This window comes from Bacillus rossius, chromosome 15 (assembly GCF_032445375.1).
Source record: "Bacillus rossius redtenbacheri isolate Brsri chromosome 15, Brsri_v3, whole genome shotgun sequence".
Lineage (NCBI taxonomy): Eukaryota > Metazoa > Arthropoda > Insecta > Phasmatodea > Bacillidae > Bacillus > Bacillus rossius.
Window position 1 is genome coordinate 13309548 of NC_086342.1, and position 288358 is coordinate 13597905.

The 288358-nt window shown below is 37.5% G+C and overlaps 12 protein-coding genes across 32 annotated transcripts in view; 6 read left to right on the forward strand and 6 right to left on the reverse strand.

Annotated features, from left to right (window-relative positions):
* The first annotated feature begins 13088 nt into the window (after positions 1-13088).
* LOC134539637 (lipase 3-like) lies at positions 13089-56748 on the forward strand. Its single transcript, XM_063381823.1, has 9 exons — positions 13089-13883; positions 15950-16096; positions 17882-18068; positions 23938-24052; positions 34782-35049; positions 36309-36464; positions 39055-39139; positions 42586-42731; positions 55604-56748. The coding sequence occupies exons 1-9, from the start codon at positions 13089-13091 to the stop codon at positions 55751-55753; spliced, it is 2049 nt and encodes a 682-aa protein (XP_063237893.1). The 3' UTR covers positions 55754-56748.
* A 4450-nt stretch (positions 56749-61198) lies between these two features.
* On the reverse strand, positions 61199-62119 carry LOC134539638 (myeloid zinc finger 1-like). Its single transcript, XM_063381824.1, has one exon. It carries the CDS (start codon positions 62117-62119, stop codon positions 61199-61201), a length of 921 nt encoding a protein of 306 aa, XP_063237894.1.
* A 475-nt stretch (positions 62120-62594) lies between these two features.
* On the reverse strand, positions 62595-84197 carry LOC134539757 (myeloid zinc finger 1-like). Of its 2 annotated transcripts, none has more exons than XM_063382032.1 (3): positions 83934-84172; positions 82734-82868; positions 62595-70608 (listed from the first exon to the last, which is right to left on the reverse strand). In XM_063382032.1, exons 1-3 carry the CDS (start codon positions 84084-84086, stop codon positions 69592-69594), a joined length of 1305 nt encoding a protein of 434 aa, XP_063238102.1. In that variant the 5' UTR covers positions 84087-84172; the 3' UTR covers positions 62595-69591. The 2 variants fall into 2 exon arrangements, with proteins under 2 accessions (XP_063238102.1, XP_063238103.1); XM_063382033.1 differs by lacking the exon at positions 62595-70608 and adding an exon at positions 70616-76493 and having other exon boundaries at positions 83934-84197.
* A 1730-nt stretch (positions 84198-85927) lies between these two features.
* LOC134539324 (glucose-6-phosphate isomerase-like) lies at positions 85928-107233 on the forward strand. The gene is made up of 11 exons (XM_063381248.1): positions 85928-86471; positions 89566-89659; positions 93030-93227; positions 93856-93936; positions 94021-94236; positions 96081-96320; positions 98182-98321; positions 101603-101786; positions 103229-103433; positions 105892-105958; positions 107026-107233. The coding sequence occupies exons 1-11, from the start codon at positions 86341-86343 to the stop codon at positions 107144-107146; spliced, it is 1677 nt and encodes a 558-aa protein (XP_063237318.1). The 5' UTR covers positions 85928-86340; the 3' UTR covers positions 107147-107233.
* Positions 107234-107476: 243 nt separating this feature from the next.
* Positions 107477-119927, reverse strand: LOC134539326 (isoaspartyl peptidase/L-asparaginase). Of its 7 annotated transcripts, none has more exons than XM_063381253.1 (7): positions 119546-119927; positions 116515-116711; positions 114909-114986; positions 112532-112751; positions 110815-110939; positions 109206-109316; positions 107477-108185 (listed from the first exon to the last, which is right to left on the reverse strand). In XM_063381253.1, the coding sequence occupies exons 2-7, from the start codon at positions 116702-116704 to the stop codon at positions 107986-107988; spliced, it is 924 nt and encodes a 307-aa protein (XP_063237323.1). In that variant the 5' UTR covers positions 116705-116711; positions 119546-119927; the 3' UTR covers positions 107477-107985. The 7 variants fall into 7 exon arrangements, with proteins under 7 accessions (XP_063237323.1, XP_063237326.1, XP_063237325.1 ...); XM_063381256.1 differs by having other exon boundaries at positions 116515-116728; XM_063381255.1 differs by having other exon boundaries at positions 116515-116734; positions 119542-119927.
* Positions 119928-121294: 1367 nt separating this feature from the next.
* LOC134539325 (splicing factor 3A subunit 3) lies at positions 121295-137544 on the reverse strand. Its single transcript, XM_063381249.1, has 12 exons — positions 137296-137544; positions 136006-136053; positions 135733-135891; positions 135257-135329; positions 134476-134567; positions 133230-133451; positions 130076-130212; positions 128976-129131; positions 127117-127300; positions 126084-126194; positions 123971-124061; positions 121295-121652 (listed from the first exon to the last, which is right to left on the reverse strand). The coding sequence occupies exons 1-12, from the start codon at positions 137389-137391 to the stop codon at positions 121519-121521; spliced, it is 1503 nt and encodes a 500-aa protein (XP_063237319.1). The 5' UTR covers positions 137392-137544; the 3' UTR covers positions 121295-121518.
* A 170-nt stretch (positions 137545-137714) lies between these two features.
* Positions 137715-150028, forward strand: LOC134539329 (vesicle transport protein SFT2B). 3 transcript variants are annotated; one of them, XM_063381263.1, is made up of 6 exons: positions 137715-137761; positions 138012-138093; positions 140460-140629; positions 143076-143193; positions 144487-144615; positions 146643-150028. In XM_063381263.1, exons 2-5 carry the CDS (start codon positions 138028-138030, stop codon positions 144613-144615), a joined length of 483 nt encoding a protein of 160 aa, XP_063237333.1. In that variant the 5' UTR covers positions 137715-137761; positions 138012-138027; the 3' UTR covers positions 146643-150028. The 3 variants fall into 3 exon arrangements, with proteins under 3 accessions (XP_063237333.1, XP_063237332.1, XP_063237331.1); XM_063381262.1 differs by having other exon boundaries at positions 137728-137805; XM_063381261.1 differs by having other exon boundaries at positions 137732-137925.
* Positions 150029-155604: 5576 nt separating this feature from the next.
* LOC134539328 (citramalyl-CoA lyase, mitochondrial-like) lies at positions 155605-169392 on the reverse strand. Of its 3 annotated transcripts, none has more exons than XM_063381258.1 (8): positions 169192-169392; positions 167608-167679; positions 165608-165742; positions 162732-162926; positions 161164-161353; positions 159276-159389; positions 158480-158658; positions 155605-156009 (listed from the first exon to the last, which is right to left on the reverse strand). In XM_063381258.1, exons 1-8 carry the CDS (start codon positions 169258-169260, stop codon positions 155914-155916), a joined length of 1050 nt encoding a protein of 349 aa, XP_063237328.1. In that variant the 5' UTR covers positions 169261-169392; the 3' UTR covers positions 155605-155913. The 3 variants fall into 3 exon arrangements, with proteins under 3 accessions (XP_063237328.1, XP_063237330.1, XP_063237327.1); XM_063381260.1 differs by having other exon boundaries at positions 169277-169362; XM_063381257.1 differs by lacking the exon at positions 169192-169392 and adding an exon at positions 169050-169185.
* Positions 169393-169662: 270 nt separating this feature from the next.
* On the forward strand, positions 169663-189013 carry LOC134539357 (importin subunit alpha). Of its 3 annotated transcripts, none has more exons than XM_063381331.1 (11): positions 169663-169858; positions 174078-174177; positions 176334-176505; positions 176615-176762; positions 177322-177577; positions 178911-179049; positions 180449-180624; positions 183583-183765; positions 184277-184459; positions 185130-185276; positions 188768-189013. In XM_063381331.1, exons 2-11 carry the CDS (start codon positions 174091-174093, stop codon positions 188858-188860), a joined length of 1584 nt encoding a protein of 527 aa, XP_063237401.1. In that variant the 5' UTR covers positions 169663-169858; positions 174078-174090; the 3' UTR covers positions 188861-189013. The 3 variants fall into 3 exon arrangements, with proteins under 3 accessions (XP_063237401.1, XP_063237402.1, XP_063237403.1); XM_063381332.1 differs by having other exon boundaries at positions 169690-169793; XM_063381333.1 differs by having other exon boundaries at positions 169692-169834.
* An 8386-nt stretch (positions 189014-197399) lies between these two features.
* Positions 197400-278412, forward strand: LOC134539359 (high-affinity choline transporter 1-like). Of its 6 annotated transcripts, none has more exons than XM_063381339.1 (12): positions 197400-197506; positions 238470-238632; positions 251603-251710; positions 254289-254444; positions 258083-258231; positions 259560-259709; positions 261572-261701; positions 262643-262734; positions 263491-263613; positions 266177-266280; positions 267797-267927; positions 270043-278412. In XM_063381339.1, exons 2-12 carry the CDS (start codon positions 238470-238472, stop codon positions 270405-270407), a joined length of 1671 nt encoding a protein of 556 aa, XP_063237409.1. In that variant the 5' UTR covers positions 197400-197506; the 3' UTR covers positions 270408-278412. The 6 variants fall into 6 exon arrangements, with proteins under 6 accessions (XP_063237409.1, XP_063237408.1, XP_063237413.1 ...); XM_063381340.1 differs by lacking the exons at positions 197400-197506; positions 238470-238632 and adding exons at positions 247907-250026; positions 250359-250432; XM_063381341.1 differs by lacking the exons at positions 197400-197506; positions 238470-238632 and adding exons at positions 248188-248226; positions 250359-250432.
* Positions 209401-210750, forward strand: LOC134539639 (uncharacterized). The gene has a single exon (XM_063381826.1). The coding sequence runs from the start codon at positions 209401-209403 to the stop codon at positions 210748-210750; it is 1350 nt and encodes a 449-aa protein (XP_063237896.1).
* A 7389-nt stretch (positions 278413-285801) lies between the features above and the next one.
* LOC134539358 (anoctamin-1) overlaps positions 285802-288358 on the reverse strand; it is a 35399-nt gene continuing 32842 nt past the window's right edge. For all 3 annotated transcript variants that reach the window (XM_063381336.1, XM_063381335.1, XM_063381337.1), the window contains 2 exons: positions 287335-287440; positions 285802-286663 (listed from right to left, as the gene is read on the reverse strand). In XM_063381336.1, the coding sequence (XP_063237406.1) occupies positions 286394-286663; positions 287335-287440 (376 nt within the window). In that variant the 3' untranslated portion in view covers positions 285802-286393. The remainder of the gene's footprint in view (positions 286664-287334; positions 287441-288358) is intronic.

Sequence of the window (288358 nt, forward strand, 5' to 3'; positions counted from 1 at the left end):
TACCATGTGCGTCTCTGCCTGAGGACGGGAGCAGATAGCAGTTCCCGAAACTTCGCTTGTTTCTGATTTGGTAAAACTATTGTGTTCGTTTGTCTTTTCTTTTTGTCGTGTTTTTGTCTCGTTTCAACTGTTGTGCTGAATTATTTTGGGTTCAATATTTTTGTGTTGTCATTATTTGTGGGGTTTTTTTTTTTCGTTCTCTTAGTACATTTTTCTTTGTTTTTCTTTGTTTTTTGACCATATTCCTGTTTCGGAATATTTTGTGGTGTTCATATCCTTGTTGACAACAGCAATTGTTTGCTTAATTTTGTGTGTTTTTTGTCTTTTTTGGATATTTTTATTTATTTATTTTATTTATTAGTTTTTCTTCAACAGAAAAAGTTCTTAGCAATGGCGTATGTCCCAAAACTTACATCAAGTCATGCACTCCCATTACACAAATCTTTTAATTGATGTTTAATTCAAGCATGTTTTTATTTTTTTTTAAATTGGTTGTCTGTAAATCTGTAATGTCGGTTTACGGACGGTAGTTTAACGTGACGTCATAACAAAACATTGATGAAATGATAGCATAATTTTATGAATAAAATTTAATCATATTTATTGAAGTATCGCTATTTTGTATGGATACAAAGGAGTGAAATGAAATTTACAATTTAATTGATAAATTTACTTTTATTTGCACTCATTAATTCAAATATGTTTATTACTTTAACGAAGAGATTATTTTAACTATAACTTTTATACATTTTTGCTATTTAACTTCTTCCAATCTGTGTTATTCTTTTAAGGATAGGACGATGATAGGACAAGTAGGAAACGAATGGGAGTGTTTCAAGTTTAATGTGCCTCGAAAAAGTCAAATCGATGGTTGTTCCAATCGAGTGGAAGAGAGATAGATGCGGCGCAAGCGTACAATGAGCGTAACGGGACACAGCGTCACGGGACAATGTGCATTATGGGACACTTTTTCATGCGTGCAACCGGCGTTCATCGATTTATTAGACGTTGTCACGTCAAAACCATTGAAAAGACTGTCGATTGTTCAATAAATTGACTTAATTCCGTTTGACTGTGCTCATTAATGTGCGCAGCTAATACTGGATAACAATTCAGGGAACGAGTTACAAATAACTTTAGCTAGGCCTATGTGGAGGTACTGGGACAACACGGAGCATGAATGCCCAGTGGAGCTGCGAGCACTATTTTGTAGTGATGCAGATGTTTTTCGTGTTAATGTACAAATTTTCAAAAAAATATATTACAGTGTACTTGGCCTCATCCGTCGAGAGCAAAGGTAAAAGCGAAACGAAATAAAATGAATGAGGATAACGATCAATGCGAATAAAGTGGGGTCAGATGAAACGTGAGACACTCCGCAGGTTTCTTTTCGTCGCCATGTTTTGTGACATTTGGGAACCTCCGGTGCAAACTTCCATTGTATGCTTCGTCAGCTGTCAAAATACTTGGCGAAAACAACAAATGACACTCGGTAGCAGCGGCACTCGGTATGTTTGTATATTTATATTTGTTTAAACTACTGAAATCAGCCTGTAAATACTACCTACAAACAAACATATATCTTACTGAGCTTATTCCAACTTAATTATTAAATAATAATGCAATTTAAAAAAAAATGGTTGTCTGTAAAGTCTGTTTACGGATGATAGTTTAACGTGACAACGTCATTTCAAAACATTGATGAAATGATTGCATACTTTTATGAACAAAATTGAATAATTTTTATTGAATTATCACATTTTTTATGGATACAAAGAAGGAGTGCAATGAAATCTACAATTTAAATGATAAATTTACATTTCTTTTTCACTCATTAATTCAAATATGTTTATTACTTTGACGAAGAGATTATTTTAATTATAACTTTTATACATGTTTGCTATTTAACTTCTTCCAATCTGTGTTATTCTGTTAAGGATAGGACGATGATGGGAAAAGTAGGAAACGAATGGGAGTGCTTCAAGTTTAATGTGCCTCGAAAAAGTCAAATCGATGGTTGTTCCAATCGAGTGGAAGAGAGATAGATGCGGCGCAAGCGTACAATGAGCGTAACGTGACAAAGCGTAACGGGACAATGTGCGTTACGGGACACTTTTTCGTGCGTGCAGCCGGCGTTCATCGATTTATTAGACGTCACGTCAAAAAAAATCTAGTGACGAGATTTGAATAGCGCATTCTACCACTGTACTACTAAGCCTCTTAGGAATTTTAAAGGAGAATATGTATTATAATCGATGTAATGCCAGTTTTTATTATGAATTTTAAAATTTGTGACTACTTTTTACAATTACGAATTTAGTTTACCAAATATATTCCAGGGTAGTTTTAATGTCATTAAGTTTCATTTGGCACACCAATACGTTTGTTATGTCCCCTAATGTCTACGAAATTGACTCCTACGGGTTCGTGTTAGATCACGTGGGTCTGTCATCCGTCCGTCAAAATATTTTCCTAAGTAAGTGCTACCAATAATAGTAGTATATGATAGCCGGTCCTGAAACTGGCTTCTGGCTGTGGAGCGGGGAGCCGAGCCACATCTCTGACGTCACGTCCATCTCTGACGTCACGGCGGCCATCTTGGATGACCTTGACCTTGACCTTTGACCTTTGCCTGGAATTTGATCCTCAAAAATCGCCAAAAATGACCAAAATTGGGCAAAAATTGCCCAAAATTCCTCAAAAATCGCCAAAATTTCAATTTTTTTGAAAAAAATTTCCCGTTTTCGAGGGAAAAATTCCCGTTTCGAGGGAAAATTTCCCGTTTTATTCCGTAAAAATCCCAGCAGCTAGAAATTCCTGATAGAGGCTTAAGCATCCTTAACTCAAGCCTCAGTTAAGCCTCTTTTAGGATTATGACGTCACCGTTGCAATTTTCGTTACGCCCGCCATCTTGAAAATCCGCAATTTTTATGTTAGAAAATCGGGAAAAAATTTAAAAATCATTAAAAAAATCATTTGATCGAACTAAAAAAAAATATTAAAAACCACTGTTGCAGTTATCGTTACGGTAGCCATCTTGGATTATATAAATGTTGCATATTTCTTTACACCCGCCATCTTGGTTGAGTACCATGCCATTCTTACACTTTACGTTACGACCACCATATTGGATCCTATTAATGTTGCAATTATCGTTATGGTCGCCATCTTGAAATTTAGTCGCCATCTTGTAATTTAGACGTCATCTTGTAATTTAGACGCCATCTTGGAAATCCGTAATTTTTATGTTAGAAAATCGGGAAAAATTCCAAAATTCATCAAAAAAAATTAACTTTTTAGAATTCTGATTGATTATATCGATTCCCGTCCTTGGTTCGAAACCGGTGAGGGCAAAAAAAATATCACATCAGATCCTTCCTCCACAGAAGCCACCTACAGACTGACCTACCACCACCAATAACAAGGTATTTACCATCAGCTGGTATGACGTCATGTCCGCCATCTTGTCTTTGTCTGCTGGAGGCCGCCATCTTGGTTTCGTCTGCTAGAGTGTGCTGACGACATGTTAGTATAATGTTCTGTTCACCATAACTTTGACCTCTTATATTGACATTGTACTTTGTCATTGACCTTGAACTTTGACCTTGACCTTAAACTTTGACCTTGAACTTTGACCTTGACCTTGAAATTTGACCTTGACCTTGAAATTTGACTTTGACCTTGACCTTTAAATTTGACCTTGACCTTGAAATTCGACTTTGTCCTTGTAATTTGTCTTTGTCCTTGTCGTCCATCATGGATCCGTCATTTTATGTTTAGTACATGCTAGCGGTCATTGCCCTTCATCATGTTTTCGTCTGCTGCTGGACACCATCTTGTGTGTACTTGTATTATAGAGTACATTTCCATCATGATAGTTTTATTCTAACCTGTTACAGTGCAGTAATCATTTATTATTACCGAGGTGCCCGCCATCTTGAAATTTGGCCGCCATCTTGAAATCATGTAATTATTTAGCTAGAAATGCGGGGAAAATACCAAAAGTCTCCGAGGAAATCAATTATTAATTTACATATTGAATCGATGGATCCCTGTCCACGGTTCGATTCTTGACCAGTGACAGTTGTAACTAATTATGAAATAAATTTTAGATTCTGTTTTCCATTACCTTTCACGGAGTTTATTAATCATTCACTCTACGAAAAACAACTCAAGTCAATATACCTGACCAACGAATTAATACAGTGCCGATTAGCCTATTATGAAAGTCTAATTTTTCAATAATCTGAAAAACATATAAGCTGTTCATGTACAAAGCCATACATATAGATCAATTGTCTTCAGTCCATGAGACCGAGTCACGTCATTATCAGACGTATAGGCTAGTCATTTCAGGTCCGCATGAACTTCGTCGTTAGCTAATTATATTCAATTAATCCCTCGTGACATTTTTTATACTAACTAAAGGACCAAGTGACCTTGAAAAATATTTTAGTAACACCAAGAGGTTTTTAAACTAGTAAATATTCAATCACTACATATTGTACTACGCACAATCAAAAAAAAAACAGGAAGCACCATCATCGAAAAGGCAGCACCATCAATGAAAAGCCAGCACATTTGGAAGCACCGACAACGAAAAGGAAGCACCATCAACGAAAAGGCAGCACCGCCAACGAAAAGGAAGCACATTTGGAAGCACCGACAACGAAAAGGCAGCACCGGCAACGAAAAGGAAGCACATTTGGAAGCACCGACAACGAAAAGGCAGCACCGGCATCGAAAAGGAAGCACATTTGGAAGCATCGACAACGAAAAGGCAGCACCGGCATCGAAAAGGAAGCACATTTGGAAGCACCGACAACGTAAAGGCAGCACCGGCATCGAAAAGGAAGCACATTTGGAAGCACCGACAACGTAAAGGCAGCACCGGCATCGAAAAGGAAGCACATTTGGAAGCACCGACAACGTAAAGGCAGCACCGGCATCGAAAAGGAAGCACATTTGGAAGCACCGACAACGAAAAGGCAGCACCGGCATCAAAAAGGAAGCACATTTGGAAGCACCGACAACGAAAAGGCAGCACCGGCATCAAAAAGGAAGCACATTTGGAAGCACCGACAACGAAAAGGCAGCACCGGCATCGAAAAGGAAGCACATTTGGAAGCACCGACAACGAAAAGGCAGCACCGACAACGAAAAGGAAGCACATTTGGAAGCACCGACAACGAAAAGGCAGCACCGCCAACGAAAAGGAAGCACATTTGGATGCACCAACAACGAAAAGGCAGCACCGCCAACGAAAAGGCAGCACCGCCATCGAAAAAGCAGCTCATTTGGAAGCACCGACAACTATAAGGCAGCACCGCCAACGAAAAAGCAGCACATTTGGAAGCACCGACAACGAAAAGGCAGCACCATCGACGAAAAGGAAGCACATTTGGAAGCACAAGTTACGAGAACTTAGTCTTAGTTAGAAATCTGAATACAAGAAATAAAAACATTAAATTTTTATAATTCAAATTTTTTATTTCTGTACATTATACAAATACAAGTAAAACAAGCCATTATTGTATGTAGCCAGCTTTCCTCAGTTCTTTGAGTATGAAGGATATTTCTTTGATGCACGAATAGTTTCCTGCACAAAGCGAGCCATGTAGAAGTCTTAGCCGGTCAACCAATATGTTTGGATCTTTCCATGATGTGTAATCAATCTCTTCTACCACAATTTTACTTGCTTGTTTATTATAAATATTATGATCTCTGGTGTATTCCGTTTTAACACCAACCTCAGGGTAACTTTCATTATCGAGATAGTGAACATCACATGCCTGATCAGATTTATTTAATATATCTCGACGTTTCCATCGTTTCGGTCTCAGGACACCGACACAGTCTTCGATCTTGCCTGCTTTAGCTGCTTCATCAGAGTCTATGTCTTTGTCAACAGCCTCAGAGTCGCTGTAGCAATTACCGTAGAAGGCATCATCTTCACCCAGATTACCGTAAGAATTCGATGCCGATGATGTCGAAGTGTCTTCATCGTCTTCATGCTTCCTTTTTAGGAGTCCATCATTTTTACAGAGTAGGAAAGATCTACTTGAATTCGGCTGGAATGTATTCTCACTTTTCACGTTAAGGATTCTTCCATTGTCTTCATTCTTCCATAAATCATCATCATCCGTCAATTTAAGTTTTTTGTCGAGATTGGAAGAGCCGCGAACATAATCTCTCCCAAGACAAGGAAAATTATTGTCGTAATGCAAATCGCTCTTCCTTAGCCTAGTAGAGCCATCGTTGTCCTCTAGCTTGTACGCAGGCTTGGCGTTACAAGTTCTGTCATGTCTTTTTAAGCTCTCTCTCCGCGTAAACGACTTGCTACATCTAACACAACTTATCATATTACGTAGTGGATTTTTAACACAGTCATTCTTCTCGTGTTGTCTTCCATTCTTTCTCAAGATAAATTCTTTGCTGCAAAACTTACACCTGTGTCCTTTCAATACAGCAACAGTCACCGAATCAGGATTCATATTAGTTACTGAGACTATTGTCAGATGCAAACTGAGTGAATTAAATTAGATACATTACTTAAATAGAATTTTCTAAATATTTCACCAGCAAGAATTAAGTTACCTCATACAAATGAAATTGTTTCATGTGGTTTCGATTATTAGCATGAGATGTTGCCACGTGTTGTGTTGAGTCATAATTTATCTAGTTCTTTTATGTGGTATGCGGGATGCTCACTAACGTTCGCAAAACAAGGATGGCTTCGCTAGACATCAAGGAGAAGGAAGTTTATCTTTCATGTTAATGCTTCTCAGCTGTCTCAAAGCATATTATTTGTCTGAGTAAAGTTATTATTTTTTAAATCCACCTGATAAAAATATTGTATGTTCTGTTTTATTGACAGAATTTCACTGATTAAATGTAACTCTGAATAAAAATGTCATGACTCAGTAAGTAAAAAATTCTTCATGCAGAGATAGATCTCTCACAAATAATCAGGAGCACTCGGTGAAAACCATCAGATGTCTAGCCAGGAATAATCAGAAACACTTGGAGAAAGCCATCAATATAATATCAAGATTAATCAGAAGCACTCGGAGAAATCCATCAGATGTCTAGTTAGGTATAATCAGAAACACACGGAGTAAACCGCCATAATATTGTCAAGAATAATCGGAAGCTCACGGAGAATACCACCATAATATTGTCAAGAATAATCAGGAGCACACGGATAAAACCACCATAATATTAACAATAATAATCAGAAGCACACGGAGAAAACCACCATAATATTGACAAGAATAATCGGAAGCACACGGAGAAAACCACCACAAGTTGTCTTTGATATCATAAAAATACAGAAAAAAAAATTTAATAAATAACATAAAAAAAAATTAATAAAAAAATTTAAATGACAAAATAAAATACAAAAATACATAAAATTCTGGCTTGTACTAGAACTATATCTTTGCATAACAATGAGAAGTTCACAAGCTAGCAGAATCTGTTTATGTATTTTTGTATTTTATTTTGTCATTTAAATTTTTTTATTAATTTTTTTTTATGTTATTTATTAAAATTTTTTTTTCTGTATTTTTATGATATCAAAGAAAACTTGTGGTGGTTTTCTCCGTGTGCTTCCGATTATTCTTGTCAATATTATGGTGGTTTTCTCCGTGTGTTTCTGATTATACCTAACTAGACATCTGATGGATTTCTCCGAGTGCTTCTGATTAATCTTGATATTATATTGATGGCTTTCTCCAAGTGTTTCTGATTATTCCTGGCTAGACATCTGATGGTTTTCACCGAGTGCTCCTGATTATTTGTGAGAGATCTATCTCTGCATGAAGAATTTTTTACTTACTGAGTCATGACATTTTTATTCAGAGTTACATTTAATCAGTGAAATTCTGTCAATAAAACAGAACATACAATATTTTTATCAGGTGGATTTAAAAAATAATAACTTTACTCAGACAAATAATATGCTTTGAGACAGCTGAGAAGCATTAACATGAAAGATAAACTTCCTTCTCCTTGATGTCTAGCGAAGCCATCCTTGTTTTGCGAACGTTAGTGAGCATCCCGCATACCACATAAAAGAACTAGATAAATTATGACTCAACACAACACGTGGCAACATCTCATGCTAATAATCGAAACCACATGAAACAATTTCATTTGTATGAGGTAACTTAATTCTTGCTGGTGAAATATTTAGAAAATTCTATTTAAGTAATGTATCTAATTTAATTCACTCAGTTTGCATCTGACAATAGTCTCAGTAACTAATATGAATCCTGATTCGGTGACTGTTGCTGTATTGAAAGGACACAGGTGTAAGTTTTGCAGCAAAGAATTTATCTTGAGAAAGAATGGAAGACAACACGAGAAGAATGACTGTGTTAAAAATCCACTACGTAATATGATAAGTTGTGTTAGATGTAGCAAGTCGTTTACGCGGAGAGAGAGCTTAAAAAGACATGACAGAACTTGTAACGCCAAGCCTGCGTACAAGCTAGAGGACAACGATGGCTCTACTAGGCTAAGGAAGAGCGATTTGCATTACGACAATAATTTTCCTTGTCTTGGGAGAGATTATGTTCGCGGCTCTTCCAATCTCGACAAAAAACTTAAATTGACGGATGATGATGATTTATGGAAGAATGAAGACAATGGAAGAATCCTTAACGTGAAAAGTGAGAATACATTCCAGCCGAATTCAAGTAGATCTTTCCTACTCTGTAAAAATGATGGACTCCTAAAAAGGAAGCATGAAGACGATGAAGACACTTCGACATCATCGGCATCGAATTCTTACGGTAATCTGGGTGAAGATGATGCCTTCTACGGTAATTGCTACAGCGACTCTGAGGCTGTTGACAAAGACATAGACTCTGATGAAGCAGCTAAAGCAGGCAAGATCGAAGACTGTGTCGGTGTCCTGAGACCGAAACGATGGAAACGTCGAGATATATTAAATAAATCTGATCAAGCATGTGATGTTCACTATCTCGATAATGAAAGTTACCCTGAGGTTGGTGTTAAAACGGAATACACCAGAGATCATAATATTTATAATAAACAAGCAAGTAAAATTGTGGTAGAAGAGATTGATTACACATCATGGAAAGATCCAAACATATTGGTTGACCGGCTAAGACTTCTACATGGCTCGCTTTGTGCAGGAAACTATTCGTGCATCAAAGAAATATCCTTCATACTCAAAGAACTGAGGAAAGCTGGCTACATACAATAATGACTTGTTTTACTTGTATTTGTATAATGTACAGAAATAAAAAATTTGAATTATAAAAATTTAATGTTTTTATTTCTTGTATTCAGATTTCTAACTAAGACTAAGTTCTCGTAACTTGTGCTTCCAAATGTGCTTCCTTTTCGTCGATGGTGCTGCCTTTTCGTTGTCGGTGCTTCCAAATGTGCTGCTTTTTCGTTGGCGGTGCTGCCTTATAGTTGTCGGTGCTTCCAAATGAGCTGCTTTTTCGATGGCGGTGCTGCCTTTTCGTTGGCGGTGCTGCCTTTTCGTTGTTGGTGCATCCAAATGTGCTTCCTTTTCGTTGGCGGTGCTGCCTTTTCGTTGTCGGTGCTTCCAAATGTGCTTCCTTTTCGTTGTCGGTGCTGCCTTTTCGTTGTCGGTGCTTCCAAATGTGCTTCCTTTTCGATGCCGGTGCTGCCTTTTCGTTGTCGGTGCTTCCAAATGTGCTTCCTTTTTGATGCCGGTGCTGCCTTTTCGTTGTCGGTGCTTCCAAATGTGCTTCCTTTTTGATGCCGGTGCTGCCTTTTCGTTGTCGGTGCTTCCAAATGTGCTTCCTTTTCGATGCCGGTGCTGCCTTTACGTTGTCGGTGCTTCCAAATGTGCTTCCTTTTCGATGCCGGTGCTGCCTTTACGTTGTCGGTGCTTCCAAATGTGCTTCCTTTTCGATGCCGGTGCTGCCTTTACGTTGTCGGTGCTTCCAAATGTGCTTCCTTTTCGATGCCGGTGCTGCCTTTTCGTTGTCGGTGCTTCCAAATGTGCTTCCTTTTCGATGCCGGTGCTGCCTTTTCGTTGTCGGTGCTTCCAAATGTGCTTCCTTTTCGTTGCCGGTGCTGCCTTTTCGTTGTCGGTGCTTCCAAATGTGCTTCCTTTTCGATGCCGGTGCTGCCTTTTCGTTGTCGGTGCTTCCAAATGTGCTTCCTTTTCGTTGGCGGTGCTGCCTTTTCGTTGATGGTGCTTCCTTTTCGTTGTCGGTGCTTCCAAATGTGCTGGCTTTTCATTGATGGTGCTGCCTTTTCGATGATGGTGCTTCCTGTTTTTTTTTTTGATTGTGCGTAGTACAATATGTAGTGATTGAATATTTACTAGTTTAAAAACCTCTTGGTGTTACTAAAATATTTTTCAAGGTCACTTGGTCCTTTAGTAAGTATAAAAAATGTCACGAGGGATTAATTGAATATAATTAGCTAACGACGAAGTTCATGCGGACCTGAAATGACTAGCCTATACGTCTGATAATGACGTGACTCGGTCTCATGGACTGAAGACAATTGATCTATATGTATGGCTTTGTACATGAACAGCTTATATGTTTTTCCGATTATTGAAAAATTAGACTTTCATAATAGGCTAATCGGCACTGTAATAATTCGTTGGTCAGGTATATTGACTTGAGTTGTTTTTCGTAGAGTGAATGATTAATAAACTCCGTGAAAGGTAATGGAAAACAGAATCTAAAATTTATTTCATAATTAGTTACAACTGTCACTGGTCAAGAATCGAACCGTGGACAGTGATCCATCGATTCAATATGTAAATTAATAATTGATTTCCTCGGAGACTTTTGGTATTTTCCCCGCATTTCTAGCTAAATAATTACATGATTTCAAGATGGCGGCCAAATTTCAAGATGGCGGGCACCTCGGTAATAATAAATGATTACTGCACTGTAACAGGTTAGAATAAAACTATCATGATGGAAATGTACTCTATAATACAAGTACACACAAGATGGTGTCCAGCAGCAGACGAAAACATGATGAAGGGCAATGACCGCTAGCATGTACTAAACATAAAATGACGGATCCATGATGGACGACAAGGACAAAGACAAATTACAAGGACAAAGTCGAATTTCAAGGTCAAGGTCAAATTTAAAGGTCAAGGTCAAAGTCAAATTTCAAGGTCAAGGTCAAATTTCAAGGTCAAGGTCAAAGTTCAAGGTCAAAGTTTAAGGTCAAGGTCAAAGTTCAAGGTCAATGACAAAGTACAATGTCAATATAAGAGGTCAAAGTTATGGTGAACAGAACATTATACTAACATGTCGTCAGCACACTCTAGCAGACGAAACCAAGATGGCGGCCTCCAGCAGACAAAGACAAGATGGCGGACATGACGTCATACCAGCTGATGGTAAATACCTTGTTATTGGTGGTGGTAGGTCAGTCTGTAGGTGGCTTCTGTGGAGGAAGGATCTGATGTGATATTTTTTTTGCCCTCACCGGTTTCGAACCAAGGACGGGAATCGATATAATCAATCAGAATTCTAAAAAGTTAATTTTTTTTGATGAATTTTGGAATTTTTCCCGATTTTCTAACATAAAAATTACGGATTTCCAAGATGGCGTCTAAATTACAAGATGACGTCTAAATTACAAGATGGCGACTAAATTTCAAGATGGCGACCATAACGATAATTGCAACATTAATAGGATCCAATATGGTGGTCGTAACGTAAAGTGTAAGAATGGCATGGTACTCAACCAAGATGGCGGGTGTAAAGAAATATGCAACATTTATATAATCCAAGATGGCTACCGTAACGATAACTGCAACAGTGGTTTTTAATATTTTTTTTTTAGTTCGATCAAATGATTTTTTTAATGATTTTTAAATTTTTTCCCGATTTTCTAACATAAAAATTGCGGATTTTCAAGATGGCGGGCGTAACGAAAATTGCAACGGTGACGTCATAATCCTAAAAGAGGCTTAACTGAGGCTTGAGTTAAGGATGCTTAAGCCTCTATCAGGAATTTCTAGCTGCTGGGATTTTTACGGAATAAAACGGGAAATTTTCCCTCGAAACGGGAATTTTTCCCTCGAAAACGGGAAATTTTTTTCAAAAAAATTGAAATTTTGGCGATTTTTGAGGAATTTTGGGCAATTTTTGCCCAATTTTGGTCATTTTTGGCGATTTTTGAGGATCAAATTCCAGGCAAAGGTCAAAGGTCAAGGTCAAGGTCATCCAAGATGGCCGCCGTGACGTCAGAGATGGACGTGACGTCAGAGATGTGGCTCGGCTCCCCGCTCCACAGCCAGAAGCCAGTTTCAGGACCGGCTATCATATACTACTAATAATCAATGTTTTTCTCTCAGAAAATTATTTTGAATTTGTTTACTATTTATGTAGTGTTTTTGTACCCTATTTCATTATCATATAATCGGAAAAATTCGTAGTCGTGATTGAATTGTTTGGACGTGAGCTTTAATGACCGCAGTGTTGTTATACTGAACATCTGAACGACTTGTAAAAACACCGCAGGCCTGCAATCTAGTAACAACTGGCTGTCGCAGCTAAAACAATAGATGTAGTCCGTCCGTCCGTCAAAAGTAAGAGTTTGCCAAACCTTTTACAGTGCTGAGGGGGGGGGGGGGCTGACGGATGAAATTTTTCGAGCGCTCTGATTGGCTGTTGTTCACGTGACCGACGGACGTGCAGTCCCGGGAGACCTAAGATGCATATCAAGTTCTGCCATTCCCGATTACACCCGAACAATTCACCTTCGGCCAACTTCGGGATTTGTTTTATTTTTGCGCAGGACAAAAAATTAATTCGAATATTAAAAGTGGTCGGTTAGGTTAGCTACATTAAAACACTATGGACGGTTAGTTAGGTTAGCATAGCTACATTAAAATAAACAGATAAATATAATATATATACATATAAATAAACCCGAGGTTAGCCGAAGGTGAATTGTTCGGGTGTAATCGGGCAGGGACAGAACTTGGTGGACATCTTAGGCTTCCCTGCAGTCCCGGCCGTGGGCTGCCCGTTGTCGGCAGCTGCGGTGTCGGAGCGGCGCGCGGCGGACGGGACCTTCTACGTCGCCGCTGCTCTATGGTTCCCAAGGCGCGCGGCGGGCGGACCTTCTACGTCGCCGCTGCTCTATGGTTCCCACGGCGCGCGGCGGACGGGACCTTCTACGTCGCCGCTGCTCTATGGTTCCCACGGCGCGCGGCGGGCGGACCTTCTACGTCGCCGCTGCTCTATGGTTCCCACGGCGCGCGGCGGGCGGACCTTCTACGTCGCCGCTGCTCTATGGTTCCCACGGCGCGCGGCGGGCGGACCTTCTACGTCGCCGCTGCTCTATGGTTCCCACGGCGCGCGGCGGGCGGACCTTCTACGTCGCCGCTGCTCTATGGTTCCCATGGCGCGCGGCGGGCGGACCTTCTACGTCGCCGCTGCTCTATGGTTCCCACGGCGCGCGGCGGGCGGACCTTCTACGTCGCCGCTGCTCTATGGTTCCCGCGGCGCGCGGCGGACGGGACCTTCTACGTCGCCGCTGCTCTATGGTTCCCACGGCGCGCGGCGGGCGGACCTTCTACGTCGCCGCTGCTCTATGGTTCCCACGGCGCGCGGCGGGCGGACCTTCTACGTCGCCGCTGCTCTATGGTTCCCACGGCGCGCGGCGGGCGGACCTTCTACGTCGCCGCTGCTCTATGGTTCCCGCGGCGCGCGGCGGACGGACCTTCTACGTCGCCGCTGCTCTATGGTTCCCACGGCGCGGCGGGCGGTATAAGAGGCGGCCGTGGCGCGCGCCGCGGCCAGACGCGTGGGGACAGCCCGCACGAGAGCTGCTGGCGGCGCGACGGAGTGAGAGAAACAAAACACGGCGAACGGCGCGCCGGTCACGTGAGTTCAAACTCAGCTTTGTTATCAAACGAATCAATTCCTGAGGAGGAGAGTCGAAACCATACACCAATATCGCTTTAGTCTGTTTATGTTTATATCAGCTGTTCGTACGAAAGTTAGATCAAAATATTACTGGTCAATATTTTTAAATATATTAAAAGTCCAAAAAGAATCTTCGTAATACAAACGTAATGCTTTTGAGTTGACATTTTTTCTCCTATTTAAACTCAAATACAGCTACAGCTGATATATTTGTAAACAAACGACCGCCATTTTGGTACGTGTAGTACGCTGAAATCCTTCTCCCCTTCTGGCTTCATACCCCTTGTCTTGAATCGGACCTAATGCTCCATCTGTATGCATATCTAATCTCTGCGTGAAAACACCTGTTTTAAGCCTTTTCTCCTTGTCTTTATAGTACACGTAGTAGAAGAAACCATGGAACGAAAATGCATAGAAATATAGCAATCGTTATTAAATGCGATTCGTAATCGGACACTTTTAATAAATAGAGATCGGTTTGTAATTTTGGCGACTTAACACCTGGAAGTCTGCCCAGCCAGGCGGCCATCTTGAACTTGGTCGGCATCTGGTCGTTATGGAGACGGGTGAGTTTTGAATCAGATGAAGTCCGCCGCGTTCTCCCATTTACGGAAATCGAACCAATGACCGCCTTGCTGGGGAGATGAGTGATACATTTGACCATACTTGTCAAGTTGGGCAAGCATCCTCAACCACACTTCCTTTGAATGATTCTTGCAATGGGGAAAATTGTTTTTTTTTTTACATGCGCCATTGTTGGTTACACTGTAAGTCATAGATAAACCTCAATAACAGTTCGTTCGTCCATCAAAACTATATCAGTGGAGTGTTTATTGGGTCCATTATTATCTGAAATTCGCGGGTTCTATAGTCCTTTTTTCACTCTCGTATATTTTTGCGTTTGCTGTTAACTCATCAGATACTTGTGTTGTTTTTCCTAGGTCATACATAAAATAGAATATTTAGGCCCATAGAAAAAAATATGTAAAATTATTTATACTATTTATTATAAACCTTTGGCAGAAATTCATTAAAAAATAACAACCCCCTCCCCCTCCTCGCGAAATGAATTTAAGGCTACGTCCCTTGAGTAAGGCGTTTGACAGTGGAAAATTTGAAATAAAGTGATTTTGCTTAAAATTTACTAGACCTCACAATTCTTTGTTTTCAGAATATGTTGTCAAAAATTTTGAATGGTTTGGTAAGGACAATGTTTGTGTGTTTTTTTTTATTAAAGTATATAGTAGATATTTTTATGTATATACCTACCTGTCCTTAAAATATTACTTGTGTAGAAATAAAGATGCAACGGTTTATGACTGTCGTTAAAATGATAAATATATATATAATTCATTACACCTGTATACACAGTCGTATTTTAAGAACAGTGCTAATACTTACTGTTAATTCTTAAGTACTCAAACGTAAGCAATCTTTAGCCAGAGTGTTGCGGTGACAGCAGTGAGTTTCTGTTTATATATATTGCTGGTAAGTTGGTCCATTTTTTTTTAATTCCGTGATTAAAAGTTGAAAATTGTGATAAGTAAAAAAAATATGAAAATTAAAAAAACAAAAGACCAGTGGGTATCGAACCCGAGCCGGCAAGTTTGCCATGCCACGCCCCAGACTTGATTGTTATTTAAAAAGTTTTCTTTGAAGCATCACTTCAACTTAACAAATTCTGAAGAAGAAAAAAAATTATGGCATTTGTACATTTTATACATTTATCAAGCACCCAAGCGAATGAAAAAAAAAAATATTGTAATCTGGGGAACAAATTTCATAAATTGTCCACGAAATAAGGAAGCTCCCATTCAACACAGCGCAGCGTCAATGATGGGTTCAGCTACCACTAGCGCCGTTAGTTCGCAGGGCCGCCGCGAGCACGCGTCTTGGAGAGCGAAGGTGAGTTTGAAGTTAAGTTGCCAGACCTGTCCGCGCGGTGGCCGCGACCCTGGCCTGGTGGCGATAGTGAGGTAATCGAGGCGCTTGCGCGTGTTACGTGTTGTTGTTGTTGCGCGCAGGGTGGCGCGCGGTCGGAGCGGGGTTTTCGGAACGGAGTCCGTCCGCCCGCCATGCGGGGGCTTCTTCTTCTTCTTCATCTTCTGCCGGCCCTGGCGCGGTGCCTCGCGGCGATCGCGTCGACCGGCGAGCCGCTGTACCTCACCCCGGTAAGTCAGTTGTTCATCAGTACCTCGGCGTAGGGGCTCTTGTCCTCACGTTTTGTCGTAGCCATTAAGATTTTGAGGGTAAGAGGGGGAAGCCCCAACTCCCCCCAGGGGACGCACCACAACGCCGAAATACCACAACGCCGAAAAATGTTATTGCAGGACTGCCACAAAGGTTAGGTTAGACTAGGTTAGGTTAGACTAGGTTAGGTTAGACTAGGTTAGGTTAGACTAGGTTAGGTTAGGCTAGGTTAGACTAGGTTAGACTAGGTTAGGTTAGGTTAGACTAGGTTAGGTTATATTACGCTAGGTTAGGTTAGGTAAGGTTAGGTTTCATTGTGGTATTTCGGCGTTAAAGGTACATTTAAGAAACACACACAAATTCATTCAGTTGTTATTTCGGCGTTGTGGTACACAGCAGTTTTCTAGCTGTCGGCGTTGTGGTCAATTTTGACATTCGGCGTTATGGTATTTCGGCGTTTGTGGTAACCGACCCCTCCCCCCACCACCCTCTTGTCTTTTATTTTTTTCGTGCGGCATGCACAAGACATCCCCAGCAGTCGTTTCCTGGACCTGGTTTCAACCCTTATATTCACGAAGAACGCCGGTTACCAGGGGCGGCTGAAAGCCCTGGGTCCTGGGCGGGAAATTTTTTTTTCAAATCCCTCCCCCATGAACAAATAATTTTATGGACATTAATTGTTGTTGTTATTATTACATAATTTGAAATTCATAAGAGTTTTAATCATTTCACATTAGAATAACTTTTGACATTTGTATTGCCTCAGGGAGTAGTACTGCGCTGTAAATGGAACAGCCATTTTCATGTAAAATTACAGATTTTTTTTTTGTAAATTTGCACATTTACATTAAATCAATCGCTTAAAAAAAAGTGTTCTCAGGCATTCAGGCTTTGTGTCGTCCCAGAACCTCCAATAGTTAAAAGTTATTTGTAAACCGTTCCCTGAATATATTTCCAGTTTTAACTGCGCACATAATCATGATACCTACAGCAAAATCATTAATTGAATTATTGAATTTTCGAATATATTTTTTCCATGGTTTGAAAGAGCGATCCAAGGACAGGGTGCCGGAAGTACCGACCGCCATCTTGGATCGCAACGCTGTGAGCGGCCATCTTGGATGATTTTGACCTTGATCTTGGCGGAAGGTTCTACCGTAACTAAGAGTGCAACTACCGTGGGTGGGATGGCTCGATTTCCACACGGCGGGATTCGAGGTCAATCAAGATGGCCGCCCGTGACACGTCACAACCCGAGATGGCGGTCGGGGCACCTCGAGACAACGTCCTGGGGGAAGCCTGTTCCCGGATCGCCATCTGTATACTACTTGTGTGAAAGTACAGAAAGATTAAGTGTGGGTGCTTTTTTTAGTATGTGTGTGTTTTTGTGTGTACTTTGTGAGTGTGTGTGCTTGTGAGCAGGGGCGCAACAACTAAATTTCCAAAATGGGGGGGGGGGGGCAATATACTTTTTTTTTATAAAGTATCATCGATCTCCCCGGGAAAATTTTGTATTTCAAGGTGGAAAATGGTGCTATTTAAGCAGTTTTATTATCTAAAAAAAAAAAAAAAATTGATTACACAGCAATTTCTTTGCCCTCGTTTGCCACCACACTTCAAGGTTTCAGAAGTGGGTGGGGGTGGGGCGGGGGGGCAAAATACCCTTGCCCCCCCCCCACCCCACTGTTGTTACGCCCCTGCTTGTGTGCGTGTGTGTGTGGGGGGGGGGGGGGGGGAGGAGGACTGAAGAAGAGGCGTGTGCGCAGGCGGAGCTGTGCCGGCGCCAGGCTCGCTACGTGTGCGAGAGCCACGAGCTGGCCACGGCAGACGGCTACCTGCTGCAGGTGCACCGGGTGAGACTGCCCGGTGCGCTGGGCCCGCCGGTGCTGCTGCTGCACGGCATCTTCATGGCCTCGGACTGCTGGCTGCTGGCGCCGCGCGGCCAGTCCCTGGGTAACCTTTATCCTCCCGGTCTGACACACGATCAACCATGTCCGTGAAACACCGCACGTTTATTTTTTTGACGTGACAACGTCTAATAAATCGATGAACGCCGGCTGCACGCACGAAAAAGTGTCCCGTTACGCTCATTGTACGCTTGCGCCGCATCTATCTCTCTTCCACTAGATTGGAAACAACCATCGATTTGACTTTTTCGAGGCACATTAAACTTGAAACACTCCCATTCGTTTTTCAACTTTTCCTATCATCGTCCTATCCTTAACAGAATAACGCACAGATTGGAAGAAGTTAAATAGCAAAACTGTATGAAAGTTATTGTTAAAAATAATCTCTTCGTTAAGGTAATGAACATATTTGAATTAATGAGTGCAAATAAAAGGTAATTTTATCAATTAAATAGTAGATTTCATTTCACTCCTTCTTTGTATCCATACAAAAATAGTGATAATTCAATAAGAATGATTCAATTTTATTCATAAAAGTATGCAATCATTTCATCAATGTTTTGTTATGACGTTAAACTATCGTCCGTAAACCGACTTTACATACAACCAATTTTTTTTTTATCAGATAGAGAAAAAATTTCTGAGACAGAAAGTCTTTGCCGATTTTTGATCTGACCCATAGGTAATTAGTAATAAATTAAAATAATTAACATATGATGTGCGCGCTCTAGGAGAAAGAAGACGAGTTGGGGGGGGGGGGGTGTGTGTCTGTGCTTACCGAGAGAGAGAAAGAGAGAGAGAGAGAGAGAAGTGCGAGTTACTACTGCTTACTGTCTCTCAACCTCCCGACCTAGCCGTGCGCTCGTCAGTAACATGCTGCGATTGGAAATGGCGAATCTATTTCCCGGTTCCCGGAACCCATGTTGGGTACTGGCAACAGTTTTCAGGCATGTAAAAGACCCATCTTTCTCCTAACCAGTATAACACCCTAACGGGATCACATGCCTGGGGGAGTATAGATGAAGTATGAGGTGTGAACCTAAGTTACATGTCTCTCACGGCGCGCCAAGAGTATAAGAGGGCAAGCAGCAGTAAGCGAGCATGTGCGCGCTCATCATTGGCTAACTACATTTTAATTAATTACTAATTACCTATGGGTCAGATCAAAAATCGGCAAAGACTTCCTTGTCTCAGAAATTTATTCTCTATCTGATCAAAACAAAACGTGCGGTCTTTCACGGACATCCTGTATATATATCATTATTCCAAACGCTGCACCAACACGTACTGGGACCACCAGATCCTGTCTCGCGTGAACTACAGCTCATGCGCTTCCAGTCTGCGGCGACAGGTGGCAGCAGCGTCGAATAAATGTTGGCTGGCTGGAACGACATGGGTCGCTACATTCCATCTCACGTAGGTTTGTAAGTCCGGCCTAAGCCGAGGCCGCGCCGAGAACTTCACTATGTTCGCTGCGCCAGGCGGCCGGACAGGATGGTCTAGTTCGCGATGTCGGAGAGACGCATGCCGTGGGATTCGAGTCATGATAATATTCAGCTGGCTCTTACAGTATGTGAACTTAAAAAGAAATGGGTTCATGGATTTAATATAAAAAAAATAATTTGAAGAATTTCATCATTTGATGAAGCAGTTGCTTGTCTGGACGAAACCAAAATTTATGGATTACTTCAGAATAAATATAACCCAGTTTGATAGCATTTCCCTTGGTATCAAATCCCAGGCATCGTCCTGCGTATACGGCCTTCTGTATTGTTCCATCGATTCATTCCATAATCGCGGATATAAACTTTTCCGTCTACTTGACGATTTAAAACACAGTTCTGAGGGAAAGTAAACGTCATTAAATTCCGCAGCGAAAAAAAAGGTTGGTTTTTTTTTTTTTTTATCTGCGCATGCGCGAAGTCAACGACTTTTTAGGGAAGCCTTCTTTTCACAGACGATAGAGCCAAACGCCCGAGCGTGCATCTTCGTTGTTTTTTTTTTGTTCATTGTAAATGTGTTGATAAAAGGATACTAATGGCCAATTAGGTTAGGTTAGTTACATTATAAATACTTTAAAACATTGCGGACGGTTGATTTGGTTAGGATAGCTACATTAAAGATACTGGGAAAAAAAAAAGCGAGTATGAACTTCGGGGAACTTAGGGTGTGGCTCTCTCGAATGTGAAAAGAAGGCTTCTCGACTTATTAAGAGGGGGAGGGGGGGGAGTGTCGAGAACCGAACACCTGGCGACGTCGCCAACATAGCGAACATATAGCTAACACGGGCTTGGCGTGGCCGTAGCTTTCAGTCTGTGGTGCAGTAGTAGTATTCGGTGCCGTGACGGGGGGGAGATAACCCCCCACCAAGCCGCGAACTGGGTCGCGCAGTCCGTCAGCCCGGCGTGTCGCAAGGCTCTGCCCCCCCCCCACTCCCCCCCAAACAGCCCCCGGGGGCCCCGCCACATGGCGAGCCACCGAGGAAAGGTCGCACACGTCTATCGCCCGACCTCGCGCCGCTTTGGGAAGAAACAAACCTAACGAAACTAAAAAAAAAAAAAATAAAAAAAAAAAAAAATAAAAGTGAGAGTAACCACGTGCGACAGAAATGAAACTCCTTGCTTATTGGGTATTGAAAGAGCTATACAATCACTATTCTTAACTGAACACGAGATAATAATCAAGAATATTTAAGGATGCGGGTATCATCTCAAATGAAAAAAAAAGTTAATGTTTTCAGATATATTAAACAAGTAATTCGTTATTTAATTTTTAACAAAAAAAAACTTGAATTAATTACAACAATTCGTTTCTCATTTTTTGTGAATCTTCTATCCGCATAATTATCAGTCTGTCATAGTGACTATTTGCTTGTTATAGCTCAAATAAATTACGACACAAACGTTTGAGATTTAATACGTTCTAAATCCCTAGGAAATGTATCATCAATATTTGTACACGGCCCGGTAGTTGAGGTATTAAGTTAATTGCACAAATCAATAACTCTTTTCCACACGGATTAATAAAAGAAATATGGTTGCGTCAACCGCTAGCCGTTACGGAAACTGAGGAGTAGACAAATACAAGCAGCGTCACAAGAATTCCGTAGCATGACTGCTATGTCATTATTTCTACCTCTCCCCTGCCGGCCGCTACAACCAGCATATAGCATGCATGCTACGCTACGTACCTATCCCCATTCGACCGCTAGCGCATGCGTTGGAGTGGCGTCGCAGCTGACGCACTCTCCTCCTCTACCGGTTCCCCCACCACCTATCTTAACTATTCGTGGGTAGCTATGCCGGAGACAACTGATTTAGTTTGAAGAAAGACTCGCAGCGTCAAAAAGATTAGTTTTATCGGTTACAGAAAATACTACTAATACTGATATACGAAAACTAATATCCTTTTCCTTTAATGTAATTTTATTTCAATAATAATAATGACAATTTTTCCAGAGAGAAAAAAATTAACACTATTATTGTTATTACTTACGGATTTCATTTTAACTTATCTTTTAATTAAATTTATTTTTTAAAGATAAATTCGAGGATTGCTGAATCGAAAGAAAAAAAAGAGTAGCCGAAATTATACATGAAAACTTCTACTTGTTTTTGTAATGGATTTTATTTTTCTGATGTTTACGTATCCATTAACTATGTATTTGATTTTCGGTATCTTCATTAAGCCAAGTTGGCAGGAAGTACAGCTATAGCTAGACTCCGTTCTGAAGACGAGAAGCCTAAGATGTACATCAAGCTCTGGCCCTGCCCGAACACGCCCGAATATTCACCTTCGGCCAACCTCGGGATTTGTTTTATTTTTGCGCAGGAAAAGTGAATTTAAATATTAAAAGTGGTTGGTTAGGTTAGCTACATTAAAACACTTTAAAACATTCTGGACAGTTAGTTAGGTTAGTATAGCTACATTAAAATAAACAGAGAAATATAAATATATATAAATAAACCCGAGGTTGGCCGTAAGGTGAATATTCGGGCGTGTTCGGGCAGGAACAGAACTCGATGTACATCTAAGGCTTCCCTAAACTGAAGACTGGCTGCCTTAGTATTGACATACGTCTGGTCTGCTGTGAGTCGGTGGTCGGTGTAGGCGTCGGTTGGGTCTGACAGTCTGTTCCGTCGCGCTCGAGTGCTAATTACTGCACAGGCTCCAGTTAAATACTAGCTGGCCAATGTCACAACGCCAAAATTTGCACCTTCCCTTTCGCTGCTTCGAGGGTTGAAACGCGAGCTGAAGAAAGTCGGTCACGTGACGAGCGCTGGGTCTCTCCGCCGTGCGGACACAAGATTCGAGCTTAATGCTTAATGGCACACGTTTCACATGCGCGTCTGTTAAGATGGCACGCTGAGTGATGCAAGTTAGCGTTGCCATGAGCTCCCCCGGCTCAAATGTCAGTCGTAATTATTGTGGCCTTAATTAGGCTCATTACTGCTCCTGCTATTATATTTATTTACAAACTAGGAGGTTTTACTTTGCCTAAGTCACCCGTTGAAAAATGACGAACATAAATTTAATATACACGAAATTTTTATCAAGAAATCAGTTTCTTTTAATATTCAGAAAATTGAAAATATTTTCATATGTACTTATGAAATGATAAAAAAAATATTTGACAACTGTGCTATTTACCGATAATTTTAGCAATAAGAAATTAAGTGACCGCAAATTAAGAATATATTTTATAATACAATTCAAAAGGGCGTAACTAAAAAAATTAGTTGTCTGTAAAGTGATTGAATACTTTTATGAATAAAATTGAATCATTTTTATTTTAATAAAAAAGAATAAATACTTTAAATTATACTAGTAATCATATTTTTAAAATGCAAGAATAATTAACCTTTATTGCGGAAATTGTTGTTGTAATAAGCAATGAAAACCACATTAACTTTTCACTTCACTTTATAAACAGTCGACGAAACATTTCACGTGTAGATGACTTGTAATTAATTTTAAAAACTGGCGTTTAGCTATAAAGTTTAAATATAATCATGAACCAGTTTTCATATAAATAAACTGTAATCAAATATCTATCATCAATTATATGAATCATCATAATCTTTTAGTTAATTGTAACATAACCTATTATGCACTTGCCGACAGATGCTACTTTTTTAATAATAAAAGAATAAATACTTGAAATTATACTAGTAACAGATTTTTTAAATGCAAGAATAATTAACCTTTATTGACGAAATTGTTGTTGTAATAAGCAATGAAAAACACATAAACTTTTCGTTTAAATAAAATTATGAACAAGTTTTCATATAAATAAACTGTAATTAAATATCTCACATAACCTATTATTACTGCACTCGCCGACAGATGCTACTTTTTTATTAATAAAATAATAAATACTTGAATTTATACTAGTAATCAGATTTTTAAAATGCAAGGATAATTAACCTTTATTGCCAGAATTGTTGTTGTAATAAGCAATGAAAACCACATCCAATTTTCACTTCACTTTATAACCAGTCGACGAAACAGTTCACGTGTAGATGTAGGCCTAAGTTGTGTGCTGCCGCTGTCTTTCTTCTCCTCGGACGCATAGGCCAATCGAGTGGAAGAGAGATAGATGCAGCGCGATCGTACAAATAGCGCAACGGGACACAGCGTAACGGAACAGTTTGCGTAACGGGACACTTTTTTTCTTGCGTGCAGCCGGCGTTCATCGATTTATTAGACGTTGTCACGTCAAAAAGCAATTTGGCCAAAAAAAATCTTTCGGGCATGCAAACATTTATATAAATTAAAAAAAAAAATACAAAAGGTTTTAAAATAAAATTATGAACTTGAAAGATATGTGCGAGAGGTGCCGCGTCGCGCGGGTGTGTGATTGTTCTGCGCTGTGTTGACTGTTGACTGTTGACTGGTGGTGTTGACTGCCGCAGGCTTCCTTCTGGCGGACGAGGGCTACGACGTGTGGCTAGGCAACCTCCGGGGCAACGCCTTCGCGCGCAACCACACGCGCCTGTCGCCCGAGCAGCGGGACTTCTGGACCTTCACGTGAGTCTCCGCCCCCTGCTTCCCCAGCTTCTTCTCTAGAATTTGCTGCTGGATGAGTTACGTCGACAATTGAATCATATGATTAGCAGAACGAAATTTTAGACTATATAATGAAACGCCACCGACCGCAGCATAAAAAAAAAAAAAAAAAAACATTTAACTCCGGATATGGACCTGATTTTCGACAAGGAACTTCATTAAAATAATGTCTGCTTTGTTAAGATTCGTTAAACAGTTTATACATTACTGTTTCCCTTGGTCTTTGTGAACTTTGGCTCGCACCATCACCAACAGATGGCATCACCGTATTTGTTACACATTTCCGTTCCTTGACTTCCGTTACATTCATGAAACTACTCCCACCAAATGCCGTATACGAGAACTAAGATATTACGTATCAAAATAACGGTAACACTAACAGTAGGTCGTGTGCACAAGGTATTGTCCGCCATGTTTTCAAACCTACTGATTCACAACAGCTCCTAGGACGGTAGTGTGCATGAGAGATGAATTAATATTTCTTTTCTTCTTTCTTTTACGGAGGCATGGCGCAACAGCCAAGTGAAAATAGTATGGTGTGCGCTCCGCGGAGTTTTAACAGCGCACTTCTCGAACCGCTGGTGTCCCTTGTATAACCTAGGTGAGCACCAACAAACGAATTTTGAGATATTCATTCCCCTATGGGGGTTTAAAAAAAGGGGGGGGGGGATTAAAATTGGTCAATTTTGAAGTTAGAAATAAGTAAACTGGTTTTTAGGCTTATGTTTGAAAAAAAAAATATTTTTTTTGACGCGACAACGTCTAATAAATCGATGAACGCCGGCTGCACGCACGAAAAAGTATCCCGTTACGCTCATTGTACGCTTGCGCCGCATCTATCTCTATTTCCACTCGATTGGAACAAACCATCGATTTGACTATTTTGAGGCACATTAAACTTGAAACACTCCCATTCGTTTTTTTTGTTTTTTTTTTTGTAGTTCACAAAAAAAAATGAGGATCAAATACTTTAAATCTGTCCCACGGTTAGTTATTTCAAAGAAATGACCTTGACAACAGCGACAAGTTTTGCAGTGGTCGTAGAAATGATCCAGATGCTCAGTACCCAGGGGTGTAGGTATCTGTGTTAGTGAGGGGAGTGGAGGCGAGTAGGTATCTCCTCCTGGACTGGCGCGCAGTCTTCTAGTCTTCCACAGGGTAGTTATAAGCATAATTCAAGATGAAGGCGTAATGCAAGTTCCTTTTGAGTCATTTAATAGCTATTTTCACATTTTTATAAAAAAACAAACAACGGAAACATAACTGCTCGTTCGTCCTCGGCGAATTCTTATGTAAATGCTTTTCGTACACCGACCCACCCGGATAATTAGCTCGAGCGGTTTTCGAATCGCTTGATTTTTTTTTTCTTCCGCACGTGTGCCCAGGTTGGCGGGCAGCCTTAACTACTTTCTCTATTATTTGCGATAAACCAGTGGTTCAGACACAGCCGTCCAGAGAAACTGAGAGCCCGGGTACAAAGAATTTATTCAGGCCTCCTTCACATTATTATGAATACAGTCTATGTTATTGTGTATACATGTGTTATCCCTTAATTGTTGAACTTTTTTGTCGAACTTAGTTATCTTCTCCAAATTTACAATATATTTACAAAATTATATATAATGAAATAGTTTGAAGATCTATGAAAATTAATGTTCGTATTTCTTCCTAAATACTACACCTATATGTAGGCCTACCTTATTTAGTGTTGTACTATTTAGTAATTTATTTAGCATTAATCTCGAAAGTTGTTTATTTAAATGAAAGTCGTTATTTAAAAAAAAAAATTACAAGAGAATCTAAAATAAAAGTTTATTGTGTTTATTTTTTCCTCATAAGGAAAAAAAATACAGGTTCTAGAGCATTGCAGTTGTCAGATATGAGCAATCGGCGCTATCTTTTCGGGGGAAAATACTTGCCCCTAGCAATTGGTTAACAAAGCAAACCGTAGCTGCATAAAGGCTGGTTGTTTGTTCGACTGCATGAAAGGAAATCGCTAGGAATAACCGTAGAAAATGCCACCGTGAAGTGGGTTAAAAAATAGTTATAACTACCCAAAACGTCAGGAATCAACGTTAAACTCCTTTTTAACCGCTTAAAGTTTTCTATCCAATTGGGAATAAGGTCATTTTGATCCTGACTTAAATGTCAAATAATCGTCTTTGATTCTTCCAGTGATGGGGAAGATTGATTCAAATCGTCATTTTGGACGTATGCCCATTACTATTTTTCACCTTCTGTCGTCAATAAAACCCGAATGACGAACAAAGAAAGATGAATATAAAAACACTCAGGACACCAGCCAAAATCAGTTCCGTTGAAGGAATTAGTCAGAACAGTATCACAGCACAGATTAACACAGTGGACTGATAACGATGAGTCAGTTGCAATCAGGACAACAATAGAAAACACAGCGACTGACAGAGGAACCCAACTGTGAACACAGAACAGATATCCTGAACAACAACAAAAATTGGTTGTCTGTAAAGTCGGTTAACGGACGATAGTTTAACGTGACAACGTCACAAACAAAACATCGATGAAATGATTGCATACTTTTATGAATAAAATTGAATCATTTTTATTGAATTATCGCAATTTTGTATGGATACAAAGAATGATTGAAATTAAATCTACAATATAATTGATAAATTTACTTTTATTTGCACTCATTAATTCAAATATGTTTATTTATTTAACGAATAGATTATTGTAACTGTGACTTTTATACATGTTTGCTATTTAACTTCTTCCAATCTGTGTTATGCTGTTAAGGATAGGACGATGATAGGAAAAGTGAGGAAACGAATGGGAGTGTTTCAAGTTTAATGTGCCTCGAAAAAGTAAAATCGAAGGTTGTTCCAATCGAGTGGAAGAGAGATAGATGCGGTGCAAGCGTACAATGAGCGTAACGGGACACAGCGTAACGGGATAATGTGCGTCACGGGACACTTTTTCGTGCGTGCAGCCGGCGTTCATCGATTTATTAGACGTTTTCAAGTCAAAAACGACGACGGTACGTTGCCCAAGACAAAAATAAATAAAAGGTTGCAGCGTTTCGGGAGCTGATGTATATTCCCGTCATCAGACACAGACAGTCGGGTCTTGCCTCCGTGGCTGCAGGGGGTTCTTGCATTCGGGACGGCAGTTAGCAGGTTGCGTGGGTCCCTGGTGTGGTAACGGCTTGGCTCCGTTCGCACGGAGTTGTGTCATTCTTTCCCTGCGGCCTTGACCCTCCTGCGCCTTGAGGCGCCGCGCCAGGCAACCGCGCACTACCCGCCCGCCGCGCGGGTTGCGTAACCGACCCGTCTGCAGGCGGGGGCCGCGGGTGTCTCCCTGGAGGGCCGTGTTTTCGGCAACCGCCATTGCCACCGCACGTGTTCTCAATGATGCAAGTGCACTTGCAATAACAAGCTCTTGGCACCCGGCCCGATTGTTGATGGGAAAGGGAGGGGGATACAGCTCGGTGCGTGGCCGTCACGCACCTTATAAGTGAAACTTTCACGGATTAGGGAGTTGCGAAATTTGAAGAGAAGACACAGAAAAAAAAAACATTTTCTTTACTTTAAAAAAAGATTCTATCGGAAACCAGTTGCTAAGAAATAGTTTGTAATACTGTAAATGTGTGCAAAATATATGAAATAAATTTTTCGAGATAATACTGAGTATTTCTTACGAAAATTGACGCATAATTTCATATTTGCAGTGATGTTTCGTTCAAGCATTTTTTTTAAGCCATAGAAAAAGTAATAGAACATTGAACAATTTGACATTATTTTGTAGTATCAAGCTTATTATGTGTACAGTTGTACCTGATAAGCTATTCATGGAACGGTTTACAAATAACTTTAACTATTGGAGGCACTGGGACAACTCAGTGCATAAATGCAGTATTACTGCATTAGCAGTAATGCATTTGTTTTCATGTAAATGTACACACATCTGTAGTTTTACATGAATAATTATGTTCCATTTTAAAAAAAAATTCCCAGTGTACAGAAATATTTGAAACACGTGTACACGCATGTGCAGGCATGCGAGTGGGCAAGACTGTAATCACGCAAGTATGCACTTGTGCTATCATGCCACCTGCGTTTTCGGCAAGTAATTATGACATATGATATTATTGTATTTCAATTCCAGTTGCACTTCCACTGGGCGTTGCAATTTTGGCTACGCGCTGATGACGTCATCTTCTCGCCATATCCTCCCCCCCCCCCCAACTCCCGGCACGTGACTGGTCGTTTCCCAACACAGCGAAGGGAACGCGCCTCGCTGGTGGAACGCGCCTCGCTGGCTGATGATGGCTGATGGTCCACGGGGTGTTGCAAGCAGATACGCCTCCTTAAAGACACGCCACTGCGGTATTAAACTTAACTGCGGCTTGCTTAAGGAAAAAAAAAATTAGCGTCTCCACAGCCCAAGCCACAGAAATAAGGTTTCACAGCATGTAGGATACTTATCCGTCGTTTATGGAAAGCTCAGGAGTTGCAGAAGTCCCATTATCTTTGAAAGATTTGTGCAATGGGAGTGCATGACTTGATGTAAGTTTTTGGACATACGCCATTGCTAAGCTCATATATGTCTGTAGAAGAAAACTACAAAAAACCCAAAAGACAAAAAAAAACACAAATTAAGCAAAAAAATTGCTTAAACACCACATAATACTCCATAACAGGAATATGGTCAACAAACAAAGAAAAACAAACAGAGTCGCACCTGTGTTTTCGTACCATGTGCGTCTCTGCCTGAGGACGGGAGCAGATAGCAGTTCCCGAAACGTCGCTTGTTTCTGTTTTGGAAAACTATTGTGCTTCTTTCGTCTTTCCGTTTTTCGTGTTTTTTTTTGTCTCGTTTCAACTGTTGTGCTGAATTTTTTTGGGTTCAATATTTTTGTGCTGTCATCATTTGTGAGGTTTTTTCGTTCTGTTAGTCCATTTTTCTTTGTTTGTTGACCATATTCATGTTATGGAATACTATGTGGTGTTTATATCCTATTGACAACAGCAATTTTTTTCTTAATTTGTTTTTTTGTTTTTTGTCTTTTGGGTTTTTTTGTAGTTTTCTTCTACATACATACATGAGTTTAGCAATGGCGTATGTCCAAAAACTTACATCAAGTCGTTATAGAAGTCCGTGACGAGTATGGCAGCCCTCAGGTTTCCGTTCTGCGTACTCTCTCGCTGCGAGTTTCCGGTCAGTGTGTTTCATGTTTGTGATGATTAATATTATCAATAGATTTTTTTGTCATTTTTGCGAAGGCATAGCAATTAATATCTGTAACCTAGCATTTTCAATACGCTGCTATTTAAAATTATCTACTTGTAAATTATTCAGTAAGGATTTTTGTAACACTTGGTGGGCCACAAGAAAGTATTTCTTCCCCATTATAGCCCGACAAGCCTCATACACAGAAGCAACAGGAATTATGTTTCCAAGTAGTCTGTATTTAATGCTCTGGTTTGCACAAGTGTTACTGTAAGCATACACTAACGTGCTGTGTATGTTTTATGTATTTGATAACATTAATATATGTGTATTCAAGACTTGTTTTAAATAAATCATTAACTAAAGTTACTTAAGAACAAAGTATTAAAACAAATAAAAAAACGAATAATAAATTTTCAGTTTTTTTTCAAGCAGTAAAATCACTTAAATTTATACTTGTGAAGATAAAAATTTTAAAACATCATAATATAAATTACAGAACTTATTTATTGACAGGAATGAATTCGTATCACAATGGCAATGCGTCGCGCTGTTCAATGTCGAGCGTGATAAATATACGCAAAATATATTTTCAAGTACATTTCTGAACGCGAATCACACACGTACTTTCCGCGCCTGCCGCTAGAATTCGCTGCTGGAGCAGCACGTTTGCTAAGTCTACTATCGAACCATTTAGTTAGCAGATAGAAATTTTAAACTATTATGAAACGGCTCCGTAAAAAAGCCGCTAGAGTTATTTGCTAGAGCAGCTACGTCGAATATTGAATTATTCCACTTGCAGAACAAAATTTTAAACTATATAATGAAACTGCTTCGATAACAGCGATAAAGACTTGGAAAAAAATAACTTAAACCCGCTTTGGACCTCATTTTTGACAATGAACTTTATTTAAATACTTTCCATCTCTTTATAATTCATTAAACAGCTTTGTGAACTTTGGTCCGCGTCATCCGCCACAGATGGCAGTACCGTGGTTACACACTTCCGTTCCATTCACGAAAATTACCCCTACGAAATGCCGTTAACCGAGAGCTAAGATGCTACAAAGCAAAAATAAAATCGTTGAATTGTATAAACATAACGACTCCATGTTTTGAAAATTTCGGAACCCTTAATTTCAATTAACGGATGGCGGAATAGTAAACCGAATCGTAACAACTTGAAATACAAACGGGTACTTGAAAAACGTCATTAGTCAACTTTTTTTGCGTCTGGGCGTTTCTTGTATTGTTGCGTGTCTCGCGTAGTTCATAACAAACCGTGAACCGGCGAGGACTGCTGTGAGATCGACCTTCAAGCTTTCACCGGCCGCATGCTTGAGTTCATGGCCGGCGGGCGAACACCTTTCGTTCTTACGCAATGACTCTTCACAACAATCTGCGACAGCGAGTTGCTGGCATAACTTAGAACAACACATGACAGAATTTTATGATTTATGACAGTTCTAAGTTATGACTTTCTAAGTTATGACGATTATAAGTTGTGTGTTTCAGCGTGGTGTTTTTCGGCATTGTGCTGATTCTAAGTTGTGATGATTCTAAGTTGTGATGATTCTAAGTTGTGATGATTCTAAGTGTCGATGATTCTAAGTGTCGATGATTCTAAGTGTAGATGATTCTAAGTGGTGATGATTTTCTAAGTTATGATTTTTCTAAGTTTTGTGTTTCAGCTTTGTTTCTAAGTTGTTTGTTCATAAGTTATGACATTTCTACGTTTATGGTTAAAAGTGCATTTTGCCCAAAAGTGGACATACTGTCTTATGCCTCCAAAGGTAAAAAAAATACACACTGTGTCCATAAAAGAATGTTCCAGTTATTAAATTTAGTAGTATAAACTATAAGCGTTTTAGATAGTGTTGGTTCAAGGTCACAATTAAAGAGTAACTCGAAACAGCGAGGTAATGCTTTGTTGTTTTCTCGCTCGCAGCACGAAAGAATGGTTCTTTCCCCAATTAATAGAGGGTGAACCTGTAAACTTTATTTGGCAACAGGACGAAGCCCCTTCTCATTGGAATCTCTTTCGCACTGGAATGGTTGAACGTCGAAGTCCCTAAAGTCGAGGCGACAGAGCTCTTTTTCGCTGGCATAACGCCATGTAATTGTTTCTCCCCCCCCCCCCCCCTTATTGGTTTTGTACATGCACATATTGAACATTTGATGCGTGGTGTGTTGTAAATGGTTTGTTATAATATACCACTGAGACTGGGACATTGTTTTGTGAACATTGTGTATAGTTATCAATAAAAAAAAATTGGTTGTCTGTAAAGTCGGTTTACGGACGATAGTTTAACGTGACGTCATAACAAAACATTGATGAAATGATTGCATACTTTATGAATAAAATTGAATCATTTTTATTGAATTATCACTATTTTGTATGGATTCAAAGAAGGAGTGAAACGAAATCTACAATTTCATTGATAAACTAGATAATGCCCGGCATGCGTTGCAATGCCTCAACAATTTTTTTTTGTAATTTTTTAAACGTATACTAAGCATCTCTCTTTATCTCTCTAATTATCTATCTCTCTATGTATATCTCTATAACTCTCTCTATCTTTCTATTTATATCTCTATCTCTCTATATATCTTTTTAGCGGACCCGACAGACATTGTCCTGCCCAAATGTACTTTTTGTGAGATATGGATATGGCGGTAAGTATTTCTACGCTGGACATTTTGTATCTTCTCATTATACATACCCCTCCTCTTGGGCACGCCACTGCCGTTACCAAAAACCTTTCCCATGGTTACGCAGAAGGCAACAACAATGCAAAAGCCCGTTGCCATGGAGGCTAATTATTAACAATGCTTAGTTTTTTTGCTTTTAAAGCGTGTATTTTTAGTTTTTCTTAACTCAGAATCGAGATAAAATATCCAATTATGAATCTAAACCATCCTCGAATCCCCGTGAACTCACACACAAAATTTCATCAAAATCGCGTACAAACGGATACAGAAAAAGTACTGTTTTACTATAGTAAGATAGATAGATTATTCTTACATGTTCGCATCCATGCAGTATACCTATGAAAAATCAGCATGCATAGCCCCACACCTATAACTATACGTATCTGCTGCCCACGACTTTTTCCGCATGGAATTTTGTATTATCTTGCACCATTTAGAAATTTAAACATTATAACATAACAGTTGATACAGTTGTAGTAGTTTTCTTATGTTCACAAATGATAATTTTTCTCACCTCTATTTCAGTCTTTGCAATAAAAATATATTACTACCTAAATTTTGAGTAAATATGTTTCTACTTTCAAATGTAATGACGGGAAGACACTTCATAAAATGTCTTTGTAAACGACATTTACTGTTTTTTCAGTCTCGAGCTAGAATGTAAAGATTGTCTGCATTACTGACCCGCGAGCAAGCTACATACATTTCAGAGAGAGAGAGAGAGTGAGAGAAAGACACCTATTGAATGTCTATCTAACTAATTTTTTTATGAGAGAATATTTTCATTAAATAAATCATGAAATCATTCAACGATAAAAGCTGTTTATTTAATTAAGCGGACGGGTTCGCTCCAAGGAGAAAATTGACGCGGCGAGACCTCGTGGACATAGAGAAATGACACACACTCACTATTTGTGTGGCTATGAAACATGATTTTTTTCTGCAATTTAAATTGTAATATACAAAAAGGGTATTGAAAATTGAAACAAATATGGCGACACTATAAACTGTCAGGATCTTAATTTTTTTCTTACTCTCTACTTAGTTCCTTACAATAGCAAAACTTAATGGCTTCTAATAATGCGTTGCAATTTTTGCTTTTAAAGCGTGTTTTTTTTAGTTTTTATTAACTCAGAATCGAGATAAAATATTCAATTGTGAATCTAAACCATCCTCACTATTTGTGTGGCTATGAAACATGATTTTTTTTCTGCAATTTAAATTGTAATATACAAAAAGGGTATTGAAAATTGAAACAAATATGGCGACGCTATAAACTATCGGGATCTTTATTTTTTTCTTACTCTCTACTTAGTTCCTTACAATAGCAAAACTTAATGGCTTCTAATAATGCGTTGAAATTTTTGCTTTTAAAGCGTGTTTTTTTTTTAGTTTTTCTTAACTCAGAATCGAGATAAAATATCCAATTGTGAATCTAAACCATCCTCGAATCCCCGTGAACTCACACACAAAATTTCATCAAAATCGGTCCAGCCGTCTAGGAGGAGTTCAGTGACATACACACGCACACAAGAAATATATATATAAAGATTTGCTTTTTATTTGCACTCATTAATTAAAATATGTTTATATATTTAACGAAGAGATTATTTTAACTATAATTATTGTACATGTTTGTTATTTTTAACTTCTTTCCAATCCGCGTTATTCTGTTAAGGATAGGACGATGATGGGAAAAGTAGGAAAACGAATGGGAGTGTTTCAAGTTTAATGTGCCTCGGAAAAAGTCGAATCGACGGTTGTTCCAATCGGGTGGAAGAGAGATATAGATGCGGCGCAAGCGTACAATGTGCGTAACGGGACACTTTTTAGTGCGTGCGGCCGGCGTTCATCGATTTATCAGACGTTGTCACGTCGAATCACGTGAAGTTGACGTTGAAATACGATCGTATGTACCGCGCAGTGCGATCGCTCCCTGGGGGGTAGAGTGTTCCTCACGCGGCGGGGGGGTCGGGGGTAGGGTTACCAGACGTCCGACAAAAGAAAGGACATGTCCTCCTTTTTATGTATTTTTTTTTGCGTCCGGCCGGATTTTCCTTAATGCTCCAAAATGTCCGGCTTTTTTATAAAGTGAGATAATTCCTGCAGTTACACTCTGAGTAAAGCGCGCGGTGCGAGCTAATGCGCTGTCCGCAGAGTCACCCGACTAGTAAGTAGTTAGTTCTGTGACAGCTTGACAGGTAGCAGCACATGCAGAAGCGCGCGTTTTTTAATATGCTGTATATGCGTATAGTTTGTTCGATTCTTTTATACTGAAACTGTATTAAATGCCAAAAAATTGTAAAATATCGTACTCAGGGGTGTAGCCAGGATTTTATTTTGGGGGGGATTAAACATTTGGCTATTCACCCACCCCCCTTTACGAAGCGGGGGGTCCGGGGGCCCTCCCCCGGAAAAATTTGGATTTTTACGTGAAAAATGGTGCTATTTTAGCAGTTTTCATAATATAACATTGAATATTGTTCTACTGTAAACATTATTGATTTTGAATATTAAAATATCACAAATTACAAACTCAACTCAGGTAAAAAAAAAAAAACCTTCCACACATTTCGGGGGGGGGATGGATCCCTATGATCCCCCCCCCCTTCCCTACGCCCCTGATCGTACTCCATTGTAATTAATTCATGGCTTTTTAAAAATATATATTGTCTTCCTTTTTAAGTGAAATGCCCTCCTTTTGCGAGGTGAATGTCCTCCTTTTTTGTCATCAGTGTCTGGTAACCCTAGTCGGGGGTGCGTCTCGCAGGTTCCACGAGATGGGCGTGTGGGACGTGCCGGCGACGGCGGAGCTGGTGGCGCGCGCCCGCGGAGGAGGGGCAGGGGGGGCAGCGGAGCCCCTGCGCTGCGTGGGGCACTCGATGGGCGCCACGGCGCTGCTGGTGGCGTGCTCCGAGCGCCCCCTCTGGTGCGGCTCGGCGCTGCGCGGGCTCGTGCTGCTGGCGCCGGGCGCCTTCCTGTCGCGCGGCCGCAGCCCGGTGGTGCGCGCGCTGCTCGCCCTGCACGACCGCCTCTGGGTACAGCCATAGAGCGTGCGCTCGCGTAGAGCCCGCGCCGCCCGCCATCTTGCTTTCAGCGCTTTTCGCGCCGTCTCCCTCCTTTCCGTCCTTCAACACTGGCTAATGACTGTCATGCGTTGATATGCCTCTTTCAATTGTTTTGTTTGAAGTAGGTACACGTTAACAAAGCCAAAAGTATATAAAAAAATGCAACGTTCTGTCAAAATTTAAAAGTAATATGTAAAGAGCTTTCGGAGATTCAAGATTTTGAACGAATCAACATTTACAATGCCACTCTTTTGGTTTCTAGTGGAATAACAATCCGAAAAATTTGATTCGGCATTCAACGTCAAGTGTGACTGCCAGAGATCGAAAGATAGAGAAAAAAAATGTGTGTGTGTGACTTAAAAATTGCTGAAACCAATATGGCGCTTCTTGGTTCTTAACTATATTTACAAACCGTTATTATGATTTAGTCAAAATGTATATTTACGAATAGTGTTCAAGAGACATTGCATTTTGATGTGCAGGTTTTCGTTCGTATCTTTTTTAAAACATTTTTTTTGAACAGCTAAAAAAAAACCTGTATTTTCAAGGGTGATTTCAGGTATGAAAATATTCGTGCACAGTAGCTATTGTCAGTAGGATATGCACGTGCAAGAAGCCTTTATTATCTTTAAAATTTCATCTTAAAAATGTGATGCCACATCAATTCAGAGTAAATAGAGCATCTCACTCTCAGTTTGCAGTTAACTGTAAATTGAGCCCATTGTTGCCAGATTGATGCGTCACAGGAAGATATATTTGTAGCAGTCTATCATTAATAAAAACAAGGTATGCTCCGAAAAGAGCCAAAATTCTTGGCTTTAAAAATTATTTTAAATTTTTTTTGACAAAAATGGTTAACTACAAAATTGCGGTTTTTTTTAATTGTGTCTGCTTAGAACTAAAATTTTTTATCTTATAAAAAATACAGAAAATGTATTCCCAAAATTCTCGTTCTCAATTTTCCATTACAAAATACGTTTCATGTATGTACATTTAAAAAAAATTATTTTCATGATAAATGTTGTAGGTATCTAAAACGTATGTACTCTATGACGTATATCTGACAACAGAGCACGCTGCAACAACAGTGCTAATAGTTGAAATCGTGCATTGTAGTAGAGTAAATTTTTACTCACTATCCAAACCTTCCCATAGAAGTTTTCACTTCAAAAATGAAATAGGTATCCGACACGAGATGGCGCGTGAGGAGGAGGTCCTTGTGTCCGCAGGACGTGTTCTACCTGTCGGGGCAGTACGAGGTCCTGCCGTCCAACCGCCGCGTGTCCAGGCTCATCAGGATGTGCGACCGCAGTCCTGCCGTGCGCCGTCTGTGCGAGGTCTTCTACGACGTCACTCTGGGCCGCTCCTACTACGGCATCAACAAGGTGGGACCGAGCACACCACACACTAGACACCACACACCACACACTAGACACCACACACCACACACTAGACACCACACACCACACACCACACACCACACACCACACACTAGACACCACACACCACACACTAGACACCACACACTAGACACCAGACACCACACACTAGATACCACACACCACACACTAGACACCACACACTAGACACCACACACTAGACACTACACACCACACACTAGACACCACACACTAGACACCAGACACCACACACTAGATACCACACACCACACACTAGACACCACACACTAGACACTACACACCACACACCACACACTACACACTAGACACCACACACCACACACTAGACACCACACACCACACACTAGACACTAGACACACTACAACGCCGGACAGCTGTTGTTTTTACGTCTACAGCGGTGCAAGCGCGGCTCCAGAAGGGGGGGGGGGGTCGGGGGGGGCGATAGCCCCTCCCGAGACCAATTTCATTGATTAGTGTATATTTATGTTTACTTAAATAGTATTCAATTTCATGTGTTAAACTTTCATCTCATTAAAAGTTGCATGGATCTACTAAGGTTCTGTATTTGAAACCTGTAATTTGTAAATAATATTCCAAGGCCAATATCTGACCACTTTCATTTTTTGCAACTACGACCTTTCTTTGTGCGATAGCCCCTCCCGAAAAGTCATCCTGAAGCCGCCATTGCAGCTGTGCGCAATATGGCCATAGGGTCATTACATTTCGGAAGCCTTTTTTTTTTCTTTCCATTATCAACTCATCGTACGTAGATTAACACCCGTGCCTTACCCCGGGACTCGAACCCGGAACCCCTCGCACCGTAAGCCCCGGTGTGCATCCGACTACTACGCTACGGAGGTCGGCGATAGATGGCAAACAGTGCGTCCGGCACAACTTATGCATTCGTTTTAATACACGTGCCACCAACATCACGACAGCAAAATAAATTTCTTATCTCTTAGAAAAAAATTATACAGATTTATGTTTAGAAATTTACATAAAAGTGCTTCGTGTTTCTTAAAAAAAGAAGTTAATCATTTGAAACCAGATAATGATAATATATAATTTAACGATTTATCTATAAAAATAGTGTCACACCTATTGCCGCTAGGTTTTTTCTCACTCTCTCCCCTGTGTTGCTATTATAGCTTCTTAAAGCGATTTTACAATTGAAAATTTTTAATTATGAATAAGTCGTGTATTTAACATATGACTATGTATACTAGTGAGATGGTTTATAATTGTCGTGTGCGAGTCATATGTTGCCTTAAGACTTAAAAGAGATGGTAATATTCTATATTTTCCTTAAGAATAAAGGGAAACGCTAATCAGAGCACAGTAGAATGTTGTTGGCGCGAGAAAAAAAATTTCGTTGGATTATGATGTAGTGCAAAAGGAGTAGGGAATACGGAATTACTTGCATCATGTTAGGAAATTATAAAATAATTTAAAAAAAAAAACTCTGATTGGAATGAGTTTTTTTTGTTGATATTTCAGAAACTTATAATTCTGACATGTATCTGATTAGTTTCTGCTAGGTATTACACGAGTATATAAATATGTGTTTGCAATTTATGAATATATTTTCTTACTGTAAAGCCATTTTATGGTGGCTTGGAATATATTATATTAGCATTTCATGAACTAGTAATTATATGTTGAAGTTAAATGTTCTCGGATTCTGAATTATGTATGGATTCGGGTCATCAGAGACGATGAGAATGAAGCATTGGTGGAATGAACATGTAGGGGAAACGGGAGTACCTCGAGAAAACCCACCTGTTCACGGAAATTTATGGTCCTCTGATATAGAGAAACTAATGCACTCGTCAAAAAGTTCTTTTTTTTTTCATTGTACAATCTTATAATTGAATTAAAACATTTGAAGAACTAAAAAAAAACCTAAAAAGTCACGTTTAAAACCATAAAAAATTTAAAGTGCGAAAGAAAATATATACCTGGTAGAATTGAGGCTGTTCAAGAACCAAACAAAAAGTCATAACTGTCCATCGAATATCATGAACAGAAGAAGAGTTTTTTTTACAATTTTCTAAAACGCATATCTGATGTATTGAGAATGTTTTAAAGCAATTTAATGTTAGGTTCAGTTTCACGAAATCGTCTTTTAATTGTTCATCAAAATTTCACTTCATAAACAGCCATTATTACTGTAACTTTTGGATTTTAACTATTGTGTAAAAAAATTTATAAAGATGTATCCTAAATATAGCTTTTCATTTCACGATGCAGATAATTAATAACTGCTTACAGTAAATAAGTAACACCGGAAATTTACACTGTACGAAATTTTAAATGTATACAATGTATTTAAACAAGTAGAATTTCAAGCGTTCCATATATAAAATACATGACTCATGATTACATCTCATCGGCACTACTGTTTCAGTGCACACTAATAGAATTAAATGACTGCAAAAATAACATAACTTCAAAAACTTTAAAAATATATATCAGACATTTTAATAAATTGAAAGGGTTTGTATTTTAAAGTGACAGAACATAATTGCAAATGCTTCTTTTTTTCTTTCCTAGACTGTCGCACTGACATTTTTGGCACACGTTCCAGCCGGCAGTTCTCTTTACACAGTGGACCACTTCACGCAGATCATGAAATCAGGTAAAAAAAAATATACTTTTCACGAGCCTACAATAGCGTTTAACCGCAGTGCAACCTTAAACAAATTTATAGCATTATTTTATTTCTAAACCGAAGTACCTACTAATAGTGTCACTGTTATAAAGAATGTCCACAAAACAATATCCCAGTTTCAATGGTATAGTATAACAGTTTAATTTAGAATATTTACAACAAATCATGCATCAAATTAAAGATTAACTAACCTAGTTTTTTTTAATGTAAATGTTTGATTCTTCCCACACTTTGGTTAACACGTCCGGAGATATGGAAGCATTAACCTCTTCAATTCTGTGTCTCAACTCTGGAAAATCATTAGGTAGCGGTGGAACGTAGACACGATCTTTTATTAAACCCCCCAAGGAAAAAAAAATGCATGGGCTTCATCCTTTTGCCAAATAAAGTTTACAGTTTCACCCTCTATTAATTGGGGAAAGAGCCATTCTTTCACTCTTCGAGCGAGAAAACAACAAGGCAGTACTCCATGAGCTTATCGAAAACTGTTTCGAGTAACTCTTTAATTGTGACCTTGAACCAACACACTACAACGCTTACAGTTGATATTAAATTCTATACCTGGGTCATTCTTTTATGGACATACTCTATTTTAAATCAATTTGTTATATTGCTGCAAAATAATACGTGCAGCCAATAAATAAATAGTCGCCAGAAGTCAGGAAATTGTTTTTATAAGTATAGAAAATGACTACTTCGTTACCACTTTCATGATTTAAGGTTATATTTTAACACAAAATAAGACCGACATTTAAATCGCGATTCCCCTCATGGTTCAAGCCGTCGTACTTGAACATACTAAGCAACAAGGAGGCAAATTATTTTCTCAGTGTGTTCCCATTTTATCTCCAATCTTCATTCATCTGCTGTTCCCTTCTGTGGGGCTGCAGTGGTAATCAAAAGCAGTGTTTTTTTTTGTAAGTGTTAAACGTGGCGGAAGTTGCAGTTAGCAGGTGGGTTTTCTCGGGGTACTCCCGGTTCCCCTACCCACACATTCTGTCAACGCTCTATTCTCAAGTCGTCACCTTTCAACGTCTCTAACAGGAAGGGGTCCACTATAACCATTATATCATATTTTTGATACGAGTAATTATTCTTTATAACTGAAATTTTGTAATTTAAAAAAAATATATTGTTACATTAAAATCAATCGCCAACGTTTACACATAACAATTTTAAGTGATGATTTTGCTTTAGAAAAGAAAATTGGATATTTTGTTTATTTTTATGTAGTTGATTTAATCCTTTGGTCTTGTCATTTGTTTGTTTTTTTAAGATAATATAAATATAAATATATATATATATATATATATATCAATGTTAATAAATATATATATATATATATTGTCTTAAAAAATCAAACAAATGACAAGACCAAAGGATTAAATAAACTACATAAAAATAAACATAAATATAAAAATATAAATATATATAAATATATATATATATATATATCTTGTCATAAAAAATCAAACAAATGACAAGACCAAAGGATTAAATCAACTACATAAAAATAAACATAAATATAAACATATAAATATATAAATATATAAGTATATATATCAATGTTAATAAATACATGGTACACACATGTCAAGTTTGTATGAAAGACACTCTAACACATGTGCAAACTGCCGCTTCTGTGTATGAGCGCTGTTATGTAGAGGAACTACGCTAATGTTCCCCACTAAGAATTACAATAATATTTCCTAAATTATAGCTTCGTAACCTTATGTAACTGAAATGCTGTTGTTTTCTGATTCTGTTTTCGCAAGATTTTTTTTTTTAAGTGAAAAACTTCTTTAGCCGCGTTGAACGATTTTTTTATATAGTTATTTATTATTTTATTAAAATAATTTTTTTATGTTTTCACTTCTGTCGGGCAGTCCCCGTGACTTTTTTTTTTTTTTGAATTGCGGAATAGGGGAGAGGAGGGGTCCGTGCCCCATGGCTACGTGGATAGTATCCTCCTAAATTACTTTGCTTATAATATTTAATGTTTTTTACATTATTTTAAACAAATTAACAATAAAACCATTTTCAATTGTTTAATAATACGTTTTTATATCAAACAGGTCATTAATGGATTTTATGAGTTTGAAGCCAAATTATTAACGTCAACCGTAGCATGTACTGAAAGCATTAAATCATGTGGTGTCCAGTTTTGGATGAATCGTTTGTATGTAGCTTTCGTCAATTTTTATTTTTAGTAAATCATGTTAAATCATACAAAATTAGTTTTCCAGAAATGCATCCGAATTCACATTGGTTTAAAACGTTAAACGTAAGTGATAACTTAAATGGAGACAAAAAATATGCAAATAAAAATTGCCGAACTTAAACTTACAGAGTTCTTAAATGCTCATTATTACTAGTTTCCATATTTTTAGATTTATTTTTATTTCGATTGCTGACATTTATAACACCCAAGCTACATTTTATCTATTTAATTGGTCGTTGTTATTTAAGTTTTGCTGAATATTCGTAGATATTACGACTCAACAGGACTACGTGCACATTTAGTACGATCAACTGCCAACAGGTGGTGTTAGCGGTAAAAGTTTACGGGCACAAACCATCCAGTTGGAAATGCGTCGTTTTACGTTGCGGCATTTGATCAGGGATGTGTGGATGTGTTACGTGTACGGGGATTACAACCACGTGCGTTCCCATGGACCTACCGAGACGTCCTTACGTGTTGATTATTGCATATTTATTACGTTTTATAAAACTTGCGATTACTTCTTTCTCTGACTATGTATTTTAAGTTTACAAAATTTATTCCAGGGTAGTTTTACTATCATAAAGTTATTTTAATTGGCTAACCATTTCGTTTGTTACGTGCCGTATTATTTTTGACGTGATGTCTAATAAATCGATGAACGCCGGCTGCACGCATGAAAAAGAGTCCCGTTACGCATATTTTCCCGTTACTCTGTGTCCCGTTACGCTCATTGTACGCTTGCGCCGCATCTATCTCTCTTCCACTCGATTGGAACAACCATCGATTTCACTTTTTCAAGGCACATTAAACTTGGAAACACTCCTCATTCGTTTCCTACTTTTCCTATCATCGTCCTATCCTTAACAGAATAACACAGATTGGAAGAAGTTAAATAGCAAACACGTATAAAAGTTACAGTTAAAATAATCTCTTCGTTAAAGTAATAAACATATTTGAATTAATGAGTGCAAATAACAGTAAATTTATCAATTGAATTGTAGATTTCATTTCACTCATTCTTTGTATCCATACAAAATAGTGATAATTCAATAAAAATGATTCAATTTTATTCGTAAAAGTATGTAATCTTTTCGTGAATGTTTTGTTACGACGTTGTCACGTTGAACTATCGTCCGTAAACCGACTTTGCAGACAACCAAGGGGACTGTTGTGAGGTTCGGTGTCGCAGGCGAGTTCAAGCGGTACGACCGCACCATCAGCGGCCGCCTGGACCGGCCGAGCACCGCCCGGGAGGTGAGCCCGTACCACCTGGGGCGCGTGACCCTGCCCGCGGCCATCCACTTCAGCCAGGCGGACACGCTAGTGGACCCCGAGGTGAGCGCACCGGACCCGCGCGACGCCATTTTCTTTTTTTTTCCTAGCCTAAGTTAATTCTAAGTGTGCAGGGGAGGGTCCAGGTTAGGGGAGGACCTAAGTGTGTCTCAGGCCGAAGCCTATACACTCTACCAAGCGGGTTTTAAACCATGCGGGACAATGGCGCGTGCATCGTGTGCTTATTGGGGTTTACTGGCCAGCCATGGCTGCGATTGGCGCCATGACTGACGCCCCATTGGTCGCCTAGCTTAAAAGCTAGCTAATGTGACCCAGGTAAAACCTGCATAGACACAGGGAAAACCCTGGGCCGGTTCATGCGGGGATCAAATAACATGCATTAAGCAAGCAGGTAACTGCTGGACAAGAGGGAAGAAGGGTCCAGGTAAGAAGAGTTGGAGGGGCTGAAAAATCAACCATGCTGGAGTTGGGTGCTTGGGCCTTGCGGCCCGCATTTAAAGGTTGGGAGCTCCTGGGTTATTATTAACCAGGGGCGCATCAAGTTCTGTCCCTGCCCGAACACGCCCGAGCATTCACCTTCACCTTCGGCCAACCTCGGGATGTTTTTTTTTTGCTCAGGAAAAAAATTAATTCGAATATTAAAAAGTGGTCGGTTAGGTTAGCTACATGAAAACACTTTAAAACACCATGGACGGTTAGATAGGTTAGTATAGCTACATTAAAATAAACAAAGAAATATAAATAAACCCGAGGTTGGCCGAAGGTGAATATTCGGTCATGTTCGGGCAGGGACCTGTTGGCGTAGCCAGAAAGGGGGGGGGGGGGGGGGGTTAGGGGTTCAACCCCTCTCCCCTTAGTACCAAATCTTTAATTAATTTCTTATTCATCACTCAAACAAATTTCATATTAAAATTAATAATTTTTTTACCATTACAATATTTAAATTTAAGTACCGAAAACTGCTAAAATAGCACTATTTTACACCTTAAAATCCAAATTTTCCCGGGGAACCCCCGCTTTAATACGGGGGGGGGGGGGGGGGGGCATGCTTCTTAACACCCCCCATACACAAATCCTGGCTACGCCACTGGCAGGGACAGAACTTGATGTACATCTTAGGCTTCCCGGCACCTAAAGCCCAGCCCCACACGATATCCATTTCCTTAAACAGTTTTCATACCCTATATTTTCTGTTGGCACGCCTGCTCTCGTGTTAGGTAGCATTTCAGCACCCTTCCAAGGAGTCTGGCTTTGGGTATAAAAGTTTTCGTACCCGAAGTCTTAGGCCTGGTTTTATGACCTCCGGATAAATCTGCAGGTTAGCTAGCCTTCAGGTTAGGCTAGTCTCCGGTTAGCGAACGAGGGGTGTATAATGACCCATACTTAGCCTGCGGTTGGCTAACCGGAACCTGACGAAGCGTGTGGTGTAATAATGGGTGTGTTGGTAATGAAATAAACCAGAATTTGGTAACTTTTGTTGCAAGACAGTTTTTTTTTCTGGTTGAATGTTAGTCAGCTGTTTGTTTGTATTGTGATTCGGAATGTTTACAGCTGCAGTAAAGAAATATGCCGCGAACGTTATCTTGCAACAGATATAATTAAATTAACCAAAAACTACTTCGACGTCAAACCTGCTTTGTATTAAACCATAAAATTACAATTTAAGATTCAAAACCGTTTGTTTTCAACTTTACTCTTGTATTTAAACTCATGATTTTGTTAGGTTATATATTAAGCCAAAACTAACGAAGTAATTCTATACAAACAAATAAATAGGGATGACATTTTTGCTAGAGAACACTTATTTCTTTCATAAATTTATTTCATATTCAAATAATAGACCCTGTTTCGGTAAAATACTTGTCGATTTTCATTTCACTGGTGTAGGTTTCATTTTTGTACTAATAGTTTCGTATCACGTATCCAAATTAATCCGATCCTGATGGAATTAGTTTGTGGTATAGGATGCTTGCTGTTTTAATTTAGTAGGTCGAGAGATCCTAGACATATTCACTGGTGAAATAATTATGATTGTAAAATGTATACGAAAGAAATACATTTTTACAAGACCTGACATAATTTGTTTGTATCGTGATATGTTAGGTATTTTGAGTTATGTACAGGATTTTTCAACATTCTAAATTTAAACAGCAAGTATAATGTAAAACAAGACCAACATATAAAGGGTCATGCCAATAGGATCAAGGGATAGACTTAGATACGGGAAACAGAATAATTCCAGTGCTGTTTTCGTTTTTCACTTGCGTGGCAGGTAGATAATAAGTACCTACCTAAAGGTTTGTAAGATAGGGAAGGGATAATTGGGTAACATTTATTTTCACATTCAATTGTATTCATTGAATTAGAACCACGTCTGAAGTCGTATGAAGTGCATTTCATTCCCGGCATATGTCCACTGTATTACGAATAAAAATTCACAGATACAACTTCCACGAAAACACGCATTTTATAGGTAATAATAACCCTCGTTTTGCAATTTTAAAATTCACTTTTTACACATATTCTTAAGCAGGAACAATAAGTTTATATACATTGCATATGTTTATGTACTTCGTGATCAATTAAAGTCAAATAATAATACACGACTCGACGAGAATAGAAAAGCGTGACTACACTTTCATGTCATGTAATTTTTAATGAAACTTTGACGAATACGGAGAAGCATTTTATATTTAGTAATAAATTATTCCATCGCATCCTGCAAATATTCAATAGAATTCCTCAAATAGTCATCATCACTATCAACAACTAACCTCGCCTGATACATCGCCATTTTCTTTTCTGTCGCTTAGCCTCCGGTTAAGCAGCTAGCGGCCGGTTCATCCACCCGCTAGGTTAGCCGGGACTTTAACTGGAAGGTAGACGTTAACAGGGAGTCATAAAACCGAAATAAGAGCTAGCCTGCGGTTAAATTTTAGCCGGGACTTTAGCTGGGGGTCATAAAATCGGCCCTTAGCCGAAACCGTAATAGAGCGTGTTCTGCTAACCGTAATAGAACGTGTTCTGCTTAGCTGCTCTGGAAAGCCTTCTTTTCACAGACGAGAGAGCCAAACGATCGATCGTGCATCTTCGGTTTTTTTGTTCATTGTAACTCATGATAACTAATGGTCAATTAGGTTAGGTTAGCTACATTATAAATACTTTAAAATATTGTGGACGGTTGATTTGGTTAGGATAGCTACATAAAAGATACTGTGAAATCATGTAAACAAAAAAGCGAGCATGAACTTCGGGTGTGGCTCTCTCGTCTGTGAAATGACGGCTTCCCTATCTGCTCTACCCACGAGCCAAATTAGTCAAGATGTCGGACCCACGTGTGGCAATATAAACCCTTAAATAGTCCCTTTTGAAAATATTAGGGTACGTAACAAACGAAATGGTTAGCCAAATAAAACTTAATGATAGTAAAACTACCTTGGAATCGATTTGGTGAACTAACATAGTCAGAGAAAGAAGTAATGGCAAGTTTTAGAATACGTAATAAAAATTCATTACGAAGTAGGTAGGTATGTGGGAACGCGCGTGTTTTTTTGACATGGTTCGAAACCTGGTCACTTCAAAAAAATATTACTTTTTAAAATAATAAATTACTGGATTTTACATATTTTTAAAGCAAATCTATTAATACATTTCATATATTATATTGCTAGAGTATTATTAAATACATAGCTCAGTTAATTTTTTTTATTATTTCATATTAGGTTCACCTATATCCTTTAATATTACTTACAATTAAATTATATGTTCGCAAGTTATTAAACACAAAACATTATTCTCTAATTAAAACATAATGCGTTTATTAGGAAACGAATGTTCATAAATTATTAATGAATATACTAACACTTCTTAGACATCCACACCTGTTAAGCTAATGAAAATAATGAAAATGGTAGATGGTTTTCTTTTACTTTACATTTAAGTTTATAATGCGAACTATGCGCGTATCTTGTTTCACTTGGTAACAAAAATTGAAATTGTTAGTTACAATTTCTCAAAGTAAGTAGTAAAAATGTTAGTCAAGTAACATGTATAAAATATGTGAATCGGTAGCATTTTTTACTATAACAAAGTAATTAGCACAATCATTACTGTGAATTAGCTAGATAAACTATCCTGATTAATGTAATATTAAAAATATATATAAACTACATTAAAGCAAACTCAATTTACCTTGATCATTTCAATTTTATAGTACTAGATTTTGAAACTAACTTACCATATAAAATTCAATCTTGGTTTCAAAATTCCTCTGGATTTGTTTTAAAATACTAAACCAGCTTTATTATTGTTTGTAGGTGAAAAAGATAAAATATCATATAATTCACCAGGTTGGATAATTTTTCAAAATTTAAAAAGCTACAATTTTTTGTTCTCCTTCCCCGATATGCTTGCTTTGCTCGATAACTACGTCGACTTGGATTTCTATTAGCATCGTGCGTACGGAGTTAAGAACTATATTCTTACTCTGCTATACAAACTTTTATGCACATTTTATTACCCACGGGTATAACTTAAGTTGTAGCAGAAGATGGCCGAGCGTGGTAAAATGTGTTTCAAACTACATTTGTGGACGCGAATCACGCGTAGTTTCCGCACCCGCCGCTAGAATTCTCTGCCGGAGCATAGCTACAACTATCGAATCATTTTATATACAAGGCGAAAATGTTAAAACTATATAATGAAACTGCCCTGATAAAAGAAAAAAAAAATACTAAATCCTAAATCCCAGCTTTGATTTTCGAGAAGGGATTTTATTAAAATACTGTCCACCTTGTTAAAATTCGTGAAACAGTAAAACTATACAATTTTTTTCCCCTTTGTTAAGTTTGGTTCTCTCCTTCCGACAATTCGAGGCAATCCGACACAGTTGACAGCAGACTCCCGTTCCATTCACCGCGTACCAATGGAATGGGTCCTCAGCCACGGTGTGTGTAGACAACTTGACCTGCGAGGAACCGTGTCAGTCCTCACGAGGCCTGTGTCCGTCGCTCTGCCCTGTAGCTCCGGGGCAGAGTGTCCGACTCGCGGCCTGCAGGTCCGGGGTTCGATCCCCGGCCGCCGCCATGCGGGTTTTCCCACACGGACGTTGCGCAGCGTTCGTTGCTGGGAATTCCCGCGTGGCGCGTCGCTTGAGTCGCACCGGGAGGAGCGGTCATGGGTGGAATCAAAAAATCCCCTGAAGATGGCTTCCGCAAGGGAGCGCATTTCTTTATGTGCTCCCTTGCGGAAGCCATTGGCAAGGGGGTTTCTCCCCGGGGCGGACGGAGTTTTGCAAAAAATTGCAATTTATTTATTTTTATTCGTCCGATTCTAAATAATAGGGAAAATTACCGATACTTTTTTGTAACCAAGATGGTCAATTTTTGTTCTCCAGAGTTCCCCCTGACATCGGGTTTTCCCAAATTACTCCCCATATTCTCCCCGAAATAGTGAAATAGTGTACTTAGAATAATAATCAATTGTTACTGACCGAATTCAAGGAAATAAAATAATAATAAAATGCAGTTGTTCAGCCCACAGGCCTCCCCCTCCCAAGAGCATGATCTAGAGTGCCTAGCACACAGTACATAGTACTGAGTAATGTGAACAGATCTGTGTACATGGCACACATGTACTGTGTACATAGCACAGAGTACAGCAGGTGTGCCAGCTCAAATGAATCACTACTTATATTTAACACAAAACTATGCTCCCTCAAAATTAGGCTTAAATAAATCACTTATAAAATAAAAAGGTGATCGTTCCCGCGTGTGTCCCTTACAGAAATCCCGGACGCTACACACCACGTAAAAATATTTTGGTACCAACTTTGACAGGTAAGGGAAAAACAATCTTGGGAATTTAAAGCCACTGAAATAACAACAAACATTAAACTATTCCTTAAACTTAATTCGACACGTTTATTGATCTTCTTCTATGTAATGCTTAATATTTTAAATAATACTGTAGTAGGAATAAAATAATTGCATTTAAAAATTGTTCATTATTTAATATTGTATATACCCATTCATAGGATTCTAATTCACGAAGGGGAAAAAAGTATTCTTCTGTAAAATTTTTGTAGCTGTCGATTACTTAAATTTTAAGAAAGTAATCAATTTAAATAAAGTAGTCAGTGATTTGTTAATTTAATTTTTAATTTATTACTGCTGAAAATGTTCTTCTATTTGCTGGTTTTCAAAAAAAAAAAAAAAAAAAAGGAGAAACAGAACTAACATTGGAGTAAACATGTTACGAAGGCCAGGTAGCCTGGCGGGCCCGCACGGCCATGACGTCACGCGCATACCTCCGAGGATTAGAGCGGCCCACAACCTCTCCCCCCCCCCTCCTTCATCAGCGCAGGCTTACTGAGGCCGCCGCGTGGAGTGGCGTGTACAATGCGCCGCTATTCTGGATGCTTCCGTGCATCGGGTCGGCCCGGGATGACGCGACACGTCTCAACCACCCCATCAGTCAGTTCCATAAAAACGGCTCCGTGATTTGTGGACAGACTTCAAGTGTGGTGATTTACAAACCCGTTTTTCCTCCACATTCGTAACAATACTAAAACACTAAATATCTATAACACGTACTAGATCATTTAAGGGTAAGTTAAGCTCGTGCCAGTCATGTGGAGTCTGGAATTACGTTTATGTTAATGCTTTGTGTAATCGTATTTAGTATTCAACAGAGCTTTGTAGCCCATAAATGTTGCAAACAATGAGGTTTTATTATTTATCGCTTTTTTTTAATTTTATTCAAAATTTTAACTCAAACGTTTGGTTCAATGTACTTAGATGTACAGTTAAAACCTTAAGTTGATTTTAACGGGAGCAGAGCTTTGATTAGTTGGGGAAAAAATATATATTTTTTTTATTAACGTAATGTATTCTCTTGTGGAAAAACGTATTATTTGTTATGATTTACAGGGTTCGTAACAGGATAGCCCAATTAAAGATTTTATCACTGAATAGTTTTATTGATGGCCACTACTTACGTCACTTACAAATAATCTTCTAAAATGGCAAATAATCAATTGCACTTAAAAAAATGTTGCTTCCCCAGTCACTCGTTTCTTACAATCCGCACACCTCGCTGGGCCGCATCTCTGGCGCAACTCTCGCCGCAGCACACCTCGTGGATCTCCGTCGCCGCCGTCGCACTTCCCTTCGCCGAGGACTCACTCGACGTCTCGCTCGGGACTCTGCCACGCCCGCGACACTATCGCCCGGAACTGAACTCTTAGCCCTGGAACCTTCGTCCAAGGACTTCGCCACTCTGCCGCACCCGCGGCACTATCGCCGCGGACAAGTTCCCGCCTGAACTCTCACTGACTCTGAGGCCGGCGTCCTCGTCTTATATATATCACAGACGCCATTTCTAGAATGCACGAGCGCGGCTGGGGCCAGTCGCGTCATTCCGCGCCGACCCGACGGCAGAAATCTCTCGAAACACGTGTCGGCGGCTGCCGCGGGACTCCGCAGCTGTGAGGTGTCTTAGCTATCTCAGCGCCGCGCGGGGAGCGGAGGGCTGGAGGAAGGGGAAGCGACGATCCTTGTAATCTTCCAGGCGCGCGCGGCACGTCTCACGTTGCGGCGGCCACGTGACGTCTGTGGCCGTGCGGGGCCGCCAGCCAGCTCTGCACCTGCACGTGTCGCGGCTTTTGCTCACGTTCGTAACAATATTAAAAGCTTCATTTTCGTTGTAACGGAATAGGGTGTTGCTTGTAGAGACGAGTGCGCTGTGAGAACACAGCCCTGGCCGGTCGTCAGTGAAGACGAAGCGGCGGGACGCGCACACGTCTGCGGCGATATGACGGTGTAGTCATACTACCTTCAGTTTCGCGATTAATCAACGTAATTCAACTTACAATGAGTGTTATTAACATGCTCTCGGCACCGTCTTTCATTAAACAGTTTGAAGTACACGTGCTGATTGGTACCAACACAGACGCGTGCCATGGCTGGCCTATCCCCAAACAAAGCACACTATGCAACTATCGTTTTTTTTTTTTTTTTTTTCAGATTTAATTTTATAAAAATGAATTGACCCCCCTGAATATAATACGTGTAAGTTATTTTTGGACTTAATATATATTATCTGGGGCACAAGAAAAAAAATTATTGTTTGAGTTGGATTTGAACCATGAACTGTTGTACCACGCGTACCCGGGAGCTCGCGCTAGCCTGCTGCTCCACCGAAGAACTGCGTCAGGTAGTCATTAGTATTGGTTGGTATATGAATTAAGGTTAATAAAAAAATTATGTGTTTCATTGTCACGCTGTGATATAAATGTGTTCATACGTTACTTGAGAAATAGGCGGCACTTTATGTCGTAGGTTTCAATGTAAAAATTTTTGAGTTAATACAGGACGTATGTGGTGGATTATTAATTAGTCGTTAGATAATGATGTAAATATCGCTTAGAATTATTTTATGTCTTACCCTAAAAGTCTTCTTTACAACCGTGTTTTAAATTTTTTTTTTCTATTTTAACCAGTTTACTTTTTGATATCGGGTCTACCTGAAGCCCTTTACAATGACACGTAAATGGAGACGTATCTTCCGGAACATTCGCTATCACGTCTGCTGCTTCCACAATGCAGAAACGAGATATATTTCTTAAGGCCATTCACACAGATTGTTTTATTTTTCTATGTAAAAGAGTTGCACATGGACGCTTTAAAATTATAGGTATTTTTAAGAGGCATAGCTTTCAAAACGTTACGCTTGAAAGTTGATAATTTCGGCGTTTTGTTATTAACTATTCGTTTTTTTTCCTAATAACTTGTATTTCACGTAGTCGTTATAGTCTGAACAAAAAAATAACTTACTACGAAAGCGACAAATCTATTGCCAAACGTGTGTTGTAACCCTCAGTCTTGACTTTGGCATTAATATTTCAGTAAAAACCAAAGTTAATCTCTTGGAACATTTTCAGAAAATATATGTTCTTAGTTCTTGGAAAATTGAAATCTCAGAATAAATTGAAAATTTACTAAATTAAGCTTGTCTGTTACAAAAAATAATTTTGGCATATGGTTTCCATATAGCCCTATTCAAAAATATAAGAATCCTTATATGTACTGAAATTATTGTTTGCCATAAATAACATATTGGTATGGAAACAGTTAAAACAATTGTTTTTTGTATTCTTTTTGGCTAGCCATAATATATCTTTATATTATTGCATTTTTTTTTCTTTGGTTTGGTGTTTTGTGCCATTCACCTGACGGCCTTTAACACAATGACACAAAAATAAAACAATCAATTACATAACAAACACTGTCAAAACAAAAATATCATACAGTGACAAGACCACATAAATGTGAACATGTTCATAACAGAAATAATTTCTTTTTTAAAGCTTTCTCAAAAGTTATTATAAGAATACCAAAATATTTTAAATTTTTGACATGCAAACTAAATTAAAATTATTTATTATAATTTTTAAAACATCTTTATTTTTAAATTTTAACACCTTTCCTAACACCTCAAGAATACTAATATATGTATTTATAATTTTAATGACAAAAATAAATCAAAATTACATATTATAATAGTTTTAAAATTTCTTTGTATTTAATTTTATTTCCAGTGTAAGGTTATAGTTTGTGACAGTAGGTATTATAATTTTTAACATACCTATTTCTAAGCAATTCTGTTTACTCGTAAAATTCAAAGAGTAATTTTCTCATTTATTATATTATTATAACATGGAATTCTTAAGCCAATCTGAGATATTACAACTGAGCAGTCAAAAAAATTATAATAAAAAACAATTAATGAGAAATATTGCATATTTGGTAGAACGCCAAATGAATAGAGAATTTATTTTAGAATTGGAAAAAAAAAATTAAAATTCGAGAGTGAAATATTTCATACATAAATCTAAATACTTTTTTTCTGGGTGTTTTCTAGTCTATTGGAATCCGTAGCTGTTTTTGAATTCCAGATTTGTATCTGATTATGGTGTGACGTCGTACCGACCATGGCCTTTAAGCCCGTGCTCCGCACCGCCAGTACCGTGTCCCGTTTTCGGAGCGCGCCCCTTGCCCAGCCGGATTGAGTCAGGCGAGCGCCTCGGGCGTGACCCCAATAGACAACAAACCTCATTAACAGTCACCGCGGCCACTGGCCTTACTTAAAATGCCCGTGACTATGATCAAGTCAGAATAGGAGAAATCCCTCTAAAACAATTCACAGTGGGACAATATGTTAGTAAATTTACAGTCGCCAACTTGATGTCACAATTTAAATAATTAAATACATTAAATCATTGTTAAGCCTTAAGCACCCAATTACCAGGTGCTACATTTTAATTGGGCACCTGGAACATGTTTTAACTGGTCGTAGAGTAAATTCAATTAATATAAGTTTTTTGACGCCGACTCACAAAGAAGAGAAAGTTTCTCTTCCTTGCGAGAAGGCCATGTCCGGCAGTCTCCAACCACTCCGCGCCGGGAACAGACGTGTGTCCGTGGGCAGCATCCAAGTTTCTTTCATTGATTAATTTTTATTCTGTACTAAATCTTTAAATTTAAAACCTTTTGTTAATTCACCGCTGCCCACGTCGACTCGGCGCGTATTTTGCGGAGCCGGGCCTATCCCGACCGTCTTCAGTGTGATACCGCGATACGTATCGTAGCACAGAAAGTACGGTACTGGCCGACTCCAGCGAAAGTGTTTTTACTTAAGGACGCCGTGCATATGCCTACCGGCTGCACACACGTAAGTGTTTCGCCGAATTTAGGAGCCCGCTCATAGAGCCCCCCCCCTGCACCCGTTAATGTTCGGCGCTGGCCGTCTCCAGCGAGCATCGATCCGCGTCCCGCGAGACTGCCGCGGTAACCATTAGTGTCGCGTAGTGTTGTGTTTTTTCTGTGTTAATTGTGTAACGGCTAGACGTCGCCGAGTGTTTTGTAGCGGGACTAGATTAAAGGTAATTCTCACCAACTCGTGTATACTAATTTTCCGGAGTCTCCCGTCCTCCACACGGCCGAGCGGCCTTCACAGTCAAGGGAGAGCCATTCAGGGTAGATTCAAGCCGTGTACCTGGCGGGGCACGCGGGGGCAGAGTACCCACGACCCAACACCAACGGCCTGGCGCTCCTCCGGACAACAAGAGCACCGCAGCGCCCGTCAGGTACCCCCCGGGCCTTTCACATAGGTCGGGTGACGGCAGGTGAAGAATAAACATAGTATTTAGTCGGGTGTTGTGGAAAAAGTAATAAAGTTGATTAATCCAAAGTTCTTCTTTATCAACATGCTGATGGAAATATTGTTTTGTATTTAATATAACTCCTAGATCTTTTATGCGGTGCACACTTTTAATGTAGTTTCTTGCTATTTGATAATTATGCAACATACTATTGCTATAACGGCATGTTTACTACTTACAAAAATTGGAGGAGACTTTTGTATGTTTTTGGCCATTTTCTTGGATAAAATGCTACAACTGTTAAATGAAAGCTTACGTTTCTATGTCATAAATCATCAGTGCAGTTAAAATAAGTTTTCTGAGCCGGCAGTCAAAATGCTAGGTCACCAATTAGAACTTTTTATTGCGGTTAAGCTTTGTTATAAAATTGTTTTATTTTCAATGCTTCTCAAAAAACAGCCGTAGAAATATTTTCAGAATAATAAATCTTTTGAGAAAGTAGTAAGTCTAAGAAGACTAATTAATGAGTGCAAATAAAATTTATCAATTAAATTTCACTCTTTATTTGTATCCATGATACAAAATAGTGATGGTTCAATTTTATTCATAAAAGTATGCAATCATTTCATCATTGTTTTGTTATGACGTTGTCACGTTAAACTATCGTCCATAAACCGACTTTACAGACAACCAATTTTTTTTTCTTTAATAACTCTAACTTCTGATCAGTTGGCTCCATTCGGCCACTTGGGACAACAACAGCCTAAGTCATTCCAGGCAATTTCCAACCGAGTTTTTATATTTTTACAGCAAAATGTGCAAACATAACGATAGAGCAGTTACATAGCGACCTTCATACATGTGTGTATAACGTCTAACGTGCATTCATAAATACACACACATTTTTTTTTATTATTATTCCTGGAAGGGAGGGATCCAGACCCCACGAACCTCCACCTGGCTATGTTCTTGCGTGAAATAGATCCTGTTACTTACCTTAGTTGCTATCGTTTGCTCTACCCATGCAAATTTCACACATGCTGGTGAAGTAAATGGGATAGGATCTAGGGTGAGTGGTAGTATCAAGATGTAAAACTCTAATTTATGTTACTCACCTCTTGCCAATAGCAGAATTATAGTTAATGCAACAGCAGCATTCAAATTAAACTTTTTTGTGATCATTTACACTATCATCAGTACAAGATTCTATTGGACAGACATATAACCCTTTTGACGAATAAAATCAGTACAAAACTATGCTATAATATGATAAAATTTTAATTTAATGCCAAGAATTAAAAATATACAGACACTAGTGGGAAAAAAAATTACAAACTAATTTGTAAGTCATTTTTATTACCCTAATATTATGTATTAAACTTTATTTATTTTCTAACGTTTTTATGAAAAAATCTGATCTTAAGTTGATTTATAATGTTCATATAATATCTCAATTTTTTTATAGTAAACTTTGAACTTCCTAGCAATAATACTGAATGAAAAGGCAGTTAAATTACCAGAGAAATCGAGAAAGTTAAAGAACCTCTCATTATTGCATGCAGTTACTGGTGTGTGTGTGTTTCTTTTGAAAGTGATCAGATAAGTGCTGACAATTTTTAATTTTTTTTGCCTAAGCATAATTTCAAATTCAGGACATGTAAGTTGTTGGCCATGCAACAACAACAACAACAAAAACTGGTCTTGTAACGCACAAACAAGCTCATTATTAATTACTGTATCTCTTTTGCTGCAGGATGTATTGGAACTGTCTCGCCTTCTGCCGAACGTGGTTAACCTGCATAAGATAACCGACCCAAAGTTCGACCATCTCAGCTTCATCGCAGGCAACAACGTGAGAGAACTCCTTTACGACCAGATCTTGGCCGACCTGAGGGCGATGTGAGCGAGCGACCTCCGACACTCCACTCAATGTCACAGCACAAACCAAAGATTTATTTATGTATTTATATTTATTATATTTAAAGCTGGGCAGCTGTCCAAAGTAACACCAAGCCAGGTAAGACCAGTAGACTACTGACTGCTTGCATATTGCAAGGTGTCATCCAGTTGCTTCAGAGCAAGAAAATCTACCTCAAGAACGTGTAATCGTTATGTCAAACTGCGCGTTAAATTCAATGCAATCAAAAAAAAAAAAAAAACCAATGTTTTCTCCTTGTGCTGCATAAACCCACCTAGTCCTGAAGTTAGATGCAAAAATAATTTATCAATGTGCACAATTTCTGATAAATAAATACCTCTGTGCACGAAATTGTAAGTGTAGTTAAATAATGTAACTGTAACTTGGTGCCAAATAATGTATGAATATTTTGAAGCTTAACTGAGAAAATAATAATATAAAAAAGTTGTTGTACATCTACTCAAGTCACAAATGTAGCTACAAACATACTCCAGTTTCATTCTTGCAGATAATGTTTAAAATAAATAAAGCATTCAAAATTTATGGAAATATAACAACGGGTTGAACAACATTAAGAGTGATAGAAACACTGATTAATGACACATCATTATATATTTTATTTGACTGAATTAATTCGAAAATCATATAATTCACTACATTTGCATTAGTTGATTTTATCAGACCATTCGTTCTCCAATGGCTTTGTTTAAAAGAAAAAACTGTAACGCAAACATTGCATGCATTTTAAAAATAGGTATCTCATTTTAAGTCAGATGAATTAAAAAAACATATTAAGTCCCATTTAATGAAAAACAAAAAGATGCATTCACTGGTCAGGAACTATTTCAAGGAACAGGGCACACGATTTGTACTGCAGCTGTCTTCTTAGTTCTTAACCACCATTTATTGAGCTATTAAAAATAATTACATTATCAATTTTTTTTTTGTAGTTTGCTTCAAAATTAATTAATCTAGTTCATTCCAGCTTAAGTGTATTTTGTTATTCATATAAAACTTTTGTTTGTAATACAGGTTTTTTTTTTCTGTAACTAGAGTTTTGAGGTTTTTTTTTTTTGGGAAGAGAGGGCTGTTGGTGTTGACCCGGCATCACGTGTCAGTCAGTAGTCGCCGTGCTTGAGCGTGACCTTGTAGGTGAAGGCCCGGCCGCAGAAGGCGCAGACGTACGGCCTGAGGCCCCGTGTGTCGCCGGACAAAGCTGGGTCAGGTTCCACTTTGCCCGAGTGGACGCGCCAAGTGCCTCCTCATCAGCTCCTTGCGCCCGGAAGGGTCTTCGGGGTTTTGTTACTTTGGACAACTCATGATAACCACAGGGGCGTAGGAACCGGGGGGGGGGGGACGTGTCCCCCTGAACTTTTTGGGTGGAGGGGACTGTCCCCCCCCCCCTCCCCCCCCCCAACTTTCTAGACCATAAACTTCTGTCACATTTTGTGTAATGTTACTTAATTTATCCTTTAAATTTATATATAATTTTCATGGTTCAATAATTAACACTCAAACACCAGTACTAAATAATTTTAAATAAACTGGCTGGACAGATTTTTTACATAAGATGTTTTCAAATCATAATGCACGGCTAGTTATTTTTTGTACTGTACTATTTACTTCTTTCCTTTATCTTCCAGCCACCCTATCAAATTTCAAAATGTTAATTTAACTACTTGTTTATTTCAGTAAACTATGATGACCCATTCCGATTTACATTCACAACATAAACCAGACGTAGGAAAAACCGTAAAATTGTTACATTATCGTATTAACAAAACTAATTATGAAGTGATAAAATTTAAAAAGCTGTTGGAACATAAAAACAGCAGCACTATGAAACAAGAATGTCTAGATCCAAATATAAACCACTGGAATTTACTGGCGTGTTTTAGACACCTAGATAGGCGTTTCATACAAAGGATTTGGCTAGATAATAAATTAAAAGATGTAAAATTATTATTGGATATTTATTCACAAACATAAATACTAATATAATACCTATAGATGAAAATTTTATTTTTCAATTCATGTTTGAAAATATATGTAACCTGTACACAAATTTACATTACAAAATTAAACATATTTTAATGTACACTTACACACATGCTAATTTACAAAAAAAATATATAAGTGGTACACATATCTGATGGCAATAACAAGGGCATAGAATTTTAAGCTTTATGAACTGAACAGAGTCACTGCATCATGTGTGAAGATGATACAGTGATGTGTCCGGCCACTTACATATTGTGACGAACACGAGCACATGCTTAGGTCTTTTGTTAAGAAATGTGAAATCTTGAATCACACCCACTTTCCATGACAATGCACCGACAAAATTATTCCAAACAGCAAGTCAAGGTTACACAAATGAAACTGACTCAAACTTAACTGGGAGTGAACTTTACGAATCTTTGTCTTTGAATTAAACACCTAGTCACTTATTACCTAAAAAAAATTAACACTGCTTACAATGCTAAAACAGCACACAGCATAACAATTGTGCATGAAGAATCACACAAAACTTACATATTGATTTTAAATTATCATACAATGCTAACAGGCTGAACTACTTGCAGTCTTGACACTTTTTTTTACCCTAAACTCATTATTAATAATAAATTGGAAATTAGCCATTCATTTCATCAAAAGCCATCCTTCGAAGGAAAAATGTTTATATGTTAATAATTTAAGTTTGAAAACATTTATCAAACAAATACATAACATTCTCAACTCTTATTTGTTGTAATCAAATATTTTAAATTTTTTTAGCAATAAACATTTTGGGTATTTATCATTATAGATAGGTATATAAAATTTAAATAAATACCAGATCGTCACACACCTTTAAAAAATAAAGTGTACAAAAATGCAATATATGTTTACAAAAAAATACTCCAATAAATAATTAAACATTTCAACAAAACCTTACTTATTCACTCTCATTATAATAACATGATGAATATGATTATATTCCATCACAATAATTATCAAACATTAATGCAATGTACCGTATTGTATAAATTAAAATTTAACATGACCTGTTATCATTTCATAGTGAACATACATGTCGAGAAATAAGGCTGTAAAAACCTTTAAATACATGAAATTAAGAATACAATATGTGAAACTGGACCACCATAATGGTTAGACACCTTGTTGATTTTTAATTTCCGTTAAAATCACAGATACAAACTTCTAAAAATTGTTTCATATGTATACATTTCTGAATACCTTTTATGCTTTCTAAAATCACTCTTAAAATAAAATACATAATTGCTTGAATCCATTTTTAATAAAATTTAATTTAATGGTTGTGTCTAGCTTGAAATATTTTTTTGGAATGAGATACCAGGTTTTAAAATTTCAATAACTTTAAAACTACCTTTTTTTACTAAATCCTCATCAGCAGAGAAAATTGTAAATAAGGAAAATAACCTATTTAAACAACAGTAAATGGAGAATGAAGTACAGTCAACTCTGTGTTTAACAAAATGTTCACTTCTTTTAAATAAACTATGCTTCTGAGAATTTTTTCTATTAAAATAAAAGCAACCCGTAGTAAAAATAATCTGATAATAGAAGAATAAATTCTTCAAGTTCAGAACCCATGCATGGTTAACATTGCAGTACATAGGTAGTGAATAAGAGAGCAATGCAGGCAGGAAAGCCGAAACTTAAATAAACTAGCGAGAGGCAGATTTGTGAGTGCTGAGGCAATAAAGACTTGCATATCTGGGCAAGTACTACAAGAGAATGATCAGGGTTCCCAAACTTTTAACCTAAACAATTTCCTGATATTTTCCCCTGTTCAACCAACACTACTAAACCCTGTCTCATAAATCAATCTTGTAAGACAACATAAATATATTAAACTACAAATAGTTACCAAAACACATTTCAACCACGCATAGTGTCATACTGACAATAAATTATTTTCCTGCACAATTCCCAGTATCCACTGATATCTTTTCCACCAATGCTTACCAGTCTGTAATATAAAACCACTACAGTAAAACCCTGTTATAGTATATTTTAAGGGGGCATACGGAAAAAAATATAATCAGAAAATATCAATTTAGCACTTGTCATTTTTTGAACTTTTTACTACTGGACTCATCAAGCCATGTTAACCATTGATGCTCGAAATTGATTAACCAAGCCAACAATTTTTCAACTTTGTCATGCTTCCTGCTTCTATTTTATTTGTCTTTAAAGATACACATACACACACATATTTCTGTAAAACTTGTGTCACAACTTGTGACGATGATGTTTAGAGTGGGAATGCCTATTTCCAATTCCTTCGCCACTTTAAAATGTGTAATTTTGGGATTCCTACCTACAAATTATATATATTAAACTCTATCAGCAATTAAATGCACTTTTTGTTTTGCCATCATGGACTAATTGGCAACTAGAATGGCAAGGAACAGAAGGATTGGTTATCTTTATTTTTTCCAAGACATGGGTGCCAACAGACACATAACTACAAATGATACGTTCCTTCGATATATCAAATACATAGCATTAGCCAGCACTAACGTGCTAATGTTCTGGCACACATACATATGTTATTTTTGCATCCAATTATATTTGAACAATCTACATATATGGTATAACAGTGTTTGAAAACAAACTTAAAGTTTACAGTAAACCTTTCAGCAAGTTAAAATTCACAGATGGGATAAGCATTGGATGTTAGCAACCAAATGTTAAAACAGAAGATGCACCACTCGTGAAACGTTATATGCAGGAAATAAATACATGGGAGAAATTTCAGTACTTAAAAAATATGACATAAGCATGAAAACATTATAACAGGATTTTACTTTATATTTTATATGACAAAACTTTGAAACACTAGATTATTGTGACTAGGCAAATGACTATTGATATTTCATTGTGCTTCAAATCATTCAATCAATACACAGTTGAATCATTGTTCCTCTTTGTGAGAACCCTGATAGTGTAGTGATTGCAAAATCAAGTGACCTAACACTAGCTTTCAGTCAGCAAACCAACATTTAACATAAAACAAATCTTAAAAGGTACACCAAATAGTCAAGAGACTTAAATGAAGGCCTACACTATAAAGCATCAAAACAGGCAAACAATATTTAAAGCTACGTACCTTCAAAATTATTAAATGAAGTTTCTTGTTCATTGTCATTATTTTAAGTTTTTGTGGATGTTGGACTACACTATTAGCTACATATTTCAAAATTTATTGAATACATACAGGAATAATAAAAAAAAATATTTAATGGTGATGAAACTATTAATTTCCACAGTACTCTGTAGCAGAAAACACAGGCTAGAACATTAAATAAGTCTGAAATGAATTTGTGAACCGGTCGTCTCAATAGACAATAATTAACGAATCTACTTCCAAAAGCTCGAGGACTCACGGTAAACGGCTGATCACAAGTCTATTTCGCGGATCGAGACCTCGTTCTCGTGGATCTGCCTGACGTGGTTCCTGAGCGTGACGTTGTGCCTGTAAGCCTTGCCGCAGTGGGAGCACACGTACGGCTTGGCGCCGGTGTGCAGCCGGATGTGCTGGGTCAGGTTCCACTTGCCGGAGAAGCGGCGCGCGCAGAAGGGGCACGCGTAGGGCCGCTCGCCCGTGTGGACGCGCATGTGCTTGGTCATGGCCTCCTTCCTCCGGAACGCCTTGCCGCAGACGGGGCACACGGCCGGGCGGGTCTTGCGCGCCTCGGGGCAGGCGTGCAGCCGCTCGCCCAGGTGCGCCGCGGAGTGGCCCTCCAGGTGGTCCCTCGACCGGAAGGTCTGGTTGCAACCGTGTGACAGCAGGTGCTTCCTCAGCTTGCCGAACCGCTCGCCGCATGCGCGGCAAGCGCAGCGCCTCAGGAGGTGGGCCCGGGCGTGCAGGCCCAGCCTGGCGCGCGTGTGGAAGCCCTTGTCGCAGTGCTTGCAGAAGAACTTCATCTCGCCGACGTGCGACGCCTCGTGCTCCCGAAGGCACGCGCCCGGCCGGAACATCTTGCCGCACGAGGAACACGCCCCGGTCCTCGGGCCCGGCCCGGCCGCCGCGCTCTCCCCCGCCCCGTCTTCCGACTCGAAGTCGGGGTACAAAACTTCCACTTCCTTCACGTCCGCCTCCTCCTCTTCGTCGGTACCTCCGGCGTCCTCCGAGTTTTCGTTCAGCTCCACCGTCACGACGTCCCACGGCTGAAAGCTGCTTCCTTCGACGCTCTTGTGGCCCATTCCGAGCGTGTTTCTGACGTCTCCGAGGAGAATGCGCTTCAGTCGCTCACTACCACCGGCACTGTGTTTGGGACGGTTTCCTTGCTGTGCTCCGGCTTCGCTTCTTGTAGGCATCTAGAGGAGAAAATATACCACTTAATATTTTACGCCAACGGTACTGATGGAACTAGTACTACGTACTGCGAAGTATGTGCAGGACACAAGTGCGTTCAGCAACATGTTGGCAGATATTCACAATCAAATATGTCCCAAAGCTGAAAGAAATGTAAACTACTGGCACAAAAGGTCACAAAACAGTAAAACAAAATTTTCCTGTGGTGATTAAGGAATCATTTTTAAGTTCAATGCTACATACATGAATAACTCACCAATACAACATTTGCAAGAGAAGTAAAAATATTATTGTCCCACATGATCATATAACATTTTTAATAAAAACCTGAGCTGAATAATATTATTTTCAATTTTGTAATACATTAGCAAATATTCCTTTACTTTATAAAATTTTTGACAAAAATCTAAGATCAAAAGATACCTTCATATACTTTTAAATTTAAATAATAGTGAGATATTTATCTTTAATATTAATATGAATCAACACAAATATTACTGGTAACTGTTATAAAGCAATTTCAGATCACATTTAGCAAAAAAATTGATTTTTATTATTTCCAGAAACATCTCACTCTCACTAGGTATTGCAAACCTGCATATACAAGTAATAGTAAGGCAATAAATGTTAAACTTAACCAGTTCAAAAATTTTTAAGGTTGAAGTACTAGTAAAATATTTACATCAATTGAACTAAAAGTGTAAGCTATGACTTTCAAAGTGAAGTGAACTATCCAAATATTTATAATCAATGAGTAAATATTAACACAATCAGTTTTTTTAGACTTATCATCATATTGCTAACATAAATTCTACTAATTACACACTAATTAACAAAATATAAATAGAAGAATTGTCTAGTTTCCAATTTATTTTTCAAGACTGATTAAAAATAACAACTATGAAAACATTACACGTCCATACTTACATCAGTAATTAGTTAAAACAAAAAGACTATCTGACAAATTTGAAATTAATTAAGTCATTAATGAAATCATTTATAATGCCTGCTACATTCTAGTGTAACTTTTAGCTTTAAAGTTGAAACTTGTAGCTATCTACAGTAAAATGCTCTTAATCCAGAATTCTATGGTTTGGCACATTCTGTAACACAACAGCAATTCTAGTTCAAACATTTACAAGTGGATTTCAACTGCTGGCCTGTGTGAAGTTTCGAGTAAGTGAATAAATCAAAGCTATTCTTAATAATTGATTTGACTTAGCCAGGAAATTTGCTATTTGTTTTATACTATGATTTGGTTGTGACACAAAGCTTCACGCTATTCGTAAAGTTAGACATTTGTGGCGAATTTTTAAAAACATTGAAGCCTAAAATTTGCTCATGAAAACATTATATTTTTGTACGAATGGAGTAAGTTACTTAAAAAAAAAAAAATGTGGCACTCAGATTTACTTTTATGAATGCTCAATATTAATATTATGCATGGTTAGTTTATGATTTTTATTCACTAAAAAAAACGACATTTGATAATCTGGCTGAATTGCTAATACGGGATGGCTGTGATCCCTAAAGTTCCGGATTAAATACCATTTCACTCATTGTATTTGTAAACCACTTCATACTGAAGTTTGCAGCACTTTTTTTTTAACAATTTTTCTAATGGTTACAATGCAAGTACTTTTATGAAACACAAATATTTTACATCATTTATAATTCATAATATGGCTGGCCAGTTACAAAATGAATCATTTCAATGCAATGCGTTTACTAAATAAGGTCAAGAGTATACAGTGAATTGTGATAAAACCGAACAAACACTGGAAGGAATGTCACTAAACCAAAATGTAATAAATGTAAGTTTATACACCATTTAGCACTGAAATCTAACTCAAAACGTGAAAAGTGAACTTAAATTACAAAATTTTATGTTTTACTATGGTAAATACATTGAATAAAATTTTTTTAACCTGAATTTTGTTACAAAATATATATTACGTAAATGGATTTTTAAAAATAATCTTACAAGTACGTTGTTTAACCATGGATCTTTCATTAGTAACACATTATTTATATTAATGATGTAGGCACATTTTTTAAATACACAGAACTTAACACATTAATCTCTTATTTTTCTAAGTAGTACTTTTTTATATATGCTTATTTGTTTATTACCAATGATTTTACTTTAGAAGTGTGTGATCTATCGGTCAAAATGACACTATTTTGGTGACATAAATACTTAAAATATTTCTATGTTTCATATTTTTTGAATAATACACTATATTTATGATTTAGGACAGCGTATTAAATAAAAACAAATCCACTGAAATCCCCGGGTTTAAAAAATAAAAGTGACCTAAAAATAAGACCATAAAATGTTGTCCCTAACTATGAAGCATGAATGTAATTATGTAAAAAGTTCTCTATTTTATGCTTTCTGTAAAGAAAACACAAATGGTAATTTACTATGGGAGGGAAATAAAAGTAAATAATCTCATCGAAAGTCAGTTTAGTGTCTCCAGTTATGTATTAAGAGGACTTAGTCAATTTAAAGACACTGATTACTGTACTCACTTTCACTCAGTAATAACACACATTCTTTACATTTGAGATACCGCAGTGGGAATTTTAAAAACATTATTTTAAAAAAGTAATTATCTGTATAGTAAAAAATGATAAAATTAATCTTACTGTAAGCAAAAAAATTAAAATTTTCTGAATCATTACTATCACAAATTAATACATTCAAGAACTCATACTAGTTTACAAGGAAACAAATCAATTGAAATATATATATATATATATATACACACACACACACACACACACACACACACACGCATGCACGCACACACACACACACACACACACATATATTCATTCAACATCAGATATTCCAGAAAACTGTGAAAAGCAGACCACAACGTAATACAATTTGAGAAAGTCTAAATCACATGGGTATTAAACGCTATACCTAATTTACTACTACAAAACATTACATACATAAACAATTTACCAACATTAATAAAAATACTAAAATTAAATCTATTAGAACACTGTTCCTGTTCCAAACAGCAGAGAGGAACAGGACTTTGGGTAACCTGGTCTAATTATTAACTAGCATATTTGTTTTGTGTGATTATTGATGTGTTCAACCTCATATAAGATTCACAGAAAAAAAAATTTAAACAGTTAATAATATAAAATAAATTCAAAACTTTTATTTTTATTTTTCAGGGATTGTTAAAAATCATACATACTTGTAAAAAATCAAATAATGCATGACAAAACATTTTTACATCTCCCATGCACCAGTACTTTCAGTTACAAATTTTCTTATTCTTGCTTTGGAAACAAATATGCTGATTTTATGAACAAGATAAAAAAAACTGAATAATCTACTCCTTTTATATAGTTAAAATAAACAACCTATATATTTTATATAAAAAATCTACTCTATAAATTTAACTGCAATCACTTTCAAATAATGGTTATCACAGATAATGAGGTCGATCATGTCACATACATGCTACAAATAATAAAACAAAATACTTTTAAAAAAAATTTTATTTTAGTCTTTTGAATGATATCACCCTAGGGCTCAATCCATTATTTTTACGATACTTAAAATTTGTCTGTTTTCTACTCATATGCCAAGTTGTCAGAATACTATCATTTGCATCAGTGTTCAAATTTAGAAGGAAACAGGCACAAATTAATGATTTTTCTAGTACAGAAGGTGGAGTCAAAATCATTCTCGACGCGCCCCTCTGCTTGACATTAACTGTCAAGAATAACGACTGACAACAGCTGCCATATTGATGGCTCAGTGGTAAAGATCACAGCAATGAATGAAAACTGTCACGAACAGGAGAAAAAAAGTTTCACTTAGTATGCAACACAAAAACAGCACTTTCATTAGGACACAAAACTGCCCATATGATCAAGAATCGTTAACAATGAAAATTTTCCGATCTCAACATGAATTCGGTAACACTCGTATACGATAATTGGGGCATGTTTGCTCATGCTTTGGAATGTTCTCTGGAATTCCAGCCATTTTGGACGTGCAACAATTGTTTGCATGAGTCATGTGCATGTATTTGTGAAAAAGTAAAATTGAGTATCAAACTGTCATTAAATATTTGTGTATGCAATATGCCTATACAAATTAAGACGTGTTGGACGCCATGCACTGAGACTCTGCACCATCATTTACCACAGTGATATTTTTGGCAGCTGAATTTAAATGTGTCCATACCATACCATAAACGTTTGCTATACCAAAAACTTTGAAGGAGGAATCAGCTCCAAAAAAGGGAAAGACTGTTCCTCTGGCCGGGAAAATGATGGGGACTGTTTTCTAGGATAGTCATGGAGTTGTCTTAGCATCAATTATCTTGAAAAAGGAAAAAACATGACAGGAGCATATATACTACACATCATACACATCATTACTTGAAAAGCTGAAGGCGGAAATTGCAGAAAAAGGCCACATTTGCGGAAATCGTAATTTTTTTTCACCAAGACAGTGAATGCACCAGCTCACACCTCAGTGGTTGCCGTGGCAAAAATCTACGAATTGCGGTTTGAACTGCATGACCACCCTCCTTACTCACCAGATCTAGACCAATTGACTTTTTTTGTTTCCTAAAAGTTGTGCTCGGAGGACAGAGATTTGTGTCGAATAAGGAGACCATCACCTTCGTAAACAACTATTTTACAGAGACTCACGCAAACAATTGTTAAAAAACTACTACACGTTAAAAATAGCTGAAATTTCAGTGAGTATATTCCAGAGCATGCGCAAAACATTATCTCAATTTTTGTTGATGAGTGCTGCCATGTTTATGTTGAGATAGGAAACTTTTCAGACTATCCTTATACTTCCAAGGTTTGCAAAGATGGAGGTTGCCTCGAATGATTGCGCATCGCTCTGTGTACATCACTTGCAAAACCCTAGAGTCGACCTTCGCCCTCAATACCTGCCGCCCACCCATATGGCCAGGTTTGTAAAGCAGTTATAAATGGAACCAAACTATGGTAATAGTCGTTTTGTTTCTTTGAACAAAGTTTAAAATGCTAAGCAGCTTGTGCAGACCTGCCAACATTCAAATTTAAAAAATCATGAGGTCCTCGATAAAAATTTTCAGGCCCATAAATACAGGTTAGAAATAAAAAACAACAAATGAGAATCTTTAAATTTAAGTGACATACCTGTACATATGTTACATGGTCTCTGCTTCAAAATTTATTTCAACAAATTATAGGTTGCAGATTTAATTTAGTTGAACATAATTTAGCGCTGTCATGTAGTGATCATGCAGGGCCACAACTAAAAAAGATACAAAATAACATTCTGCTCGTGTAACACTATTATCATTGTTCACAGCAAAATTAAATTTTTTATTGGAAGCAATACACTTCACGTGTTAGTTGTGTTTTTTTGTAGCGACATGTTTCACAATGTCTCCTCTTCCACTATGTGAGATAGAAAAATCAACACGGTACATGCTACAAAACGCAAAATTGCTTCCTTTACGTGACTCGAGTACATATTGATGGAAACTTGTTTTGTAACTTTAACAAACAAAATCTTGAGGCCCCAAAAAATCGTGAGGAAACACTATTTTGGCGTGAGGGCGTGAGATGGACCTTAAAATCGTGAGCCTCACACCACAATCGTGAGAGTTGGCAGGTCTGCTTGTGGTATATAAATGGCAGTGACTATACAGAGAATGATATTTTACCACAAATAACTGATATGTCTTTCAAAAAAGTTAATACAGTGACATTCTGTTTATTTGTAACATACAGCCATATTTTAACATAATCTGAAGGTGAGTGAAATTAGTTTAGTACACCTCCCTCATTTGGAACATCTTCATATTGCGTTAATGCATTTAGCGTAGTGTTAATTTTACTGCCCCAGTCTTGAATAGCACGTCTGTAAATTTCAGTTAGCACGAAATCGCCACAAGCAAACAGAAAGTCGGGCAGGACACCACAAAGTCTGCTTCAACTCGGTAAACAACAGATGTACCTTGACATACGAGGAAGAGATGCACGTGCACGTGTTTCTATGATATCGGCTGTTATACAAACATCAGCTATGGAGTGCAAAGAAACAAATGTTTTTACGTCCGCACATATACTGCCATGCCGTACCATTGTCGCCTGGCCACGGACCGGGCCATGATGAACTTCAGTGTAGCCAGCATGCACAAACACAAACCAAACCAAACCAAACCTGCCCATTCGTCTGCCGGTAACTTTACGTGCGCAAGCCCTGCAGTTGGAATCATGGCTTCCGAGTGAGAGCATAATGCATCGTGTTCAGTATTTGAGACAAAATTAGAAGTATTACAGAATGCAGAATGTCATGTTGGCCACACTTATGTTGGTCGCACTTTAAGTTTTCAGCTAGTCAACTGTGCGCAAAATCGTACGAAATAAGGACTCTATCAAACATTTATATAAGTCTGATGCTGTTGGTTGTACTAGCGGGAATGTATTTGACATTAGCTACCGCAACAGAAATGAACAGATGATTTAGATGGAAAAGGTTGTTAAATGAACAGTGCAATGAAAAAAAAAATCACAAGCCTCACAGGAATGATGTGAACCAAGCGGTGATACACAAATAAGCACTATAATTTTTAAAAAATTTTAATGTAAATATCCGGACAGTAATATCATTTTCAGTACCAGTAAAGGATGGTATGGAAATTTAAGTATTACTTTCTTTCACTGTGCAAAAGTTTAACAAGTGAAATCATAATGTTTCCAATAAAAACATCATGGCTTCTATGCATGCATTTCATTCTTATATCTTGCAAAGTTTATGAATGGGTTTTTGAAAACATCTTGCATTTCTTGCAGGTTTACGGCTTGTCATACACAGGAAGACTTCAATAAAAATGTAGACTTCCACTTAAACAATTTCAACTGCTGGTAAACTTAACCCACTGTTCATAACCTGACAAGTTTCAAAAACACTAAGAAGTCTAACCAGACAAAAGAAATTCCAAACTGTACAATACCAGAGAAGAGTTTATTACTAACTTTTTTTTATCATGCCAGGAAGGGAACGACCAAGTTTAATAATAAAGACTTATTTCTATACTCTGAGAAATGAACCTTTATAAATTGCTTATTAGAATATAAAACTATTCTTGACAAATAAAAATTAATAAAAAAACACAAAAAATATCACAATACAAACAAAACCGTTAAATATTCTACCGCTGAAATTCACGAGATCCACTAACTAATCTGAAGAAACACCAAATGTAGTTCAAAATTTCAAATTTTGTACTCAATGTGCGGATGTATTTTTTTTTCTTCTTGTCCTATTCACTTTTAATCTCCGTCAAAATATTATCACATGTATGTTTTGTTCCCAGATGATATTTCAGTTACTTAAAAAATATATCTGTAATTTTTTTTTACAAGACAGTCTTGACCGACTTCAACCAGCTGGCAGGGTGAACACACAAGGAAAGGAACACCGTCACGCCTGGCTCGCTTGCGCCGGGTCGCCGTCGTGCCACCTGGCGTGCTTGCGCAGGGTCGCGCCATACGTGAACGACTGGCCGCAGACGGCGCACACGTACGGCCTGTCCCCGGTGTGCAGCCGGACGTGCTGGGTGAGGTTCCACTTGTCGGAGAAGCAACGCCCGCAGAGCGCGCACGCGAAGGGCCGCTCGCCCGTGTGGACGCGCAGGTGGCGCCGCAGCTCGTCGCGACGCTTGAACGCCGCGCCGCAGCGCTCGCAGCGCGCCGGCCGCTCGGGCCGGTGCACCCTGGCGTGCGTGACCAGGCTGCTCCTCCGGGCGAAGCTCTTCCCGCACACGGCGCACACGTGGTCCCGGCGCGCCGCGTGCACCAGGAGGTGGCTTTTGAGGGCGCCCCTCGTCCCGCAGCACTTGCCGCACACGCTGCAGAGGAGCCGCGCCGCGCCGGAGTGCGTCGCCTTGTGCAGCCTCGCACCGCTCCGCTTCCTGAACGACTTGCCGCACGTGGCGCAGGCGTGCGGCTTCTCGGGAGAGTGCGTGCGCGCGTGGGCCCTCAGCTGCGACGTCGTGCAGAACGCCTCAGGGCACCCCGCGCACGGGAACCCCTTCGTCCCGGAGTGCGACGCCTCGTGGTCGCGTAGGGGCGCGCACGGGAACCGTTTCTCCTCGGGCAGCGGCGGGAGCTCTGGCTCCGACGTCGGGCCGTTCTCGTCTTCCGAACCGTCTCCGTCGCCGCGCGGAGGCGGGGAAGCCGCCAGACACCCCGAAGGGTCGTCTCCCACTGCGCGGCTCTCCTCGAGGTCCGGCCCGCCCATTCTTTCCCCCAAACCAACGGCAGAGCCTTCTGTCTGGTCACTCGAATTCCCAGAGCAAAAATTGTTTATGCACACTTCAGTGGTGACTTTTGCTGTACTCCTAAAGATTTCTGTCTCCGAGAGTCTATATCCAAACGAAAACTCATCATTGTTTTTCGACGTAGAATCAGTTTGGGTCATTTTAGTCACCATTAACACCTAGAGGGGGGAAAGAAATACCTATCAGTAAAATAAAAACCAAAATAATAAATAATCTAATTTTTTAAATGCTTTAAAATTCTATGATTACATTCCCAATGAATATGTACATGTATAAACAAGTAAACATTTTCTGAAGTGTGTCCCTGGCAACATTTTTGCTTACAACCTGTGTGGTCCTCCAGAAGTACGCTTAATTCAACTATCAAAAACATTCTATTAAAGTGCATGTCTTAAATCAACAATAACAATAATTTATCTTAAAAATGTACAGATTACAAAATACACCAGTATATAAAAAACTTCTGCTAACGTAACAATCAAACTTTACAACAAATTTTAAAATACTTATATTCACTAGATCTTATGGTGAGATGATAAAATTGTAGCTACATAATAAAAATAGTTATTTATTATTTATAGTTAAAAAAAGATATTTATAACATACACAATAAGCACAGTAAAATATCATATAACACTTATAATTATAAAATTACATGTAACTAATGAGAACATTAAAAAATTACATCAAACTATCCACAAAAGAAAGTTGATAGGAAGAATTTAAAATCATAATTTAGGTAACAAAAGATTATAGTGTATGTATTACAAGATTTAACCACCACTTGAATTGACAACATAAATTTTCCCATAGTCAATGTCTTATCATTTCAATACTTTACTAATTATAGGGGGGGGGGGGAAGTTTAATTACACTAATAGACATCAAATGGCCTATAAACAAAAGTTACTTCAATCTTAATAGCCTGCCACATTCAAATTGTAAACTATAAAGAGAAATTGGCTTAGCTGGTTGAAGAAATATGGTTAACTTGGAAACGGGCATTGGATATAATTTTTAAATATGATGATGATTGTGAGTTAACAATACTGATTCATTTCAAATGAGAAAATAAGTTATTTTATTCTCACCAAGGTTCAAGACTAAAAAAATTTAATTTATTGAATGAAATGTTAAGATTTTATTTAGAAAACTGAAAAACTATAGCTGAAACACATAACCTTTTAATAAAGGTTTGAGATAAATTATTTTCTGCACAAATCATTTTAGTTGAAAAAAATATATATAAAGCAGGAAGGAGCAGTAAAGTTTCTGGGAGAGAAAAAAAACATACCTAACGTCTACTGTATGCCAGAATAAAGTTCAGTTTATTCTTCTCATTTTGTTTACCTTTGCAAATTCAGTCATTCAGGTGATAAAAAAACTAGTGTCTAAATTAAACTAAATATGTGGTAATTACTAGAAAACATAAACCAAGTCCAAATTCAAGTACACAGTTATGTACTTATCGCATACTTCACTTTTTCCAATATAAAATTTTATTCCAAATGAAATTCAAAATTTTATATTTTTTTACTAAAACATGATTAAAGCATCATACTTTCAGATTCTCTCTTTGTTTCATTAAGTTACGATTAGTACATACATACGTGCATGTATTGGAACTTCATAAAAAAATTTTAAATATTTATTGTTTCATCCAATCAGTTAATGCCAGTACAAAATAAAGTGAAAATGATTTTACGTGTGTTTAAATTACTTAAATGTTCTAATAAATATAACCTACCTAACGCTTTTTGAAATGGCGACGTTTCTTTACCTGGAAGTACCAGAGAAGTACACAGATTCCTTTATTTGCACATCTCATCTGCATATTTATTAGTTCAGACAGCCCTCGTGATACCACTTTCGGAACAAGTACATACCAGTATGAACTAAATGTGACGGGGCCAAAAGATATTTATTCTATATTCAAAATGATAGAGGTTCACAAAAATCTCAACAAAGTTATTTCAAGATTCATGATGCAAAAGTAGCACATGTAAAAACTTTGGGAGCAAGTTCTCCATACCAAGCAAGAGAAATATTTGTTACAAATACATGCCTAAAAACACATGATTTATTTGTCACTGTTGTTTTTTACATATAAACCGTCATGGGACGTGAGACGAAGTCAGCTTTTCAGTAACAAAGATTGGAAACAATCTGCACCTTCATAAAGATGTGAGGCTACTGAAATTTTCCGACCAACAGTTTTAAGAACAAAAATGAGGGTTGGGGGACTTTTTTTAGCATTGTACATATGTACGTACTTTCATGGAATGCCTAATTATTAATAATGACTGTTACAAATGGTTTATTCTGTGACAAAATAATTGTTCAGCATTTTTTTTTTTTTTCTGTCAGAATATAAAACAACTGTAATAATACTGTCAGCAGACAATACTTTAAGGTCTTAGAAAAATCAAGAAATAGTAAATTAAAAATATAAAAACTTATTATGATTAATGATGGTAGGTATGCAAAATAAAAGAGCTTTAATTTTAACAAACCTGAGTAGGTTTAATCTGGCAACAGTGTTTGCCATTTATTCTGTACTGCAATCTAAGCGTGAAAGAGAATATAGAAAAAGTTCTTATCCTTATTCCATGCAACAGCAGCACAAGTACTGCCAGGTGTGCAAACTTCATACATACATGACATCAAAAAAGGCCAACCAGTACTGTAACGTGCGTAGCAAACTTTAAGGTCGTCCAACTTGCATTAAATTCTTGACTTATATGCTGAAAAAGACAGCATTCTAAATTTTGTTTGAAACAACCCATTTGGGGTTTTTTATTTCATGGATACATTTTAAAATGCTATTTAATGCACTAAACAACCCATATAAAAACCAGCATTGTAGGAGCGTGGAAAACAAACTGAAACTATTTAAAATTCCTGTAAGGGTGCAGCAATCTTACAATCTCTGATTTTATGTTGTTTTTTTTTTAAGCATGTAGTGAAACAGGTGGAAGTCAATTCCGAACATTTACCGTGAACTGTGGGTTTAAAACAATTGCATGTGCATTCCTAATGTGTCGTAAATGTGTTCCATCAATTGAAATTGAAGCAACACCCTGTTTTTGCTGCTTAATAACACGTAAAAATGGGACATTATCAGTAATAAGTTTTCATTGCATATCTCCACTTATTTTAACGTGGAGAACTCACTTCCAAAGTTTGATCACCGATTTCTGCTACATAATTTAATTATATCTCCTTTTTATTACGAGACACACACACAAGAGTGATACATTTACCGCACAATATGAAGATAGCTTTGGTGCTCCAGAAACATTATCATCACAACTATACACATTTGGTTAAGAATGTAAAAAAATATACAGCACAACCTTTATACACACAAACTATGTATGTTGTAAACAAATTTTTTTTTGCCAAGCCATTAAAATTCTGTAAACTTCATTTTGATAAATTTACATACTATGTAATCAACTTAAGTATACCATTAACACACGAAAACATTACCTGTGGTTCTGCATTTCAATTTTAACACAAAAATTTTAATATGTAAAGAAAGATGGAATGTATACATTAAAATAATTGGTGTTCATCTAGTAGTTAACACATTCTGCAATCCTTTAACATCAAAATTAAAACCCTTACACTACTGCTTAAAAAACAATACAGCAGAGTTCTCCTGACATATTTTTCAAAAACAATACAACCTCATTATTCATAAAACATTAAAATAGCTTAACTATTATATTAAAATTCGGTAAAACAGATTAAATATTTTCCAAAACAAAATTTAAAGCAGTGCTAATGACTTTAAATTCAAAAAATTTATTTAGAAGGTAATTTCAGGATTAATTCTACCTTTATTTTATTGTGAAGAATCAAATAGTTCCAAAGATATGATAATTAAATACCAACATCTAACAGCAAGTATCAGTTATATTTTGATACCAAGTGAAGAAAAAATTACAAGAGATTTTCAAATTGATAAATAAATCCCTTGCAACAACTTAAGTCACTGTGGATTTTTAAGTCATTTTCAAAATAAGTTGTGTTGTCAATTTGGGAGTGAGTAGGTGAATGAACAGGTGTACTTAGTAAGTGATACCATTAAATTATTTGTGCCTGTTGCTGATTCTAAAAACCAAAAATGTAGTATAGAGAAGCTTTACTATAACGTAACTTTATTGTACAAAATAATTTCTATCTACATAAACTGTATTAATTCTTCTATCCATGCGAACAAAGTCCCAGGACAGGTCATCTAGTACATAATAAGTCTTCAGTCGGAAAAACCATAATTTTAGAGTTGGGGATCTATTTCATTAAAATAATAAACCATTATATTAAATTTTTAAATGGAATCTTGCACTGTAAAAAAAAACTTGGCATATAAATATTTGCTCTATCTAAAAAAAACATTAATAATATGGCTTGATTGTACCTCCTTCCACTTTTTATTTACTTTTGTTTATAAAATTCGTTTGACGTATTATGTACAGTGATTACAAAAAAATGTGAGTAGCAAGCTAAAAATAAGAATCGTGTCCAAGTGCGCAGAGACATGAGAATGCACACAATGGTAGAGGTATATTCAGTCAAAAAAAAAAGAAGATAAACTTCCACTCTCACATGGCACTATTTTCTGTCCGCTTCGTAGGGATGCGGTATAATCTACTGGTGACGTTCACAACAATCAGGGAGTTATATCTAGGGACACCTGTATTTCGCGATTTCATTTCATGTCAAAGTATTTCACAAAACACTGTAGCTTTTTCTAAGAGTCATGGATGGCAAATTGTGAGGGTGCAGCACATTCACATTGGCCCCCGTCAAGAGCGGGACGACACCTCTCCCTACCTCAGCCAATAACCACAGGAGAAAAGCTACAGTATTTTGTGAAATACGTTGACACGAAATGTATTCGCGAAATACTGGCGTCCCTGGTTACAACTCTTAGTTACGCTAGGCGGGCTAGTCCCCGCTAGTCGCACAGCTGGGCGTGGAGCCGGGAGTGCTTCCTCAGGGTGACGTTGTGGGTGAAGGCATCGCCGCAGACGGCGCACACGTAGGGGCGGGCCCCCGTGTGGAGCCGCAGGTGCTGGGTCAGGTTCCACTTGGCCGAGAACCTCCGCTCGCAGAACGAGCAAGAGTGCGGCTTCTCGTTGGTGTGGATCAGCAGGTGGCGCTCCAGGTCCTTCTTGCGCTTGAAGCCCTTGCCGCAGAACTCGCAGCCGAGCGGGCGCGCGGGGCTGTGCACCTTGGCGTGCATCGTGAACGAGTGCTTCCACTTGAAGCCTTTGCCGCACTCGGCGCACACGTAGTTCTGGTGCGCCGAGTGCACGTTGAAGTGGCACTCCATGGTGCCCTTGGTCTTGAAGCCTTTGCCGCAGACGTTGCAGAGGTAGGGCGTCGCCGAAGAGTGGGTGCGCGCGTGCAGCTTCACCAGGTGCTTGGTGCGGAACGCCTTCCCGCAGGCGTCGCAGACGTGCGGCTTCTCCTCCGAGTGCGTGGGGACGTGGCTCCTCAGCTGCTGCCCCGTGTAGAAGCCCTTCCCGCACTGCTCGCAGAAGAACCGCTTCTCCCCGGTGTGCGCCATCTCGTGGGTGGCCAGCGACGAGCGGCTCAGGAATGTCTTGGGGCAGTGGGCACACTCGAACAGCTTCCGCGACGGCGGCTCGAAGACGCTCCCCGGGGAGGACGGCCCCTCGTCGTCGCTCGAGACGTCGGAACGCGCGCTCGACAGCGAAAGCGCGTTCAGATCGGGTTTCAAGTCGAGCGCGTCCATGAATTCGACGCTCTTCAGAGAGCTGCCCACCCTCCTGACGTTCTTCCTCGACGCCGGCGGTTTCCTGTTTCGCTTCGCCGGTTTCTTCTTGACGCTCGCACGCGGCCTGATCTTCCTCTTTGTCGTCTTCGTCACGGTTTTCGAGAGGATTGTCTGGGTTCCTTTGGCGGCCGTCGTGCTTCTCCCGTCGCCCAAAGTTTTTCGGAGGAAGTGTTTGAAGTTACTTTCATCGTCCTGCTCTCTTTTCATGGCTTCCGTATCTACCATTAATATCTAGGGAGGAGAAAATAAAAGAGTCTAAATCAGTAGACATGGTGAATGATGATATTTAACACAATGTCTGAAATACAAATCTGTAGCAAGAAAATAATAACACCTTTTAATTTCCTTTAATACTCAAAGCAAATATTTAGTTAAGTGTCTTAAAGTTCCAACAAAAAAACCAGCTGGCTTTTTTTCAGGTAGGTACACATACATGAAACTACAGGCAAATACATATCATGACTTATATTGATAAAATACTCTAAAAATCTTTAAATACATTATTTAAAAAAAACTTACACTGAAAATAGTTTTTTTCCCACACACCCACAAACATAAATATAAGACACAATAAAAGATCCTAACTTATGTATACCTAATATTTCAACTGAAAACGTCAACTCTTATTGCAATGTATAAAAATGACTAGACTTTAAAACAAATAACAATGTACAAAAACATTCAACAATGTTATTTGCTTTACGTAGTAATATTTCAACTGGAAATCTCTAGTTTAGTAATAATTACCTACTAAATAAATTATTAATGAATGAAACTAACTTTGAAACACAACCCCTTCTATGATTTGCAATGAAGTATTTCCCAAAGGTACATAATTCAAATGCCATAAATTAAATACTGAGTTCTAAATTACTCCGATTACCTATATGGTTATTGCACAATGACCAACATGTTGTTTCAGGAAACTATTGCAACACTGTTAAAAATTTATCACCACTACAATGAAAAAACTTTACATCTCAGAAGAAAATATATATATTTTGAAAGAAAGAAAAAAATTAGAATCATAACAACCTTTTATTTAAAAAGAAATTTTTTTTTATGAATATAAAAATAAAAGCATTGGTCTCTATCTATTTTCATACATTTATACTATTTACAAAAATTAATTGTTATAAACATTTTTTAATGTGGAAAAATAAAAAGAATAGAACTTCTGAGTGGAAACAAATTGTAGCACTTTTCTAAATAAATAAATGAAAATAAAAACTTGTAGCACTTACACATTATTTAGAATAATCTGGTTTATATTTAATCTGTATAAATACATATATCAATGCATCATAGAGAATGTATTACTGTGACTGACAAAGAAATCACAACAGATTTCAGAACTTCTAAAACAACTGGGAGCTATCTGATGATCTGCACTAGGGCGCTTGTATAAGATAAGGAAAAATGTAACATAGAGTTAATTAAACTTTTAGAGTTTTGAATAAAAAGTAATTGTGAATTTTTTTTTTACAAATATCTTTCATATACCTATTTTAAACTTTTGAGTATTCAATGTTTCATATTTTTATTTCAATGTTAAGAGATGTACTGGAATATACTCGTGTGTCACACATTAAGACATCTTTGGCTGCACACCTTGATTTTGAACGAAAACCACAGCAGCAGAAACTTTAAAAAAAAAAAAAAGTTTTGCAAATGTTTTTGTAAATATTTTTAATGGCAGTTGAATTAGGTTCTTAGAGAAAAACCACATTGGCAGGAATTGTAACTCCTGTCTTCTTCATACTTAAATTAACTAAACACAAAAAATACAATTGTAAAGCAGAGACCATTTTAAAAATGTTTAAGATACGTACTTAATGCCAGTGATGTATTTATAAGGCTAAAGGAAACATTCAACACTTCCCCTCAAATTTTTACATTAATACTAAAAAAAGAAGGAAATTATGAAATACTAACAAGTTTCTCTTAATTTTTTGTTTCTTTGTATAATTTTTATTGAAATATTAAGTAATAATAAAACTTTGTATATTTAAAAATCAGTTGACTGCCACAGTTGTATCTCATTGGAGTAAAAAAGGTTGGCGTGTCCTTGAAATATTTTTTTTCTAGACTTTCGCATCAGAGCTTGTTTTATTTTACTATTAAGGCGATTGGTGCATGGAAAATATTACGACAAAACTAATTTAACTGTACATATTTATTTTTGATGCTTCTTTTTAAGACATAATATACCTAGGATATTTTTAATAAACTTTTTTTTACTGAGTTATGTCATTTTAAATGCATTTATTTTTATTCCAAGCCAAAATTATTTAGAAAACACATAATTATGTTAAACTTAAGTATAGTTCAAGAAACGAGTGTACGAATAGGTTTCTGCACCTATAAAAGTAAGAAAAAAAAAATTTCATCGTCAAAATTACAGTTTAATATTGACAATTTCCATTGATCACTGCTGGACTACTTCAGGAGCGATTTAAAGAATAACTTTAAATGAAAATGAAAACATAATTGGCAGAACACTATTGAGTTATGTATATATTTTCATATCCTTTTGTTTTTGATACGATCCGACTCAAAACACGCCCTCTGGAGTGACAGTTCTAGTGCTGCGTATAAAACTCTCGCCGCCGGGAAGAATGTCCCCGCGACGTGGCGCTGAGGGCGGCGCTTGTCGGAACCAGGTAGTCCGGCGGAGCTCGGGCCAGCTGGCCGCAGCCTGCGGGTGGGGAGGGGGAAGAATGGGGTGTAGAGGGATGACGAGAGAGGAGGCTCTGTCAAGGTCGCGCTCATGGAGCTAATATACAGTAATACATCTGGAGAGGACAAGGGAAGGCCAGCAGAGGATGCGAGGTGAAGCCGGGTATCGGCTTCCTACGCTGGAAGAAAACGAAAAAGAACCAAAATTGCCTCGCGCAGCCGAAAAATCCTCCAAACTAAACTCGCAACAGCTCCGAAACTATCAAAACAATCAAACTGAAAATTTTACTGGAGTATCTGTAAACATTTTTCCCCACATCGCTTTAATATTTTTTTCGAAACATGAATGCTTTCATTTTTAAAAATTACATACATATTTACTGCCAAAAAATTTTGTGAATACGCAGAGTAAATTACAACATTGAGGAAAAATTTTTGTTTGCAATTATAAGTGGGGGGACACCAGCGTATGAAATAAGGAAGAAGCCTCAAATTTTATTTATATACCCCTTTTGACGCATTCAACCCCATACTTTTATTTTTACAGAGAGTTGAAGTGGGAATAATGTTTCAGTGGGTAACACTACCGACATATGTCTTCGGAACGCACTTCTTTTTGTTATTATACGTCTCAAAATTTATAATTTCATACACAACGTTTATAAAAACGAATTCTTACTTACCTCATTTAATCTATTACAAACCTCATGTAATATACGTGTATTAGTAGAAGAACCAACGTAACATGCAAACCAGGTAAACACTGGTAGAGAATTGTTTGGAATAACTGTAATGCTATGCATATACTGACAATGTAAGAAACTTTCAATTTTATTAATTGTTTGCATAAGAATTAATAATTTTAAAAAAATCATAGAATAGGCTTTATAGACTGAAAACCTTTCACGTAGTTTCAAGTCGCGTACATAAAAGTTTTTTAATATATATAATTACCAATTATTGTTGAATATATTTAACATTTTTATACATGTTACAACACACATATAATAACAAACCTATATAGTATATTAAAAGACAAACGCCAAATTTTAGCATTTTGTATTTCTTTTCTCTGTGTGAATAAAATAACAGTTCTTAACGTAGTTGCTAATACTGTACTATATTTTTAAAAAAAATTACGAAAACCCCTGACATCGTCACCATAACAATGATAAAATTGCAAAATAATTAAGGCACATCTTTTAATGCTACGAAGCACACTCTTAAGAGAAATGTTTTAAACTTATGTTGGGATGTAACTAATATCTTAAAAGCATTGTGAAACCGTTACTTTGAGGGAACCTTAATATACCGAACACCATACCATCCTTTAATCGAGTACGATTTTCGCTTCTTAAGACCCATTTGTCTTCAAAATGCACTGTACTGTGTAAGTAATAAATCAGTCTTAAAATCAGTTAATTATTTTGTCTTCCTATTTCGTATTCTAATTGAGATAAATATCAGATAAGCATGTGTTACTTGTATCACGACATCAAGGTATTATTAATCAGTAATTAATATTTCATTTTATTTTTTTGTTAACTAATGTGCATAGGGCAGTGCACTAGACATCACTACCTGTGTGTAGTGTTGCGTTACACTTTTTAACGCATTAGAGTTTACATAAAATGATAAATCCAAAATTTCATTTAAAAGTATAAATATCAGCGATCAATTTAATTAATGTCCAGTATAACTCAGTCAGTAAAACATTCGGAAATATGTATAGGACCTGTTAACCTAAATATTTGTTAACAGTTAAACTGAACTAAGATGTGTTAGAGTGGTTTTTTCTCTCTCCGTATATTAGAGGTATGGGACATCAAAATACGCATCTGTCGCCCATTGACTTTAGATACAGAATTATAAACTACATATTGTGAAAACATTCTGCAGCAGTTTTTGCTGAACGGAAAAACACGGATGAGAAGACAGACGAAATGTGTTTGGTAAGTGATTTTTCGTCAAATGAAATGGAACAGGACAGTGCTTATCAGAATGAAATTACAGAACTACTTTTGTGCAAGGAAATGTATTTTACAAAGACATTTCAAGAGAAATCACCTTTAAATGAAATAGATCTTGCTGACATGGAAGAAATAGACTTAGATTTAGAGGCCAGGTCCCTTTCAAGTGACGAAATTTCTCTTGAAGGGCTGAAATATGTTTCTGGCTATATAGCTCATCGTTTCAGAAATAAATATCCTGACCTTGGCACTACGGATTTCAATTCGGAGGACGATAGCTGGATACATGTACAATCAAAGGGTAACTTAAAATGTCCCACTAATGAATTTTTGGAATTAATAAAGATCGCTGAAATGTGTTTTGATAATGTTCATGGCAACAATTTGTGGAAAAAAGAGCGGATTTTTGAATCACTGACTAAAATTATTTGCGGAACTACTGAAAATGAATATCCAGAAGAAGTTATATACTGTTTTGTCAGGACAAGAACGTATATGCGTATCAAGTATTTGAACATGAAATATTTTAACGAACAAGACCAAAAACGCAAAGAAAGAAATAAGATGAGGAAAACTACCCTCTAAGATTTTTCAGTGTGATGGTGTCCACTTTCCTTCACCATAATATGTATGTTCATAATTTATTTACGATGTTTTTTAATTACTATATTTAAGAAAAGCATTTATTGTGAATATCACAGCAATTATGTAGGGCTTAAGGTATTTATTGTATTCCAAATATTGAGTATGCCATTTTTATTGCCTTTATTAAAAATAATATATATGTTAACAATGTAACAAAATTGCGATATTTTTGTATTGCTATTGCAATTTCGTTTCTTGTAAACATTATTGTAGACTTTTTCATATTGAAATTAAATTTGCTATAGGGTTGTTTGTATTTTAATTTTACATTTATAAGACTTTTTATATGTTGTTTACTGTTTACAAACATTTTAAAAATATTTCCTTAACCATATTTCAATTTCCATGGCAATAGTCTTGTTAGCTTTTCGGGTAACTCTTCTACATGGATGATAAGATGGTGCGACATCTAAAACATATCACACCACCTTTACATAACTATAAAACTAAGAGGTGTTTTATTTACATAATATTAAAGCACAATGTTTCCTTGTGGCGTAGGTGATTTAGAATTTCCATTTATCTAGAAAAATGGGCTTTCAGAATGTTTTTTAACACATAGTGTTTCGGAAGGTTTTTGAAGAAAAAAATTGACTACGCGTTTTATTTTTTTGCAGCTGAATTCGGGCACGTGCATGAAATATAATTAATCCGTAGGAAGCGCAATGGTTTAAAGTATTGATGTTGAAGATTTGAAAAGATTTATTGAAATAGTGTGAGAGAACGAGTGAGTTGAGTGAGAAGATGTGAGCTCTCAGCAACATGACGTGGATGAGTGAAAGAGAAAACCTGCTAAACCTTCCCCTCCTCCGGGCACGATAGAACCGTATCGGCTGTGTGTTAGAGGGAGAGGGAGATAAAACCTTCGAGGTTCTGTTAATTCCTCCTAGATGGCAGGCCGCAGAGCGACCACCAGCAACACCCTTCCCGTATGAAGGCCATCTCGCCACTGACGAGCTGGAACTAAGCTCCTGACCTCCCTACATAGTAACAGTCACCCACATAGGCATCTAGACTCTTTAATGATCATATGATACAAAATTCATTGCTTTCGGGCCTGTGACCGTTTTTTACCGTGCACCAATTGCCTTAAGGTGGTGAAGGTGTTGCAGACAAAATTAACACAATTTTTCAAACCATTTGAATAGTAGGCACTCGTCTAACCACAAACACTGACCTTCCCGTGGGATGCTGCATGCTGACGCAGTGTCGCATCAGAGCTGCGACACTGCTCTTTGAAGGTGTACCAACTGTCCAAGCGGTGAACACACTTATTGCAAACTAGAGTCGGCAAACCGTCTCCTTGTGACACCTGCAACATTTTGCACGGTATCTAGAAATAATACCTAAGTGTTACAGCATTAATAACTACTGGAAACCGTGTTGAGATAATATATTTTCTCTGAAATGCCACACAACAGAATGCATGCATGAAAAATAATAACAAATACAGAGTTTTACATTGCTAGGTTATGCACAGAGACTTAGAAGATGGAACTTTCAAAATTACCTTTAATGGGCTTTGAATTACTTGTGTACCATCTAGCTGTTTTTTAACTCTAGCTAAGCCTCATCACACGAACATGATAATTTCACAAAATAACATCGAGATCACTAGAGAGTATGAGGAATGAAGTATGAAAATAGAGCACTGACAGAATTAATGGGTGAGGGAAACAGGAATACCCCCAAAGAAAACCCAGCAAATCACAGGAATGTCTCCCAGGTTTCCCACTTGCGAATCATCTAGGTTCCACTCCACTGGGACATCTTCGTGATGTCAAGGCTAATGTGATTTAAGTATTAATAACACACTGTAATTAAAGTAATTATGCTAATTAGCAGCTTCTAGGAAAAATGGCAAATGATAATCTAATTGAGATATTGGTTGTTATTAGGTCAGCTACAGTATATACAAAATATATATTTCTATTTATCGCGGGTAGGTAATAGCGGCTGCAGTGTAATTGTAATGTAAGGTATAATATTTTAATGTTTTTACAAAGTAGTAGGAATTACGAAACCATCCCTTGAGAGTAAATTTAGGGACGTGTGTAGTGTGTGGAACTATGTTTTCCGATTTTTTTCTTTCCGTTCTATAAAGCCGCAATGTCCGATAATGACCTACGGAAATAACAAGAAAATGATGTAGCCTTAAAAGTCCTATTGAATTTTTTTTTTCATAAAAAAACAGTAGCTTTATCAGATACAAACGTTTATGATTTGCGGCCGAATGTCATATTGGTGTGCTCCATAATCAACATGGCGTCCAAACAAATTTATCGATTTTTTAAAACAAACTTGAAAAAATAAATGATATTGGGTGTGTGATTAAAACTTTTTTTAAAACATGTTCAAAGTGAAAAACGGTTCTAACCTGAATTGAGGCGCAAATAGAAATTCTTGACGAAAGTGACATGTCATCTTCATTCGAATCATTGTCGAATATAGGCAGCATAATACCCTCTTTTGAGAGACATAACCGGCATATTTCATTAAAGTCTAATAACAAATTTTTATCGCTATTCATTGCAGCTGCATGAAATTGCTCTCAAAATAAATTAAAAGTGTTAATACATAACTCCAAAAATATCATAACACAAACATCAACTTTAAAAAAAAAAACATTGCACCAACTTACGAACGATAAGTAATATAATAGAATAAAAATTACTACTTATTAAAATCCCTAAAATGGTTAATTTGCGATCTAACAAAAAGTTAGATTCTAAAACAAAAATTATTTATGTAGTCAATGTATCTGTAAAAATATTCCTGGCTTGGATATAAAATGTTGTGATTTTGGTTTAACTTTGCTTTTGGATCTTTATAGCACCAAATCGGCAGAATTAAGTAGCCGATGATATAGACGCTACCTCTTCAAGGTACCAAATACCCATAAAATCAATTTCAAGTAATAGCTCTTGACTTCATTAAGGCTGTATCCACGACCATAGGTGAAATTTTTATTGTATTCATGACAGACACATTTTCAAGATCGATTGAAGAGTACACTAATTCAACTTCTAGTATATAACTGCCAAGTTTTGCCAAATACTATATAGAACACTAAGTCGTCTCCTACTGAGATTATCAACACGCAGTACATGAGGCAGAAATGGAGCTAAGCATATCTGCTGCTCACCAGATAGCTGCGAATCTGGGCTCCACAAAGAATGGTCTGTCCTATGTATAGCTGAAGTAGTGAAAATAATGTATAGCCAAGTTGTTTAAGTACTACAACATCATTTAAAGAATAACAGGACACATTTAATGTGGTGTAAAATTGTTTTTTTTTTTTTTTTAATAATTTGGCTCACAGCTAATAGGCTTCAATGATATTACCATGCCAACCACCACACTGCAATTCCGCTCCATTGACCAGTACCTACCGGCACTTGTGACTCCAAGAAAACGGAAGGACAGCCAGATTATCACAGATTTCACACCTATAGAGGCATGTGAGTGACACACAACGCACATCCGATTGCTAAGCATCACAATGGCTTCCCTACTGGATAGACTTAACCGACACACGACACACCTCCAACAGCAATTACTAAATAAACCTAAGGGTGATCACACTAGCTGATCATGTGCACCCACCAGACACCAACGAACACAGTACCAAGTAGCTCCTCGCCAAGATTTTTAGGGACACTTTACCATCTCCCCTCCACATAGCACCACCTTTAGACATCAAAATGGAGTGCATGACCAGCGATGCCATTGCATCCAAAAGCTCGTCACTGTTATGCCTAGTGATGAATATACGTACTTAAGTTCCAGTCACAATAGCATTGCCGACCTGTGGATACACCCCACCTAGACTAGCGTAGCCTCTTTCTGAAACATGTGTTGGGAGAGTAAATGTCTGGTTAAGAGAGGTACCTACTCACAGTTCTTGGTCACATCAAGCTGATGGTTTGTGTAGCTAACAAGTACTGCATAATGCTGCTACAACCTCACGTCACAATTCCTTGAACTTTAATTTAGACACTGCGTTAGCAAAATGGTCGTCAGTCCTGTGGTAACTGAAGTTTTAACTTTGAAAAACCAGTAGTAGACTGGTCCCTTACATTGTGCCAGCCCACAAACCAATGATGTACTGCTGCTGAATTTGTGGGGTGGGGGGGGGAGGTTCAGTACCCTCTAAATAATTAACGAGACACATATCTGTATCAACTTCTCAACCGTAGGTGGATAATCGTTGGTATCACTATATTTTTAAATTCAAAATATTATTTCTTCAGCAGGCTGGAGGATTCTCTCCATATAATTTAAGGATAGTCTCATTTTCTGTAGCAGCGTCTCTTCTTTTCTATGAACATTGTACACTAGCCGTTACGGTGCGAGGGGTCCTGGGTTCGAGTGCCAGGTAAGGCATGGGTGTGACATTTACATTCTGATATTTGATAACGACTTGAATTTAAGATTTATCCTGGAACATAATGACCCTTTGGCCGTTGATGAAAGCTGTAGGCCACATAACAAAAAAAAATGGGCTTGAGTGTTGTCAAAAAAAGTTTGTTTACTGTTTGTCGAAAGACAATGACAGTTGATAAGCCGTGAGCACTTTAATGGGCGTAAGATTGCACTTAAGCTGAGCTTATTTCGTTCCCAAGGCCATCACCTGGATGCTGAAAAGATTTGGTACTCAGCTTGGATATTAGCGCTCAACAGTGATACTTATCGGGTTGCTTGTTGTGGTGTCGGTCAAAACACGTCGCAACCTTCGGAACTGGTACTTGGCAGTGAGGGTACAGGAAGGTAAACAGATAACGATGGATGTACTGCCAAAATTGACAGATGAACCGGCTTGGAAGTTGTTGGAACAATATTACAGAAATAGTGGAGAAAAATTAAATATCAACGAACTTATGAAGAAAAACCCTGCCCGTTTTGAGCAGTTCAGGTTTGTGTGGACCTTGAATTTATTTAATATTAGTTGGCGGTAAATATGTAGTTGGGCGGTATTTGCGAAGAAAAATGTTAAAAATCCGAAAATTCTTTTATTCTATGCTCTTTAACTTCCTCTTTTCAATAAAAGCGGGCGGAGGTAATAAATTCCAAATACTTTAGGAGATATTGAATTTTTTAATTTCATCATATGTAGTTGAGCGGTATTTGCGAAAAAAAAATGTTAAAAATCCGAAAATACCTTTATTAGATGCTCTTCAATTTCCTCTTTTCAATAAAAGCGGGCGGAGATAAGAAATTCCAAATACGTTAGGAGATATCGATTTTTTAAATTTCATCACTATTATAGCAGTGCGTTCATGTGGCTTTCACCATTGTTTCTTATTTACGAGCATCTATTTTTTTATTGGATAATGATGTCACGTGATTGTTCATGATAGGCCAGAATTCAAATTAACCAATACGTGATTATTTACTTCATGTATTGTTTAAAACGGTATTTAATTACCGCCTCCAACTTGCCGAGTTTTTAACGTTTCTAATTTAAAGTCTTATTTTTATTGTTGCGCAAGTAATAAGTAACAAAAAAATTTTACGTGAGTTGTTTCTGTTCATCCTTTGTCCCGGTTTGTTAGGTCAGGTCAGTTACATTATAAATACTTTAAAACTAAAGAACCATTGAAATAATTTCATATTATTTCTAATGTACGCTTAGTTTCAAAGTATTTATAATGTAACTGACCTGACCTAATCGACCATTTTCATTAATTAGGCATTCACAAACACACGGCAAAATAAAAAAATGGCGATGGTCGAATGATAAACACAGGTCTTGTATGCAAAATAAGAACGGCGATATCTCCTAAATTATTTGGAATTTCTTATCTCCGCCGCTTTTAATGAAAAGAGGAAGTTGAAGAGCATCTAATAAAGGTATTTTCGGACTTTTAACATTTTTTTTTCGCAAATACCGCTCAACTACATATGATGAAATTTAAAAATTCGATATCGCCTAAAGTATTTGGAATTTCTTACCTCCGCCGCTTTTAATGAAAAGAGGAAGTTGACGAGCGTCTAATAAAGGTATTTTCGGATTTTTAACATTTTTTTTTTCGCAAATACCGCTCAACTACATATTTACCATATTTGGCTATAAGGTAGTTAAAGTATATAAGGTTAGCCATTTTGCTCACTGCGCATTCATTGGCTGCATGCATGGGATCCTCGGTCCCCTCCCCTGGTATTAAGAAGCCCCTCACTGAAGGGATTTGCTTGTGCTTGGAAAATAGTGACTGTAAAACGTAAATGTCAAAACTATGTTTTAAGGAAAACTTTCTGTATATTAAAAAGTTTTCTGCTTATTGCATGCATAAAGGCCAAAATATGTTTAGTATACAACATGCAAGCATCCTATCCAGATATGACTTGTGTCGGTTAAAATTCATGCGCAAAACTCGGGCCGTCCCCTCTGCCTCCCCCAAGGGCCCCTTGCGGATCCTGCAGACTTACGCCCCTGGCATGTGGTATAATTAGGAGGTCAGTGAGCGGGCTGGAACGTTGCCCGGCCGCTAGGCTGGCAAACACACAACGTTTTGCTCGGCAGCGGCTCTTGGCATGCGCTGTAGAGTTGGGCGAAGTTGGAGTGGCCACACTGAGGGGAAGTGAAGGAGAGTGGATACAGATTGGTCCCGCGGAGGAGGGACGAACATTCACATTTTGTGTGCCCCGACGCATTGTGGCCCACAAGCGCAGCAGTCACTCATTATGGCTGTTGCACTTGTCCTGTACTAAAAATAAATTATTTTAATGTTTTTTTTTTAATACATAGTTTCTCATAATACTTTACTATATTAACTTAAGAAGTAGTTTGTTCTGGTCTCTTTCCTCAAAGTTATATGAACAGTCTTTCGTAGTTGACTCCCCCCCCCCCCCCCCCCCCTCCCTTCAAAAGTATCTCAATATACTGCATTGCTAGCTTAAAACATTTGTATTCTCTTACCAAGGAGTATATATACAAATAATGAAACCTTTAGTTATAACCAAACTTTAATATTAGTAGCTCTGATATGGTTAATTTGTATCTGTACCAAAAAGTTTTGTTTCCAACCCCCTACATCACCCAAAAAATATGTTACAGCTACGACCACATGGTAACATGTCTTGAGCATCGCATTATCAAGTGTTTTGCCATTGTGAACAGAGTAAAGTGACTGGAAATTATATTCATTGATGTGTCTGGACATTGCCTTCCGCAGTAGGTACGTGAAATAGAACTCCAGACCTTAAGTGAAGTCCTGACCATTGAACCAAATATTCAGCTATAGTTACATTATTCCTGTAAAGGCATAACAATTTCTGGGATTGTGGGTAAGCAGTGGCAGTCCTAATCCTTGTGGGGCCCTAATATTTTGGTGCCCAATTTAACCTTGGATAGGATGTACAACAAAAAAAAAATACATATCAATAAAATATTTTCTCAAAAATTGTTCTTTTGGAGGCACAACTGTGCGTTGGATTATTTATAGAGACAAGATTTTATGGTGTTATGTTTAATCTAATTTTGTTTTAAAAACAGATGATTTTCTGTTATTGTTTATATTTTTATCAAAGCTGTTTTTTAATACTTACTCCACTAAAATAGTGGTAAAATTTCAATTCTGAATTGTTACGTTAAAATAATTTGTAATAAATTGGTTTGAAAAAAGATACTTTCAGAACAATAAATATAAATTAGCAAGCATTTGTGGTTTAACAGTTATTCAATAAGAGATGCACAATAAAACAAATTAAATTGTTTTTTTCTGATACCTGCACAATAAAACAAAATTAATTTTTCTGATACATGCACTTTTGTACAATTTTTTTTGGTACAGAAATAACATTCCTTGGATGTCAAACATTAAAGATTACCTTTTTATGATTTCAATAAAGTTTTGGTGAAATGCTACTTAATTCCATAAATTAACTTGCATTTCGGTGTTTTGAAATGCTTTTTTTTTTATTCTTTTTTTTTTACCTTATAATCTGATCCCTTATTATAAATGAACATGCCATTTTTATTCAAACATAGGTGTTTTTCATTGTTACAGCATTGAACTAGAAACACCGTGCGATGGCGGTATTTTAGTGGACTACTCTAAAAACCGTATTGATGATGAAGGCCTATCTCTTTTGTTTGAACTGGTGAGTGCTCCGTAATGTAAATAAATTAAAAAAAAAAAAAAAAAAAAATGCTGAGTCTATATTTAAGTTTAAATTTAAGGTAAGATGAGGTATATCTCGTAAAAATGTTTACTGTACTAGCTTTCACAAATGTAACAAACTTGTTTTGAAATTTTAAGAAACTTTTTAACTTAAAGAGAATGAAAGTTAAAAATATGTAGGCCTACTTTCATTTTACCTTGATTGGGGTGATTTGTAGGTATGGCTAGCTATGAACATTATTTTGACTAAAAAAAAAAAAAAAAAAAGTTGATTATTGGTACTCATGCAACAACCAAAAATGGGGGGGGGGGGGGGGGGAAATTGGTTGTCTGTAAAGTCGGTTTACGGACGATAGTTTAACGTGACAACGTCATAACAAAACATTGATGAAATGATTGCATACTTTAATGAATTAAATTGAATCATTTTTATTGAATTATCACTATTTTGTATGGATACAAAGAAGGAGTGAAATGAATTCTACAATTTAATTGATAAATTTACATTTATTTGCACTCATTAATTTAAATATGTTCATTACTTTAACGAAGAGATTATTTTCACTATAACTTTTATTCATGTTTGCTATTTAACTTCTTCCAATCTGTGTTATTCTGTTAAGGATAGGACAATGATAGGAAAAGTAGGAAATAAATAGGAGTTTTTCAAGTTTAATGTGCCTCGAAAAAGTCAAATCGATTGTTGTTCCAATCGAGTGGAAGAGAGATAGATGCGGCGCAAGCGTACAATGAGCGTAATGGGACACAGCGTAACGGGACACTTTTTCGTGCGTGCAGCCGGCATTCATTGATTTATTGGACGTTGTCATGTCAAAAAATAAAAACAAAACATTGAATTGTGAGGTTGGCGAGGAAGATGAGGGACCCTCCTTTGCAAGCAGCACAGATGCATAGCGACAGAGTGGCGCGAGACTGTGTGTGCGGACAGGTGCGTGGTGAGGGGCGAACCACTGTTGAGCCTAGCTCCAGCGAGGAGTGTGAACTGTGGACTGGACAGATACTTAGTGAATGTGAACAGACATTAAGTGCGGTGATTGGAATTAGTAATGTAAATATTAATAGCAAATAAAATTGTATAAAACTAATTGGGATATCCTTACCAACTCATTTTTTCCCCACTTGTAACAGTATAAATGAACTTTTTAAGTGTCATATTTGTTCAGTAATATGTTATCTTGTTTAATGAACAGATTTCATAAAAAATAAAACCAATAACACAGAAATCTCCTATTATAAAAATGAAATTAGCCTGAAAATAAAACCATAAAATTTTGTCTCTATTTATTACATGTTCAGCTCAGCTTAATATATATATATATATATATATATATATATATATATATATATATATATATATATATATATATATATATATATATATATATATATATATTTGGAACCAGCAAGTATAACCACTCACAGATAAGTTTTTGAAATGCAGAAACATACTTAGGGTGTCTACAGGTTACGTAAGTCACTATAAAATAAGAAAACTGGAGGGGTGGTCTCAAAAGTCATGGAAATCCCCCAAAACAAACAGTAATGGTGCTAGAAGTCATTAAACTTTAATTTTCAGCAGTCTTTTGCTAACTCTGGTTTGTAGTCACACATTAAGTTTACTTAAATTTATTAAATTTAGGTACTTTAATTATGTGGAGATTATATCTCAAAATATTTAGCTTTCTAAATTTCCCGTGAATAGTAAATATATTTCATATTATACATTTACTTGTTTTTAATTTGTCATATCATAGGTATTAAAATTACATGGTGATGCTAAAAAAAAATTTTTAAGAAAATGTTATCAAAAGATAGTGGGGAAAAAAAAGTTCTACATTGGTTCACAGGTATTTTTAGACATACTGGTACTATTTAAAAAAAATTGTGTTCTCTGAGAAATAGTGTTTGTAATCAGCCATTATATTACAGCCACTTCTTCACAATCATATGTACTGATAAATGCGCACTAGTGCTGAAACGAAGCAAGGGGAGGAGGACATTATGGTATTCCTCTCCACCCTCTCCCCTGAAACTCTGGAATAGAAATTATCTTTGTTTTGTTGTTGCACATTAAGTTCTGTGCACTGAGAAGTGAAGTTCAAAAACATACGTCCCCCTATCTGTGAACACCAAATATCATGTCCTTGCTGCACCCTTGAACCAGTGATATATTGATATTGTCTCTTCACTCATGGATTTAGCCAAGGTGGGGTCTGTGGGGTCCGGACCCCTCCCTTTCCGGATTAAAAAAAAAAGTGAAGACAGAATAAGAAAATTATTGCAACCTAAACACAGATAAATATTTTGGAAGAATTATTGTAATATTATATCCCGACATACCTCATACACAGAAGCGGCCATTTAGTCTATTTAATGTCCGTTTGCACACATGTTACTGTAAGCACGTCTTTCATACGAAATTGACATTTGTGTTTCTTGTGTTTATTAACATTAATGTATATAAATTTATGACTCATTTTAACTAAATCATCAACCATTTGACTTAGGAAATAAGTATTAAAAACAATTAAATAAAACCACACAATATTAAATGTTCAGTTTTCTTTTGTCAAGCAAATTATTAATTCAAGTTATATTTTTAGACGTTAAATTCTTATTCCTTGAAATTTCAGCGGGAAAGTTAATTTTATTTTTGAAAGAAAATTATAAAGGAAAACTCATTTATCTAAAAAAAGATGATATACCTAGTGGTTTTAACTTGATGTAAGTTTTTGGACATACGCCATTGCTAAGCTTAGCAATGGCGTATGTCCAAAAACTTACATAAAGTCATGCACTCCCATTGCACAAATCTTTCAAAGATGATATCAGTGCCCGGTATGGACCCGGTATGCATATTTCTCTGAGGAAGTTGGAAAGCTTAGCAATGGCTAGAGACCGGGAAAAATTCGCGGGTTCATTTCACGAAATGCTAGAATCCAAACAACTGTATCTTTATATTGCTTCTGTGATTGACTTACAATTTGTCTGAAGGACTTTGAGCCAATGAAAAATCTTCATTCAACCAAAAAAAAAAGTATCGAATCGCAAGCGTCCCAGTTGACATATGTCGCGAGTCAGTTGCCAATGAGCAGGTGGCATTTGCCCGAGTGTGCAGTCTATCCTAGAGGTTATCGAAATCGCGAATTTTTCCTGTCTCTAGCAATGGCGTATGTCCGAAAACTTACATCGAGTCATGCACTCCTCCATTGCACAAATCTTTCAAAGATGATACAGTGGTTTTACTTGACGGAGTTTCGGCCGGGGCCTCTGGCTGGCCGGGAGCTGTCTGGCCGGGTCATCGGAGGGGACTCGCTGCTTGCTTGCAGGCGCGGGCGAGGCGGGTGGAGCGAGCCAGGGACGACGTGCTGGCGGGCAAGAGGGTGAACTTCACGGAGGGCGAGGGAGAGGCCGTGCTCCACGTGGCGCTGCGGAACAGGGGCGGCGCGCCGGTCCCTCTCGACGGCCGGGACGTGATGCCTGACGTGGAGGCGGCGCTGACGCACATGAGGGACTTCACCGAGAAGGTGAGCGGTCACGACACCCGCCTCCCGGCTTCCATCCCCGGCCATCTGGAACCCGGACCGTTCGACAGAGGAACACGTGATTGACGCTGCCACGTGCCAGTTGGTTTTCCTCTGCACACTCGCATTTCCCGCCCGCCTGTTCAGTCCGTCGCCGCTTCGTTTTAGCATCTCGTCGCCTTCCATCGTCTCCAATGGCGCAGATGTCGAGGCCAACCTCAAAATAGTGTGGTTCATTGGGCTATTTTAAGGACCATCCCAGCATTTACGTTATTTTGACTTCGGAGAAACCGTGGGAAAACCAAACTGATAATGTTATTCGGTCTTTCAAGGCACTACTGTACTTTTGAATTCTCGCACGTCATTTTAATAAGGGGTGGAACCGAAAGAAGGTTTTTATAAGTTGATGAACGTTAAAAATAATAATGTGATAAGTGATATTCTCTCGCAACTTGGGTCATAATGTAAACTGTTCTGCTGGTCAGTGGTCATTGCTGTCTGATTGGAATGGATGAAATATGTTGCAGTATTTAAGGTGATTTAAGTTTTTTTTTAACATTCTCTTTTTTTTTTCTGCTACTAAACTCTGTTAAGAACTTGTGGAAATGTTTCTTCTTTTTCTGTCTCGTAGGTCATTTCAAAGAGCTGGAAAGGTTACACCGGGAAGCCCATTGAAGATGTCGTACACTTTGCCTCAGGTTGCAATTACATGGTGAGTTTTGAGCAGTTGCGCATAGAAAAAAAAAATTGAATTTTAGTAACTGTGCATACTCATGGGGAATGTCTTGTGTTGCAGGGGCCGTACATGGTAGCAGAAGCCTTAAAGCCCTACGCAATCGGGCCCAGAGTCCACTTTGTGGCCAATGTCGACGGCACCCACTTGGCTGAGACCTTGAAGAACGTCAACCCGGAGACTGTACTCTTCATAGTCGCTTCCAAAACTTTCACGACCTTGGATACGATAGTGAATGCCACATCGGCTAAAGAGTGGCTGCTGTGTAAATCCAAAGATGTACGTATGAAACATTCTGTTGACCAAGTGTTGTATGTATATCTGTACATTTCGTGTGGTTTAGCTGTGTTGTATGTTATGTTGTTTTCTTGTTTTGAAAATTTACTTTAGTGTAGCTAATCTGGCTATAGAAAAAAGATTGTCATATATTGAATTATGATGTGGCAACCCATGAATCTGGACACTTGACAGTTTTTGTTAATTGCTTTCTTTCAGTCAACATGATGTTAAAATATTCAACTTCTTGTTCCAATATGTAGTCAGTTAAAACACTTGAAAGTCAGGCTGTGTTTGAGGTAAATCTCGTGCTTTTAAGAATAATTTCACGTTATTGGCAATGAATCGTACACAAATATTTGCAATTTGTTTCATATTAGGCATTTCTGGTTGTAAGTTACATCATTATTTAAAAAAATTGATTTGGTAAAATTTGTTTAGTGTAGTTAACATATTTAAAATCAAATGATAAATTGGTTAGGGTCAGGTTTTATAAACTATCAAGATTACAGCCAAGTTTTTACCGGTGTATTATTCTGTTGAGTAACCAATAAATGCAATATTGGTCATGCCATGAAGAAATGAAATATAGTTCTCTTTAAAAAAATAGTTAAGAAAATAAAACAATTTAAGAGGAATTATCATGGAAAACTACATAAAATTAAAGAGTAAATTTTTTTGTGTGAAATTATCTGCTGACAACTTACTAAACATATGTAAACAAAGACACGACAGTAATTATACCAAATAATACAGGCTGTCGATAAAACAATGTCCCAGTTTTAATAGTATATTATAAAAGTTTAATTTAGACTATTTGCAACAAATCATACATCAAATTGAAGGTAAACTAAAATAGTTTTTCTTACAAATGTTCAATATGTGCACCGTTAGTTATACGGCACACATTCAACCTAAAGTCCCTTTCTTCCCACACTTTGGTTAACACGTCCGGAGTAATGTAAGCTATAGCCTCTCCAATTCTGGCAAATCATTAGGTAGCGGTGGACCGTAGACACTATCTTTCATAAAGCGAAGGCCAGCGGAAAAGAGATCTGTCGTCTCGACCGTTACGACCAATCCAACAGTCATCTGGCTTCAACGCATGTGGCAAATGTAACCGGTATGGACTTCAAACAAAAATGCTTGTTGGAACAGAAATTAACCGATTCACTCTTAGAAAATTGCAAACCACAAAACTCTTCATGGTTAGGAGTAGCCATTTTGCGTGGGTGGCGAGCGAGAAAACAACAACAAAAGCAGTACTCGCGCATGCACTTATCTAAAACGGTTTGCGTTACTCTTTACTTGTGATCTTGAACCGACACCCTACAACACTTACACTTGATACTATTAGAATTTATAACTGGGACATTCTTTTGTAGACACAACGCCCCTTTTGATGGTCCGTATAGGGACCACGCACTGTTAAGCAGGTGTCACTTGCGTTTTTCTTGGCCTTGATGGATGGCTCGTCCACCTAAATAATTCGTCGTGTATGTTCCTTGTCACTTAATTGTAAACATAGTCTGTCTTGCTGTCTTTCTGTTCATCAGTATTTATCAGTATTTATATTTGGCCTAATTAAATGTAAACGTAAATCGCAAACTGATGTAACGTATTTCCAGTAATTAAACCTGCTCCCAAACACCTTTCCGCAGTCCCAGCCATGTTATGGCCCTCCTCGCCTCTAAGCTTATAGGCTTTCACTGTGTTTCTTGGTTGAAATATTCTCCATACGGGCTGTACGGAATGATAATGTGGGCCGAATCGGGCCCGCGGCTTGCCGTTCGGTCGTCACAGCTGTTGGCGGATGGTCACCGTGGGGGGCTTGCTTGCGGTTCCAGCCGAGCGCGGTGTCGAAGCAGTTCGTGGGTCTCGGGGCCAACGTGGCCAGGATGAAGGAGTTCGGGATCGACGAGCGGAACATGTTCGTCCTGTGGGACTGGGTGGCCGGCTCCTTCTCGCTGTGGTCCACCATCGGCCTCCCCATCGCCCTTTCCGTCGGCTTCGACAACTTCCAGGACCTCCTCGCGGGGGCTCATTTCGTCGACGGCCACTTCAAGACGGCTCCCCTCGAGAGAAACGTGAGCAAACCGTTTCTAGCCCGAGATAACACGGAAACACCATCAGATCTGGATTACAGCGTTACGTTGTAAACTTCAATGGCCTGGCGTTGAGAGTTGAAGATGTTTGCCAAAATATCACCCCCGGATTAATGATTTTTTTTTGAGTTGATAAGCATTATCTTTTGCTCTTTGTTCTTAGTTTGTTGGATTAATTAAAAACTGTACTTTTGTTAACTCACTCTAACAATGACTGAACAGTACTATATTTTACAAGGTGGATTAAGTGTAGTAGTAAAATATGTTCCAAATAATTTATTGCTTTCATATTTGGCTCACAGAATTACTGAAGAGGTTGAAATGTTTTAAGAAATCACAGTGGTTTGCTAGTATAAATGTGATAAATGTGGTATAAATTTGGTATTGAAAATAATCTTCAGTGAACATGTTGTAATTAGTTTGCTACAGTATGTGTACAATATAGAAATTTAAAAATAGTGAACATTGATGTAGTGTAGATTTTTCTGAAGAGTGTTGTAATTAATAGTTATATGATTCTGTGACACAAACAAAGTTAATTTCGCATGACCGTGCCTCCTGCCATGGCGATATGGACTTCAATACTTAGTGGGGTCGCACCCGGATATTTGCAAGTGGGAAATGTGGCAGTAAGCTATTATCCCCCCCCTCCCCCCCAAAAAAAGCACTCTTGTTTCCTCCAGAAGTGGATTCCATCGCTGCGACATCATTCAGTTCCGTTCGCCCTTCATCGTCTCCAGTGACTAGGGACAAGATTTTATGGTTGCTTTTCTAGAACAATTTCGTTTTGAAAAACAGGATATTTCGATATTCCTGTATTTATTTTTATGTATTGTCTTCATTCATTAAAATAAAGTGTATTGTTAACATATATGAAACTAAAACATTTCCTTAAATTTATTTCACTAAAATATTCTCATATTGATTATGCACTAATACAGTAAAATAATTTCAATCGTAATAAGCATGTTTGTAACAGGCCTACTCAGGAAAATAAAAACTAATCTGCAAATTTTTTGCCTGTTTGAAACATGCGCCATCATTAAGGTGAAAATATTTTACTAATGTAAGCGATGAAAGATTAAACAAAATAATATTAATTTGTTTTCCACAAAATTAATGCTAAATAAAATATTTTCAATGAATTTACCATGACAAAAAATTAATTTTTTGCAATTTAAGTTTAGTTTAGTCTAGTCAAATTTCTGATTGATTTAATGTTTTTAGTTACATTTTTTTATTGTAATTCACCATATAACCTTGTCCTTACTAATGACATCTATTACAATGAGAGTTTTTCACAACTTATCCATTCATCTATTGTGAGTGCACAGTTAAAGGGGTAAAGTGCAGAGTTATTTTATTTTGTTTCATTTAGTGTGAATTTACACTCTTGTAAAATTTTTTAACATGCACTGCTAAGAAAAATCATAATTTGAAAACAGCTGAATAGATTAAAAAATTAAATAATAATTTTAAAAATAATAATAGAGATAACTGATCAGATTGTCTGGTTGCACAAGCATGTGTATTTGTTTATTAAATGGTAATATGTATGTAATTATCAAAGACTTAATGTACCTTTTAGCACCTGTCGGAAAAAAAAAAGTGTATGTTAGATGTGGTAAGATAATGCATTAATGGAAAGGGCAGAAATTGTTTGGTCCACAAATTGCCAGTGCTTCTATATTTTACTAACAAGTGAAACAATTTTGTAGCTCGTGAAAGGCAGCAGTTAAGGAAAACAGTCTAACTGTCATTAATAATGATGCAAGTTAAGCAAAGATATGCCGTCTATTAAAACTGCATTGCCTCATTTAGTGTTGAATGTATATTCTTCCAGGTGCCAGTCATCCTAGGCTTGCTGGGTATTTGGTACAATAATTTCTTTGGCGCAGAAACCCACGCGTTGCTTCCTTACGACCAGTACTTGCATTTGTTCCCGAGCCACTTCCAGTACACAGAGATGGAAGCAAATGGAAAGTAAGTGAATCGACAGGATGAAATTTTGAGATATAACTGTCTAATTACTGCAAGAGTTCTTTGATCCGGCATTCTACGGTTAGGCCCATTGTGTAATCCGGCACCATTCACGCTGCTCATGTTTAGATGTTATGTGTGGGTGGATTCCAGCTGTTGACCTTGGCTGGCAGGTTGCATTACGTACTTGCCTGCTGTTATGTTTAGTAACACACACAAAATATTTATTGAAAATTATATTTCTATTAATATTATGCAAATTACTGATGGATGTGCCAGCAATGCAACAGAGCTAAAATAAATAAATAACAAAGTAGATAAGTAAATTAATTAATTAATAAATTCAAGGCGATTATTCTGTGATAATAATGTGATAGTAATTATTTGAGAATTTTGTGTACATTTTATGTAGGGAGAATATTCAATGGTTTTATTTTTGTTAACTTTTTTTTTTAATACAGTGTATTTTATTCAGTGGATAAGAAGTGAAAATGTTTTATAGTATTTGTTCAACCTAACAGTGGTGTTTATTGAATTGGCATAGGTTTTATTTTCAAAATAAGAAATACAAATGTAGGCAGTTCTAGGATAAAACGTTTAGGATATGGTTTATGGTTTTTTATAAAGTGGCTATGTTTTATACTTAAACTTGGAATTTAGTATTATAGTGGGGTCCCGATAATCCAAAGTGATTGGGATTGTCGGAATTAATGAATTTTTTAGATTAAGAAAAAAGCATTCTTAAAATAAACTTAATTTTCATACTAACGTGTGATTACATAAATACATATGTAGTGCTGCGCTATGTAGAACATTACATACTTCGCTGCGACCCCAGCGGACACCATTTTCCTAAGGCCCTGGTGTAATTTTGCTTCAAGGGAGAGATATTTTTCTCTTGTGCAATAAAATTTAACAAATTTTTTTCAAACCAATGTAGTTCAGTAATACTTTGTATAACTGTGAATATTTTATTAATTTTCAGAAGTATACTTTATGTATGTATTATTTAGTATCACTGATTTTTTTGTAACCTGGGTTCTTCTTGACTTTTGGTTTCGGATTAAGCGCAGTTTCGGATCACCAAATTTCGGTTTATCGGGGAATCCACTGTGTGTTAAATATGGTGTATAAGGTTGCGTTTCAGCTTCGCTGTGTGTTAACCTATACATATTTTGCTTTTATCGCGTTTCATCACTAAATGTTGTCCCTGTTAGGGTGTCTACGGGTTACGAAAGTCCCAAAATAACTGTGACAGTGCTGGAAGTAAGGAAACTGTTGTCCCCTGTCAATGAGTGCAGGGTGTCTACAGGTCGCGAAAGTCCCAAAATAACTGTGACAGTGCTGGAAGTAAGGAAACTGTTGTCCCTGTCAATGAATGCAGGTTGTCTACAGGTCGCGAAAGTCCCAAAATAACTGTGACAGTGCTGGAAGTAAGGAAACTGTTGTCCCCTGTTAGTGAGTGCAGGGTGTCTACAGGTCGCGAAAGTCCCAAAATAACTGTGGCAGTGCTGGAAGTAAGGAAACTGTTGTCCCTGTTAATGAGTGCAGGGTGTCTACAGGTCACGAAAGTTCCAAAATAACTGTGACAGTGCTGGAAGTAAGGAAACTGTTGTCCTCTGTCAGTGAGTGCAGGGTGTCTACAGGTCGCGAAAGTCCCAAAATAACTGTGACAGTGCTGGAAGTAAGGAAACTATTGTCCCTGTCAACGAGTGCAGGATGTCTACAGGTCACGAAAGTCCCAAAATAACTGTGACAGTGCTGGAAGTAAGGAAACTGTTGTCCCTGTCAATGAGTGCAGGGTGTCTACAGGTCGCGAAAGTTCCAAAATAACTGTGACAGTGCTGGAAGTAAGGAAACTGTTGTCCCGTCAGTGAGTGCAGGGTGTCTACAGGTCGCGAAAGTTCCAAAATAACTGTGACAGTGCTGGAAGTAAGGAAACTGTTGTCCCCTGTCAGTGAGTGCAGGGTGTCTACAGGTCGCGAAAGTCCCAAAATAACTGTGGCAGTGCTGGAAGTAAGGAAACTGTTGTCCCTGTTAATGAGTGCAGGGTGTCTACAGGTCACGAAAGTTCCAAAATAACTGTGACAGTGCTGGAAGTAAGGAAACTGTTGTCCCCTGTCAGTGAGTGCAGGATGTCTACAGGTCGCGAAAGTCCCAAAATAACTGTGGCAGTGCTGGAAGTAAGGAAACTGTTGTCCCTGTTAATGAGTGCAGGGTGTCTACAGGTCACGAAAGTCCCAAAATAACTGTGACAGTGCTGGAAGTAAGGAAACTATTGTCCCTGTCAACGAGTGCAGGATGTCTACAGGTCACGAAAGTCCCAAAATAACTGTGACAGTGCTGGAAGTAAGGAAACTGTTGTCCCTGTCAATGAGTGCAGGGTGTCTACAGGTCGCGAAAGTCCCAAAATAACTGTGACAGTGCTGGAAGTAAGGAAACTGTTGTCCCCTGTCAGTGAGTGCAGGGTGTCTACGGGTCACGAAAGTCCCAAAATAACTGTGACAGTGCTGGAAGTAAGGAAACTGTTGTCCCTGTCAACGAGTGCAGGATGTCTACAGGTCACTTAAGTCCCAAAATAACTGTGACAGTGCTGGAAGTAAGGAAAATGTTGTCCCTGTTAATGAGTGCAGAGTGCCTACAGGTCACGAAAGTCCCAAAATAACTGTGACAGTGCTGGAAGTAAGGAAACTGTTGTCCCCTGTCAGTGAGTGCAGGGTGTCTACAGGTCACGAAAGTCCCAAAATAACTGTGACAGTGCTGGAAGTAAGGAAACTGTTGTCCCCTGTCAACGAGTGCAGGATGTCTACAGGTCGCGAAAGTCCCAAAATAACTGTGACAGTGCCGGAAGTAAGGAAACTGTTGTCCGCTGTCAATGAGTGCAGGGTGTCTACAGGTCGCGAAAGTACCAAAATAACTGTGACTGTGCTGGAAGTAAGGAAACTGTTGTCCCCTGTCAGTGAGTGCAGGGTGTCTACAGGTCGCGAAAGTACCAAAATAACTGTGACTGTGCTGGAAGTAAGGAAACTGTTGTCCCCTGTCAACGAACGCAGGATGTCTACAGGTCGCGAAAGTCCCAAAATAACTGTTTCAGTGCTGGAAGTAAGGAAACTGTTGTCCCCTGTCAGTGAGTGCAGGGTGTCTACAGGTCGTGAAAGTCCCATGTAACGGTGCCGGAAGTAAAGGAAACTGTTGTCCCCTGTCAGTGAGTGCAGGATGTCTACAGGTCACGGAAGTCCCATGTAACAGTGCTGGGAAGTAAAGGAAACCTTATCGTGCCGCAGGTGCGTGACGCTGGGCGGGCACCCGACGGGACACCGCACGGGCCCCGTGGTGTGGGGGGCGCCCGGGACCAGTGGCCAGCACACCTTCTTCCAGCTCCTGCACCAGGGGTCGAGGCTCGTGCCGTGCGACTTCATCGCCCCGGCCCGGACCCACAACCCTGTCGGGAACGGGAAGCACCACAGGGTGCGTCTCGGGAGGCCCCCCGGTACCACCTGGTACCGCGCAGCTGCCCCTACACCTAGTCGTTTGATTAATTTTGGTGTAATGTCAAGGTACATGACAACGTCATTACAGATGTAATAAATACTAATACATTAAATTTTAGGGAAACTGGGGAAGAAATGAGCCATCGCTAGGGGCAAGCGTTTTTCGCGAAAAGACCTAAACGCTTAATGGACTGCAACACGGTATACCCGAACCTATGGTTTCTTCCTTGTGATTGGGCGTCCGTATGCGAGGGAAGTTGTCGCCTAATTTGACCGGGCCACTCAGGACGCGTTTACTTTCGCACTGAACTACTGTGATTGGTGTTGTTACAATCGATGTGTATCTGGCAGAAACTCACCCAATCACGAAACACAGACGATGCTAAACTTTCAGCTAGTCTCGAAATCTTTTCGCGAAATCTGCATGCCCCTAGCCATCGCCAATAATATAGTAAAACTCAAAACTAGTGTTAGGGTAGGTTGAATAAAATTTTTCTCAAATCAGAACTTGGTTATTCCATTCTTAAATGAATTCCTTCAATGTGAAACTATATATAAAAATTCAGGAATAAAATAATATGTATATTAACAATAAACGCTAAAATATTTAAATTAGGTATTATTTTTCAGGAAATAAAATCTTATTTCCATGTTTTGAATTTTTTTTTGCCCCTCCTTAGGAATAAACAAGAAGTTTATATCTTAATGCAAAGTCCAACAAGTTTAAAAAGGAAAATACAAATTATTCGTACCCGACCAAACAGTTACACTTAAAATTGCATTTTTGGACAATAACTAGGAATTTGCAAGTATTAGTGATGTGTCAAATCCCAATTTCGGTGAATCTTCATTTTTAATCAAGTAGAAAATACCTGCAAGCAAGGTCTCAAGAGTGAAAAATTAAATTATGCACAGGAAATAAATAAAATATCTACTATGGACCTATGATATTAAAACGTTCAACCTATAAAAAGAAACTCACCAAGTTTCCAGAATCAATAAAAATTATAATTTTATTATTTACATAAGTACATACTAAAAGTACACTATCTTGGAGAATGGTAATATCATAGGATAAATAACGAAAAAACTCAAATATATCCAGTAAACTTCAGAGTTGTTGAATTTTTTAATTAATTACAGTTTTCCAATATTTTTCTTCAAATTGTTTTTCCTCCGATATCATATGTTTCGACTACTAAAGAGTCATAGGTACTTGAAGTTTTGAGGATTTGACGAGCCCACCTCTGTAATTTAAGAGCAAAGCTTCACTAGCCAAAAGATTTGGCAACCACTTAAAACGCAAGCTGTCGCTTTGCCCTAAACCCTTCCGTGCAGGAACGTGCATGGTGAAAACCTAAACATACTTTTGGTTCGGATGAACTTTTTTGTTTTGGGAACCCTGCTGCTGTGTCACAGGTCCTGCTTGCGAACTTCCTCGCCCAGACGGAGGCCCTGATGAAGGGCAAGACAGCTGCGGAAGTTCGCGCGGAGCTGAATAAGTCGGGAAAGTCGAAGTCGCAGGTGGAGGCGTTACTGCCCCACAAGGTGTTCGAGGGAAACAGGCCGAGCAATTCCATCGTCGTGAAGAAATTCACACCGTTCACGCTGGGAGCTCTTATCGGTTAGTGTAGTGCATTTACGCTAATTGTGAAGTTTTTTATAAGTAATATTTGAAAATAATTACTCTCTCTGTGTGATATTTAAACTCAAAACACTGCCTAGTGTATGGAGCAAGAGAAAAACAATGTTAACTATATGTAGGAAAATGATACAAGAAAAACTAAAATTTTGAAAACCTTATTTTAAAGGGAAAAAAATATTGTAAAAACGTTGACATAATTCAAATGTGCTTGAAAAACCTAGAATTTAGATGATAAAAATGCCTTACACCTATCCCTCACTTAGCACGGCTTCAGATTGTGCGAATTCATTTAGCGCGATTTTTATTTTACTGCCCCAGTCTCAAATAGCACGTCTGTAAACTTCAGTTAGCACGAAATCTTGGCAGGCAAAAAAAAAAAGTCTAGCACGACGCCACGAAGTCTGTTTCAACTTCTGTGAACATGTGCTGTGGGATACATTTAGCCAAACAAGGGGGGAAGAGAATCGCGCGCAGGTCTGTCTACGCTATCGGCTGTTGTACAAACATCAGCTGTGGCAAGTTGAATTGCGACAGTAATATCTGTTTCACTGTCAGTAAAGGATGGTTTGGAAAGGTACGCAACGTGAGCTGAAGGTCATGCTCAGGCGGGCAAGTCAGCCAGCCGACTGACGATAAAGTACATAACCACGTACCTCCCATTATGCAGTGTCGTGTTTGTCATACAAAGTGCGATGAGAGGCATATAAAGATAAAGGGTGTGACATATTTATAGTTGAGTGTTATTCAACGCATTTATATTACGTAAAGTATATTACTGTACAATTTTGGAACACATTAAATAAATTAGCCTTGCTATTTATGGAAACTAATGCTTCAGAATACACGATTTCGAATAACACGAGCATTTTCAGGAACGAATTAGTAGTGCTACGTGAGGGATAGGTGTATGTCAAAATGTTGCTAAAGGTAAAACATGTTTGGATCTGAAATCCTTTAAGTGAGGTATACTCGTATACTTCATAATGAGGTCCTACTGTAACTGCTTCAAACCATGTAGACATTTTCATTCACTTTCACATAGCGATGATGCTTCAAAACTAACTCACATTTAAGTGTGTCTTCAGATAAAGTATAATTCCTAGGTTATATAATAAAAAAAAATTTTTAAAAAATTGGATTTTTTATATAACCTGAACTTACTAAATTAATTTTCCTGATTAGTTACCTCTTAATAAGTGACTACTGAGTTCAATATATGTGCATTATGCATGAATAATGCATTACAGCATTTTACCATTTTAAGATGATTATTACTTTTAAGCAAGATTTTTTTTTTGTCAAATGTTATGATGTACAAAAAATTTATCCGTTCATCTTACAGAGGTTAAATGAAGCTGTATAGTAAGTAATAACTGTGTTGTTATTTGAATATATAAATACGGTTCACTTAAAATAGTTTAATTTAAATTGGTGGCACAGAAGCAGTTTTTTTTTACTTTATATGTACATAAGGGGTACAATTATTCTGTTAAGGGCTTACCCACCACCAAGGTGAATCAGGTTAGGTAGATTCTCGACAGTCAAACTTCAGATTTTTCGCAAGTAGGGAAAGTGGTGTGGACTCACTGGTTTTCTCAGGTTACTTCCATTCCCCTCACCTATTCTATTAGCAAATGCTGTATTCTCACCTCATCACACCTTTTCATCTACAATGACTTCAATGTTGACTAGACGTATAGCAGCTGTTCATTCATTCATTCATTATTTAACATTTAATGTGAACTGGCGTGCAGTCTTCTCTTCGTACATAGGGCAACTACGTGTGAGACTTGAGCGGTAACCATAACATTATATGGCGGAGAAATGAAGATAAAGGTGTAATGTGTAATGCGTACTGCAAGTTCCTTAAGTGCTTTCCAGAATCTGTACCAGGTGTTTCATGCCTAAAAATTATTCTGAAAACATGTGTTTTATCATTTTCACTCTCCCAAAAATACAGTTTAAAAATGAAATACAGAATTGGAACTTCTCATCCACCCACAGAATATTCCTCAATGCTTTTTTTTTTATAACAAGACACCACTCGGATGTCTTGAGCAGTTTTTAAATTGCGTGGTTTTTTTCTGGAGCTCTGCACACCATATGTGTGCCAGAGTAGACAAATTCATAACTCTTGCTGGCTGCGTGAAACCTCAAGAGTACTTTGCATCATTAGTACACATTAAGTTATTTAGTTAATTAAATATTCAGAGCAAATTAATTTTTATAAATAAATTTAGAGAGAAATAAGTACATACTTTTAAGTAGTAAAATCAACTTCTGTGAAACTTAAAAACATCATGTTTGTATATTTTATTTTAGATGTACGACTTGAGAATTAAATTTTCAAATCATTCGTAGCTGTAACTGTTTGGTGCTTTTTTTTATTTATTTTTTATTTAGTGAAACTGTCAGTGTCTTTAATTTTTTGTTCTAGCTATATACGAGTACAAAATGTTTGTGCAAAGTGCCATTTGGAACATTGACCCATACAACTTTATGGGGTAAGTAGTTCAATTACTATGCACAAAAGATTTGCCAAACTAAAGTTTTATTTTAATGTCACGAGCATAACCTTGTAACCAGTATTACGCACTTTCTTAGCTACTCTCTTTTAAATTTATGTTTGTTTTGAGAGGTACATTTCTTTGACTCATTGCTGCTTTTGTGAGAGACATCCTTAAATAGTATAAAACAATGTTTCTATCCAAATCTGTCTGTTTGTTTACTACTTGTAAACTACACAGTGGATTTAGATGCTGTTTTCACCATCATTTAGAGGATTTCTTCCGAAAGGTTTATTTTCATAATACATTCATACAAAATTGAAAGACAGTTAAATCTCAATGTTTTGTATTCAAGTAGTTAAAAAAATGCTTTTAGGGTACTTACAAGCTTACGCTGACTTATACATCAAATTAATTTACTATAGAATTGCAGGTCATAGAAAGGCTTACAGAAAAACTCGATAGCATAGTGCATAGTCTATCTTCTAAGGATGTTCCACCGTAACCAGGAAAAGATTTGATGGGTGAGTGCTTTTCCCATAGACAGCTATATGTAACCTTTTCGTGTGTGACTTCTAAACAAAATCTGTTTGTGTTGTCTCACGAGGAAAAAACTCAACATTGTTTACAAAGAAATTCTTTAGTTATGGGCAGTACTTGTTAGTAGGTATATAATTTTTAAAAACAGCAGCCTACCAATCCGCGGTGATTCGTCGACACGGCTGAGGTGTGTGTGTGTGTGCGTGAGTGAAAACACAATAGATCTTAATAAACTTCAGAGTTGTCAGTGTCAAATTTTTAAAATTTCTCCATTACCTCCAATTTTTCTTTGACTATTTTTCCCAAATCTCCAATATTTCAAATGGTACTCGAGGGATTAAGGATTCTACCGGCCCAGTCCCAACAGGAGAGGAATTGAAAAGCTGAAAGTAAGAAACAACCTGGATTAGCCCACCTGACGTGACAATGTCAAATATCCACCCCAGACGACAAGGGTTGATTCCAGTGTGTGATGTGTGTTCCGAAACAAGCGGTGCAGTGAGCTCTTGATGGTTGTCGTTCAGGCTGGATCTGGGCAAAGAGCTGGCGAAACCAATCGAGAAGGAGTTGGAAAACAGCGCGCCAGTCAGCAGCCACGATCCTTCAACCAACGGCCTCATAAACTTCCTGAAGAGGAACATATAGCAGGGGGAAGTAAAAAAATCCTGTTTGATCTGGTTTAGTGTACAATATAAATTTTAAATAAAAATATTTTTGTATCCAAGGAAAAAAGGTTAGTATTACTATTGATGTACCTCTCATATTTTGATGGTAAACTTAACTTGTCTTAAGAGTTTTAAGCAGGGACAAGACTAAATTTTTTTCCACCCAGGGCAAGAACTCATTTTGGCATTGCCCCCCCCCCCCCCCCCCCCCTCTTTTCTCTTATTTTTTTCAAACCAACCAAACCCTATCTGACAACACCTCATTTTGCCACTAGATATTAATTTCACTACTCCGAATATTTTCGATTCAATTTAATTGGTAAACAAGTAGATTTATTTGCAGTCATTTCATTTAGTACATGAAAAATACAAGTTTTTAAATATTTGACTATATAAATGTATGTATCTTTCAACACAAATAATTCAGTTCCATCTGCCCTCCAACATTTATTTTTTGTGTTTTAACACTCAATATTCAAGTAAAAATGACTCTGCCAGTAAAAAAAAAAAAAAAAAAAAAAAAAACACACACACACACACACACTATAGAAAGTGAGAAAGTAGAGTCTCAATGAAAAATTACTTGCCACAAATTATTTATTCTGAATAGACATAAAATAAGGTACATACATGGTGTTTAAGATAAAGTGAGACTTTTTTTTTTTTTTTTTTTGACGGTTCAGATTTTGACTGTATCTGAGTATATTCTTAAGAAAGAAACTACGTAGCTCATTATGAATCCATAACCATTATGGGTTTCGTTTAGTTATGTACCAATATAGAGCTGTCTCGATTAGTGTGTGCCATGGTGTTGTTGCTCTAACTGCGGGGCACTGCGTCGACGGGGCCGACGCCCGCGAAGACCTGGTCCCCCACTTGGTACGCCCAGCCCATCCTCTTGGACGTGAACGCTATCCCCACGTCCCCCTTGCTGGACACCGTGATGGCACCGCCCGTGTTCGACAAGCGCCGAGTCATCTCCTCGCAGGCCGCCGCGGTCGCCTCCTGCGCTGATCTGCCTGCGAGAATCAGCCCGGAAATTCCAGATTTTCAGTAACCAGCACTGACGGTCAGTGGCGTAGCCAGGATTTGTGTATGAGGGGTGTTTAGAAGCATTCCCCCCCCCCCCCCCGTATTAAAACGGCGGGGGGGTACCCCGGGAAAATTTGGATTTTAAGGTGTAAAATAGTGCTATTATAGCAGTTTTCGGTTCTTAAATTTAAATATTGTAATGAAAAATTTTTTTTTATTTATTTTAATATGAAATTTGTTTGTGTGATGAAAAATGAATTATTTAAGATTTGGTGCTGGGGGGGGGGGGGGGGGGGGGGGTTGAACCCTTAAACCTCCGCCCCCGCCCCCCCCCCCCCCCCCCCCCGGCTACACCCCTGCTGACAGTATCGTTCAACTTAAGTATACGACAGGACGCGGCAGCACCCTTCATAAATAATCTACGACTTAGTGTAACTAGAGCCAACGTTCACAGGGATCTGATTTTGTTGTTAGACAAACGCTTGTTGTTTACATTTGGCAAGTATTCGTGGTAAAATTGTGTGTTCGACTAACAGTCATGCTCGCACACAATCTTCCTTGCTTTGTGACCCACAAGAAAATCATTTTTACAAAAATGAAAATTTTGTCAATAAAAAAAAGAGGATTTGGTTTTTATTGTCATTAACGATAAAACAATAACATTGATCACCTGCTACAAAAATTTGTGGTAAGATGCTTAAAATGTGTACATAAAAAAATACTACACATAATAAGAGTGAGTTAAACATGAAACTGCAATCAAAACACTCTTCAATATTCTTCTGTAAACAAGACTTTCCCTGACTTTTCTGATTTCCACCACCATTCTCTGATTTTACAGATCACTGGAACTGGAACCCTGTACACTTTGGATCTGTCAGTTATGAGGTTATATAAAACCTTTCTTTCTCGAATTTATTGTCTGACCTCGCAACACACACCTTTAAGAACTTCTTTGCACAATTGTTTCTGAACTATATAAAGCACGTAACGAGAGAGTGACTTACCTTGCTTCATCAACGTGAGGATGTAATGGGCGAGACAGAACTTCATGATGGACTCCCCATGTCCTGTCGTAGACACTGCGCCAACAGCATCATCCGCGTATCCTCCCGAACCTGCGAACCAAGTTAGTACAGATAAATTTCAAAGGCAGGCAACAGTATATATTTTTTAAAAAATTTTTTGGGGCTAATTGTCTTTTCAAACAAAGTCATTTGAGACTGTGATACAAGGAGATCGGAAATGTACTGACAAGAATCAACCAATACCTATTGTAAGTAACCATTATAGCTTTTGCCCACGAGCTGATTATAAACACTTGTGAAGACATGGTATTCTCCACGCACAACAGAAACATGTACCATAAAATGGAGTGAGTACAAATGGCGGGGTGAAGAGAAACAGTCCCCTCACGGAATATTTGTGGATGTAATCCTTCAGTGAAATTCACTCTAAATAATATTGGTAAATAACTTACAAAATATAGAAGTTTAAGCTAAAGATATACATAATAATTCTTAGGGCAGATTGTTTCTATTTATCCTGTTTTACAATATGTACCACAGTTGATGAGCATGAACCATCATGCAGTGCGTATCCCGTTAAAATCTGCGTGACTTAATAGTTTTCGGATCAATTAAAGATTTTGATGATTTGTTTCATAATTATTGCAATACAAACTTTTGTGTCATCAATTTTTCTAAAAAGTAAACATGTGCATCACCATAAAACAATCACAACCATATATTAACAAAATAAAACAACTACAGTAACAGTTCCCAACCTTAATTATTGTTTTTACTGTTACTTGAGATTTAAAATGTTTGGCTCCCCAACACACACAACTATGTTTCAAGATAATCGTGCTAATAGTCACTTATAGTTATAAGTTTATTCACTCATGTCACCAACGTCGGATATAACATAGCACCAGTGTGATTAAATACCATCCGAAAAGTGCGTTCGTGCTCAAAGGTCATGGTTTATACCTTCACAACGCCATAAACAGTCCGAATTCAATGAAAAATGCTTTGTTCGTCCTGTACTCCATTTTGATGTAACCTCCACAACAGTGTCCTAAATAACAAAATGTGTGTTTGTAATTGCTGCGCTGAAGTGACTTCAGGACACAATGGAAATCTGAAGCCCATTTCACAGGTAGCCACCAGGAGGGTGAACAATGCCTCGTACAAGATGGTGGGGAGCAGATACGTACGAGGAGTTTCACACCTGGCCGATGAGGTCCAGGTAGACGACACCTGACTGTCGTGCTACTGGCGAGGGAGGCCAATAGTTAAGGGCCTTCTGTCGGCGTCTGCGAAAAAAATAGCTGGCGAAGGTAGCGAGCGGGTGGGAAGGGGAGAACACATCTAGCCGTCAAAAAAAGTCATCTGTAGTCTGAAATCTCACCTCGTGTTTTCTCGTGGATTGCGCTGCCTGTCAGTTAGATGTGGAAAACACGCTCGGCTTGTGTTGCTTACCCGACAGCCGGGTTAGTGTGAAATCGGGCCCTAAAATCGGAACGGCCGCGCCAGGACTCGAACCCGGGGTCCCGCGGCACGTGGCAAACTCACTGCGTTTTTAGTCAGCGTCAACGTTCGTTCTGCAGCCTACCGATGAGCGGTGAGTCGCCGACGCGGCCGACCATCTTGCCCGAAGTGCCGCCGGTGGAGGTCGCGAACGCCACGTGCCCTCGCTCGTCGACGGCCACCGCCCCCACCGTCCCGACGCCCCCGCCCCTGAAACACACGCACCAGATATAGCAACATGAGCACCTTGTAACAACCCAGTTTACTGCCCTTACCCCACTCGCCACACACTTTAACCAATGAACAGACCTGCCAACTCTCACGATTTTGGTGTGAGGCTCACAATTTTAAGGTCCATCTCAACGCCAAAATAGTGTTTCCTCACGATTTTAAGGGGCCCCAAGATTTTGTTTGAAAAAGTTACAAAACAAGTTTTACGAAAGCTTACAGTAAAGAGTTTCCATCAATACTCGAGTCACGTAAAGGAAGCAATTTTGCGTTTTGTAGCGTGTGCCGTGCTGATTTTTCTATCTCGCATAGTGGAAGAGGAGACATTGTGAAACATGTCGCTACAAAAAAACACAACTAACACGTGAAGTGTATTGCTTCCAATAAAAAAATTAATTTTGCTGTGAACAGTGATAATAGTGTTACACGAGCAGAATGTTATTTTACAACTTTTTTAGTTGCGGCCCTGCACGATCACTACACGACAGCGCTAAATTATGTTCAACTAAATTAAATCTGCAACCTATAATTGTTGAAATAAATTTTGAAGCAGAGACCATGTAACATATGTACAGGTATGTCACTTAAATTTAAAGATTCTCATTTGTTGTTTTTTATATCTAACCTGTATTTATGGGCCTGAAAATTTTTATTGAGGACCTAATGATTTTTTAAAATTGAATGTTGGCAGGTCTGAATGAGTTATTATGGTGTCTCATCATGTTCAGTACATTGGTTACGTTTTTACATACCATTTAAACAACAGTTTTTTTATTCCTTTTAAGAAGTATTCCTGTATTTGCTGTTTGATTTAAATTATTTTCTTCTGTTGACGAGAATGATAGATTTTCTACGGATTTCGGAGGGGGATGTATCCCCCCCACATCATCCCCCCCATCCCCTGCGTAAACCCCTCAAATAAAAGTTCTACATCTGGTATTTTTGCTTAAACTATATTAAACACAAACAAAATTATAACATGTATGAGGCTAAGATGATTCATTGAGAAATTTAACTTTTGGTTTTCTGCAACAATTGTTCACACACTGGTTTTTATATTCAACAAATAATCATCTATTTTTAATAAAACTCTTATTTTATGTATGTAAATCAGATCAACAATAATTAAATATTCAAAACATAAACGTTACTGGTTTGAGAAGATTCATTTCCAGGTTTCTTTTTTTATTCCCTTTTTTTTTCTACACCTCTTTATCATGGTTCCATGTAGGTATATTCCTCTTTTTTTTTTAACTGTATTTTGGATCAAATTTTATAGTACTCCATTTTGTCTAAGACCTTCCCCTCAATCACAGTCCTTTTGAGAGTTCTAACTTATTGCTATACACGTTCAGTACACGACACTTGCCCATCACAGGAGCACCTCCCATCTCTCGAGTGCTATCTAAACGTAACTTCTACAGAATTTTTTTTTTATCCAAAGGGACAGATGCATGCTCTTGTCCGCGTCCCATAGTGAGATCCACACCTAAGAGCAGAATTTGATTAACTTTTATATATTTGTGAATACAGTGCTGTTTGATTGGAACGAACACCACCCCCAGTTTCAGTACCCGGTCTCGGTGAGCGTGCGGTCCCTGTGCCGCTTGTAGCTCTCTAGGGCCTCCCTGGAGGCCTGCGTGACGAGCGCCGACGCCGGCACGTCGGGGACGCCTGCGGCCGTGGCGAACCCTTTGGCCCCCTCGCCCACCAGCAGCACGTGGGGCGTGCGTTCCATGACCAGCCGTGCCACGTCCACCGGGTGCTGCACGTTCCTCAGCGCGCCGACCGCCCCTGCGGAGGGGGGGGTGCGGAATCAGTGGCGCGGCCGGGATTTGCCAATGGGGGGGTTAAGAAGTTACGGTCCCCCCCCCCCCCCCCCCCCCCACCTATTAAAACAGGGAAGACCAAGGTCGTCATCGTCGTCGTCGTCGTCCCCCGGAAAAAAATTCGGATTTCAAGAGGCCACTCCAGTGTTTCAGGGCCACTACGCAACCCGCGTCAACCTCATAGGATCCAATGTTATTTTCATTTTGCTTATAACTAATTAACTAACATAGATTTCGAAACGATGCTTGCTTGATGTGCAAGAAAACGATGCTCTTGTCAAAAGCCCCTTTCTTCGAAAACGTGCATGAATTATGGTTTTATACTAATCTTTACTAATATGCATAAGTCTTAGGTTTGAACAATAATTCATGCACGTTTTTTTTTGAAGAAAGGGGCTTTGATAGGAGCATCGTTGTCTTGCATATCAAGCAAGCATCATTTCGAAATCTATATTAGTTAATAAGTTATAAGCAAAATGAAAATAGCATTGTATCTTATGAGGTTAACGCGGGTTGCGTAGTGCCCCTGAAACACTGGAGTGGCCTCTTAAGGTGTAAAATAGTGCTATTTTAGCAGTTTTCTGTACTTAACTTTAAATATTGTAGTATTAGTAAATATATAATTAATTTTTTTAATAAAAAAAATGTTTTGAGTGATAAAGTAAGAAATTAATTAAAAGATATTTTTATCAATCCAAGTGCCTTGTCTACATCCACTCAAAATTCATAAATCATGCTCGAAGCTCGACAGTACAAAAAAAAAAAAAAGGAATAAAAAGGGTTGGGTTTCGGCAGAACTGATCTATTCCTGGAAACAATTATTAGCTTTAGCTGGAAGAGTTACATGACACCATGTCGTCGTCTCAATTGAATTCTATACACACACACACAGCGATCCTTACACTTTTGGAAGCCCAGTCAACGCCTGCTTATAATTACCGCGCTGGTTAAATACAGTAGGTGTAAGACATTTGAAAGCTTGGGACCCGTCACGGCGTCACAACCTTATAGCTTCTGCTCGCGACAGGGGTAGGGGAAGGGAAGGAGAATCGGTAGGGCTCGCTCACTCTTCCCCTTCAGTGCAGTGGCCGGTGATAGCAGTAAGACACACAGGCTTTTAGCTAACCAATTGTGGCTAAGGGGGGGGGGGGGGGTTAGAACCCTTAAACCCCCCCCCCCCCCCCCCGGCTAGGCCCCTGTGCAGAATGACACTACTTTCCAGCTTGATGCCCGCGTCCCCTTCAGGGCCCGTCTTACAGCAGTCCGAGCCATTGGGCGGTCCGTGCCCTCATCCTAATGTGAATGTCACATTGTCGCACGGAAAACAGCCCTGTCCGCAACTGTGAAGTCTGATGTTCGTATCTACAGATTTCTAAAAGTAGTCACCAGGGAGTGCCAGAATAATTGTTTTTGTTTACTATTTTTATGCTTTTTATATTATGTGTATGCAGCTAAGTTTTTGAATATTTACTTGACTTGTGAAATTTTTTTTGGAGTACAATAGTATTTATTTACGTTCTGTAAGGCAAAAAGTTAATGCTGATAGCTGCCCATTTTTTTTTTTCGTTTACTTTTTGAAGAAGGAACCGGAAACTGCAGGTATGACGAGTGTTCATTCTTCTATGCTACCAAAGGACACAGGTACTAACACCGGTTCAACCCTATGGTCCTTCCTCAAAGCACAAAATTTGACTAACAGAGGCCCATGTACTTTAATTTATATTAATTTTATTTCTACATTACAAATACACTATCCTTAAGTTAAAATGGAAAACCCAAATGAAATAAATTCACAAATAAAGAATGTACCACATATTGATCATATCTGTGAAATTTACAAAGATAAAAAAATAGTTAAACATTGCAATTTGGGCATCAATGACTGAGTGGCAAAAAAAAAAGAAAATGGTGCATGACACGACACCTAACTCACTTTTATATGGTCCATTTAATTGAAACTAACAAGCTTACAAATGTCCAATCATTGATATACAGTACAATGAAAATGTTAGTGGAGAAGGCATGAGCCTATAGCCAACTGTATTTTTTTTTTCATTTAGTGCAACAGCATTGAACAAACTAAATAAAAAATTTAAAAAAAATAACATTTTGTTTTTATTACCTGCTTGAAGATTTGTTCCTTCCATTATAATTGCATCCATTTCAACTTCACCTTCTATGTTCAGGACAGATCCTCTACCTGCAATAAGAAGATATATCTACAAACTACAAATTTTCACATTTGATAAACTGTGAATCAACAAAACCTAAGCAAAGTAACCTAATACACAACTTCAACCTTTGTAAAATTGAACACCATACAGCGCATGCCTTATAAAAAAATATAAAAACCAGCTTTTCGGTGCTACTACTTGAAATATTTATTCTAAAAGGTTCCTATCATTCACCAAAAACAAAAAAACCAAAAATTTTTCAAGCTAGTACACAAGCATACTACTTATGTAAATATATAACCTGTGATAATAATGAATTAGCAAAACTTAAAAAGCTCACATATAGTATCTGTAAACTTAGTAGTAATTTTCTAGAAAAGTAACTTACGAAGGGGGGAAAAAAAAACCCAGAATGTTATTTTTAATAGCTCCAATTACTCTTCATATTCTGTACACCATCTCCGATTTCACCAGTTACTAAATATTCTTAATAGGTTTTTTAATGCATTTAAATGTAAAACATCTCAAAGAGTGAAAAATTGGCCAAGCAAGTTAGGTTAGCAACTTTTAATATACCTACCTACTGTAAAACTGCGCAGAATGTTGGTTAATGTCAAGTCTGCGACATTCTAATACATATTTCAGAATTATAAAAGGAATTAAAAAAATGCAGTTTTGCAAGGCATTGGAAGGACCATTAGTAGTAGGTGTGAGAAAAGTACCATTTATGGATTTTGTTTTTATTGTTTTTTTTAAACGAGAAAGTAGATTTTTTTTTTTACATGAATGAAATTTTATGTTTTCTTTGGTGATACAGTAGAATCCCGCTAATCCGAACTAATTGGGACCGAACCCTGTTCGGATTAGGCGGAATTTTGTCATATAATGCCATATATTGTCTTTTTGAGGCGTATTTAGTGTCATATATCAAATATGTAAGGAAGGTCAGACGAAAAATGCACCTTTATTATTTAGCATACATATTTGGTGTCATATAATATTTTTAATTACTCACATAGATAGATGAATTATAAGTTTCTTATGTACATATTATAATAAATGTATAACATTACTTGAAAAAAACTTGTTTTTTCTTCTTTTCTTAGTTTTTAAATGAAATAAATTTTTTTTGTCATAGCCCTGTTCGGATTAGGCGGATTTTCGGATTAGCGGGACTCTACTGTAATTGTCAGTGATGCAAATGTCAACCATATTCAGGTAGGTGTGGGTGTGGGTGTGGGTGTGGGTGTGGGTGTAGGTGTAGGAGTGGGTGTAGGTGTAGGAGTAGGTGTGTAGGTGTAGGAGGTGTAGGAGTAGGTGTGGGTGTAGGAGGTGTAGGAGTAGGTGTGGGTGTAGGTGTAGGAGTGGGTGTAGGAGTAGGTGTGTAGGTGTAGGAGTAGGAGTAGGTGTGGGTGTAGGAGGTGTAGGAGTATGAGTAGGTGTGTAGGTGTAGGTGTGTGTATGTGTATATATATATAAATATTATTTTTTTTCCGCAGTACAGGTTTGAAGCTAACGGGAGAGAGAGAGCGCAACTCTCGGGAAACAACGCACCGGCGTTGAACGCGGGGTCGTCCTCCATGACCCGCACGGCCGCCTGGACAGCGTCCAGCACACTTCCCGTGCCGGCCAGCGCAGCGTAGCCCTCCCGCGCGGCGCTGCGCATCCCGCTGAGCTTGGCCTCGACACGGCCGTCCGGGATGTCGCCCGCTCCCCCGTGCACCAGCACCACGGGTCTCACCATCCGGCCGCTGCGCACACGGCACGCCTGCGCCTTTGAACATACACATCGTATAGAAGTCGTGAGCGGATAGGATTTACTCTACGTTTTTTTCAGGAGCGTATTATGAGCGGCTTGGGAACTTCACCGCTGCCGTAACGCCCTGTATCGTCTTAGGTTGTTATTTACACGTTAGAGCGCAGCACTGTCGCCCGCTGTCATTCCCCCCACAAACTCCCCCCCCCCCCCCCAACATTCACTGCAGCTCAAGGTCGTTCAACGGGAGGGTGGGGAAGGGGTGTTTGAAGAGTTAGACACTTGTCCACTAGGGACCACCACAAGTCGATGACCCTGGAGATGGTGGCGGATTGCGGGCGGTGAATTAACCAACTACCTCAAGCCGTATTAGAAATTTTAACCTGGGCTGGCGACTTCTATACAGTATATACTTGTAGCCCCCCGGGGCCTACAGCTTGAGCACCCAAGGGGAGGGGGGGGGGGTGTCTACATCAAAAAAACCTTCCACACTCTGCTGTTACAGGAAAGCCCAAAAAAGTCGTCAACGTCGCCCTTCCCTGTTGCGTGGGTTTAGGATCCAGTAACCAACAACAAAACCAATAAGGTGACATGGGAGACAGACTACGGGGCTCGACATTGGGTGACGCCGTTACCAGCCCGGTGGTAACAAAACTCAAAAACGAATACAGTAGTGTCTTGATCAGCCTGGTTAATGTGGAGCGCTACAACGCAACACTGATGTGATAAAGAAAATGGTCTCGGTCATCATTTGGCCCAGAGGTATCATTTTTCCACTGTCTCTTCAGTGCGGATTCTTTCACGTCACAACATGATTTGTCCCGACTATTAACGGCATCTTTTTTACTTAATTTTCTTTAAGGCTTTAGAATTTCCTAGTCTCAAGCAGATGTTTCAACATTCTTCGCCAAACAGCTTGGATAATATGGAATGTCGCTTAATGGAGTTTTTGTGTTCGCATTCAATGCTATCTCAAATATAAGCACTATTACTGTCAATCACCAAATTAAAGAAGCTCTTTCGTAGCAAGAGTACATGATTCAAACGAGATCATGGTAAAGGCAAGAATGAGATGGTATTGCCATGTCCAGAGAATGGGAAAGAAAAAAGGCTGCTAGGAAAGTAAACAGGAAGAAGGCCTCAAGGAAAACCATAGAGGTGCGAACAGTAGGAGTAGGATTACAGGAAAGGAGTGACAGAAGAAGATGGAGGTATTTTACAGGCTGGGAGCAGTTGGTGGTGTTGAAGATGACTATCGTAGACAGAAGAAAATGTAAAAATATTACTTGACAGAAATGTTCCCAGATACATTCGTAATTGGCAAGGAACTAACAGGGCTTTCGGTCCCTGGAGGCGATTGTTATGTGAAGGCATCTTCATAATCTCCTTGGACTTGAATACACTGATGCTTTGTGGTCAGGAAAGCTGTAGATTTAAATGGCAAAAAAATTGGTTTATTGAATTATTACTATTTTGTATGGATACAAAGGAGTGAAATTAAATCTACAATTTAATTGATAAATTTACTTTTATTTGCACTCATTAATTCAAATATGTTTATTACTTTAATGAACAGATTATTTTAACTATAACTTTTTGAACGAACGTGATTGCTTAATTGGAATGTTCAATTGGCTCCATAAAATAGCATATTCCCTTGCACGTCGATTAGGTGGTTCAACTTGATATTAAAATTTCTAAATATTTTTTTTAAATTCTCTTTATTTTGGAAAAATAACCAAAAAAATTAATTAATAAAAAATAGTTTAGCTAAAGTACTAAATTTAAAAGCTACTTTTGAAAAGCCCGCCTTAACCTATTTAATATAATAGTAGATTCATACGGCAATCGAGTGGAAGATAGATGCGGCGCAAGCGTACAATGAGCGAACGGGACGAGTCATCCTTTTTCAGGCGTGCAGCCGGCGTTTATCGATTTATTAGACGTCACGTCATAAAAGTTACATGTGGCCTGACCCGGACCACCAAGCATCAGATTGACACTTCTGAACTTAGCTTCATATAATATTTGCAAGTTGCCGCACGAGACAGCTGATAAGGCTGGCAGTGAGCGACCCACCGGTCTGACCATTGTAAAACTATACAGAATATACCTCCTTAGGTCATTGAGTTGGACAATATGATGAATTCGCCCTATTGACTGATTACAGAACAGCACTACTATTCAAGGTCAGCTTCAAAACGCTGTTAAATACGACCAATGATCCGTGATGTTCCGTAGATCACCAGTGTGTAACGTCTATTGATTGGCTATACAATAACTGTGTTATTTCAATAATGTGCATTGGATTATTTCTAGTGCATGCATCATTAGAATTCAAAATGTAGTGAAGATGTACATCATCTCGTGTAACTGTCAACATTGAGGTTGAAAGGCACTGCTGTACAATATAAACAATTACACGCACAGATCAAACATAGCAATAGGCCTGATGTAACCACCTCAAGAGTTTAATTTAACATATGTACACTGAATAAAAGAATAGCTAAAGTTGAGATTGGGATAATGTTTTAACCTGGAAAATGTTTGGTGATTTGAAAATAAGTGAATGGTAAAAACAGTTTGCAACCACCATGAAACAAAAAATCCTGATATACATTCAATGGCATTTTGTATTTTATTATTTTTAATCACTAAAAAATGTATTGCCATTGCACTAACAAATGTATAAATAATTGTTAAAATATTAAATAAAAACAGTCATAAAAAATATTGAAGGCAAATATTTTTCCTTACTCTTAATGTACGAATTCAATATGTATTTGTATTAGATTATAACTATAAAAACTGATGTTCACACATGCCTACCGCTCAGACCTCCGACTGTAGACTACTAGGGGCCACAACACACCACGCAGTTACAATGCACAATGTCGGTCCAACGTCCCGGCAGGAGATAAACAAGCCCGTTGTCTGTGCTATCTAATCATTTTGTTTGTCGCACCAGTCGGGCAGTGTAAAAGAACAAAACAATGAAGGACTAAAAAATTTCTATTAAAAAAAAATGTGTGCGTTACCAGGGAAAAAGGGCACAAATCACAAAAATGGCCAAAATGTGATAAAGTCAATGGCCGGCAACAGGAAGAGTCTGGTCATGTTGTCTAGGCATTAAAAATCAGCATTAAAACATTTTTACGTCATAACAATGTGATTTATTACAATTAGTTAGAATTTTCCAAACCCTTTAGGGAAAAGAAATACAAGCCAAAACTTTAACATCACTCATTTTCCCTGGCAGCATAGAACTGGTCAAAGAAAGTAGTGAAAGAAACACACTGTATGCCCGTGTTCTGAAGTTACAATAAGCATGTTATGTCCTCAAATGTCTTGCAGACACAGGATCACACAAATGGTACCTTTAAAAAAATGTTGACTCAAGTTCTGTTTACCTTCTCACTTAAAGCTTTGATAATTGATATGGTACATGTGAGAGAAAAAAACTATGGAACCTTTTTTGAAAAGCAAGCAGTAGCTATCATATTTAAGGTGAAAACATAGATCAAGATATTACAACTATGATCATAACTACAAATTTACCTAATTATCAAAAAATTAATTAATTACCTACAAAGAATTTCAAAAATAATGAAATCATAGAGATAACTCATTTACAATTTCCGATTTTTTTCTTTAACTGAATGTGTCGCTAATCTATAAAATTATCCGTATGTGGATTAAGATTTAGGCCTTTATTTTTATTATGTTAAGTTACATAGTGTCTACAGGATATGCACAACTTTGATTTTGCTTTTATCATTCTGAAACTATTCCATGAGAAAAAGGTTTCAGGCACAGCTATTAAAATAATAAAACTCTGCTGTACATAAAGCCATTAAAATCAAGCAGCACAAAGTCTCGAACAAAACTGCTCATCCAACCCACCTTGTAAGAAGCGTCGAACATACGAAAAGTAACAGTTTACGGGAGATAATTTTCTGTAATTAGCACTGCCCTAGAAAGTTTTTGAGATTTGAAAGTCTTCATCCACGTGTAAATGTTAGTCTTGATAGCTGATAATAACAATGTATCATGTTCAGATTAGTAAGTATTAACAGAATTTGATGATATGGTAAAATTTATAGCAACACCATGATAATATATTTACACACAACAGTGTGACAGTATTTAAGCAACAAGGCTAATATGCGACTAAATAAATAACACAACAAATACACTGGCCTTCCTATTATTACAACTATTTTCACACAAAAGAACTCACGAACTAGTGACAATGACTACAGCAGAAAAAATTAGCCGAATCTGTTAAACATTTTCACAGAATTTTCCTCATATTTCACCATGCAAATAACACATGTTTGATGTTGTGCCCATAGAAGAAATACTGCAAATAGCTGACGTGTGATTGTAAAATAAAATATAAATTACAGTATCGTTACGAAAAATGCTTTTCAGTTCAGAGCCCTTCACTTTCTGTAGTCCATAGAACATAGGTGCCAATTTGCGATTTTCAAAAAAAAAAAATTTTTAATCTGGAAGCATTTGTTTTAAACATTTTAAACTCTTGCGTACATACTTACCTAAAAAAAAAATTAAACATTACACAGTTCAATTATGTTTATATTTTCTGTTACCAGTATACAAAAAATCTGAAAAATTTCGGAAAAAAAAAAAATCCTGGCAGAAAACATAAGTCTGACATTTACATTGACATCAATTACTAAACATATTGGGATACACAGACTGAGAACAAGATACAAAGTCACAGTAATAAAAAAAACTCAGACGAGACAAATGACTGCCATCTTGCGATGCAGCCCGCTCTAGAGGAGCCCTTGTCTCTTCAGATCCTCGTAGGTCTTCTTGTTGACGACGTTCCCCAGCGAGTCCTCGTACTCCTCCTCTTGCTCCGGCTGCCAGCGCTCGCTCTGCTTCTGCGACTTGAGCTTCTCCCACACTGGAAGGCAACACGACAACACAATCAACTGGCGTTTAATCGACAATGCTGTCAGAAATAAAACCTGAACGGAAACAGCAATAAACAACATGTAACATTTACGTGTACAAAATTACAGCACATTTATGAACGCATCCCAGGAAATAAAAATAAATATTTTAAGTTACATGAAAAAAAAAATATTAAAATCTAAATAATTTTATTTCAAAAGTAAAGAGAAAAAATTCATTAAAAATTAAAATTAATTAATAATAAAACATAAGTAAATTAAATTTTACAAATCAAGTCTGTAAATATGGGAAAAAAACATTTGCTACAAAAATATATTTGTTCTGCAAAATATGGGGGGGATATAGTGTTGCTAACCTCCATTGGTATCCCTGACTACAGCACACGAAGAGGGGAAAGAAAAACTGATAACTGGTTTGGTGAAGATGGTTAGGAACGATAATCAACGCAGTTAGGCATAGTGACACTACAATGTGAGCTAAATGTCCGCTAGATGCCCTCTTCCTGATTTTCATAATGCAGACTTGCCAACTTTTGAAACCCTCAATTAGTAAAATACATAAAAAATAATATAACACGCGTAAACTGCTCGCGGCAATTGAAAAATTAATAAACTATCATGATATCACATTTTATTAGTAATCAAAATTATGTAATTGTTTTAACATACATTAACATTGCTGACCAACAATCATTCTCACTATTTACCATTATGGAAACATTTTTGCTTAGTATCACATCAAAGAAAAAACTTTGTTCCTTGTGGTACACTACAAATCAACAGAGTGTACCTTTGTTACAATATACACTGATATCAGTTAACTTCCAGTAGAATCTCCCTGGAGTACTGGTAATGAAAGCAACCTTGACACAATCATTTTCAAACTTGCATCACAAAATGTTACTACTAGTGGATATAATTTGGATTCAGAGTCATTGTTGCCGTCGGTCGCGGCTGAAAATGCCACAGTTTGTAAATTACAAACAATTTTATAGTTGCATCTGTTGTCATTTCTTTCACGATAGCCGTCGACTTTGTTCTTGCGCAACCAAATTTTTTTGCTACTTCAGAATTTGAAAACATTTTTCTGAAATACGGGCCGGCGTGATCCGAAACATTTAAAGGAATATTATGTTCAACCAAAAAGTTTGTTAACATACATTCTGCACGTATTACAACATTTTCTGTGCTGTTATTTTTAGCGAACTAATCACTAACCTTTGAACTGACTGCGACACTTAACATTTGCGAGATGTTTTGAACAGTTCACGTGGAGATTGATGTCACATCTTCCGCCGTGCCCAATGTTGATGTCGCATCTACACACTGAAAAAAATGTGAACTGTGTTCCCTTGCTTTATTTAAGAATACGCGGAAAATCCCGCGTGTATGTATCACGAAATGCCTGAGAATAATGTGTATCACGTTTCGGGGGCATTTTCTTCTTCACTTGATTCCACTTTCGTTAATTGTACACATAACACGTTTTTATTAAAAACATGCAGTAAATTTGTTTCCTAACCTGTAATAAACAAAATCAAAATTGGCTCAACTTTAACTGAAGAATCACAACATACGCTTATGCAGACACCATCTTGCCAAACTAAAAATGCTATTTTAACTGGTTCGTGATTGGTTGTAAGCGCATCAATGTAACTCAGGCGGCCAATAAGGAAAGATATACAATCGAACAACAACAAATTACGTGGTTCGCTGGCCTTCTACCAATAATATAACTCAATTACCGCACTCGTTTCCACAGCAACAACATATGGCAACAGCTTTCACAAACCATACAATAAAAATTTAAGGCAGACGGAAAATACATGTTTTAATAAACGTCTCGTACTTAAAATTCGTAAAAAAAATGCAGACATCCTCGTACAATCGTAAAACGGACGTGATTTTCGTACATTTTACGAAAAAATCGTAAAGGTTGGCAAGTCAGATAATGGCATGAATAACTGTGGGTGACTTTTGTAACAAACTTGGCTGTATAAGACTGTTAAAAAAAATACTGACCTCAAAGTTTCACTCGTCATGGAATGGTTGTTGTTTGTTCTACGCTTACTTCTCACTTCTCCTTATGGTGGTGAAACATTTCAGTTTTGTATTAGAATTAAAATATGATTGAAAATTCTGATTAGTTTCATGATTTTAAATGCATTTTGGTGCTTTGTGGGGTATGAACTAGAATTTCGGTGTTATGGTGTACGGACGTGCTTTTTGGTGTTATTATGGTTTTACAGCAATTCACCAAATGATCTTTTCCCTGGCCATTAATTAGCAAAGCTGTTCGAGTACTCACAAGCTAGAGCATCTTCTATCTGGGTGACATTCGCAAAATGGGCAGTGTTGGGAATGCCGAGGCAACGCATACCGTGAGCATGTCGCCATTCCTGCCAACAGAGCAACACAAAATAATTTAATGAAATATCTGACACGACACAAAAAAAAGTTAACATTTTTTAAATCATTACTTAACATACTATCAAAAAGTTATGAACAAGAATTTATTATCTGGCGTACACATACATATACATAAATGGGGGGGGGGGGGGGTCGGGGGGGGGGGGGGGTGGAAATGCACACAAACAATAAATTGCTTTTGTCGTAGTGTACAACTAACTTCCCCATCCTCTTAAGTGAACACATTACTAAACCCACCTAATATGTTTATTTAGCAAAACATTTAATCTCAAAAAAAATAATTTTATAGTGAATAATTTACTGGTAACAGAAAAACGACAATGAAAGTATGTAGTACTATTCAAGTTGGCACTGTTTACTGAGGAAAAAAAATAGACTGAATGAATTGGTTTGCAAAAGATTTCTGGAGCAGTGTGCAACTTTATCTTAGCAAGAAAAAATTGATGATCATTGACCCAAAATGCATTTCTTTTTCCCTTAAGAATGTTCTTAGAAAAACAACTTGCTAGAGGTATTTTTAATGCAGTTTAATACAGTATTTTATTCACTGCATGAAACACTCTATGAAGGTTTATTTAATACTAGAGGTGGACGGGAATAGCATTTTGACTTCAGGACGGGATTGGGAGCAACAGCATTGAAATTATGTTACTTAAATTGGTATACAGAAGGGGAAAAAAACAATTAAAATGTGCATATTTATAAAACTTGCATAAACCATCCACATTAATAGTCTGAATTAATTTTTATTCATAAAAAAATACTGACACATAAGGGAAAATAATGAGTAACGCATAATGAAATAAAAACAAACATCTCATGCCCTAATCTACTTCAAATTTTTGTGAAGAAAAATCTAATTCTAATAGTAGTTTGATAATTTAGGCAGAACTAGAGAAAACATGTTCACTGCCAACCTCAGTCGCTGGATTTTTCTTGAAGAATGACAGACTCATTTTTTTAGGTTATATTTTATATATTTATTCCTCAGTTATTACAAATTTATAAATGTTTGCATTTGTCAAAATACCGTATGTAATTTTAAGTGACTAGATGTACTCACATAAAAAGCTTGCTTTTGTGAGTGCTAAATTTCCTGGTTAATTAAGTGAATATTGTTAACAAAGCATAAAAAAGGGAAACAAATTAATATTATGAAAATTATTATATATTGATTTCTTGAAAAATTTCCAAATAAGTGCTGAAGCAATATCTGGATCACCTTTGCCACTACTGCCTGAAACACCAAATTCAGAACCCACACGTTTTTATTGCATAAAATTTACCATAAACTATTATCACGTCCACTTTTGAATCACATCTTCATTTTCCATAATTCGCTTTTGATCATACATAATTAAAACCGCTTCGATTTTTCTGAAAATTGAACAGAAATTATGGCTTAAATGTTTGAAACCAAGATGGCGTCTTTCGATTTATCTGTAAAAAACGGAGTTGGTATCGTTTTTGACACATGTTTTGCAACATTGTTAATAGCTGTTCTCGTGATTCCTAACAATACGGTAAAGACATTTACGTTCATCAAAAGTAAAAAAAAATTAATTTAAAATATGTCTGATCACATTGAGGACTTTATTTAGTCCAAGTTTTTATTCTTGACAGAGTTTATAAATGAGTGATGAATTTACATTTGACAGATAGGTTTTATGTGTTTTTTTGTGATATCTTTGTGCTTTGTTTGGACAATCATGCAAAGTTGCTGTTACGTGACGTAGATGGTGATGAAAATGTAAGCATATAATTTTTTTATAACAGAACAAATTGTTTACAGGCAGTAGGTTTTTAGAATAAAAAAAAATTGGTTTTCCCTAATTATCATCCTGAGGAGAAAAATTATTTTACCTGAAGTTCGGGAATGGTATCTTTCCCGACTTTTATCCCGAGTTTCGGGATTCTGTCCACCTCTATTTGATACTTAACACTAAAAAATAATAATAACATCAATATTGTGAGAAACACTGCAAACTTACAGCAAAGTGCCTCTGAAAAGCCTTGGGTCCTTTGTAGGTGAAGTTTCCACATATCTCGCAGTTGTAACTTATATTCAGTCCATGAAGTTTGTACAGCCAATATGGAATGGGCTGTGAAAAAATTCAAACTACACTGGTTCAACAGCACAAAATGAAATTAAATAATACTAGCAACAATATATGTACTTCATTTCCTTACTTTTTACACTCAGTCATCACTAATCTACCGGATACTTACCAAAACATTTAAAGTATGTAATTTGTCATTTTTGAATATTAAGCACATCAATTGCACTTTGTACTTATAATGACTGATACTGACAGTTCTATACATTACAAACAAGTAATCAAATATGTACTCTTGAAAACTAAAACTCAGAAAAAAGCATAAAGACTACGAACATTAAGAGATAACAGATATTCAGTAACTGGTCAATTCAAACTTTCTCTAATCGGCTAACACTTCTGAATGCAAATCATTTAATTTAAAACTTGAATCTCTTAACACTAAACTATGTTTAGAGTTAAATGCAAAGTCCTGTTATTTTGTTAATGATGTTAAAAAAACACAATCACCATCCATATACAACACAAAAAAAAAACTAAATATTTTCCATGAGCAAATCTTAGACCTCCAATGTTTTAAAGCTTTGCAACAAATGCACAGCTTCATATCAGATACAAAGCTTCAAATAAAATGAATAGCAAATTTCCTGGCAAAGTCAAATTAAATATTAAAAAGAGCTTGGACTCAGTCGCTTAGAAAAAGCTTTGCACAGGCCTAGCCGCCATGTCGCATTACTGTGCAGATGGCGATTTTAGCTTGCTCATAGTTTATCATTACTGTCTGTTTTCATTTTAATATAGTGTTTCCTATTTTATAGCACGTTAAATTTCACATCAGGTGTCCTTGTTACAAACTATATGTACTGACGTTCAACACTCCGGCAAAATCGCTAATCCGAACGCGCTGGAAAAAAGGATCTTTCACTGCATTTGATTGAGTGAAAGAAACGGATAACCGTGAGCTCACCTTCCCGTCCCAACCGAGGGGCAAGTTCTTGGGGTTGTACGGCACGTCGGAGTCATCCTCTTCGTCCGACTCGCTCGCGCTCGCGTCGCCGTCAGAGTCGTCCCTCTCCCCTTCCGTGCGGGCTTGCTTTCGCTGCACGTTCTCCTTGGTCGCGTTGCGCTGCTCCGACACCAGCTCCGTGAATCTGCCCACAAAACAACCCTCAGGGGCGAGACTTTTCAAACTGGAAAGAACATTCTCCTTGGTCGCGTTGCGCTGCTCCGACACCAGCTCCGTGAATCTGCCCACAAGACAACTCAAAGGGGCGAGACTATCCAAACTGGAAAGAACATTCTCCTTGGTCGCGTTGCGCTGCTCCGACACCAGCTCTGTGAATCTGCCCACAAAACAACCCTCAGGGGCGAGACTTTTCAAACTGAAAAGAACATTCTCCTTGGTCGCGTTGCGCTGCTCCGACACCAGCTCTGTGAACTTGCCCACAAAACAACTCTCAAGGGCGAGACTATCCAAACTGAAAAGAACATTCTCCTTGGCCGCGTTGCGCTACTCCGACACCAGCTCTGTGAACCTGCCCACAAAACAACCCTCAGGGGCGAGACTTTTCAAACTGAAAAGAACATTCTCCTTGGTCGCGTTGCGCTGCTCCGACACCAGCTCTGTGAACTTGCCCACAAAACAACTCTCAAGGGCGAGACTATCCAAACTGAAAAGAACATTCTCCTTGGTCGCGTTGCGCTGCTCCGACACCAGCTGTGAACCTGCCCACAAAACAACTCTCAAGGGCGAGACTATCCAAACTGAAAAGAACATTCTCCTTGGTCGCGTTGCGCTGCTCCGACACCAGCTGTGAACCTGCCCACAAAACAACTCTCAGGGGCGAGACTATCCAAACTGAAAAGAAACACATTTTGAAAAACCTAAGTTCTCCACCCCAGGGGGTAAAGGGACACAGTTTCATGAACTTGCAATTTTACAGGAGAGAATGTTTTCAATTCATGTCCACTGGTATTCTTTACCTCTGAGCAAAACTGTAAATGCTTATTTTTGCTACATACAGTAGAACCCTGTACCACACGATGGATGATTCCATTCAGGTTGCTATAAAATATTTTAAGATACCTTCGATGCAGCCTTTCACACAGGCTGTGGTAGACGTTTCTACAGAAGAAGCTAACACGCATGTAGAAAGTAACTGGTGCAACATCAGTTTCGTCATAGATACTTATAGCAAGGAAGCTGCTGTTGTGGCACATGGTGTTAGATCGATTGTAACTATTGATTTATACGCCTTTGAAACTATGACATTTACTTCTTTTAATGGCCACTGCAACGGAGAATGGTGTTTAGTGGTGTTGTAGACCATAGTGGCAACTATATCTTATTGTATGAAAATGATAATAAAGTTGTATTGCAGTCCCTTTAGTATACCACCAGGAGTATCTTACTTAAATATTATTCTGATAACACCAATTTTGGGATACTTTCACTTTCCAAAAAATACAGTTTGAAAACAAAACAAAGAAACAGTACTACCACTTTAACCTCAACCTATTCTTAAATGATGTTCGTGAACAGACACCACTACGATATCTTGATCAACTTTCAGATAGAGTGGGTTCTTCTGAAGTTGTGCACACCGTACGGATGGGCGGGTTACGTGTTCAGATCATGGTGCCCACATTAAACTCTATTCAATCAACTCATTCAATGTCCTGAAGATACCTGAAGTGGCATGCCCTCATCTTTAGGGCCAAGACTCTCAGATAACGGTCATACAAGCTCTTCGAAGAGTGAAATACCCGAGTTAAAAAAAACCCAACAAGGATGGATACAAAACAGAACTGGGACTCGCTGCTAACCTGTACACCTGTGCTTCCAGGAAGGCGATGTCCTTCTGTCGTTCCGCGTCCTTGCCGCGCCCGACCTTCCCGGGCTTGTTCTTGGTGAACAGCGAAGGGTCCAGGGACTTCTTGCCCTTGGTGCTGAACAGGCGCTGGGCTCTCTCCTCCAGAGTCCTGCGCACACAGTCAAAACAAAACTACTACACCTGCCCACTAGTTAGTTATCTCATAACTACGGACACAATGGTTGAATGGTTTTATTTTTACACTCAATTTTGTTTTTTAAAACAAGAGATTTCGGTGTTATTGTTTCTACTTCCACATCTTGCCTTTATTCACAAAAAATAGTGTATTATTCTACAAATATTAAACTAAACCATTTTTTTCAACACTTATTTCACCAAAAAAAGTTTCATTTTAACTGTCACATTATGCACTTATTCAATAAAATCATTATTAATAAACTAATAACTATTTATAGTATATATCCACAAAAGAAAAAATTAAAAAAAAATTCAGACTTACAATTTAATTCCAAGTTTACAATATTTGTGCTATATAAATTATTATGTTCAATAAACTGAGCATAATAAAAAAATAAAATTATTGCCTTTCAAGTTACATTTTTACAAATACCTTATTGATTTTGAGTTTTTACTTACATTTCGTTGCTAAATTGTGTACTGCATTAACTTGAATTTTGGTTTTTTAAGTTTTATTGTCATGCTGTGCGGTGTTATCTCGGTTTAACCACAACTCACCATATAATCTTGTCCCTAGTCATAACCAACTATCATTTTACATACAATAAAACCAATAGAACTTCCCACAAAAAATAATATAAACATACAATTTGTACTTAACTTTATAAACAACTCCCAAACTATCAGCAAATTTAATAGAAAACATCAAGATCTAATCTGTAATGATATTCAACTGAAGTGAGGTTATCAAAAATAAAAAAAATTCAATTTCGCCAAAGAGGCCGCTAGAAATTAAGGTTTCGTGACTTGCAGCACCGTTAACTGTTTGATTCTGGACTTTCGTGACTAGTCCTTCAGTTTTCGTTTCTCTCCTGCGACCTCCGCAACATGCGGACACCCTGCGGGGAGACTCACCCCCCGCACTTGAGCCCCAAGGCCATGAGGGCGGACTTGAGCCGGTCCAGCCCCAGGGACGCCAGCTCCTCCCACGACGAGAATGCCGACAGGTCGAGGTGAGCCCCCACGTGGGTCAGCGCGCTGCCCGCTTCTTTCTGCGCATCGGCACACAAGACTGCACGGCCCGTGTCGCGAGACCCTCGTCTCAAAACACGACAGTTCTCCGAGGAAGTACACACCAACAGCGCCCACTTCCTCACAGTGGCAGAAGAATACGTAAAAAAAACACTGGTGCTGCTTTTGAAAAACCATCAAATCTGGGACAAGTTACATGAGACAGACTACTGTGCCTCAGGTGGCAAAACCAGTCCACTAGACCTTTGCTATGCGTCCTTGGCCATCCTCCTGTGACTGGCTACTCACAGTTTTTTTTTTAATATATTTTGTATTACACTGTAATATTTTACCTACTGATTTTTTTTTTTTTTTTTTAGTTCATCACATTCATTATACAGTAGAACCTCATTTTTACGTACCCGCAATATACGAATTCCCGCGATTAACGTATTTTTTTACATGCACTGTCAATTTCCCTATAGGTACTAATAATGCATTCTTTTCCTGCATTGTGCAAAAGCATTTCCCACTGTTAACGCAGAATTAGTGCTGTATTTCGTGGCAAACCATCGGAAAATTTAGAGAAAACAATAAATTCTCAAAGTGAATAGCGTGAAGTTTAATTATTAAGCGTTACTGCATGAGTGTATGGTCACCACAGCTTCGTTCACCATTGTAAACAACTTACTTTTTTTTTGTGCCACGTGCTATTGTACTTCATACGGCCATGAACCAAACGTATGGTGACATAAACATGAAAATTAATAAGTACTTTTCTTAGTGTTCCCCTTTAATCTTAAATGTATTATGCATGAAAATAAAGGTGAAAACTCACATTTTAAATACACATAAGAGCGGATTACTGTTCCATTATTAAAATACGTTTTAAGCAAAGTACGAGTTTCCTATAAATATGGCGTCTTCGTGAATATTCATTTTAACACATTAGAAACATTCTGAAAAGTCAAATGGCTGCAATGAATATCCAAACAATGCAATGGCAATGTAACTTCTATTCCTCAACGTAAACAATTATATTGATGGTGGTAGCTATCGTTTTATAGTATTATTTCACAAAAAAATCTGAAATTAATAAAACATTAACACGTAATTAAATACAAAGTTCAAAAATCAATTGTGTTACAAAATTTCAGCACCAAGTGGCTATATCAAGATGCTTCAACATTCTCATCTCTTACACAAGAACAGCAAATTTCATGTTTAACTTTCGGCAATAATGAAGAACGGCGATATTGGATATATGTATTTATAATTTTAATTATGTGAGATAGTGAAGTTCTAGTTAATATATAAAAACGTAACCGTCTCTGACATATTATTTAGTGTGGTATATATTTTCTTATTGTTTCCCATATAGTGAGATGATAAAAAATTTGAACATTTCCCTAATTTTGCATTTTCCCGGTTTTTACATATTTTTTTCCTGGTCCCTTGAAATATGTAAAAATGAGGTTCTACTGTATCTATTTTCCATGAACCAGTTTGCATAAAAATATTGGACAAGTCATGTGTTACAAAAATTCAATAATATAATGACAAAAAAAAATTTAAAAAGGCTATAAAAATGTAAGAAACCAATTTTTTCTCATGAAACGCATACATTCAAGTGGCAAGAGCAGGTAAAATCCACCTAATAACTAAAACCAAATAGCAAACAAAAAAAACTAGGTAAATTCACGATTAGACCACGCAATAGCTTAAACTCCAAACACCTGTTACGCTGTACGACTTCTGTGGTTGGACAAGTGGCTGCTTCGCACGCCCTTAAAGGACAGCGACAAAACGACAAAATTATGTGTAACTTCTAAAGACTCCTTCGGAGCGGAAAGTCTGGGTGACTACAAATACCTGATTAATCAATTTCAGGACATACATTTAAAAAATTAAGTTTTTCTTAAAAAAGGATGATTTTTAAATAAATATAAGAACCAATATTAAACATTAAAAATAATATAATAAAAAATTTATATAATATGCAGGAACATACCGGTTTTAAAACTTTTCAAAGATGATTTCTACTTGATTTGAGTGGACAGTCTCCAATTACTTATATTTACATGAAACTATAAATTGAAGCGAGGAATCAAAAAACCAAACTGTGAACAAGCAAAAGAATTATGGAAATTCAAGTTTTGTGACTTACAGCACCATTGCTGTTTATTTAGGGAGCTTTTTCATGACCAGTCCTTTACGTTCCTTACTTTTTTCATTTCTTAGGGGACTTTTGGGACGTTTAGACACCATGAATATTTGGTTTTAATGTTCACTGTTAAGTTCTGCCTCGCCGAGAGAGCAGCGACACAAGATGGCCCCGGCGTTTTTCTTTGTCGTTTGACATTGCCTTATTTGTGTTTTCGTTGTTGTTTCCCTGACCGGCCAAACTACCGTCGCACCGGTACTGTACTGTTGAAGCATAAGACCTGGCCTGGAGGTGGCGGATCACGCCCGGGACGCGTGAGGAACGAGTGGGACAGATCTGCGAAGGGAGAGAGGGGGAGAGAGGGGGAGAGGGGGAGAGGGGCAGAGGGGGAGATGGAGGAAGAGGGGGAGATGGAGGAAGAGGGGGAGATGGAGGGAGAGGGGAGATGGAGGGAGAGGGAGAGATGTAGGGAGAGGGGGGAGAGGGGGAGGTAGGAAGGGGGAGAGAGGGGGGAAATGGAGGGAGAGGGGGAGATGGAGGGGGAGGGGGAGATGTAGGGAAAGGGGGTAGAGGGGGAGGGAGAAAGGGGTAGGGGGAGAGGGGGAGATGGAGAGAGAGGGGGAGAGGGAGATGGAGGGAGAGGGGAAGGGAGGTAGGAAGGGGGAGGGGGGATGGAGGGAGGGGGAGAGGGATGGGGGAGGGGGAGGGGGAGAGGTGGAGAGAATGGGAAATGGAGGGAGAGGGGGAGATTGAGGGAGAGGGGGAGAGGGAGATGGAGGGAGAGGGGGAGATGTAGGGAAAGAGGGTAGAGGGGGAGGGAGAGAGGGGTAGGGGGAGAGGGGGAGATGGAGAGAGAGGGAGAGAGAAAGAGACAGAGAAGTGGGGGCAGGTTACCGGCCAGCCCGGGAAGGTGCCGGCGTCCCACTGCTGCAGGAAGCCGCGCCGGGCCGTCTCCACCTCGCCGCTCAGGTCCAGCAAGGGCTTGATGCGCTGCAGGTATCCCTGCAGGTAGTCCAGCAGGCTCTCCAGGTACTTGCGGTACTCGGAGTTCTTGCGGTCCTTCGGGAGGTCGAACAGGTGGTCGAATGTCGTCAGGTACGTGATGTAGTCCACTTTCTGGGGGAACACAGATCGAGACACGCCGTGAACAAGCGGGAAATGTGGCTGATGTTGCAGCGTGCCAATGAGTTCCATCAAGGAACTCTAGTTTTCCCCGCCCCCATTTATTCCATCAAACTCCATTAGCATCACAATACCTATTGTATTTCTAATGACCATTAATTCAACGAGACGTTAGGGTTTGGTCTCGTCGACCATGTTGATTTTTTTTATTATTACTTTTTTCAAGGGCTATTTGTAAAATTTTGAACTTGGTACCACCCTCACAATAGTTGCTTGGTTACAAATATTTTCAACAGATGTTTACTTCAAGTCTTCCATAATTATCATCACTTGCACAACTTTTTACACCCATGATATTACACTAAGTTAATACAGGTTTGAAATATTTTTTGGCATAATTTATAATTGCAAGGGTGGTACAAGGTTAAATTTTGTATAGTACAACAGAATCTGTTACAGTGTATTAATTTTTGCAGTTATTGAAAGAATTACCTAACTGTTGGCACAGTTCAGCACGCAAATGTATTTCAAATGTAAAGTAAACCTTTAAACATGTTAAACTTCACAGATGAGATATGTGTTTGAATAGTTAGGTTTTGAAAACTTTTTTTTTATTTTCATTTATTTAATTTTAGAAAGCAAACATTATAAGCAGGAAATACACCATTCGTGGAACATTATATGCAGGAAATAATACATTGCCAATATGGGGAAAATTTCGGTATTAAAAAAATGTTACATATGCAGGAAAACATGACACGGTTCTACTGTAATTTCCACATAATTCATGCGATTATAAAATCAAGTGAGGTGTCAAAAAAGAATGCAAGTTAATAAAAGGCTTTTGGCGATTTAAGCTTCAGGATTTTCAATAATGTCTGTTTATTTGGGAACTTTTCTGTGGCCTGTAGATATTACATCAATACACCGATTTTTTCCCATGGGGGAAAAATTCAAGTAGTTGATTAATTATAAGCATGTCCATTAAAAAAAAAGTACTTATATAAAGTAAGTATACCTCGACTCCCTTAAGATTGATGTATTTCACGTAACATTCATGGAGGTCGAGGTATTTGCCATAACCTTCCTCGTCAGTGAACTCCACCATATCTGTTAACAAACACAACAAATTTTATAAATTATTTTGAGCATAACTCACAACTTACAAAAACAGCACAGCTGGGGAAAAAAACTGGTGAGGAAAACAAAAAGGCAAACTATGCATGTATGGAGACTGATGATGAAGGTACAAAAGGAAACTGGACATATACAGCTACGTGAGGAGCATTAAGGGAGTTAAAGGACTACCTCAGGGTATCCCCACAAATCTGCAGTAAAATTTCCCTCAGTGAAATTTTTTATTTTCCTGACTTATTTTAAAAATACCTCTATTTTGAAATTTTCTGAAAGAAAGGAAGAAAATCCGGCCTTCACCATCCCAATGGCCTAGTTTCCTCTCCATTTTCTTGATTCCTTAACAAATTTAACAGAAACTAGCTTATGCCATTTTATAGTGTGTTTGACTATGCACTAATAAATCATTTGAAAGCTTTGTCATGAAATAACTAGCTCTTACAGTAAATTCAGCTAATGCATGAAGATCTAGTGTAATATCTTCAAAACAAAACTTGAATTTCGCAACACACTAAAATGTATAACAAAGTGCATTATTTCTTTTTGTCACCAACCTTACAGATTTTTTTTTCATCCAAAGTTATTAGCTGACAGTTTTAACACCAAGAAGCTGGAATACACAACACACATAATGTTCAAATGAAAACATCTGCATATGAACTTACTTGCTTGTTCCTCTGTTGGGTTTTCTCGCAGTTTGGCTAGTTCTTCAAACTCAATAGACATGGGAACGCTCACCTATAAAGCAGAAAAAAATTATAATTAGAGTAATTAGGCCCAAAATAAAAGGATCAGCACGTCACTTTAAAAAAATAATTCAAGAACTAAACATAGTAGGCCTACCATACAATATTTCTTTAGTACAGTCGGATTAAGGTAAGGTGAGACTTTTCTGTTAGCAAACACTCAAAAATTGAAAAATAAATAATCTTATAAAATTAACAAAAAAAATTATTTCTACATGATTAACTAGTCTGGTGCTATACGAATATGTGTTTATTTTGCTCCTTACATCACAACATTTCAGGGGTCCATGTTCGAATGTTCAAAGACGCACCTCTCAAAAAAGTCTCACCTAACCTTAAACAGACTGTAAAGAAATGAAGGACTGAAATTTAAGTTATAACATTGATATGCCAACCTCGTTCGGCAGACGTCTGTAAAAATCCTTGATGGCCTTCAGTCGCATGTAGAACTCTGCGAACTCATTCGGGCCGGACAACGCCGCCACTTCTTCCTTCCTCACGCCATCTTTGTCCTCGTACAACTCTCTCAAGTTGTTTGTGCTGTCCATGTAGTGCTGGGAGCAAAAAAAAAAAGTTATAGAGTTTTAGAATGGTAACTGGTTCAAATGCATTCCAACAGGAATAAAAAAAAAACATTGTGATAAAATAAAACCACTGAAGTTACTTACATCAAGTAATATTTTCAAACGCTGATCAGAGTTTATAACTTCACGATACTGGAACAGAAAAATTGGTTACAATTATCATCATATAAAGAACATAATCTAATAACAATGGTAAACACTGCATCTTTTTACAGCACAAGTGAAAAGGAATGACAAATTTTTTTATGGTGTAAATTTAATATCTTATTGACAGTAAACTTATTGCCATAAAACCAAAAAAGGTAAGTGGTTTTTATGGCGTTTAAATGTTTGTGAGTTGTAGTTGTTTTTCATGTTCATTTCATCTGATGTGTGTTGTTTCATTTGCGATGTTAGGTGAAATATAAAGTTATTAGGTAATGTAGAATACTCATTTTTATATAGGTTGGTTTTGCAATTGTTTACGTGATAAAAACAAAGCAAAAGTTTTGGTGAGGGTAGGTCTCCTAATAAAAAAAATTACAAACGTTTAGCATCACAATATGATAGGGATAGTGATGAAGGCTGTGTCAAAATAATTCTTATGGTATAAGCGCGGGAATGGGTTTTTTGGACGGGGAAGATTAACATGCTTAGTTTTCAAAATATAAAGTTGTTGAGAAAAGTTAATTAATTTATAGAATATATATTCGGTATTGTGTTCTATAATAGAATAAGTAGGGCTGAAGTAAACTTCCAAGATACCTGAGAAGAATAAATCATAGTAAAAAAAAAATTACAAATGTGGTAAGTATAGCAAAATACACAAAACCGGGTGGGACTTTAGTATGGAATATGATACCGTAAATATTACACTAACTGTATCATGTCACATACTAGAATAGGTAGTGCTATAATATAATTTACGATTCCAGGATTTTAAAATCAATTTGAAAATTGATTCTTAGGTTACAAAACGTGGTATTGCAAATTATACTAAACCGGGCTGGATTAGTATACAGTACAATACCATAGTAAATAATATCTTCAGTATCGATTTCTGTACTGGAATCGGTAGGACCGTAGCATATAACACAATATTCGAAAGTTAGTTTAATAAAGAAACATATTTTGTGCAAAACAAGCATAAGAATGTTCCCCACCTAAACCCCCCATATTCCCACCCTTGCCCCGTAAGAATGTAGGGGTGATAATTTCGTCAGCGCTGCCATATTGGTGACGTAATCAAGGTTGTTATGGTATCGGGATCTAGATTCTAGAGTACTCCCCTTATGGATTATGCAAACATATAATTTTTTCTAAATAATTTAAATACTTTGGTGGGTACTTTCAATCTCTAAATTATGTTTAAAACGTTTTGTTACAAAAACTTACGCCTGTTTTCTTGTGAAGCATTTCTTTGACCATTGCATCCATAAGCCTCTCCCTTTCTTCATGATATCTACGTTGTTGCTCTAGAATAGTTTCCATCTTAGCAAAATTATTACAGGTGTAAATAAAATTAAGAACCAGCTTACAAATTTACTTGTGTTTACTTCCTATGAAAGCAGCACACGCCATTCTTTAACTAGTAAACATTGTCAGTGTCAACTATTGAATACTATTTTTTTTTACTATTAGATTAGTTGAACATTGACAAAACCAGTTTTATGATATTTCATATATTTATAAGTCACGTAAGTGTTAAATATAAGTTTAAAGTAATGCTAAAGGATTTATTTCACGGGACAATTTATTTTTCCATTTTCCTAAATTTTATTTTTAAAACATTGGTAGGTCCTAAATTTGTGACTGTGACGTATAGGTAAAAGAAACTGAAAGAAACAAGAACGTGATTTCGGTAGGAAAGCGTTTTCAGTGTCTCTCATTTTACTACAATTTATGGTATGCTGATATTGGGCATGAGTGTTTAAAATGTATTAAGAGAATGCTTACTTAGATCGGTAGAGTTCACAACAAAGTACCTGTGTTGACAATAAAAAGCCATTTTTGTGTCAATTTCTTGTAAGTGTTCTTGTTGGCAGTTGCAGATTTTGGAACTGTCACATTTTATTGGGTTTGTCATAAATGTCATACTGTTTTTTTTTCAGTCGTGTCAAGACAAGTATGGATAAACTAAGGCGAGCGTTAAGTGGAGATGAAGCAGAAGAGGAGAGTGGAATTATGCCTCAGGTATTTTCTTTACACAACTGCTTTCTTATTATGGGTTTGTCAGACTATAACTGAGGGTCAGCCAGTATCAAAAGTATATATAAACCATAGAAAATGCATAGATTTCAACGTGAACTTTAAAATCTCGATACAAAATTCAACAGGTTGTTAAATATCTTGTCAGCGCTGATACCCTTGTGATTCTTTGGGGTAGATCATAAACTCAATCATACAATATGTCAAACTTAATAACGTAATGTTATAATTTTCGTAGTGTGTTCATTTACATTATGTACGGTCCATGGTGGTTGAATGATCAAATCACTGTGTCCTATTTGGGTAATTTACGTTGGAACCAGTTTCGATTACTAGCAGTGTCAAACCTGGATGTTTTGATCTTGTGAAATGAAGCAGACATTTTTAGCTGGAGGGTTGTATTAGTTTGCTTTTGTTTCTCCTACTTATTCACCCCATTAATGTTAAATTCTAATCCCATTTCATAAACCGTGCAATATGCACACATCAGCTACGATCAGATTTTCACATTCATGAGATTACATTTCAGTATGCTGAGAAAGTATCTGTTATTAAGAGCTTTCATCCCGTGTGCCATTCACTCTTACCTGTTTTGCAGTGCAAAATAATACTTCAGCAGAAAGGATAAATTTTTTCATGTGATTTTTTGATGAGAGAGTGCGTTTAAAATTCAAGGCAACGCCATCTATTGACGAAGTTCAAAACTGAACCGTTATTAGCGCAGTTAGTTTGCTAGCTGTTGCTAGCTCCACTAAGCGGATGAGTCTCATTACCGAGAAGGACAGGTAGTTGCCAGACACTAAATGACCGTGTGGCGGACATTGAGAAATGACCCACACTCACTGTTTGTAATGTCTCTGACCAATGATTTTCTGTTATAAAAATGAATTTTCTCCTTTTTCAAAGTAATATATTGCCTATGTGTTAATACGGTTATGAGCTAGCTGTATGCGAAATCTCATCCAAATCCGTTCAGCGGTTAGAGCGCTGTTGAGTAACAAACATATACATAAACTTTGTCATTTATAATATTATGTATTGTGATTTATTTTAAACTTTATTTAAAAATTGAATTTTTAAAATTTTGGCCACTTCAAGACAGAAATTATATTGTGACTGATCTTAGAAAATTCATCTGCATCTAGTTTTGCAGAGGCCTTGGTGTTTGAGTGGTCTGCTCGCTCGCTCCCTGTGGTAGGGGGGGGGGGATGTTCAACTGGCATTTTCACATGTGTGGGAACGTGGTGAATGTTCCTGGGGGCTTGGTGGGTTTTTCTCGGGGTGCTTCCGTTTCCCCGACTGAAGCATTCCATCACTGCTTCATCCACATAATTTCACCCCTCACTGTCTAATGACCACAAGATGAAAAAAAAAATTAAGCATCTGTTGATGCATTGAACTTTTTTTGTCGTATCTGTAACCTTAAAAGTTTTTTTTTTTTTTTTCACTTTTTTAATTTTTCTCAAGAAATATTTGATGTCATTTAGTTGGTACCTTAACCAAAAAACTTTTAGGGGATTCTGAATTCCTGATAAGATATTTTTTTAATATTTATTTATTTATTTATTTATTTATTTATAAATTGTGACATGCACACCAACACTCTGAGAAGAGATTACAGGGGTGTGCATGGTACAAAAAAACAAACACAATACACAAAAGACACCACAGACAAAGGACACAAAACAAAACAAATAAAAACAAAAAATTCAAAAAAAAAATTAATAAATTCAAAAATACAGAAAATTAGTGGATTTAGAATAATAGTAAATTTAGAATTCCAACAAACAAAGATATACAGTTAATTCAATTGACTGCAAGTGCTACTAAAATAATTTACTAATTGGTTAAGCTTGTTACTATTAGGTCTAATCTATTATAATTGCTAATTAATCTAAAAATAATATCATTTTTTCTCTTGATTGTACAGAAAGTAGACGTAAGTCGACTATGGTCTGTAAAGTAATTTGCAAAAGATTTTAATAATATACAGACACAAACAGTTTGTCTACATTCTGAAAAGTTAGGGAGGTTGGAATTGGTCAGGTAAAGTCATCGGAATTCCCCAGTCTACAACTGTAAATACTATTAAATGGCATTTAAGGGTCTTTTAAATAAAGAAATTGAAGCGAGAACTACGCCAACCACGGGGATGTCTGATCTTTCTTTATTTATTTCAGGAAAATGCAGGGGAAAAAAATCAGGTAAATTTGAAATTTGGTTGGGGAAAGTCAGATTTGGTGTACGCACTGTTGAAAAGCGTTCTGGTTGTTGGGGGAAGTACAAATTTTGCGAAACTGTTTTGAGCGCGCGCGCGTAGTTGACGGACGGCAAAACACTTGTTGTTGAAGCTGATGGACGCCACGACCCTCAGCTGGTCCACGAGGATCAAGGGGTTCATCATCTGCTTCGTGTGCGGCATCCTCTGCTCCCTGCTGGGCTCCTTGTCGCTCTTCCTCGGCAAGGGGCTGGTCCTGTTCGGCGTCTTCTACACGCTCGGCAACCTCATATCCATGGCCAGGTGAATCTAGTCTTTGAATATACCTATATACTGTATAGAAGTCGCGAGTGGATAGGATTTACTCTACGTTTTTCAGGAGCGCATGATGAGCAGCTTGGGAACTTTCACCGTTGCAGTGCGCCGCCGTAACGCCCTGTATCGTCTTAGTTGTTATTTACACGTTAGAGCGCGGCACTGTCGCCCGCTGTCATTCCCCCCGCACACACCCCCCATCCATCATTCACTGCAGCTCAAGGTCGTTCAACGGGAGGGGGAAGGGGTGTTTGAAGAGTTCGACACATGTCCGCTAGGGACCACCACAAGTCGATGCCCTGGAGATGGTGGCGGATTGCGGCGGTGAATTAACCAACTACCTCAAACCGTATTAGAAATTTTAACCTGGGCTGGCTACTTCTATACAGTATATATATTCAAAGGTCTAGTGCAGCGTGTACCGTCCTTGGGTTCGTCCGCCTCGTCAGGGGTGTGTGGTAAGCATGGCTCGCTGATTGATACCACGGCTTAAACCAAATGGTTTTTTTTTTATCAATTTTTTTTTATAATTAATTTATAATATATTTTTTTTTAATGAAATGTCTAATTCCACTCTAGTAACAAAAGTTTGCTCGTTAATGTTTCCTGTGATAAACAGGAACAAAAAATTTATTTACTTTTCAGAATATTATTCAAATAATATATGAATAAATTGTAAATTATATCCCGCTAAATACTCCTCTAAAATGAAATTTAAAAAAAAATATTAAATTGTTAATTCCTTTTCTGTGTGACACTATTGTAAATCCCCGTTCTGTGGGAAATGCCCATTCTATGGAGAATCCTCCTCCTGTGGGGAAATACCCTTTCTGTGGTGAAGTCCCAGTCAGATGTGCAGATTTGCTGGACTTCAGTGTTCTTTGATATTGTAACTTTTCTGGTTCAACACGAGTGGCAAAAAGCAGGTTGTCGTATGGCTTTCATTTGAACATGTTGATAACCGAAATAATTAACGTAATAAAAAAAGGCTTGTTTGAACCTAAAGAAACCTGGTTCAAACCAAATAAAAAAAGGCTGTTTGATTTTTAAAAATAACCTTATTTTCTTCGAACCCTGATAAGTGCGATGCTTGTTGGTTTTTTCTAGAATCGTATCACCCCTAAACCCAAAGCTGTGGACTGACACACAGTCTTGTATTTTGTAAAGGAATATTTTTATTGAGAATTTTGGAAACACATTTTCATCAACAGCATCACCTGATAATATTCAATTTTTACTACCTACTTAGGAGAGTAACTGAAAGACGCCATCTTGGTTTCAACCATTTTTGGCAGCAAATTTTTTAAAATATAATTTAATATTAAAAAAATTTGAGACTTGTTTAGGCTAAACAAAAATAATGAGACAGACTACGTGTTTTTGTTGACTATCGGTTGTTGAAAATAGGTTTATAAAATGTGGTTTAAAAAATAAAACTTGTGATATACTTTACTATAAGTAAGATGCCATAGTGGTTGAGGGCTTAGATCACTCTTCTCCCATCAAGAGAATACAAATCTAGTTTTTGGTAGGTTTTCTCAGGGTATGCCACTCCCTTTCCCTCCCCTTCTTTTCCCCTCTTTTGATTTCCATCAATGCTCCTATAGATCTCATCAACCTTCATCATTTCTGATGACCCTGATGAGATGTGCAGTTCTAATTCATTATTTTAATTTGCCTTGGCTGTGGAAATCTTGACTGAAATATTAAAAGTTTCAAATTTCGTCTCAAATCGGATTAAATTTTTCTTGAAATGAATCCCTTGAATGGCACACCTCATCATTGAATTGTTGCATATCCGTAGGTCTCATATCATTCAAGGGTTTGAATGCTATTAATTAAAATATTTTCATCTTGGACATGTTCTAAATTTACTTGAATGTAATTTTTCAGTTTTTTGTTTTTAGAGATATTAGAATATTTTTGGCAAACTAATGTTTCCTTAAACTATCTGAATAGTTTATTAAATGTTTTAAACTTATAGGCATATTTGGTAAAATAGTAAAAATCATAACCTATGTTACTTTTAAATGTTTTCTAGAAGAAAAAAAAAGATTATAAAATAGTGTGTGAAATGCTTTTCGGTAAACACAATTTTTATTGAATCCAATTTTCGAAGAAAATTCTCATAAGCTTTTGAGTTCAATAAATATTTTACGGTGTGAAAAAACCTTAATTCTTAAAGAAGTAAGTAAAATATTGTTCAACACCAATTTCCCACACTTATGGTAAATGTTTTGTAATCATATTAGTTAGAGTTGCATGTTAGGCTTTCTCCATCAATTTTTTTTTTACTCGTGGATGTTATAATCCTACCTCCAGCATCTTTGAAAGCCCATGGTAATGTGTTGCCATGACTTCAAAAGTGATCCTTGTGTAAAACATCACTTTGTATTTGCATCAGTTGTGTGACGCATGATGGTGTTGGTTCCAGCACGTGCTTCCTCATGGGCCCGGTGAACCAGATAAAGAAGATGTTTGCTCCCACGCGAGTCATCGCCACGATACTCGTCATAGTCTTGTTCGGGTTGACACTTTTTGCAGCTATCGGGGTGAGTGTTGTGCCAAATTATCATTCTTCCTGGGTGTCTACAGATCATGAAAGATACAGAACTGAAGGGCTAGTTTCGAAAGTCACGGAAAGTCTTTTAAAAAGCAGTGATGATGCTAGAAGCCACAAAACTTCAAATTTGCAGCTACCTTTTGTCGACTTGTTTTTTTTTTTACACCTCACTGCCATTTACTGTCGCAAACAAAATATAAATAATTGGAGACTGTCTACTTACGTCAAGTGGAAAATTATTCTCAATTATTTTAATTTCAATACAAAAAGTTGTAGGAAAATTTTATTTAAAGGTCCTGAAATTTTATTAAAAGATCCTCAGATACTTGCATATACATCCTGTTATAGAATTTGAGTCTAGAAATTTTTTCTTAGCAATGCAACTAGGTGAATATTGGTGAGGTATTGAGATTTCTAAATGCATTAGTTAATTAAATTGGGTTTAATATGCAGGTCATGTTTTTCAGTAAAATAGTTCATTAATTACCAATTAGTGTTTGATCTCCTGTATTCAATTTTAGCTTTTTAATCTCAAAAGCATGGTTTTACAGAAGTAAATTGTCTTAAATTTTTTTTACATCAATATTTTGTATTTTGGAATTTATTATAAAAGTTTTTTTTATTTTTTATTTATATATTATGCAGTGAAAAATGTGTTTGGCATATATATATCTAGCATAATTAAGATTTGAATGTAAAATCTTGTTTTAAATAATGTTTTTTTGAAAAGTTATTTATCAACACAAAAGAATTTGATATGATTATTTGGGACGTTAGAACTATTAAGTTCAGTAAAATTTTTGCGATTACAGATCAACAAAACTAATTTTCATTAAATTATTATTTAATTCCTCTGTATACATGAAATATTTTTTAAGAATATGTCAAATTTTTTATGAAACATTAAAATTGTTAGAAATAGACATAAAGATAGTTCTCCAAATTCAGTAAAGAATATATTTTTTAATATTAGTTTTTTATTAATAATGAGTTCACTTTTTTAAGCTACATCTCATTAACCTTTGGAAACTAAAAGCATATTTTTAACAGCATGTAATTTAACTCAAGTGTGTCCCTCAGCGTATTCTCAAATGCTTTAAGTAAATAGACATCAGTCGGATAACTTCAGCAGTTTACAAACCCCATGGTTTTTTTCTGAATGTCTGTCCCCCGTATGTGTGGGGGTGGGCCTTAATCTTTGGTTGCGTAAGTCGTAGAAGGTACTGCGGGGACAAGCGAGGCCTGGCTCTGCACTCGACAATATTACTTCCCTCTGTTCCAGCTGCACAAAGCAGGGTTGACGCTGCTGTTCATCATCATGCAGTGCCTGGCAATGACGTGGTACTCTCTCTCGTACATCCCGTACGCTCGTGACGCGGTCAGGAAGACTGTGTCAGCGTGCATCGCCTAGGTAAGCACGGGCAGGGATAGTTTACAAGACGTGCGTCACGAACTCAACTCGAAGCTAGGAAGGGTTTCTGTAGTTTTCCAGACTGCCCTTGGAATATTACCACCAAAAAAAAACTGGTGCTAGGGCCACAGCGCACTTTAAAGGTGTATATTATCGCTTCCATGATCCGTTTGAATGATAAAACAAAATATTTGGTGATTAATTTTGAACGTTATACCCAGCCAATGAAGTATTTGATGAAGGTTCAAAATTGTAACAAACATGGCAACGAAAATCTTGGAATGAATTTTATAGTTGTCTTAACTCTCTCTCTCTCTCCCACTCTTAGCCATTGAGTGCCCCACTCCTATGCATTTCACTTACGACACTAATGAGTATTTGCTTCAACTTATCCTTACAGTTGTAATATTGTAGTTAAGCTAAATTATTAAAGTTTTAGAGAATCCACCAAATGGTTTTTTCTTAAATTATCTAATTATAAATCATAGTTCACTAATTGAATTTTACAGTTAGGTTGAGGTGAGAATAGCGCTTTAATTTTTTAGAACACTCTCCCTTCCTTCCTCCTCCCTCATAAAATAATGTCTTTGTCACAGAATAGGAGTAGTTATTTCATGTGCCTTAATTCTCTCCAAGTTACGCTGTCAGTCACTACTTCCTTGTCTCAATCCGTTTCCCTTAATACAGCCCCAACACTTCAATACCTTCCATAACATTCCTGCTTTTGTTTTTCTAATATCTCTCGCTTCCTCTTAAATCCTTCCCTTTGCCATTACACTTGAGAGAAAATGTTTTCAAGTAGCGTGAAAGCAACAGGAAAAAAAATTGACCAATGATGAACAAGTGGTTCATACTGAAACTGTGGGTGAAGGTTGCAGTGGCTCCGTAGGCAGGATATCTAGTCAGTTGTTTGAAACAAATTAAAAACATATTATTCGTATGTCAGCATTTGTTGGAGTTATTTGAAGATCTTGCAATTGAAACCTGAGATATCTAATGGCAACTGTTCTGCAAAGATGATAAATATTTTTTACACTTTATTAATCTATTTTAAATTTTATATTTCTTTTAATGTAATGAAGGAAATAATACACTCACAAGCCATATTTAGTCCAGGTGTACCTGAAATCACTATTTTAAGAAAATAGTTTTTATGTAAATTATTTTGGCTTATCTATTTATAAAACAGCAGATGGTAATGTTTGCTTGAATTTAATAATTTATTGGGACAAGATTATTTGGTGAATTACGATAAAACCGACATAACACCGCAAAGCATGTCTACAATATATAACACAGAAATACAAGTTGATACACCATCTAGCACCGAAATGTAACTAAAAACATGAAATTGATCAGCTATTTGACTAAACTAAATGCAGATTTAAAAAATTTAATCTTCTATCATGGTAAATTCATTGAATGTAATTTATTTAGCATGAATTTTGTTTGAGAATGTTTGACCTAAATAGAGTGGAAAAAAAATTAGTATTGTTTAAACTTGTATCACTTATATTAGTAACATAGTAATTAGTTACATAATTGATGGCACATATTTCAAGCACACACAAATTTGCAGATTTATTTTTATCTTCCTGAGTAGTTATGTTCTAGACATGCTTATCACTAATGACTTTACTGTATTAGTGCATCAGTTATCAAGCGAAATTAGAGTATTTTAGTGAAATAAATTTAAGAAATATTTTAGTTTCATATTTGTCGATAATGCATTTTTATTTTAATAAAGGAAGACAATATATAAAAATAAAAACAATAACACAGAAATCTTCTGTTTTAAAAACCTAATTGTCGTAAAAATGAAACCATAAAATGGTGTTCCTAATTATTTACTTTCACTTTCAGACTCTGTTTGAATTATGAATTTTAGTTTAAAGGGTAGTGACAGTATACTTCGTAATGTGTATTGCAGGATAATTATTGTTATATTTAGCAATATTGCTGTATGTGCGTGTTAAAAATGTATGGACCTTGTGGAAAATGTTTTAATTTTCTAACTCTGTCCACAGGTGGCGACGATTCAGTTCTGTTTGGAGTTGATCATCTAGAGTCATGTAACATTCACCTCTGGTGACGTCACTAAGTTATACTGCGTGGTGGGGCCCTGTATTTCGTTGGGTATTAAGCGAGATGTCTTTTACCCACCTTGCTACTCTTCGCGGCGACATCCCAACAGTTTTTTTTCTTCTGTGGTTCTCAATTTGTCAAGGATGTGATTTTTGGCTGAGCCGAAATTATTAATGTGCTGTACCTGGATGTGTTCTTTGTCCGTGGTTCCTACCTTCACAGGTCACATTTCCGTGCTGTTTGAAAATTGGAATGTTAGTGCTGACTTCCTGTGAAGGTGAGCCATTGTGTAACTCTTTCTTGAATTCCACTCAACAAATATTGATTTTCCTGCCTTTGAATGTATTTTTCTAAACGTGACTTTTACGTGTAAAACACATATGCCTGTCTTCCTCCAAATGTCGAACTGTTTGTGTGCTGACATGACTTCTCAAGAGCTCTTGTCTTGGGAGGTGCTATTTTTTTTTTTTTTTGCAGCTCATGTGTGATGTATGTAAGTGTCTAGTTGGGTCCTAAACATCATTGTTTATGTGCTTGTGTATGGGTAGTTCCATGTTATTAAATGTCTGTACCTTTGTTTATGTAAATTTCTATAGTGGGTGTTATAACGGGCATAAGTCTTGCGGAAATCCAGTCAACTTGTGCCCTTCATACTGCACACTAAAGATTTGTTCCACGAGAAGAGAAGGTATTGTCAATTGACGCTAGAAAATTGTCATTACTGTGTGATATGATATTAGTTGATTCTTGATGCAGAACTTGAGATGGAGTATCATGTTCAGTCATTTGAACGCTTAAGCAAATGAATATTCAACCTCGTGGCAAAAAAATTGGTTTCTTTAGAGGTTGTTCTGAATTGATTAAGAGAGCATTTTATTTTGTAGTGTCAGACTGTATAAAGACCAATGAATCAATGAGGACTGATAAAAAAATTTTTATTTCTGTATGTGAAAATTTGATGTCTAAAGTGGATAAGACATTTTCTAATTAACTTGTTTCATCAATCAAACTTAAAAACAACCAATAAAGATTGGTGCTCATTTTATTAACCATATGCAAGTGTGAAAAAGAGAATGTATTGTTTTTAAAGCATGTTTGTAATTCAGAATAATATAAATAGTGTATGTAAAAGAAGAATGTATGTTATTAAAAGTATAAATTATTTCATGCAAAGTTACTTTTAAATGTTTTTGGTCAAATTCACATTACGAAAAGTACTTGCTTGTTATGTAAGTTCTTGCTAGGAACATCTCTCGTTTTGCAGACTTTTTATCGTTTAATTTTCTTACTCTTAAGTAATTGGTCCGACTCTACAAAATAATTTTGTAAGCATTTTTCAGCCTAGTAAGTGATTTTTCTTTCATAAACATCTGATAAGGTTAATGCATCATTGTATTTATAGCTATACTCCACTATAAAGAACACCTCAAAACAACATTCAGTTAATGTACTTTAGCAAATTTAAGGCTTACCCTTGGAAAAAACAGTTTAAAAAAAAAAAATATATATATATATATATATATATATATATATATATATATATATATATATATATATATGCATATTCATTTTGTGTGAAGTTCATAAAAATTAGAAGAAATAGCACAGTGTATAAAATTGCATTTAGCTTGTTATGTATTTATGTATTACTACTTTAGTTATATATAGTTAATGTTTTTTAATATTTTAATAAAATAAGTTATTTTGGTTTTTTCCAAAAGGTGCATTATTTAAAAAGTATCTTGGTACATGAACAACTAATAAATTTAATAATTGAATGCATACATACTTTAATGGTCTGTTTGTATGTAAATCAAATGAAATGTTTCTGCTTTTAAGATAAAATTATTGTATAGTGTGTATTATGGGGGCCTAAAATCAATTCTTCCACTAATATATTGTACTTTCTTAATGGTTTATTAAATTCATGTAGTTTAAATGTGCCTTACTGTTAGTGTGTGTTGTTTATATTTGTGTTCATGGTGCAGTATTTGCAACTTTACAGGGCAAATTTGCAATACAACGTAAACCAAAAGGAATTTACCCGTAATACTTTTGTATTAATGTGCCACTGATTAAGGGGGTAAGATGTTTATAGTAATACTTTCAAAGATGTGTCACCGTGCCTCTTCTGCAAAATATGTACAATCATATGAGGTAGTATCCACAATCCATTGAAATGAAGTAGAGTTGCACAAAAAAATTATCCTAATAACTAGTTAGTTTCTGTTATGTTTTGTTCTTAGTTACATACTATTTGGCCTAAGTAATAATGTTTACAAGCAGTTGCGTAAGCGGAATTTCATTTTGGGGGAGGAGGTGTTAGAAGTACCTACTTTGCCCACTGTTTGCATTCATATTCTTTCCTTTTGTTCGTGGGATTAGAATTTAGGATGGGGGGAGGGGATATATATCATCCCCAATTCTCTTCCCCCCACCCTCTACCTGGTTACAAACAGTAACTGTATTCAAATGAAGTTTATGATGTTGGAATGTATAGGTACCAAAATTGTGATTACATTCAGGTTTAATCTATTAATCTATTAATGAGGTGTTAAAATACAAATTATGGAACCGGAAATTATTTTATTCCATAGTTCTTTACTAATTTTGTGTTGTAAATGTGTGCGGTACTGCACCATGCGTAAGTAAATATGCTTTCTGGATATTCAGAATACATACTATGTCGAGGTGAATGCATTTATCAGATTCATGCTTTCTGTGTTTGGATTTGCTAGGTTTCAAAAAGTTTTTATTGTCGCAAATCCATTTAAAAAATGATTGAGGATTTTACAATAGAATGTTTTGAACATGAAGCATAAAAAAACCATCAAAAGAACAGTCCTATTCATTTAAGTGAATCTAGATAATAAAAAAAATTCTTCAGAGAATCTAATCCATGTGCCTTCTTTTGTTTTAATAATGTTACAATATTTATGTACCAATAAACATTGCTTAGTTACCATAGTATAATCAATATATTATAAGGATCCCATTTTTAATATAGACCTGTCTAATGTGTTTGATTAAATTGATGCTCAAATGATTTGGTAAAGAATATTACCTCATTACAAAATATTAAGTAGATCAGAATCATGAAGTAAATGAATCAAAATAATGAAGTAGATACAGCATGTAACTGGATCCTCTGAAAAATTGAGAGTGCAAACAAAAGTTCATTTTAAATTTAAACCATCACAATCTGAAACCTGGCAGAACCATCATAAGTCATTGTAACGTGTATTTATTTTGTAAACATTTTTGTAACTTTGGGAAAAATATTTTTGTACAGTGTTAGTATTCTAATAAATACATATTTTGTTGCATGTATTATAATATTATAATATTTAGCTCCTTGTGGATCCTAATGTTAACATTAATGTTTAAAAAAAAATGGTATATTTTGTTACTACGGTAGTTTTGGTAGTGAAGCAATTGAGTCTGGTGTTGTTGGGATAGGTTACTGCTGTGGGAATACTACCGTACATAAATTTGCGTAATGTGTTATTCATGTGTTGGTTTGGTTTCTTCATGGTAGATGTCATGTTTGAAACAGTTTCTACAATAATTGTTCACATTCATTGAAAATTAAGGATTTTTAATTAAATATTTTTATGTCGAGTTGCAAAAATCTGAAAAGTAAATTAAATAGTAGAGCATTTTCCAGTATCTCTTGTAAAAGTATCAGTTGTATCAACTTTTTTTATTTTATTAGAAACTGGCAAAAGCTAACTAACATTAAATGTGGTACATGGTAATTAATACCAACATCAGAAAATCAATGCTGCCATTCTGATATATTTAACAAACTTCAATGGGATTGTGTATGTAAATTACAAAGGATATTAATAGTGTGACAAGATGAAAAAGTTTTGTTTTTAAACTATGTCAATTAAAATTTCAGATTAAAATTTTTAATAAAGAAAGCTCATTACTTGACTGGCTTCAGGGAATGTTTCATATTTAAGTAGGGTTTTTTACATAAGAAAATTCTTATATGAAATAGCCACACCATGGGTACGTAATACTGAAAGTAACTTTGTTTTTGTAGCATTGTTAGCGTAAATTAAAGTGATGGTCTAATGTCTAGCAGTATCAGTAATTTTGTGCTAAGGATTGGGATCACTTAAAACAAAAGTACGTAGAGTTATTAATATTTTCCAATTTTAATATTCGCATGTAATGATAAGCAAAGTCATATATATTTAGGATGTAGCCTACTAATTTTTACATCATACTAAGTTCAACCTCATTTTCACTGTAAATTATTGGTTTTATTCGAGTTGAGCTTTGTGTCTTGGAAGCAAGGTAGTCGAGGAAGTATCCGGGTATAAGCTATTCAGAGTGAGGATCCAATGTCGTACCACTCCCCAAACTCGTCTTGTTAACTACTCCTTATCATTCTGTCCAATTATCTGCAATCTGTCGTGCCGTAGCGATCTGAAAATTGATGTTGCTGTCTAAATTGTATGTCATTGCCTGTGTTTTGATGCCATCACTTTATTCAGTGTGTACTTACTTGTTTTTAAATTAACTTAACATTCCTGTCTATAAATACTCTGAATTTAACTTAAGCGTGGTTTTCCAGTTGACATTGTACTAAGACCGACATTTTCCAGACTATCTTATTTTTTGATTGAGAGTATTAAATCTGGGCTATTAAAAGTGTAATAAATTAACAATGTTTACTCTATTTGTATATATATATATATATATAATTGATGTGTGAAACATGGCAAACAGAAGCTACTAACACTAGCTTTGTAGTCAAATGTAAGTACATTACACATAGGTATATATTAGTGTTGGTGGTTCTAAAGTTTAATAGGTTGTTGTATGGCTTTTGATTGGACAGTGGACATATCACCTTAATTATCTAGATGTTAATGTCAATTCAAGGAAAATGTATGGTGAGAGTAAAAAATTATTTTTTTTGTCCAAGTAAATGAGAAATTATGTTGCGATATAGATTAAGGTAATGCTTCACTATCAAAGTGTAACATTAAACGGTTACTTAGGGTACAGGATTGTGTGTGTAAGCTAGAACTGTTCTGATACCGCATTCCTAGGGACAAGATTATACGGTGAATTGCGATAAAACCGAAATACCACAGAATCAGGGGCGTAGCCAGGGGGGGGTTTTAGGGGTTCCATACAACCACCCCCCCCCCCCCCCCCCCAGCACCAAATCTTTAATTTCTTATTCATCACTCAAACAAATTTCATATTAAAATTAATAAAATTTTTACCATTACAATATTTAAATTTAAGTACCGAAAACTGCTAAAATAGCACTATTTTACACCTTAAAATCCAAATTTTCCCAGGGGACGACCCCCGGACCCCCCGCTTTAATACGGTGGTGGGGGGCCATGCTTCTTAACACCCCCCATACACAAATCCTGGCTACGCCACTGCACAGAATGGCATGTCAATCTATATATATAAAAATGAAACCCGTTTTCCTTGGTCACGACATCACGCGTGAACGGCTGGACCGATTTCACTAATTTTTTTTTTGTTGTGTTTGCTATGTATGGTCAGGAGAAGGTTCTTTTGAAAGAAAAAATTAAGAAAATTGTGCGGAAAATTAGAAAATTTAAGAATAATGAATTCCTATTTCCCTTGGTCACGCCATCACGCGTAAATGACTGAACCGATTTCACTAATTCTTTTTTTGTTGTGTTTGTTATTGTCACGAGAAGGTTCTTGTGAAAGAAAAAATTTAACGGAAAATTAGAAAATTTAAGAATACTGAACCACCATATAAAAAATTATTTCCAAACTAACGCAACACTTTGTACAATATAAATATTTTTAAAGTAACCTTATGACAATCAGCTTTAAGCGTTTACAGTTTCCAGTGCGGCTTGCATTTGCAATGTCAATAAATAAATCGCAAGGGCAGTCGCTGAGTGTATGTGGCATCAACCTAGAAAATCCATGTTTTTCACATGGCCAATTATATGTCGCCTGTTCCCGTGTCGGAAAACCATTAACATTATTAATTTACGCGCCAGAACATAAAACTAAAAATATAGTTTATCAAAAAGCATTAGAGTAGAGAGAAGCAGTGAGGGGTACAGAGACTATTAGTTGATTTATAGAGCGCGCGTGGTATTGAGCTCATTGTTTACTTAAAAAGGCCAAGTTGTTCAATAGCAATTTGTAAAAACATTAGTGGAATTATTGAATCCTATGGAATAAACACTATTTTGACAATATATATTTTGTTTTTTATTTAATTAAATTAGTAAGGTCCTTTTCAGTTATAGTGATACCAGGGAATTATGCATTCATTTTTATATGGAGGATATTATAGATTCCAGTTCAAATTGAATAGGTACTCATACCTAAGATAGGTCAGCTATACAAAATAAAGTAGTGCATCATTGCTACGCTAAGGCGGTACGAAGTTCGCCGGGTCAGCTAGTATAACATATAACTCTAAAATGCAAGTTTATACCCCATAAAGCACTGTGATGCAGCTCAATTCATTAACTTAACCAGCATTTTTCATAAAGAACATGACACAAATCACAAAAGTATTATTATATTTTCATATATTAAATTTAATGAATGTATTTTATTTATTATTAAGTTTGTACCAAAATGTATGTAATAAAATGATTGGAATATTTTTTTTTATATTGCAGCATTTATAAGTAACGAATTTTTACTTTACAACATTGGTGCATTTTTTCAAACTTAAATATACTTTTGATTTATTTTTCCGAGTTATTAGAGATGCTTATTACAAATTATTAAATTGTATAAGTGAATCGTGTATCAGTCAAAACGACACTGTTTTGAGTAACATTTAAGTATAATATTTTAGGAATAATGTGATATCTTTATGAATTAAACAGAATTCATAAAACCAGTCTTAAAATAAAACAGTTTAATCTTGTCTCTACGCATTGCCAAATAGTGCTGTCAACATGTACCATCCTGGTGTTTATGCAACTTTTTCAATTGTGCAGGTTGTTTACACTTCAAGGAAGTCACTGAAAAGTAATGAAACTGAAGGATTGGTGACAAAATTTGGCAAAAAGTCCCACCACAAACAGAAGTGGTGCTGGAATTCACAAGAAAAAAATTTCTAGCAGTCTTTTGTTTACTTGCATTTTGTTTTAACGCCTAACTTCAGTTATATTCGCACATCAAATATACGTCTAGAATCAAAGATGGTGGAAAATTCTCAAAAACAAAATGGCGGACGGACATAATTCAAAATGGCGGAATCTAGGATGGCGGCCGGGGTCAAGGTCATCTAAGAGGTATTTATTTACCCAAGAAATAAAAGACTGAATATATTGTCATCCCAAACTTTTTTGATTTTGAATTTATAAAAGACTTTTATGTATTGGAAATTGCAATTCAAGTACATAGCACTTGAAAATTAATTACTAATTCATAAATTCATTCCAAATTTACTAGGCATTTTCTGGTGCCACTTTCATCAGAGTGATTTATGTGGTTTCTTTTGAAACACCAAGTCACGGTTGGAAAAACAAAATTGTGCTTTATGACTAGTTTAAAGGGAATGCGGTGGTACATGGTGGGTGGTCACCTGAGAGGGTGGAAGAGGAGGGGAGGGGAGGTGTTACCTTCATCAGCAGCCACAGTGAAGAGGAGCAGATAGAACCCAGAGACAAACTCCCATTTGCACCTCTCATCCGTCACGCCTGTTCAGGGGTCCAGGGAGACCCGGACTACAGTGGCATGAGTGATGAATTTTACGCACAGAGGCAACCAAGTGGAGGTTCAGGAGGCAGTCTATAAGTGACACATTTAAGAGGCAGATCCTGTTCCCGATGCACGATATAAATTTGTGATCATAGTGGTGAAAATATCAGAAAAAATTTTTTCCCCCCAGAATTTAAGGAAGGGTAAATGCACTAAGAGAGTGCATTTTGCCTTGATGCTCTGAATCGGCGCAACCTGGCTTATCTGTGTGCAGTTTTAAACACAGTTGAGTTGCATTGCAGCAGACATATTGGATTTTATGCTAAGCAAATTACATGTTTTAAATTTTTTTTTCTTTCAAATTCTTGTCTAGTGTGACAGATGATACAGTATTATTAAAAAACCACCCCAAATCTCAAAGTGAACGCTTTAATTGGTACATAAGTATTGTGAATTTTTTTTTTTTTTTTTTTTTTGCTATAAATGCTTGCAGATGGTAACTTAGTATTTGATGGCAGTGACCTATTTTAAGATACCAAGTTTTTGTATTAAATTTTTGCTGCAACTGTCGTGAGAATAACAGCAATTACGTGATCATTGTAAGAATGACTGGTTTCTTATCTGTCAGTATTTGTACTTTGTAGAGGCTGGTTAAAATTCCATACTTTATATTGAAAAATAATGTTCAGTTTTGAAAATTCTACCATATAGGTACAACTGTTCTATTATGCCTTTCACTAAATTGTGGACGACTGTAACAGTATTTTAGGTAGCTATTTAGCTGAAACCTAGCGTAAACATCTCCCAATACTAAGTATTGGTATAAGAACAGGTCTAGCAACAAATTAATAATTGTGATCTTCCATATTTTTTAAGACTTTGACAATATTTCTATGAAGACATGTTATATGTACATTCTCAAATTGTGTCAATTACATGTTCAGTGTCAGGGAAGCAAATATATATATGTTTATTTTTGCTGCATTAAACTTGATGTCAATTATGATGTGACCTGTGATTTCTTTGTATTAAATAATGTTACCAAGCTTACAGTGTTTCAATTTATGGTTTTGTGGTAAAAGCATTCATATTTAAACTAACCTAATCCTGAATCCTTTTAATGGTTTAAATTAAATACACTACTCAAGCATGGTTACCATTGTCTGATTGGTTTTTCCATTCAATCTTTAAAAAATATAAATCATTAATGTTTTCATAAAAGTATATGTTTTTTATTTAAATAAATTATGTACGATTACATGCACAGTATGTAACACTGTCCCAGTTTTATTTTTAGCAACAGAAACTGTGCAAATACATAGACATTTTAATTGATATCCCAATTTAAAAATAACTTCATTTTTTTACTAATTCACTGTTTTCCCCCAGAAATCAGTGCATTTTTTTTTATACATAACTGACTTTTAAACCAAACATATTTTATTTTTTTAAATTAATGTACAGCTTATTGAATTTTATTAACCTCCTATAACTTTGAGTGAAATGCTTTACTGTCTGTAATTTTCATTTGTTCTTCGCAGAAGTGGCTACTTCTAGAACTCTTCTCGCTTGTAGCACCGTCGGCATGTCAATCATACTTCCTTCGTAAGTGAACGCTCCCTGAAACGACAGTAACAGAGCTTCAATAGTTTTTGAGTTATAAACCAAAATTCATTCATGCTACAATGTCATTTGATTCCTAGATAGGCACCAAGTTGTTATTCAAGTAGTTGAACCTGCTATAACTAAGGACAAGATTATACGGTAAATTGCGATAAAACTGACACCACCAGGCATGTCAATTCACCATATTACCCCATTTTAGCACGGAAATGCAACTATAAAAATATCAACCGAACATTTGAAAAAAAAAAAAAACTTAAAATCGCAACCAAAAAATATCTCTTACCATATTAAATTTAATGAATATAATTTATTTAGCACGAAGTTTATGCTAAAAAGTATGCACTAAATTATTATTGAACTTTAATCTATTATTAATAACGCTTTTTACATTAATGACTTGGGCACATTTTACGAACACACAAATACGTACTTGCCGATTTCTTTCATGTCGCAGACATGCTAATTTCAAATTATTTCATTGTAAAAGTGCATCATGTGTATAATTTGTTGATATAGGTGTTGAGCAGTATTTATTTTCATATTTGTTGAATAAATACTATCTACATGAATAAAGACCCTATACAAAAGTAAAAATAGTGTGTTGGAAAAAAAAACAATAACACTGAATTCTCCCACTTAAAATACGAAATTGAACTAAAAGTGAAACCATGAAATATTGTCCCTAGCTATAACTTTAAAACAACTAGTTTTTCTGTACTTGACCTATGAGCATAGGTCCTAATCAAACCTTTACCTCCATTTTAATCTACCAGAAGACCAGAAAGTGCTGAAAGCAGTGGTTCAACACAGATAAACTTTTCAAGAAATGGTATCATTAGTGCTGGGTAGAACCTGGAAACAGGAGGAAGGAACGGTAATATAAATACAGAATTTTTGATGTATGTATTGTAGTCATGTTTAAAGCTAGGTATGTGCGGTTCTTCTTTCCGCTGGAATTATTACCTTCCTTGAATACCAAAATAGAATAAAATAATTTTTTTTTGTGATGTAATTTAAAAAACCTACAAGATAATAAAATACGAAATGATTTTTAAGAAAACTATTTCGATGAAAGAAAAAAATGTACTTTAGTTGCATTGTCCACCTGCCAAGTCAACGAAGCCAACAGTTTTCTTGGAAATCACTAAATCAGTATTTAAAAATTATTTTTTTTACAACTTCGAAAATGGCGCTTGGGTACCTTGTTAACAGTAACCTGATCACGTGCGTGCGTGCGTGCGTGCGTGCGTGCGTGTGTGTGCACGTGCCACAAGGTTGCAGTGATTAACGGTCAGGGTAACAAAATCCTGGAGAGGTTGGGCCGTATTTCGCCCCATCCTGAGTCACCGCCAGACCCCCCCCACATCATTCTGTGGGGCCCGTTGCTAGAAGTCATGATGCCCCCCCCCCCCCCTTTTTTTTCTAAAAGATAAAAAATATTTTTTTCCTTTATGTTCATTGTTTTAATTATATATTTTTTTTAACATTTTCACAATTATTTTCAAAACACATTAAAACTAGTTTTAAGTCAGTGTTACAACTGTCAACGTAAATTGATTTTGAATAATGGCAAATAAATGAGTGTAAGTTGTTCTGCACTGTCAACATGGTGTCGCGTCAATTGGTGCTGGTTTTGTTACTCACAGTAGTAGATTCAGACACGTTCTGTACGCGCAGCATATTCCGGAATAATATTACTCCGGTGTAATATTTCATCGGCAACTAAATTCAGGCCTTACTGTTTAATTGTTTTTTGTGATTTATTTCAAATCGTCTACTTTTTTTTGTTTTTAAGTTGTTTTTTTTCTTTCCTTCGCAGGCCCCCCAGATCCATGGGCCCCGTTGCCATAGCAACGGTAGCACCGGCCATGTGGGGGCCCTGGGCATGGTGCGCGCACAGACCGTCGCATACAAAAATGTCACCTTCAGAGCACCTGACGAAGTATAACTTAAAATTTCTAAAAAAAAAAAAAAAAAAAAAAAAAAAATATATATATATATATACATCTCCACAGGCCTACACACAAATTAAAAATCAAATTAGAATGAGCTACAATCATCTTATACAAAACTAACAAATATTTTTGCAAAAATCCACGACCCTGGAGAAACCCCCGTATGGCCTCCACATGAGGGGGGGGGGGGGGGGAGAGCCCTAGAAAAGAAACGGGTTCCCCATTTGGAAGCCATCTTAGAAGTTTATTTTTTTCCCACCCACCGTCCCTTTGGTAGCCTGACTAGTCGCAAGGGATTACCAGAAATTTCGCCATATTATCTGAGCAAACCGCCTTGGAGGAGCCGAGCCGCGAACCCGGGTCTTACAAGTCACAAGTCAGACGCTCTACCCCAGAGCCGGAAGGTAGAGCGGTGACCTGCAGTCTTCTTCACACTGACACGAAGTTACTGCAGGAGTTTCACCGTGGTCTGGTTTATCGCCGGATGGACGGACGGACGGACGCCTGACCTTGCCCTCCGCCTGGTGGCGCCGGAACGCCTCGACGACGGCGCGGGCGCGCTGCACGCTGGCGGGTGCCGGGAGGAAGGCCGCCTGAGCGACGGGCACCTGCGCGGGGTGGATCACCTGCTTGCCCGTGTAGCCCATGCCGGCCCCGGCCTCGCACTGCCTCCTCAGCCCCTCCAGGTCTGCGCGGCACACAAAACACAGCTTTGAAAGATCCGTGCGATGGGAGTGCATGACTCGATGTAAGCTTTCGGACATCCGCAGGGGCGTAGGAACCGGGGGGGAGGGGGGGACGTGTCCCCCCTGAACCTTTTTTGGGTGGAGGGGACTGTCCCCCTCCCCCAACTTTCTAGACCGTGATATTTTCATTTTATAATATTATTCTGCCCAACTTTATTTGTAATTTTTTCACTCATCAAATTTTATCTTAAGGAAACAATAATAATTTTAACATCGATGTATCCAATGGTTGGATACAAAAAACTGCTCAAAAAGCGCTATTTTGCACTTTTAAAATCAAAATTTTCCGGTGGAGGACCCCCGGACCCCCCGTCTTAGTAAGAGGGGAATGGGTTTACATGACATCAAAATCATTATTAGTCCCCAAACAACTTTACTCTATCTACATGTTTCCATCCATCTACATGTTTCCATCTATCTACATGTTTCTCCATCTACATGTTTCCATCTATCTACATGTTTCTCCATCTACATGTTTCCATCTATCTACATGTTTCCTCTATCTACATGTTTCGGTTTCAATCATTTCCACTTGATTAGACCGTCATAGTGTACGCACCTTGGTACTCAATGTGCACCATGTCGATGGCTTGGAGACCGAAGGCCTTGGCAACCAACACCAGCTTCTGCCTGGCGTAGAGCAGTTCGTTTGCCTCCGTGGTGCGTGTCACTCCTGCAACGTGAAGTCCGTTCAAGGCTTGTCTCCGGACACGCCAACTTTTAAAAACACGGCTGTACAGGCACGTAGCCAGGGGGGTCCTTAGTCCAAAGGCCTCTCTCCCAGGATTTAAAAAAAAAAAAAAATAGTGAAGCCAATAAGAAAATCATAGCAAATTAGATACAGACAGGGATGTGCGAATCCTTGATTTTCAGTTCGGTTCGAATCCGATTCGAATCCGTGGCAATATTTGAGATATGAATCCAATTCCGAATATTAAGCACAGAATAATTAAAAATAACTGATTAATTTAAAAATAATGTGTGTTCTCTTTTTTTCTAACTGTAACTACTGGCAATTATTTATTACACTGAGACTGAAATGTTTATAATTATGTAAACTTAATTAATAATAAACACTTTAAAATATGAAAACCAAAACATATTCGATTCTCCAACTCAATCGTAATAAACTGCACGCCACAGGGAAATCGCAGTTTTATAAACGTTTCCGCAAACGAAACCATTTTTTCTCCAATAAATAGCCAAGACTTTTTTCTTGTAGGTATGTAATTGTTCATAGTTTATAGTTTGCTATATGACGAAATTCGTAATTAAGTAATTATAGTTTAAGCTCTCGAAATCTTGAAATTCTTTTAATGTCACTGTGTTAATTATTTAATTTACATATCTTTCTTTGATACATCATATTATAAATACTTACGTAACAGTAGCCTAAATTTATTTTTCACTGCTAGTATTTTTGAGCCGTATTAAATTAATTTATAACTTTTGTGAATATTCGTAATACTGTTCGAATCCATGTAAGTACCACGATTCCGGGTTCTGGTAATTGTGGATTCGAACCGTACCCAAAAATATTGGGTACTCGCACATCCCTACTTACAGATCATTAATAAAGAATTATTATAATACTTTGTCGGCTACAATAATGTATTTCCTCCCCATCAAAGCCGGACATGCCTCTAATGCAGATTTTGTGAGAGTTCACACACGTGTAACTGAAAGCATGTCTTTCATACATTGACATGTGTGTTTTATCTATTTAATAACAATGGTATTATGTGTAATAATGACTTATTTTAAAGAAATCATCAACTAATTGACTTAAGAACAAATTATTGAAACAATTAAATAAAAACCAAAACATTAAATGTCTGTTCCGGTAGTAAAACCTCTTAAAACATATCCCGTTTAAGGGGAAGGAATATAAACCAAAAGACGCAAACATTTTTTAGGCCGTACCAATAAACTTCAGTTTATTTTTGAAAACTGTGCCTTGTTAAGGCATAATTATATTATTTTATTGAATGCCTGAAGTTGAAAACAACTGGAAGCAACAAATATATTCTGCACTATGTTTAGAGTTGAAAATTTTTTTTACAAAGAACCCTATCACCTGAATTTATTATAAACGACAGCAAAATTTAAAATAAAAAGCGGTAACATTTTTTTTTACCATCTAAAACTTGAATTTAAGATGTCTTCCTTTGACTTCTCTCTCCCTCCACCACCGAAATAATTTTTTTTTTCTTACAATGCATTAATAAATTTGCTCAATATCTAAAAAATTTTTTACATAAAACTGAAGTATTTCAAAGAGTTTCCCTGGTTACTAGGCAGAAATATTTTGATCCTTTCATAATTTCCCCAGCAGGGTTTCACTGCGACGCGAGTCAGTCCTCGCTGGGCTGAAGGCCCCTCCCCGGGCTGAAGGCCCCTCCCCGGGCTGAAGGCCCCTCCCCGGGCTGAAGGCACCCTCCACGAACCCAGGCTCGCGCACAGGTCGTCGCTGCCGAAGACGAGCGCCGCCGGGCGGAAGAGCGAGGCCCGCGACAGTTCCTCCGCCTTCGCGCAGATGTCCGGGAGGCGGAGGACGGCCCGCGCCGACTCAATGTACAGCACCAGGTCGATCTTGCTCGACCGGCCGCGCAAGGCCGAGGAGATCCTGTCTGAAAACTGAGCGAGCATGTCTTCACGTCCAAGGGTCACGTGCAAACAAGTGATTCTGACGTGGAGCAGAGAGTTGATACTACTTGAAGTTTTCAAAAGTGTTCAAATATATACCATGAATTCAATATCATGCTCAAGACTCAAGTCCCACATTCTGATTTGAGTATTCATATTATCTTGTCACTACTATTAAATAAGGGATTTTCATGTAAACTTATTCCGATATCTCTGTTTGCATTTTTCATGCCTCAAATTTTCTCAGATTTTCACTAACTGTTATTTCCAGGGGCGGGCTCCAAGGCAGGGCAAGCTGGGTAAAGGCCCACAATTATCGCGGCCTTGCGACTGTGTTTTTTCAATTTTATTTTACTTGTTTGTCTAGTGTCCTATTAAAATATGAACATTCATGGCAAAAGAAAAATTAAAATTTTTATTAGCACGTAAACTAAAGTGCTGGTCAATACAAATTTCCATTCATGATTTCCTTTTAGAAAAATTTGTAAAGTGTTTAATGCCACAAATAACTATGCAATTCCACCAGAATTTGATTGTAAGCATTTATAAACGTGATTCGAGAAAAATTTATCAGGAAAAAACATCAAAATTAGATAAACCATCATCAATATTTGGCTAAAAATTATGTTCAAAAGAGTTAAATTTCCAAATTTTCCAGGGGAGTGTCACCATAAAAGTAAATAGCCCAGATACCCGCAAAGTCTAGAGCCACTACTGGTTATTTTCAAGCTGTGAAAGGTCATGCAATTGATAATTATTATTAACACTTACATGAGTTTATCCCACTATTGTATAGCATTCAAAACTACTGCATATGATGAGAAAATTTTGAGGCAAAACATAAAATGCAAGGGAGCTCTAATAATTTACAAGATAAGCCTTGAAATAATAGTAATGACAAGAAAATGCCTACCTGGGCACATATATGTAGCGCACAGCTTCGGAAGAAAACCGTGCAATTTTAAAACTGCTCGATACCAGAGTTTGTGAAAAAGCATTTAAGAATACGCTGAGGACGGATTGGCAGTTCTCTTTCCATATTTTGTTTTTAAACTGTATTTTTAAGAGAGTGAAAATTGCTGAAACTTGTGAAACACTTGGTACAGATTCTTAAAGCACTCAAGGGACTTGATTACACCTTTATCTTTATTTCCACGCCGTATCATGGTTGTCTTATGCACGACGAGAAGACTGCGTGCCAGTCCAAGAGGGGATACCACGCTAGAAGCACCGGCGAGCATCGTACTTATCACCCCGCCTTCACTGACACGCATACACCCCTGACTAGGCAGGTCCCTTCACCAACAACGGTGTACGAAGAAAAAATGTTTTAGGCGAGACCACTGGAAATAACAAAGTCCTTCCTTACCCACCGGACGTGATCCGTCGATTCGACCTTGGGCAGCAGGAGCGTGGGAGGGGTGCGGTCTCCTCCCAGGACCGCGGACAAGTCCTCCTCGCAGAGGCCGCTCTCGACGGAGTTCACCCGCACGCACCACTCGGAAGGCAGCTGCAAGATGCTCCCTTCATCGAGCAAACTTCGTATGTTGTCCCGAGCATTTTTCTGAGAAATGAACGTTAAAAGAAAAATCTCAAAACTTTCCTCCAAGCTGCAGGGACGCAGATGAATAACTCACCTGAAAAGAAGCAAAGAAACAAAGAAAGGTTATTTGTAGAGTGTATGTGATCCAAATTTAAGTTCTTCCCTTGGGTTCTGGTGGTTTTACGACAAGGTTCTCAGACACTTACTCTAAAAAATTTCCTTGAGGTTTTCCAAATTTTTTACTGTCCAACTTATTTTTTTTTCCTGTCTCATTAATAAATTTTGCAAGATAACATTACACTAAAAACATGCATCAAAACACATTTTTACCACACGTATCTTGTCAAATTGACCACACAATGTTTTTACCATACACAGTTTGTACTATTATTTCCATTAGTAAGTACTATTCAACTAACTCTGCTAGTCAAACTGAAATATTTAATCCACTATTCTGTTAAACCTCATTTATCTGGACTAACTGGGGCCAAAGGCAATCTGAACAATCAAAAATCCAGATAATATGGGTACGCAATAAACAAACCAAATTCCTTCAAAAAAAGCAGACTTACCATTTATTATGATAAAAAACCAAATTGTGTTTTAAAAATACATTTCATACAAGCCCTATATTGTTTATTGCAAAAAATTTGTCTATTTTCTTCTGTTACAAACATCTGAGGTGTTTGAATAAAGCATGGTGATGCAAATGCTTTTCATTAATAGTTCAGCTGGAGCGGTGTGCTGATGGACTCGTGCATCTAACTAGCAGCAAATAAAAATATAAGTACGGTGAAAGCTTTCAATCCGAAATGATCGGGACCAAGGCAGTGTCGTATTAGTGAGTTAGTTCCCCCATTATCAAACATTAATAAAGTTTAAACCGGGTGTATGGTGCTAATTATGCCATTGAGAAAAATTTGGTAAGGGATTTCAAACACTAGGGGTGAATAAGAACAAAAATAAACACATAATCTAAAAAAAAAAAAATTATCAGTTGACATTTATTTCCCCTTAGTGCAATATTATGCTTAGTATTTTATTGTTATAGTTGCATTTAAAATAATTTTTATGAAATAATTTTCAAAAATTATTTGTGTTAGGACCCCTGGACCACCTGGTTGGACACTATCAAATTCAAACCCTATATAAGTAACTTTTGGGGGGGGAGGACTATTGTTTGTTTAAGGGGGTTGGGGGAATGTACCATCATCATTGAGAAGGATGAACACGCCTGGTTATAACAATACTAAATATATAATATACATACTACAATGGTATTTAAAATGAGTTGTAAGAACCCACTCTACAGAAAGAAAAAAAAATAAAGAATAGCATTTGTGACCCTATAAAAATTATTATAGAAATATAACCTTAAAATGTTAAAAATTAAATGTATAAAATATACACAGAAAAAATTGTATTTAATAAAAAAACCAATAGTACAAAATAAAAAGCCGGCAGAACAATAATCAATGTTATGATTTCATTGTAAATATAATGTAATATTATACAGTCTGTCCATGAAATAATGTCCCGGTTATAAAATTTAACAGTATCAACTATAAAAGTTCTAGTGTGTTGGTTCAGGGTCATAATCAAAGAGTAACTCAAACAGTTTTAGATCAGTGTATGCATGAATACTGCTTTGTTGTTTTCTCGCTTGCAGCGCTAAAGAATGGCTCTTCCCCAGTTAATAGGGGGTGAACAAGTAAACTTCATTTGGCAACAAGATAGAGCCCCTCCCCATTGGAATCTGTTTGTACGAGAGTGGTTGAACGTCGAAGTCCCTGACTGTTGGATTGGTCGTAATGGTCTAGACGACAGAGCTCTTTTTTGCTGGCCTCCATGTTCAACTGACATAAAGACATGCAAATTTTTCCTTTGTGTCTTTACAAAAGACCATGTCTACATTCCGTCGCTACCTAATGATTTGCCAGAGTTGAGACACAGAATTTATGAGGTCAATGCTTCAACAACTCCGGACGTGTTTACCAAAGTGTGGGAAGAATTGGACTTTAGGTTGGATGTGTGCCATACAATTAAAGGTGCACATATTGAACATTTATAAAAAAAAAAATTAATTAGTTTACCTTCAATTTGATAAATGATTTGTTGTAAATGGTCTAAATTAAACTGTTACAATATACCACTGAAAATGGGACATTCTTTTATGGACTCCCTGGATTCTGTGTTCCTTATAATTTTTTTTTTTTGTTTGACACGTATCATACCCCTAGAAATGAGGTCAAACAATATGTAAAATAAAATTTCAAAAATAATGTGACCTGGCCTGCCAAGGTGGACAGCCGGAATGCAAGGAGCTGAAAACGGTATGAAACAATCTCCAAGCCTGAGCCAGTGGTATATATCGTCGGCTTACTTCTAAAACCTCGTAAGTCCAGATTCACCCAGTTTTATATCCCGGATGTGTTTGGTGTATTGTTTCATAGTGCATATGCTGATAAAACTTCGTTAAGTCAACTCTACTTAGTCTCTTTTCTATTCACAAATTATAAAACCTCGTATCTTTGTCAGTCGAAAACCCGTGCTCCAAAAGCTCATAAGTTCTCCTGTAAAATTGACTGGAAATACGAGTTACCAGGTTTTAGATGTAAGCCGACGATATAGAGGCATTGATTCTGCATTCTGTTCAAGATATTCTGGACTACAGAATGCCGGTTGTGAAAGTTACTCCGCACCTTCCTGTTGCTCGCGACTCCGTCCTCGCAGTCCATCGCAATGCAGTCGGCGTCCAGCGACCGCGCTTTGTTCAGCTTGCGAAGGTCGTCTCCCGGGACGTACAGCACAGCTCGCCGCAGGGGGCTCGGCCTCGCCTGGAACGGAAGCTATGCACAGCTCACGGGGGCAGTGACGTCACTGCTGTCAATGATCTGTGTCTTCGTAAGGTGCCCCCGCCTACCCTGGAACACAAACGGTGTGCGTGCGGAGCTCCGGAAGAAACCACGCGATTCGAATACCGCTCAAGATATCCAGATGGGGTCTGTTTTACGAAACGCATTTAAGGATACGTTGAGGGCGGAGTAGTACTTTTTCCAAATTTCCTTTTCAAACTGTATTTTTTAGAAATGTGATAACGGCTCAAACGTGCATTTTAAGAATAATTTTTAGCCATGAAACACTCAGTAGAGATTTTTGGAAGTGCTCAAGGTATTTGCAAAACACTTTTTGTCTTAATTTCTCCATGATGCAGTGTCATGGTTTGTCAGTGTTTGTGTTTAGGAGTAATCCTAATAAATGGGTTCAAAAGCACGTAATGTGCATTATTATTAATTCGCATTCAGTAATTCCCGATAAACGGCACACCCCCCTCCCCTTGTCTGTTGGGGGCGGGCGGTACACCAGGGGCGGTAGCACTGTGCCGAGGCACAGTGACCAGGACCCGTCAACGGCAGCGAAGATCAGCCGTTACATAGCTGGTCTATGCACGACGAGAGGAGTGCACACCAATCCAGAGGAGACACCGCGCAAGAAGCACCGGCAAGCGTCGCGCTTAATATCCCGCCTCGCTGACACAGATACATCCCTGCTTAGGCAGGATGCTTAAGGTTTTGCTTCACCATCTGCATGCCTTTCTCGGTCACTAAGGTGGAGTGGAGATATTTCTGATATCAGGTGAGACCTCACAAGTTTTATTTTAGCGAGGGATAGATGTCGCTGTGAATAGCTGGGTTTTCTCTACGTACTCCCGTTTTTCATCCATCCACGTCAGGCTTAGGAATTAATGAGTTTACCTCAAAAGCCACGTCACTTCAAGTTGTTTTAGAGCCCACTCCAAATGCATATTCTAGGTATCTAAAATATTAATTTATAATAATTTTGTTTTGAAATTTTTTCATTATGAACTGAAATTTGAACTTTTAAAAACTTGAAATAATTTTTCGAACACAAAATGTTAATCAACGATCAAGCAATACATTATTAGTAGCCAGGGCGTAACCAGCTCAAAATGGAAAACTGGGGAGGGTGGGGGTGGTGGAGAGATATTTCAGAATTCCACCTCGTCATGGGGAAGGAGGGTCTATGGTGCATGAAATAATAAATTTTTCCGACAATAGTTTGTGAGGATTAATTACACAATTTCTAACTACAGTTCCTTGATCCTTTTTTTTTTTTTTTTTCAACTTCGGAAGCAGGGGTAGCTGCCCCCCCCCCCCCTTACCACTCCCCTAGATACACCCTTGATTAGTGGTCTTTTATAGTCTTTATAGTCATGTTATTTTCTATCAGAAAAGGGTACAACACAGAGCAGCTAGATGGGGAATGAGTATGTGGAGGAAAAGGAAGGGGAAATGGGGGAGATACATAGGCCATCTGTGACCAACTGCAAAGGAGGAGGAAAGTAGAAAGATTGCTGAAACTGTTTAAGGTGATTAAGGATGGTAGGATGGGGGCTGTAGAGGAAGGATGAATCATGAGTGGAAGATCCAGAGGGAGGTGAGACGAACGGAAAGAGGGAAGCAAGTATTCCTGGTGAGGACGGGGCGGGAGTGGAATGGGCTTGGAGGGGAAGATACATGACGAAAAGAGGAGAGAATAACTTGAGGAGAAGACTTCAGGAATTTGGAGAATAAGGTATTTGGGGGAAAGGGGGAACTCCTTGCCACTGGGCGGAAGCCCAATTGCAAGCACTTCAATCAAATCCAAAATCTAGGAATCAAATAAAAATTTTAAAACTGACCATTGAGCACAAAGTCCTGATTTTCTGCAGGCCAAACACACACATCATTGGCTTCATCTTCACGATGAGTAACTGTAAATGAAATTATAAATACAAAATTAACACACAAAGAAAGAACAATCCTAATAGAATATTATTTGGCATGAAACCTGCAAATTGTAGAATTCACTTAAGAAAAACTTCTAAAATCTTGCCTCAAGCATGTAAATACATTTAGTCACTAGTTATGCTCTTAACAAAAAAAAACATTAAAACTACCTCAGAAAAATATTTATATTTACACAAGCCACACAGCCACTGTACTCAGCAAGCTACACAAGCCGTCTCGACAGTTTCTAGACTTGCTTCTCAGATAGCTATCTATTTAAAGAACAAATAATGACATATTGGCTATCCATTCCATTGGTGGTCCTATCTGATTGGTGATAGGAGTGATTACCCCTTTCCCCACTACCCCCTAAAAGAAAAGTAGAATTAGGTAACAAAAAATTATCTAGTGCAGGGTTTCCCAACCAGTGGTAAGCTTACTACTAGTGGTACGTAACAACATTGCAGGTGGTATGCTATCAAATGCTGTAAAGTTAAGTTCCATTGCCACTGATATTGAAAGTTGGCTAACAGACAAACAGCAACAATTTTCCACTAAAAATAGTTGTTTTTTTTATGAATCTTGATCTTTGGACTCAATTTGAAATAAATGTCTAAAAGTGTTTGTTTGTAATGTTGTTCAATCTTAATTAATGTCTATAATTATTTTTTTAAAGTTATGTGTTATAAATGAAACTGCCATTTTTCAATAGACATCTTATTTCTTCCTAAATTTCAAAAATAACCATAACTTATATATTAATATCTAAAACTAAAAGAATAAGTAGGCCTAGTGCCTAGTGGTTCACCAAAGTTTCTAATAATGCCGAGTGATGCGCAGTTGCTAAAATGTTGGAAAACCCTGATCTAGTGACCAGAATTTGATCATGACTTTTCAATACGTCAAAAATGTGTTTAATAGCCTCTAACAGCCTGTTATTTTTCAATATCTCACACTCCCCATTTAACAGGGAAGGTATTTCGTACAACGTGAAACCCTACGGTTGTCCTTGAAGCTGGGTATGCCCCTTTAATGAAAATTTTATATATTCAATGCAAATGTTCCCTCCTTTACTTATTTATATAATTTAATCTTAAAATCTGGTGGCAAAGAGACCTACCCTCTGCTTTATTTCCTACAACTTTAAGATCACTCTTTAATTCCCTTGCCGCTCTCATGTTCACCTCAAGCCCATTCCACTCCTGCCCAGTTCTCATCATACATATGCTTTTCATTTTCCCTTTGTGTTCTCTTCTCCCTCTGTGAAACCTGTTTCCACAGATTCCCCATCCCCCCCTCTCCCGTGAAACTGGTGGTTAGGTGCAAGGTCTCGAATTTCTATCAATCGCCTTACCAGCCTTACAAAAAGGTCTATGCATTTCACCTTCTTCCCCTTAACTTCTCCACAAAAAATATGCATGGCCCATTTTGCTATGCTGTGTTGTAACTTCCCTAACTCCCGGCATCGGCCTGATCAACGTGGAGTATACTTTAACCTTAACCATCCTTCCTGTTCCCAAGCGCACCGATTTATGTTTTTTAATATACAGGTACAATATTTTCATAATTTATTAGAATTACGATTGTCGTCCGCTTAACGTCTGGAGTCAAAACAAAGTGGCATGTTTGCTATCAAAATAATCATAACATAACGTGATTTATTTGTTGACATTTTTGTTGACGTTAAAAAACTTAACAGCCTAAAACTTACAAATAGTACGATAAATTAGTATAACGTTAACAATAAAATATTTTCCCATTGATAATATCCCACTAACATTAAGAATTTATAAAATAACCAGCATGTTTCATTAAAATCTATATGCGCAAATTTGTATCCGTAGCAAAAGTTAATGCAGTGAACAAAATAATGATTTTTACATTGGTTAAACTGCTTCTAACTACCAATCAAAAGAGTTATACTTTGTAGAACCAATCAAAATCGTAATGCAATATTTAAATTTTAAATTCTTTATTACCATTGGTAGGCCGTTCGTATATTCTCTGTGACGGTTGTGATCGTTGGTCGTACTAATCGTTGATTTGATTCATTTTTGTTATTCCTTCTTGTTCCTTCGATCGAGAAACTGCGTTGAGGGTAGTTTTCGTTATTTCTTCTCGTCTAATACTGTGTGTGAGGTATTTTTATAGTCTTATATTTAGGTTTGTATACTACCATTTTATATCAATATTGGGCTGCGGCTTGTTAGATGTTGGGTTCTTTGTTTTTTTTTTTTTAAATACTTATTGGCATAATGTATAATTGGTTATGTATATATCGTAGGTAATATATTAATTGCTGTATGTATATGAATAGTTTTATAATCCTTATTTGTTAGAATTTTGTATTACTTGCTAAACTTTGGTGAGAAGCTATAAAGATTTGACAATTTTAAGTATCCGGTACGTCATTAATTGACAATTGACATTCCTACAGCTGTTTTGCGGTGGAATGTTGAACAGTATCGCTAGAAACATAGTAGTCTAAATGCATCTGTAACTGCCCAAGTGCGGCTTCTGGGTAAAAACTTAATAAAGTGTAAGGTTGGTTCGGTTAGGTGAGCTACATGAATAATACTTATGTCTTATTTAAATTACAGTTAGCCTTCTCATAAGCAACATTTGTGCAGAATTACCACGTGTTAGTCTGCTACCGCTGGTTTACATGTGATTAGATAAGATGCATGACATTTCGGCAGGAAAGTACTAGAACTAGTTTTGGGAGTAGTCTAAGCATATCTATTGATAATGTTACCAACATGGCATTGCTGAGATTACCACCCATAAATTATTACGAGTCGACTGGGAATATGGGGTTTTTGGGTGCGGAGCATTCACATGCTTGTAATTTATTTGATTTTCAAATTGATTTTAACATCCTGGGTATTGTAAAGTCCTACCTATTAGAGTACGTAACATAATCCTGTTTGTGTAATAATTGTATCATATTCCATGCTAAAATCTTACCAGTAATACCTATTCTTTGCAATGATCGGGACTTGTCCATTTTAAGATTCCGTAACAATACCAATGGTGTCGCTTATGTCATTACCACCCTTACATTCGTATGCCATGTGAGCAGGAATACGGGGTTTTGAATGGGAACTATAAATACACTATTTCTCACGTATTTAATTTTTTTATAGTCTATTTTGTGATACCCAAATTTCATTACCGAAGACATTATTCTGTACATGATATAAATAAATTACATTGGTATCGTGAATTATGACAATGTGACTTATTTATTAGTGATCTTAATGATTCTGAAAATTAAAATTTGCTGGAGACAGTATTTATAAAGAATTAAAACCAGTATCGTAAAATACACTAAGAAGAGTGGGACTAGTGTACGTCATGATACAGATAAAATATTTTCTGTAAAAGTTCATTGCATTAATCACTGATATTGCAAAATACACTAGACGGAGTGAGATTAGTCTTACTTCATGATACCGTAATCATTTTTTCTATAATTTATTACTTTCAATCAATTATTTGTCAGTATCGTAAAATGCAATAGACTGGGGAGAACTGTAGTGTACTTAATGATACCACAATATTTTACAAAAAAAAAAAATTAATTATTTACCGGTATCTCAAAATACAATAGACCAGTCTAGACTTAGTCCTCTTCACAGTACCACAAATATATTTCCTATAAATTCTTACTTTCAATATATTATCTGTATCACATAATACAAAATACCTGGTATAAATATAGTCTGCTTCATGATACCACCAAAATTTTCTTGGAAGAGGTCTCTTTCACTACAGAAATACCAGTATCCCTAAAACACCTAATTTTAAATAAAATCTACATTATGATTACATACAATAAAATCTAAATTAAATGTGCAGTTGTCACCTAACACATCACTACATACATATAAAATTACTACAAATCACAAAAACTTTACATCCATTCAACCCCACTTACCTTGTTTTTACTGCAGTGATTCTATACTATCAATTTTTTTTCTAATAGTTACATCATTAACTCAAAATCAGTTGCCGTTTCTTCGGTTATTTTTCCTATCTTGCGAATCGCTAATAGTCGTTGTACATGTACTAATACATTATCAATCCATACATTCTTTCTCTCCACTGCACCTTAAAACAATCTGTTTAAAATGAACAACACTAGATAAAAGTACACTTAAATGCACACATATTCACTATAATTATTATAATATTCTTAATACATATAACTTAATGTAGACAAAAAACTTACGTAACACTACTCCCATGTAAACTTTGTTTACTACCCCTAAATTTACAAACGAACACGCAAACATCAAAACACTTTCATTCGGTACTACCAAAACCTGTTCCAATACTATAATCCAACCTGATTGGCATTCTAAAATGACGTTTTCCCCTCCGTTATTTTCATCCGATTGGAATCCAGTATCGTAAAATGCACTTGACCCCAATAATCACCATTTAATACAAAAATTCAAACATTTTCTACTTTAAATTTTGACAGGAGTAAAGGCGAGAAAAATATGTTTGTATTATTCAAACTGCTGTGTTGTGTATGAATAGTTTTTAAAAATTTTGTGCTGTGCTTATGCAACTGTGCTAATTATATGCTGTTTACATACTATCACAAATATAGCCAAAGAAATACTACCTATTGTCAGGGACCGGAAAGTTACTTTTAAAACGTAACTCAGTTACAGTTACAAATACTCCATTGGAAATGTAACCCTGTTACAACTACAAGTTACACTACTGAAAATAAACCAGTTACAGTTATGAGAAAAGTAACTGTAAGTTACTTTAACAGTTACTTTGTGAAAAACTAAAAGTGTGATACGTAATATTGTTATAATTAATTAAAAGCTAATAAAACATATTGTGTTTAGTAAAGATATATGTTTATTTAAACTAAAATTTTTTAAATAGGTTTTAAATTACATTGAGTAATTAGTTCACACTACAGAATTGTTCGCAGCACCACACAACAAGCATTTCACAATAAGGTTATTTTTATCACTCGACCGAACTTCGAAAAAATTAGAATATGAAGGCCACGGCAACGAAAATTCTGGACTGCTTTCTCGGCTTCTCGCATCATTAGATTCTGTCATTGCTTTCGCGCATGTGCACAGGTAGGTTAATTAATTAAACAGCACAGCAGTAAACCCGCATGTCGCAAATATTAAAGAAATGACAATCAAAATACGAGCGCAGGCTAGCCAACAGCAGTTTTACAAGTACAAGCAATACCATCGCAAATAATATGCTCGTCGGGATTTTCGTTCTGGGATTGAAAAAATCAACAAATCATTGTTCGTTCAATAAGAAATACATTTTAAAAATGTAACGCAAGAAGTAACGACAATTATCGTTACTTTAAGGCAGAAAATGTAATTCAGTTACAGTTACAGTTACTGAAAACTTAATATATTGCGTTACCATGATCGTTACCATAAAAAGTAACTGTTACAAATAACGTCGTTACTAGTAGCGCGTTACTTCCAGTCCCTGCCTATTGTAGCCATTACCATCCTGCTACTGCGGAAAATTTGTACGGGGTTTTTGTTTGCATGGTTTATAGACCCCAAAACCATTTACGCAAGTGTTTATTTATTTATTTATATATAATCTAAATTTTATGTACACTATAACTGCTGCAATTTTTCACAGATCACTTCCAAACATTTATAAAAACTGGTAGTGAAAAATCTGTCATGTTCTTTAATGGGCAATATCTGACCAAAGGGGTAGAAAAGAGGAAGGTTTAAAAAAAAATCTGTAAATCCCATAATATGGAAAATATCACTTCTGTTTGGACTGTAATTATAACTACTAGGAGTAATACACAAATTGTTTGTCTGAATTAAGTTTTGATATGACTTCAAGGGGTTGAAAACACCAGGGTTGGAGGACATAAATATCTTAGCTCCCTTCGTAGGCTCATGGATTTGCTAGTAAGGGAAAACCTGCCTTCGTCAAGGAAATCAATAATATTTCTGGTATTACTGTTCTTATGAAACACCACACTTTTTCCCTCATGCTGTTTAAATGTAAATTTTTCAACTTGTTTAAGGAAACTGTTTTTCTTCTGTAGTTTTTAACTCTTATCATATTGCAAACATGACAGACAAGATTGCATTTAACAAATCACAATAGACCTTATCATGTGTCCCGTGTTTTTGACTAATCAATAGGCACTGATCTTGGAATAGCATGTCACTGTGGTGTACATTGAGACTGATACTTTGGCATTTTGACTACCTAATCGATGCAAACATTAAACAGAAAATTTTTTGCAACTTCCATGCCGCGCTGTGATTTGATCATATGAAATGGCTACAAGACTACCTAGTACATGTTAACATTGTAAATTAATAAGCATCCTTTTTCTCCACAGGTAGTTATTCAAGATGCCGCTTATAACTCAGGATGAAAATACAATGCTGACAGGATCGGCAAGACTGGATCGATTCAAGAACAAAGGAAAGAATTTAGATGTGAGTAATTACAAATAAACTTTTTGTCATGTTTCTGCTATATTGAGAATGTTGGCTGCAGTGTGAATTGTTTCCCAGTTCTTAAACACTTCATTGTGTATTTTTCCTAGCGTATTATAGCCTAAGTAACTTTATGTTGGGCTAATTTTTTTCTTTATTACCATGGGTAAATTTAACTGGCTTGCAGTCTGATAAGAAAATCTTAAGTTAATAAAATGAGGTTATTGAAATAGAGTACAGTGCGTATTATTGCGTAGTGATGGCCCGAGGTTGTCATAGTTCATAGAGTATTTCGTTCAACTGATCAATATGAAAATTTGGTATCTATAAACATTAGTAATGGGCACAACTATTCTTTTTACTGAATTAATTTTTTTTAATCAGTTCAATGTAACAATTTGTTCTTTTTGTTCCTCTACGGGACATGGCTCTTATGAAGAATCATAATTTGTTTGGAGTATTAGCTTTCTTTGCGCCTGGCTGGTTATCGTATCTGCTCGGCTTGGATAGCTAAAACTCCAGGCGTCTAGCTGTGTATTGACAGATACGTATAAAATTCGAGAGTATTTGCATATATAATCACATGGATGATGATTCGTTTATACTAGTGTCCAAGTACTATTACACCATTTAACATCGCTATGTACCTGGGTTTTTCGTGGCAGGTTGATTGTGCAATGGTTTACCATTGCTTTCCGTGAAGGAAATCTCAACCCCCAGTCCTGGACCTGAGTGGTAAATTGTGTAATTTTTGTATTTATGGTGCACGTTCCTTGCAATCGTCCTAAGGAGTGTTGATGTGCATCTTACAATATGTAATTAAATAAAACTAATGCTTTTGATATTAACCTTCTGCCAGTGTCATCCCGCCTCATATAGCGTTACATGTCGTGCTAAACGTGGTCTTTGTTTCCACTGTAAGTCTCGCTTTAATATTAGATTAAATATTCCCACCTTGTTCTGTGACTAAATCTTCCGAACTGTTGTGCTTGGATATATGATTTTGCCTCAGAGATGGACAAGCCAATCGGAGAATGTCTTATAAAATTACAATGTTTCCACAAAGTGTTCAGATAGAATTTACAGGTCATTCATTTTTCATATGAAAAACACAGCTACAACTTAAGCTGTATTAAATTTAGTTGATATTGAGAAATATTCTGTCTTGATATTAAGTCATGTGTAAATGTAAAATTTTGAAAATTATTTAAAAATTCTTTTCTATTGGCTCTCAAACAACTTTTACATCAAAGAATTTGAATCAAACTGACAAGTTAAACTAGACTCAATTTCATAGAGGTAATATTTATAATTGCAGAGAATAGTTTTGTAAAGACATGGAAACATTAAATTAGCATTTCTATGTACCATGTTGGTTATCCTGCAACCAAATATTCTGTTTGCACTTTTTTTTTTCGTTTGTTGATGAATTAAATTAGCATATAAAACTTTATTCGACTGCAATGTGTGAAATAATGGTGACTCGGTCATGGTAAAATTAATTCATAATTCATATTAATGCTATGTAATTGGTGTGGTAAAGTATATTTGTACGATTTTGTTTTAAATTTGTGTTTTTGTTGCACATACGTATTCACATTCATGTGTTTGTGTATATGTGTATCATTATATAAAGCATATTCTATTTGAACGAATGGAGTAATATATAAATTTTATTTATTTATTAATATTGTAACATGCCCAACAATAGCTGAGGGCTTTAGCGGTGGGCACGACACATATATGCAAGGACAACATATAAACAATTCAAACAAAATACAAACAAACAAGTAAAGTTAAAATAAGTATAACTATTAAAAATAAACATCAAAATATAAAATGCATAAAAAGAAATGCAAAACATAGACATTACAGTATAATGAAATTACTATTTGTAGGCTTATGTAAAAAATTAATTTAAAAAAAATACATTATGTACCTAGCTACACTTTCGCAGGTTAACATGATCGGTTTTTATTGAAACTAGAAATGAGTCGAAAAATTATATCATTATTTTTTTATGGTGTGTACATGGGGTAGATGTTAAAACGGCTGTCCATTTCTACGTTTGGCATTGTAAATGTGTTTCTTTTGAAGGGCAGGTAAAAATTTTTGGTTCTGCTGGTGTGCAGTGAGTGTGTGTTGTGTGTGTTCAGGAGATGCGCAGGCGACGCAGCGAGATGAGCGTGGAGCTACGCAAGGCGCGGAAGGACGACCAGCTCCAGAAGCGCCGGAACATCGACGCGGAGGACGAGCCATTGTCGCCCCTGCAGGAGAGCAACGGCAAGGGCGGAGCCCCCGCCATGAGCATCGACATGATATACCCCGGTGAGACACGTTCAGTTGCGGGGATTCTCGGCAGTTTTTCCGCTGTCCTCGTTCTTAACCTCCGAACTGTGTGTGCTGACTAATTTTTGAAATCTGGGGTTGTCTCCAGCAATGATGAGCGGAGACCCCGACAGGCAGCTGGCGGCGACGCAGGCGGCCCGGAAGACGCTCAGTCGCGAACGTAACCCGCCCATTGACACCATGATAAACGCTGGCGTGGTTCCTCTCTGCATCAAGTTCTTGGAGAATTTCGGCCAGTGAGTATTGTCCATTCGGTTAATGATTTTGCTAAAGGGGATGGGGCTGATGTGAGTTCATTTATCTTCCATTAAACTCCAAATAATTTTCTGCTGTAACTTTTTATTTTTATTTTTTTTATTATCATTAATGTGATAAAATGTGACTACCATAGAAATAAAAGTTATTTACACTCGGTTCATCAGTAATAGTTTTGATCCAGGAGTAATGGAATGAGTACGAAATTGGAACTGGTAAACTATAAAGGTGTTGGGTGTTCAGGGCCGTGAAAAAACAAGGCCTTGGCACTGCCTAGAATTGAACTTCACGTTGGTGGGAGGCAAGTGATTTTGATCACCTTGGCAAGTTCAGTTTTCCCCCTGATGTTATATGTATGTATGTATGTGTGTGTGTGTGTGTATGAGGGAGAGAGAGCGCTGAAGTGGCAGCTTACTGGTGGCTTGCGGTGCAAATCTTGAGCCACTTAAAGGAGAACGACCTCTCTGTGCCGATCCTCAATTTAAAATTCCCTCGTCAGCCGCGGAGGACGTTGTACTGACGGGAGGTTTGCGGCGGCAGCCCTGCCCTCCAGTTCGAGGCGGCGTGGGCCCTGACCAACATAGCGTCGGGCACGAGCGAGCAGACGGCCGCCGTGGTGGACCAGGGGGCCGTCCCGAGGCTGGTGGGCCTGCTGCGGTCGCCCTTGCAGCACGTGGCGGAGCAGGCGGTGTGGGCCCTGGGCAACATCGCCGGCGACGGGCCGGCGTCGCGGGACCTGGTGCTGGCCGCCGGCGTCATGCCGGAGCTGCTGCGGCTCGTCGCTCCCGACATCGGCGTGAGTCTGTCGCTGCCCCCGACTCCGACTAGCTAGAACATTTAAATAACATGCAGCTTGAACCTGATGAGGTCGGCCCGCCTTTGATAGAATACCCGCATTTGTAGTACCGTATTTAATCGCATGAAGTCCGCACCAGACAAAGCAACCTTTGGCCACCCCTGAAAGGCACAGTAACAGGATGGAAAATTACAGACGCTGTCAACAATGCTTTGACGTTGAGTTGTTCATTTCTCCGGAGGGGTCGCTGAGAGGGTTTTGTACATGCGCACAGTTTTTTTTTTATACACACAGTGGGCAAGGGACAGGGAGGGAGGCTCGCCGGCGCAGGCTAATGCAGACATTAGACATCTGCCCCGTGCCTTTAGTGGCCATCTCGGTGAAAGATTAAAAAAAAATGTCTTTTCGTGCAAAGCGTTTATTTTGTGTAGGCTGGCTGCAGATTCTGAACGTAGGAGCGCACACGCGAGCGAGAGAAGGGAAAAAAAATGTGTGGAGTCTTCCACTAATCGCCGGCACCCAATTATCTTGACACCTGTCACATTTCTCACATCTGCTGCGGAGGGTCGCCAGTCACCAGCGCTCTGCTAGTAAACTAATTATGAGAGAACAATTTTTTTACTTTACACAAAACGTAAAATTTTGAGGGGGAAAAAATTTTTTTTGGCGGACTTCACCTCATAATGTCCTCATTCCATTTTTTTGTCAGAAATGTAGCCAAATTACTGCGGTTATTATGCAAGTAAATACAGTAATTTGATCCAATCTGCCATCACATACACTGAAGGATTTTTTTTTTTTTCTAAATGGCATTTTAGTTGGCCATCCACACTGTACCGGAGTGTTTTGTATTTTTAATTTTTGTTGTATGGTTCCAGGCCGGCTATGGGAGTGGCCAAGGTTGGGTTTTTTCACGATTTCTTTCATAAAATTGCGAAATAAGTGAATTATTTCTTGCAAATGTTCTTTATCGGTGTTTGCAGGGCTGATAGTGTCTTGCTGCATACTTTTTTTTTTTCAACTGCTTGAAAATGCACAAGTTTTTTTTCTTTTTCTTTTCCTATTGTGCATTTTCGAAATACTTCCTGATTTAAATCTGTACTCGGAAAAAAAAAACTTTTAATCCATATTGGCAGGTGACTCGTGGCCTATCGTATGCTCAGAATTAATGCAATCCGTCGTCATTTGGTACTTAACAATTTTTTTACCCATCCCATATTTTTGTAGTCACTGGTAGGCACTAAGATGTATTTCTACAATCCAGTAGATATCCTATGTGTACAAATCGCTACTATGTTTTGTGTGTTATAGACAATAATTTTTTTTTTGACAGATGTCGTTCCTGCGCAATGTTGTCTGGACAATCTCGAACCTGTGTCGCAACAAGAACCCACCGCCGCCTTTCGAGGAGGTGAAGAGCTGTCTGCCGTACCTAGAGCAGCTCTTGAAGTATTCCGACAAAGATGTCCTAGGTCAGTTTAGTATATAAAATGGTTTGTAGAGTAGTCGTAACTAAGACTTGCACTTTGCAAGGGATAATTATAGTTTTGTTTGCTAATATGCATGTTTCAAATGTATTTTTCACTTTCACTGAGGGGAAATTGGGCTTTTGGAGAATATCTGGTTGTGAATGTTAAATGAATATGATCTGATAGTTTTATAAAGTTACTAAAGAGTTTTTTCTTTCTAAAGATTTTATCACATTGTCAAACTTTCGCTTACATTATCTCTCAATGTAATTGGTTATGGTGACACTGAAAACCCCTTGTGACACTTTTTGCTTGACAACTTGTATGTCCATCAAATACCGTTTTTCTTTTTATATTACAGTTTAAAATTATTTTAATTTACAGGTGTTTTAAAAGTTAAGAAATGCATTAGTCCAAAGGTTTAATTTTTCTATCGAGATCTGTGTTACATCATTTTAATTTAAAATAAATTATTGTTAGTATGGCTATTTAAAATATTAAGATAATTTCAAAAGAATAACTTTAATGGTCTGACAATTTAAACATTTGTGGACTATCTGTCGAACTTTATTTGATGGGGAAAAAATTGGAATCCATATTTTGTTTGGTATCAGGGTGACCACAGATCAGGAAAACCTGAAAAGTTGGGGATTTTTAAATGGGTCAGAGAATTTTTTGTCATAAGTTTGTGTCTGCATATTACACTTTCTACCAAAATAATCCACACCGAATTGTTCTTAAAATGCCTGTCTAAAGTATAGTGCGCGGGTTCTTCTAAACATTACAATGTTGCATGGCAACACCGCACAGCAAGCTTTCCCTTCAAATTAACTGCAGCTTTATTTTGGTATCTTAGTTAGATGCAACAATTCAAATGGGTTTTTGTACTTAATCTCAGTGTTTTTATATTTTGGTTGAATTTTTCACATGATAAACAACTACATTCATGTTGCCACATTTCCCTACCTTGTATAAAATTAAGTTCAATTTTTATATGCAAAGTAGGATAACACTGGTAAATCAGGGTCGGGTTAAATCTGGAAAAGTCGGGGAATTTTATTTTAGATTTTGTGTGGCTACCCGGAGTTTTGACTTTTTAAACTTTTTGTGAAATATTAGTGTGTGCCAGGGTCTTAATAGTTGGGAAGCCTACAACTCGCGTAGTTTCGGTTCCCTGCAAGGATTTCCGAAGTTTTGCGTTTTTGGTACTAACGCCACTTCAGCCGCCAAATCAGAAGTTTCCAATGAAAACAAGCATGTTGTGACCGACCTGACCTGACCCGACCCAACCCTTCGATTTTTGAGAGAGATCCGAAGTTGCACAAACGTGGTAGGGAACCAAAACCATGACATGAGTTGTGGGCTTTCCCTTGACGGTCGCGACTGGTGCATGTTGTGCCAGCCGATACCTGCTGGGCCCTGTCGTACCTCACGGACGGCAACAACGACAAGATCCAGGCCGTGGTGGACATGGGGGTGGTCCCGGAGCTGGTGAAGCTGCTGGCGTCTCCGGAGGTGTGCGTCCTCACCCCGGCCCTCCGTGCCGTCGGCAACATAGTCACGGGCAACGACACCCAGGTGAGGGCGATACACATTTGCTCCCGTTTCATTGCCGTATTGGCCCGAATATGAGGCGAACCTGCAGTTTCATACGAGGCCAACCAAGTGCCATTTTGAGACGCTTCAACATTCACATTTTTACTCAAAAACAAATATTTTAAGGGGCCCGCCTACCTGGTCACGCACACGGTGTGCAGAGCTTCAGGAAAAACAACGCGATTTCAAAACTACTCAAGATATCCGAGTGGGGTATGTTTACGAAAAGCATTTAAGAGTGCGCTTAGGCCCGAAAAGTACAGTAGAACCCGTTTATAGTGAACCCGCCTATAATGAATTCCCGTTTATTGTGAATTTCCGTCTCAGTCCCGGCAAAATGATGTGAGGTTATGTATTAATTTATTGGATATAGCGCACAACTTTTGTCAATGTTGATACGTTTTCCCGTGTACCACGAACAAATTTTGCCGACATAATGCACATTTATCTCAAATATTTTCACAAAACGTCTATTCTGGATCACATTGAAGTTTTTCTCGGGAATACGCTACTCGATTGTCCACTGTTCAAATTATAAACAAGTCGTATTCTAGTGGCCTCGGTAGGCTACGTGTAGCCATAAATGGTGATCAGTTTGGTGAAAATAAAAAATATTTTTCCCTGCATAATTAAAGAATGGACGAACACGTGTACATTTAATATGTTATCAAAATTAAACATAAATTACCACCACACAAATACGTATGTACATTATAGCTGCAAATTCAATATTTTTACGTCTCATTTTTATTGTTCACATTTCGGACATTTTGATCGAGTAAGGTTCGTAAGACTACCACTAGATAGAACTCTGTGGACTAAATTTTTCCATAGAAAGTGAGAATATTTCGTTCCAAATTTAGCAACTGTGATACTAAATGATACGTAGTGATCTTTGATGTGCCAGACTCGTTATTTTTCGTTTATTTACTTTTGACGGTAAAAAGAATTTCGTGTTATTAAGCTGCAAATGTGCTTCAATAAGAAATACGTACATAAAAATGGGTGAAAAACGCTGTAAAAAACGTAAGGCATTATCTGTGCGAGATAACTGGACATTATTGAAAAGATAGACTCCAACCCCACTGTCCCGCACGTGTTAATAGCAAAGGAACTGGGAATTGCAACATCCACATTAAGTACAATACTAAACAAGCTGAACAATCTTCTTTATCGAGCTGCGAAAACGTCACAGAGTATTAAATGCCTGAAAAAAGGATAATACGCCGATGTCCAAGAACCATTAGGTAATAGAAAGTTTGTACATGTATAGTTCATTAAAAATAATATCTGCACTTTCTCATAAAACTGTTGCTTTGAGTATTTCCATTCGTTCTTTTCTTGGCTTAGGCCTATGTGTAGTTAAGATTTTGCTTTTGAATATGTATTGCCAATATAAAAGTTTTCCCAGATATAACGTTTCCCCTCTATAGTGAACATATAAACTACTCCCTTCAGATTCGTTATAACAGGGTTCTACTGTACTTTTAATTTTGGATCATGTTTTTAAACTGTATTTCTGGAAGAGTTAAAATGGCTGAAACGCATGTTTTCAAAGTAATTTTTATGTGTAAAACAAGTGGTACAGATTCTTAAAAGCACTTAAGGGACTTGCATTACACCTTTATCTTCATTTCCCCGTAATATAAAAATACGGTCACCGCTCAAATTTCACAGTTATCCATTGACGACGAGAAGGCTGCGCGCCAGTCCAGAGGCTATACAGCGCTAGAAATACCAGCGAGCGTCGCACTTATTGTCCCGCCTCACTAAAACACATACACCCCTGATGAGGCGGGCCCCTTAATTTTCAACTTAAAACAATTGCTAATTACTGCAATCTGCAATATTGGGTTGGCTTCATCGTTTTCCCCGTGCGAGGTAACGAAGTTTTGGTTAATGTAAAATAAATCGTGAACTTTTTTTTTTTTTTCAACCGTAGCTTTCAGCTTGGAACTAAATGTTTGCGGTGCTGACGTCTTGGGTGCGAAAATAAGGCGATTTCCAAATTTTCGCATCTCTCGTTTATGTAAAAATGGTCGCCTTATATTCGGACCGATACGGTAGCTAGGTAAAAGTTTCTTCCAGTTGGAAAGTTTTATTTAGCAATTGTGTATAAAATTAAAATAATTCGGTAAATGTGTCATAGCTAGAGATGGTTTTATTATTATGTATATTTTTCAATTGAGAAACGTTTTCACGATACTTTTGTCACCAAAACTGTAATTTTGACTGTACGTGATCTTTCACAGTATAATAATTTGTAATGAGCATTTCTTGGATCGATAAAAGTTAATCTGCAAGGTTTTGTGTGTTTAAAAGATGTACCAATATTGTAACTTAAAATTGGGTTTCTAATGAGAGTTCCAAAAATGTTTTCTGATATGTAGTAAATTTTGGTAAGACTTCTTGCAAAAGAAAAGTACTTTATAGATATGTTCGGAAGTATATTTAAGTTTTGAAAGGGAAAATAAAATTTTATGCAGTTAACATTACTTATTCTGGCCAACCATTTTATTTCAACAAACACCGAAATACAAGTTAATGTAACACATAGCACTGAAACGCAAGTAACGTCTCATGAGATTAAGTTGCATATTATAACCAAAACATAGTTCAATTAATAAAAAAAGTAATCTTTTTAGTGTTTTGAAATTCAGGCAATGACGTCTCCAGACGAGAAAAAATTTTACCAACATGCGCAGGTCAGAAAAATTAATTTAATATGTTTTATTCAGAATGTATCGATTTTAGACCATTGTTGCATATTTTGCAGCTTGTAAGTTTTACTGTTATTTCGATGGAGTGGGTATTACAAAACAGGTTTTATAAAAAAAAAAACCTGTTTTGAAAATAAATCTGGATTTTAATAAAAATCTTTATCTGTTAGTGTTGTATTTCAGTTAGTGCTGTGTCGGACAAGTCCTGGATCTCCCGCAGACGGACGCGGTGATCCAGAGTGGGGCCATCCCCCTGCTGAAGGGCCTGCTGAGGCACGAGCGCAGCAACATCATGAAGGAGGCGGCGTGGACCGTGTCGAACATCGCGGCCGGCAACGCGGACCAGATCCAGGCGGTGGTGGGCTGCGGCCTCCTGCCGGACCTGGTGCTGGTCCTCTCCTCGGTGAGTCGCGGGCGGGCGGGCTTCCCTGCGCATTCCCGAACTGCTCGCGAGCATCGGCAAACACCCCGGTTGCACCTTTGAACATACATACTGTATAGAAGTCGCGAGTGGATAGGATTTACTCTACGTTTTTTCCGGAGCGTATGATGAGCAGCTTGGGAACTTGTGCGCTGCCGTAACGCCCTGCATCGTCTTAGTTGTTATTTACACGTTAGAGCGCAGCACTGTCGCCTGCTGTCATTCCCCCGCACCCCTCACCCATCATTCACTGCAGCTCAAGGTCGTTCAACGGGAGGGTGAAGAAGGGGTGTTTGAAGAGTCCGACACTTGTCCGCCAGGGACCACCGCGAGTCGATGCCCTGGAGATGGTGGCGGATTGCGGGCGGTGAATTAACCAACTACCTCAAAACCGTATTAGATATTTTAACCTGGGCTGGCGACTTATATACAGTGTATGTATTCAAAGGTTGCGCTCCCCCCCGTGTGGAACGGCCGTTTTGCTCGTCGGCAGGGCGACTACAAGTCGCAGAAGGAGGCGGCGTGGGCGGTCACGAACTATACGTCGGGGGCCAGCGTGCAGCAGATGGTGGAGCTCTTGAAGAGCCAGGTGCTGCCCCCCTTCTGCCGCCTGCTCGACAGCCAGGACTGGAAGGTGGTCACCGTGGTGTTGGACGGCCTCGCCAACATGCTGCAGGTACGCCGTGGTTCAAACAATTTACAGTAAATTCTCTAGTACGTCCCTCTTAACGTACAATCTAGTATAACGTATAAAGCCGCCGGTCCCTTGAAACGCCATGCAAATTAATAGGCATAATAAATATATAACGTACGTATTTCAAAGCCCTGGACTGTAATTTCTCGTTAATACAATAAAAAACCCATCAGGTTGTAAAAATTGGCGCGAAGTGACAAATTGTAACATTTCTTCTGGATGAACCCAATATTAAGTACACCTCCATTAAGTAGTGAGTAATATTCTGGTCCCCCTCAAGTACTTAATAAAGGGAATTTACTGTAGTAGTTTTTGCAAATAATTATGTCCTTGAAGGTTTTTTTTGTTATCTTGCAAATAATCCTGTGACTGCCAAGTAGTGTGTGTGTGTGTATATATATATCCCAAGGATAGTGATACATGTGTTATTAGATTTTAGAAAATGGACGGATATACTTTAACCCTAGTAGTCATGGAAATTTACCAGTGGTAGTAATTTTAGGGGCTGGATTTTCATTTTCTTTTAGAAAATTGCAAAATTGGTCAATTATTTGAAATTAAGGTAGTCGGACACATTTCGCTACAGACTCTTGTGTGCGTCGAAGCGTTGTCGAGAGCTTGTCCCCAGCCGTGTTGTCTGGTGGGCCGGCAGATGGCGGAGAGGACCGGCAACCTGGAGGAGGTGGCCCTCATGATCGAGGAGTGCGGGGGGCTGGACAAGATGGAGGCCCTGCAGAGCCACGACAACGAGAAGGTGTACCAGAAGGTGGTGCACCTCATCGAGGTTTACTTCTCTGGGGTGAGGACTGCTTGCTTAGCCTCCATAGCGTTATTACTGTGTGGCGTTGGGTTATGTGGCGTGCTTCAATGCAGAACAATTTTTCTTGCCGAACACAGGAACTAATTCCAACAGACATAACTTATTTTGCCCAGAAATACGATATGTAGTCCTGTTTATCCGACATTCTGTATTTTCAGACATCCCACTGCGAAAAAAATTTTTTTCATATCCAACAGAAAATGGTAGTTGTGAGTATTAGCGTAGTCTATCAGCTGTGGTACACAGCAGCAACAAAAAGCTAAAGTTACTCTTGCTGATATTTTTTTTTTTTTTCCTTTTCTTTTTTCAGTTTTGTTGAACATGATTAATAAGTTCATAATATGTTAAATTGTTGTAGTTTATTTATAGTAGGCTTTTTCTTAACACCTCCCTATTATTTGAAATTTCAGTTTGTCCAAAAAGCGAGACTACTGTACGTAGTGTGACTCAATGAAACAAATCTAAGACCTGGTGCTACTTGCATCAGCATGAGCAACGCAGTTGTCGGAAAGCTTGAAATTCTTCAACCAAGCTTTTCCCTTTGCTGCGGGGAGTTGGAGCGAAGTGGTAGTTTACTACTCATCTGCTTGCTGCTTGTGGCTCTTAGTGTTTTTAGCTGCAAGATAGAAGTTTGCTATTATAATTAGGGTTGTGCTAGAATGAGATTTAGCCCTCGAGAAATTTTTGAGAAAGAATATTTTTCTCGTGAGAAACGAGACGAGAATGGGAAATTTTTAAATAATCAAGATTTACTATAGATATCACTTTCAAAATATATTGTTCTGTACATAAAACTGTTGTTTATCATATTGAATGTTAATTTAGTTGCCTGTGCACAACTGACATGCACCACACGTTATCTAAGCCTACACTAAATTATAAATAAACATTCACTTAGGTAAAAGTCTAGTAGCTAACATGTTAATTGTGGTTCCCGTTGACTTATCAACACTTTTTGTGTAATACTGCCACACTGATATGTCCACATCTTCCATTTTACCGTAAAATCAAAGTTTAATTTGACAACAAAGTTTACTTCTGTTAAACTGTTATATTCCCGCAACACTTTTTTTTCCACTTGGTTACGCCGCAGTTAGAGATAAAGCAGTATTAGGAAATTATTCTCATATTCCTAATAACATTTTACAGGCGTCACATTATTTATTCATACCCGCAGAGTAGGTCGCGTAAACGGGAAACACTGGTACTGTAATGAAAACAGAAATTTATACTAGGGAGGATTTGGCAGGATTCATTACTCGTGACGTCTTACGACGGAGTGAAACAAAGGTGGAAAAGGAAATGGGATGAACATACTATTTATTCTGCCTTTTCAACTGGTTTGAACACACACATTCACGTAATTTTACGTAATACAAGGGTGTGAATTGTTCTGCGTGTTCAATCCATTCCTTTACATTCCAGTCCATTTAATAATCACATGACTTGCGCAGTCTTTTATTGGAAATGAAATAAGAAACGGAACAGCGAAGCAGACTCGGTCTGGCAGCATGACCACCATTCCCTTTTGTTCGTTAAAAAGTAATTTTTGTATTTTGCTGTAATAATAAAAAATTTGGTATGCTACTAAACATTACCGAACAAAATATTATGACTAAATTAAAGGTAATGCTTTTATTAACTTTACCGTAATAACGTGTATGTAAACAAAACCAATTTTGTAGGTTAGGTTTGAACGTATTTTATTATGTATTATGCTTAAGTAATTTAAAAATTAAATACGGCAGTTTTTCTTTCAGGATAAATTGGAATTTCATATGACAGTTTTTATTCACGGTTTCGGTTATTGATAAAGGTTTTGGATGGTTGACTATCGGCTAGTCTAATATCTCTTAATGATAGCATCACGTTTGCTTTGTGTTCCACCAAATCATTTTTCGTCCAAATAGGCAGCACATTTGGTATTTTTAAAACATTTAAACTAAAATAATGGCAGTGTGTGTGTAATGTTCAACATATAAAAATACAACTATCAATATCAAATTTAGTTTCCATACCAAATTGAGTTGTTACCGGTACCAAAAAAAAATCTCTCTTCTCTCCCCCCCCCCCCCCCCCCCCCCCTTCCGAGAAATTATTTTCTTGCTCGCTGTTCGAGAATGCAATATTTCTCGAAATTTTTCTCGAGGTTCGAGATCTTTCACAACACTAATTATAATGCATTTACAATTTCATCCATTTTTGTAGTCGTGGCATATTAGCCTTACGTCTGAATTTCATCACAAAGTAGCAAAATGCTTTACTGGTAAAAACATAAGTTTCTAGACTTGACTCCGCAAAGTTGAGTTGCTGTGCTATAGCCGAATGTGTTGCGTATGAGGGATTTAAAAAAAATTAAGGTGCTTGGTGCAATTTTTGGTGTTTTGGTTTTATTAGTAGGCTTGTGCAAAGCTTTGACTTTGTGAATCAGTTCTTTTTAATGTAAGATTTGACTTCGCAAAAAAATTTGCTATTCATTTTATTTGAAGCTTCTATTGTGATACAAAGCTTCACATTTGTTGCAAAGCTTTAAAACTTTGAAAGCCTAAGATTCGCTCATAAAATTTTTTATTTTGTTTTGCTTGAATAAGTCAAAGTGGCACTCTTTGCATTTATGAATTCTCAATATTAATACGAGTGGCTGATGTATGATTTTTATTGAATGATGTTATATATAGGTCCCGATTAGTTACCTACTTAATTAAAAAAAATTATTTTTTACTTCAATCAAGCCTGTATTTTATAAAAGTTTAATGCAGCTTTGGTTAGAACACTATTTGTTTTGCATCAACAAACTATTTTTTGCCCTATATATAACATTTATTAGTACATACAGTTAAATGTCTTTCAATGCAGCATTCTGTGGTTTGGCACATTCTATATTCTGGCACCAATCTAACCACCCATTTTCAGATATATGTCTCCATTTCCAGTTACTGTCAGTTTTCATTTCAGTACAATGTTTCCTATTTTCTAGCGAGTTACATTTGGCATTTCCATTAATACTCTGTTGACTTTCGATCTGGCGTAATTTCTTGTCCGGTAAGGCCATGGTTTTGAATGTACCCAGCTTAAGACCTCTCACTGTATGAACAATTTGTGTTTCTCTTTTCCTCTGCTGCCTCTTCATTTTTTCATCCTTATTTTGTTTCCTTTGCCATTATCACTGATTTTCCTGCTCTTTACATAGCTATGAATTGTTTTGTAAGCTTTAGGCAGTTCTGGCGGCATCCTGTTGCAGCACTTCTTTGTCTATTTCTGTGCAGCATCACACACTATATTAACCCTTATCTTCCAACTTTTTCATTTGATCACTGACTTCAAAAAAAAATTTTCCTCTTATGCCTTTCCTTGTGTCCTTCGACCCAGTTTTTTCTTCCGTCCTGTTGCCACTGATGCAAGTATATTTTTGAAATATGAGGTCCAGGCTGCCCGGACTGAGTTGTAGCTGTAGCGTTCTTGTTCTGCAGGAGGATAATGTGGAGCTGTCGCCAGAGCAAGTGAACGGTCACTACGACTTTGCTCCGCACGACGATGTTCCAGAAGGAGGCTACTCTTTCTGAGTCGGCCTCGGCTTCCCGAACGCTCTCACAATCTCACTTACTACACTGTCATTTTTATTGAATTTTTTTTAGATTGATTACTGTTTTTTGTACTTGTGTGTCTTGTCTGGTCTGTACCATGTAGTAATAAATTTTTGTAATTTCCTGCTGAAATATCTGTGTTGTGTTCATGTTTGCGTAAGAGGAGTGCCAAAAATGAGCAAAAACCATACTGATTCTAAAAATTTAAACAAATACCTCTATATTATCTTTTTGCCATTTTCTGGTTGGAAACAATTTTCTCGACTTAAAAGAAAGGCAATATTTAGGCATTCTCAAATGTTGGCTCAAGATTTTTTTTCAGGGGGGAAAAATACCTATGTGTAAAAGAAATGTTTACTTTTGTTGTTGGCAGAAATAAAACCCCGTATCATTTTTACCAGTGTCCAGTATGAAGAAAAACATTGCAACATTCATGTTCTTGCCAAACAGTGGTAGTATAGCTAGAGCCAAATATTTTATGGTGTTATAAAAAGTAAATTAAGTCATTAAAGATTGTGTTCTTTATCTTTATCCTTAGTATAAATTAAAATGCATGTAATAATTAGGTATATAATATCAAGCACAATTAAATTGAATAACTGCTTTAACGATTTGTGGTAAGACACTGAAAATGTGTACATTAATACTAGGGATGGGGCGAATCCTGATTTCCTCGAATCCAAATCCTAACTCAAATCCTCGACTGGAATTGCCGAATAGATGATGTCCACATATCTAATGTAAGTGAGATGTATTCTGCTTGCACTAAAAGTCCCTTGACTTTTATCACGTGTAGTTTGGTACATTTCTGGTATAAGTGTATATAAAGACGAAAAATTTTTCTTGAGAAATTTCAGTTTTAGTACAGATTAGAGGTTAGGATTTTTTCTATAAATAAGCTAGAGGTCTGCGAGCCTAAGAATTTTACTTCGAGCCGAGCTCGAGCTTTTGTGGTACAGTTACACTTTTGGGAAATTATTTTTATCTTAAACTTAGTATAATGTTTGAATAAAGTATTAAAATGAAGTGGGCTTATTAATTTTCGGTAACTATTTACAGAGTGTGTTTACATTTTGCACTGCTAGAAAAAAAAAAACATTTTATTCCATTGAATCTTACCTGTTTCCATTGGTTCATTAGTAACTGATATCATCCAAATAACATAACCAAGTACATATATGTTTGTGTAAATGTAACATATCTTTGGAAAAATTTCATCCTTGTCAATTTTTCTGGAGTCCTTACTGAGCTTCAACAAACTTAGCACCAAAAATCATGTTTGAAAAGTACATTCACATTGTTTCAACATTTCCAGTTTTCAGGACAATAATTCTGAGAGAGATTGTCACAGAGTATTAAATTCTGTTCTTTAATCTATCATGCAGAACAATAATTTGTTCTGCACATTCAGGAGTTAAATTAGCTCTACGATTGGAGATAGTGTTTCCAGCAAAAGAGAAGAGTCTCTCGCTGGCAACCTGCTTGGCTGGAATGCTTTAGTAAAATTGCTTAACCTCAAAATTAGTGTCATAAATATCTGTAACTGGTCATTAAAGTTTAATCAATTGAAAGTAATAAAAATAAAAGCATTTTACTTCATTCAATTTACACTTGCAAAAAAACATACACACAATAAACCTACATGGAAATTAAAGTCTTTTTCAATATCCTGAAGTCTGAAATATGTTTACTCATGTCATTAAATGTAGAGCTGTATTGAAGAAGCCGATTTTGCCAATATTTAGTTGAATCGGCATTTCTGCCGACTTCCGATACAGTACGCTCGTTAATTTTTGGCCGATATTACTGAAAACGAAAGAGACTGCCATAACCTAAAAATCCATGAGTACCATTTTCACTTTTCGTAGTAGTACTGCATTCTTTCAGATCGCATTATTTCTTAGCAACATGTGCCAACCGTACATATCAAAGTTTAACATCCTTTTTTTTTCCAACAATGTTCTTTAATTTAATATGTCATAAATAAATAATGCATTACTATCACAGTAAATATACATCTCAGTTGTTACGGTAACTATAGTGCAAATATGGTAGCTATCATGCTTCTGTAGTAATTATGGTATTCTACAAAGAATCTTTAGTTCTTTTTATGGTAGTTATCTTAAAATAACTATTGGGTTTGTACTGTAGTTATGGTACATCATCCATATTTCTTCGTATGTTGTTGTTCATTTGTCTTTTCTTCATATTTACGTGGGCCATTATTTGAGACAGGAAGTTTCAGAAAAAATTTTAACGGACATTATATCACACATTTAATGGCGTGAATGATGAGACCTCGGGCAATTTAAACGCTTTATACGGATAAACCTACTATGCGGGACCTTGTAAGCGAGTTTTACTGTATTTTTTTCCCGTAAATACTAAAAAACCTAATCCTTTGACGAATCCTATATCAGACCTGCCGAACCTTCAAATCCCTAGGATTCGGCGGATATTGGATTCGGTCGCCCATCCCTAATTAATACTACTACATATATTGAGAGTAGGTTAAATTTAATTCTGCAACTACAACATTCAATAAAATAAAAAATGCAAAAAAAATCATAACATATACATGTTATGTAATGTTTCTCTATAGCCCTTTACCCACGACTAGCTGCTAGATAGCTATTATTTACTTTTAAAAACCATAGATATAAACTAAATGTTTTTTACTTCATACAAAACAGTTTTCAAATAAAAATCTAAGGAGTTATAAAATTAATTGTATATTTTAATAGCTATAGAGAGGTAATTGAGGTGCATTACGCTGCATTTTGGTGTTGTCTTCCATTTCGGTATTTGGCTGTGTATTAATTTTGCTGTAATTTTGGTTTAATAGCTGTTACCATATACCCATATAATTTTGTAAATGCAACAAATCCAACTGGAAGACATCACAGTGGTGCTGCTATCTATGGTGGATGGTGCAAACCTACATTCACAGTACAAAGGGGAAACTATTTTGTATGAACTATTTAATAAATTTTAACATAATGGGCAGTATTTTGATAAAATTCCTTGTAAATTGGATCCAAAGCCGGGGTGAAGTGTATCATTGTTTTTATTTTTTATCAGAGCCATTTCATTAAAGTTTCGAAATATTTCTGCTAATGGAATAATTTGATAGTTGACATAGTGAACATGCTCTGTGCGTGATGGTGGCAAGCCATGTCTTTAGTTCCCGCTGCAGATTGTAGTGGCAGGTGTGGAAAGTACAGGAAATTTGCTTTTAGAAATGTATTTCAAAATGCGTTTTGCATACAGTATGGCACTCGGCCTTAATTTAAAAAATTTTATTCATTAAACTGGAAAGTACCGAAATACCTTCCTTTGTTTGCGATGTTATAAATGTGACCGTGGATGATCGTAGCCACAAACCTTTGGTAATTATTGCAGTGTCTTACAGAACAACACATTTACAAACCATGTGCAAGATGTTCATCCATTATGCAGCAGCAGTGGAGTGTGTACTGTGTAGTGTTGCAATAGAAACACCTTTAGTTCTTAGGCTTTTTTATTATATTATATTTTGTTCACATTACAATTATGACTGCTATTAAAATAACAAGTTTTTGTCTCAAAAAAAATACAGAAAATTCCAATGCGTTCATGTACTCAGTTCAATAGCTATGTGAAAAATGTAGTTAGTAATCTCTCATAACAGTTTTGTGTTGAACTCAAATTACAGTTTGCTGGAGCCCATTACCTATCTTTGGGGATCAAATTGCAGTGCAATTGATAATACTACTGTGAAAAACTCTTGTTCTTTATGTAGATTTTGCAGAGTATGCATATTTTAAGTATGTTCAGTACATATTGTTTATTCAATTATTCGGGTTGTTCAGGAACTTGGCTGTAAATATTTGGGACGTGATTTCAGTGGTTGAGTTGAGGTAAGTTTATAACCTACTTATTCTGGCTCTTAAGTGATATATTTATTTGCGAAAAAAATATTAGTTTAAACAGCAGTTTTGAAATTGAACTGCATGTTCTTGTACTAATACTAAATCTAAGTACTAGTTCTAATGGTATAGTGTTATAATCTTTTAATAGGATGGAACCTGCTCTTTAATAAAATTAATGCATGATTTACAATTTTATTCATCAGGTAAGAATTCCAATAAAATGTGAATTATCCAAAAGGCACAAAGAATATAAGGTAACTTAAGAAATATATTTGTAAGTTTCAAAACAACTTGTCTTAATTAAGAACTAGGTACCTGCTGGTATCACCTAAAAAGGAAATGTAGATCATAGGAAATTCTTCAATGGCACGTGTGTGGGCGCGGAAACGTGTGGATGAGCTGCAATTACCATCGCTTCTGTTTACGTTGCTCCGTGCGACCAATAGAAGCTGTGTGGCTGCGGTATATTTCATGTTTGTTTAGCGTTTCAAGTCGGTTAAAAAAAAGTACATTAATCTCTAATCACTCGCCAGTGAGTAGTATTAAAAGTATTAATAGTTAGTATTACAAAGAATGTGTATTAAAATACATTTATAAAACTATTTCAATTGTATTATTATATTTCATTACGTATCAGAAAAGCCACATGGTAATTCGTCACTGTTCAAAATTATTGTTAGCCGAATGAGCAGACTACGGCTCTCTTCTTTCTCTCTTTAAACCACGGAAGTTTTTGCGCTCGCTGACACACTGCAGCACAACGCCAACTGTAGGCCGCAATGAAGGATTTAATGGCGTGTGCTTTTTGTTAATGTCCATCGCATTCATGAAATTACTCCTGCCAGTTGGTGTATGATGCACATTAAGAAGAAGAAAAAAACTAAGGATGCTTTAACACTAAACTGCAAAGTTGAGCTCCTTTCTTGGGCGCAGGCTATAAATGGTCTTTTATTTTGGGATCTTAAATCCTTTAAATATATAAACAGAATACATCCCAAACACAAAACCTTAGAGTGGTCTTATCTTCTAAAGTATTCAATTTAGGGAAATAGAGAAAAAATTTTTGCTTTTTAAAACCGAAATGTAGTTCTGTTTAATGTAATAGCTCCATTGGTTGAAAATAAGTAGTAAGCATATTGGTGTGTCAAACCAAACTTAGTATCAATCATGGATAGTTTCACTACCATAAAGTTTACTTTAGCACACCAATACACCGAGTAGGACCCCACGATGTTCGAGACAGTTAATATGTATGGGTGCATGTTATTACACGTGGGTCCACCATCTTGATGACTTATGGCTTATAAGTTTCTGCATGCATGCGCATTGGACTGCAAACTTGTCCAACTTCCGATGAGTAGTGCACGCTTATTTCATTGTATAATTAATAGTTCACCCATAATGTACCGAAGTAAGTATGCCCTCAAAAATGCAGGCGTTAATTTCTGTCGAGGGGGAAATGTCACATGTTCAACATTTGGTACTTAACGTTCGGATATGTTTACTGTTTTTTACTTTAATACTTTGCGTTTTCGGGGTGGTTTTATTTTCCCAACACTGTGAGCTGGACCTAAAGGTTATTTTTGAGCTTACGTGACGTTTTACCGCTATTAGAATTATTTAGTAAATATTCAGGGTAGACATTTTTGAGACGAAACAAAATGCAAGAGAGCTAACGTTGCATAATAGGATACACCTGGAAATGAAAAGACTGACGAGGCGTATGAGACCGTACCGCAAGTTTTACACGAATGTTCTCTGCCAACACCCGCGCGCGTGTTAGCAGTTTACCCACCGCGCGCAGCGATGCGTCTGGCTGCCTACCCGGCCAGGCGAGGAACGCTCGACTCCCCCGCGTTATAGCCGGGTGTATAAACTACGCAGCATGCAACCAATGCAACAGAAGGGGGGTTGTCTGTAAAGTCGGTTTACGGACGATAATTTTACGAGATAACGTCATAAGAAAATATTGATGAAAAATTGCATTCTTTTTAATTTTCAAATATTATTTACAGTTTTTGCAAATTTAATTTAAATAATTTGTTAAATATAATCACGAACAATTTGTTAAAAAGCCCGCCTTAACCTGTTTGATATTATAGATTTTCTTGCACGCTCTGCTCAGGCGGAACGTGACAATGATCATGTTTTTTCGTGCGTGCAGCCGACGTTCATCGATTTATAAAGACGTTATCACGTCAAAAAAAATCGCAGTATTTTTTAAAGCACGCAAGCCACAAGACCGCCACCAGCCTTTTATTTTAAAATTAGAAAACGAATTTATAACAATGGCTTTTTTTTGTTAATTCATGATTATCTTTCAAACTCAAATTTTCCGTAATTTGAATAAATTTTTATTTTCATTTCACGCCGTTAAAAGTTTGACAAGTGTAAACATTTTGTATGTGATGTAAAGGTCAACTTCTAATGCACATAAACTTTTTTCGTCTTAAAAATTTTCGGAGCACGTCTCTTCAAATATGGCCGTTTAAACGCAAGAAAGTTGTAAGTTCTACGACACTTGCGTGGTTCATAAACCGCGGTACTCTAAAATGAGGTCGTTGAACGTTTTGCATTCTTGCGTAGTTTATAGACCAGGCCTACGAGTGGCGGGAAAGAGGAAGGAAAAAAAAACTTCCGGAGCCGTGGATCCCTAGCTGATCGATTGACTGGAGGCTGTTCCGCCGGCCTGGCGATACGCCCTTCCGGGCCGCAGCACGGCTGTAGTACTGTAGTATGAGGTAAGGTCAGTTTCAAGCGTGACTCATGGCGTATTTGAAGGGCCGTGGCAAAGTGCTGTAAAAACTGTCATGCTCAAATAACCATTGAAATTTAAATCTGACCTGATTTTTATTAATTTTTCTCAGATATGTAAACCATGGATAAAATATATATATTATTTAGACTTCGTAAGTACGTTTTTAATAGGTTTTTTTTTTGTCAACAAATCCCTTTCGACACAGCCGACAGGCGTAGGTAGATTTCGAAGTGCTTACATATTGTATTTATTTTGTTTAACTTTCTATATACTGTCTAAAATTACTGTTAAAATGTTTTTATCTAACCAACCGTTACTGCAAAGGGTGAAAACATCTGAAAGTAAAAAAAAAATCATTAATTTTTGTAATATACGTACTTTCAGATTCTTTGTAATTTATTGTATAAATTCTAAACTCCATCTAAAACTTAGGATGTAATGAATTATTACGGTAAACACATGGGTTGAAATTTAAAAAAAAAAAAAAAAATCAAAACTTCCTTAGTATGAAATTCTTTTGAATTTATGTTAAACCACCTTAATATTATCTTAAACTTGGTGCAAAGCATATTTTTATACGACCGCGTTATTAGTGCAAGAAATGAAAAAAAGTGTTTGAAGGTCAAAAAAATTGTATAATTACCTTAGTTGGCATATAATATGAAATTTGTTACACTTGAGTTAAAAATATTTGTAATATTTTCGCTGCATGGAACATGGGCAAATAATTAATCGATCATTTTGTAATATTGGAGAACAAATACGTTATGTACATTAAGTATTTACAATGTTCCATAAGTTTATAGAATTTTCCAAAATATTTCCAGAATAGATAGGTACTTCGAAATTCACCGACGCCTGTATGGATTCGATAGTGAAGGTCTACATGGAATATAATTAAAAATTTAAAAATAAAACCATAAGACTCCGCGATAGGCCTACATTTATTATCTCATCGCATATTATTTCTTGCTGTCACAGATGGCAGCAACCTTGTTACACATTACCGTTCCTTTCCGTCGCGTTTGACGAAATTACTCCCGCCGAATGCACGTATACCGAGAGCCGAGATGTTGCATGTGAAAAAGATCCAATGAGGAAATTTCGGCAACATCGGGAGGGACGTCTCAAGGTTAGTAGTTTTTTTAGTTACTGTAGTTACCAGGGACGTCGGATCAGGGGGGGGCAGCAGGGGCGAGTCGCCCCCGTGCTGTTATGCATGGGGGGGGGGGGGGGGGGTGAGAGTATCATTTCGCCCCCCCCCCCCCTCCCTCCTTTTCCCAGAATAAATGTTTGGTCCTGTTAGTATTTTTCTCAACCAGCAGTTACAAACGTTGCATTGGTGATCACATTGATTAGAAAATCAAATTTATGATTGTCAATATACTACTGTAAAATGATTGCAAAATTCCTAGATGTTTATTTCATTTAAATTGTACTGCATCTACTGTCAGAATAGTATTTAATACATACTATGAAATTCAAATTCTTGGAATGGTATATTTTTAATATTTTGGTTCGGAAACTCATTAAATAGCATAATTTTGCATCTGAAATTCCAAATTTTTCCGGGAGAGCACCCCAGGACACCCCCCCCCTACCTCCCTCTCTCTCTCTCACTGACTGACTGAGGTAATTGTGATACATCTTTTCGCCCCCCCCCCCCCCCCCCCATATTCATGAAAACGTTCCGACGTCCCTGGTAGTTACTAACCTTGGGGACTTCTCCGTCTCGCCTCACTCGCTGTTGGCGTGTGCCGCCGAACGTTTGAGCGGGTGGGAGGGGGTTCAGACGATGGTAGTGGGGGGAGGGGGTAACCAGTTCCCCGACCGGCGCGTGGTGCGTGGTCAGTGTTCTGGCGGTGAACAGAGGTGCGAGACGCGACGCGAGAACTGCTCGCGTGTTTCCTGAGAACACGCCCCCCGGAGCCCCCCGGAGCCCCCCGTAAGGACAAGGTGAGGCCGGGGCTCGTCCCTGTGTATGCATACGTTGGTAAAAGTTCAAAGACGCGGCTTATCACCAAGGGGGATAAATTGAAATTATTTTCATCGCCATGTAGAAACAATACTTTTTTTTTTTCTAGAAGCAGTACAAGTTTTTTTTTTTTTTTTTTTTTTAACTTTATGATGTTTGTATAATCGCGGCTTCCGAAAAAAAAATTCTAATAATTTCAGTGAAAGGTTGGTTTACAGTAATAACACGTAAACAAAAAAAAAATTTTTTGGAAATTTTTAATTTACGGTTTGTTTACGTAGAGGACCTAGCCTAACCTAATCAACCTTTCGCTTTATTTACTACTCTACAACCTTCGCAAATAAAAGACAATTTACAGCAATATATTTCGGTAAATTTATCCCGCTTAGTTCCAATAAGCCGAGACTTTCAACGTTTCCCGATGCTAGTGCAGTAGCTAATGGGATAGCACAAACAACCCCCACCCCTCCTTCCCCCACCCCTATAAATCTCACCCCCACAAAAGTTCAAAAATAACAAACCGATATTAGTAAAAGTCACAATTTGGTTAGATACGTGACGTTTGCAACGTGTTCTAACGAACATATATATATATATATATAAAAATTTAAGTTTCCTTTGTACATAATATTAGGAAAAGGTTTTTAAAAAAAAGCTAGCTAATCTTTCAATACTCGCCAGTGATGTGTAAAGATCTAATCTCGGTAACGAGCAAATTCGTGTGTTCTCGTGTTGTTAATGTTGCAAATAAACTTATATATCTTAATATATATAAATCCAGTGTCCTGATGTTTGTTTCCAGTGAACTCTTCGCCAAGTCAACCGATTTGGATGAAAATTAGCATTTATGTGTAATTTTTTCCAACTTGAGAGATAGGATAGTTTTTTATTTCGATTAATGGTCTTAATAATTTAAAATTAATAATAAACTGATTATCAATGTTGATTGGTGTTTAAGCCCGGGAAACAGTGGATACTTCGTCTCCATGACAACGTTGCGTGTATTGTTGTATCAAGTTTTTGTCAAAATTAATTATTTTTATTTCATTTATTATAACTGTAAATAAGAGATTTGGTCTCATCCCCCCCCCCCCCCCCCCCCCCAAATTAATACAACCGTGCGAAGCCGGGTCGGGCAGCTAGTGTATTATAAGAAACTAGGTTCCGAAATTTAACGGAGAATTCTTTAAAATAATGCTAAACGTGATAAATGAAAAATAACAAATCCGCTTTTCAAATATCAAAATATCTGCTTTGAACCTTATTTTCGACAAGGAATTTTATTAAAATACTGTATCTTGTTAAAATTAATTAAACAGTTAAATCTTAAAAATAATTATTCAGCACTCTTTCGAAGCTATACGTCTATGATATTTTTAAAACTAATCTTACTCGTATAACAATAAGTATATGTTTTTCTTTAAACTGCTGAAACGAGACGGTAAATAATTACTGCGAACAAGTCTTAACCTTACTGTGCTGATTCAACATATTTATCATGTAACTGTATTATATTATAATTTTATTTTGAAAAATAAAATAAAACTTCGTTAGTGTCGATATTCGAACCTCATCCTTCAATGTTGACAAGCGCGCGCTCTAACGCTGTGATATCGAGCTCGTTAGCACATTGTAAGGATGGTGTGTGTTATTCTGATTGAAATGCCAGTAGTTTTTTTTTTAAAGATATTTGAAAACTTGAGATTATTTTTTACAATGACCATTTTAGTTTACCAGTTATACTTCGGGGTATCTAGTTTCACTATCATAATGCTTCATTTGGCACACCAATACGTTTAGTACGTACCTATCTTAATGTTTACGAAAATGACTATATTACTGGTACACGTGGGTACGCCATCTTTGTGTCCAATTTCAGTTCATCTTATTTCCGTTCCATTTTCCGAAATTACTTCCGTATACCAAGAGCTAAAATGTTTACACATAAAAAAAAAATCTTTCTCAACAGAACAAGTAGAGATTAATTAATTCCCTTGTTTGAGAACGCTTTGATCCAATAATGCTTCATTGGGAACCTTTCCAAAAGAAGGGGGGGAAAATTGAGTAACTCTTCCAGTAAACATCTAACCTCGGTAACGAGCGAACTCATGTGTTCTCATGCTTCGAGTTTTCTGAGTCTTCCACAGATGACAGCACCGTGATTGCACATTTCCATTTATTCGACTTATGTTCCAGGCACGAAATTACTCGTACCAAATGCCGGTCACCGAGAGCACAGTGTTGCTTGCACATCAAAAAATCACTTTCGGCACAGCCTACAAGGCGTAGGTAGAATTCGGGTTACCTATTTATTCTGATAGTATCTAGGAAACTTTTGTAAACTTTTGTAACATTTTAAGAACTTGATGTACGTAACATGTTTATGTTCTCCAGTATTGCAAAATTATCAGTTTTAAATATTCGCTTATTTTACATGCAGCGAAAATATTATGAACATTTTTAACTCATTGAATAGCTTAGAAGGAATTTCATATTATATGCCAACTTAGGTAATTATTTAATTGTTTGACCTTCAAACACTGTTCTTATCCCTTACATTGATTAAGTGGTCGTATTAAAATTTGCTTTGCATCAAGGTTTAAGATAATATTAAGATAGTTTAAAATAAATTCAAACCAATTTAATACTGAAGAAAGTTTATTATTTTTATTTTAACCCATGCTTTTTCGGTAATAACTCGTTTCATAAAAAATTGTTTCGCCCAAAGTTTTAGATTAAGTTAAGGATTTATACAATAAATTATCATGGATTTAATAGTATATCAATTAAAAAATTAATATATATTTTTTTTTTTACTTTCGAAAATGTTATTTCCACCCCTTGCAGTAATGGCTGGTTAGAGAGAAATTTAGTTTAACAATAGTCTTGGACAATATTTAGAAAGTTAACCAAAATAAGAATTGATTTTATAGTGTTCATGGTAGTGAAGTTTAATTTGTTTTCTTATTCCAACCCCGGGACTTTTCAATCCCTTGCAATAATGTTTTTTTTATTATCAAAAATTGTTTCAAATTAAAGTTACAACATTTACAAACAATTTCAACGAATTTGATAGTGTGCATACTAAGGGAGTTAGGTTTTTTTTATTCAACCCCCTTTTATTCCACTCCTTGCAGTCATGGCAGGTCGTATAAAAAATATTTCAGATTTCTAATGGTAGAATAATATGCTGTTTGCTTGTTTAGTAGGTGCGAATGAATGAGCTTGGCGGAAAGCAGGGTACCGCTTTTTATTTTCCTTGTTTGTTTAGTTTTCTGTGAAAAATATAGACATTGATGGGAACACGAAGAGTAAAATTTATTGTTATTAGCATATTTACATCTCAATTGAGTTTCCATCATTGTCATAGTTTCTCAAAAAAAAATATCAGTGTAGTATATCAGATCATCCCTATGTACTTTAATTAAATAAAAAAACAGTGCAGTGGGGTTGTTCGGGACATTGACAGAAAAAGGGGGGGGGGGGAAGTCCATGACCCCTGTTAACACTCTCCCCCCTACTTCCTCTGGATCCGTACTTGGTTTCCATGATTTAATATAAGGAAATATTTTAAAGATTTCATCGCCTTATATAATGACGCAATTTCACAGGAATTTGATGGTTTGCATTTAGAACACTAACATGGTTATTAATTCACCAGGAAAAGTGCCAAAATTTTTTAAGATAAATTAGCAAAACCATCGTCGAAATTTATGTTTCAGGTTGGCTTGAAAAAATTGTTTGTTTTTCGAATTTTCTCTGATCGGGGACCGAATCTTCCTTACCTACCCACCCCCCCCCCCCCCCCCTTTTTTTTCCCCCTCTTCCTCCCGTACAGTCACTGCGGTAAGTTCCCTCTCCAAAATATTAGTGTCCCGCAAAAGTAAACAGGTATAGGTGTAGGGTTGCCACTGAGGGGATGAATGCAGGAATGTACGAGTTCATAATTATATATGAGTGGGTGGAAGTATGAGTGAGTGTATGAATGTATGGATAAAATAATTAGGGTCGTTTAACGTCTCATCGTCACCGAGGTAAGATTTTGAAGAGACTGAACGGATTCGGTTTGTGAAGCTGTAGCACCCCGAGAAAAACCACTGGCTTAAATCCGGCAACGTCCGTCAAGTTTCCCACTGTTCTGATCTCGGCGGGAAGCTAGTTATCTGATCTCCCAACAGCCTTGGCCATGATTTTTTTAAATGTGAAAACATCATTATGCTAAAAAAAATTGAAAATATATCGTAAGGTTACTGGAAAAATATAGTAATTAAAAAAAATAACAGGTATAGGAATTTTTCTGACAAATAGAGTACAAAATGTTTTTATTAGAGGAACTTCAATGACAAATATGATTTGTACTTCCTGGCTTGTTTTGAACACAGAAACAGTTTTGTTCGTTTTGGTTTCAGAAACTGGACGTACCAACTATTATTTTCCAATAATCTCGCGATATTTTTATCAGCTTAATATTTTTTAAGCATCCTTTCTGATATGAAGCCATAAAATAATTTAATAAGCTGACAATAAATCATAATGATGGAACTCATTTAAAAAAATAGAGGCCAGGTTTATAAACTACGCAAGAGACACAATTCACGCAAGTTCAACAGCATTTTCAAATACCAGTTTATGAAATACTCACGGCGCAAAAACGCAACGCAAGCATCTACCAACTTTTAACTTTTTGCGTTTCTGCTTACTTTTTCACCTTCCACATATGAAGTTAAGTATTCCGGAAACTTTTAAAGAAACCTACTTGGTGTGCTTAGAATGCAACACTTTCGCACAGTGAAAGAAAATAACTATCTTAATCCAAATTATTAACATTTTTATGTTTTCATGATACATATGAATAATCAAAATAAGCCCAGGGGAATTAACTGGTTTTATGCTGGTTCACAATTTCAAGTTGTTGTGTTGGCGTGCTTTATAAACGACCGTGGTTTTCTTGCTTCGGTTGCGTGTTGCGACGTTTCGACCCTTGCGTAGTTTGTAAACCCGGCATAGAGTAACCCGTTGTCTGGCACGGGTAATTTCCTGCAGTCGAGTGTCGACAGTGGAACAAGAGACAGGATGTGGTTTTCCACGTGCTGTACGTAGTTATGCTTTTTTTTTAACCTGTAAGTACTGCCTGCAGCAGTTTGGTCACAGGCTGCTCACCAAAAACCGTACTGTAAAGGGGAAAGAGATAGGAACCGAACCTGAATGAAGCATGTTACCTTTTCTGCACGGCTGAAACCCAGCATGATTACACGTATAGGCTTCGGCCTGTGACGCACCTAGTCTTTTTCTAACCCATACCCTCCCAAATAAATACACTTGGTTTTAGATAGGTTAGGAAAAAAAAGATTCCGTCACATCCTCCAAGATGGCAGCCTCCAGAAGACAAAACCAAAATGGCGAAAATGATGTTAAAATCGAAAAATTGGCTGAGACATCTGATCCAATATGGCGGATATGTTATTATAATTCAATATGGCGGACATATTATAATTCAAGATGGCTGCCATAACGAAAATTGCAACGTTCTATAATCCAATATGGCGGTCATAACGAAAAGTGCAACGATCACGTCATACATATCCAAGATGGCGTTCGTAACTAAAAGTGCAACATTAGTTAGTGTGGTGCTCGATTTAAAGATGGCGGATACAATATGGCCATCGAGGTGAAGGTCAATGTCAAAGGTCAAAGTCGTATAAGATGACCGTCGTGATGCTAGAGTGATCGGTCACTGACCCCATCCACAATCCACTTCCAGACTCCAGTTCCAGAACCGATCAAACTATACTACTAATATTAAACAAAAATAAATGGTTATGGCATACAAATATGGCTTCTTTCTGTTTCTCTATATTTCTCTTGGAAATTTTATGTCTATACATTCTGGAAAAAAATGCGTTTCAGCAATTTTCAGTCTTCCAAAAATACAGTTCAAACACGAAATATGGAAAGAGAACTAACTACACATCCGTCCACAGTGTATCCTTAAGGCCCGTTCTAGAATGATACGGAAATGTATCACGTAAACGGAGACGGGTCCGTGCGGATTAGCTAGGCAATGCTGAGATCTTCCGTTTACATTATTCCGTACGACCAATAGAAGCCGAGTATTTGGCTTCGGTGGTAGCCATGTATGTTTATGTTCTAAATAAGTTAAGAATCTGTTCAAGTGAAAATAATATAATTACTTTGCCGTTTATTTTTATTATATATATGTAAATTCTGCCCGAGCTATGATCTTGAAGCATATATGTGTGTGTATATATATATAATTTCATATTTCGTATTCTTGAAATGAAATCTCATTGGTTGCCGTTTGTTACGTTTCCGTGCGTTGTGGAAGCCGCAGACGCGACAGTGAAATGTTCCGTGGGATCCGCCTCCGTTTCCGCTGCGTTTGTAGAATGGACCTAAATGCTTTTTTTTCGTAAACATTCACCGCTCTGATAATTTGAGAAGTTTTCAAATCACTTGTTTTTTTTTTTTTTGACGTGACAACGTCTAATAAATTGATGAACGCCGGCTGCACGCACGAAAAAGTGTCCCGTTACGCACATTGTCACGTTATGCTATGTCCCGTTACGCACCTTGTCCCGTTACGCTGTGTCCCATTATGCTCATTGTTACGTTACGCTGTGTTCCGTTACGCTGTTGGCGAGTGCAGTAATAATAGGTTATGTTACAATTGACTAAAAAATGATGGTGATTCATTTAATTGATGATAGATATATGATGACAGTTTATTTATATGAAAACTTGTTCATAATTATATTCAAACAATATAGCTAAACGCCAGTTTTTAAAATTAATTACAAGTCATCTACACGTGAACTGTTTCGTCGACTGTTTATAAAGTGAAGTGAAAAGTTAATGTGGTTTTAATTGCTTATTACAACAACAATTTCGGCAATAAAGGTTAATTATTCTTGCATTTTAAAAATCTTATTACTAGTATAATTTCAAGTATTTATTCTTTTATTATTAAAATAAAAATGGTTCAATTTTATTCATAAAAATATGCAATCATTTCATCAGTGTTTTGTTATGACGTCACGTTAAACTATCGTCCGTAAACCGACTTTACAGACAACCAATTTTTTCCCCCGAATCCCTGCACACCGCACGTGTGCCCGGGTTGACGTGGATCGCATCAAGGAGTCGTGACTCTGGTCAGCAGCGTGGAACCTCAAGGTTGTCCGTCAGAGACGCCTCACGGATGTCGTTGGAGGTTATAATCACCCTCGCCGTCCTTGGAGGAAAACGCTTATGCCCGTCCTAAAATGACACGTTAACGGAGACGGATCACGCAGACGGAGACGGACCCGCACGGATTAGCTCGGCAATGCCGAGCTCTTCCGTTTACGTTGCTCCGTGCGACCAATAGAAGCCGACTACTTGGCTGCGGTGTTTGTGTTCTAAATATGCTAAAAATAATTGTTCCAAGTACAAGAATATCTAGTGTTATATTATTACTTCATGGTTTAATTTTATTATAAATGTAATTTCTGCCCATGCTGTATTCTGAAAGGATACTTTATATATTTTATTAAATTAATATTTCTTGACCTTGAAATGCAATATTATTGGTTGCAATTTGTCTCCGTTTGCGTGCTTCGTCTCCGTTTTCGCGCCATTGTAGACAGGGATGGGATAGTAGGTAGCGTATACAACACTGGTATAAAAAGCGCCGGGCAGGCAATACAGCTGAAACTACTACCACCGGGCTAAGGACCGTTAGATTGTTAGAGGGGGAACGGAGGGGGAAAAAAATCCCTACTGACCAGACCCAGGGGAAAGAGGAAGCGGTTGAGTTTCAAGAATATTTTTTTTAATGTGCGAGTTCACCCAGATAGTAGATATAAAATTATAAATCTACTGTTAACGGAAGTCATCGGGAATATTAAATGTTATGCGATTAGCGCAGATCACGTTTACAGTTATGGCCACGGTAACGATAACAGTTTAGATTTTTTTTTTTTAATTGTGAGTTCGAAAAGTTTTGAATTTAATAATAGGAATGGGACGCTACATAATTACTTGCTCGGGTTTATTTCGACGGCACTGATTGGGATTCGATTCCTTATTCTCAGTCATTTATTTCCCCCTTTCCCTTCCACCCGACATCCAGGCCGCGAACCCGCTAAATAGAATAAATTAAAGCACTCAAGGGTCTTTCCTACAACTTGATATTTATATAATGTCACGGTTACCACTCATGTCGTATATCCTTATTTATTATACCACCAAACAAAAAATAATATTATTGCTTTGCTTTTTTATCACTTAAAGATGCTGGGCGGCATTCCGTTGCCTGTGGCTATTTTAGTTTACCAAATAATATCCCTGGATAGTTTCACTATCAAAGTTTCATGTGGCGCACCAATACGTTTGGTGCGCCCCCTAATGTTTACGAAAGTGACTATGTACGGGTTTACGTTGCTACGCGTGTGTCCGCCATCTTCGTGACAATTTCCGTTCATCGACTCCCGTTACGTTTTCACGAAATTACTCCTACCAAATGCCGTGTACCGGGAGATAAGATGTTTACACACCAAAAAAGGGTTGATGGGGGGGGGGGGTGGGGGGGAGACACTGCCCTGTAGTCGAACACTCGTGTGGCAAAGTAGAGACGTGGGTTGACCTCTTAACAATTGGCGCCGTCCCCGTTCTTACATCCCACTGGTCTGCTCACCGACTCTGCGATGCAGTCCTCAAACAAGTTTTCTCGGCCGAAGGCTTTCTTGTTTCTCGTCCGTGGCCCAGACGTAGCGTGCAGTTATCTGCTTCTGGGTGAAGGCCACGCGTTGAGTTACTGACCCAACCTTTTTGGCGTGTCCTTTCCAAACCATCGCCAAGAGCAGAGTTAATAACAGCCATGGCCTACGCCCAGAATACGACATATATATATACATACATATATATATATACATATACATATATACATATATATATACATATACATATATATATATACATATACATATATACATATACATACATATATACATATACATACATATATACATATACATATACTATCTGTATTTACTTGGGTGTAAAAAAAACTGTAACTTCGGGCTGTGACAATAACGCCTTGCAGTGGTAAACCTAGACTTTGCAAGACCTGGATATTTTACTTTGGGGGGGGGGGGAAGAAGTTATGTAATAAACTCCAGTGATAAAGGGGGTGCGGGTTCGGTGCCCATCCCTACAAAAAATTTAAAAAAATAAAACCTTCGAAACAAAATTTTTAAGCCAATCTAAAACTTAAATTTCGACGATGGATTTATAATGTATCCGAAGGATGTTCAAAATTATTTTCGTGGTCAATTACTTTTATAAATTCTAACGATCAACGTCCGGTGAAATTACGTCACTATAAAGAGGAATATAAATTTTGACATGTTTTCTAATGTGAAAACTCAATTCAAATTGAAAGGTATTGATCAGCTCTTTGTTAACAAGAATTTAATTCTTCCTTTTCCCACTAATGAATGGCCAGTGTGATACCCCTCTAGGCGCGGACCTAAGGCGACTGTCCGACTTGCGCCTTAAAGGTCCCTTTAGCATAAATGATCTTATAGGACCTCAGCCTTTCATAGTTGCAAACGTCCTTATGGAATCGACGATAACCCTTTCGTGGAAGGACGAGTCGCTCACGTCCTTCAGTCATTCTTGTGGTGTTTGAGGAGTCTGTGGCGCTATCGTTTAGTCTGCTGCTTAGCCATCCAGCTGCTGTCCACGCCATTTCATGTTTATCTTTAGTTAGGCGTTGTCAGGAGACGGCAAGCTGCACTGTTAAAAATGTTCACCTTAAATTTACGAAGAACGCTGGTTACAAATTACCCAGGGCCCTTCGTAAATTTATCGTCATCTACGTAGATTTACGGGTACTGGGTTCATTTACTTCGAAAATGAATCCACGAGAGTAATCTTGGTATTCAGGCCAAACTATACAATAACTATACATAAGAATAAATGTTAGCGTGCTGCTATAACTCCGTAGCCCCATGTGGGTTATATGATGTGGTAGTCAGTCCTCCATCCCTCATCCATGAAGAAGGTTTTGGTTTGGAGCTGCAGGAGTTGGTGTTCGAAGATATGGGTGTCAAAAGAGGGCATCGCACCAATTGACTTATTATGGGAAGTCGGTGCAGCAGCTGAGAATCGAGTGCCGAAACGGGACTGTTCCCGAATGTTCCAGAATATCATATAATCTTCCAGAAGGTTCGAAAATGTTCCAGACGATTCTGTGCCATCGAAGGAATTTCCTTTACTGCAACGTTCTAGAAACCGGAAACGGAAGTCCAGTATCTTCTGGAAAATTTTCGAATTGTCCACTATCGTGTTGAGATAGGGATATGCTCCAGCTCAGAAGGGTATATGCATATAGACGATGGCGAGATGCATGCGACAGTATACTGGTAAAAATGTTTGGAATTAAACACATACTTATCTTACAATGGTCAAATATTAGCAATACCCTTAAATTGCTCCAGTGAAGCTACGGGTTGTTAGCTAGTATATAATAAAAATAAATGACCAAGTTATAACAGAATAAAATATATTCTTGTGAATGAAACAATTTTTAACGTTTTCAGATTATAAACAAACATGGCTACCACCGTAGCCAAGTACTCGGCTTCTGTTGGTCGCACGGAGTAACGTATACAGAAGAGCTCAGCATTGCCGAACTAATCCTTACGGGTCCGTCTCCGTCTGCGTGTCATTGTAGACCGGGCCTAATGGCATCGCTATAAACGAAACGTTAATACTAGATTTTAAAAAATAATTTCTTATTGAACAATACTTTGCAAGACGTGCCATTTTCGGATCGTGCAGGCCACCAATAAAACGACCGTTAATCACTGGCAAACAAGGCAGTTAACCCTTCTACTACCAAGGGGGGTAATCAAAATACCCCATGGTGGTTTTTTTTGCAAGGGGGACAAACATGTAATGATTATACCTTTGTTGCACCAAGGTCGTAGTCATTTCGCGAACCCCAAATTTAACTCATTAAATTGTCTTTACCGTAGGAAGATCCAGTCTCTTTGTCGTAATGGAAAAAAGTAAGTATCCACTATTTACATCCAAGATGAGCTCTTATTTAAAAACATAGAATCTTAGTTGCGTGCGGTAACCTAGTTTTTTGAAGTAAGAGCTGTAAACGCAGAATCTTTAAAATGGAAGAGTAAGAAAAAAATCGATTGATCGTAAAGTGTGTCACGTCTGCAGACTCATTTGGCAAAGTGGGGCAGGGCACATGCTCTATCCGCCAACCCTTGATGTTAATAAATGCACATCATATCGTTTCGTAAAGTTTTTGGCGTCAACTTTATCTTGTAGCACCACGAGGAAAAATTCCATGTTTTACCTTTACCTCCGACCTCTAGCCTAGCCCAGCCCAAAGACTACAATCTTATACAATATGAGTCAAAATCCTACCGACAAAACTTAAGCTTTATGTTTTACATGAACACATAAGTTGAAAACATATTTACAATATTGTCTAAAGAGCTTCTTAAGACTGGTACACGACCAGCCAAGTGAAATAATCACTCAACTACGAAGCCACTGCCCTGCGCTGAAATTCGAAGTGTATTTTTTTAAATATATATGTGTGTGTGTGTATTCAAAGTGATTCACAGAATTAAATACAATTTCAATTTTCAATTATTTTTCTTTTAAACTACGTACTTCTCTTTTCCCTCAGGCCCTAACAATGGTCCGAACTCCCCGTTGAAGACTTCGGACACTTCGTGCCGCTCCCTGTATGACTCGGTACTTTTTTTTTGTCCCGAAGAGCGGATTGGGTACTGCCTGAATTAATTAACAACTCGACATCAAAATCCATCTTGACTTAACGGTGATGAACGAGAATTGTCGCCCTCGTGTGGAATGCCTGCACTCCCCCCCGTTTTGCATTCGCCCGGCTGGGGATGCGTGGGCCACACCCGCCCAAACCCGCCCTCACCCGCCCAAACCCACCCTCACCCGCACTAACCCGCCTTCACCCACCCTCACCCGCCCAAACCCGCCTTCACCCGCACTAACCCGCCTTCACCCGCCCAAACCCGCCTTCACACACCCTCACCCGCCCAAACCCGCCCTCACACACCCTCACCCGCCCAAACCCGCCTTCACACAACCTCACCCGCCCAAACCCGCCTTCACCCGCACTAACCCGCCTTCACCCGCACTAACCCGCCTTCACCCGCCTTCACACACCCTCACTCGCCCAAACCCGCCTTCACACACCCTCACCCGCCCAAACCCGCCTTCACACAACCTCACCCGCCCAAACCCGCCTTCACCCGCCTTCACACACCCTCACTCGCCCAAACCCGCCTTCACACACCCTCACCCGCCCAAACCCGCCTTCACACAACCTCACCCGCCCAAACCCGCCTTCACCCGCCCAAACCCGCCTTCACCCGCCTTCACACACCCTCACTCGCCCAAACCCGCCTTCACACACCCTCACCCGCCCAAACCCGCCTTCACACACCCTCACCCGCCCAAACCCGCCCTCACCCGCCCAAACCCACCCTCACCCGCACTAACCCGCCTTCACCCACCCTCACCCGCCCAAACCCGCCTTCACCCGCCCAAACCCGCCTTCACACACCCTCACCCGCCCAAACCCGCCCTCACACACCGTCACCCGCCCAAACCCGCCTTCACACAACCTCACCCGCCCAAACCCGCCTTCACCCGTACTAACCCGCCTTCACCCGCCTTCACACACCCTCACTCGCCCAAACCCGCCTTCACACACCCTCACCCGCCCAAACCCGCCTTCACACACCCTCACCCGCCCAAAGCCGCCTTCACACAACCTCACCCGCCCAAACCCGCCTTCACCCGCACTAACCCGCCTTCACCCGCCTTCACACACCCTCACTCGCCCAAACCCGCCTTCACACACCCTCACCCGCCCAAACCCGCCTTCACACAACCTCACCCGCCCAAACCCGCCTTCACCCGCACTAACCCGCCTTCACCCGCCTTCACACACCCTCACTCGCCCAAACCCGCCTTCACACACCCTCACCCGCCCAAACCCGCCTTCACCCGCCCAAACCCGCCTTCACCCGCCCAAACCCGCCTTCACCCGCCCTTATCCGCCCCGAGGGTCCGTGCTCCTCGTGCGGAAGAGACCTCAGGTTGTCTGCTGGAGCGGACCTGGTGCCGCCGGCCTCCGCCTGTGGTCACGTGACTGTGTGTTCTCGGTCAGGGTCAGCGCGTGCCGGCTGACATTTCGCGTCCGCGGTCACAATGCGCTCGCCAGGGACGCGCGATCGCTCTGACGACGAACATGGCGGATGAGATGGGATCATGATCGTATCCGGGGTGATGGGGGGGGGGGAGGAGGCAAACTGTCCCTTTTAAAATAATGCCGAGCGTGATAAATATAGCTACGAATTCAAACTAATGCGATCACTTTCGTCTTAATCGGTACACGTACTGACGACGAAAGCCTTGTAAGCGTCAGTTTTTAGCCCCAAACTGCGACGAGTGTCACGTGGCATGAGTCAGAGGCTGTGAGTAATGACTACTTTGCTCTACTCAACGATGTGTAAAAGAATAGTGCTTGGCACGTAGTCACAGAGCTACAGTGATCTCCGATGCGACATGTTATCGTTGCACGCGGTTTCAGTGAGTGACCTCCTTACTTATCGAACTTGAAGACGTTTCACGTCAAAAAAAAAATTTGTAGACTGCAAAATATGTGAATTAACGGGCGAATACAAGAAAATAATTATCCTAAGTACCCAATGTCAACAAATTTTTCGAGTGGCAGTCGGTTAGTTGCTGGCGAACGGTCTGCCGAATTGACGCCAAGTTGTTAGTAGTACGGGAAGGATCCATGAAAGATTGAATGATGTCCCGCTGAGATTTCCTCCAGGACCCAGGATTCTTTTTTGTTAGGACTCGTACTTGATGGTGGTGCTCCGATCGCTTGGAGCCGGCTCCAAGGGTTCCCTAGCCCGATGCTGAGTCGACGTGGTGAGCGACGACACAGCTCCGGTACTAGCCCGGACAGCTAGCAGGGGTTGGATAGGCCTCCACTGGACCACGGGTTCACTGGGTGTCTTGAGGGGTCCCATTGAGATGTAGGCGCCAGCAGTGCTGAATACGTCTAAGAGCTTAGGACGCAGCCACTTGTCTGGTTAGCTGAGTGAGGCCAGGGGGTGACGGTGGTGTCTATACTGGGATGGGTAGCCTAAACCTCTGGACATAGTCGGATCTCTAACACCTCTCCTGTTTCGCGTATACGGCGTATTCCGTATCCACGCCCGTGGGGCCTCAGGCCGGCAGGGCCTAACGGCTAAGAGAGCTGGGTTAGCAAATAAAAGGGGAGCAATCCCTCAGACAGTCATGTGGTGAAGGAGTGCATGATGGATCCGACACTGGCGCCTTACACGAGTCATCACACTATTTTTTGACCAGTGGCGGCTCCAGGATTTATTTCTGCGGACTGTACCGCATAGGGTTTGTGCAAAGTTTTTGGGAGTCCGGGCTGTACCAGGGAGTCTTGCCCCCACATCAGAGGGTGGTCCGGAGGAATTTTCAAAATTCAGATGCTTTCCGTGGGTAATTTATTTCCCTCCGAAGTCCAATATGTGTAATATATTAATCGGAACTATTATTATAAACGTACAATTATTGTGTGTCAACAATATACACTTTAATACGTATAAAGGTCACAAAATCAATAGTTACGATTAAACTTGTGTTAGTAGAAAGTGAATATTACAAAACTCGTACATTAATAGGCGAATATATTGTTTAATTTATTTGCAAACTGCCCTTCTCAGAAGGGCACAGTTTGTAATGGAAATAAGATTATCTTTTCTAATAGTTTTTAAAATAAATCTAGCTTTTAATATGGATTTGTATTTTTATAAAAAGTATAATTTGCAATTTGGAATTTTGAAAATGTTGGGTACGCCCGGGCCTATCCCCTGGAGCCGCCATTGTTGTTGACGCTGTTGGAATAATTCCACTAGAGGAATAATGATCCGATAGTGTCATTCCGATAGAGATCTAAAAACCTATTCTTGAAACTGTTATAGCGGGTATCGGATTCAACATTGTTGGGTTAACGAAAAGTCTCTATGGAAGTGTGGCAACGTCGCTTTTAGTGTTGACGTCACCGGTAAGAAGGCCAAACACAATGAGGGAAGGAGCTTTTCTCACGAAAGAGTCTTTAATTTTTTCATTATGTTCATCCCTTTTTCTCTAGTTGATTGACGTGGAAGTCATGTGTATAAATACATAAGTAATAATTAAAAGTAAGTTGTAAAGGTACGCCCGAGAAACGGAAAAATCGTATGACTTACGTTATACAGAATGAAAAAAATATATGTTTTAAGCACGGACAAATATTATCGTGCAATGCAAATGTCAACTTTTATTTCTTGTGGGAAAATTACTACAAAATACCATATAACGCTATCTGAAGAACGTATTTTTTTTAGAAATAGATAATTCGTATTGTTCTTCCTCAAAATGCAAGTTGTAGTGGTTCAATTTATGTCAGTAAAAATGCTGTTTTTGCGTGTATCGTATTTTTTATTCATTTGTCAAAAAGTTCCGTTTTTCTGTGTCACCTCGCGTTTCGCTGCGGGGTCGAGGTCGAGGAAGAACTAAGAACTGACGTGGCAACAGTGTTCAGGACACCGCTGCTTATCGCGATACGTAAGGCCCCCCCCCCCCCCCCCCCCCCCCCGTGGTGGGCGACGACCCCTGGCGAGTCAGATAACCTACAAACCACAGGGATGAAAACCAGGTTAGGTTACTGTTACTGAAATGAAAGGTCGGTTAGGTTAGGATGGTAGTGTTATTTAAAAACAATAATCTTTGGCCGTGAAATATACAAATCGTGGCAGTATGGTGGCTCGGATCAGTTTTTTGCTCAGTTGCTTATGCCGACAACACTGTCCAGAAGACGCGTGTCGCGAACTGACTGTATCGCCACAGCAATGGTGTGGCTGCTTGGTGGCGTGGCAGCGAACCATGCCCTGCGCCTCCTAGTTGCAGGGGCGTAGGAACCATGGGGAGGGGGGGGGTGACTGGGCGGACGTGTCCTCCTGAACTTTTTGGGTGGAGGGGACTGTCCCCCCCCCCCCTCCAACTTTCTAAACCGTGATATTTTAATTTATAATATTATTCTGGCCAACTTTATTTGTAATTTCTTCACTCGTCAAATATTATCTTAAGGAAACAATAATAATTTGAAATTCGATGTATCCAATGGTTGGATACAAAAACTGCTTAAAAAGTGCTGTTTTGAACTTTTAAAATAAAAATGTTCCGGTGGAGGACCCCCCGGACCCCCCCCCCCCCCCCCCCCCATCTTAGTAAGAGGGGAATGGGTTTACATGACATCAAAATCATTAGTTGTCCCCCCCCCCACCCCAACTTTATGAACATAGCTACGCCAATGCCTAGTTGCTGTCCAGGACTAGTGCGGCGGGGGTTCTGTTGGAGTCATCGTTTGAGGCTGGGTTCTTTAGGTGCCACGCCGACTGGCGTTGAGGTGGAGGTCGTTTTTTTTTTTCACGAGCGATCGGCAAACTTCGGAGAACTTCGGAACTGTTCGGGTGTGTTGCTCTCATCCCTGTGAACCAATCGTTGCCATGGCTGGCCAATCCGTTCCTAGCACACGATGCATGGCGACCCTCTCCCTGCATGGCTAATCCCAGCATGACTAGGCGTATAGGCTTCGGCCTGAGACGCACCTAGGTCCCTCCCTAACCCGGATCCATCCAAAATACACTTAGTTTTAGTTAGGTTAGATTTTTTTTTTAATCCTGTGAACTATAGGCCTTCCCTGACCAGTCCACGGCGCGTAAGCCACCGAGGAAATTGTGGTCTCGCATTCCGGGTTCGAATCCCGGGTGCGGCATCCTGTAAATTTTTTATTCCAGTTTTTTTTTTCTTCCTGGAATTATTAAAGGCTAGTTACGGGAAGGATTCTTCATCATACAGGTCCCAATAAAAGTATTTTTATATACCAATATGAAAAAAAATGTATAAGATACATTTTGAAATACATATTCTTGTTAATTTTCATTCAAGAGCTTCGTATAATATTCAAATATTTTTGTGAACTTTTTTTTATGTAATTTTATATTATTTTTGTCACGGTTTGAGCACAGCACATAATTTAAAGGAATGTATTGTTATTTATAGTGACCGACTGCGTCAAAATGTTTCTCCTAAAAAAATTATAATTGGTTTTTAGCACTGAATTTTTTTTTAGAATGGCAACAATTTTAATAATACTGTCAATAGACTTTTATGTTCTAAGAAAAATCATAAAACTGTAAAATTAAAAAAAAAACAGCATTATAATCAACAATGCTAAAGCTGAGGAGTACGACTATGGTCACAGGGGGTACAGTTTACTCTGTACTGCAAACTAAAACTTTCCGTCAATGCATCATTTATCGATGATATAGAGCACTACACTGTTGCTGTTGGCTCTCCAGTCTGTGATTGGACGGTGAGCGATGAACATCGAAAAGCAGGTGGCTACAGGTTTTTGTTCACAGACCAATAGTATTTCGTGCTCTTTCTTCACGAAGAGAGAACATTGATTTTTATCTCAAAGCACAAAAGCGAAGATAAGAAGTTTACGTTTCATGGCTTTAGGCGACGTAAACACACAAGCTTGATCCGCACTCTGAACCGCTGCGATACCATCTGAGGCCGGGTTTATAATGTACGCAAGAAACGCAACACGCAAAGAGTTCAGCTGCCACATTTTAGAGCACCGTTTTGTAGGAAATTACTCAAGTCGCAAAAACCCACCGCAAGTATTGTTCAACTCCCAACATTCTTGCGTTTTGGTTTGCGTTTTCGACGGCCACATTGGAAGTTTAAATGTTACGAAAACTTTTCGACACAGACGTAATGTACATAAAATGCCACTATGTTTTTTATAATAAACATGACGTTTTCACTTGTTAAAATTTTGCACAGTGAAAAAAATAACACTTTTAAATCAATTTGAAAATTTCTTTTGTTTTTTATGATAAGCATGAATGAACAACAGAAGCCCAGGGAATAAATTCGTTTTCAACTGTTTGACGATTTCGAGTTTGTCGGGTTGGTAACGTCTTGCGACTTGCGTGCTTGGTAACGACTGTGCATTTTCTTGCGGTTTTTGCGTGTTGCGTTATTGAGTCGTCGAGTTCCTTGCGTAGTTTATAAACCCGGCAGAAGAGTTCGGCTGATATTCCAAGACGTTTGGGCAATGTATCGAATAAGCACTGCATTGTCGGGACACAACCGTGACCCAACTCCCGGGCCGTGTCCAAAATGAATCCCAGTGAGGGAACAGAAAGGCAAACGTTTTAATAAACGGCGCCCTGCGCGAGGCTGGAAAATGTTTTCATCGCATTCTAGCGGACGTTTCGCAACCATTGTTACTGCAAAAATACTAGATACAGCAGCGCCATTGCGAAAAAAAAAAAAAAATAGAACGGCCTTTCTAGTTTTTTTCAAGTACTTTAAAAGTAATTATTTCATGTTATGACTATTACAGTGTACAAAATACGAGATATTCCGGTATAGTTTCGCCAACACGCTTAAAACGTCCATCGATGATCACAAAAATGGCTATATATACGAGTTAATTGCGCCAGACGCGTATCTACCATCTGGACGAATTCAACGAAAAAGTGAACTCTGTGCATGCGCGAAATTTGGGCATATTAGGTATGTATAGAGATAAATTATTAGTTTTTTATTGAACGAGAGGTAATAATTGAAAATAGTAAGGATGGTATAATCTCAAATTTAAAAAAAAATTGGTTTTCTGTAAAGTCGGTTTACGGACGATATTTTAACGTGACAACGTCATAACAAAACATTGATGAAATTATTGCATACTTTTATGAATAAAATTAAATCATTTTTATTGAATTATCACTATTTTGTATGGATACAAAGAAGGAGTGAAATGAAATCTACAATTAAATTGATAAAAGTACTTTTATTTGCGCTCATTAATTCAAATATGTTTATTACTTTAACGAAGAGATTATTTTAACTATAACTTTTATACATGTTTGCTATTTAACTTCTTCCAATCTGTGTTATTCTGTTAAGGATAGGACGATGATAGGAAAAAGTAGGAAACGAATGGGAGTGTTTCAAGTTTAATGTGCCTCGAAAAAGTCAAACCGATGGTTGTTTCCGATCGAGTGGAAGAGAGATAGATGCGGCGCAAGCGTACAATGAGCGTAACGGGACACTTTTTCGTGTGTGCAGCCGGCGTTCATCGATTTATTAGACGTTGTCACGTCAAAAAAAAAAATTGAAACGTAGACAAAACACAAGCAGTGTTACGAGAATTCCATAGCATTACTACTGCGTCCCCTGCCGGCCGCTACAACCAGCATATAGCATGCTACGCTACGCACCTCTCCCCATTCGACCGCTAGCGCATGCGTTGGAGCTTTGAATATATATACTGTATAGAAGTCGCGAGTGGATATGATTTACTCTACGTTTTTTCAGAAGCGTATGATGAGCAGCTTGGGAACTTCACCGCTGCAGTGCGCTGCCGTAACGCCCTGTATCGTCTTAGTTGTTATTTACACGTTAGAGTGCAGCACTGTCGCCCGCTGTCATTCCCCGCACCCCTCATCCATCATTCACTGCAGCTCAACGTCGTTATACAGGAGGGGGAAGGGGTGTTTGAAGAGTTCGACACTTGTCCGCCAGGGACCACCACAAGTCGATGCCCTAGAGATAGTGGCGATTGCGGCGGTGAATTAACCAACTACCTCAAAACCGTATTAGAAATTTTAACCTGGGCTGGCGACTTCTATACAGTATATATATATTCAAAGGCAGCAACGAGGTCACGCGTCGACCGGGCCTGTGGAAGCCTGGGGCAACGAGCTTCCGGAAACAGATTGTGGTCATTTTCCGGGCCCTCGGCACGTTCCAAGTTGAGAGGTTGACTTGATGTAAGCTTTTGGACATACGCCATTGCTAAGAACATGTATGTCTGTGGAAGAAAACTACAAAAAAAAAACCCAAAAGACAAAAGCACAAATTAAGCAAAAAAAAAAATTGCTGTTAACAGGATATAAACACCACATAATATTCCATTACAGGAATATTGTCAACAAAAAAAGAAAAACAAAGAAAAATGGACTAAGAGAACGAAAAAAAAGGAGGTTACGATCCGAAGATCAATTTATCTCCACGGACAATGTTCCTTATCGTGTACAGCGTGCGTTTATATCAAAGATTTATAATATATATATATATATATCTTCAAAATCAAAAGTATTTTTATGATTGTATACAGTTTTAAATCATAAACACATACAACTGCTTACTATTTTTTTTAGTTATAATACAATTTTAATTTTTTTAAAAAAAATTTCTCCCGGGAATGATTATGCTCAAAGGTTTATACAATTTTATTTTCGTTATTACGCAGATTTGCATTACAAACACATACAATTCCTTTCTTTTATTTTAATGTTTAATGTTATAATACAACTTGGTACGCAATAAGAAACGATTACCCGAAGACTGAGTGCGGTTTATTGGACATCCTCTTGTTTGGTGGACCCGGGAACCTCGTGTTCCATTGTTCTTGGAGCTACAAACAAAAGCATGTGGAGTTCCGCTTTCCAGCGCACAGCCGACACGGAAGAGACCCCCACGTTACATGATTCCTTGTTATCTTACGAAATAGCTTTTGGTTTCACAGCTAGAGAGCACTGTGCTCGGTCGAATAAGTAACATAAAAAAATAGTCTGTATTGTTTTAGTCAGACATACTAAATTTTACTTGAAATTGTTTATAGCCTATATAAAAAACGGCACAATTTCCAGTGGTCATCTAAGCCAACGTGGAACGTCTTAATCCGACTCTCTGGTTAAGCACAGCTAGTACTTGAAGTAAATAATCTTTCTACTAGCTTGATCATTGTCGTGAACTTACCTGTTATTCTTTTTTTTTTTAATCAAGTTAATGCTTGTCGTCCTTGAGATCTATCGATGTAAGAGTCGACTACGTCAGTGTTTTCAGGATAATCTTTAGGCATTAGACTCCCGGTAGAGAGCCTTGAAATCTCTCAAGGGACTCGCAATACACCTTTATTTACATTTTTCTGTCAAATAACGTTATGGTTACCGCTCAAATCCCATAGTTGTCCTATGCACGACGAGAAGACCACGCGTCAGTTCAGGAGGCGATACCGCGCTACAAGCACCAGCGAGCGTCGCGCTTATCATCCCGCCTCACTAACACAGAGGTGCCCCCCCCCCCCCCCCCAAACACTATGACTCACCCCCCCTAAACTAATGATGGACCCCCCCCCCCCCCCCGAATTTTTTATGCCATTTTCTAAATGATTTACTCAATTATTTTATAATATTATACCTTTTTAATATTATATTTTATCACATTTTGCATTAATTAAATCTGATTTTCTAATAATAATTTTGGTCATATCAGGTAATATTTCCATCCTGAACCGACAGATGCCAAACTGCTTTATGTTGAGGAAAGTGCGGGGTTGCCAATTTGATTTACAAGATCCCTTTCAATTATCAAAGCACCAGAATCGTATTTTCACATTAGAAGCTATAATTATGTAAATAATATATACATTTTTCTCGTCTTTTAACAAACCCCCCCCCCCCCTGAAATTTTAATGACGCAGTCTGCGTCGTTACCCCCCCCTTGTGGTCACCCCTGACTAACACACCTACGCCTAACTAGGCGGACCTTCTAAGACCCTCACACATGATCAGTTCGAATTGTAAGTTCAGACTTACCAGTCGGAACTGATGGACTGACGAGCTGATAGCTTGTCCACCAAATCGGACTGCGGGGCACGAGAGCACTCAGTCCGAACTGCCGTGTGTGGGAACAGCGCGTCTCGCCAGTCCAAACTGTCAGTCCATCATCAGAGTGTCGTGGCATAACATCCTTGTTTATACTCTTTGGTATTTATTTTTCCTAACCGTTTTTATAACTAAGAGTGCAACTGATGCAATTGCAACATTCAAAGTTTCTTCCGTGTGCTACGATGAAACGATACGTCCAACAGCAACTGCGTGACTGATAGTGTGTCAGGAGGCTTCAGTGCAGTCCAAACTGTCAGTTCGGACTGTTAGGTCCGAACCGAGCATCTGGACTGATGGTGCGTGGGGAAGGCTTCAGTCCAGTCCAAACTGTTAGTTCGGACTGTTGGGTCCGAACCGAGCATCTGGACTGATGGTGTGTGGGGAAGGCTACAGTCCAGTCCAAACTGTTAGTTCGGACTGTTGGGTCCGAACCGAGCATCTGGACTGATGGTGTGTGGGGAAGGCTACAGTCCAGTCCAAACTGTTAGTTCGGACTGTTGGGTCCGAACCGAGCATCTGGACTGATGGTGTGTGGGGAAGGCTACAGTCCAGTCCAAACTGTCAGTTCGACTGATGGTGCGTGGGGAAGGCTTCAGTGCAGTCCAAACTGTCAGTTCGGACTGTTAGATCCGAACCGAGCATCTGGACTGATGGTGTGTGGGGAAGGCTACAGTCCAGTCCAAACTGTTAGTTCGGACTGTTGGGTCCGAACCGACCATCTGGACTGATGGTGTGTGGGGAAGGCTACAGTCCAGTCCAAACTGTCAGTTCGACTGATGGTGCGTGGGGAAGGCTTCAGTGCAGTCCAAACTGTCAGTTCGGACTGTTAGATCCGAACCGAGCATCTGGACTGATGGTGTGTGGGGAGGGCTTCAGTCCAGTCCAAACTGTCACCGAGCATCTGGACTGATGGTGTATGTGGAGGAAGGCTTGAGGTCGGGCTGGGCCCGTGGTCCCTGGAAGGAACATCTGCAGACGCGACGGCGACCTACCCGCAGGGTGGTGTGATGTCGACGGGGAAGTCTGGCGGGTATTGATTGTGCTCGCGCCTAGCCGGGCGCGGTGGTTCGATACCCAGCCGCGATTCAAGCGACAGAAGTCGCCCGTCGCGGGTCCTGCGGGGTCCACAGGAGGACGCAGAATATGTACCTACCGGATGTTAGGTGCCACTCTCCTAAAAATACAGTTCAAAAAACGACATACGGAAACAGAACTATCCGTTCGCACCGGACGTATTCTTAATTGCTGTTCGTTAACAGAAACTACTCTGATATGTTGAGCTGTTTTCAAATAGTGTGGTTTTGTTTGTGCAGCTCTGCACACCGTATGCGTATCGTATCGAGATAGGAAGGTCTTCCGAGTACTTTCCAGTAACAGAGAAACGCAAAGGCGAAGTTGCGCTTAGTTGAAGCTTTTGTGTCATTCTGGTAGCCATTTTTGCATGAGTTACTTTTTAGACTGTGCTTTAAAAAAAAAGCTGTTGAGGCTGAATTCCACCTGTGGTAATATTTTGAAGCGTGATGTGAGAATTTTAAAAAACGTTTCGTAGCTGTACTTCCAGGCTAAGATAGCGTTTGGTTGTAATGCAAAAAATATATATATTGTTTGTTTTCTACGAAAATATCATACCATTTTTTTTTTCGGAAAAAAAATTAAGCCTTGGAAAAGTCAGGGAATTCTTTTGACGTGACAACGTCTAATAAATCGATGAACGCCAGCTGCACGCACGAAAAAGTGTCCCGTTACGCACATTGTTCCATTACGCTGTGTCCCGTTACTCTCATTGTACGCTTGCGCCGCATCTATCTCTCTTCCACTCGATTGGCCTATGCGTCCGAGGTAATAATAGGTTATGTTGGATATTTGATGATAGTTTATTTGTATGAAAACTTGTTCATAATTATATTTAAACTTTATAGCTAAACGCCAGTTTTTAAAATTAATTACAAGTCATCTACACTTGAACTGTTTCGTCAACTGTTTATAAAGTGGTTTTCATTGCTTATTACAACAACAATTTCGTCAATAAAGGTTAATTATTCTTGCATTTTAAAAATCTGATTACTAGTATAATTTCAAGTATTTATTATTTTATTATTAAAATAAAAATGATTCAATTTTATTCATAAAAGTATGCAATCATTTCATCAATGTTTTGTTATGACGTTGTCACGTTAAACTATCGTCCGTAAACCGACTTTACAGACAACCAATTTTTTTTTTTTTTGTTTCGCTTGATATCTTTATATGAACCCGCAACTGAATTAGCGTGCTGGCGTCCACCACAGTGGCGCTTCCTGGCGAGAGAAGTACGCGATAATCACTGTCGCGACCACTACGTGACGGGACACAATTGGCGCGCGATTGCGATAGACAAGGCGCGTGATGCAGCAACCTCCTCTGCTCGCACGCGACGGTTTGTTATTCGCACCAGCAAACAAACACTACACCACGAAAAATTTTCGACGTGTTACGTCTCAGCTCTCGGGTGCATGGCATTTGGTGGGGAGTTAACTTCGTGAATGCGACGGAAATGTGTAACAGGAAGTAGGGTGCGATTCAATTTTATTTTGAGAAATCAGTAAGTACAATTTCGTTAAACTGAATTACAGTTATATTTTTAAAAATGCGAAAAAAAATTATTACCGTTTATTCCAAAAATGAATACTTAAAAAGTTACAGCCAGTTAAACATTTCAAAATAACTTCTCTTCCAAAGTGTACCCAGAAGCAAAAAGGGTATAAGAACTTTAAAGAATATCAAAGAACCAATGAATCACTGAAATGCAAAAGTGATACAAGTACTTATTTTTAACAACCAATAGTGCCATCCTTATAAGCAGAAATTAAGTTTGGTTTAAAAAAAAAGGAAATAAAAGAAAAGAATTGAATTACAACATGAAGAATATAGTAATCTGTACAAAAATTTCTATGTTATTTTTTTTCATATATGGAATACGTTTTTGGAAACAATATTAAATATTTCTTGTCACGCTTACGAAAATTGACGCATAATTTTAAATGTTTGATTGATATTTTATACAGATATAAATTTTCAAACCATGGAAAAGATGATTGAATATTCATCAATTGGACTACATTTTGTTTTATTATGCTTATTAGTGTGTGCAGTTACTACTAGAAAGCTATTCAGGGAACGGTTTACAAAAAAAATTTGACTAATGTAGGCAGGTACTGGGACAACACTAAGCATAAACGAACGGGAAGGAATACGAACCCAGTATATTACTAAGAACCTTTTTTTTTTGTAGCGATGCAAACGTATATATTCACAAGTATCTGTAATTACGCGTTCAGTCAAGAGTAGAAGACACTGCAGGGTTCTAACTTTATCAATGATTGTAACCAAGCGTAGCTCCAAAAAAAAAAGAGGTAGGATAGATAGCCAATTCCGAGACCAAATGTTATTTTATTTTTATACTTCATATTGAAGGTTATTTTTATCTTTCTTAAATGCTTAAATTCATGTGATGGAACTTTCCTTCATAAAAAGTTTTTATGAACCTATTGAAGTTCTGGACACGAGGCCATAAAGTTTCAAATATTCCTATTCCAAGGCCGGTCTCTGATTTATTTGCAACTGCGTCCTTTCTTCTTACTGTATACCTTCCCGGAAATACGTCATTGAGCCGCCCTTGATTGTGACGCCAGTGAGAGAACTTCATGGCATCTCGACGTGGCACACCACGTGGCACACCCTCGAAGTCCCTTTTTCAAAACCTCATTTCTGTTGTCTTTTTTTTTTTTTTTTCCGCTTTCCCGAAATTACACTCCATTCCAAAAGCGGACTCATATTCGGGATTTTCGTTTGGGAGGGAGAGGGATATGTTTTAAGTGAAATACGTCCCGATTCAATATGGAGTCTCAAATATGTTATAAAGCATTCCCGGCACCTTGAAAGTCGTTATGAAAACTATGGCGTGTGTTATTTTCTGTTATCTTTAAAGTTTATTTTTTGTTGCGAGGTAGTTATAGGTAGGGAAGGGTAGAGTCCCTTCAATCGCCTCTCCCGCCATAGGAATGTCACATCTCCAGTAGAGTCCTTCCTTTACATCCTCTACTTATGCGCTGAAGACTTCCACTTCTAATTTTTGATCCGTGGCATCCAACCGCAAAAGGAGAAAAGTGAGTAAAGAGCGTGGTTTGATTTGAACCTCTGGGATCGAGCTAACATCGCTCCAGAAAGAAAAATAATCAAGCACACGGGTATTTTCTAAAGGCAAAAGATTATCCTGTGGAATCATTGTTATCGTTAAGCTAAGGGCCGACCTACCGCCGTACACATTCGGGTGTGCAGAACAAAAAAAAAAATAAAAAATAAATCAACTTGAAAACTGTTTAATATATCGGAGTATTATCTGTTTTCGAAAAGCAATTAAGAATTAATTAATTTTGTTTTCAAAGTTTTTTTTTTTTTTTGGAAGACTGAAAAAAATGGCTTAGGTGCGTGTTTTCAGAATAATTTTTAGGCATGAAACATCCGTTATACATAGATTCTTGAAAGCACTCGAAGGACTTGCATAACACCATCTTCATTTCTCCGCCATATAAATGTTGTGGTCACCGCTCAAATATCATAGCTGCCGTATGCACGACGAGAAGACTGCGCGCCAGTTCTGAACCTTGTGCTTAGGGGCGATACCGCGCTAGAAGCATCAGCGAGCGTCGCATCAACCCTCCTCGCTAGCAAACATATCTCTGGCTAGGAAGACCCCTTTTTTCTATTCGACAATGAGGTTACCAGAGACGCAAAGGCCCCGCCACTATCGGGGCCCTGCGCCATTCAAGTTATACTTCGAGAAGCCTAAGATGTACATCAAGCTCTGTCCCTGCCCGAACACGCCCGAATATTCACCTTCGGCCAACCTCGGGATTTGTTTTATTTTTGCGCAGGAAAAATTAATTCAAATATTAAAAGTGGTCGGTTAGGTTAGCTACATTAAAACATTTAAAAACACTATGGACGGATAGTTAGGTTAGTACAGCTACATTAAAATAAACAGAGAAATATTAATATATAAATAAATAAACCCGAGGTTGGCCGAAGGTGAATATTCGGGCGTGTTCGGGCAGGGACAGAACTTGATGTACATCTTAGGCTTCCCTTATACTTCTTTAGGAGCGTTAGGAAAAAAAATGATAAGAATGAGTTTTTATGGTGCGCGCGCAGCATGAAACAAAAATTGACAGAGTGGAAAAAGGCTACATACAAATAAATATATATGCTTTTAAATCATAAACTTTAGTGATTGACATTGAATAAATGTCCATATAATTAAAATCATTTATTTATTTTGAATATAACTGAAAGAAATTGCGTTTATAAACTTTTTCAAGTGCATTTGTATAAGTGAAATTATGTTACCGTATGCATAATTCATTTCATTATAAATTATTGCATTATTATTTAATGAATAGTTAAATTTAATATCTTAGAATAAACATTCGGCATATTTATTGTTTTTTATTACTAATTAAAATTCATCTCGATTACTTAAATAAATGTTTATACTGAATATTTATTTAATTTTTTTTAATGTCTTTGATATTGTACTTTACCAACCGTATTTATAACATCACTCTAGTCATATTAATTATATGCATGCAAAATAACAGATAGATTTTTTATTACGCCAAGTAACTATAACTGCAAAGTTTGAACGCTTTGAACGCTGAAAATAATAACCTCAGTTTATATTGCAAAAAAAAAAAAAAAGCGAGCAAATCGCACGTAAGATTTTGCTTTGCAGCCATGCTTATTTCATTGCTATCAATATCATTCAGCATTGGCAAAAATTGTTCCAAAGTATATTTTTCCATTATAATCAATACTCCACTCCGTTAATACACGATTCCATAAGTACTGAACCAAGTAATGTTTGTAAATATTTTTTTTGACGTGACAACGTCTAATAAATCGATGAACGCCGGCTGCACGCACGAAAAAGTGTCCTGTTACGCACATTGTTCCGTTACGCTGTCGGCGAGTGCAGTAATAATAGGTTATGTTACAACTGACTAAAAAATTATGGTGAATCATAGATATTTGATAATAGTTTATTTATATGAAAACTTGTTCATAATTATATTTAAACTTTATAGCTAAACGCCAGTTTTTAAAATTAATTACAAGTCATCTACACGCGAACTGTTTCGTCGACTGTTTATAAAGAGAAGTGAAAAGTTAATGTGGTTTTCATTGCTTGTTACAACAACAATTTCGGCTATAAAGGTTAATTATTCTTGCATTTAAAAAATCTTATTACTAGTATAATTAATTTAAAGTATTTATTCTTTTATTATTAAAATAAAAAGGATTCAATTTTATTCATAAAAGTATGCAATCATTTCATCAATGTTTTGTTATGACGTTGTCACGTTAAACTATCGTCCGTAAACCGACTTTACAAACCACCAATTTTTTTTTTTCAAATATTGTTTTCATTAGGTATATTCAGTATATCAGAAATAATATTAAAAGAAATTGAATTTTTGATAAATATTTCGTGCATATCAAATTAAAGTGACTTTTCAACGGGGGCCTTAGACGCCTCACAATTAACTAGTATTGTAATACGAACAAAGTGGGGAACCTGGTAAGAAATACGCCGGGAAAGTGATGCCAGCGAACCTGACGGCGTGGAGTGTAACTATTTTTTTTTTTTTTTTTTTTTTTTTTTTTTAAGTGCGTGAAACTAGTTGACGGTACGGGCAATCTGGTGGCGCGGAGTGTACAATATGGGAAGCCTTTTTTTCACAGACGAGAGATCCAAACGTCCGATCGCGCATTTCCGGTTTTTTTTTTTTTTTTGTTCATTGTAAATAAATATGGCGGTGTTGATACAAGGATACTAATGGTCAATTAGGTTAGGTTAGCTACATTATAAATACTTTAAAACATTGTGGACGGTTGATTTGGTTAGGATAGCTACATTAAAGATACCGGGGAAAAAAAAAGCGAGCATGAACTTCGGGGAACTTCGGGTGTGGCTTTCTCGTCTGTGAAATGAAGGCTTCCCGTACAATAGCTTGAAAGTAAATGCAGTCAAGTGTCTGTTAATCTGCCTGAGTTTCCCATATTGTCCTATCAGGGACATTTTGCGACCTGCTTCTCAAGGCGAGACAAGGTCTTATCGTCAGTCTCCACGCCCCGTCGCGCGCCGCACCCGTTATCGCTCACGTCCTTTCCAGGGGGAGCGACTGTGTAGGCCACTAAACAACTGCACGCGGTTCAAAAATGCCAACATCAAAACTTGAAAGTTTTCAATACGAGGAAAACATAATGACATAAACAAAAAAAAAAATTGGTTGTCTGTAAAGTCGGTTCACGGACGATAGTTTAACGTGACAACGTCATAACAAAACATTGATGAAATGATTGCATACTTTTATGAATAAAATTTTGAATCATTTTTATTGAATTATCACTATTTGGTATGGATATAAAGAAGGAGTGAAATTAAATCTACAATTTAATTGATAATTTTACTTTTATTTGCACTCATTAATTCAAATATGTTTATTACTTTAACGAAGAGATTATTTCAACTATAACTTTTACACATGTTTGCTATTTAACTTCATCCAATCTGTGTTATTCTGTTAAGGATATGACGATGATAGGAAAAGTAGGAAACGAATGGGAGTGTTTCAAGTTTATTGTGCCTCGAAAAAGTAAAATCGATGGTTCCATTCGAGTGGAAGAGAGAGAGATGCGGCGCAAGCGTACAATGAGCGTAACGGGACAATGTGCGTAACGGGGCACTTTTTCGTGCGTGCAGTCGGCTTTCATCGATTTATTAGACGTCACGTCAAAAAAAAATTGTTTTCATTGAAGAACCTCTTGAAAAACTACACGGCATGTTGATTGTCTCTGATCATCCTTGCTGTGGATTCGATTCAATATACACCTTCACTTGATCGTCACAAAGCCACGTACAGTTGTGGTGTAGGTACATCTGTTCACTGAAACACGTCAACGGCCATAAACTCTGCAAACTAAGCCACGGCTCGCTACTTTGTCACTGGATAAATGCTGAAACGATCGGTCTCGTCAAAATATGACGCTATGCCCCCGTGCATTATCATCTTGCTTTGCGCTACGGAATCGGCAGCAATGCTGGGAGGAACAGGTTAGCAAAGAGCATTGAGAATATTGCACTGTAATCGCATTAAAACAGAATTTCACAGAGTCAGTGATGAGCGTATTTATATTAATTATTTATTTATTATTAATTATTTAACATGGACGACTGCAGCGATCATAGCGGATACACATTAGAGCCGAGTAATAGTTAAATTATTTTTATTTTGTATTATATTTAATTTTACTTATTGTGAAGTGTTATTAAAAGGTACTGAACATATTCTGAAATTTTTTTCACCAGGTACCCGTATGTAGACACCTTGTAAATGAATTGAAATTCATTATATTAATTTTATTTTAGTGTTCGACATGTTATCTATTGATTAAAAAAAATTTAACTTTTAGGAAAAAAATAAGGATCGGAGCAAGCCTGTATATGAGTATGCAAATGCTCTGATGTGGTGCAAATTATCTCAAATTTGACAATAACGAGAAAAAAATTCTTGTGTTCTCATGTTGAAAGTACACTTATAATATAAGAAACTTGGACAAAAAAATATTTAACGTGTAATTAATTTAACATAATGCCGAACGTGATAAATGTACGTAAATTATGTTTTCAACCACATTTTTGAACGCGAATCACTTAGTTTCCGCACCCGCCACCATAATTCTTTGCCATAGCAACTAATACGTCGACTATTTCATTAGCAGACCAAAATTTGAAACGGCCGATAAAAACTGAAAAATTATTTTAAAAAAAATGCCTATTTTCGACAAGGAATATTTTTGTTCAATTCACAAAATTACTGCCAGAGGTGTACCTTGCGCCCCAGTTCATGCTCGCTTTTTTTCCGTTCTATCTCATTGTATAAAACAGTGTGGCATTTAATTTTGAGGTCGATTAGGATAGGTTAGCTACATTATAAATACCTTAAAACATTGTGTATGGTTGGTTATATTAGGTAAGCTGTAGCTACATTAAAAATACTGTAAAATCATTTTATGGTTTGCTTAGCAAATAACTTTTTAATATGTAGCTATCCAGCACTAGGAAACCGTTTACATGATTTCACAGTATCTTTAATGTAGCTATCCTAACCAAATCAGCCGTCCACAATGTTTTAAAGTATTTATAATGTAGCTAACCCAACCTTTTACAGTGAACCCAAAAAAAAAACCGAAGAAGATGCACGATCGGACGTCTGGCTCTCTCGTCTGTGAAAAGAAGGCTTCCCATTGCTTTGGCTGGTGACAGACAGTTAGAGGGGTACTTGCGAGGAATCGTGTGAGACCTCACGAGGCCTGTGTCCGTCGCTCTGCCCTGTAGCTCCGGGGCAGAGTGTGCGACTCGCGGCCAGCAGGTCCGGGGTTCGATCCCCGGCCGCCGCCATGCGGGTTTTCCCACACGAACGTTGCGCAGCGTTCGTTGCTGGGAATTCCCGCGTGGCGCGTCGCTTGAGTCGCACCGGGAGGGGCGGTCATGGGTGGAATCAAAAAATCCCCTGAAGATGGCTTCCGCAAGGGAGCGCATTTCTTTATGTGCTCCCTTGCGGAAGCCATTGGCAAGGGGGTTTCTCCCCGGGGCGGACGGAGTTTTGCAAAAAATTGCAATTTGAATTTATTTTAAAATATTTATTATTGTTTTTGACATTGACATTATAAAATAATTTATCATAGCCCCATACATATTGTCCTGATTTGTGAAAAAATAAACTGCATACATAATAGTGAGGAGTGGGATGGGAGTCATTTTTGTAATCATTTTGAGATTTAAATTGGTTTTGACTAGCATTTGAGATACATTAACGTAGGTACTGTTCCAGGCAATTGTTAATAAAGTACCATACGAAAGGAGGACTTCAGCTGAAGCCAATCTATTTATAGATACTTTAAAAAAAGTGTGTATAATTTTTTTATTAAATCATTTTTTGTCTGTTATTAGAAAAATCTCTTGAATGGCGAGATCTCTTGCCATCCAGATTATTTAAATGATTTGTTCAGAATTTATGTGTATGCCACTTTGACAATTAGGTGCCTAAAATATTGTTGACGAAACAATACATACGGTGCCGAATACCAATTTTATTTTTATAACGAATGTTGGTAATTAATTCACTTGTAAGATAACTGTTAGTTTGGAAATTTGTTTGATGTTTTTGGTCACTACTTGAACTAGAAAAAAAAATGTTATGTTTTTTTTGACATGTGACAAATAAAAGTGTGTAAAATTTATTCAAAAAAATTTAAATAAAATATAATTGTTGAATTTCGTCATTCGAGGAATTATCGTCGTACTGCAAATCTACTGATTCAATTGGGTCGTTGATATTAACTGCGGTTTCCATATTTGTAACAAGAAATCGTATATAACACTTAATATTTTATTTATTCCATGAAATTCGTTTTATTAAAGTTTTTAAAATAAATATACCTAAATCAGAAGTATCTCCTAGAATAACTTGTGTCATGACTACATCTTCACAGTGATTACCAACGAACCAGGTACGAGTGAAAGTGAAAGAGAGGCGCGGAGTGGGGAATACATTATTTACCCCAGTTGCACGCACTAATTTTTTTAGACGATTTTTGTTAATTCGGCAGATTATATTTTTTCCCCTGTTATTTCCTTCAAAATAAAAAATAAATAAAAATCAACCACTCTAGAATGTCAAGATGACTTACTTTTAAGTTTGTGACTCTCCCACTTCCTTACGTTACGCTCAAATCGTCAGATTATTGAAATGCATACTTTTCAGCTAGTAATTAAAAAACTACCTTACCTTAATATGACGCGCTTAAATAATTCTGAAGATTGAATTTTTTTATATATATATACTATTCTGATGGGTTGCCCTGGACGCACTTTCCTATATACTAAAGGGCTTATATATGGTGGAGGTACACAACAAAATACAAGGCATCCTATTGGGCCCCCTACTATAAAACACAATCATCAAAATTGCTGTAAAAAATAATGACTTCATTTGCCATACAAACGTTTGCAAATTTTTAAAAAAAAAATTAAATAACGTGAGTTTTCCTACTAAATATACAACTACAGACGACGCGAAGCTCCCAACGATCGAAAAAGAGTTTTCTATTATAACTATTAGGCTACGTGTTAATCCAGGAAATGAGCTAGCCAAATCCGCTGTTAAGTATTTATGACGTGATTGAGCGACAAATGTCCAAACATCCATATTTTTTATAGTAGTAGAATCAAAATTGTTTCAGCTGCATATATGTAAACTACGATGATGAGGCCGAACTTATGGTATGTAGGTTCCAAAAAAAAAAATTGCTACCAATTGTCAGCAGGTGGGTTTGAACCGCAGTCACTCAAATTTATTAATTGGTTACCTGGAACTGCCGTTTTATCGCTGCGTAACACATTGTCATCAGAGGTTTAATGTTGGGTAATTAAAAGGACGGACGGTTGTCGAGAAAAAGCATATTTGTCAAAATCCCTCATTTTAAGGAGAGAGTTTTATTTGTTTAATGGCAGCTAATAATCACATAAATGTGCTAATAAACGGAATTGATTTTGCATATAAACCAATAATAATGTTAAAAAAAACATCACTTTTACGAATTAATACAAAACCATGATGACCCCCCCTACCCCCCCGGCTGACCAAAGAAACATTAATACCTCTTTACATGTTTTTTGTACACATTGTTGCGTCAAAATAGAAATGTGTTTGTACGAATGGTGAAATTTTGTCGTAGGTTCCAGTGAACATGAATATCTCGATCTGTGTGTTGTTGTTTAAATTGTAGGGTTTGACAGGCTTTTATTTAGTCAAACCATTACGTTACGTCAAAAAATTAGTTTTCCTGTCCCTCTATATGAAATTTATATTTTTTTAAAACTGTTATAATTTATTTTACAAACTTATATATTTTTTTTTATTTTCCAAGAGGCGTTCAATGCGTCATAAGTTGCATAGAATAAAATGAGAACTGACAATTTAAAATTGTAGGTTAAGTTGATTGTTATTGAATGCACGTTTACACATCATTAAAATTCACAAAAAAAAAATGTAAAATACTCACTTCAATACTGCACCTCACAAATTTGCACAATGTATATTTATAATTACATTATACAACCTTATTTCAATAAATAATAATATAATATTCTCAATAAACGCGCAATTCTATTTCAATTTTAATGTAATAACAACACTAACCTACGATGCAAGTAACTGATATGCGAAAATGCAAATAAAAATAAAGAAAAAATTCTAGAACCCAATCGCAGCACCAACTATCGGGTCTGTAAGTTAACTGTCAGTTGTGGATATTTTTTTTGGGTCGTTTTATTACAGTACCAGAAATAAAACATCATATGCCATATAAACTTTTGAATAAATAATATTTTTTTATTAATAAATAACGTGAATTTTCCTATTAAATATAATTACAACTACAGACGACGCGAAGCCACCAACGAACGAAGCCAGCCAGGAAATGAGATAGCTGGGTTTAAAGTTTTTTTTTTTTTTTTTTTAAAGTATTAATTATATTAGTAGGATGAAAAAAGAATTAAATTCGATGATGATGGACTTATAATGGTTTCGGTTGCACAAAAAAAAAATTTCCTACCTGTTTGGCAGTTAGTGGGTTTTGAACTACTAATCTCCACAACGAATCATCGGTGTGGTGGTTCTCGCGTTTAGTCGGTGCGCTACCGAAGCTCAATGTCATGAGATGATTAGTATATGGAATTAAATTTGGTTCATGGTGGGGAGGGGGGGGGGGGGAAGCATATTTGTCAAAATCCTTCATTTTTGTGAGAGAGTTTAATTTTTTAATAATCAAATAAATTCTTAATGTGCCAATAGACGGAATTTATTTTTAATAACATATACACCAATAATAATAATACAGTGTTTTTTTTTTCCTCGCTGACCCTAGAAACATTAATACTTCTTTAAAAGTTTTGTGTGTACATTGTCGCGTCGAAATATAAATGTACACATACGATGCTTATACAAAACTGTGAGAAATTGTGACACATTTTGTCGTAGGTTTCAATGGAAACGCAATTCTGCGCTTTCGACATGAATCTCCGTGTCTTACGGCAAGCGCGGAAATATTAAACGTCTGGGTGTTGTTGCTTTAAATTGTATGATTTTACATGTATTTTTTTTTTAAATCAAACCATTAAATTAAATTAACAAAAATTAACTTTCCCCGTCCCTCGTTGTTTTTTTTTTTTCACACCTCGAACCTCCCCCGCCACTCAAAAAAAAATGGCGCCCTGGGCAAAATAAATATCCGATTGGCCTCCCGTTTGTAAATCGGGGCCGGGGACTGAATGGGCGTCCACGGGTCCAGGAAAAACTCTGTGCTGACGGTACTTTGCTCTTTTCACAGGACTCTACGGCTCTACAACTCACATAGTTTCGGTTCCCTGCAAGGATTTCCGAAGTTTTGCGTTTTGGTATCAACGCCACTTCAGCCGCTGAATCAGAAGTTTCCAATGAAAACAAGAAATCCGAAGTTGCACGAACGTGGTAGGGAACCGAAACTATGTGAGTTTTAGGCTTCCCCTACAACTCACGCTGTCGCAACGCATGTTTCGGCCTGCACGCTCGCCACCACCCCCCCCCCCCCCTTCACCCCCCGTGCATTCGCCCGGGTGCTTTTTTTGTTTGTTTCCTTAATTTTTTAAAACGTTATGTTGTGTTTTTGAATAAAATATCTTGATTTTGTCTCTCTCTCTTTTTTTTTTTAAGTTTAAAAATTCCGTTGTGGGCACTCTGAAAATTGGCTAGACTCACTGCGACTAGTCTGCGGACCCCTGGACTAAGCCGTGGGCGATAGATACACCTTCTCCGCTCGTCTCCCGTAGTCCCGTCGGGCCGGTTGGCTGCGTCGCGCTTTTCCTCATGACGCAAAAGGTCGCGGTTATTCCCCGGGGCTGGCTGCGCGAGTGAGATTACCTTACGAGTTGGGGAGGGGGGGGGGGGAGTGTTAGAGAGAGATACACGTTGCCAAACAGGTATCCCGGCACTCGAAGGAAGTCTACCTGAGCCTTGCTTCGCATACTAGCGTCTACGCGTACTATTATCTTTGAAAGATTTGTGCAATGGGAGTGCATGACTTGTAAGTTTTTGGACATACGCCATTGCTAAGAACTTTTTCTGTTGAAGAAAAACTAAACAAAAATAAAAAAAATACCCAAAAAAGACAATAAAACACAAATTTAAGCAAAAAATTGCTGTTGTCTACAAGGATATAAACACCACAAAATATTCCGTAACAGGAATATGGTCAACAAACAAGGAAAAACAAAGAAAAATGTACTAAGAGAACGAAAAAAAAAACCACAAATGATGACACAGAAATATTGAACCCAAAAAATTCAGCACAACGGTTGAAACGAAACAAAAACACGACAAAACGAAAAGACGAAACAAACACAATAGTTTTCCAAAACAGAATAGGACGATAAAAAAAACCCACAAATGATGACAGCACAAAAATATTGAACCCAAAATAATTCAGTACAACAGTTGAAACGAGACAAAAACACGACGAAACGAACACAATAGTTTTACCAAATCAGAAACAAGCGACGTTTCGGGAACTGCTATCTGCTCCCGTCCTCAGGCAGAAACGCACATGGTACGGAAACACAGGTGGGTATTATTATAAAATGCGCACCGATTTCAATAACACGAACTCGTTTCGTTGCCCCGGAGAAGGGGAAGGCGGAAAGGGGGGGGGGGGGAAACAATAGTCTACTTTTACAAAAAGATTCCGTAGAATACCAGTTGCCAAGAAATAGCTCGTAATACTACAAGCAAGATATTGTAACTTTTGTAGAACGCATGCGGCTATGATTATTTTTGCATATATAAAATACGTTTTTCCAGGTAATGCTGGGTGTTTCTCACGGAAATTGGCGCATAATTATATATTTTAAACCATGGAAAAGATAATCGAACCTTCAATAATTGAATTTTATTATGCTTCTAACGTGCACAGTTAATATTGGAGAGTTATTCAGGTAGGTAGCGGTTTAGAAATAAGTTTCACTATTGGAGGCATAAATTCCTCCAATACGGCTTTTTTTTTATATAGATGTAAAAATTTGCAAATATATTTAACTTTACATTAACATTTCTGCTCTATTTATGAAAAAATAAATAAACACATGTATTAAACTCAGTTCAATGAAAATCGAGGTCTTAGTCGGAATGCTAATGAAATCAGTACAATGAAAATCTAGTTCTTCACAAAGGAGCAATATCAAGTTTTAGCTGACGAGTCAAACTTTGGTTTAACGTCTAGGCTACTAGATCTAGTACTTTTATAACTTTTTTGTGGTCTAGTACAGATCTAGTACATTTTTCTTTAATATAATAATATTATAGTAACTCCAATATGTTTTATTATTAAGCGTAATTATTTTTAAAAACTGTGGTGTGATATTTAAGTTCGAGCATTGCAATGTCATAATAACTTCCTAAATTGTTAAAAACCAAAACAAATTATAGTTTAGTACTTTTTTTTTTCAAATCTAATACTTTTTTCTCGCCTAAGTTGGTACGAAATATTTTTTCCTTGTGGACACCCTGGCTACAGCGAGGTCATTTCAGGACGAACAAATTCAACAACACAGCCAAGAGTGTGCGCAGTGTTTAATTTCGCTTGGTTGGAGAGGGGGCAGGGAATAGATATATCACCCTATCCCCCTTGAACACAAGGGAGAACGTGTCTGACGTTTCTGTTAGTCGCTTTTTGAAAGAGGGGGGAAGGATAGTACTGCTGTCTCCCCCGCCAATGCATCCAATCACCTGATCCACCTTCTGAGAACCGTCAAATTTAAAACTAGTTACGGCGTGGATCTGACTTGTTTGTTCGTCAGTAACGTGGATTATTTTCTTTCCTCAAGTGTTCCCGAGGCGGGATGATAAATGCGACGCTCGCTGGTTTTAATAGCACGGTGTCGCCCAATAAATGCAAGGCTTTGGACTGGCACGCAGTCTTCTCGTCGTGGCATAGGGCAGCTAAAACATTTGAGCGGTAACCATAATAATACACGGTGGAGAAATGAAAATAAGTGTAAAGCAAGTCCCTTGAGTGCTTTTCAAAAATCTGTACCGGATGTTTCAAGACAAAATTCATGCTGAAACCTCGCATTTTCTCTTGCTGCACCATTCCCGTTTACAAATTACGCAAAAAGCTCAACACAAACATTGTCCAACTTTCAACTTCTGATATTTGGAGTGAAATGTTTCAATAACTTTAAAAGACGTGGACGTTGTGTGTATAGATGTCTCAAATTTTCTCTCCAATGCATAAGTTTTACGTTTTCCTTTGTTCATTAACTAGGTACATATCGACGAGTTATCCTACTGTTACGATTTACCTGCGGGTTCGTAAAGGATAGCCCAATTAAAGATTTTTATCACACACAGTTTTATTTATTACTACAACTTGTCACTTACAAATAATCTTCTAAATTGGCAGATAATTAATTACACGTAAAGAAATGTCAATTCCCCAGTCACTCGTTTCACACACCTCGCTGGGCCGCACTTCCGGCGCAACTCTCGGCGCAGCACCCCTCGTGGGTCTCCGCCGTGGGTCTCCGCCGCGGGACTCCGTCGCCGCACTCCGCCGCCGCCGTCACACCCTTCGCCGAGATCCCACTCGACGACTCGCCCGCCACTTCACTCGGGACTCCGCCGCGCCCGCGACTCTATCGCCCGGAAACTCCCGACTCCACTGAACTCACTCACTCCCTGCCCTGGAACCTTCGTCCAAGGACTTCGCCACTATATCGCCCGGAAACTCCGCCGCGGGAGGACTCCCACTCAGTCTCTGACTGACTGACTGCCCTGGAACCTTCGTCCAAGGACTTCGCCACTCTGCCGCACCCGCGGCACTATCGCCCGGAAACTCCGCAGCGGGAGAACTCCCCACTCATTGACTGACTCTAAGGTCGGCCCAACCTCCTTAAATAGCCCTTGGGTTCCCATCCAGAACAATCGGGCATGTCTCCGAGATATCTCGCGACCTTCGCCGTCGAAATGCCCAGAAACGCGTCGTGAGTACTCGAAGGACGCGGTGGCTGCTCTAAGAACGCCGATAAAGGCGTCTGAGTCCTTTTATTCCGCAGTGCGGCCTCTTTTAAGTAACCCGATCTGAGGCAGGTGCGCGCTGCGACGGTCAGGATGTCGCGCGATAGTATGACACGAGATACCAGGGAGAGGATGCGGGTGGAAGGGGGCGCAGACAGGCCGAACGAGCGTGGCGACGCCAGCACTGCAGCCAAGCGCGATCGTAACACTACTAATATTATAAACGCGAAAGTTTGTAAGTATGGATGTTTGTTACTCTTTCACGTAAAAACTACTGAATGGATTTCAATGAAATTTGGCCTACAGCTAGCTTATAACCTGGATTAACATATAGACCCCATATTAATATGAAATTCCATTCATAAGGAAGTGAAAAAGTGATAATTTCATTTTGTAACAGAAAAAATCATAGGTCATAGACATACAAATAGTGAGTGAGTGTCATTTCTCATACACATAGTAAGGTCTGGGAAATTAATATTTTTCTCCTTGGTGAGACCAGTCCGCTTAGTGGAGCTCGCAGCGGCTAGCAAAATAAAGGCGCTAATAACAGTTTTGTTTTTAACTTCGTCAATAGATAGAGTTGCCTTGAATTTTAAACGCACCATCGTTTGATGCGTTTGTCATGTCTTTAATTTTCGTTTGTTTGTGCCGTATCCGTTCCTATACCATTCATCCGATTGCGATGAAATTTTGGTGATTTGTTATGCGCATGCCCATGAAGGTTACTGAGACGGTATAACTATTTTTCAATAGTTGGAGCACGAATCGTGTCAAAAAATGTATTTATTTCATTTTATATAGCGTCACTTCGTCTGTTTTTGTTGTATAAGTGCGCATGCATGACACAATTTATTTAAATATAAAAGAGAGACAGAGATAGAGTGATATATACATATATGAGTGAGATAGAGACGGAGAGATAAATTGAGATAGAGCGAGGTATAGAGAATAAAATGGGTTAGATATAGATGTATGGATCTATATAGAGACTTATATATAGAAGATATAGAGATAGTGGGAAGTATATATGTAGATATAAAGAGATAAATAGAGATAGAGAGATACATAGATGTATATAGATGTAGATAGAGATAAATATATGGATAGATGATTTGTATATGTGGAACTACTTCAAATATATTACAAAACAAAACTGAATGAGGCATTGCAATGCAGGCCGAGCATTAGCTAGATAATGGAATCTTTTCAATATTAGTAATCTCTTATATTTCAGCTTTTTTTCTATATTGCTTTATAAAGTCTAAATTACATACAGACCAGGTAAATAACTATAAACTGGCAGCTAAAATTTTAACTCCATACCTCCTTTTGCATTTGTTTTTCTGCCACGGATATTAATATTAACTTATTCTAATAATAGTTGCGCCCATGCAGTGGCGTATGCAAAAGAAGGGGTTGTATCCAGGGGCGCAACAACTAAATTTTCAAAAAGGGGGAGGGGGGGGCAATATACCTTTTTTATAAAGAATCATCGAAATTGGTCGAAAATGGTGCTATTTAAGCAGTTTTATTATCTAAAAATTGATTACACAGCTACTGGAAATAACATATCCGACTTGTACAGCACTTTCTTTGCCCCCGTTTGCCACCACTTCAAGGTTTCAGAGGGGGAGCAAAATACCCTTGCTCCCCCCCCCCCCCCCCCCCAATCATCCTGTTGTTGCGCCCCTGGTTGTATCATTACCACCAGCAAAATAAAATAATTTGAAATCAAACGTTGAGACGGGACCTCGAGTCGGTGTCGCTTGTCTGGCTGGTGTGTGTTCTCCGCGGGAGAGGGCTCCACAGGGGTCGCGTGTTCTCGCCCGCAGATGGCGGTGTTCGTGACGGGGCTGGTCGGCATCCTGGTGTTCTACCTGGCCGTGCTGGCCGTCGGCATCTGGGCCGGCACCAAGCAGAAGAACAGCGGCGAGGAGGAGGTCATGCTGGCCGGCCGCAGCCTCGGCATGTTCGTCGGCGTCCTCACGCTCGTCAGTGAGTCTCCTCCTCCTCCTCCTCCTCCTCCTCCTCATCATCATCATCCTCAACCTCGACCTCAACCTCAACCTCATCCTCAACCTTAACGTCCTCCCTGGTTGCTGTATCATAACCTAGAAACACACAACTCGGAAAAGGCGTAGCTTATCACGAGATAAGCTACGCCTTTTCCAAGTTGTGTGTTTCTAGGTTATGATTTTATAATTAAGACCTTTCTAACTTGTGTGTTTCTGCGTTGTTTTTCCTTCTTCTTCTTCTTCTTTTAAAATTACGTGTTTCTAAGTTAAAGGCGTAATGCAAGGACATTCGTGTGCTTTCAAGGGGTAGAAATTTGTTTTAATAGGATTGGTGACGTCTTGCGACTCGCATACCTTATGAACGTTGTTTGCGTTCTTTGTGTCGTATATATTAAATAAACCCTCAATTTGGTCGGGTTTATAAATTACGGAAGAAACGCAATCATCCAAGAAGTAAGTACTCGTTAATAAATTACGCAAGATGCGAAAACGTTTCACTACCATAAAGTTTTACATTTGGTACGTCCCCTAATGTTTACGAAAGTGACTATATACGGGGTTATGTTGCTGCAGGTGGAGCCGCCATCTTTGTGATACATTTACGTTCATCGAATTCGCTCCATTTTCACGAAATTTCTCCTATAAAAATCCGTACGCCGAGTGATAAGATGTTTAAAAATTAAAAAAAAAAAAAAACGCATTATTAAAGAAAAGAAAACCAATGAAAATAAATTTCTTGCAGTTTCAAGTTGTAGAGTTGGTTATGTCTTGCGACTTGCGTGTTATATTATGTATCGTATGCATTTTACTAATGTTTATAAAAATAAATGCATGATTAAGGTAACGCAAATGTGTTCAGGTTAGCTAGAAAGCTTACTGTAGATATACTAAGTGAAGACGTTGATTAATTTTCGTCTTCTCATAGGCTCATCGTGTAAATTCCGACACGCCAGTGGGACTGTATCTTGTAATTGGTAAGGGGGGGGGGGGGGTAATGGCGAAGCTGGATGGCAGCTTGCGGCGATGGCGAAAGACGCTCGCTGACCCACTTCTTGGTACTAAAAAACTCTGGGAGGGTGCGCTGCACGCAGAAAGCTACAATTTTGCGGCGCCTTGCCCGAAGCGGCTATAATCTGTTCTCATGTCATTTATATCGCCCAGTTCTACAATGGCACGCAGACGGATTTCCCGGTATATTTCATCATCGCGTCTCTGCTGCTTCCACGATGCACGTAAATGACCAGTGAGATTGCATTTAAAGGTTACGAGTAGGTATTGATTTAATTTTAAAAATATAATTTTTGTTTCGAAATCATAGCACAGGTTGAATTTACATAAATAAACGACAAAGAAATGATATGACACTAGATATTATTGTACTTTAAACCATCTGTAACGTATTTAGGACATAAACAAACATGGCTGCCACCACAGCCAAGTACTTGGCTTCTATTGGTCGCACGGAGTAATGTAATCGGAAGAGCACAGCATTGCTGAGTTAATCCGTGCGGATCCGTCTCCGTCTGCGTGCTATTGTTGAAACTGTTTGTGAGATCCGTCTACGTTACATTTGAAAACCAGTAATTTTAGCTGCAGTAACGCATTATAATTAATATTATTTTTTATTGATACTTTTTTAAAAACATTGTGTATGACAGGGTGATTTTTTATAAAAATTCTACTCGAGTGTAACATAAAATTCACATATAAAAAACATAAACTCTAGAAGCAATGGTACCATTGTAGCCAGTGTTCTTCACCCAAAATCATACTGATTCTGAATGGGATACTGCCAATACATTTCTATTAAGAGAAAATATCGAACGATTCGTAGAAGATAAATATTGTGCTCATAAAGACTAAGCCTTTCCCAATTATTGTACTGACGATGGCCGACATTAATCTAGCAGCGCCGATGAATTTTTTGAGAAAGTGTAAACTAGACATCCGTCTGCCGATTTTGAGTTATCCACTTATTTTCAAAACAAAGATGGTAGAATGTCTGCATTCTGTTCCCTACCTTAAGTAAAAAACATGTTTGTAAAATACAATACGCCTCTTTACCAGCCAGACAGAGGTTGAAAGATTGTTTAGTTCTTGCTGTTTGTATATCTGACCCAACCGTACGTACGCAAGGGACAACAATTTTTAGATGCATCTATTGCTGTGCTACAACAACTAGATAGATTTTTCTTATAACGGTATAATAAATTTGATAAAAATATTTTATTATCCCTACATTATTTTGTAAAACTTTTTAAATACAGATTTGTACCGTAAAAAATCATCTTAACTAATTAAAACTGTGTCTTTCCAAGCGTAGTAATTTTACAGATAATTCGTTACATTTTACAAAAAGTAATTGTAATTGTAACAAGTTACATTTAAACAAGTAACAGCCTAGCTCTGTTGACTACCTTGGTTTATATCGGAAATTATAATAATAAAAGTACATTTTCTCCTTCCCCCTCCTCCATTAGCTTAACTACAGAGTGGTCGATAAAATTAAAGTATTATTTATGGAAGTGTTATCTGTATGTGTACTTTGCGTGTTTATTGCACCTTAGAAAGCCAGCAGTATCATGCTTTCTTGCCCAAAATTTTTGAACTAATGTTTTTCGTAAGAATTCCCCTTGAGAATGTTTGAACGCTTGACACTAAGACACACCGATAACCTCGAAAACAAAGTAAAAGTACAGTGTGGAAAAAAAAAAATTAATTTGCAGGGATCCTGGGAAGGGAAAAAAAATGTCACAGTGTCATGTCTTACACGCGATGAGAAAGTTTGCAGTTACAAAAACCTAGCGGACATAAACGTCCGGGAAACTGGCGGTTACGATGTTCAGGTCGCTTCGACCTTGTGAGATTCATCTCATTGTTGCCCTTCAGCCTTCAAGGTCTCGGAAGAAGACACACGTGTAAAAATAATAAGCATGATAAAAGACGGGCCTCGGTTATGCAAGACCATGCCGAACTGCAGAGAATACGTTAGTAAATTGCCTGCTTGTGGGTTACCTTCGTACAGCAAAACAGCTTTGGCGAGTTACGCATGGCCGGACGTAACTGCCAGACTTTGTATGCGCTGCTGGCTCACATAGAGGACTATGGGCGACATTGCAGCGTCCAAGGACGGACTCAGAATGTTGGTTGGGAGAGGGCCAAAATTAAATTTTCTAATACAATTTCAGTAATTTTAGAACTTAAATATTTAGTACATATTATTTGTGGTTCAAAAAGACCTGTTAGCTATAACACTGTTGTAAAATAATACCTACTTTAATAAGTTTGGTAAAATATGATAAGGAATAAGGAAAAAATCTGAACATTATTCAGGGTTGGGGGAGACATGCTGCTATGCCCCCCCCCCCTTTTTTTTTCTGGATCCATCAATGGCAGCGTCCAAATGATGGTTGTGTAAGGCAGTATCCTAAATATTTCATGTTTTTTGCACATGAATTTAAATAAATTCACCATCAAACCACATTAAATTGTTATAGAAGTATATTTTATACTAAAAGGCAAATTTTTATTTCTGTCAGAGCATGTACTAAAATCATGGAATCATTTGGGATACATTTTTGGATAAACGTTCGTAAGTAGCCTCCATCTTCAAAAACTTTATTTTTATTATTTCATTCATAAATAAATAAAAAAATAGTTTTCCCCAAAACCATGAAAAACGAAGGTTTCTGTGGTTAATAAAAAAAAACTTTAAATAGCAAAATTATTTAGGAAAATAGCATTCTTGGAATTTTTGAATTTCTATGAACAATTCCTTCCCGGCAAGGCACTGGTACTGGCACCACTTCACAAGTTACTGGATATTGGTCAACTATTGGAGTGCTCAAGTGAGCATGTTGAGGCATTTGGAGAGGCTAAACAATTAATACATTCCAAGAGAGTTCTCACCAATTATGAGCCCGGCAAGCCATTGGTTCTCATGATAACGGAGTAAGCTAGCAGTGTTTGCTCATGTGTTAGAAGACGGAAGTGAAGCACCAGTACTGAGACAGGTTAGTTTTACCCTACCGAGAAACTGGTCGTTGCCCCAGTATTCCTGCTCAGTATGAGAGGAACTGCAGGTACGGGCCACTGGCTCACGCACTCGGTCGAACGATGCACACTGAAAAAGTCTGTACACAATTATTTACAAGTGGACAAGGAAACACTGGTGATAATGTTCAGGGCATGTAAATTTATAACAATCCATTCAACACCATAGGGATGGACCACAAGCCTTTACTGAGATTGCTACATCCTACAAAACAGACTCCAGACATCTTATTACCAAGGCTGCTATGGTGGAGTTTGTGGTTGTCTATGTATGACTATCGATTGATACACCAGTCATCAGGTAAAATTGGTCATGCAGATGCACTATGTAGGCTACCCGTGCCAATGGATGTTCATGTCCCTGCTGTGGGTGATGTACTGATGTTGGAAGTCATGCCTGATTGCCCAGTGGATGATTTAATACTTATAAGAGCTATAGTGAACAGGATTCTGTTTTACCAGAGGTAAATAAATGTGGTTGCCATGGTTGGGGAAAGGAAACAAAATTAGAAGCTCTTAAACCATATGATAATCATAAGGAAGAACTGTCAGTCTAGAAGGGGAATATGCTGTGGGATATAGGTAATAGAGTAATTGCTACTTCCCTAAGAGCACCATTATTGGATGTATTACATGGTGCCCATGATGGAGTTGTCGGATCTAAATATTTTGCACGAAGCTATTTGTAGTGGCCACAGATGGATAAAGACATCGAAAGACTAGTTGGGGGTTGCACTGTGTCAGCAAATGTATTCGTATACAAGGATATTCCATGTGGTAGAACTACAAAACCATGTGTCCCACTTCTTGTTGATTTTTTAGACACTTCAATGACAAAAGGTCTCTGATAATAGTTGATTCCTTCTCAAAATGTCTTGAGGTAAAGAAAAACCATCTTAAAGTTCCACAATTGTGATAAGGGAATTACATTCAGTTTCCATGGACTCCTGCAGAAGATAGTATCTGATAATGTTACTGCTTTTGTCTCCAGGGAGATTAGAGAATTTCTCTCAAGGAATGGAGTAATTCTCATACTGACTACACCATTTCACCCATCCAGTTGCCGTCGCCCGGGTTCCCGTGTTCGAGACTCGGCGGTGTTCCTAGCGGGAAGGCTGTTCTGTTGCGGGGAAACGTGTCCGGGAGGGCGCCAGGCTAACGCGGGGGTTAGCCACGAGGTGGGTCGTGAGGTTCGAAGGCCCCTGCGTGGCCCATTAGGAACTGCGGCGGTGGTGATGATGCTAGGGATCCCTAATGCTTGTTGCCCCACTGGCCCTACACAGCATAGGACGCTGATCCCTAACTGGATTGGTGAGGTTTTAGGAATAATGTACACGATTTTGCAGTCGTTCACACGTCTGCACCTTGATGTAGCTAGTGCCTGTGCACTAAGCAATTAAATAAAGTTCTGTGGTGGCGGGAGTCGGCCCGTGCCGTATATTGCACGGTCCCACGTAATGCGTTGTGTGGGGCGTGTTAAATTGACGCGGCTGGGTTAGGCCCTACACCGGAAAAGGACCGGGCGCACACGGGGAGTATTTAAGAAAAGGTTTCGGTTGTGACTATAATTACCAGATTGAAGTTCGATGAATGAGAAAGGTGATGGCTCCCCGTGGGACGTGCGTCCGTCCCGGTCCGCGAGTCGCGCTGTACTCGCGTCTGGCCCTGACGCGAGGGGAGGGGTGAACTCCCTGTCGTGTCAGAGTTTCCAAAGTTACGTTATTCGTAAAAATCTATATAACTAACTAAATTTAAGTGGCTCTAAATTCACATAATAAAACATAATGATTAATTTAATATCTATATATGTTTTAGAAATGACATTTAATAAGTTTGAATATTAGAGTCAAGCTGGAGACTGTCTGTTTCTTGGTAACTACTCCAGTGGCGAATGATAATGCTAATTTGGGGTGGTTTGTGTTACGTCACATATTTCACTACTGAATTTAGGCTGAAGGCCGCAAGGGTTGCACTCACAGCTGTTTTAGTAGAAAGCTACTCGTGAGTGACCCGGGCACTCCTATGTCGCACTTATGTTACTAATTCAATGTGGCGGGTTCGTTAATGTTTGGTGAATTTACTGTATACCTGGCTTGGTTTGTCTTGCCAATTAATGAAGGGCGTTGAAATGCCTAAGTTCCGCGGCGCTCGCCTGACTCGGGTGGGCCATGGCTAGGGGCGCGTTCCGTTAGCGGGGTTGGATACTGGCGGTTGCAGGTCGGGCTTTAGGGTGGCCTTCGGTTGGATGACGTCACAGTAATGGGCAGACTGAAAGAATAGCACAGTGTTATTTTCTCTACGATCAGTGGCAGCAACAGGGTATCGATAGTTACCAGCAAAATTGCTCATGGGTGGTAGGTTAAGAACAGCCTTAGACATTGTCAACCCTTTGGCAAAAGAAGAACCAACTCAGACAATGGAGCTCTTCAAGGATGTAAAGTGTGGAGTTTCAATATGGGCGAGTCAGATATTTTAAGTAATTATGTCGGTGCAAGGAAATGGATACCTAGTACCAATTACAATTCAGTCCAAGGTGGGTAACTGGATTTACTAGATGCTGGTTGGCAATGGACAAGATGCTACACAGAAAACCAGCAATCAAGAAACCAGAGAAAGAAGTCCATGCAGACCCACTCAGGTTGTTGAAGTGGCGTTGTACGGAGACAGAAGTGGGGACAACAGATTAGTCTAAACACATGTGGCAGTAGGCCTGAACCATTTACTGACACTAGGGGTTAGTGAAGACACTGCGGGCAGACTAATAAGACATCAGTCAACAGTCCCACTAGTTATGGACAGTGAACACAGAGTTGAACAATTTAAAGGATTTGTGGTAACACAATATTACAACAGTCTCAAATACCTACCCAAAGGACTCCAAAACTTCAGTGTTTACTGTGTGTTTTATGATATTTATTTGAGTTTTGTAGAGTCAAAAATTATGTTCAACCTAGGGTTCCAAGTCTGAGATAAGAAACAAAGAAATAAAGGAAATAAAGGATATATTATGTTATATGTGGATAAATGAGAGAATATTAGGGTTATTAGTGTGGCATTTCTGGCTGAGAACTTGCTTTGTTTCGTTACCGTAAATCGCGCCAAAGAGCGGAAAAATGTAAACAAATATTAAATTTTATTTGGTGTGACGCAGTGCTGCCAGATCTACTGAAATTTCAGTAGATCTACTGAATTCCGGGATCGTCTACTGAACTACTGAAAAAAGTCGAAATCTACTGATATTTTGCACTTTCTTGCCATTAATTTAAATTTTACTATGTATATTCATTTTAAGTAAATAGTAACATCTTTTTTTGTTTTTTTTTTGTTTTCACGCAACGGAAATCATAGAGAAGTGCACACAAGTGATGTGTATTGACATTGACATGTTTAAAGTAAACTACAGCCTTAGGGCCGATATTATGACCTCCGGCTAAATCCTCAGGTTAGCTAGCCTCCAGGTAAGGCTAGCCTCCGGTTAACGAACGAGGGGTGTATTATGACCCATACTTAGCCTGCGGTTGGCTAACCGGAACCTGACGAAGCGTGTGGTGTAATAATGGGTGTGTTGGTAATGAAATAAAACAGAATTTGGTAACTTTTGTTGCAAGACAGTTATTTTTTCTGGTAGAATGTTAGTCAGCTGTTTGTTTGTATTGTGATTCGGAATGTTTACAGCTGCAGTAAAGAAATATGCCGCGAACTTTATCTTGCAACAGATATAATTAAATTAACCAAAAACTACTTTGACGTCAAACCTGCTTTGTATTAAACCATAAAATTACAATTTACGATTCAAAACCGTGTGTTTTCAACTTTACTCTTGTATTGAAACTCATGATTTTGTTAGGTTATATATTAAGCCAAAACTAACGAAGTAATTCTATACCAACAAATAAATAGGGGATGACATTTTTGCTAGAGAACACTTATTTCTTTCATAAATTTATTTCATAATCAAATAATATAGACCCCGTTTCGGGAAAATACTTGTCGATTTTCATTTCACTGGTGTAGGTTTCATTTTTGTACTAATAGTTTCGTATCACGTATCCAAATTAATCCGATCCTGATGGAATTAGTTTGTGGTATAGGATGCTTGCTGTTTTAATTTAGTAGGTCGAGAGATCCTAGATATATTCACTGGGAAAATAATTATGATTGTAAAATGTATGCGAAAGAAATATATTTTTACAAGACCTGACATAATTTGTTTGCATCGTGATATGTTAGGTATTTTGTGTTGTTTACAGAATTTTTCAACATTCTAAATTAAAACAGCAAGTATAATGTAAAACAAGACCAACATATAAAGGGTCATGCCGATAGGATCAAGGGATAAACTTGGATACGGTAAACAGAATAATTCCAGTGCTGTTTTCTTTTTGCACTTGCGTGGCAGGTAGATAATAAGTACCTAATGGTTTGTAAGATAGGGAAGGGATAATTGGGTAACATTTATTTTCACATTCAATTGTATTCATTGAATTATAACCACGTCTGAAGTTGTATGAAATGCATTTCATTCCCGGCATGTCCACTGTATTACGAATAAAAATTCACAGATACAACTTCCACGAAAACACACATTTTATAGGTACCTACCGGTAATAATAACCCTCGTTTTGCAATTTTAAAATTCACTTATTTACACATATTCTTAAGTTTATATACATAGCATACGTTTATGTACTTCGTGATCAATTAAAGTCAAATAATAATACACGACTCGACGAGAATAGAAAAGCGTGACTACACTTTCATGCCATGTAATTTTTAATAAAACTTTGACGAATGCGAAGCATTTTACATTTAGTAATAAATTATTCCATGGCATCCTGCAAATATTCAATAGAATTCCTCAAATAGTCATCATCACTAACAACTAACCTCGCCTGATACATCGCCATTTTATTTTCTGTTGCTTAGCCTCCGGTTAAACAGCTAGCGGCCGGTTCATCCACCCGCTAGGTTAGCCGGGACTTTAACTGGAAGGTAGACGTTAACAGGGAGTCATAAAACCGAAATAAGAGCTAGCCTGCGGTTAAATTTTAGCCGGAACTTTAGCCGGAGGTCATAAAACCGGCCCTTAAAGTAGTCGTCATGCTCATGTTCAGCAGCGTTTGTGAGTTGTGACCATAGCTACAAGAACAAAATATCTGTGCCGAATGTTGCGTCTCCATGTTATCCATTCATCTGTGGTGTTACCAATCTATAATTGAATAATGTTTGTTTTGATATCTGTTCTCTCATATTTGATGTAACCTAAACCAAGTAACTCATTATAGTTTATAGATCATGGAAAGTGATACAAATCCAAGTTGTTCCAGCAGTGAAAGTTCAGTGAGTGCGAAAAAACGAAAATACCTTCAGAAATATAATGTTAGTTGGGAGAGCAATCCAGCATTTACTGGGTGGCTTTCTATAAGTAAAAAGGGTGAGGGCTATGCATACTGCAAAGCATGCATGTGTGATTTATCTGTGAGTGCTGCAGGCAAAGTGGAAATTGAAAAACACTCTAAAGGTAAGAAACATCTTACAAATGTTACTGCTGTTTCTAAGCAACATACACTGCTTGATATGCCTTCAATGAATAAGAATATTAAACTAGAAACACAAGTTAAAGAAGGGGAAATACGATTGGCAGCTTTCCTAGCAGAAGACAATCTGCCTTTCAACATCATGGAACACCTTCCCCAGCTTATAAAATCGGTTTGTCCTGATTCAACTGTTGCAAGTCATTTGGTTTGCAAACGAACCAAGGCAACAGCTATTGTTTAAAATGTTACTGGAAAAATCAGTAGTCAAAATCTAAACAAAGTGCTGCAAGAAAATAAATTTTCAATCATTGTTGATGAAAGAACTGATAAGGGTTGCATAAAACATTTGTGTATAGTGGCAAGAACAGTGAAAGATTGTACTGTAAGTGATGCATTTTTTGGACTTATACCTGTGCAGGATGCCTCTGCTGAGAGTCTGTATAGGCACATAACCAATGCATTGAATGATGCTGGAATAGCATATAAAGATAATATGGTAGGGTTAGCATGTGATGGAGCTAATGTGATGACTGGAAAACACAATTCACTTTCAACCAGGCTTATTCAAGATATTCCAAATCTATTTGTCATGAAATGTGTATGTCACTCATTTCATCTGTGTGCAAGCTATGCATGCATGAAACTCCCTAGGGCAGTTGAGGACCTCGCACGAGATGTGTACAACTACTTTCAGTCCAGTCCAAAATGTATTAGCAGCTTTGTTGAGTTTCAAGTTTTTGTTAATATCAAACCACATAAGATGTTACATCCAGCCCAGACCCGGTGGCTGTCCTTACAAGCAGTAGTAGTTAGACTTTTGGAGCAGTATGAAGCTCTCAAGCTGTTTTTTACTAATGCTGTTATCACTGATCGTTTACAAGCAGCAGAGACTATTCTGAACATGTTAAATGACCCAGTTCAGAAGCTTTATCTTGCTTTTCTTGATTTTGTTCTCGAACTGTTCAATAAACTTAACAAACAAATGCAAGCAGAAAAGCCTCAAATACATTTATTGTATGCATCTGTGTCATCAGTAGTGCATACATTACTTGACTTTCATTTCAGAAGACCATTTAAAATCAACTGCAATAGAAGATGTGCAGTTTAAAAATCCAAAATATTTTTTACCTCTTGAAAACATGTACCTAGGTGCAAAGCTTAATTCATTGTTGGCAAAAGGCATGGCTGGGTTAACAAAAGAAGCACTTCATGGATTTAGAATTCGGTGTTTGCAGTTTTTTATTGAGGCAGCAAGTCAGATATACAAGCGTTTTGACTTTGGAAATGTGTTACTAAAGGAATTTGAAATTTTAGATCCAAAGTGTGTTTTACAAAAGAAATTGAGATCTATTGCTCATCTTGCCTGCAAATTCCCAAACATTGTCGCAGATGATATGATACAATCCTTGGACACGGAGTGGCGACTTCTACGGAACCATGAATTCACTTTTGATGAAAACATATCAACCGAGGAATTTTGGCTTTACGTTAAGAATCTGAAAACTGGGGATGGTTCACCTATGTTTCCGAATCTTATTGCTTTTATTGAAGCTTTGTTATGCTTGCCCCATTCTAGTGCAACGGTTGAAAGAATTTTTTCAACAGTAAACATTATGAAAACAAAGCAGCGCAACTCACTTTCTACAGAAACACTCATTGGGCTTCTACATACAAAAAGGATGCTGTCAAATTCAAATTGTTTTGAGTTTCCAGTTACAGGTGAACTACTGTACTGAATAAAATGACTGCATCAATGTACGAGACAAAAAAAATGAACTGAAAATGTAAGCTGAAAACTAATTTAGGATTTGTGCTTGACAGTTTGAATTAGCTGTAATTTTGAAGAAAAATGAAATCTTATAATTTTAGTATCATTTTGTCTTATTGCATTTTTCATGTATTTGCTTTTTGAAATGAGTAGAAAATAGATGTTATTGTTATGGTACAATTTTTTCACATTATATTATAGCATGTTGTTTTTTCAAGGATAAACTGATAGAAAGCTGTAGATAACGGATATAAATATTTTATGCTAAAATTACAATTGCTTAACACCTTTTGACGCAATATTAATGTTGTTTTGCGTGTTGTGAAAAATCTACTGAATTTTTTCCAGATCTACTGAATTTTTCTACTGATATTTTAAAATTTCATCTGGCAGCACTGGCGTGTGAGCTGTGAGGTTAATGAGTAGGTATTGTGTTGCGTACATCATCACCAGTGTTTTATAGGGGTAGTTTTAGAGTTCTTACCACTTCCCATCACCCCACCCAGACCCTCATAAATATCAGAAATGCACCTAGCTTAGTCCTAGTATATTTAATATATACTGTAAACACTAAACATCGTGTAGTATAAATATCTAGACATCGGCTTGTCTGTCAGTTCATACTACAGTTTACTAAAAATGTATATCCACCCATACATTTTATTTTATCAAATCTTGATAAAACAATTAAATTTTGTAATTGTAGCATTTACTTATGACATGCTTTTTTTTTTTTTTTTGCCTTGTATAGATTTCCAAAATGTCAAAAATGAAACTTTAAACAGCTAATTATGCAAAAAAAAAAATGGAGCCATTTTAATTTGTACGAATTTTCACTTTACAGTCTATCGGTTGAATAATGTTTTACCTAACTATGTATTAAATTACTAGCTGATGTTAAAGTTTTTCAATAACTTTATTAAACCAAAATTTTCTTAGCTTTACTATGTAGTTACAGTAATGCTTATACTTATGTAAATATGTTTTTTAACATTAGAAGGGCCGTCGAGAGAAACTGACAGCTCGGAGACAAATGATATTGTCGGGGTGCCTTCTCCATTAGGTACTTAACCTATAACTTTTTAAACCTCACAATTAACCAACATCTAAAGGCTGTACATGTTATCATAGCCATAATTGTGAACGTGATCTGGAAGTATCACAGAGCTTGTAAGGTTTACAATTTATTATATTAGCAATATAGACTTGTGATTTGTGTCTCATCAGGGTAAACTCTCAGCCGGGCCTTTAGCTGGTGCTTGGACTAGGCTAAAACCGTTGTTTGTAGCTTTGGAAAACTCTACACGCTGCATTGTAAGTGGAATAGGAAAGTGCAATGTGCCTTCATCTGAATATTCCTTCATAAAATGATAGAGGCACCGCTACAAGTATCTTTATTGACGTGAACATTGCATGCCAGTTCGGGGCTTGGCGCGTATAGAGCCGTGCGATGTGTGAGCCCGTGTCGTCTTTAGCGCCCCCATGCTTTTAGATCTTGTGAGCCCGGCCAGGATGCCACCTTAACTGCGGAGCGTGGCTTACTGCTCCTTGAAGCGACCTGGCATTTGCCCGACGTTTGTCGTCTTGTGCAGGCACATGGGTCGGGGGTGGATACATCAACGGCACCGCGGAGGTGATGTTCACCTCTGGCCTGGCGTGGTGCCAGGTGCCCATTGGCTACAGCCTGAGTCTTCTGATTGGTGAGTACACGCCCGCTGCTGCTCGTCAAAGGGGCACCCCACTCCTTTAAGGTGGGTTTATATTTGAAAATTAAGAATTAGTAGTGTACTTAACATATGACTATGTATACTAGTACGGTTTTATAATTGTCGTGTAGTAATTACGAAGGATCGTGTGTGAATCATATGTTGACTTAAGACTTCACAGAGATGGATAAATTTATATTTTTCCAATTAAGGCAGGCACCCACCAGAGCACAATAGAAAGTGTTGTTGGCGTGAAATAAAGTTTTGTTGGTGAAAGCAGGTTATGATGTATTACAAAAGGAGTAGGAAAATTGGAATTAAGTACTTGCATTTTGTTAAGAAATGATTAAATAAAGCTTGGTTTGGAAATTTATTTTGTTTTAATATTTCGGAAATTGATAATTCTGATGTCTATCTGTTTAATGCTTTCTATTACCTGAGTATATAAATATGTATTTGCAATTCATGAATATATTTTTTTACTTAAAGTCATTTTATGGTGGCTTGGAATAGATACCTACTACATACCTACTAAGTAATACAAGAATTCAACTTAAATAACTGGCTGTTTTCCTGCTCGGATTTTATTGGCTGGAATCAATGACGACTAATTCAATCATAAACTGGATATTACTTAACCATGTGCTCATCTGCCTACAGGTTAAGTTTATACTTCTTAAGATTTTTAATTGTAAACGCGCAACCCACCTTAAGGATCAGTCTCACATGCCATTTTTTTTTTTTTTTCAATTTCTTTGTATTATTTTTTTAATGGTTATTTCTGAAATTTTAACACGATTTCTCCCTCACATTTTTTGTTGTCACTAATATTTTTAACACATATTTACGTAGTGTATTGTAGTGGATGTAAAAAGTAACACAAGTGATAATAATTACAAACACTAGCAGGATTTTTTATATCCTTTATAATTACACTTAGTGAGTATCTGTTGAAAAAAATTAGTGGCAGAACTACAGATGTGAGGTGTCCTGTTAAAAATTTCAGAACTAGTCCTTAGCCGTCAGTCTGGGCACACATACAGTCGAAAGATCTTCAAGAAAAAAATGCAATTTCAAAACATTTCAAGTTTTTAGAGTGGGATCTGTTTAGAAAAAGCATTTAAGAATTCGCTGAAGGCCAAAAAGTAATTTTGATTTCGGATTAATTTTTTAAACTGTGTTTTTAGAAGAGTGAAAATGGCTAAAAGGCACGTTTTCGGAGTAATTTTTAGACCTAAAACAACCGGTACAGATTCTTGAAAGCACTTAAGGTACTTGCATTACACCTTCACCTTCATTTCTCCGCCATGTAATGTTACGGTCACCACTCAAATTTCACAGTTTTCCTGTGACGACGAGAAGACCGCGCGCCAGTTCAGAGCCTTGCGCTTAGAGGCGACACCGCGCTAGAAGCACCAGCGAGCGTCGCGCTTATCTTCCCACCTCACTATTTAATATACACCCCGACCAGACGGTGCCTTTAAATAGAATATTAGTGATAAGGAAAAAATCTACATGGCATGTGTGGCTTGGTCTCATATGCTGTGTTAGTTAGTTTATTTTTTTGTCATTTATTTCAATTAAGGGATTTTCCTGTAAATATATTTTGGTAGCACTCTTGCATTTGTTTTTGTCATCTCAAATTTTCTCAACCAGATATTTACTAAACATTATTTTCGAGTTGAGAAAGGTCATGCACGTGATCAGAATTATGATCACTTGCATGAATTTTTACTGCTGTTGGAAGATATTTAGTAGATAATTTGTTGAAAAAATTTGAGATTAACATAAAATTCAAAAGATCTATTGTGATAAATTTACAGAAATTCTCAAGTAATAGTAACAAGAAATTTAAATAACCAACTTGGTCTCTGATTACTAATAGCATTACAAACAGTTTACGCCTGTTAATATAATTTTTTTTTTGTTTTTAACATTTAGTTTTTGGACAGTGAAAAAAATCTAATAATGGGTATTCTCACGGAGCTTTTTTTTCAAAATATGAAACCTTTGGTTTGTGGTATTGTAAGTGTAGTTTACAGATGAACAGGGAACCTTTATCTTTAATATTCTACCATATAAGTGTGTTACAGATGAGAAAATTGCATGTCATTTCGGTGTCTAGCTTACAGAAACGAAGAGGCCGAGCCAGAGGGGCATGTGTAAGGGGGGGGGGGAAAGGAGAGTACATATATAACCCTCTTGGAAATCCTACAAAATTATATCATTCTTACTAACAAAAAAGGAAAAAAAAATAGCAGGCAAAGAGTATTTTTTTTTCTCCCCCTCCCTTGATGAATAAAATTTTTTATTATGTTTCTTTAAATTTGTTGTACTATATATATATATATATATATATATATATATATATATATATATATATATATATATATATATATATTACCTTATATTACTACGTATGTTGTTATATACAGTGCAAACTAGCAGTAGCGTATTTCTAAAATAATCGTTTGAATCAATACCACCCCCATTGCAAGAATGAAACTCGGCACAGTGTCTGGAGTGTCAGAGATGAGAACCCGCCCGGTCGTGGCCCGGCTTGGCTGCGCAGGGATGCTGCTGTTCGTGCGGCCGATGAGGGACGCGCGCTACATCACGATGCTCGACCCGTTCCAGGCCAAGTACGGCTCTCGGGTGGGCGGCCTGCTGTACCTGCCGGCGCTGCTGGGCGACGTCTTCTGGGTGGGCGCCATCCTCAACGCCCTGGGTGAGCTGGCAGCGGCGGCGCCCACTTCTCGCTTCCCCGCCCTCATCTTCCCAGTGGTTCCTGAATCAGACCTGCCAACTCTCACGATTTTGGTGTGAGGCTCACGATTTTAAGGTCCATCTCACGCCCTCACACCAAAATAGTATTTCCTCACGATTTTTGGGGCCCCGTGATTTTGTTTGTAAAAGTTACAAAACAAGTTTTACGTAAGCTTACAGTAACGAGTTTCCATCAATACTCGAGTCACGTAAAGGTAGAAATTTTGCGTTTTGTAGCGTGTGCCATGCTGAGTTTTCTATCTCGCATAGTGGAAGAAGAGACATTGTGAAACATGTCGCTAAAAAAAATGCAACCAACACGTGAAGTGTATTGCTTCCAATAAAAAATTTAATTTTGCTGTGAACAGTGATAATAGTGTTACACTAGCAGAATGTTATTTTACATCTTTTTTAGTTGCGGCCCTGCATGATCACTACATGACAGCGCTAAATTATGTTCAACTAAATTAAATCTGCAACCTATAATTTGTTGAAATAAATTTTGAAGCAGAGACCATGTAAATTTATGTACAGGTATGTCACTTAAATTTAAAGATTCTCATTTGTTGTTTTTTATATCTAACATGTATTTATGGGCCAGAAAAGTTTTATCGAGGACCTCATGATTTTTTAAATTTGAATGTTGGCAGGTCTGCTGAATAAACACCTCGAAGTCTGTCGCGCACCCGCCTCCGTAGGATGCGTGGAGATGTGGCGGACGTCTCTCGGCCGTTTTCTTGTGTTGCCCGGCGCCAGCTCTCTCGCGTAGAGCAGCCTCCTGCGGGGAGGCAGGGGCGGACCGTCCGGCCCGCGTAGCTGCCGAGGGACGTCTCCCGCGCTGGTGCAGGCTAGTCGTGTTAGTCCACGTGTTTTGTGGCCCGCGGACACGCCACATACAAAACCAGCACTCGCGCACACGGCAAAGGAAAACGATAAAAGAGATTACAACACACTATAGTACAGAAACCCAAAAGCGATAATGGCGGCGGGTTTATGGAGCGTCTCGCGGCCGCGCCCGGCCTCGAAGGCGGCTCGCACAGGGACTGGGGACCAGGACGCCTCGGCGCAATGCCCTCGCGCGCGCGAAGCGGAAGTGACGTCATTCCCGAAAGCCGCGGCGCGCTGCGGACGGGGCTGTGATCCGGGCTTTGACCCACAGGCACGGAGGTACGACGTCAAGTCACAGTTTGTTAAAGATCTAAGTATCTTACTTGATTCTAAGTTATAATGACGTGTACATATTGAAGATCTAGGTATCTTAATTGATTCTAAGTTATATATTGAATCACTCGTGAATGACTCGAACAGAATACTTTATTGTTAATAGACTTGACTTCCAATTTCAACAAGTATGAAAATTTCTTACCGCAAACTAGTAAAAAGGTTTTTGTCTTTTGTGTGTGTGTGTGTATAACATTTATTTGCGCTATATTCATTGAGTTGGAAATACTTGATTATCTGCTTGTATTTGCCTATTTACAACACCAGCCTTAATAAATTCATGTTGTGTTGTAGCCTATTTCTTTTTGTGTTATTTTTTGTTTGTGTTAGTGTATGTTAATTATTATGCATTGGTCTTATTGTCTTTATTTTTTTATTACGTTTGTCATCTGTTTAACCATTCATGGTAGAAGGGTTACTTTGCGTGTGTGTGTTTGTACCTGTTGTATGGTTTGTTTTTATATTTTTATGTGTGCGCACTCCCTAGAGTCTTAGGACTGTTTGTGTGCATGTCACAAATTGAAATAAATATAAATTACGTAAGGTCTAATTATATCTTATATGTAAACTAAATACAATACCCCTCTTGCATTTGATGTTTGTAACAAATATTTTCAACGATATTCACCAGGTGTATTGGGTGAATGGTAATAATTATGAACACGTGTATTACATTTTATACCCATTATATTAAAATTATAGAATATATGTTGAAAATATTTTTGACTGAAGAAATATTCAAGAGAAATAGCCCGTAAGAGAAGTAATGCTGAAAAAAAAATTAAATTTGTCAACTTTCCATGTAAGAGAGAGCCTTAAGCATTGTATATCTTTGACAAAACATTTATTATTATTATTTTTTGTTAAAAAAGATCAAGTAACATTTTCTGATACTACTGAAGAAGCCGGTTTTTTAAAAGTATGTTAGAAATTTCGCAATGCACATATGACTGTAAAAGTATTGGCTTTAATAAGCTCAGTACAATTTAGATTTCAGTTAGCATGACTTTTTCTAAGAATAATAAAATTTTATATATATATATATATATATATATATATATATATATATATATATATATATATATATATATATATATATATATATATATATATATATATATATATATATATATATATATATATATATATATATATATATATATATATATATATATATATATATATATATATATATATATATATATATATATATATATATATATATATATATATATATATATATATATATATGTGTGTGTGTGTGTGTGTGTGTGTGTGTGTGTGTGTGTGTGTGTGTGTGTGTGCGCATATATATGTATATGTGTGTGTATACATATATATGTGTGTGTGTGTATGTATGTATATGTATATATATATATATAAATAAAAGGATCCTTCAATACTGTGTCTGACATGTTTAGCACTATACTGTTACAATACATTTGTATATTCTTTTGACAATACAATAAATTTGCAAAATAATATTAAATCTACAATACTGTATCACAAAGCAAAGGCTTATGTGTAGGAGTACCTAATTCTATGGTATAAAATTTATAAAAATTATGTTACTATAATTAGTTGTTAAATAATGGCCCCTAGGGTTTGTACAACAGAGATGGAATGGAGTATGTACAATGACAACACACATGCGTATCCGGACCCGTGAAAATTAGTTTGGCAATGCTCAGCAGTTTTATTTACGTTTCTCCGTGCGACCAATAGAAGACCGAGTATTTGGCCACGGTGGTAGCAACGTTCGTTTACAATTTTAAATATGAAATCTAGTGTTGTCATTACTTTGTGGTTTATTCTTATTAAATATAAAAATCAAAATTGTTTTTATTCTCAGATTTAATTTTTTTTAAATTATATCAATATTTAATAACCATGAAGTTCAATCTCATTGGTAGAGACCTGCAAAATTCACGGATTCAATGACCTCCAGGATAGACTCTACTACACTATACACACTCGGGCAAATGCCACCTGTTCATTGGCTGCTGACTTGTGAGTCATCTCGACCGAGTGTCTGTGATTCGACACTTCTTTGAGCGAGGGTCTCTAATTGGCCCTCATTACTCCAGATTAACCGTGAACCAATTGGAGAAGCAGCGCTAATGTATAATTATTAGAATTGTAGCATATCACGAAATGAATCCGCGAATTTTGCAGGTCTCTACTCATTGGTTGCAGTTTTTTACAGTTCTGTGCATTGTGGAAGTGACAGACGGATAGTGAAACGTAAATGTCTTGCGGGTCCAAATCCGTTTTGTGTTTTCAAGTTTTCCAAGTGATTCGGGAACGGGTCCGAGCAGGGCCGTGCGTCCGGAGAGTGAGGCCGGCTGTGCTGTAGCGTGTCGCGCGTCCTGGGCCCAGGCTCGTCGCTGATGGTGATCCTGGAGCTGGACATGATGTCGTCGGTGATCGTGAGCACGGTGTTCGCGGCCGCCTACACGATGGCCGGCGGCCTCTACAGCGTCACCTACACCGACGTGCTGCAGCTCGTCTGCATCATCTTCGGCCTGGTGAGTATCCGCGCGCTCGGTGGTACCGGGGGGACCCGCAAGTACCTTGTGCCTGAAAGTGGCACTGAAACGGCACGTACTTCCCCCCCCTGAAAGACGGGGGTCAGGGTGGCCGACTTGAGCCGCCAAAAAACCTAAGTGACTTACCCTGTACCAGGATCTACTGTAGTAAACTACTTACAACTGATAAAAATTCCCACACGTTTGAATAAGAGCTAAAAACTTGCAGATAACTTATTGACTAAGTGGCGCCACTTAAAACTAGACATCTTAATATAACACTTCTTAACTTAAATATCGTATGAACTAGTACCATGGTTTTTTTTTTTACTTATAATTAGGACCTAGGAATTTTTCTTGAAATATCAACACTGTGGACGTGTTGCAGCTGGTCTGCATCGTCTTCGGCCTGGTGAGTCCGCGCTCGGTGGTACCGGGGAACGTGCTTGCAACACACGCTCTTCTCAACTCTCATCATTTTAAATTTCACTGTATTTACCTTGTTTCAAACTATTATTCCTGCATGTAAGAGTCTGTAGCAAGAAAATTTGCATCAGTGATAGATTATTTGGTGTTGGTATTGTAGATTAATAATTTGAATTATTAATTTATAGTGCTGTATACTAGTTTTTTTATGCAGATGTCAGGGATATTCGTTGTAGAACTGTTGCACCCATCTTGGGCTGATTTCTCTAAGTTCACAAACTTTTTTTACAATGTAAATTAACTACACGAGGTTAAGTGTTTTTGGTTGCGAGGAAAAAAAAAATCATTAGAAATTTTAATTTCGTCTTTTTTTCTGTACAGTCCTGGGTACGTTTCTGGGAATAAATAAAAAACAAACTATAAAACCTGATTGTTACCAAATTTGTTTGCAGGCAATTTTAATCTTGAGGGGCTAAATCATCGTAACCTTTATGTGCATAGTATTGTGGTACGAAACCTTGCGACTGAGACATATTTAGCAGAATAAATAATAAAAATCTATGTGCAGAGGCGGCCCTAGACTTTGCGGGGCCCTAATACTCTGGAAAGGGGCCTTACCTTTGGACGGGGAAGGGGGAGGGGGATTTATGGAACAGCCCTCAGAGAAAAAGCAGGTTCATACCCTCCTACGGAAAATTTGAATAATAAACTTCTTAAAACAATGCTTAAATTTTTGACAATGGTTTTTGCTTTACATAAAAAAAAATTAATACTAAAAATGTGTTTCTAACAGAGGGCCGGCGTGAGGCATTAGGCAGTTGTCTAATTCACCCTGCCCTGTGGCCACCACAGTATACGGGTAAAGATTTTTAAAAAAAAAGTGAGTCAATGTGATGTTTCAGGTGTTATCTGTGCCGTTCGCCTACCTGCACCCCGCTGTTTCCCGGGAAGTCGTGGCCGAAACAGACTGGATGGGCACCCTAGAAACTGCAGACGTCGGCACGTGGGTTGACAGCGGCCTGCTCCTCATGTTCGGAGGCATTCCTTGGCAGGTGGGCGGAGGGATGGCAGAGTTTTTACACACATCGACACATTGGTCTTTCAACGCCAATAAAATAATGGCTTGATAATGTTGATACATCATGTTATCAAAATATGGAAACTTATACCCTTGATTTGCTTACTATGAAATTATTGTAGCATTTAGATCTTGATATGTCTAAGCTTTTATAAAGAAATTGACTAAAACAAGTTTAGTCCTTACTAGCAAAAGCTAAATTTATCAAATAATAATAGTAAAATGAAAGTTAAATTATGAACTAGTAGACTACTTGACTAATTTTCACCAAAAAAAATTATTAAAAAAAGCTCTTGAGATTGAGAGTAATAACAATATTGTATCCTTTTATTGATATGTGATTATATATTTATTAGTATTTTTTGGAAGGGAAAAATGTGGAAAACTATATTTTATTCCAGTTCAGTACTATCAGGGCAAAATATGGTCATTAAAATAGCGATAACCAAATCAACAATAATTTTACCTGAAATATCAATATTTCCTTTATACCGATAAATAATCGCCATTCCTAGGTGGGCCTTTGCTGTTCGTTCCCCGATGCTTCCTGTGATTGTGTCAGTTTATAGCGGAGGAACTAGCATCAGGGAAGTGCTGCCAATTATTACAGATTTCCAGTAATCAATTTAAATGTCCATTTACGGAACTACGGAGTGTTATTAATTTACTACGGAAATAGAGAACCTAAATGACACGTCACAAATATAGTGCATAGGCTAAAAGTACTTAACATAAATATGAATTCTGAAACTTAATTTTGCATTTTCTATATTGTTATAGAGGGAAATGGCAGCTCCACATTGTGTTTCATTCTTGTATAATTTTTTTATTATTTTATGGATAAATGAGCTTTTACTGTATAGGAGTTAGGGTTATTTGACTTGGGTAATCAACATTGTCTTTTTTTTTTAATGTGTGTTTCATTGTAGCTGTAAATGAAATTAGTGATGGATGTGTATGAAAGTTGGCTGAGTTTATGATAGTCTTGCTTATGAGCAACTGGTAAACTAACCACAATCATGTTAGCTGTTATGATAATCTTATTTTGCATTTGGCCAATTTACCGATACCAAAAACTAAGATATCCTAAATTTTCATTGTTTTAAATTTCAGTTATGTTATAAGAACTACAAAGAAATTTATAGGAGCGTAATGAGTCTGTCAATGAGGTAAACTTCTTTGGCATATCAAACCTAGACTCATACGTATATCGTAAGGGGTGAAACGGTAGAGAGAGTGAGAGAAAGAAGATAATTTTCTAAATACTTATTAATCAGTCAATAATGATTAATTAACAATAAATATTACTCACTATTAAAATACACCATAAAGAAAAACTGAGTGTGTTACTATTTCTGCACACAATTATGCCATTTGTAACATGCCAAATCTCTGAGCGAAATATAAAATTCATAACGGGTAGCGCTATCTACGTGGAAATTCAGGGACTCTCTCAACAGCGCTCTCCGCGCTGCTGGTTGAACAAGGAGGAATGCGAGCGTGCTGGTATCAAAAATAAAATTCAAAGCATTCACAGCTGACTGTATAGGATACCTATATCTATTTTCTGAAACAAGCTCATGTGCACACACTCTTGTCATTCTTTCGTTCATCTGTTTTGTTGTTTTTTTTTTTTTAGCGTGGAACGAGTTATTGCACGAAAGGAAAACAAAAATGAGCCCAGCAACATACGTATATAGCATAGTGCTCTCTTTATATCTCTTTGGCCAAGTCCTTTTCACATCAGAAACGTTTCACACAATGTTTCACGAAAACGTGGCGTTAAAATTTGGCCCAATGAAGTTGCACTTTTGAAGAACATGAACTGTGTCGCAGGGTTACTTCCAGAGGATCCTGTCGATAAAGAGCACGTTCAGCGCTCAGATGCTGTCGTTGGCCGCGATGTTCGGCTGCATGGTGATGGCGGTGCCCCCTGCGTTCATCGGGGTGCTGGCTAGGGCCACAGGTGAGGCCATCGCCGTCGGTACCCGCGGCACGCCACTCTTCGTTTACGCAAACATGAAGGGACTGCAATTTTTTCCACTTAACCATGAACGTGGTTTGCATCAAATACATTTTTTTTTCATAATTTATTTTAATAGCTAAACCGTTTTACTCTTTGAAACAATTATTCTACAGTAAACACTTGTATGGACAATGAAAATCGACATGTAGTTTCCCCGCTCACAGCAATGTCTACATGGGTAGCTGACGCTCTCAGGAGCCAGCTTCTCTACCCGAGGGACAGACCTTGATGAGATGAGATGGTGTATGGAGCAGCGACGAAATCAACTGGAGGGAGAAACGGGAATACCCTTAGAAAACGCACGGGCCATGGCAATGTCCACCTTGTCTACCAATTGTAAAAAATATCCAGGTTTGACCCCGCCGTGAATCGGACCCTGTACACAAAGAAGCTTGATAAGTCAAAAATAAATTTCGTTGGTGCTAAGTCAGGGGCACAGCTAGTTGTATCAAAATATTTCCAGGGACTGGGTACACATCGATGATGTTTCAAAGACCAAGCTCACCCGACCATAATTGAAACATCACCTACTAGAATAAACCATTTTCCTCTTACGCCTACTTGTGCCATAACCCTCCATAAGTCCGTCCCCCCCCCCCCCGGGGGGGGGGAGTTGGGGTGACATTTGATTATATTATTTACTCTTATGAAAAAAAAAAAAATACATGCACAACTTGTTTACGTCGCTTTCCCATGAGTTGCAAGCCTTGAAGTCTCGTTACCGAGGTTAGATGTTACACATCACTGGCAACTATTGAAAGACTCGCACACTTTTTTTTGCTGGTCAGTAATGCCTGCCCAAAATTTTTTTTTAAAGAATTTGTATGTAGCAAAAATGTTCACCACATGAGAGTGTTACATGTTGTCTGTTCCAATTGCAGAGTGGGACAAAGTGGACGGGTACAACAGGAATGTGACGACCAGTGAAGGCGAGATCATCCTACCTCTCGTGTTGCGGTTCCTCACACCCGGTGTACGTACCTTCGACGTTACAGCATGTCGCCAAACACAGCATAGCCATAGATATCATATGTTGCAATGCCTTTTCTTATGAAGAAACCTGATTTAACAATTTTGCTAGAACTACAACAGCACTACAGGCAGAACCCGAAGGATGCTATACGACAGAAAAATATTACATTATTGTGAAGATGCAGTTTTTGCCCACGCACTAAACAAAAAAAACAACTATTATTCATGGGATATTTAAGCTTGGATAGATGCTAGAATTGCAGTTGCGTGGATCAAGTGCTTCTTAGTGCTGGATTTTTATTATGTCCACTCACTGGTCATCAAGTTTATTCAGTTTTACTTTTAACACAAGTATTTCTGAACATTTTTCCTTTAAAATTTTCTTAACACGATTCCAGTTTTCATTTTGATGTACTTGTTGGCTACTAGGTAAAATAATGATAAAAAAAAGCATACAACATATTTTTTTACATATAAAATGTAAATATTTCTGGATATAATTTAAAAGTTTTTTTTTGTAATAAGCTTTGAAGTCTGCAGTCTCACAATGAATAGGAAAATCACTATTTTTTATATAATTTTAATTATGGTTACTATATGTATATGTGGTCTTTATTTCAATCTGAGATAACCAAAAAAAAAAAAAACACTTCCACGTGCTTAAAGGTTAAAACAAGCATGTTTCACATTGTGAAGAAGAGCATTTCCGAAGTTTTGTCTTTGATAGGATGTTTTTTCCTTGATGTATGTTTTCCAGTGGGTTTCGTTCTTTGGCCTGGGCGCCATCTCTGCGGCGGTCATGTCGTCCGCAGACTCCAGCATCCTCGGGTCCAGCTCCATGTTCTCCAGGAACATCTACAAACTGGCCGTGAGGCCCAAGGTACAGTGAGGCCACCGCGAGCCCCCTGACTCTGACCGTTCGCGAACAAAAGATTTTTGAAGCGAAACTTCTTTACAGCAAGTCAAGTAGATTGAGACTGATTCATCATAGCATAGCGTAAGGAATGAGTGCAGCATTGAGGAGCGGGGTGCTCGATTGCGGAGTGGAAAAGGGAAGAGAATGATGTAGTGTGTCAGACAAATTATGACAGTTTTGCAAGATTTACGTTGTGAACCTCTGTCTGTTGTGTATTTTTATTTTTTTTTTGGTTTCATCTAACTAGTGAATTATTGAATATTTTGTTCTATCATTCAAGTCGATATCTAAAGTAAAAATTTTCACACACCCATTTTTATTTGTTCATGAAAAGTTGTGCACACTGTAGAACATTTTACATTTTTCACATGACAGGGAATAAAAAAAATGTTGTAAACAAGGGTAGATTATAAATGAAGGGAAACTAATTTTCATGTCATTTGGTTTAAGAAAAATTGTGCATGCACTGTACACACAAATTTGAATTTTTAGAAATATCTCTTGGAATTATTTTCAAATTACCGTATTCACCCACAGAAGGGTCGTCCCTGCATAAGGTTCACACCTTTAATTTTGACCAAAATAAATCTTCATTTTCACTGTAATGGTTGCCCTCGGATAGTGGTTGCAGCATCTGTATCCAGTAGAATACAAGTAAAGTCTTCATGGTCCGTGTCTCTGCTTATTGCCGCATAAGAAACTCGGTCCTTCATCTCTCTTCTCCCCTACCTTTATGGCCCCTCTCCCCTCTCCCGCAATATCTAACATAAATTACAAATGAAAAAAAAAAATGCTATTTTTTATACCCATGTTTCCCTTCCCATCTATTGTTTATTTTTTACCTGTCTCTTTCCTAAGAAAGAAAACATAGTACGCTATTTCCTTGTCAATTTCTTTTTGTCAGTTCCTTCAGTAAAAACAAGCACGCCCTTCACAGCAGTTTTTGTCATGAATGAAAGAATGTTTGGACACAGCAGTTGCGTCAGAAAAACCGGTCGAGATAGGAACATGATGATTGTATGTGGGTACCAGTTCACTGACATTTCATTTACAATGGATGAGGGTAGGGAGCATAACAACACGCACTCACACAGGTATGCATGTACACCCTCTTACCTCTTTCTCACTCTCTGGCTGGTTTATTTTTAGATTTTCTCCTCTTGCCAAGCGCCAGCACAGTGGCGAAGTTCATGATGTTTCACACGCACTGCAGATATTTTAGTTAAACAATTTAGGTATACTTACCATAACATATTTATTATAAACCAGCATAGACTAGTCATTTAAGCACATAGTCAACCATAACAGTGCAATGTTATTGTTTTTTTTTTTACAAATAATGAAAAAAAAAAAATCGCAAATGAGTTGCAGTACATGTTATTAAACAAAAAAAAAAAAGGGCATAAAATGTGCTACCCATGCGCGGGTAATTACGGTACTATGCTTGAAAACAAACATTTTTCTCAGTAAATGAGAGAGTTAATTTCTAATAATAAATAAAATTAGCCACAATTAGGTTAATGATATTCAAAACAGGAATGTACAGATTCTGCTGAGGATAGCCAATTTGCCATCTGTCATTTGATGGGTCAGTGTTCAGTATCCAAATAGTAATAAAAATTTGGAATCACTCTTCCAGTTTAAGTTATAACCAGTCTTTGCTTTGATCCCCGCTTTATTTCAGATGGGAAAAAAAAAATTAATTTGTCAATATTTAAAAAAAAAATAATGTATCCAATGTATGGCATCACATTTCAATATTATAGTTGTATGAAATAACATAATATTCAATAATTCACTTGAATAATAAAACTGTACAATTAAGTTAGGCCGGTGCGAATACTAGTTTTTTTGATGAATTCACGAAGTTGTCAAATTTTGGAATTTTTATTTTTTATTTTTGGCAAAGCTTTAGTTCATTTATTTCATAAAATACATGATTGAAGTAAAAAAAAAAATATCGTTAAACATCTGTAATGTTTATTTGATTAAGTGATTAACCATTTCAGGTCTATATATAACATCATTCAATAAAATTATAAAATAACCATGTAATATTGCGTTTTTGTAAGTAATCAACTAAATTCAAGCAAAGCATATACAACACAAAAAAAAAACTAAATTTTTTCATGAGCAAATCTTATGCTTTCAATGTTTTAAAGCTTTGCTTCACAACTGAAGCTTTGAAATAAAACTAATTAATATAAAATTTTGTTGGCAAAGTCAAATCAAATATTAAAAAAACTTTGATTCGCCTGAATTAAGTACACAATGGAGATTCACAATTTTAAAAATCACGGTGACAAATATCCTGAAAAGAATCTTACAGTTGTCTGACTCTGCTTTATTTCCCCTCCCTTCTGCGTTATTGAGCACCCCACTCATCAGCTTTGCACTTTTCGTTATGTTCTACGAGTCATCGCTTAAGACTCGCCCCTACCAGCTGTGAAGAAGTTCCACCTCAAAAAAATGGCAGCCTGGGTTAGTTCCTTGCAGCGAGGCAATGTGCTGTGTTTCTTTGTCGCAGGCGTCGGAGCGCGAGGTACTGTGGGTGCTGAGGATAGCCGTGGTGTTCGTATCCACGCTGTCTGCCGTTGTGGCGCTCACCGTGGGCTCCGTGTACTACCTGTCGTAAGTTTCCCGTGTCAGCGTGACACAGGAAAAAGGGGTGGGGTCAGGAAACTGCCCTCTCGCTGATGCGAAGGTGACCCCGGGTTTGATTTCGTGTATGTCGGGTGAATTATTGCAGACGTTGCAGATGTATTCCATACAAGAGTCTCATTTCATGTAACAAGTGTGTTGCATCAAGTGGGGCCAGGGAGGGGGCACAAAACTAGAGGCCCCAACACCAAGAAGGGCCCCGGTTGAATTACAAAATAATTTTTATCCATGTGTTTTTTCCTGATAATGAGACAAAAATTACAGTTCTGTTGCTAGGGAAATCTATTTGAAACATTGCACGCTATACAATTTTCCCAGATCCCTTTTACAGTTATGGCCACGTTAACTCTTCGTTTATAAAATTTTTGTATGAATTTCGAGGGGGGGGAGGATTCAATATTAAGTAATGGGGGACCCTTTACAATATTATTTGCCCCTGGCACTTAATTTTTCTCTTTGGACCCGGTTGCAAATTATAATTCTAAAAAACTTGTGAAACCACGCTGTAGTATATAAATCTGTCTGCTTGATTCGTTTTTGCTTTTTGCCCACAAATTTTTCTTTGAGACAGTACATTTGCACCACTTCCTGTTCACCAACGAAAGATTCCATAAAGTCAATTAGTTTTTCGCCTCATGAAATGGCTTCGCCAATAGATGAACACGTACTAGCTTCTTCTGTCGTCAATGTTGTAGCTTTCAACGGCTGTTAACGAATGTGTAGGGATGAGTCCATAGCGAGACAAGTCCGGCCTCTGCGAGGTTCAGGGCGCAACTGCCGCATGGTGTAAATAATACACTTCCGCCCACCTGGCATGAAAAGCGATAAAACACTGTATTAATAAAAGAACTGCTAGTCTGTATTTAATAGTTAGAAGAAAAAAAATATGGGTTTGATTAATTCTTGACAGCTTAAGGTCCAAGCAAACAAAGTTGGGAAATAACTGCACTCTGCACAGTTTGTGTGTTCGACTTGGCAGTGGTGCTCTTGCCAGGTGCATTCCAATAGCTGCCACGAGCGACGGACGTTACTGGGACTCTGGCTTTGATTACTGCTGAGGGTAGCATGACATCAAATTGCAATGAGTTTAAGTTCGCCTATCAGTAATTTTTATTAACGTTTGCATTTGTCTCTATTTGAGTTATTAATTATGCTTTTTTTACATTTTGAAGTAATGTTTTATAGTACAAGCAAAATAAAACGTGATTTCGAAGCTAATGGATGTAGGAGATGCATCAGTGGATGAGAGTATCGCATCCCCTAACAATTTCAATGGACGCACATAGGAATGTATTGGCATCTCTTGTGTGTATTTGGAAGCAACACAAAGATGTATGTATGCGTTCACCGTGATGCCACTTTCAGTGGATCCAGGGTTTATTGCAAGATTTACGTGGCTTGTTGGACACCCTAGTTTTAGTAATTTTCTCTCGGGGTGTTTCGGCGGCGTGCGTGTGTGTCAGCCCCCGTTCCTGGTCGCTCGCAGGTACCTGTGCTCGGACCTGGTCTACGTGATCCTGTTCCCGCAGCTGCTGCTGGTGGTGCACTGGGCGGACGGCGTCAACACCTACGGCTGCCTCGCGTCCTACGTGGTGGGGCTGCTCGTCAGACTGCTCGGTGAGTTTCTCGCTCTCTCCCTCTCCCTCCCTCTCTCCCTCTCCCCTCGCTCCCTCCCTCGCTCTCTCCCTCTTATCTTTACCCTGACAGATTGTTTAACATAGATTAAGATTTTACTTTTATCTGTGAGCTTTTTTTTTAGGACTCCCATATCTTATGAGAGTTTTAAAAAATTAAAAGTTATTGTTATTCCACAATAATTTTGGAATTCTGAACATCGTGGCAAAGGAATGTTAAATTGGGCTTTAAACAGCTTAAATATGCCTGGTATTATTACTGTGGTACATTTATGAAATTGGATTAAACATTAGGAAGTGGTGATAAAATAAATAAATTTTATGAAAATAGCTAAAAAAATTTCTTCTGCAGCAGTTGCCTCTACTATGTTTGATACTGATGAGGAAGTATGCAATTTTTCCGATTAGCTGGGGGGGGAGATGATTTTTTCCCCCCCTCCCCCCAACTCTTGGCTGGAAAAATGCAGTTTCTATTGGTAGACTAGCTGTGCGGGCCATGTGTTGCTGTGGCTTTTTTTTTTTTGTAATTTGTTGGAGGTAGGTACTGATATACAAAGCATTTCTCTCTAGCTTTCTATATATGTTCCTCTATAAATCTTGCTATATGTGTGTCCATATCACTCTGTCTATGTATCTGTATTTCTATCTATAGCTCTATCTGGCGATTTGCAGGTATTATCAAAATTACTCAATAAATATGTGAATAAAATTCCAGATTGCCAAAATTAAATTTTCATAAAATATATTTAGGGGGGGGTTTCTAGAAATATTTTATAACCGATAAAAAAGTCTGGGATTTGAATTCTTTAAAACTAAATTAAGAGATAAAAAAATCTAGTTGCTGAAAATGCATTTTTGTGATATTTTTTTTTTTGCAAATGTTATATGCTGCACAGTTGCAAAATAACTGCAAACACTCTGCTAATCTTGCAGGCCTGGTTTCGCCAATTGATGAAATTACATTTTTTCGCAATTTCAGTTTGCCGAAAGGACCTTCTCAAAATTTGACGCAATCTCTTGGACTACACACACACCTTGCTGTATATCTTTCTCTCTGTATCTCCATATCTTTAACTTAACAAAAAAAGTAGATGAGCGCACGCACACACACAAACAACATTGTGGTAAAATTTCAAAATGGGTGAAGAACTTTTGGACTTTCAGAGATAAGCTAGATTGTACATACATTTACATTTTTATATACATAGATAGGATAATGTATTTTTTTTCTAACCTTAAAAAATGCTGTAAATATGTAATTTGTTTAAAGGCTAGGTGTATCTTTTTCTGTACTGAATAATTTACATTCATTGAATTTATTAAATAAGGAACTTAAACTTTTGTGGTTTGAGTTTTACGTTTTGTTGCATTATGGTGCATTAACTTGCATATCTGTGTTAAATGGTGTTATCGATACACTATTTCCACGTTGTTTCTGTTTTATTACAATTCACCTTGTAATCAAGCGCGTGAATATTGTTGCATTTTTCTGTGTTTTGATTTGTCTAGTTTCTCTCTGGTACATGTCTACTGTCGGCACACGAATCACAGCCATTCAGTGTGGAAGGCAAACACATCCCGAACAGTCTGGTTCTAGCAGATGGCCACTAATCAAAAGGAAGGAACCATCCATACATACATACTGCACTGCAGTCTAATGAAAGTTCAGATGTAACCTTGTTCCTACTAGCATTGGTGTAGCTGTGTTCATAAAGTTGTGGGGGAGGGGGGGGACGAATAATGATTTTGATGTCATGTAAACCCAATCCCCTCTTACTAAGACGGGGGGTCCGGGGGCGTCCTCCACCGGAAATTTTTTGATTTTAAAAGTGCAAAATAGCGCTTTCTAAGCAGTTTTTGTATACACCGATGTTATCATTATTATTGTTTCCTTAAGATAAAATTTTATGAGTGAAGAAATTACAAATAAAGTTGGGCAGAATAATATTATAAAATAAAAATATCACGGTCTAGAAAGTTGGGGGGGGGGGGGGGACAGTCCCCTCCGCCCAAATAGTTCAGGGGGACACATCCCCCCTGCCCACAAGGCCGTGCAGTCGGCTCGGCTGAGCAGGGTGGACCGTCTGAACTGTCGCAGGGGGCGAGAAGGGGCTCGGCGTGCCGGTGGTGCTGAGGTTCCCCTACTACGACGCCGCCACGGACACCCAGAGGTTCCCCTTCAAGACCCTGGCCATGCTGTGCGCGCTCTGCGCCCACGTGCTGGCCAGCTGCGCGGCGCGGCTGCTGTTCGAGGGCGGCTGGCTGCCGGCCGGCCGCTGGGACGTGCTGGGAGCGTTCCCGCACCTCGGCGACGGCCCCCCCGCGGCGAAGGGCGAGGGCGAGCTGTACCGCCAGGTGTCCCCGGACACGCCCATCGTGTCCTTGGACGAGGGCAGCGCGGGCAAGGAGGGGCTCGAGAACCCCGCGATGGCGGACGTGTGCCACAAGGACAGCAGATTCTGACCCGGTGCAGGCGGTTCCTCACCAAGTGCTGTGACTTACAAACAAGACTTTCAACTGTCATTGGCATAGTTGGAATAAGGGCACATGTGCATGTGTGCGTGCCTTAATTTGTGTAAAAATTTTTTTTTTTTTTTAAAGATGCATTTTATTTAAATCTTTTTGCGGTGTTTATAAACTATGCAAGGAACGCAACATGCAGTCAATGCAAGAGAATCGCTGTCAATTATAAAGTTGTAAGATGTCACCTACCCTTCAACTTGAAAATTGTACATCAGTAGAAAAAAAAATTCTTACCTATGGTTTTCTTTTGAATGTTCATATTTATCATGAACACAAAATAAATTGTTAATTTCAAGCACTGCGTAAATTTGAAACATTATGTAACAGTTTTCAGAACACTTCTCTTAGAGTCATGCGAGTATAGGATTTTTAGGTCGAGTCGAGTTCGAGCGAGTATTCAAGAAATGTTTCGAGTTCGAGTTAAATTCGAGTCGAGTAGTAAAATCCATAAATATCCACTATTTATATATAAACTGTCATGTTTAAAGACCAGCAAATATCAAGGCCCTATACAAATCTCGGGTGTGACTATTCTCATTGATGCAAATATTTTCATGGTCTTTAATAATTTTGTTTCTTTTGAAAATGCAGAGTATTATTAAAATTTACTTGTTAACAAAAAAAAAAGTATAAAGGAATGTTTTAATCACCGACACAGAGCAAAATTTTATTCAAAACCATAGCATAAGTGCAAAAGTATTTGTCAACATTCTTACCAGTCACCTAGCTGCAGGGTATATATATTAAGGATTTTCACTGTTCCAGGAAATTTTTGTAGCCATACTATAAATATCAACAACTTTTTTTTTAAGAATAGTTATACTGTTTATATTTTAATATACATGTCTAAGCATGAACATAACTCAATATTAAAAAAAAAAAAAAAAAAAGACAGCAACATTTTACTAGAGGAATGAACATATTCAACATTTTTGTAAAAGTCTTTCATGGCGAAACACCAGCTGTTCAATGTGCTCTGGAGAAAAGGTTTTCTCGGCATGGATACAGTAGAATCTCGTTATAAAGTACATCAATAAAACCTCAACTTTTATACCTACTTAGTAATGAAAGTACTTTATTCTGAAAGTTACCTTTAAAACGTAGTACTTTTGAATTTTTGAAAATAAAGTAGTAGGGGATCAAATGTTACATTAGCTTGGAAGCAAATATTTGTAAAACAAGAATTTAAAAAAAATTACTGAACTTAATACATTAGCCTAAATTCTAGGCCTACATATACAAAATTTATATCTGTCGAACACAAAATGACAAATGGTTTAAACTATTTTGCAGATATGTACATTTATTGGGATAGAATTCCCTCGTCATCTTCTTGGCGAAGTCTCTTGCGACCAGCAGATAAAGATGAATTTCATACAGTTTAATAATGTTTTCGTGATCTTTTATTATTGTTGACAGTGTAGTGGGCACCAAACCAAACGACTGTGCCACATCTTCATTTTTCCTGCCTTTGTCAACTTCTTTTAAAATTTCCACTTTTTCTTCAAAGTAAACTGCTTGCGTTTCTTTTTATCTATTTGGCCATCCATCCTGATTAAAATATTCAATCAACAATATTGTTTGCCTTGTGCCACGTCAAACGTAAACAAACCTCTCATCCATAGATAACCATAGCTCTGCACTAGTAGCGCACGTCGCGAGCATGGCTGTGCCAGGCAATATTCCGACCTTCATGATTAAAGCGTGTCGGCTATGTTGTGACACCAAACAGTTCAAAAATTAACCTGCATAAATTAACATTATATTGGATTTTCTATTTTGTATATAAGATAAAATATAATTTTTATTTAACGTTTGTATCTGCGGTAATTGAAACTTTTAATATGTGCTCTATAAATTACCAAAAGATGGCGAAGCTAAAAACAATTGTCTTGAAGAGAGGTGAGAGAGCAATCAATTGTTTAGATCGTCTCGTGCACTAAAGTGTGTGATCCATGGAGGACGAATAGCGTGTTATACTGTGTTTGTTTACGTTTTGTACTTGTTAACGATTCTTGAAAGTGTTAAAAATTAATCATAATGTACATTTATATTAAAGAACCCCTGCTCAAACACAGTAACTATTATGTAAAATTTTCCTGACAACTGGAAAAGAATGGTCGTATTGAAAGGTAGGATACGTTTTTAATGTTAAAGTGAAATATTTTTACATTGTTGTTTTGAGCGGGAATTTAAAATCATACGGTGAACTGAAAGATACAATGGGTTTCTTTTATTTACATGCGCAAACAAGGTTAGTTAACACGTAATTTTAAATATTTTTATACTTCGGCCCAACCAAAAAAGTCTGAAAAGACTCATTAAACTCGAACTCGACTCGTGAGTCGTGAACGGCCGTGCCGAGTCCGAGCACTAATTAAAAACTCGACTCGAACTCGAAATTCGAGTACTCGCAGGTCTCTACTTCTCTTCAAATATGGCTGTTGAAAGTTAACAATACTTGTGTTGCGTTTATGAACAAGGTACTTTAAAAATTGTATTGTCAAACATTTTGTGTTCTTGTGTAGTTTATGAACTAGGTTTTAAGGTTGTGTAATGTTACTAACAATATCGGTATTTTGTGATACTGTGTTTCTTAAACTTTAACCACCTAGGGCATTATTTTAGTGTACGGGCCTTATTCCAGCTATGTCATCAACTTGTGTACCTACTCACGTCAGTCAGTGTTCGGCGGACAGAGCAAGTCATTGCAGGGTGAGCTGGGTCACAGAAATTAAGATTGGTGACACTTCAAGGAAGACTTATAAACACGCACACAAACTGATGCAAGCTTTGCAAATTTCTTCCATTTATTTTATATGGTATGTCTACAGATACCTGGTCAATCAAGTTCAGGACCTTTTAATTATACTTTCTCCCAATTTTTATTATAAATAATTAAACATAATACAAAATAGATATGCTTTCCACAAAAAAATGTTTTAAAAGAAATATCTTTCGAATTGATATGGTTTTAATTTTTGTGTACAATGTTCATAAGTTAACTTCTCCACCACCATTTATATATTAAATCATCCTTGCCAATGGAAAAACATAAAAGTATTAGTGAGAAGCTCTCGTCCGGCCGACTGACTGACTGATTTGCTGCCTTAAGCTTTTAAGTAAGCGAACATCTGTGATTGTAACATTCACACTGTAGACACAACGTGCATTTATGTACAGAATAGATGTTATGACAATAGAAATGCACAGCTATTTGGTTTCTAGATTGAGGGCCATGTATACACTTGCCCTCAAAACTAGGAGCCAAGCACAGTGAGAAGTCTTTAATCCAGCACATTTGTAACCACGGCCGTGCTGACATAGCGATTTTGCCGGATTATCAAACGTTACTTATAGTTCAATTTGGAATGTGAAAAGTATTCTGCTAGAAAACAGTAGACACTAAGGAAATGAAGATCAAAAATAATAATGTACTCTGATAGGCTTCTACGAATAACTTCTTTGCTGAGGGAAATATGTTTGGTAGGTGTTGGGGAAACTAGTAGAGGGGAGCGCATCAGCGGTGATGCCACCCCAAAATTACGTTGGCAAACACTCGATGGGAGTAGAATTACAGAATGTGATGGACAATAAATTGCCAGATTAAAGACTTTACTGTAGTTTGGGATACAGTAAACAAAAGCTTATGATCTTAAATAAACTCTATGTTTTTAGACACATTCAGAGGCAAGTGTTTTGAGCTTTCGTGAATTGGACATATTTTATGATCACACATCTAATCTTTTTGGGCTTGATTTTCTTGATCAAAATTCTGTTATAGTTATTTAGTAGAACTCATTATCAATTTATAATACCTTTATTAATTAAATCACAATTTCACTTGTTTAGGAAACTTTACTTTTCTTGTATGTTAGTAGCTTTTTCTTTTAGTCCCACTACATTCATAATAAGGGGTTCGAAGAATAAATTTTCTAATTACTTTATGTATTTTATACTGAACGAAAATAATATTTTACCATATTGTAGTTTCCAAACAACATGGAATACTTCATTAGTGTCTTAGAGAAATTTTTCACTAGATTTTCTTGAAATTGTTCTTAACTGCATCAAATATTTGTCTGCAGCCTACTTTATTTGATTAAATAATGAATTTTCTATAGTACTAATGCTACCATAATGTATGTTGGTAGGTACAGTAGAACCTTGATGATACGTTCCCGTGTCATACGCCGATTAATTTTGGTCCCGCCGAAAGTAATAGGTTTACTTTCCCGGAACATACACTTATAAAGTAATGAATTTCCCGTTTCATACGTTATTACAAAGCGGAGAAGTCCTAAAATTCACAAACTTTTTATATTCCTCCTGAAAAAAATACGTTTTAATGCTTTTATTTTCAAAAACGTTCATTGTTTACCTTTGCAAACGTAAGAAAATAACTTTATCGCACCATAGATATGGATATTATCAGAAAGACTGTGCACCTCGCTACTAGTATCTATGGCCAGCACCGAGCGAGACTAGTGGCGCAAACTAGCAATGATTATGAAAATGGTCAACGCGCTTTACCAAGGCACGGATCTCATATTTTGTGCATTCATTAATCTTTAAGAGGCCGTGTCAGTAAATTTTTATTTCCAATATTCTGGTCTAGAAGTTCTCTCTTTTAACAGTGAGATTTAGTGGCTTATTCAACCGAAGTAACTGTAACCGCAGCGCGTGATAAAACTACTATACCGCCAGATTACTCGACGAAAAATGTATCTGGTTCCTCGACAATCTGAGAGGATGACAATCTGACCGGCGGCTCACTAGGAAATTGCGGTGCAGGAATTCAGAATCAAGAAACCTCACATTTACAACTGTAGTATGAGTCGTATCTAAAAATTTTAATACTTTAAATGTATCGGAATACAATTAATCTTCAAACATGTGGTAATTATTCTTTATCTGGATGTAATATTCCGTGAAAAATAATGGTAGTTGACATTAAAAAGTATACGAAATTCATAGTGTAACGTTTTAAAAGGATAATAACATAAATTCTTATGCTTAGATATTGCATATGCATTACACACAATCTAAATACAATCTCACTTAAGTCAGACTACCTAATTTTTTTACAATGCACCATCATACAGTTTAACAGAGGTAGGAGAGAGAACCTCTTATCGATGTTGTTTCAAAGAATCTAAATTTACAAATATTACTATTTATCTTATTATGATATGTATCTTTATGAATAAGAATTTACAAAAAAAAATGAATTGATTACATTACACTTTAACATTACAAAAGACTAAAACACTAACAAAACTTAGTTTTATATATTGTTGTAGCATATTAGAAGACGAAATAACTCACTAGACTAACATTAAGAGGGCTGTATCACAAATTTACTTTACAGAGGAGAAAATATCTTTTAAAGATATTTCATTACCTCATTGATTACATAATACTGCCGTTGATGTGATCGTAGATATAAAGTATTGAAAAATTAGATTTCATTATGTTTATGTAAATATTTAGAAAACGTTATTGCTTATAGATGCTCATTATTTAAATAATAAAGAATCTTTTACTTTTATGTACTGGACAAACAAAATACTTATAAGTTAATAAGCTTAGTTGAATAACATCTTCAATTTGTATTGAATTCAATGTACAAATTGAAAATCATGTACAATGAATGCAACTGATTGAATTCAATAAATATTTGATCTTGTGAAACGGCCATAATGGTGATGTAGATAATTATAGATACTCACATGCATTTTGAGAGTCCTTATAAAGCCTATTACAATTCTATAAGTATACATTAAAATGATTTTAAAATAGACATGTGTAATATAATTAAAACTTGTTTAAATAAGATCATAACAAAAAAAAATGAAAATCCTTCAACAGTAAGTTATGTTTTATAAGATTTTAACAAAACACACATACCATAAGAGAATATTAATCATGCCACATAATTCAACACAAAATATTCATTCCAATAGGCGCTACGTAAAAATAACTTATATTTTTATGCTGATAACTTTGCATTGTTTTATATATATCATTATTTCTAACTTTTAATATTCTCCACACATTAACTGAAATTAAGTATTTTCAGAGCCTTAGCAAGTGTTGGTCTGTACCACATACATTTCGTACGATATCTCTACGTGAAACACATACAGTTCATTATTTGTAATTTTAATTATATTTCCATGAACATAATGAAATTAGTATAGGGCCTAGGTTGTTCACTGTTGAGTACTTCTGAAGTATTTTCATTGTGAGTTAACATACATACCAAATGCCATTCTTCCAGTAAAGTTACAAAGAAGACAACAAGATAATATATGTATAATATGTATGTAGTACCATATTTTAAACCCCTATTAAATGAATAATAACTCAATCTCTTTTCTGGACTATTAAGTAATAGTTTTTGATTACTGTTATTTGTAACTTAAATAAAATGACAACTAACAAATTAGTAAAATATATAATTACGTGCGATATAGTGACAGGTTTACTTGGACGGCAAACGAATATAATAAAATGTCTATGACAATGTTAACTTTACTCATTATTATGGAAAGAAACAAAATGGGCAGATAAGCATATTCTACGCTGACATTTAAAAATGCTCAATTCAAAATGAACATTTCTTCCCGATGACAAACAAAAAAGTTGTATGGTCGCGAATAATACATTCGTATGGCGTCACATCAGCGGAATATTCCCTTGGCATAAATGTGTGAAGTCTGTGACACAAAAACAAATGAACGAACAGCTTTTTTTTTATCGGATGTGCAATCGGAGACCCCTGGGGTGGTTGAAGAGTGTCAGGTCGGTCGCCAGACCAGATAGTGAAAGCTCAGGGGCTTAGGATAGAAAAGGCCTATCTCCAAATTATTAAGTATAAATGTTGTCATGAAATAGTTAAAGACTTGATTACAACCAGGTTTTTAAACCCATCATGATCATGAAGACACTGATCGGAAGGTGATGTACAATACATTTCAATGGCCTTTTCAGTTTTTGCTAAATAATTATAAATATAAGCAAAATTCCACTGTATCTGGACAAATCAAAATATTGATTATATTTTTTTCATCACAGAAATAATATATGATATAACTAAATTTGAAAAAAGCGGTTATGTTAAATGTATTGTATACTTTCAGTAGGCAAAATTTCTGGCCCCTACCTCTTATAGACTTTGAGAAAAACTGCCTTTTAAAATAACATTGATATAGATAGGAGCGCAAATTTGTGACACGGCCTCTTAACTGAATATAGCCGTTTGTTATTGTTTTCTTACGATCGGATTTTTTTTTTTGTATTGTACGTTTCTTAGGTTAACATTTTATTGAAAATTGTTCTGTTGCATAAAGTTGTTTGTAAAATGAAACACACAAGCAAAAATTTCTGATTTTCTTTTTACAATAGCCTAATTTTGGCTTGGTGACCTTTCCCCCCTTCCAAGAAAGGACTGCTTTACTTGGTTATGGTCTGTATTTTACATTTGTGGTGGTATATGTAATGATGAATTCATATCTTTCATTAATATAATGCAATTATTTACACATTATGTACTTAAGTTTAATCAGACATTGTGCTGGTATGCTAGATTGAAAAAAAAATGTTATTATTGCCATTCCCTTTTCATACACTTTCCCGCATCATACACCATTTTTGTGCCCTCCATTGAAAAGTGTATGATAGGGGTTCTACTGTATATAGTACAGGACTGCTACTTGCAGTTTGAGTTTAAACAGTAATTTAGTGTGTACTGTGATTTTAGAGATAAAACCAGTTTTAATTGGACAATAATTATTGTGGTATTCATAAAACTGTAGCTTGTTTTTGTTCAACAGAGCATTGTAATATGTAGGATGTTACATTAAATGTCTGAGCATCTCATCAAACAATGCCTTGGAAATGTTATAATGCACAATAATAAATGCTGTTTTTTCATAATCTGTACAAAGTAGTGTTAATTTAATCCTTTTAATATTATTAAAATTGGTACTTATTCTTGGAAAAATAACTTGCTCATTCTGTAATTTATTGATGATTTTCCATCAAAACTCTGGACATTTAAAGAAACATTACTTCAAATGGTGTATTTATGGCTATGTCCTATAGAGCCAAAAAATTATTTTGTAATTTTACGAGGTTGTTCTTACCATTGTGCAACTATTACACGTACGTTGATTCAAAGACAATATCACCTCATTAAACTATTAATATAATTCTTAGCCTTAGTAGTACAATAAAAATTATTACATGTTTATTCTTTTTTATTTTATACATTTCTTAGTTGGGAAAGGGGGATATCTTTGAACTAAATTTATATGGGTACTGATTTTCATGTTACATAGTTTATATAACAATAATAGCTGCGATATTATAAAATTTAATTCATTTTTATTACGAATATTAAAATTTATTGTTTCGTAAAGTCTGCAAAATGATTTTACATTTCACTTTAGTCTTTTGGTGAATACACAGGCGTACACAAAATTATTAATCAGGTGAATATTCAACCAATAATGTCTATTAAGCCTGTTCGAATCAGAATCCTACTAGACATGTTTTCACATTATGTAACAACCAACCAGCAAACGAATATTAAAAATAACTAAGTTTTAGTATTCGAGGTTATATTCAATTCAAATAGTTTATTATTCGTATCCAAAAATTCTCACATGCCATATATATAGTTTCTGGATCCCATTAATAAATATACACTTATGAACATTGCTTATCTATTTTGTGTAGATCAGTAATGACAAAATAGGTCCTGTGTATTTCTCCAAAACACCACATGCTCAGTTCTGCAATGCTTAATATTAAAATTATCTGCTAGATCTTCATTTTCTTACACATAATATAAACATTATTGGTGCACATACATTCACTATGGAACAAAATACAAGGTTATCATTTAATTTATATTGACAGGGAAAAAGAACCAGTTTGATGTTTCCATCATTTACGTACATATACTACATTATGATTATAACTAACCAACCTGACATATTGAAAATAAACCAACAAGTAACACCATAACTCTTTATCAGGAACAGTGTAGCTTATCACAACATTTGAAAGCAGCTTATCAATGTTATAAACATATTTTGGCAAGCTAAGGCAATAGCAAATATTTCTTAGGATTACCTTTAAATAAAGCTCTATGCATTAGTTAGTGCAATCTGAATTGTGTGTAGGGCTGTAACCACACAATGTGGGTTTGATCGCGATAATTTTGATTTGGTTAACATTGTATAGATCACCTCAGGTCAACAACAATTTTAAAACTGATTAATTATTAACTACTACATTACACAATTTATCAAACATGACAAGTGTAACACATTTAGCAGAAAGTACCATGATACCTTTATTACAATTTTGAAAATGTAGAAATTTTTAGTTTTACTTGCTCATTTCTATGCATCACACATCAGATAAAGAAAGTAATATGTTGCAGGTTAATCAAATGGAGAAGTAATACTTTGAGCCAACCCTTAGTCTTGACTCAGGTTGTGTTACATTACAAATAACTAGCACCTGCACTCATAACTGTAGGAATAAATGGATGGGGATATTCTTTAGTCTTTTGAAGATACCAATATTTCTTGAAACACATTTAAGAAAACATTTAGCGCACTAAATAAGGCTCACCCATATTGGCAATCAAATTTTGATGTAGATATGAGAGTAGAAAATATTTTTCAGAGAATCTTTTTTTGAATACCAACATAAATTATGTAAATCTAAGTTATGTTTATACACTGATATATACAACCTAATAGCTCAAATTTGTTATTTGGCTATATTTATTTAATGTTTCTGTGAAAGTATAAAACTGAAAATTTCCTAAAGCCACACAAACATCTTTACACTTTACACAATCATAGCCCATGTACTTTCACGTGTGATGGCACAGTTTAATCTAGTGGCAACACCAGATGGATAGAACCAAGGCTGAGCATGAGCATGTACAGTAAAACCCTATTAAGACATTTTACAAGGAATTGGATGATAAAAACTTAACAGGGAAATAGTACAGATCAGTTGCTATATAAAAAAAAACTCACTCACATGACATACATTTTGTTGTTTGAAAAACCCTCACATCAAACTTTTAAATGATAGTATGGACTTATAAGAGGTAAGTCTAGTACTTAAGTTGCCTTTATGCTACCAGTACAGTGGTTGCCTTTTGAATTCTACTGTTTAATGGCAGACATGATAAAAAGGGCCTTCCAAGAGGTTTGCACATTTTTATATAAAAATACAGTATGGTGAACAGACGGAACAGCCTCACAAAGGATACGAATGCAAGCAGATGATTAGTCAAGAAATATATCATAACAGCGTGCAGGAAAGGTTTTGACGGTCATTGTTTTGAAACAATATTGATCATTAACAATAGTTTATTAGTGTAAAGATTAATTTAATTACATTATTTTATTCCTTAAATGATGCCTGATACACATTTGTAGATGCTTCCTATATATATAAGTTTTAAATGGGAAAAATTAACATAGGGATATGTGGAAATGATCATGGGAATAATTATTTTAACGTTATCACCGGGGAAAAACGTATTCTGCGGGAATGTCTTAATCTAGTTTTACTGTAAGTTATGTTCAGGGTAGTTCTTGTGCAAAATCTGATCCACAATGAGGCACTTCGCATCATGTAATTCCAGAATTAGATTGTCACTTTACTTCATTCCAAGGAACACAAAAAAATTAAATCTACCATACAAGAGATCATTTCTGTTTGCAGATGATCAATTCTAGGAAGAAAGAGTAATCCTTAAAAAAATTAAAATTAGCTGCCAAGAACATTTAACATCAGAAAATGCATCAATGTTAAAAATGTATGTATAACTTACCTAATAAAATATGTAGTCACAAAATATACTACCTTCCCAACAAGTGAAAATAAAATATTTCAACATTCAATATAAAATCTGACAGCATCATCATGCATCAACAACATAAACAAAATTACTCTCAAGACGCAAATTCTGTACATTCGGAATACATGTCCTACAGTTACATATAAACTTCACATATAGCTGTAAATAGGGTAAATTCATCTACTTAATATTTAATAAGTGCACTTCTTTACATTTTATGACACAATATAAGTTTTAGCAAACAACAACAGAGTAAAAAGGAAATTTACAATGTCATGTAATTCCCAAATGCTTTCACCAATATAATTGCCTATGATGTAAATTACAATAATAGTAACATACAAACTGAAAAGTTATCTAGTTTACTTTATACAACACAAATAAAACAGTACCTACTAATCTATTGCAAAAAAATGAGAAGTCAATACTGTCCATTCAAAAACAGTATGATACTGAAAGTTATAATAGATGCACCAAAATTTATCACCACCCCAACTATTCTGTAGGGAACTACGCTCAGCTCAAAACAAAATTGATCAAATGATAAGTAGGCATACATTGCTGCATTCACCTAACAGATGTATGCTGCGATTATTCATGTGTAATTTTTATTTAAATTCAAATAGATAAAAAGTAAAATTACATAATTATGTTATGAAAAGAAAGCTGTACACCTGTAAAAACTTTATTCATTCCAATTATTTGTAATGTGTCTTACATTCATAGTGACTACAATTTTGTTTCGTAATGTAGTTAATAGCATTTTGCTGTTTAGTAACTAAAAATTGCATAATTTTAATTTTGATTAACTCTTATTGAGATGAATTAATAGTCATAAAGAAGACACTGTATACCACTTAGCTTAAACAAATGAAAATGAGATTAATTTTCTCTGGAGCATATAAATCTATATTTATTTAAAAATACTTAGTGTTATTTTTCATTACGATTATGAACTGAATATTATTTTTATTATTAGACTTTATCAATAGAATCAACAACTTTTATGCTAAGGTGCATATGTGATGTCTCATTTAGGCAGTACGTACAGTAAAACCCTGTTAAATTAACGTAATAAATTTAGATTTCTAACAGAAAAAAACTTATTAAGCAGAAAATCATCTTAAGTGGGTTTTACTGTACCTTCTTTGGCATCACTGTTCAAACGTAATGTAGTATAGAAGTTATATTTATCATCACAACCAGTTTAATTCTAATTTTAATGATTATGTTTTAGATTGTCTTTGTCAGAAAATATCATAAATCTCTAAAGTTAAAGAAACTTCCCTCCTTAATACACAAGTCATGCTGGTTATTAAATAAAAACTTCCTGTGCCAATCCAGTTATTTTTTGTAAAACAATAATTGTTGACAACCAGGAGATTATTATTTTTAAATGTAATACTTACACTACTATCTTAGATCTAGGGATGTTTGGAACTTATAGTATTAAGTTTGTGGTTCTTTGGTCAAATTCAACAAAGCATTATTAACTTAATATTAATTGTTCTAAATGGCACATTCAACATTATATTTTCTCCGCATATACCGAATTAGAATTGTTAGTTTTCTCTTTAGCCTTAAAAATTCAACATGATTTAAAGTTTCCCTTCATCCCAAAAAAAGTGCTTTCAAGAGTTTTTACTGATAAGAAACAATTCATGCCTTATATAATTTGTTCTTCTTTAAATTACACTATCACAGTCCCAACACTGATTTTTGTTTGGCCCAATAAATATCACATCCAGTATTGATGAGACCACACACATCCCACTTCATTCACTATTGGGAATTAAGTTTTTATACCTTGTAAAACTGCTAATACAGAGCAGATTTTGTTCATGTGTGTAAACTTAACACATTTTATTTAATACACAATTAAAAAGGAATCAGAACATAAAGTCTGTTAATAAATTTTTAAGAGTATATTATGTCTAGAAATAGCATCATGGCCATGAGGATTGTGAGGAAAGCATTAAAGCCACTTGTGCATAACTGATAGAAAACCTTTTTGAAGTACCAAACTAAATGATGTATTGTGATGTATTTACAAATTAAATAATATACTACCACCAAGAAATTATGTAGGAGCCATTGTGGCAGGGGGATGAATAAATTTTTTTGCAACAGACTTTACGAATTTGAAAATTTTAGTCACATTACCATTTAAACGGGACCAATATAACTACCAATGCTTAACAATATCTATATATTATCCTGTAAAAACTTAAAAAAAAAAAAAAACTATTTTTTCAAGTATGCATGAAAGAAGCAACAAGAAGCACCACAGAGGTGGTACTGTATTTACAAGCTCTAACCCACTACAACTTGACCTTCAAATAAAAAAACGGAGGGTGCACAGATTACCTGCTGAAGCCAGAAACTTTGGGAAAGTTGTGAGAAACAAAATTGAATGTACTCGTACCATATACTTTTCACTTCCCACAGCGATCTTGTAAAGACTACTGCGAGAAACACCAGGCAACGGGGATCTAGGAACGATGTGCACCCCACAATCAGGTAAACAGCAGTGTGATGCCACACCACTACACAACACACCCTCTTCTGGTCAAACATTTGACTTGAATACCTCTTATAAACCATGATGCCAGTTTGATAACAAAAATAGGATGGATTTAGAATCATTGTAAAATATAAACCGGGCTTAGCACATTCGAGTTGCGCATACAAACAGCGAAGGGTAAGGAGATACAATGCTCCATGATAAACAATTTTTTATTTTTTTTTTGTATATTAAATGGTCACTACGAGTAATAGGACAGTTTTTCTAATGTTCCATTCCGGGCGACTTATATTCTTTGAAAGCAGATATTTGAATCAAGTGAAATTTACTTTGTGCAGAAACCATGTTTCAAGAGTTTTTAAAAAAGTGTACAATATAACAACTCTGAGAGGAATTACAAATAGTGGGGGAAAAATATTATAACTACAGTTTTGAGGAATATGGCAAGAAACTACAATTAAAAGACAGAACAGCTTGTGAAGGTTCCAAAAAGGAGCCACTCACCAGCGCTGAACGGACCGAACACTGCAGCGAAGAGGAAGAAAGCTAAGATGGCGGACCTCGCAAGGCCTAGTACGAATGCAAGCATTACCGATAGTGTTCAGCCACAGCCTAGTTTGGGTGCAAGTATTAATGCCAGTGATATGAGTTCCAGTGATAAGTCCTTACATATACAGTATATATCTGGCAGTCAGGCATCCAACGGTCCAGAATGCCCAATGATCCCGCATCAGCGAGGAATGTATAGACTTTAGCCATCCAAGCTAACTTCAGCTGAAAACATGTCCTTATTATCTAAGGTTGAAAAATGTTTTTTTATAATATGCACATAAATGCACAGTTGGAAAAGCTCTGCATAGCTCAAGATAAGTCGCCATTGATGTAACTAGACTAGTTTCCAGTGGTACTAATCTTGTCCCCACGCCCCCCTTTCCCAACAACACCTCATATTAATTCCACTATCCCAAATACTTTTGAGATTTATTTCTAGTCATTTAATTTTTAATACATCGCAAGTTGGATAGCACGCAAAAAATACCAGTTTTTAAATATTAGACGATATACATGTATGTATATTTCAATACAAACAATTCAGTTCATCCGCCCTCCAACATTTTTGTGTGTTCCAACACTACGATATTCAAGTAAATATCTAGAGTAAAAACTTTTTCTGCCAGTTTATAAGCAGGGTTGAGAGTGGAGGAAAAGCTAAAATTGTTAAAGACTTGTTGGCAGCAACAGAACATGATTCATTTCCCATACAGGCAGCAAAGTTGCATCATCTAATGTGTAAGATGAGCCTGGACATTTTGTAGTTATAATTTGGGAAAATGAGGGGGGGGGGGGGGGGGGGGAGAGAGACTAATGTAAGTAAATATGGTATTTTGATCCTCATTTCTCTTACTGACAGACGTTAAAACATTGACAAAATTTGGGGGAAAAGGAGGGGGGGGGGAGAGAGAGAGACTAATGTAAGTAAATATGGTATTTTGATCCTCATTTCTCTTACTGACAGACGTTAAAACATTGACAACAGTTATTATACTCACTCAAAAATACCCTTAAGCATTCTTAAAATCAATTTAAAAACCAGTATTAGGAGCAGCACTTATACAAAATATGTTTCCCCCCCCCCCCCACCCCCCCATCATTTACGGCACAGGCATGATTTTAATACAACATAAATATATATAAAATATTTAATACATATACTTTATATCTAAAACAAGCTAAATAAAAGGTATTAATCTTTACAAGTATCACTAAAAAATGCTATGATCGCAGCATCATGTGTTGAAAATATATATGCTAACTACATGTTTTATATATGCTTCTCTTTAATAAATTATCAAATAATTCAACATATTAAATAAAGTACTCTAAAATTTATGTCAATAACAGGGACAACATTTACATAGATAAAATTGTTTCAATACAATACTTTCATAAGCAGATTTTTTTTAGTATAAAGTGAAACACTGACTGCCAACATATTTCATGACTGCTAAGCTAAAACTCTTTAATATGCAGACACTGGTTAAAAGTCCCACTCAGCATGGAAACTGAAATGAGAAAGTAACTAAAACATGACTGAACATAAATAACCATGAGAGTTATTCCACATACACAGCAAAACCTTGTTTCATAACTATCATTATAAGTACAAATATCATACAAAATACGGGGAAAAAAAAAATGTTCACACTACTTTAGCAGATCCCACGACTCAAACCACTGAATCAGATTGAATTCATACCAGAGATTCTTAGCAGGAAGAACACTGTTTTAAACTTTAAAAAAAAATTGTTAGTAAAAAGTGGTTGGGGAGTTGAGTCGAAAAACCATTTCTACACTATCTCGACTCACTCAAACTAAAATAGCAACACGGTGTAGTAGAACCCACAGAACTGCAGATTTGAAAACAAGAGAAGGGTCTGTTCTCAAAGCACAGCAGGGTGTAAGAGCGCGTGGGACTCACAGAGCCTCGTACCGGCCGCGCGGTCATACGGCGGTGGCGTCCCCCGTGTCGTGGCTGCGGAAGCGCACGTGGTTGCCGACCGACGCGGACCGCCGCACCCTGTCCTTCTCCTCGCGCAGGAAGTCGCCGGTGGAGGCGCCGGGGGCCGCGGCCTCGCCCCGCGCGCGCAGGGTCTCCTGCTTGATGATGAGCTCGCTGGTGAGGTAGGCCTCGCGCCGGATCTCGTCGCGCAGCCTGCGGCTCTGGTCCGGGATCAGCCACTGCACGGCCATCATCACCAGGCCCACCACGTTCTGCGCGATAGAGGATCACAGCATGTGTCCTCCGGTCATGTACTTACTTTACACTGTTTACTAAAATATTTTTTTTTTTTGCAGATTCTATTTTGATTACCATGAAAAATGATTATGTTTTCCTTTCAAAATTTGAATATATCAACAAAATTTTACCTAAAGTAATTGTAGCTGACTTAACCTAACCAGTCTTTCACTTTAGTTTTATTTATCTGATTTCCCAGAAGCCACTACACTACAAATTTACTTTTTCTTTCAATATGTTATTTGTTATATACATAAAAATTTTTTTTAGTGGGAATTGAATTCTTAGTATTCAAATTCAAACTAAAAAACTGATATTGCACAGGCCTACTGTAAGTGTTTAATAGTATTAATAACTATTAATATATATTGCCATTCTTATTTCTATTCCATATTCTTATTAGAGAATATCATAATATTCTCTAATATGAACATGGAATTCAAATAATGGAACTATATATTAATATTTCATATTAGTGGTTATTAATACTATACTATAAAACAGTTTAAACACTAGGGCAAACTAAAAACGTGGGCAGCACAGTAGTGCGACCAGACATCCAAGGTCAACGAAAGCCCGAATCCACAGGAAAGAAATCGTGAAAGCACGGCTCGATGGGCGCTGGATCACGGATCGCCGGCTGTACCTGGAACACCACCACGAAGGCGAGCCTTGCAGCCAGGATGTGCCAGTAGATGGGAGGCCGCTTGTACTTGTGGTCATCCCAGTACGGGTTCCTGTACTCTAAGTACCTGCGACACAACAGCAGACTGCACTCACACCCGTTATATCACACAACGCACCGTTACACTGTATCCATATTATAATAACTAAGAGTCCAGATTTTACGGCATAATTTTTAGTCCATTTTCATTTTTTTAAAACAAAAAGTCTGTCTGTTTTGTAACATTTATTCCAGGAAACTATGTAGTGTAATGTTGAAAAAGCTGTATTTTCACAATAGTTTAAATTCGTAGTAAGTTTGTCTAAAACAGATTCATTCTGAACATTTAAAAAATTTAATCTGCGAGCATTTGTCATTTATAAGTTATTATAAGCACAATCAAAAAAATTACATTAATTTTTCCTGAGCTATGCAAATTTGTAAGTTTTTGTTTGATTGTGCTTTAATTTCATGATTTAAATTGCATTTTGATGTTAAAACAGTGTATTGACATGCTTTTCAGTGTACGTTTGTTTTTATCGCAATTCACCATATAAATCTATCTCAATAACTGCTTTAAACATACATGTTTGTATTACAAGCCCATAATTAAATTACAATGTTTATGGCACACAATCTGGGTTCTGTCTGTGGATGAGTGGTTGTTCACAATGTTTTGACTACATCAGTAACTTAATGATAAGTAGTAACAAGAGCTTTTCATGATAAATAAAAAATTGCAAAAAATTCATAAAATAAACCATTTGTAAGCTGAAGCTACTTCAATAGAAGGCGTAATACATTTTCAAAAATTTGTCAACCATTTTACGACCGCATCATAAGCCACCTTAGTATCATAAACCAAGAAATCCTAATAATTGAACATGGTAAACCAACATGATCTACTTTAAGACATTCACTTCATAAAACATACTTAACCATTTTACTAATAATGTTCTACAAATCTACACCCACCATTAACATAATACACAATATTTATAACTAA

Bases quoted from the DNA above. Each gene is read 5' to 3' on its own strand.
- LOC134539328 (XM_063381258.1), bottom strand. From the start codon at position 169,260: ATGAAAATATTGTACCTGTATATTAAAAAACATAAATCGGTGCGCTTG. The intron at 165,743-167,607 runs GTCAGTTTTAAA...CTTCCGTTCCAG, and splicing joins TCAGGACTTTGTGCTCAATG to GCGAGGCCGAGCCCCCTGCG. The intron at 162,927-165,607 runs GTGCGGAGTAAC...TTCATTTCTCAG, and splicing joins GAGTCGCGAGCAACAGGAAG to AAAAATGCTCGGGACAACAT.
- LOC134539325 (XM_063381249.1), bottom strand. From the start codon at position 137,391: ATGGAAACTATTCTAGAGCAACAACGTAGATATCATGAAGAAAGGGAG. The intron at 134,568-135,256 runs GTAAGTTCATAT...GTTTGTTAACAG, and splicing joins CCCAACAGAGGAACAAGCAA to ATATGGTGGAGTTCACTGAC. The intron at 124,062-126,083 runs GTAAGTTTGCAG...CTCTGTTGGCAG, and splicing joins CTTTTCAGAGGCACTTTGCT to GAATGGCGACATGCTCACGG.
- LOC134539326 (XM_063381253.1), bottom strand. From the start codon at position 116,704: ATGGTGAGACCCGTGGTGCTGGTGCACGGGGGAGCGGGCGACATCCCG. The intron at 112,752-114,908 runs GTAATAAAAACA...CCCCCTCCGCAG, and splicing joins AGGAACAAATCTTCAAGCAG to GGGCGGTCGGCGCGCTGAGG. The intron at 110,940-112,531 runs GTACTGAAACTG...CGTGTGTTTCAG, and splicing joins CGCACGCTCACCGAGACCGG to GGGCGGGGGCGTCGGGACGG.
- LOC134539324 (XM_063381248.1), top strand. From the start codon at position 86,341: ATGGATGTACTGCCAAAATTGACAGATGAACCGGCTTGGAAGTTGTTG. The intron at 89,660-93,029 runs GTGAGTGCTCCG...GCTTGCTTGCAG, and splicing joins TATCTCTTTTGTTTGAACTG to GCGCGGGCGAGGCGGGTGGA. The intron at 103,434-105,891 runs GTTAGTGTAGTG...TTTTTGTTCTAG, and splicing joins CACGCTGGGAGCTCTTATCG to CTATATACGAGTACAAAATG.
- LOC134539359 (XM_063381338.1), top strand. From the start codon at position 248,001: ATGGAAAGTGATACAAATCCAAGTTGTTCCAGCAGTGAAAGTTCAGTG. The intron at 248,227-251,602 runs GTAAGAAACATC...CGTCTTGTGCAG, and splicing joins AATTGAAAAACACTCTAAAG to GCACATGGGTCGGGGGTGGA. The intron at 262,735-263,490 runs GTACGTACCTTC...TATGTTTTCCAG, and splicing joins TGCGGTTCCTCACACCCGGT to TGGGTTTCGTTCTTTGGCCT.
- LOC134539638 (XM_063381824.1), bottom strand. From the start codon at position 62,119: ATGCCTACAAGAAGCGAAGCCGGAGCACAGCAAGGAAACCGTCCCAAA.
- LOC134539757 (XM_063382033.1), bottom strand. From the start codon at position 84,086: ATGAATAGCGATAAAAATTTGTTATTAGACTTTAATGAAATATGCCGG. The intron at 82,869-83,933 runs GTTAGAACCGTT...AAAATGTTGCAG, and splicing joins CTATTTGCGCCTCAATTCAG to GTGTCACAAGGAGACGGTTT. The intron at 76,494-82,733 runs GTCAGTGTTTGT...TCTCCTCCCTAG, and splicing joins ATGCAGCATCCCACGGGAAG to ATATTAATGGTAGATACGGA.
- LOC134539639 (XM_063381826.1), top strand. From the start codon at position 209,401: ATGAACGAGAATTGTCGCCCTCGTGTGGAATGCCTGCACTCCCCCCCG.
- LOC134539357 (XM_063381331.1), top strand. From the start codon at position 174,091: ATGCCGCTTATAACTCAGGATGAAAATACAATGCTGACAGGATCGGCA. The intron at 176,763-177,321 runs GTGAGTATTGTC...TTGCGGCGGCAG, and splicing joins TTCTTGGAGAATTTCGGCCA to CCCTGCCCTCCAGTTCGAGG. The intron at 179,050-180,448 runs GTCAGTTTAGTA...ATGTTGTGCCAG, and splicing joins TTCCGACAAAGATGTCCTAG to CCGATACCTGCTGGGCCCTG.
- LOC134539637 (XM_063381823.1), top strand. From the start codon at position 13,089: ATGGTTCCCAAGGCGCGCGGCGGGCGGACCTTCTACGTCGCCGCTGCT. The intron at 35,050-36,308 runs GTACAGCCATAG...TTGTGTCCGCAG, and splicing joins CCCTGCACGACCGCCTCTGG to GACGTGTTCTACCTGTCGGG. The intron at 39,140-42,585 runs GTAAAAAAAAAT...TCGGTGTCGCAG, and splicing joins CACGCAGATCATGAAATCAG to GCGAGTTCAAGCGGTACGAC.
- LOC134539329 (XM_063381263.1), top strand. From the start codon at position 138,028: ATGGATAAACTAAGGCGAGCGTTAAGTGGAGATGAAGCAGAAGAGGAG. The intron at 140,630-143,075 runs GTGAATCTAGTC...TGTTGGTTCCAG, and splicing joins AACCTCATATCCATGGCCAG to CACGTGCTTCCTCATGGGCC. The intron at 143,194-144,486 runs GTGAGTGTTGTG...CCTCTGTTCCAG, and splicing joins CACTTTTTGCAGCTATCGGG to CTGCACAAAGCAGGGTTGAC.